At 33.4% G+C, this 241,976-nt stretch overlaps 29 protein-coding genes, 1 long non-coding RNA gene, 1 other non-coding gene and 3 pseudogenes across 64 annotated transcripts; 17 read left to right on the top strand and 17 right to left on the bottom strand.

Annotated features, from left to right (window-relative positions):
- The first annotated feature begins 4,821 nt into the window (after positions 1–4,821).
- Positions 4,822–5,693, top strand: LOC133696839 (probable glutathione S-transferase; annotated as a pseudogene).
- Positions 5,694–6,955: 1,262 nt separating this feature from the next.
- LOC133696836 (glutathione transferase GST 23-like) lies at positions 6,956–10,461 on the top strand. Its single transcript, XM_062119116.1, has 4 exons — positions 6,956–7,267; positions 7,506–7,816; positions 9,912–10,029; positions 10,273–10,461. Exons 1-4 carry the CDS (start codon positions 6,956–6,958, stop codon positions 10,459–10,461), a joined length of 930 nt encoding a protein of 309 aa, XP_061975100.1.
- Positions 10,462–13,755: 3,294 nt separating this feature from the next.
- Positions 13,756–15,010, top strand: LOC133696995 (glutathione transferase GST 23-like; annotated as a pseudogene).
- Positions 15,011–19,146: 4,136 nt separating this feature from the next.
- On the top strand, positions 19,147–20,215 carry LOC133696891 (probable glutathione S-transferase). Its single transcript, XM_062119184.1, has 2 exons — positions 19,147–19,506; positions 19,639–20,215. The coding sequence occupies exons 1-2, from the start codon at positions 19,195–19,197 to the stop codon at positions 19,996–19,998; spliced, it is 672 nt and encodes a 223-aa protein (XP_061975168.1). The 5' UTR covers positions 19,147–19,194; the 3' UTR covers positions 19,999–20,215.
- A 1,824-nt stretch (positions 20,216–22,039) lies between these two features.
- LOC133695993 (probable glutathione S-transferase) lies at positions 22,040–23,301 on the top strand. The gene is made up of 2 exons (XM_062117988.1): positions 22,040–22,400; positions 22,754–23,301. The coding sequence occupies exons 1-2, from the start codon at positions 22,092–22,094 to the stop codon at positions 23,102–23,104; spliced, it is 660 nt and encodes a 219-aa protein (XP_061973972.1). The 5' UTR covers positions 22,040–22,091; the 3' UTR covers positions 23,105–23,301.
- A 7,178-nt stretch (positions 23,302–30,479) lies between these two features.
- On the top strand, positions 30,480–41,446 carry LOC133697125 (protein BLISTER-like). 2 transcript variants are annotated; one of them, XM_062119500.1, is made up of 13 exons: positions 30,480–30,906; positions 31,942–32,602; positions 32,758–33,308; positions 33,837–33,956; positions 34,791–34,856; positions 34,962–35,072; positions 35,633–35,709; positions 36,290–36,357; positions 37,612–37,722; positions 38,599–38,777; positions 38,937–39,005; positions 39,970–40,125; positions 40,934–41,446. In XM_062119500.1, exons 1-13 carry the CDS (start codon positions 30,841–30,843, stop codon positions 41,012–41,014), a joined length of 2,316 nt encoding a protein of 771 aa, XP_061975484.1. In that variant the 5' UTR covers positions 30,480–30,840; the 3' UTR covers positions 41,015–41,446. The 2 variants fall into 2 exon arrangements, with proteins under 2 accessions (XP_061975484.1, XP_061975485.1); XM_062119501.1 differs by lacking the exon at positions 30,480–30,906 and adding an exon at positions 31,699–31,795.
- A 2,435-nt stretch (positions 41,447–43,881) lies between these two features.
- On the top strand, positions 43,882–49,570 carry LOC133697961 (7-hydroxymethyl chlorophyll a reductase, chloroplastic). The gene is made up of 17 exons (XM_062120804.1): positions 43,882–44,226; positions 44,310–44,421; positions 44,557–44,641; positions 44,728–44,769; positions 44,912–44,990; positions 45,907–45,958; positions 46,056–46,118; positions 46,586–46,683; positions 47,137–47,172; positions 47,256–47,317; positions 47,806–47,833; positions 48,067–48,146; positions 48,235–48,304; positions 48,396–48,453; positions 48,943–49,007; positions 49,088–49,182; positions 49,269–49,570. The coding sequence occupies exons 1-17, from the start codon at positions 43,969–43,971 to the stop codon at positions 49,357–49,359; spliced, it is 1,374 nt and encodes a 457-aa protein (XP_061976788.1). The 5' UTR covers positions 43,882–43,968; the 3' UTR covers positions 49,360–49,570.
- A 1,943-nt stretch (positions 49,571–51,513) lies between these two features.
- LOC133697960 (probable indole-3-pyruvate monooxygenase YUCCA3) lies at positions 51,514–54,018 on the bottom strand. Its single transcript, XM_062120803.1, has 3 exons — positions 53,033–54,018; positions 52,551–52,922; positions 51,514–52,016 (listed from the first exon to the last, which is right to left on the bottom strand). Exons 1-3 carry the CDS (start codon positions 53,729–53,731, stop codon positions 51,789–51,791), a joined length of 1,299 nt encoding a protein of 432 aa, XP_061976787.1. The 5' UTR covers positions 53,732–54,018; the 3' UTR covers positions 51,514–51,788.
- Positions 54,019–68,131: 14,113 nt separating this feature from the next.
- Positions 68,132–73,402, bottom strand: LOC133696161 (myosin-6-like). Of its 23 annotated transcripts, XM_062118239.1 has the most exons (10): positions 72,326–73,400; positions 71,994–72,031; positions 71,731–71,854; positions 71,443–71,613; positions 71,231–71,357; positions 71,025–71,135; positions 70,852–70,904; positions 69,028–70,530; positions 68,741–68,822; positions 68,132–68,627 (listed from the first exon to the last, which is right to left on the bottom strand). In XM_062118239.1, exons 1-6 carry the CDS (start codon positions 72,473–72,475, stop codon positions 71,116–71,118), a joined length of 630 nt encoding a protein of 209 aa, XP_061974223.1. In that variant the 5' UTR covers positions 72,476–73,400; the 3' UTR covers positions 68,132–68,627; positions 68,741–68,822; positions 69,028–70,530; positions 70,852–70,904; positions 71,025–71,115. The 23 variants fall into 23 exon arrangements, with proteins under 23 accessions (XP_061974223.1, XP_061974218.1, XP_061974222.1 ...); XM_062118234.1 differs by having other exon boundaries at positions 68,741–70,530; XM_062118238.1 differs by having other exon boundaries at positions 68,132–68,429; positions 68,741–70,530.
- Positions 73,403–78,882: 5,480 nt separating this feature from the next.
- Positions 78,883–80,954, top strand: LOC133697744 (uncharacterized). 3 transcript variants are annotated; one of them, XM_062120495.1, is made up of 2 exons: positions 78,883–79,600; positions 80,567–80,954. In XM_062120495.1, exons 1-2 carry the CDS (start codon positions 79,171–79,173, stop codon positions 80,812–80,814), a joined length of 678 nt encoding a protein of 225 aa, XP_061976479.1. In that variant the 5' UTR covers positions 78,883–79,170; the 3' UTR covers positions 80,815–80,954. The 3 variants fall into 3 exon arrangements, with proteins under 3 accessions (XP_061976479.1, XP_061976478.1, XP_061976477.1); XM_062120494.1 differs by having other exon boundaries at positions 78,884–79,609; XM_062120493.1 differs by having other exon boundaries at positions 78,884–79,612.
- A 297-nt stretch (positions 80,955–81,251) lies between these two features.
- On the bottom strand, positions 81,252–96,338 carry LOC133697743 (uncharacterized). The gene is made up of 18 exons (XM_062120492.1): positions 95,921–96,338; positions 95,672–95,730; positions 95,392–95,473; positions 95,085–95,152; positions 93,658–93,727; positions 92,053–92,134; positions 91,680–91,744; positions 87,524–88,510; positions 87,341–87,403; positions 87,210–87,256; positions 86,638–86,683; positions 86,440–86,519; positions 85,651–85,764; positions 85,453–85,534; positions 83,585–83,710; positions 82,605–82,685; positions 81,957–82,082; positions 81,252–81,623 (listed from the first exon to the last, which is right to left on the bottom strand). Exons 1-18 carry the CDS (start codon positions 96,248–96,250, stop codon positions 81,534–81,536), a joined length of 2,598 nt encoding a protein of 865 aa, XP_061976476.1. The 5' UTR covers positions 96,251–96,338; the 3' UTR covers positions 81,252–81,533.
- A 1,174-nt stretch (positions 96,339–97,512) lies between these two features.
- Positions 97,513–98,157, bottom strand: LOC133696832 (late embryogenesis abundant protein 1-like). The gene is made up of 3 exons (XM_062119112.1): positions 98,104–98,157; positions 97,879–98,037; positions 97,513–97,763 (listed from the first exon to the last, which is right to left on the bottom strand). The coding sequence occupies exons 1-3, from the start codon at positions 98,155–98,157 to the stop codon at positions 97,680–97,682; spliced, it is 297 nt and encodes a 98-aa protein (XP_061975096.1). The 3' UTR covers positions 97,513–97,679.
- A 1,920-nt stretch (positions 98,158–100,077) lies between these two features.
- Positions 100,078–102,950, bottom strand: LOC133696731 (beta-amylase 1, chloroplastic-like). The gene is made up of 4 exons (XM_062119002.1): positions 102,213–102,950; positions 101,697–101,907; positions 101,217–101,327; positions 100,078–101,128 (listed from the first exon to the last, which is right to left on the bottom strand). Exons 1-4 carry the CDS (start codon positions 102,842–102,844, stop codon positions 100,322–100,324), a joined length of 1,761 nt encoding a protein of 586 aa, XP_061974986.1. The 5' UTR covers positions 102,845–102,950; the 3' UTR covers positions 100,078–100,321.
- A 5,935-nt stretch (positions 102,951–108,885) lies between these two features.
- Positions 108,886–109,761, bottom strand: LOC133696971 (cell wall / vacuolar inhibitor of fructosidase 1-like). The gene has a single exon (XM_062119280.1). It carries the CDS (start codon positions 109,588–109,590, stop codon positions 109,054–109,056), a length of 537 nt encoding a protein of 178 aa, XP_061975264.1. The 5' UTR covers positions 109,591–109,761; the 3' UTR covers positions 108,886–109,053.
- Positions 109,762–112,830: 3,069 nt separating this feature from the next.
- On the bottom strand, positions 112,831–113,243 carry LOC133696981 (small acidic protein 1-like). Its single transcript, XM_062119287.1, has one exon. The coding sequence runs from the start codon at positions 113,164–113,166 to the stop codon at positions 112,978–112,980; it is 189 nt and encodes a 62-aa protein (XP_061975271.1). The 5' UTR covers positions 113,167–113,243; the 3' UTR covers positions 112,831–112,977.
- Positions 113,244–117,524: 4,281 nt separating this feature from the next.
- Positions 117,525–119,215, top strand: LOC133696196 (uncharacterized). The gene is made up of 2 exons (XM_062118304.1): positions 117,525–117,985; positions 118,348–119,215. Exons 1-2 carry the CDS (start codon positions 117,602–117,604, stop codon positions 118,852–118,854), a joined length of 891 nt encoding a protein of 296 aa, XP_061974288.1. The 5' UTR covers positions 117,525–117,601; the 3' UTR covers positions 118,855–119,215.
- A 194-nt stretch (positions 119,216–119,409) lies between these two features.
- LOC133696197 (uncharacterized) lies at positions 119,410–120,755 on the bottom strand. Of its 2 annotated transcripts, XR_009842637.1 has the most exons (3): positions 120,636–120,755; positions 120,131–120,228; positions 119,410–120,054 (listed from the first exon to the last, which is right to left on the bottom strand). It is a non-coding gene; the product is annotated as an uncharacterized LOC133696197 (long non-coding RNA). The 2 variants fall into 2 exon arrangements; XR_009842636.1 differs by having other exon boundaries at positions 120,131–120,755.
- A 5,422-nt stretch (positions 120,756–126,177) lies between these two features.
- Positions 126,178–128,049, bottom strand: LOC133697386 (ammonium transporter 1 member 1-like). Its single transcript, XM_062119879.1, has one exon. The coding sequence runs from the start codon at positions 127,842–127,844 to the stop codon at positions 126,339–126,341; it is 1,506 nt and encodes a 501-aa protein (XP_061975863.1). The 5' UTR covers positions 127,845–128,049; the 3' UTR covers positions 126,178–126,338.
- Positions 128,050–131,048: 2,999 nt separating this feature from the next.
- On the bottom strand, positions 131,049–138,454 carry LOC133697782 (DEAD-box ATP-dependent RNA helicase 13). The gene is made up of 15 exons (XM_062120551.1): positions 138,185–138,454; positions 137,810–138,049; positions 137,211–137,383; positions 136,934–137,128; positions 136,631–136,807; positions 136,051–136,439; positions 135,277–135,457; positions 134,177–134,299; positions 133,980–134,096; positions 133,578–133,682; positions 133,301–133,441; positions 133,115–133,180; positions 132,458–132,616; positions 131,435–131,516; positions 131,049–131,348 (listed from the first exon to the last, which is right to left on the bottom strand). Exons 1-15 carry the CDS (start codon positions 138,366–138,368, stop codon positions 131,293–131,295), a joined length of 2,388 nt encoding a protein of 795 aa, XP_061976535.1. The 5' UTR covers positions 138,369–138,454; the 3' UTR covers positions 131,049–131,292.
- A 4,094-nt stretch (positions 138,455–142,548) lies between these two features.
- LOC133695882 (haloacid dehalogenase-like hydrolase domain-containing protein At2g33255) lies at positions 142,549–145,487 on the top strand. Its single transcript, XM_062117850.1, has 5 exons — positions 142,549–143,103; positions 143,201–143,243; positions 143,851–143,911; positions 144,789–144,923; positions 145,124–145,487. Exons 1-5 carry the CDS (start codon positions 142,647–142,649, stop codon positions 145,286–145,288), a joined length of 861 nt encoding a protein of 286 aa, XP_061973834.1. The 5' UTR covers positions 142,549–142,646; the 3' UTR covers positions 145,289–145,487.
- Positions 145,488–146,350: 863 nt separating this feature from the next.
- On the top strand, positions 146,351–151,339 carry LOC133695881 (probable folate-biopterin transporter 8, chloroplastic). Of its 2 annotated transcripts, none has more exons than XM_062117847.1 (2): positions 146,351–148,879; positions 149,531–151,339. In XM_062117847.1, exons 1-2 carry the CDS (start codon positions 148,375–148,377, stop codon positions 150,682–150,684), a joined length of 1,659 nt encoding a protein of 552 aa, XP_061973831.1. In that variant the 5' UTR covers positions 146,351–148,374; the 3' UTR covers positions 150,685–151,339. The 2 variants fall into 2 exon arrangements, with proteins under 2 accessions (XP_061973831.1, XP_061973832.1); XM_062117848.1 differs by having other exon boundaries at positions 148,760–148,879; positions 149,542–151,339.
- A 1,067-nt stretch (positions 151,340–152,406) lies between these two features.
- On the bottom strand, positions 152,407–155,010 carry LOC133696866 (pentatricopeptide repeat-containing protein At3g12770-like). Of its 2 annotated transcripts, none has more exons than XM_062119153.1 (2): positions 153,311–155,010; positions 152,407–152,670 (listed from the first exon to the last, which is right to left on the bottom strand). In XM_062119153.1, the coding sequence occupies exons 1-2, from the start codon at positions 155,000–155,002 to the stop codon at positions 152,554–152,556; spliced, it is 1,809 nt and encodes a 602-aa protein (XP_061975137.1). In that variant the 5' UTR covers positions 155,003–155,010; the 3' UTR covers positions 152,407–152,553. The 2 variants fall into 2 exon arrangements, 1 of the variants encoding a protein (XP_061975137.1); XR_009842753.1 differs by having other exon boundaries at positions 152,537–152,670; positions 152,953–155,010.
- A 5,296-nt stretch (positions 155,011–160,306) lies between these two features.
- LOC133695694 (myb-related protein 305) lies at positions 160,307–161,924 on the bottom strand. The gene is made up of 3 exons (XM_062117619.1): positions 161,597–161,924; positions 161,174–161,303; positions 160,307–161,056 (listed from the first exon to the last, which is right to left on the bottom strand). Exons 1-3 carry the CDS (start codon positions 161,751–161,753, stop codon positions 160,558–160,560), a joined length of 786 nt encoding a protein of 261 aa, XP_061973603.1. The 5' UTR covers positions 161,754–161,924; the 3' UTR covers positions 160,307–160,557.
- A 13,341-nt stretch (positions 161,925–175,265) lies between these two features.
- LOC133697932 (uncharacterized) lies at positions 175,266–177,065 on the top strand. Its single transcript, XM_062120765.1, has 2 exons — positions 175,266–175,375; positions 175,869–177,065. Exon 2 carries the CDS (start codon positions 175,875–175,877, stop codon positions 176,916–176,918), a length of 1,044 nt encoding a protein of 347 aa, XP_061976749.1. The 5' UTR covers positions 175,266–175,375; positions 175,869–175,874; the 3' UTR covers positions 176,919–177,065.
- Positions 177,066–178,640: 1,575 nt separating this feature from the next.
- On the bottom strand, positions 178,641–180,157 carry LOC133695879 (membrane protein PM19L). Its single transcript, XM_062117846.1, has 3 exons — positions 179,642–180,157; positions 179,190–179,367; positions 178,641–179,098 (listed from the first exon to the last, which is right to left on the bottom strand). The coding sequence occupies exons 1-3, from the start codon at positions 179,769–179,771 to the stop codon at positions 178,861–178,863; spliced, it is 546 nt and encodes a 181-aa protein (XP_061973830.1). The 5' UTR covers positions 179,772–180,157; the 3' UTR covers positions 178,641–178,860.
- Positions 180,158–182,092: 1,935 nt separating this feature from the next.
- LOC133696831 (uncharacterized) lies at positions 182,093–184,290 on the top strand. Its single transcript, XM_062119110.1, has 2 exons — positions 182,093–182,187; positions 183,576–184,290. Exons 1-2 carry the CDS (start codon positions 182,093–182,095, stop codon positions 184,288–184,290), a joined length of 810 nt encoding a protein of 269 aa, XP_061975094.1.
- A 13,073-nt stretch (positions 184,291–197,363) lies between these two features.
- On the top strand, positions 197,364–203,116 carry LOC133697149 (histone-lysine N-methyltransferase family member SUVH9). 2 transcript variants are annotated; one of them, XM_062119539.1, is made up of 2 exons: positions 197,364–199,665; positions 202,659–203,116. In XM_062119539.1, exon 1 carries the CDS (start codon positions 197,491–197,493, stop codon positions 199,588–199,590), a length of 2,100 nt encoding a protein of 699 aa, XP_061975523.1. In that variant the 5' UTR covers positions 197,364–197,490; the 3' UTR covers positions 199,591–199,665; positions 202,659–203,116. The 2 variants fall into 2 exon arrangements, with proteins under 2 accessions (XP_061975523.1, XP_061975524.1); XM_062119540.1 differs by lacking the exon at positions 202,659–203,116 and adding an exon at positions 200,738–200,995.
- Positions 203,117–204,434: 1,318 nt separating this feature from the next.
- Positions 204,435–207,695, bottom strand: LOC133697151 (uncharacterized). The gene is made up of 4 exons (XM_062119541.1): positions 207,408–207,695; positions 205,560–205,630; positions 205,096–205,231; positions 204,435–204,660 (listed from the first exon to the last, which is right to left on the bottom strand). The coding sequence occupies exons 1-4, from the start codon at positions 207,565–207,567 to the stop codon at positions 204,575–204,577; spliced, it is 453 nt and encodes a 150-aa protein (XP_061975525.1). The 5' UTR covers positions 207,568–207,695; the 3' UTR covers positions 204,435–204,574.
- Positions 207,696–211,910: 4,215 nt separating this feature from the next.
- On the top strand, positions 211,911–216,710 carry LOC133697758 (uncharacterized). Of its 4 annotated transcripts, none has more exons than XR_009842925.1 (3): positions 211,911–213,740; positions 214,402–214,605; positions 215,710–216,710. XR_009842925.1 is itself a non-coding variant. In XM_062120518.1 (3 exons), the coding sequence occupies exons 1-3, from the start codon at positions 212,381–212,383 to the stop codon at positions 213,987–213,989; spliced, it is 1,452 nt and encodes a 483-aa protein (XP_061976502.1). In that variant the 5' UTR covers positions 212,236–212,380; the 3' UTR covers positions 213,990–214,379. The 4 variants fall into 4 exon arrangements, 3 of the variants coding, with proteins under 3 accessions (XP_061976500.1, XP_061976501.1, XP_061976502.1); XM_062120518.1 differs by lacking the exons at positions 214,402–214,605; positions 215,710–216,710 and adding an exon at positions 213,815–214,379 and having other exon boundaries at positions 212,236–212,413; positions 212,497–213,740; XM_062120516.1 differs by lacking the exons at positions 214,402–214,605; positions 215,710–216,710 and adding an exon at positions 213,815–214,380.
- On the bottom strand, positions 215,191–221,487 carry LOC133697761 (glutamyl-tRNA(Gln) amidotransferase subunit B, chloroplastic/mitochondrial-like; annotated as a pseudogene).
- On the top strand, positions 220,658–220,739 carry TRNAS-AGA (transfer RNA serine (anticodon AGA)). Its single transcript has one exon. It is a non-coding gene; the product is annotated as a tRNA-Ser (tRNA).
- LOC133697760 (uncharacterized) lies at positions 220,685–222,583 on the top strand. Its single transcript, XM_062120520.1, has 2 exons — positions 220,685–221,549; positions 222,169–222,583. Exons 1-2 carry the CDS (start codon positions 221,119–221,121, stop codon positions 222,335–222,337), a joined length of 600 nt encoding a protein of 199 aa, XP_061976504.1. The 5' UTR covers positions 220,685–221,118; the 3' UTR covers positions 222,338–222,583.
- A 156-nt stretch (positions 222,584–222,739) lies between these two features.
- On the bottom strand, positions 222,740–225,539 carry LOC133697759 (uncharacterized). Its single transcript, XM_062120519.1, has 7 exons — positions 225,135–225,539; positions 224,987–225,056; positions 224,847–224,902; positions 224,598–224,673; positions 224,472–224,508; positions 223,290–223,404; positions 222,740–223,201 (listed from the first exon to the last, which is right to left on the bottom strand). The coding sequence occupies exons 1-7, from the start codon at positions 225,419–225,421 to the stop codon at positions 222,937–222,939; spliced, it is 906 nt and encodes a 301-aa protein (XP_061976503.1). The 5' UTR covers positions 225,422–225,539; the 3' UTR covers positions 222,740–222,936.
- Positions 225,540–226,108: 569 nt separating this feature from the next.
- On the bottom strand, positions 226,109–241,661 carry LOC133697757 (DNA mismatch repair protein MSH1, mitochondrial). 2 transcript variants are annotated; one of them, XM_062120512.1, is made up of 22 exons: positions 241,399–241,661; positions 241,182–241,320; positions 240,967–241,064; positions 240,802–240,877; positions 240,532–240,651; positions 239,683–239,730; positions 239,120–239,184; positions 238,363–238,448; positions 238,093–238,257; positions 237,298–237,407; positions 237,108–237,213; positions 236,931–237,006; positions 235,457–235,515; positions 234,250–234,317; positions 233,350–233,523; positions 232,050–232,256; positions 230,311–230,567; positions 230,045–230,188; positions 229,073–229,130; positions 228,085–228,384; positions 227,224–227,952; positions 226,109–226,977 (listed from the first exon to the last, which is right to left on the bottom strand). In XM_062120512.1, the coding sequence occupies exons 1-22, from the start codon at positions 241,512–241,514 to the stop codon at positions 226,750–226,752; spliced, it is 3,429 nt and encodes a 1,142-aa protein (XP_061976496.1). In that variant the 5' UTR covers positions 241,515–241,661; the 3' UTR covers positions 226,109–226,749. The 2 variants fall into 2 exon arrangements, with proteins under 2 accessions (XP_061976496.1, XP_061976499.1); XM_062120515.1 differs by having other exon boundaries at positions 241,182–241,314.
- Between the last annotated feature and the right edge of the window lie 315 nt (positions 241,662–241,976).

Here is a 241,976-nt window from a genome sequence, read left to right as displayed (position 1 = left end):
CTGTACGCCGCTAGACTCTTCCCACCCGATATCTGCACTGCAATCTCCGCAGGAGTTTGGGGTTGGGCTCCCAAAACTAGCTCAAACGGACTTGCTTCCGTTGCCGAGGATTTTTGAAGATTATAGCAAAATTGCGCACTATCCAGCAACTCCAGCCAGTTTCGCTGCGTCGCTGTCACGTAGTGTCTCAAATACTCCTCCAGCAAAGCATTTATCCTTTCCGTTTGTCCATCAGTTTGCGGGTGATTGGCAGTCGAAAACTTCAGCTTTGTTCCCATCATGTTGAACAATGCTGTCCAGAATCTGCCCGTGAATCTCACATCACGATCACTTACAATGTCTGAAGGTACTCCAAAGTATTTCACCACGTTGCGATAGAATAATTCAGCGGCCACTTCGGCTGTACACACCGTCGGGGCAGCGACAAACACCGCATACTTAGTGAATCTGTCCACAACAACCATGATTGTGTTCATGCCATCCACCTTTGGAAAACCAACAACGAAATCCATTGAGACCGATACCCAAGGCCTTTCTGGAATCGGCAGCGGCTGTAACAAGCCTGCCTCACGCTGCCGTAACGTCTTGTCTTGTTGGCACACTAGACAAGTCCTGACATAAAGTTCTACATCTTCCTCCATCTTCGGCCAATAATAAGTCTGCGACAGAAGAGCAACCATCCTTTCTCTACCTGGATGTCCAGCCCACTGCGGATCATGAGTCTCCATCAATAAGTGTTTCCGCAGCTCTCACTTTGGCACGAAGATTCGACCCCCCTTTGCATAGAGTAAGTCTTGTTCCAACCAATACCTCCGTATTATCCCTTCTTGTACAAGCTCAACCAATTTCTTGTACGCTGCATCCTCCCCCGCAGCTTGACGAAGTCGACACAGCATGTCCGACTCCACCTGAACAATAGCAAGAACAGTAGCGATTACTTCGCGTCTGCTAAGTGCATCCGCAACCTGATTGTGGCTTCCTGGTTTGTGCTTCCATACAAAATCATATTCGGCCAAGAATTCCTGCCACCGAGCTTGTCGCTGCGACAATTTCTTCTGCGTCCAGAAGAATGTGTTGGCAACATTGTCAGTCTTGACAACAAATTTCGGCCCCAACAGATATACTCTCCATATGCCAAGGCAGTGCACTACTGCCGTCATTTCTTTCTCATGCGTCGAGTAATTCTGTTCCGCATCATTTAGCTTCCGACTCTCGAAAGCAACCGGATGTCCATCTTGCACCAGCACTCCACCAATAGCCCTATCCGAAGCATCCGTATGCACTTCAAATGGCTTCTCAAAATCAGGCAGCCCCAAGACTGGAGCTGACGCTACCGCTGTCTTCAGCTTCTCAAAAGCTTGCTGACAGTCAACCGTCCATTCCCATCTCCGACTCTTCTTGAGAAGATCCGAGAAAGGAGTTGTCTTCTTGCTATAACCCTCAATGAATCGTCTGTAGTAGTTTGCAAGCCCCAAAAATGATCTCAATTCCGGGACAGATTTTGGTGCTGCCCATTCAACAATGGCTTGAATCTTCATTGGATCCATCTTCACTTGTCCTTCCCCAATCAAGTGGCCTAGGAACATAATTTCAGCTTTTGCAAACTCACACTTTTCTCTCTTTACATACAATTCATATTCTCTCAACCTACTTAGGACTTTAGAGAGACGAGTTACATGATCTTCAATGCCTCTACTATAGATTACAATGTCATCTAAGTAGACTACAACAAAATTGTCTAAGAAATCATATAACACGTCATTCATTAGATTACAAAATGTTGCTGGAGCATTTGTTAGGCCAAATGGCATAACTAGAAACTCATAGGAGCCATACCTTGTCACACAAGTAGTTTTATGCTCATCACCATCAGCAACCCGCACTTGCCAATACCCCGATCGCAAGTCCAATTTTGTAAAGATTGAGGCTCCACACAATCTGTCCATCAAATCCTGAATTAAAGGAACAGGATATTTGTTTTTGATTGTTACCTTGTTAAGTGCTCGGTAGTCCACACACATGCGAAGGCTTCCATCCGCCTTCTTTTGAAACAAAACCGGAGCACCATACGGAGCCTTGGAAGGCCGGACAAACCCTGAGTCAATCAGCTCTTCCAATTGTTTCCTCAATTCTGCCAATTCCCTTGGCGACATTCGGTAAGGGGCTTGAGATGGTGGCTTTGCCCCTGGCACCAGCTCAATTCGATGGTCAATGGCCCTCCTAGGCGGGAGTTTCTTGGGTAGCTGAGGCGGCATCACATCTTCGAATTGCTGCAGCACGCTAGCAATTTCTTTCGGCACCTCACCACAATGGTCTGCCTTCTCGTCAACTATTGTTGCCAGAAACACTTCCCCTCCTTTCCGCAATGCTTTATCAATAGCAATTGCCGAGACCAAGCTCTTCCCCTTTTTCACCACATTCGCAGCTGCGACATTACAACATGGGACGAAACAAGGGCATCCCTCACTTGCAATCATCATTCCATTGAGATAAGGCATCAAGACAACCTTGGCTTTTCTTAAGAAATCTAGGCCAAGAATAATATCGTAATCGTCAAGATTTACGACCAGCACATCATGCTTACCTCTCCACTGATCCAGCGTTATCGGCACATCGTAAGACATCCCAGCAATCCTCTGTGCCTTTGAGTTTACTGCCTTCATGGATGTGTGGCTGTCACTCAGCCGCAGGCCAAGTTCTTTCACCAGCCGATCTGCCACAAACGTGTGCGTTGCACCTGAATCCAGCATAGCATTCACGTCTTTGCCATTTACCACAATCTTCACATACATTAGATTGTCCGTAGCCCCTGACTTCCCTTTCCGCAGTGCATCAATCCTTGCCAAGTCTTTATCGACAGGGCGGGTTTCGGCAGCCCCATCCCCTGATTTAGCTACCAGGCAGTTTATCACACGCATAGGATTGACATGCGTAACTACCCCTTCCCCCTCATCGCTATCCCCAGCCCGAATAGCATTCAACTTCTCCCTCTTTGGACATTCCCTCGCAAAGTGAGGACCATCACAAATGAAGCAAGTAAAGTTCGGTTTAGTACTCTTACCTTGTGCACCCATAAACTTGGCCTTGCCCTTCTCCGCGGCAGTAGCCCTCGATGCACCCCCACCGAACTTCTTCCTTGTTCTTTCCTCCTTGTTTCTTCCTTTAGACTTGAAGGAGGTTGATGTATAGCCCTCTCTAGTAGTTGATTTAAAATCAATCAAGCTGTCCGCAGCAGCAATAGCGGAGGACAGATCCTTTACATTCTGTCGCCTTAGTTCCGCTTGCGCCCAAGTTTGCAATCCGGACATGAAGTTGAATAGCCTGTCCTCCTCGGACATATTCTCGATGTCGAGAATCAAAGAACTGAAAGACTTAACATAATCACGAACTGACCTGTCATGTTTGAGTCTTTTAAGTTCCTCCCGCGCAATCCACGACGTGTTGTTCGGAAGGAACTGCTCTTTCAGCTCTTGCTTGAGACAATCCCACGTCTCAATCTTTAGACGTCCAGCACTTAAGTCCTCTTTGGTTCTCGTTCGCCACCAAAGCTTCGCATCACCCGTGAGATACATCACGGTAAGATCCACTTGTTCAGCCGCGCCAATCTTCGCAACACTAAAGTATTGTTCCATATCCCACAAGAAATTCTCCAGCTCTTTGGAACTTCTTGCTCCACCAAAACACTTTGGTTCAGGCACTTTAGGTTTCGAATTACTTACCCCAATAGGAGCGTTTGTCACTGCCCTCTTTAGAATGGCAATCGTCTCTTCGGCAGCAGCCAATCTTTCACTTGATTCTGCCGCAAGAGATATATACAGGCTCTCAGCCCTTTCAGCGCTTTCCATAGCTTCCTTCAAGCGATCCATAATAGAACGTTCTTCGTCTTCTTCATCCAACCCTATCAAAGTCTCAAGACGCGTCAACCGTTCCCGAATAGCTTCCATGACTTCTGCTGCACGTTGTTAGAATCAATCGTGCTCTGATACCAATTGTCACGGGGTTAAATTTTTCGCAACGAAATTCAACCCAATGCGGCAGTCTAGTCCCGACTAGACTCAGCCTTGCCTCACTCTTTTCGCTCGTGTTTCCCTACGACTATGTGTTTCGCTCACCCAAAGAGGTTCTCACAATAGCTTCGTCGCAAACAAGGAAACCAACACAAACAAGCACAACAAGATTACAAGAATCCCTCTCAACCTTTATTTATCTCATCAACAAAGGAATATACAACAAGAGTGTGTGTGCTATGCACAAAATCGCATGCCCCCCACAACAGAGGCTTGGCAAGCCTATTTATAGACATACATGAGCTGCAGGCTCCCCCCCATTATCCCCCATTTTCGGGACCTAGTGGAGCACTTCCTCCATCCCATGATCCCATGTTTTCAGGACATAGTGGAGCACTACCTCTTACCCATGATCCCATGTTTCCAGGACTTAGTGGCATGGAGAACACCCCAGTTATGCTCCCACGTTTTGCCTCCCATGAAGCTGCCACTTCCCCCATTTCCTGGCTGTCTACTTGGCAGTCCCAACTGCCTGTTCTGCTGCGTCAGCTGCTGACTTAGAAGGTCCAGTATCTAAGCCCCCACATCCATGCCAAGTCGTAGCTCAAAGACTCGCATAGATCATTGCACGCTGCTTGCCGAATTCATTTCTGCCTATGCAAGGCTGCCGCTGTCCATCGCTGCCGAATTCTAGGCAGTGTGCCTTCGTTGGCGCGTCCCCGCGCCTAGAGCCCTAACAGTGTGCCTCTAACTTAGCGTTTAGAGTTTGTTGGCTGTAACCTCATATATGCCCTATCAAACAGTGCAGTTTATAATGAAAGTATTTATAGTATACAATACTTACGTTGTAGTGTAGAACAATACAATTCATAATAAATTTATTCATAGTGTATAGTAGCTCAAGCTATAGTGAAATACTTATGAGTTTTAGTAATAGTTAACGGCTCTGAAACTTAAGGGCATACCATACGAGTACTTAGAAGAAGATCTTTCCAACAAAAGCCCCTTGCTTCTTCAATGAAACCCAGTCCACCAAAAGATTCCAGTTCTCATCCATGGGGGAAAAACAGTTTACGAATCAAACCTGGCCCCAAATTCCACTGATGCCCGATGATCCTTATGAGAGAGCTATAGCCAGGTTTTGGGTTAAATTTGTTGAAGATACGATAACCCCCCCCCCCCCCCAAAAAAAACTTTCTGCTAGTTTATTTTTCCTCTTTCCCCCCCTAGAAATCTACCAAACATTTGATTCGTTACGAGATAGCTATGCCCGATGAAAGAGATTCTGATTATTATTTTTTTTGTACTGGTTGTGATAGGGTGTTGCGGTATGGATTATGTTCCATAGCAGCGGAGAAGAGCAAGAAAAGGCAGTGAAGGACAGCTTGGAAATGCTAAAAACCATTGAAGAACATGCTCTGGGAAAGAAGAGATTTTTCTGCGGAGACAAGATTAGCTTGGTGGACATAGCCTGTGGCTGGATTGCCCAGTGGTTGGAAGACTTGGAAGAAGTGGCAAGAATAAAACTGATTGAACCTCAGAAATTTCCTCGCCTGCATACATGGATAAAAAATTTCAAGGACGAGCCCATAATCAAGGAAAATCTGCCAGGGCATGACGAGATGCTGGTCTACTTTAAACCTCTCGGAGGAAGGGCACCATGACGCTAATTTATCCAGCAATCAGGACGCGGGAGGGATATGGGTCCTTGAATTACAACTTTTTTTTATATTAACTATAAACTAAAACTGCTGGTAGTTTTACTGTTCATCTTTGGATGTTTATCAAGATATAAATAATTGTGAATTAGAATAATGTGTATTCACAATAAAATAATAATGTAATTATCTTTATTAAAAAAACTTGTTAAGCATGTAGTTAAAGTGAAATTATCCTTTATATGAGATATATTTGAAATTAAAAAAATAATTAGAAACATAATATTTTGTCCTAAGCGTTGGGGAATGACTTGGCTTAGATACCAAAACCATGGATGTTGGGTCTGACTCAACCGCTAAATACAATGCTATTGAGTCTGGTTTGATAGTTAGATCCAATAATATTAGGTATGACTTGACTACCAAACCAAAAATTATTGGGTCTCACTCAATTACAAAACCCGATGTTATTGGGTTTGATATTATCGTTAAATTCAAGAATATTAAATATAAAGTTTTTTTTCTGTTAAATTCAAGATATTTAAAATATTAAAAAAAAAATATTATTGATCCACAGATCAATATGTATCTTGGACCGATGTTTAGGCATAAATTAAGTCCTGTTATATATGCTGTTATATATGCTGCTTTTAAAGATTAAAAAGATTTGATCTGTGCAGTATGTAAGTAAAAACAAGTTTCTCGTCTAAATTGTTATATTTCGAAGGTAACACTTTAGGTTGAGTTTTGTAGTTTTTTAAATTATTATAGTGGTTGTTTTTTAAAATATTTTTATTTAGAAATATATTAAAATAATATTTTTTAATTTTAAAAATTTATTTTTGACATCAACATATTAAAATTATTTAAAATTAATTTAAAAAAATTAAAATTATTTTTTGAATTAAAAAAACAAACATTCTCTTGATTTGATGATTGTCTCGTGACCTCAGTTAAATTATGGATTTGTTCGGCAGAGCTCGACATTTTCTGAAGGAAAATCCACCGGTTGCTTTCATAAACCACTGTACTCTATAGTTTTCCCTTCGTAGAGTCCGGAGATTCCTTGTAATTAATCGGAGAATCCAAGATTAGACAGCTAAATTGATTTTTGAATTCCGAGATATGGCAAACAAAGGAAACAAAAACCAGTTGTAATATATCAACAATAATTGCTACATTGTTTAAAGTCACAAACTCTAAACTAAGCCAGTTTCTCCACAGAATTAATACACTATTATACATAATTGATCAGTTCATCACTCAAGATCCTCTGAGAATCACCTGATAATGGGTGATGTGAAGAAGCTGCACGGGACATGGAATAGCCCATATAGTTGGAGAGTGATTTGGGCGCTGAAACTGAAGGGCATACCGTATGAATACATAGAGGAAGATTTGCGCAATAAAAGTCCCATGCTTCTACAGCATAACCCTGTCCACAAGAAGATCCCAGTGCTTGTTCATGATGGGAAACCAATTTGTGAATCCATGGTAATCCTCGAATACATTGAAGAGACTTGGCCACAGAACCCCATGCTGCCCACCGACCCTTATGAGAAATCTGTAGCTCGGTTCTGGCTCAGGTTTGCAGAGGATAAGGTATGCTTTGATTCTTGTTCCTGACAATTTATTTATCAGCTGTCAAATTTGGTTAACACGTGCGTAACGAATTTTCTATTAGAGGGATAACAAAATCCCCCAGAAAATTCTTCAAATCTAAATCACAATCCAGCACCTGCTCATGAGTAAGTGATGAGATGAGAGCGGGGTATCGTACGGGGGCAATGATGTGTGATTGCTCCGATGCTGCTCTGTTTCCTGACTTTTGCTCTGTTAGGAGATCCCAATGCTATGGAGAATAGCTCGTACCAATGGAGAAGAAGAAAAGCAAGCCATCAAGGATGCCTCTGAGATGCTAAAAATGATCGAAGAACATGGAATAAGCGAGAAGTTTTTCGGTGGTCAGAAGATTGGCCTGGTGGATTTAGCATTGGGTGCAATTGCTCACTGGTTTGTTGCCATTGATTCAAAAAAGGGCTTGAAGATGCTTGAAGGCCATAACTTCCCTCGTCTGCATTCCTGGACCAAAGATTTCAAGGAAGATCCTGTGATCAAAGAAAACCTTCCCGACCTCACGCCTCTTCTCAAGTGATATCCCTGTTTTTCTGTGATGAATTTGACACGAGTACGTGTTTGTGATTGAATAAAGATTGAATGGAAATTAATGTCATGCAGTAATCTTGAATGGAAATTATTGTAGAGTGTGTTTGGTATTGCGGTAGCTGTTATGGTTGTAATTTGAAAAAAATTATTTTATAAAAAGTACTTTTAGTTGAGATTAGTTTGAAAAAATAGATGTTTAGTTAAAACTGTGGTTGAAATTGAGGTTGAACAAAAAGTAGTTTAAAGTATTTGGTTAAGAATGCTTTTGAAATTGAGGTTATAAAATAATTTTAAAAAATATATATTAATATTGATGGTTTTTAATTTAAATATTATAGATTTAACTATTGTTATTACATCATGAAATAAATAATACTTTATATAAAATATTTTTTATTATTCTATTGAAATATCTACAATTCCATCACGTATGAAATATATCCGATAAGGACTACAATTTTTTTGGTTTCTTAAGCGCGCAATAACATTAGGTAAAATATAATCAGGAACAAAATTGAGATTGCGATCAAATTCTGCAAATGTTACGTCATCAAACGATCTCTGTCAAATTTATATAGTGTCATTGAATAATGTTAAACACTAGTTTTTCAAATAAAACACAATTAAAAAAAAGTAATTTTTATTTACTGAGTCGGACCTGATTCTATGCATTTTAAACTTTGAACCGGAACCGGTCTAGCCGGAACCAGTCCGACTGGAACAGTATAGCTGACTACACTGTTTGTCGCGGGTGCGCGGCGTCGCGGCGAAATTCCACTTTTTAAAATCTAGGAAAGTGTATATGGTATCTATTTGGCAAATGTGGGGAGACAAAAATATTGTCTTTTGTTGGTAGAAAATGGAATGGGAGTCGCCACCTAGTATTTTGATCACTAGGAACCCTAACTGGTCTCAGAGATTGGGTACGGGGACTGGTTGCGTAAAGGGAAGGTATTAGCACCCCAAATACGCCCTACCTAAGGTAAGCTGCATTGTTTATTTGCCTGATAAAATTTAAGGTCTCGTTGTGTTTCCTAGTTGTTGGTCCGTCTATGGTTCAAGAAAAGTCCTCCTCAATAAGGAGATCCTTATCTTATCGGGTAAAGCCTAACCATTCTAACGTCAATGTAAAAAACTCATATTTTTAATAACAAGAATACGTTTTACGTATAAATTCGCAATCCCAAATACTAAAAGAAGACAAAAAGATTTTTTTAGAATTTTTGAAATATTGGCCTAGTTCTCATGGCTTGAATAAACTGGTTATTAAAGCCCAAAATACATGTTAATACATATATTGTTTTTTTTTAATCTTTCTTTGTTGTATGAAAATATGATGTTATAATATATATATATATATATATATATTGGAGATACTAGGCTGTATTTTTAAAACAAAACATTTTTTTTTAATTATGTATTTTTTGATGTTTTGACGCAAATCAGGTCTTTTAATACTGGGTTGGTATTCTTACAGTATAAAAATACAACCAAATATTAATCCACTTTGATAAAAATATGCAGAAAAATCGAAAATATTTTTAAATGTATTTAGAAAATTTTTGGAAAGCAAAAGACATTTTTTTTTGAAAATCTTTGACGCTTTGACGAAAACCGGGTATTTTAATACCGGAATTGTATCTTTACAGTATAAAAATACCAACCGATATTAATAAAAAAATAATAATAATAATAATAATAAAATTACAGAAAATCACATATGTTTTGAAATAATTTTTTCAGAATTTTCTTAAAATTTATATATATATATATATATATATATATATATATATATATATAAAACAAAAACAAAATAATATATATAATATATAATATTAAATGGGCTGGGCTGGTCCGGCCCACCCAATTGGGCTAGGCCAGACTCAGCCCCAAAGGTGTTGGGCCGATTTCGGCCCAACACTATTATTCTCTTCTGGGCCAGACCCGGCCCAGAAGACTGGGCTGGGCCAGGACTAGCCTGGCCCAGCAGCTACGCTGGCGGGGGGAATTATTTCCCCCCCGCCCTCCTGCATGCAGAACGTTATTCGTTCTGCATGCAGGGCATGAAATAAAAATGCAGGGATGAAGGGAGGAAGAAGAATTACCTGGCGCGGAGGAGGTTGTGCGTCGCTGGCGGTGCTGCGGCGGAGGCTGGTGGTGTCAAGCGGTGGCGCTACCCTTTCGGACGGTGTGCAGGGGTTGTTTCTTCTCCAATTTTTTCTACCCGTTTCTAGCTTTCTCTTCTCAAATTTCAGTTCCTCTCCCTTTCGGTTAGTCCTCTCCTCCCTCTGGTTTTTTTTTCTTCCTGCTTCGGGTCCTTTTTTCTTTTCTCTCCTTCGTTCTCCCCTCTCTCTTTTCTCTTTCGGTCTTCTCCTTTTCCCCCTCTGTTTTTCCGTTTTTTCTCCTCCCCTCCTTTCTACGTTTTTGCTCTATATTTATAGGAGCGAAAGGGCGTTGGGCCCTTCATTAGTGCGCCATGGGGAGCGGGTTTCGCGGTGGCTGGTCGGCCACCACCCGCGACAGCCATGCGCCGTTCCCTTGCTTTCGGCAGTGTGAACGGCCGGTCGGCCAATGGCTTCGGTCGGTGGTCCAGGGCGTGGGGCTTCGGGTCGGTGAGGTGTGTGGTCTAGGGAGAGAGGGAATGTGTTTTTTTTATAAAGAAATAACAAAGGAAACCATGTTTTTTTCTCCCCCCCATGCTGCATGTCCAGGGGACGAAGAAAGAGGAACAGTGTCGTTCAAAACGACACCGTTCCGTCCTTCTTTTTTTTTTTTTTTTACATGAAACGGCGTCGTTTTAGGCAAAACGCGCCGTTTCATTTAAGTCCTGCAAGACGCCAAAACGCGTCAATTTGCAAAGCAGCCCTCAATCATCTTTTGTCCCTTCAATTGTATCCCTGCCGAATTCGAACCTCGTCCCTATATTTGGCCGCGTTTTTCACTTTGGTCTTTGGCCTCTGAATTATGCAATTGAGCCCTTAATTGATCAAATAACTTCCAATTTCTTCAATTAGGCCCCTGAATCAATTAATTTCAGCCCCCCTACTTGGGCGCCTTCTCCAATTTGGTCCCTGGTTTCGGATTTCTTCCATTAAGTCCCTAATTGGCCCTTAAACTTCAATATTTATGCAATTAAACCCCTGATTTGACCTAATAAATTCCTAAAAAATATATTTTGGCCCCAGAACTTAAATTTCTTCTAATTAAAGCCCAAATTGACTTAAAAATCAATTTTTCTTGCAATCAAATCCCCTATAAATTCATTTAAAAATCCAATCAAGTCCATAAACATCCAAATTTGGGCTTTCCTCCTCAAATTCCAAATTTTCCTTCTCAACATGGCTCTCTTTCTCCAAGAATATATTGTCAAAAATCCCAACTTTGTATTTTTAACCTTATTGACCAATTTTCCGACTATTTTCTGAGCGCTTCTGCCTCCTGTTATTTTTTCTTAACCTCCTTTGGCTATATATATATTTTATATATATATATATATATATATATATATATATTTTGTGGGGGATCCAAAAATGGATTACAACACTGTTTATATTAACAGTGTAGCCAAACTGCATTGTTAAGCATGAACAATGTAACATGTATGCAGTAGCGAACAAGGTGTGCATGTTAAACTGACCGAAAACAAGGTATGCGTTAAACACAGTCATAAGAAAACATTTACTCCGGCCGAAAACGTGATTGACTTATGGTATAAATTATATATAATGGCTATTTTAATCATTTTAAGCATCAAATTGTCAGATTAGAAAATCTCTCGAACAAGAGAACTTAATCAAACTGATCATTATGTATATTCCTATAAAATATCCATATTTCTGTACAAATTTCTGAAAACACCCTCGACTCTATAGTAATTATAGATCCCTGCATCATGTATTTATCCAGCTCAAAGTATAAAAAGCCAAAAAAAAGTTTCCGCGAAAGAAAAAAGAAGCAAATTAGCACAAATCAACATGCTACTTTATAAATATTTTTAAGGATATGTTTACATCAATTACTTAGAATTATACCTGAATATATTTCAACCACTGCTTTTATAAAGAAGTGGCATGTGCTGTATTTGAAATACCTGAATATATTTCAACGCGAAGTATAGTTAATTTAAAATTTAAATAGAAGCGATAAAAATTTTATTCAGTCATGAATAAATCTAAATTTAATGTTAGGATCTAAAAGAAAACTATCTCTTGCAATCAGGAGCCATATCAAATTTTTCCAAAATCACTATCCAAACTATAATTTTTTCAAATCAAGGACCAAAATATAATTTTGTAATTTTTGCCATTTGTTACAAAATAACAGACACCTCAACAACATGTACCCAAATAAAAAAAATATAGAGAGAGAGTGAGTTTACTCGAATATGTAAATATTTTTAAAGAAAAGGTACTCAAAGAGAAAATAATAAATATTTGGCATCAAATAAGTAGTTTTCCCATTAAGTTATAAAATATTTTTTAAAAAAAATGGAGGAAATATTAGCTTTTAAAATCACGAGGACTAATTTACTAGTTCTTTGTGCATTTTACTTTTCAGAGTTAAGAAAGTGTAGGTGATAAACTAGTAAAATAAATTCTAAAAAAAGTCATTTTCAAACCGTGTATACACTCATATTTCATAATGAATTTCCATAATAAAATTATTATTTTATCCTTAATAATTTAAGCTTTTCAAGGGCAGTATGATATTGTCACAAAATACACTTGTTGTCACAGATTTAGTGAAGGAAAAAAAATCTTTTAACCTTTTATTTACACAATATAATTTCTAAAATATACTCAAAATTGATTTTGCTTAACCGTTAGGACATGGGTGTATTCAAATTTTTCTCTTTCTTGGCATAAATTACCATTTCAATAAAATAATTTGTAACTAAGATTGAGAGGCTTTTTGGTTTTTTTTATTATGATTTTTTAGTTAATATCATATGGGGTCAAGGATGGTATTTACATAAATTAAATTAAAAAAACAGAGAAAAATTAATAGTGCATGCAATGCACCTGTCAATGTGGGTAGTGTCTTCCAGTTGTCAAAAAACATCGAATACTGTCTCTTTTAAAGAATAATGTTGAGGCACGTCCACTAAAGCGATGCGTTAACTTGTGGTCGAATTCCCTCTTATTTTCTCTTTTTTTTTCCTTGAAAAACATACAAGTCGAGCCAAAATTAAGAGTAATACTCTATTTTCTTTTTATTTTAATTATAATTCTTATTTTTGTGATTGTTTTTTATTTGTTTTGATTTTTTTTCAATTTTATCCCTTAATATTTCGTTCCATTTGATATTTATATCAAATTTGATCTTCATTCTTTTAATTTTTATTTTTTAAAAAATATATTTTTTCAATTTCATTCATAATCATTTGATTTTTATGTGAGACTTGACTCTTATTCTTTTAATTATTTCTTTTTCATTGGTTCCTTTTTTAAAATTAATTTTTTTTAAAATTTCATCCTTCAACATTTAATTTATTTAAAATTGAGCTCCGTTAATTTTTTTGCATTGATTCCGATCTCATGATCCGGATCACGAATATGAAATTTTAACTCGGATTAATATTAATTATTTTCATATGTTTTTATTTCTGTTATTTTTTTATTTTTTCATTTAACATTAAATTCATTAAAAAAATAAACATTTTTTTCTTTCTACCATGAGGTAACACATTTGTTATGGTTGCTTAGATTAATTTAGAGTTTTTACATCATATATATATATATATATATATATATATATATATATATATATATATTAAATTTACTTTTCAATTTTTAATTATTTTTTTTATCACAAGGTTGTTATACCAACCCTGGTTAGGTTGGGTTTTTTTTTTTTTTTCAATTTCTCTTCGTCCTTCGATATTAAAATCTATAACCGAGTCATAATATTTTATTTTGCTTTAAATACGTGGGGAACGCTTTAACATTATGTTTTTGGGTTAGGAAAGAAACCGACAGCCGTGTGCCACCTATCTAGTTTGCTTGTAGACTTTGACTTGCTCTGCAACTAGACTTTTTTGGCCCAGATCTCTCAAAAACAATGGAAGAAGTGAAGCTGCATAGTTTCTGGCCTAGCCCGTACTGCTACAGAGTGATATGGGCACTGAAACTAAAGGGTATCAGATATGAGTACGTAGAAGAAGACCTTTCCAACAAAAGTCAAGCACTATTGCAGTACAACCCGATTCATAAGAAGGTTCCGGTACTTGTTCATGGCGGAAAACCAATTGTGGAGTCCATGGTTATTCTTGAATACATAGAAGAAACGTGGCCGGATCATCCTTTGCTACCAAAAGATGCTTACGAGAGGGCCACAGCTCGATTCTGGATTCAATTTGGAATAGACAAGGTAATCCTTGCTTGCTCTATTCATTTCTTTTTTGCTATGAATTATTTGCGTAATAGTAAAAAAACATGAAAGTTCAATAATTTTTCGAGTTCTTTGTGCAAGAATTCATCAGTATGGTAGTTATTTTCTGGATCTTATTCGGAACACAAAGTTCCAGTTTTTCATTGATTATAGCTCCAATCTTCTTATATTTTTGGCCTTTAAGATCAAGCTGAGAGAAAACATATCCTTGATTATCCAGGGCATGACATTTTTTGCATTTTTCCGAGCAACTGAAGAAGAGAAAGAGAAGGCAGCAAAAGAAGAAGTGCTAAAAATCCTGGAAGAGCAGTGCCTCGGAGACAAGAGTTTTTCGGAGGGGAAAACATTGGGATGGTAGATATAGCATATGGGTGGCTGGCTCACTGGTTTGAAGCCTCGGAAGAAATGGTTGGTGTGAAATTGGTGGAACCAAGCACTTTGCCTCGCTTACATGCCTGGATTCAGCGCCTTAAAGAAATTCCGGTGATAAAAGAGAACCTTCCTGATCGTGAGAGAGTGCTGGTGCATTTTAGACGCTTAAGGCAGATGTTTCTCTCGGACCCGTCTATGTAGGTCATGATCACTAGAAGTCTAGTAGCCCAATGTGTGATCCATGCAGGAACCAGGGGAAATCTGGATATATATTTATCCTGATCAGGATCACCAAGCAAGACCTTTATGTTGTGGAGACTAGATTACAAGCTAAGATTATCCAGTGACGTTAAATTATTGTACCTGATCTATTATCTTGGAGATATCCATGAACCTTGTGATCGTTTTTTTTTTTCCTTTCAATTTCTTCTTTTCAGCTGGAAAGCCCCAGTACTTGCATCCTAGAATAAATTCTCTGTGATCTATATGAAAGAAAGCCAATAACCCTCCAACTTATTTAGAATTTTCAAATGCAATCTCAACTTGAACAGAATCTCCCATGGATAAAAAAAAATACTTCATCAAATCATGGAGCCTAACTTTGATTATTGATCTTCTAATTCTCCATTACTTTGCAAGAAGAAAATCCTGCAATGATCAATACCCACATTCAGCCAGCGGGTTATCTGGGCTGTAAAACTAAAGGGCGTTAGCTATGAGTGTGAAGAAGACGATCTCTCTAACAAGACTACAAGAGCAACTCGATTTCGCAGTGCAACCCAGTAAAAAATATCCCAGTGCTTGTTAATGATGGAAACCCATTAGCGGAGTCTACGGTGATTCTTGAGTGCATTGATGATACAAAAATATAAAAAATATTTTTTATATTTTTTGAACATAAAAATAAACACACTTTTCCTCACTTGCATACACGTATGAAGTCTTAAACATTTTGTTTTAAAATATAATTACTATACACATTTAAGATAAAAAAAAAATTTTATTTGGTTTTTTAATTTTAAACTTATAAAACCGAATCAAACCAAATATTTTTAAAATATTTTAATTAAATTTTTTATTAATTTTTTGTTTTATCAATTTAATCAATTTTTTAATTTTTTTTCTAACCTCTAATCTAAATTATTTAAACTTAAACATGAGTTCTTTATATATATGTACAATTGAGAAAAAGGTACACATAAATTTATTTTAAAAAAATAAATCACCATCATAATTATATATTTTTTTTGAAAGTTTTAAAATAATAGTAATACAAGAAGAATTGATTACAAAAATTAACTATTTTAAAGGTGAGGAAAAAAATATTAAAATAATTTAATTTTTTTAAGAAAACTAAAAAGAAAGAGAATAAAAACCACTTGAGTGGTGATTTTTTAAAGAATATATAGAGGATAATATATATATCATAATTAAAGATAAACTTGTTTGGAATATGAATTATAAAAATTAACTTATTGATATTAAAAAAATCAATCATGAAATTTAATTATTAATTATTTTTAATTATTTCTTAAAAGTAAACTTATTGATATTTTTTTTAGAATGAAAATCTCGTCTAGCATGTATTTTACTATTTTTTTTATCTTTTTTAAAATAGGTTGTCTTTGAAAATGAACTCAAGTGCAAGCAGTACTTTTATTAGCTTATCTCCCGTTTAAAATTGAGATTGAATTTATTTTTTAATATTTTTAAATTGTTTTTATGTATTGATAAGAAAATAATTAAAAAAATAAATTTTATATTATTTTAATATATTTAAAAAAATTAAAAAATAATATTTCCGACATTCTATATACCCAAAGAAAAGCTAATAAATGACACCCTGCGGACCTTGAGAACCGTAGAAGTACAGGGGCTAGGACTAGGAGGACAAAATTTCCGCTGTGACAGAATTGCTCGCAGATATTTCCTTGGGATGGAACTTTCATCCGTTAGCAGCTACGGACGAGATTATTGCCGTGAAGTTACTGATATTTTTTAAAACAAACGTAACCTAAGAGTGTGTTTTGTATTGTGGTTATGATTTAAAAAAAATATTTAATAAAAAATATTTTTAGTTGAAGTTGGTTTGAAAAAATATATATTTGGTTAAAATTATGGTTAAAATTAAGGTTAAATGAAAAGTAGTTTAATATATTTAGTTAATAATGCTTTTGAAATTGAGATTATAAAATAATTTAAAAATATATATATTAATATTAATTGTTTTTAATTTAAATATTGTAGATTTAACTATTGTTATTACATTATGAAATAAATAATACTTTATATAAAATATTTTTTTATTATTCCATTGAACTATCTATAATTTCATCACGTCTGAAATACATCCGATAATTTTCTTGGTTTCTTTAACACGCAATAACATAACTTGTAAAATATAATCAGGAACAAATTAGAATTGTGATCAAATTCTACAAATATTTCATCATTAAGTGAATAAAACATAATTAAAAAATAAAAAATATTTTTTTTATTTTACTAGATCGGACACGGTTTAATGCATTTTACGCGTTGGACCGGAACTGGTCCGGCTGGAACAGTGTAGCTATGCTGCACTGTTCACTGCTCTATTGTTCAGTGAATAGTAAAGCATGCCTTCCCTGTTCACTAAACCATACTCTACTGTTCACTAAACAGTGTAGCATGGTTAAATTTCTTAGTCGCGCAAAAAAAAGCAATAGTTTGCTATTTTTCATCTCCCAGCATTTCGCATGTAATTTGTTGTAGGATCCATGCACATTAAGCAACTTTTTTTTATTAACCAAATGTTTACTTAGTGTATTTTTGAAGAAACGTAAACGGTAACGTGAACGGGCTCAATATTTTATTTGAGGAAAATTCCCAGAAAAAATATAATTAAACTTAAAACATGATTGAACTTGAGCATAAAGAAAAGAGGAGAAATATAATATATTTAATTTAATTAGATAATGTTTTAGCATCTTCAATCTCTGATTTTGGCGAATAGATTATATAAATACATTTTTTATGAATATGATCACGTAAGCAAATACATCAACATGGAATAGAAAAACTCCTTGAGAGGCAAAGTTGAATTGCTGCCCAAGCAAGCCCCTTCCATTGAATTTAAGTATAACTACAAGGAGTGAGTGTTTTTACTGTGGATTGCACTGTGCAGTCCACAATAAAACACTGACTTCTTCTTTAGTTTTTTTTTTATTTTTTTTAAGGTTATCTAACTTTTTTTTGTTGTTTTTTTATGCTTTTTGAGATTTTTTTATGCTTTTTTATTTTTTTAATTAATTTTTTTCGCTTAGTTTAGTTTGTTAATGTTAAATTTCTTTCTATTTAGTTATTAGACTTTCATGACACATATCCCAAGTTTTACGGGTTAACCTGGTTTCACGGGTGAACCCAGTTAATTCCGGGTTGACCCGTCAATTTTTTATTATTATTATTTTCATAAATATTTTTGTTTAATTTAGTTTGTTAATGTTAATTTTTTTTATTTAGTTATCAGACTTTCATGACACAAATACTGGGTTTAACAGATTAACATGGTTTGACGAGTTAACCCGGATTTTTTTTTTTTAATTATTTTTTTTTGTTTAGTTCAGTTTGTTAATATTCACTTTTTTTTATTTAGTTACCAGACATTCATGATACAGATCCCGGGTTTAACGGGTTAACTTGGTTTGACGAGTTAACATGAATTTTATTTTATTTTTTGCTTTTTTTTGCTTTTTAATTATTTTTTTCGTTTCGTTTAGTTTAGTTTGTTAATGTTAAATTTCTTTCTATTTAGTTTTTTTCTTCTTAGAGGTTTTTTTTCTTTTCTTTTTTATTTTTAATTAATTTTATTTAATTAATTTAGTTTATTAATATTAAATTTTTTTCTAAGTAGTTCTCGACTGATGCCTTTAGTTTTTTTCTATGCCTTTGACTGTGAACTGCACAATGCAATCCACTGTGAAAAAGCTGATGCTTTTTTTAATTAATTTTTTTGTTTAATTTAAATTGTTAATGTTAAATTTTTTTCTATTTAGTTATCAAACTTTCATTACACGGATTCTGGGTTTGACAGGTTAACCTGGTTTGACGAGTTAGCCCAGTTAATTCTGGGTTAACCCATTAATTTGTTTTTTTCTTTTTAACTATCAAGCTTTCACGATGCAAATTCGAGGTATGACGGGTTAATCTGGTTTAAAGGGTTAACCCAATTAATTCATATTTTTTTTTCATTAGTTTTTTTCTTCATGTTGGTTTTTTTAAACTAATTTATTAAATTATCATACTTTTATGACACAACCTTGCAGCCAGATCCATGTCCAATGTTATTGGATCTGGTATTGCAATCCAGACACTTTTATTTTAAGAGTTAACCCAAGTTTAATGTTATTATTAATATTATAAACATTACTCTTGGATCAGGCGTTGCAACCAAACCTGAGACTCTTGAGTATAACTTTGTAAAAAAATCTAATATTTTTAGATCTTAACTATTTTTAAAATACAAAAAATAATTAACCCGTAACATCGCGCGGGACATGTAACTAGTTAACACTGTAAAGGAGCGTGGAAGGTAACGATGAAGGATCACCACAAACCTCTCAGTCATGGCGGAAAGAGTGAAGCTGCTTGGAGCATTGCCCAGCCCATTTGTTTACCGAGTGATATGGGCTCTAAAATTAAAGGCTATTCCATATGAGTTTATAGAAGAAGATCTCACCAATAAAAGCCCGCTGCTTCTCAAGTATAACCCTGTTCACAAGCAGATGCCGGTGCTTCTCCATGGCGATAAGCCAGTTTGCGAGTCCATGATCATTGTCGAATACATCGATGAGATGTGGCCCCAAAATCCATTTCTGCCAAATGACCCCTACGAGAGAGCTCTGGCTCGTTTCTGGGTCAAATTTGCCGAGGATAAGGTACAGCGTGCAGACATTATTATATATTTCATGATTCGTACAATACTAAAAAACTGGACTTGTTAAGCTTAATTTTCTTTGGTACTCCATTTAGTTTCCAGTGATTAATGTCGTGGTTTATTCTGGCTTCAGGGCACATCAGTGCGGAGAATGTTTCTTGCTAAAGGGGAAGAGCTTGAGAAGACAAGGAAGGAAACCCTGGAAATGTTGCAAAACGTTGAAGAACACGGGTTAGGGGAGAAGAAATTTTTTGGTGGAGACAGTATAGGGATAGCAGATATAGCCTTTGGTTCTGTTATTTATTGGTTGGAACTCATTGAAGAAGTAGTAGGAGAAGGAGTAATATTTGAAGCCCACAAGTTTCCTCGCCTGCATGCCTGGATTCAAAACTTCAAGCAAGCGCCTATAATTAAAGAAAACCTTCCAGATAGGGGCTGGTCGGTTACCTTCTTTAAGCGTCGCAGAGAAGCAATATTGGCTGCATCTGCCTGATCGCTGCGGCGATACAGATAATAACGGGAACTGTGGTGCGTTTTTCAGTGTTCAGGACCTCTTGTTTCGTGTCTTGTCTGTCTCTTTATTGCATTCGTGTCGTCTTTCAGCTGGTCGTTGTGATAGGCCTGGGCCCGTCTTCGAGTCCCGTGTACTCGTTTTGTTACCTTCCATGAGTGAAGGAAGTAATGAAGGAATAAAAGAACTCGTTAACCTACCTCTATTTCTTAGAATGGAGATTGACAAATGTTTAATTTAATTAACCAAAATCATAAAACAATAATTTCAGTAACGTTTTGATAAGCATAATAATCACGAGGGATTGGAAGTTAACATATGCTCCAAAATCTATTTTTGTTGGTTTATAATTGGGATAACAATAATTTTAATATAATCCATAAAAATTCTAATATTAATTGAAATTGATGTTAAACTCAATCAATTTTGACAACAAAAAAATATTTGCACTTTTGATAAAGATAAAAAAACTTCGAAATGGATTTAATATATTAAAATAGTATTGAATGCTAATTCAAAAACAACTATAAATACCAATACGTATTGTGCCATTTTAGAAAGAATCTTGTATTTTATAACTAAGTCATCTAACATATCATCATCTACCACTATTAAATCACATTAACATCCTTATTTATGCTAGGTATAACACTATAAATACCTTTAATATTCTCATAAACATTCATATAATAATCAAACAACCTTAATAAAGCATTTTTAACTTTTATTATAAAATTTTCAGCCTCTTCAATATCATACAATCTTTCAAAACAAAAACTCAAATAAATTTCAAAAATATTTTTTTAACATAAAAATAAACACACTTTTCCTCACTTGCATACATGTATAAAGTCTTAAAAATTTTGTTTTAAAATATAGTTAATATACACATTTAAGATAAAATTAAAAATGAGATCTATTTACTTTTAAGTTAAAAATATGTTAGAATTTATTCTCCAAGAAGTTTTTTTTACCATAAAACATCAACTTCCAAGTTACGAGTGAATGAAAAAATAATTTTAAATAACCTTTAATTATCGTATTTTGTTATCTCAAAAACTCTTAATCTCATTCGAAAGATCACAAGATTTTATGGGAACATATACAGTAAAAAGTTAAAAGAGTTAAGTATAAACTCTGCGAGGCAATCCAAATCTTTAAAGAAAAGAGGTCCTAAGAGAAGCTCAGACTTGGGTCTAGGCAAAGGCAAAAAAAAAAAAAAATAGCATTTACATTTGGTTCAGATTACTAGTAATTTTTTACACAACCTTCCCTGACCATGATCAAGCTTTTTGACTACTTTAATTCTTTTTGTTTATTTTTATGTTTTAAAGATATTTTTTATATATAATTTTAGATTTTTTAATATGTTAATATTAAAAATAAATTTTAAAAATAAAAAATATATATTATTTTAATATATTTTTAAATAAAAAATACTTTAAAAAACAAATACTAAAATATTTTTTTTAAAAAAAAAACAGTGGCATGTCCGTCAAATCACCTCATGCTTGCTACCATCACCACTAGAAATTAAAGGCAGCTGCCTTATGTGTCTAAATCAACGGTTTATTTTGGTAAATTAAGATTGTTTCAACAGTCAATAGATTCTTAGCAGAAGGTTAACAAAATAAAAAGAGCAGTCAACGTGGGAATAGTTAATTTCTCTGCTTTTCCAAATTTTTAAATAATTAATATCTTGATAATGATGTAAGTTCTTGGAGCAGGGCATCGAAATTTCTACGAAAATCACACGGGTTCATAAGTGATGTGTCCACAACTCCATATCCACCACCTAATCCGAAGACAAGACATGCATGTATATGTTCAGAGTCAAAATCCACAGCCTATAAAGTTTCTAACAGATGTGGGGAGCGAGTATGAATTGCAGGAAATGTTATTATTTAAAGTATTTTTTATTTAAATAATTTTTTATTTTATTTAATTTATTTTTAATATTAATACATCAAAATAATTTAAAAATATCAACACATTAAATTAAATTAAATTCGTAGAACAACTTATAAAATGGGTTTCCATAGCAGCAGACCTTGCATCCTGACCTCATCAAAACAATGGCAGAAGTGAAGCTATATGGCTTTTGGCCGAGCCCATTTAGTCACAGAATCATATGGGCTCTGAAATTAAAAGGTGTGGAGTATGAATACATAGAAGAAGACCTTTCTAACAAGAGTGAATCGCTCTTGAAGTACAACCCGGTTTACAAGAAGATCCCAGTTCTTGTTCATGGTGGCAAACCAATTGCGGAGTCTCTTGTTATCCTTGAATACATCGAAGAAACATGGCCTGAAAACCCATTGCTTCCCAAGGACCCTTATGAGAGGGCCATGGCTCGGTTCTGGATCCAGTATGGAGTTATCAAGGTGAGGGTATCGATCTAGTTACAGGTCTCATCGTATATTTTTCATTCAACTGTTTCTGTTTCCTGAAATCTTTTAGTTTTATCTGCTACTTGGTAGGCTGCAGTCCTAAGGAAAGAGAAATTGATTCCAAGATTTCAATTTAGTCCTAGTAATTGGGTGAAAGAATTACTGGTTACATGTAAAACATATATTTGTTATCAAGTCGAAAGCCAGAACCAATCATTATTTTAGTTACTGGTAATTAAATCGGATTGATTTCTCTTCACTAGCTTTCTTAAAAACTTTTAATTTTTATTATTCTATTTTTTTGTTTTATTATATTCAAGAAATAATCAAACGCTTTGGTTATTTAGGGTGCTTCCTTTAGAGAATTTTACCATGGTAGCGGAGAAGAGCTCGAGAAGGCAGCAAAAGAATTGGTGGAGTGGCTGAAAATCTTGGAGGAGCAAGGTCTTGGAGATAAGAAGTTTTTCGGCGGTGAAAGTATAAATCTCGTAGACATCTCATTTGGAGTGTTGGGTTATTGGTTTGCAGCCTTGGAAGAAGCAAAAGGTGTGAAAGTGTTGGAACCAGCCACTTTGCCTCGGTTGCACGCCTGGGCTAAGAATTTCGTCGAACTTCCTGTGGTTAAAGAAAACATCCCTGCCTACGATAAGATGCTGGCCTACAGGACTGACTCCATGAAGAGACTAGCCAAGAGCTAGCCTTTATAATGCTTCTGAATCCCAATTCCATGCTTGTCTTGTCTCATCTTTCTTCTTCATGTATGGTTTCTGTTTCGTGTGTGTGTAAACCTTGTATTTCTCGTTGACATGCTAATAATAATGGTGATGTAGCTATTGCTGGTCAAATATTTTACGTGACTGGCCCATCAATATTATTGATAAATTTAATTTGTTAATTATGATTCTCCTTATTATTAAATTAAAAATATAAATTTTTTGATCCAAAAATAAGTCAAGTCGTAGAGAGAATAAAATCACCTATCAAGAATAATAAATTTTATCACTCTTAGCTTAGTAGGTCATGAATTTTATTCTTATTTTCATTCATATCTAATTTTTTTAAAAAATTAATTTTATTAAATAATTAATAGGAACACTTTCTTTGATCACAGCTACGTCCTTCAAAATTTTTAGCCCAAGTATGCAAACGAGGGAATGCGCTAGGTTCCAATACCTCTACACCCGCTGCTTCTTCCATGGCTTCGAACAAACAAGTTAATGCACCATGAGAAATGTCAATCATATTTTATGGTGTTGCCACTAAAAAACGTCTTGTCTCCTAGCCCTTGCTCATTTAGCTCTTCCAATAAGTCTTTTATTGCCTTCTCTTGCTCTTCTTCACTAGCTGGAAAATATGCACCAAATATTTCTATATTTTTATCTTTCTAGAAATAAAATCCACTTTGAAATAGTTATTAACTTTTTTTTCCGCCCTACTCCACATGTCGAGTTACTTTTTCAAACATAAAAAAATTATGACGATGATAACCTGAGTTAACCCGTGTTAATTTGACGAACACATGGTATATGAGATTAATATACCCTATATAATGGAAAGCGGGAAAAAAAACTAAGTTTAAGGTCCAATAACTTGATCTCAAATGATGAAATTAAAAAAAATCAATTTAAAAAAAAATATCAAAGAAAAAAACATGAGTCAACCTGAGCTCACTCTACTAACCCATCACTTACAACATGGGATCCGGATTAAAAAAATTATTTTAAAAAAATGACCTAGAAAAAAGGATCAGGGTTAAATTATATATAAAAAACACATGAAAAAAACTCAAGTTACCCCGAGTTAACTTAACTAACCCAAGATAACCCCAGAAATAAGAAAAATGGTAAAAAAAAGAGCAATTAAAAGAATAAGAACCAAAATTGAATAAAAAATAAATAAAATAAAAAGTTGAGGGACAAATTTGAAAAAAAAACAAATTAATAAAAAGGATAAGAACAAATCAATTAAAAGAATGAAGACTAGAATTGGATAATAAATAAATAAAATAAAATAAAATGTTGAGGGACTAAATTGAAAAAAAACAAATTTAAAAACAAAATAAAAAGAGCAATTAAAAGAATGAAGATCAAGATTCAATAAAAAGAAAAAATTAAATAAAATATTGAGGGACAAGATGAAAAAAAATCAATAGAAGGATAAGGAAATAACAATCAAAAGAATGAGGGCCAAAATTAGATAAAAAAATAAAAATAAATAAAATGATGAGGGATGAAATTAAAAAATAATAATAAAAAGGGTAAAACATAAAAAAGAGAAATAAAAAAAATGAGGACCGAACTGGATAAAAAAAATACCTAAGGATGAAATTGAAAAAAGAAAGTAAACTTCAAAAGGCATTAAAGCAAAACAAAGAGTAATCAAAATAATGAGGACCAAAATTGATAAAAATAAAAACTGAAGGATTTTATCTAATTTTTAAAAGGGCCAACACAAATTTCTAGGTTAGGAGAAAAAAGAAAGAGAAAAGAAAAAAATAATTATATGAGCCCAACCGCACCTCCTCCATGAACATGTGCCACACCAACACACAAAACAATAACACGCCACTCCAAACTCTATGTCAAAGTTCAACCAAACCTAATTACTCAACTTTATTTAGAAAGTTATCATCTTTGTTGTGGGTTGTCTGAACACATGATCATGAGGTTTTCATCAGTTGGTATCAGAGTTAGGCTCCAAAATCAGGTTATATATTTCTTGTTGTCGTTATCTATTTGTTTTTGTGTTTGTTTCTTCTTCATTATTCTTTGTTTCAGTCAGAATTGCTTAAATTAGTTTTTATCAGTTTTCTTTTTCTTCTTACATTTTTCTTTGTTTATTTATGGTAATTGTGTTTCTTCTTAGTAAAAAAAATAGTTACATATTAGAAAACATATTTTTGAGTTAAAAGGGGTTGATTCGCATCTGTTTCGCGTCTACGTACCAAAACACATCGGAATTAACTCAAAATTGATATTAAGGTTATTTTGGGTGAAATCACACTAAATATAAAATTTCAGGTCATTTGAATGACATTTATTTTAGGGTCAAATTTTGGGTTTAAAAGGGTCTATTGCATTCATTAATTGAAAGGCCTTGTAATTTTAGGCTGGTAATATTGAAATAGTGTATTCAATTATTTTGGGTTGGTTACTATGCCAAAAACACCTTTATTTGCTTTTGGTCAGATCTAATCTAGAAGGTCAGATTGCAATTTAGCTCTAAATCAATATTTTTTATCGTAAATTTTTTCTTGTCGTGTTTTTATCTCGTCTTGACATTATCTATGCAAACGCCATTAATATAGACTTTTTTAGCATTAAAACTACTTGTAATTGAAGGCTTTAAATGAAACACGAGAGGAGTGTAACCATGTGAGAGAATAAATGAGGAAACATAATTTTTTTTTACCATTAATGAATTTTGCAGATTTGTGATGGCTAAAGAAAAGGGTGAAACACTATCACCTATAGAAATGAACAACCTCAAACTTTATATTCAATAACTATCGTAAATGCTAAAGAGGTTTAACATGGTGATTGGTAATGTACACGATAGGTTCGATAGGGTGAAAAGGCATGATAATAAGAATGATGAAAGAAGAAATGAGGTTCATCGAAGATGTAACTTTAATAGAAGACCTGAACAACATGTAAACCATAACTTGAATGACTTTGATGATAAAGATGACGATGTTAGGGATGATGACTTTGAGGATGAGGCTATATGACATAATAAAGGTTTTCGGCAGCTTAAATACTAAATGGATGATGGGTTTAGCCTCAAGGGGGGTTTCTAAAACTATGGATACCGTAACGATGTGGATGGTGATATTGATTTTATTAAAATGAAAATACCCAGTTTTCAAGGTAAAAACAACCTTAAGGGTTATTTGGAGTAAGAAAAAAAGGTAGATTGAACTTTTAATTATCATTATTATTCTAAGCAGAAGAAGGTGAAACTTGTGATAATTGAGTTTGTTGATTACATAGTTATATGGTGGGATTAGGTTATGACTTCTTGAAGGTGAAATGGGAAGAGACCTATTGCTACATTAGATGATATGGATGAAGGCTTTGATAAGAAAGCATTTTGTGCCTAATCACCACTATAGGGATTTGTATAAAAAATTACAGGCTTTGAGTCAACATATTAGGAGTGTTAATGAGTATCATAAGAAGATGAAAATCATGATATTTCGGGCTATATATTGGAGGATAGGGAGGCCACTATGACTAGGTTTTTGAATGGGCTGAATCGCAAGATTGTGAATATTATAGAGCTGCAACATTATATAGAGTTGGAGGATATGATGTATATGACCACCAAAGTGGAAAGATAATTTAAAAGGAAAAGAGGTCACGAGAACCATTCAATTTGATCACTTCCTTTTCTTCTTGGCAACCTAATTTGAGGAAAGAGAGGGTTGTCCAAGTCTAACTAATATTGGAGGGGGTTCCGGGACTTCTAAAAAGAAGAAAGATGGCTCTGCTGATAATAAAGGTAAGGTTGAGACTCACACTTCTCGTAATCGTGACATTAAATGATTTTTTTTGTCTTGTTGTTTTATAGTGCTCAAACAAGCGAGTTATAGTTATGAAGGCTCAAGGTGAGATTCTGACCAATAAGGAAGATAATGAGGAAGAGGAGATGCCATCATCAAAGGATGTTAGCGATGAATGTATTGAGTATTCTATTAAAGAGAAGATTCTTGTGGTGAAACAAACACTTAATATGCAAGTTAAAGTAGGAGGTTTGAAATAGCAAAGAGAAAACATCTTCCATATGAGATGTCATGTGTATAAATGATATGTAGCATGATAATTGATAATGATAATTGTACTAGTGTAACTAGTATAGGTTTGGTTGATAAATTGAACCTGCATACTACTAAACATCATATTTTTTTTATAAATTACAATGGTTAGATGATTGTAGCGAGGTAAAGATGTTTAAAAAAATCCTTCTATCTTTTTTCATTGGGAAGTACTGTAATGAAATGTTATGTGATGTAGTCTTTATATATGCTGGTCACTTATTATTGGGTAGACCTTGATAGTATGATAGGAAAGTTATGCATGATGAATTCAAAAATATATATTCATTTGTGAAGGATATGAAGTTTGTAGTTCTTATTTCTTTATCTTATAAGCAGGTTTATAAGGACCAGTTAAAACTTAAAAGGCATAAAAAGGTTGAAAATGAGAATTTATATGTGTAAGTGAGGGTTATTTAGAACATCTTCCTTGTCGACAAAGTTTTACAATGTTTTGATGATGAAACATTGTTTTGATCTTATGATGATGACGTGCCTCTAGTATATGATTTTCATGTTTTGGATTCGAGATCGAAGCTTTCTAAATAAGGGGAGGATGATACAATTCAGGGTTGGATTTTTCATGTTGAACATTCGTTTATGTGTTTAAGTTTGGATGGAAGGCCATTCGGCCAACATTGTTTCTTGCCATAAGTTTTTTTGTTGGAATGCAATTAACCATGAAAGGTTTCTAGCCTGGAAACCATTTGGCTACATTAAGGTTTTAGCATAGAGTGAGTTTGATCAACCTTAGATTATGTATGATGTTGCATTCGACAAGATTTGAGCAACCCATGTATGGGTCTGATTCGAGCAACAAAGTAGGCTTGTTAAGAGTTTGTATTAGGTCTAATTTGGGTTATGTTAACGTGTATAAGTTTGGGTCACATGGAATCCAAAGTTGGCTTGGATTAATTAGAATGTTAAGACCTTTTTTCTACAATGATCTATCAAATATCCTAGCTAGATTAGGATGCATGAATGATGGTTACTTAGTTATTTGTGAGAGGAAGTTTCCTAATGCTAAAATGAGAAGCAAAGAAATGACAAAGGCTGATTTGAAGAGGAAATATTGTTTTTTTTTTTTTTTATGTTGGGCAATGATTTCATACCTAGCACGGAAAGAGAAAGGCGATAACATATAAGAAATATTTCCCATCATATATTTGTCCTTTAAATGCAAGGAATCCTGCCTTAACATGGAGTATAAGGAAAGACCATAATCAAAGAACTTTTCCTTTTGTTTTCTTCCTTTCTCTTACAAGATTTTCTTATTTAAAATAGAGATTCCTTCCTATTTTTAAAGCATATTTTCAGCTAAAAAAAGAGAGAAATTTTAACATCCAAGACAACATCTTTCAAGCAAGGTAAAAGAATTAATGGACAAACAAAGAAACACTCTTTCTTCTACAAGTTTTAGATTAACTACAAGGAATCTAATGCAAGGAGATATGATTTCGGAGATGTTTTGATAACTTGTATTATTCTTAATATTTCTTAAGGTTTGTTTTTTGTTTTAATTAATATACGAGATAATTATATTTCAGGTATAGGACTTTTATTTTTATTGAGTTTGTTTTGGCTCAAAATCAAATTTTAGGCTTGTTTTAGGTATTAGATTTATGCTTAGCCAAGTTTTAGTTAAGGCCAATTGGTTTACAGCTCAATATAGGACCATTATGATTATTATCTTAAAACTATATTATATTTTGTTTTGCTGTAAATTTGGTAACCTTTAAATATTAATGAAATTCAATTTTGCTAAACAAACTTCTTCTTCTTTGTTGGGACAAGGAGTAAATCAGACTTGTCAAGGTATAACTGATATTGTAGCGTTATTCGCAATCATCCAATATCTCTGGTTTTTAGTTACAAGTTAACTCTGAGTCAATGTTCAACCAAACTTGATTACTTGGCTTTCTCATGGAAGTTATCATTTTTATTGTGGGTTGCGTAACCACATGATCATGAGGTTTATATCATCTAAGCCCAATACAAAGAGAATGATGTGTCGCTTCAAACACTATTGTGAACAGCTGATTTTGGTACCTGGACGATCCTACACGCGTCTTTAGAATGGTGCGGGGGCCTTCACGTGTGTTACATGCATCAATAACTTTTTTAAAATAATATTTAACTTTGTAAAATTACCATATAACATTTAGGTCAACCACAAAATAACAAAACAACAGTAAGTAAAAGTCATTCCTCTATGCTCTAAAAATTTGTGTGGACCAATTTATCCTTAATCAATCTTGTAATACCTAATGTATTCCCATGAAAAGATGATTTTGCCCAAAATTGCAAGTTTTTTTTATTTTTTAGAAGGGTAAAACCATTATTTCACTATTCTATTAAACAATATAATGTATCTTGCATCATAGTTTTTTACTGAAGGTTTTCAGTTTTTTTAATGTAATTTGTATTTCTTCTAAAATAAAAGTTATTAATTCATAATTATTTAAAATATTTTTTTTTTGTCAAGTATAACACCTTTTCCCTCTTTTAAAATAACAAGGTATTCTTTTTTCGAAATCACGCTTAATCATCTTTAACCATCACAATTAAGGTACAATTAGTTAAAATACAAAATCATAAGATAAATTTTTACGATATTACATGTAAATGTATTTAACAATTTATAATATTACGACCTAAAACAACTCTCTTCTACATTTAAGTAACAATATTTATTAAATCACAGTTACACTGTATTATTCTATGGAGTAATTTATTAATTTATAGAGAGATGAAGCAAATTTTTATAACAACAATAAGTAAATACCCTCGATATTCCATAATTTAAAATAATAATGACTGCAGTGTTCGCGGTAAAAAAATTCTCCATGCAAATCATACGGTATAATTATCTTAGAAAAGGAAAAGAATATTATCCAATGCATGTAACATAAAAATATATTTACCTATTATGTCATAAAAATGCATCTTATCATATTATATTTAATTAATTACATTAAAATTGCGATAATTACAAATGATTAAATATAATTTTGATAAAAAATTATCACAAAAAGGAAATATTACTACGTTTCCATAAAAAAAAGTTAATTTTCAAATATTACGAATTAATAACTATTTGCACATATTAAAAATAATAATAATAACAATAACAATTTTCCTTTAAAAAAAAATATCTTACTGTTGGAGTACAACACAAAAGATCCAACGCCCCTGATTTTAAACGCAGCAGCACGTAATTTTGTCCCTCGCATCCACCCCAAATTTAAACTCAAAACGTAAAACACGAAACCCAAAAAAAAAAAAAAAACAGAGAGAGAAAACAAAGGAGATCTGCCTGAAGTGCACCCACGATTTATTTTTGCGCACAACAAACAGCTCTCCTCCCTTCTCACTCTCACCCGATCAGATCGGACCTCTTTTTTTTTTTTTTCCTTTTTTGGTCCGTACAAAATCAAGATTCTATTAAATTAAATTTCAAAATCCGAATTTAACTCACCATTATACCTTTCAAAATTACAATATTTCCTTCGTTTTTTATTTCTTGATCTGGATTATTTTTTGTGTGATTGTGATTGGTTTGTGGATAAGTAGTTTAATTGGATGGGAATTTGAGGGTATCAACTTCTAGAGGGGTAAATGGCGTCGGCTCAGGCGTTGCCAGGCTCACGGAAACAGGAGCATCTCGAAGCAGGAAAGCGACGGGTATGTTCAATTATTTGATTGATTGATTTGTTTCAGTTCATGCAACTTATTAAGTTTATTTTGATATCATCAATTTTCTTTTGCAAAATGTGTAGCGAGAAACATGCATGTGGTTCCACTGTCAACGATCTGTGATTCAAATTAGATAATCGAGTTTTAATTTTTTTTGGCGAATTGTGTATTTCAGGGTGGTAATCAAATAGATTTTTTAGTTCTTATTACCTTTGCGCTCCTGATCCAAGTTAAACATATTGCTGCAATCGCCTTTTTTCTTGCCGGACGGGGGAGTGAATGTGTATAATTTTTGTCAAGTGTGAGATTATTGGACTAGAGAAAGAACTCAGAATTACATACTGGTTTTATTGTTTTTGAGGATCCAGTTATGACTTTAAGCATGTCCGTTGGTGAGCTAGAAATAAAATGCAACTCTTTAAAGATGAAATGTTTGGATATTTCTATGATTAGTACTCTACACAGAAACAAGTGGAAGCAATCAAGAAAGACTTGAAACCATCCTTGTAATTCTGACTCGGAGCTGAAAGAGTTAAAAAGTAAATTTAATTCGATTTAAGGCATGATTCTCTTCATGCAACTCTATTTTAGAGGATTCTTGTGGTCCACTAGAATTCCAATTGGTTGTTCCTTTGTGGTAAAAGCCAATTAGGGTGCTTTTTAATGCTTTTGGCAGTGTGCCTTTTCATCTGAAAAACAATTTTCCAAACACCTCCATTGCAATAACAAAAAACGTGCATTGTGTACATCCAATTTCTTTTTGAGATTCTGCTTTGGCAGGTCTTTGATCGCCTTCTCAGGTCAAGAAGCAGCAATTGTTTGTTGCCCTTGTGCGTCTCTGTTTGCGTTTCTTTAGAGATTTTAGACTATACACCTGGTAATTAAGTAACATGTCCCTCACGCTCATAGCCTCCTGCTCCTTGGCTCCTTCCATTTTAGTTCTTTTGCTTTTTTATCTGATTAAAGCATGGAAAAATCTGGTTTGTAAGATCATATTCCCCATGTCTATGTGTTCTTTTGCAGTTGGAGGAGTTCCGCAAGAAAAAGGCAGCAGAGCGAGCCAAGAAAGCCGCACCCACCAGCCAACCTCATGCTTTGGATGTGAGCCTAGATCAGAAGCAACTGTTGGAGACTGAACATGCACGGCTAGCAGATTCAGATGGAGTTGGCACATCTGATGGACCTGGCAGACCTGTTGAACCCATTGGTGCATCTATGAACAATGGCAACAAAATTTATATTACCGAGAAAGTTGAACAAAGTTCTTTGAAAGATTCAGATCCTAGTCGTCCTTCATTGAGTGATTATAGTACTTCAGGAATAACACAGAAATACACAAATCATTTTGATTCAAACAGGCATGATGCTTCAGGATTCGCTGGATCAGCCAATGTTAAGTATGGCCAAGAGACAGAAAAAATGAATAATGAATCTGGAATATATACAGGGAGCCAAGGGGACAGGAGTTCATCTGACCATTCTATTGTTAGTGGTTTTTATGGCAGTTCTAGTCAATCCAGCCTTTATGGAAGGGAGTTGCTCCAATCCAATGAAAATAACATATCTTTAAAGCATTCTGTGGTTAATAATGATAGCACTCATTTCCTTACTTCATATCCAAGTTCTGCCAGCTCTGAACAGCAAACCTTTAAGCCCAGTTATAGTAGCTTCCCTGCCACTGTTGGTATGTCCCTCTCCTATCTAGATTGTATATTTTTTTTCCTGGATTTCCATGTCTGTCTGTTTGTATAAACAACACATTATGAGGTTTTACTTTGTCCTATCTTTAATTTTCCAGAAAAAAAACTAAGTATACAGTCATGTTTTGGGGTTTTACAGTGGACTCTACCCCGCCAAATATGAAGCTGAGAGATTCTGATTCTGAAGTTGAGCAGGACATGCGTTTCAATTATCCCATGAATTTGGATTTTGGTGAAAGAAATTTTAGTAGCTCCACTAGCAATTTGCGCACTGTGCACGATACAGCTGTGCAGACATCTGAATCCACAGGTTTCAACTCAAATAGTTCTAGGAGATCTCGTCCATCTTTCCTTGACTCTCTTAACGTGTCTAGATCGTCATCTAGTAGTTCTGTCCAACGGACAGAACCAGAGGATTCATTTATAATCAATACTTCCAAATCAAACGGCATTGATGCTTTAGGATCATCTGCTTTCCAGAAGCTTCCCGTGGAGACCAAAACTGACAGGAGTTTATCAGAGATGGCTTCTTCAAATATGCCTAGTTCATTTGATAATGCAACAAAATTTTCAGTTTCTCTTACTAATGGGGTTGGTATAATGAACACTAATACTAATGAGAACATTATGGAGAGAAAACACGAGTTTTATCAACCCAAGCAAAATGAAGATTTTTCTGCTCTGGAACAGGTACCCTGTTTTCTGTTATTTAATATTTGTTGTATAGTTCTTGCTTTACTAGTCTCTTTTTAGCATTTCCTTGGAAATTTGTGAATTTAGCTCTGCAAGTGCAATGTTTTGAATATTATAAAATTAAGTGTTTTTCACAATTTATTAAAATATATGTCTGTCAAGGACTTGTTGGTATTGTGATGCACACATAAGAATTCCTCAGTACTAGATTTTGGGTCCTTTAAAATTTTATCCAAATGGAATAGCGTACATAACATCACAACACATAGCATCTGCTGTGAGGAGAGTGGTGGGGATGTTAATATTAAACTTGATTGGGATTATATTTAGGAATTGTTGTCGGGGTATGTTCTGTGATGCATACATCCCTTTTGATCATTTCTTTTCCTTTTTTTTCCCTGTGAACCAAGAGGAAACTATCAAATTTCACTTCAACATATTTTTGCTGTCACTTCTCTGAGATAGTTGCCAAAAATTCTTCTCATTACAGTCACATTCTTGTTTATGTTGGTTCTGTTATTGCAGCATATTGAAGACTTGACACAAGAAAAATTCTCTTTGCAACGAGCTCTTGAAGCTTCACGTGCTTTAGCAGAGTCCTTGGCTGCTGAAAATTCATCATTGACAGATAGCTACAACCAACAGGTTGGCATACAGAATCTTTCTCTGTCCTTGCGATCTCTTTCCTTTTTATAGTTAAAAGAGGATAAATATCTCTCAACCTTTTTGTTATTCCTGTAATTCCCATTAGCCATTAACATCTTATATATAAGAAAAATATGCCAAGTTGAATCTTTTCTTAATGATGGGATAATTTTTTCGCTGGATAAGACTTGTGAGACTATGAAGTAAATCCTACAAAAATATTCTCCTTATTTTTGTTTTTTATGTAGCAAGTTATGTTAATTTAGAAAATTGCATTTTCTTTTTGGTGAAACAGAGTTTTAACATAAGAGAATTTTTATCATACTCTCTTGGGGATGTTGGGGCTACACTTTTCTCATCTTTTGTTTGTGTCTACAAAGGTGTTTCTGTAAAGTTCTTGTAATATTTAGGCTACAAGGTGCCAACATATTAACATTGAGACTTGAACTCTAACAGCACAATTTTTGTGGAACTTGAGATTGGAACTGTCATTGATATTTATATATTTCAAATCTGAATTGCGGATTTTACTGGCACTTTGTATAAATTTTGTTGGTAAGAATACACCGCTTGAAATGCATTTTAATGCGACATATATTGTTGCATATAACTTCCCATTCCCATGGATGTAAGCCACAAAATATTTCCAAAAAGTATAGAGTAATTAATCAAAGTTGCTTGGTTGCTAGTTGATTTGTTTGGATGTTGGAATTGGGATCAGAGTCTAGAAGTTGAAGTTATAAAAATTGCAGTGGTGTGGTTTCTATATTATGCGACACTTCCTTTGGTCTATGTCTTTAATTTGTTAATACTTTCATTGAATTTTTTCTCTAGAGAGGTGTTGTGAACCAACTGAAATCTGATATGGAGCAGTTACAGGAAGAAATCAAGACCCATTTGGTTAGTAGTGATTATCCCTTGCTTATAGCTAGTTATGCTTATATCTATCTTGGTATTTGTGGTCATTTCCATTTCCATTGTTTTTATGCCTATTGATGTTATCAGGTGGAACTCGAGTCTGTCAAAATTGCATGTGCAAATGCACATCTCGAGTGTAATGCTGCTGATGAACGAGCTAAGCTACTGGCTTCTGAAGTTATTAGTTTGGAAGAGAAGGTAGTAAATTGCCTTTTTATTATTGGTTCTTGTTCGTCTTGTTTTCTTGCGCCTTCAAAGATGACAGTTCCAAGCATCCCCCACTTTGCCCTTGATTTGTGAAGAATGTGTGACTGAATTGGAATATGTTAATGTAGGAATGCAACTAAAGTTTCATTTAGTCTTGATAGATGATAGCATTGTTTGAATTACATTCAACCCATTGGTTTTTGTCTTATGCTTAATTTTGTAACCTTAGTTTTCATCTACTAAGTAAATTTTTGTGTATGCAAAATTGTTCTTTACGGAGGCACAACAATTAAATTGCTGTGAAGTTAACATGGAAATCCTTTATTGAATTGCTGGAATGATGATACATTGTTCGAATCTGCTAAAACTGCACTACATTCGGGTGCTTAAAATTTTTGTATCATCCACGTATGAAAAAGAATCTCCTCATATGTTAGTTTATATTGTGGTACTTTTTGATACCAATGTCATTAATAGTCACAAATATAATATAGTTATGCTTGGCTACTTCTCTCTTTCCCTTAAGTTTGTTCTATAACTTGCTTGTGTAGGCACTCAGGCTGAGATCTAGTGAGCTAAAGCTGGGGAGGCAATTAGAGAACTCACAGGCTGAGATAACTTCATACAAGTATGCTTTACCTCTCCCTTGACTGGAGATGAAGAATTTGAGATGTACATCTTCAGTTTAACTTGATGTTCTGGTAGTCTTTTTTTGTGTGTTTGTATTGGTGGACTTTTAACAGGGTTTGTTTAAAAAACTGATATAAAGAAGCATTTTGTGCAACTATCAAGATTTGTTTTGCATGGATTTTGGAACAGTTATCCATATAATTGGAGTTCAGCTGTTGGGAGGGAACAGTAACCATATTTTGGGAGAGAGGGATTCTGTCATGCAAGCACCGATTTGCATTAGAATACCAACAACATTTCCATGATTGAGTGAAATATGGATGCCAAAAAAGGAAGGCTCTATCTTTAGTTCCAAAGGGACGAAATGACAGTAATTAACCAATGTTTTTTGCCTTTAGGGAACTATATTTTTTTTACTGATGATGTGCATGCCTATGTGCATACCAATATATTTCCCTTCTCCATTTAGTGGACAATTTTTGTATTAGTCCTACATTATCCTTTCCAATTGCCTTTTTTTCTATGTTTTCTTAATTGAAACAACATTTAACAATTATGATTCAAATTGAATCCTGCAGAAAGAAAATGTCCAGCCTGGAGAAAGATCGTCAGGATTTGCAGTCAACAATTGATGCTCTCCAAGAAGGTATTCACAAATAGCGTTTGTTCACTGTCGAAGTTCTTATTGCTTCTATATATATGTTTTTTTTTATGATAAAATGAGGTCTAAGAAACGAGTGGGAGTGAGGAAATGGGGGGATGATGAACAAGATGGATTAGCAAAAGAAATATTTGGTCTATTAAAAACTAAAATAAACATATGCCATGCAACTTTGTAACTGTTGTGGATGAGAAGCATTACAATGAGGAAGTCATTTCTCCTAAACCGTTTGATATATTATCCACTTGTTAGAAAATTTAGAGAACTTGTTTTATCAATAAAATTATTAAGAAAAGTTTAGGCCTGGAAAAACACTTCAGACATAGATCTATTTGCATTGTTCACTGGAACAGGAACAGTGTAATGAGATCTTTGCCCTTCACACCCAAAAATATTGAACTAGTTATCAGGGCATTAAGGTCGTTTAATCAGGAAAGGTGTCAAAAGAGGGACACCACTGTAGATCCTCCTATGTTTGCATTCATGAATGAAACCTATTAAGAAAGAAATTTATCACATGCTGTGTACTTCATCTGGTAGTTCTCTATAAAAAGTTTGAAAATAAAAACCTCCCGACTTAACAGAGTGTGTGTGCATTGCTTTGAGAAGCAAAATCAAGAAGTCTGCTAAAACTTTCTCAAACTACTTTGAAAGGACCTTTATATCATTAATAAGAAGTACAGTTGATTGGTTTATTCTGTTCTTCAATTTGTCATTGTCCTCTTTAAAAAACTCAGATGAGTACCATTTATAAAAGAGACAGGTTGAAGAGAGTTTTGCAAACAGCATGCAGTATTCATTTCCAAGCATAACCCATCCTTCCAGCCGATAAATGAAAGATTTGCTAACAACAAGCTTTCTTTGTCTTGATATTTAATGATGCTGATGAAAGCATATTTACTTAATGGGAGTCTCGTAATCATCTCCATATTGATTATGGAGATACAACATTTCTTAAAACTGCTATAGGATTGGGCCTTTTGAAGTTCAAGAACTCATATAACTGTTAACCCAATATGGTCCACATAATTATTTTGCATGATTCCAGAATATACATATTATGATTTCTTTTTTAGGGCCATGTTTCAGATCAATTGATTTTTTTTTTCCAGTTCTGTTAAGCATTTCCATCAATGAGTGATTTTATTGTGGGTTAAAAATGAAATGATTAATTATCTCACATATATTGTATATGCTTTTAATGTTTCTACCTAACTAATCATCATTTTTATGACACAGAGAAGAAACTATTGCAATCCAAGCTACGTAAAGCTTCTGTAACTGAAAAGTCCCCGGGTGTAAGCAGGAGTGCTGAGAAAAAAAATGTAGCAACATCGACAGAAGATTTAGGTAATGATAGTTCTCTTGGAATTGATGTTGTGCTGTTCAAAATGTTACTGCATAGTGGATGCTGTTGCTTACATGTGTCTTCACTAAAAAAAGGGGGGATGGGGGGGTGAAATGATGATTGAGCTTTTTTGGTGGTTCAGTCTTTGAGCCTTTTGTTCTGTTAAGGAACTTCAGGAATTCGTTGGAAATGATGCTGTTGCTTACATGTTTCTTCATCAAAAAAAGGGGGAGGGGGGATTTGTTGGAGATGATGATTGAGCTCATTTTTTGTTGGTTCAGTCTTTGAGCCTTTTGTTCTGTTAAGGAACTTCAGGAATTTCACAACTATGGATCATTATCCACAACTATGGATCATTATGCCAGTGTACATTTCTTGGAGCGTGTACAGTTGGACCTCAAATTCATACATCCTCTACATTTCTGGATTACGAGTGATTGCTTTCCTGTTTTTTCTTTATTTAATTTCTGTCAATCACAACATTACATAATGTATGAGATGACAGCTAATTATCACATTTGAATCCTTTGATAGACTCTATAGAGACAAAAATTCAGACACTTTATTGGTGTGCTTTTTTGTTAAACGTTTTGACTGCTTCCTTGAGACCTATTGATCTCCCGTGTCCTTGGATTATCTATTTGTTCTTGTTTTCATCAACATTTATTCTGAACGAGTATGTTTGAGCTTCAATTTTTGTGTTGGGCATTGGTTTCTTGCTATATACAATTTCCCCTTTTTCCTGTAAAACCATTGCACAACCTCAGATAATATTCACTCTGGTTACTGCTGTACTGCAATGAATCATTTTGCAATTTGTTCTTCAAAGTCTTTTCCTTTTCCCATTATTCATGGTTTTTTCTTCATTTCAATTGCAGATGACATCCCAGTGACTTCCTGCCAGGAAACACATGGTACTTCATCTGTTCCTAGAAGTGATGCTACTGATTTTCCCATGCTACCCGAAAATGGTCAGTCAAATCTTGAAGCTTCATCTGTGTACATTCCACCAGATCAAATGAGAATGATTCAAAACATTAACACAATACTTTCCGAGGTATGTTTTTTATATACTGTCAATTCTTTGCAAGCCTAAGCGCTCTAGGCATTTGAGAAAATTTCCCCCTTCTTTTCTGTTAAATAATGAAATAATTTATGAAGTGACTGAAGTAGAATACATAAATGTAAAGTCAACAGTATCCCTTTTGTGGCGCAGCTCGCATTGGAAAAAGAAGAGTTGATGCATGCTTTGACATCTGAGTCATCCCAGTGCTCCAAGCTAAAGGTAAGTCTGAAATGAACAATGGAGTTAGCAATCATATGTGAAGTGATTTTGTTGGATGCGAACCTCTTAGGGAAGCAGCCTGGGAAAGGATTATAACTATATTTAATCTCGAGAAAAGAGGGGAAGGTCTCAGTCAATTCTTGTTTATGTATAGAAGCAGCTGATTCTAGTGTGCTTTTAGAGTGTGCTTGTGTCAGAATCTTATGGTTTATGGTGCATGGTACCATTTCTTTCCATTGATCTCTTCGAGGTTCAGATGAATAGGGATTAAACGCTCAGCGAGGGTTTGGTTTCTGTACAGGCAAAAAGATATATGGGGTGTATACTTTAGTAAGATTTTGAATTTTGATGAAAGGAGCAAAACAAAGAGCTTTTAAGGGGGTACAGTCTGCTTGTAGCCATTTGAAAGATTTTTGGATTAAAACTTCTCATTTTTTTCTTATTACACAGCTATTCCTCCTTTTTTTTTTGTTCTGAATAGTTCATGTTATAGATCATAAATTTTGCATAATATGTTGTTAATGCACTCATTTTTTTTCTTGTACATAGGTGGTACCTCCTACTTTATTTTGATGTTTAAACTTATTTCTAGAAATAAGATTTTGAAAAACTGTATTTTATAGGACAAATACCTGTGAAGATCTGCCTACTTCCCATCATATTAGAATGTGTGGAGAGTATTGTTTTACTACAGGTGGTATAGTTAAGTTGTTTCTAGTGTATTTTATACATTCTTAGAATCAATGTGTCTCCCTAGATCAGGAAATGGTTATGGATTAGAAATTGACGAGGTTGGGGAGTGTTATTCTAGTGATATAGTCTAAGTTGATTTTTTTTTTCCTGAATAATCAAATGTTTTATACTATTGATTAATTTTCTATTTCTGGATGCTGACGTGTATTCAATATGTTCATCTAGTTTTCTTATATAATTTGTTGGGATTTTTTTTTTCAAATAAATGAAGGATTTGAACAATGAATTGTCACGTAAACTTGAGGTTCAAACTCAAAGATTAGAGCTTTTGACTGCTCAAAGTATGGCCAATGAAAATATCCCAGCAAGATTGCCCAATTCTCATACCATGCAGGACAGCAATACATATGCAGATGAAGGTGATGAGGTATGATATCTAACACCAAATATTAGAACTATTGTTGTAATTATTGGTAGAGTCGGTAATGTCTGATTAGAGGGGAGGAATTGCATTTTTTTAATGTCTTAACAAGGTAAATGGCTCTTTGGATCCTGGATTTTGGGGCTAATCACACTTTTGCCGTGCAATGATTATTCTGTATGAAGAAAATCTATGTCCACCTATGAAGTACTATACTTGATTGGTGGTTGATGGCAAAATTCAATGAATTCAGGATAGACTTCTACTTTTACCCTGCCGAGTATTTGTAAATACATTAACAGCACTGGAACCTTGACTTGTATCTCTGTTTCATCCTTGTACTTGAACCCACTGATATCCCCTGCGGAGCAGATGGCATAGCCTTACTTATTTGGTTGGAAAGATGCCTGGAGCATGTCTAAGGCGTGGGAGTGGCAGCCATTTGGTGAGGGAAAATTTACGCTTTGTTCATTAGGAAGGATGGAGAGGGGGAGGAGGAAAGTTTACAATGGGATAGAGAGGAGAAAGGATGAATATTAACGCATGGGATGTAATAAGGGAGGGAGATGGAAAATAAACTGCCCAAATTGGGCAGATTTAAAATTAGTACATGTCAGGAAGGGATCTTTTCCTTGGGTCTATCCACCAAACGAAACAAGGAAACATCTCATCCCCTCTCTCCCATCCATTTTCCCTGCTTCCTCAACAAACCGAGTGTTAGAGATGTTCATTCGGAAATAGAAGATTTTTTTTCTCTCCCCATTTATTGGTTGTTGATAAATATAAATCTCGCTCTTTCTTTTTCCCCAAATAGGTGGTGGAAAGGGTTTTAGGGTGGATTATGAAGCTCTTTCCTGGAGGACCATCCAGACGAAGAACTGGCAAGCGTCTTTGATGCGAGACAGGATCACTCATCAAACTGGGACAACAAGCGTCATCCTGGAGGACCAACCTGTGCTTCTTCTATATCTGCTGCTCCCCTTATTTTGGCAACTCAACGGAGGTCGTAGTTTGTATATTTCAAGTCAGTTATGCCATCCATTGTTTTGTAACCCGTGGAAATTAAGTTTTTTGGCGGCCTTAATTCAGTTTGTCATTCTTTGGCATATGACAATAAGTAAGTCTCTTCTGGCTATAATTTTGTTTAATGAGAAATTTTAAAGAGGGATGTCTTTTATACATGGAAGGTTAAAAATTACGGTAGAGTTACCGACAATGATGAGAAACTGTACTGGGAATTTGTTGGCCTTCAGTTTCTGCCCGCATTTATTGTATTCATTAGCACTTACAGGCTCAAAGCCCTAGAAATGAAACAAGTGATTTTGCATCTTTTTAGTACTGAAAGTAACTTCATTTAAACATAGGTTCGAATGCTAGTTTGATGCTCGAAAGGACACTAATGTGTTGGGAATAATTAACTCGGAATGGGAATGATACTTAAATTTTCTTAGGGAAGGGAAAGAACAATGACTAAAAACACGACTCCATTAATGGTAGTAGTGATGATCATTGGTGTGGACAACAGTTGTGGAGTATTAGTCACAATTAGAAGTGTTTAAAAAAACTGACTAATCGATTAAACCGAAAAAAATGATAACAAAATTAATTGAAAAAATTGAACTAATAGAAAAAACTGAATAAATTGATTAAAAAATTAAAAAAAATCACCTGATCCGATTTGGTTTTGGTTAAAAAAAGCTTAAACCGATTAAACTGAATCAAATTGAACCGGTTTAAAAAAAATTATAAAAAGAATCATCTCTAACCCTAACTAAATCACTTTCTCACTTTCCAGCCGCCAACCCCCTCCGCTCTTCCCCTCCAGCCTTTTCCTTTTTCCCTTCCCCTTCCTATAACCCTAAATCACCCACTCCCCCCACCCCTCAAGCCTTCCCTTCCAGTCGCCAACCCCCCTCCCCCTCTAGCCTTCCCCTTCCTCTTTCACAACCCTAAATCACTCACTTCCCCCCCCCCCTCAAGCCTTCCCTTCCCAGCCTTTCCCTTTCTCCCTTCCCGGCCTTCCCCTTCCAATTTCATAATCTAGATGCGAGGGAACCATTATTCAAGAATGGTTCTCATCACCAGTGAGAACAATGCTTTTATAGAATTACAATGACATTCATGTGAGAAGAATATAGAGCAGAATAGATCCGTACTATACCATTGTTTAATGCTCAAACCTAAAGGGACCGAAAAGTATTTTATTTTTATATGTTGGATTGAGCAGAGTCAAGGATTCAGTAGCCATCAATGAAATTTTCTCACCTTGAGAACGATGCTTTTATAAAATTATAATGAAATTCATGCGAGAAAATCTCAATAGCTTAGTAATGAAGATTAATTCAGTTTTTCTGGTTTTTCTTGTTTTTATGCTAAAAAATCAACCCGAACCGAACAAAACCGGTTCGGTTTGAACCAGTTCTTGGTTCGGTTCAGGTTATATTAATAAGGAATACTATTTTCTGATTCGGTTGAATTTTTGGGTTAAAACCGGACTGTGAACACCCCTAGTTACAATGATCATCGTTATAGTTATAGTTATGTTGTCAATAAACATCTTACAAATTTAATAATTATTTTATACAAATTATTTTAAAGGTAATTGAATTTTGAGATGTTTGAGAGTATGATAATATTTGTTTTTTATATAAAAATATATTAAAATAATATATATTTTTTAAATTTTGTTTTTTATACAAAACAATTTAAAAATATAAAAAATAATTTTAAAGATTTTTTTTAAATTTGACCAACATAACATTTATTTAAGATTGTGTTTGTTTTCTGAAAACTGATTTCCGGGAAATCACTTTCCAAACTTTCTTGTGTTTGTTGCCATTAATAAAGTTGGTCAACGGAAAACACTTTTCAGTCAAAGGAAAATTTACCTTGGTTTTCAGAAAAGTGTTTCCTTTTATTTTGGGCGGAAAACACTTTCTGGAAGTTGTGAAAAATTTAGAAATGTCATATTATTTATTGATTATATCAAATTTGGTCATCAAACTTTTGATTGCTATATATATTTTGTTTTGAATATTTGTTTTTTAATTTCATCCCTTAGAATTTAATTTTTATATTAATTTTGGTCCTTATTTTTATAATTGTTATTTGCCTTTCCCGTATCATTTTTTAATTAAAATTTTTTATCTATCAAATTTGATCCTCATTCTTTTGATTGTTACTTATTTTATTTGAAATAATTTATGAAATGTTAATTATTATTATTTTAATTTTTTCATCTTTTAATTTTTTTATTTTTTAGATTTGATCTCTATTATTTTGATTATTATTTATTTTATTTGAGATAATTTATGAAATTATATATTTTTTAATTTCATTCCCATTCAACTTTTTAATTTATAAGATTTATTCCTTATTATTTTAATAAACTTAAAAAAAATAAAACATTAATAAGTTATTTTCCAACTCATTTTCCATGACATTACTAAACACTGAAAAATATTTTTCAACTTATTTTTAATTACACTACCAAACATCATAAAATAATTTATTTTTTAAAAATTTATTTTCCTGAAATTCATTTAAAAAAGATTACTTTTCGACAAATAAAAAGAAACTAAGTCGAAATTCCAAACGAATAGGGACATAACTTGTAATTGTGGTTGCTTACAAAAAGATCCTAAAATATCGTTAGATTTTAAATTAGCAATAATTTCGAGACGGTGTCGTTACTCAGTTAACAAAACTGTAACCATTAATTAATCTCTTTTAAATCCTCCGTATATAACATGTGGTGCAGAGACAAAGTTCAAAGCTCCACTTCCATTGCTTTCTTTCTTTCCCTCCTCACTCTGTGTTGCTGCCGTGCTATCCATTATAATAATAATAATGATGACTTCAATCTCATGCAAGCTCTCACTACCAATCATTTCCTTATCATCTTCTTCTTCGAACTCCAATTCCTCAAAGAAGTGTTCAGCGAAGGTAACAAGAGAGGACTGGAGGCAACGTTCCAAACCCATTCCACCAGGTGGCATTTATCCAGCAAAAGACCACTGCAGTCGATGTGGCTTATGTGATACTTACTACATAGCCCATGTCAAGAATGCTTGTGCTTTTCTAGGTGATGGAATGGCCAAAATCGAAGTAAGTTTCTTCTTTACTACTTTTCTTTAGCACCTTGATTATCCAATCCAAAGCATTTTCCTTGTTTTTTTTTTGACATTCAGGGTTTGGAACCTGTAGTCCATGGCAGAGGGAGGAAGGCAGATTCTTTTGATGAGACATACTTTGGGGTCCATGAGGAGCTTTTGTATGCTCGTAAAACAAAGCCTGTTGAAGGTAGATTCTACCAGGCGTATGTAATTTACTTCCATAGCAGATGATGTTTTGCTTATCACAGTTTTAGGTTGTCCATTGCTGCTCAGTTTTAATAAATGCTCTCTATGTTTTGTCTGTAACTTTCTTTGATGGCAGGAGCTCAATGGACCGGAATAGTGACTTCTATTGCAATTGAGATGCTGAAATCTGGCATGGTCGAGGCTGTTATATGTGTACAGAGGTGTGTGAATAAATAGAGAAACTTCTATTGTTGATTTATTCCATTGTCAAGTTACATGACCTTCTTAGCTATTTATTTTTTGTCAGTGATCCAGAGGACAGATTCTCTCCCAGGCCTGTTTTAGCCAGGTTTGTAACTGCATCTTCTACCTTGGTTCATTACCTTCTCAGATTTTCGTTGGATGTTTTTTTTTTTTAATTTGATTTATTTCTTTGATTTTTCTGATGATTTCCGCAACTCTGCCACTCCCCACCTCGTTTTCTGTAATAGGACACCAGATGAAGTTCTAGCAGCAAAAGGGGTCAAGCCAACACTATCCCCTAATCTGAATACCCTTGCACTGGTTGAGGTGCTTAGCAACTATTCTTATAAGCAGTTCTTTCGACATTTGATATCTGTCTTGTTTGTCATTCATGAAGCTCTTACAATTAAAAACATACTAAACGTGTTAAGCTTGAGCAAACTTGAGCAGTGAAACAGCAGTGAAACAAAAAATGGGACTGCATGGCAAAGATAGAAACCATACAAGTGGTCATCCTGACAGGAACATTTTAAATCACCACTTCAGTAGCATAATGAGGCAATTCTTGCTCTATATGTGATGCCTACCAGTCTTCCAACAATTCTTGCCAACATCAGTGGTGTATTGAGGCAATTTTTTCGCTATGTTTTAGATGCTTTAATTTTGAAAAGAGTTCTCTCTTGCATTTCGTGGTTATTTGGTATTATTTGGTATTACAAGAAGTATTGGAGCCAATTTGATTATCATATAAGATGTGTGGTTATTTTGATTCCAATTTTAGATTTGGCTTCATTATGTTCTCTTGTCCTTGGATTAAGGAGCACTCCATGGCTCGAATAGGGAGAGTTTGTCATGCCTCGATCTTCATAGTGCAATGTGCTGACACTTGATATAATTATGTAAGGCCAAAATTCCCTATGGATAACACTTTGAGGTGATGGGCCTATGGTATGATGGCTTGCTTTTGTAGAAGTTGGCCAACTTAGCTCTTTTCTGGTAGCTTTAGTTATTCAGGTGATTTGAATGTTTGTGTTGCTTGAAGAGCACATTAAAAATATTGTTGGGTAAGAGTAAAAAATCCTGACCAATACTTCAAACATTAAGTCGTAAAATACATGGTTCATGATTTATGCTTTCTCTGTTTGTGTACAAATGACTGGTTTTTTATATTAGTTAATTGGTTATAATACTATGATACTTCAAAAATTTAGCGGTACAAATGATCATTTGTCTTATACAACAGGCTGCTGGTGTCAAGCGTCTTCTTTTCTGTGGCGTGGGTTGCCAAGTGCAAGGTATGACTGACATCATGTGCTGGAAGGTTCTACTTTCAATTCTTTTCTTTTTTGTGACTTGTACTATTGTAATGCAGAGTGGTTTCTTGAACTGCAGCATTAAGATCTGTGGAGCACCATCTGAATTTGGACAAGCTTTATGTACTGGGCACCAACTGTGGTAATTAAGAGCTTTATATGCAGTTAGTTATAATTTTAATGTGTCAAAATTGTTTTACCTTCTGGCCATTAAGTCCAAACCTGTTATCTACTATTCAAGGAACAAAGTTACGCATATCTGGACTGTCTATGAAATTATATTTGGTACAGCTTAGTCAATTGCAAATAAAACTTGTGAGCATCCTGTTTGTAAATTACCTAATTGATCAATAAAGAGTGTACATTACAAGATTTAAAACTGCATTTCTCAGAGTTGGTTTTGGAGCAGACCTTAACGTTTCCTTTTGATTTAAGATAAAATCTTATCCAATGGGTTTAATCACTTTGATATTTGTCTAAAATGATGCAATTTAAATACTTTTAGATTTCTGGTACTCGATGGATAATTGTTGACTTGTAGCTAATCTCAATTTGCTATTTACTTAGCAGCATATAATATATATTGTATGTAACCTTCTTATTCAACAGTGGATAACGGAACCCGAGAAGGGCTTGATAAGTTTCTAAAGGCTGCTAGTGATGAACCAGAAACTGTTCTCCATTATGAGTTTATGCAAGACTACAAGGTTTGTGCTGATTAATTATTTGACTTGAACACTTTTGTCTTCTTCTAACGGATTTCATACGAGCTCTAATCTTCATGATGTTGCATTTCATGAGAAAAAACAGAACACAAACTTAAATAAGAGATTTCTTGTATCTGTAGGATATTAATGTAAACAATTTACGAGCATGCTATATTGCATAAGACAACTGGATCAACATGCCTTTTGCTATTGGATGGACATCTTGTTATTATAATATCTATTTTCCCTTGCTAAGAGAGGGGAAAAGGAGGGAAAAAGAGCATTCAGCAATCTATTTTCTAAGAACACTGATTTGTTATGCAGGAAAGTATGATAGTCACACACACACACACACACAAACATACATTTATAACTAGCCTTGTCTCTGAAGGAGAGAAGAGTGACCTCATCTTATTGTGTCGAAAGCTTGATCCTTTGCTCATCCTTTCTTAGGTCCATTTGAAGCACTTGGATGGCCGTATTGAAGAGGTAATACATCCCCTCTGCTTTCTGCTTGGTCCAAGTCTAACAATCCTTGCTGTTTCATGTCTTTCAAATCTTAACTAAAGCAGGTTCCTTATTTCTGTCTGCCAGCAAACGAGTTAGTTGATGTTATTGCACCTTCATGCTATAGGTAATTCACTTGTCTTAAGATACAGTATCATTGAACATTCTTATATTGACCAGACTAGCAGATTAGAAAATTTCATGTCATTGTTTTTTTTTTAAAAAAAATAAAAAACTATCCATGGGGATTGTAATTATATACATAGGTTGATGGAAACGTATGCCCAGTTTTAGATGGCAATTATTGCCTTTATTTATTGTCCATTTTTTCCTCTCTCTCCAATGAGAAAAAATTGATAGGATGAGCTACATTCTCTCTCTAGACACCTAGCTTGAAATGTGAAGTATTATTGCATTCGAAAATTGATTTAACAAGACATTGCTGACTTTACCATGTTGAAAGAACTTCACCCTCAAACTGATAATTCCTGGTCACTCCTGTCTATCATGTCAAATGCATTTAGAGTTGGAGAAGGTTAAGTTTGGTTGGACAGAAAACATGTTTTTCTGTTTTAGATTATTCTAACTACCTTGTTTTTTTTGGGTTTCCTACAGCTGCTTCGACTACACAAATGCTTTAGCGGTGAGATGAATTATTTTCACCAGCATATCATCTTCTATGGTTTTGCACATTCTAGCTGAACAGTGACCAACATATCTAATATCCTCAGTCTGTCATTCATTTATTTCGGCTTTCAATCTGAGGAACTATTATACCACAAGGATTTACTTGCACAAGCACCGGGAACATATTCAATTCCTTATGGATAATATGACTCGACTTTACATAATACTTTTTTATATATCAAAGTTCAGGATCTGGTGGTTGGATACATGGGTGTGCCAAAGTATCCTGGGGTCAGCATGACACAACATCCACAATATATTACAGTAAGGTGAGATCAGATGTAGGAGTATGCTTGAAACTAGTTACATTATTAGTGTTTTAATGATAACAACTTTTTTTAATGCTTTCATTTGTAGAAATGAACGAGGAAGAGAAATGATTGGTTTGGTAAAAAACCTATTGGAGATTACCCCAACAATCAATAGTGTAAAACCCTAAGCTCTATCACATTCAGGTTTCTTTAGTTCTTCTGTAAACTAGAAACTCTTGACTTTCAAATATGAATATATTATTGCAGGGTGACCGGAGACCATTTGTTATGGAGACTGTCAATGCTGATGATAATGCAAAGCTGGGTATGTGTGGCATTTTCTCCTTATTTTATGAAAGCTTTTTCCATTTTGTCTGGGACCCTAAGCATGGGCTTTAAGCTCCTTAAATGCCTTGCGTGGGACGCTCACTAGATGGGGATTCTAAAACAATTCATGGTGTGGCGATGTTGGCCATCTGATCTAATGGACATATCACACTGTTTTGTGGAAAAAATCTCTAGGATTTAATGAGTGGTAAAAGATTTCACTCTATTCAGGAATGTGTGCTCAAGTGCTCATGCAAGTCTGAATATTCTTATCAGAAATTATCCTTTAATTTATTTACACCAATACCTTACCGTACTAGAATTCTTTGCAGTTGAAAGACATAATAAAACTTCATGTTTTATTGTTTTATCTTTTATTTGGCTTAGGATGATATATATTATTTTCTTTCATAATTAAATCTTTATCATTTATCAAAGAATAAAAGCAATTTGATGACCTGTTTGAATCCTCATCATTTTTCCCCAGGAAAGGGTCCTTCTCAACCTGTCCCAAAGTTCATTGGAAATTTTATAGCGTTTTTACTAAACTTGGTAAGGATTTCCCTAACTGATGCATTAGTAATAAAGCAACTGAGAAAATATTTCATTCTGACTTGCCTCTTTTTAACCAGGTTGGTCCAAAGGGTCTGGAATTTGCTCGTTATTCACTAGACTACCATACCATCAGAAACTATTTGTACACAAACCGTGCTTGGGGAAAAGATAGGTACAGTAATTGAGTAAAATGAATAATGAACTTTCTGATAATGCATTGCCATTGCTTTTAATATTTGTAACTTGCAACACATGCAGAGCTGACAGGCACACACCTTCATACGCGAAGAAAATTGTGGAATCATACAACAAGAATGGTCAGATTGATCTGATGCTACAGAACAAGTGATGCTGAAGCTGCTTCCATGTATGTGAAAATTTTGAACTTGTATTGTATATGTATTAAGGTTATTTTTAGGCGATGACATGGTATATCTTGCAGCTTAAAATTTCACAAGTGACTGTCAGGTGCTTCCATGTAAGCCATATAACTATTGACTTGCTTGTTAGCTTATCCTTAACTATTTTCCTTGAAAAAAATTAATTCTTTTGATAGTTTACATACCCTAGTCCTTTATGGTTTATGCTGCTAAAATTGGGAACCTCCTGTGTAATCTATTATCAGCTAATTGATACAAGGCTGATGTTGCTCTAGCTATCTTGGCGTGCATGTCACCAAAATAAAACATGAAGTTTGAATTATCTGAATACATAACTGCACTAAATGAACACAACTCCTGGTGTTGAAAAGACAGAGACTGTAGGCTTGTTAGCTTAGTAATGAAAATCCCGTTTCATATATCCAACAATTCCCCGCACCCATACCCCTTAAAAAAAAAACAAATTTTGTAGCTGGAATTATTAGGCAAAGATTAAGAAAGGAATACATATTCCAAGGTGCAAGTTCTCGCATGCAAGGGTCGGCAAGCTAGGTTCAACGATTTGGAACAATTTACAGACACAAGCTAGATCCCATTTGTCAACTTCTGTTTTTTTCTCGGTTTAGGGTCATTCTAGGCTATGCGACCTTGCCATATTTTATTTATTTTGTACACGCACTTAATTGTATGTCTAAATATTAGAGCGTAGGTATTGAGTATATAATTCTGTAAATACAAGCATTCCCATTTTTTAATCCATCAGAAAATGCCTATCCATGCTGGACATGAGAGAAATTTTATGCTACTTTGATTATAGGTTAGTAACTTCCTGTCTCAGACTCTTTCAAAACCCTCGCACGAAATACATGCATGCACAGTTGCACACGCATACAGGACTGTAGATCTGCAATTTTTCGTGGGATATAATTGCTGTATAGAACTTGTTGATAGTAGTATTACATTGGCATATACTATAAGATTCAGAACCAGTAGGAATGGGCTATTGGTGGAACAAGAAGGGATATAAGGTGGTGGCCACCCCATGTGTTTTCCTTTCCCGGTAACTTTGATGTCTAAGTAAGAGGTTACAGGACTGTGAGAACAGGTTACAGGACTGTGAGAACCACCCTAGATATTCTAGTGGAATTAGACACAAATACAGTTCAAGTTTTTAATGTTGTAGTCTAGAAGTAGTGCAATTTCCAAACTATCAAATCTTTGTTTCTCTAGCTTCAAAAAAGTTGAGCACAGGTAGCTGATTTCGAATGGGCCATTGTATTGCTTTTGCACGTGTGAATCAAAAGCATGGGCACTCATGGGTTGTCTTCACTCTCACTTTTCATTTTGTTTTTGTCCTCTAATATTTTGGTATAGTTCTTTGTAATGTTTTAGGGAACTGTTCTAGCAAAACCTGAATTGAAAAGGTGAGGCTAAGTTTTGTTTGCACATGGCTGGCGGCCATGCTGGCTAAACCAGCAACTCAATTGTATGAATATATTAAGCCAACAAGATTCTGGTATTGCTGCTGTGGTGCAAGATTTGCCGATTTGGCAGTATATGCATAAATTTCTCCATTCAAGTTCGTAAGAAACTTAGGCTTCTAATCATCCCTAAACCACAAGCCCCTACTCGACTCTCATGTCATTGAATAGATAATTCGAAACTTGCGATGGCAAGCGCAGATATTTCTGATTTTGACCCCAGAAAGGGGAGGGGCGGCGGCGGAAGGTGTTTGACATCTTATATCAGAAGCATTGAACATGGATGAATCTTCCTCCAAGAGGATATTGAAGCCAGCAGGAAACACATGGCATTGAAGGCAACGTTTCACGGTTTGGATTGGTTGAGATTTGTGAAGTCGTGTTGTTCTTCACCTTTTCGATTAGAACAACGCCTCCATTTCCAATTACATGGTTTGTCCTTCGCTATTGTGGGCTATCTGTCCATGTGCAAAGCAACATGAAAACTCTCTCTCTCATGCAGACCTGTTCGGAGTCAGGATAACTAATTCTGAAGAGATTTTGTGAGGCTGTTTGGTAATGGACCTGGGCCCACATTATTGATCGTCCCTAGGTGGACCAAGAGATGAGATATGGCCCATCAGTTGATTATGACCATTTGACTTGGATAATTTATTATAAATTAAAATAAATTGTGATAAAAAATTCCTTTGAACCAGGAAAAAAATTATTATACCAATAAGCCTCATCTTCCTTTGTACAAAAAAAAAACCCCAATTATTTTCAAATCTTGGGTTTTCTTGAGGAGAGGGCTACGGCTATGTTCATTGTTCTTGTGCTCTACATTATTTTCTACACAAACTGATCTCATTTCCTTTTCTTTTCGGTCTCAGTTCCTGAACAAAAGAAATGAAGAGACAAAAAAAAGACTTGTGACTTCAGAAATGTGAAATGCATCTCCTATGACGAGCTGCCACAGTTTTCTTTTTTTGCTTGGTTTCTTCTTTCCAGATTTTGGCAATGTCAAGTGCTACGCTCATAGCATCTAGAGACGCCCCAGATAGACCCCTCCTTGTGAACCCAACTGCATAAAGCCCGGCATTGCCTTTCCATCCATTAGGGAATGGATTTTTAGGAATCCCGTCTTCGGTAAAGAATTCATTCTCCTGAGAACCACAAACATTCCAAATATTTAGATTAGCCCAGTTGTATAAACCGTAGTGTGTGGAATTTGTGCAGAGATAATGTCAGAAACTTATTTTTCCCAGAGAGGAATGGTTGCCACAAACAAATGGTCAATGAAAAAGAATCCAACGACCCGAGAGATCCCAAGAAAAAGAATCAGAAGCAGCAGCAACCTGACATGCCCTGATTCATTTTGAAATTTCCAAGTCATTAATGTCTCCTGTGTATGCCTGCCGGGTAAAAACTACTAGGCAACACTAACTCATAAATGCATGGGTGGAGAGAGGAATAAGAGTGGAAAAAACCCTTCCCAGCATTGACTATTATTACTGATCCATGAATAGGACAAAACATAAACCATTGAAAAAACTAGCAACCGGACCACAGTTCCAAAATCTCTGAAACAAAGCTGTCTCAATCAAAAACAGAGGCATAGATTCTAAAGCAATACCCACTTCCATAACTGTAATAAAAATCCTAAAAATAGAAAAACCAATGGCAAACCAATTTCTCACCTTTAGCCATGAAGGTACATTGCTGCGATACCCAGTTGCCAGAATTACAGAATCGATCTCAAGAATTTCACTGTTAACAAGCTCCACTTTGCCACTAGAGAATCTCTTGATTCCAGGGACAACCTTGATCTTACCAGATCTTATTTTTTCTAGTGCACCAATGTCCAATACTGGGGTTTTTCCTTGCGTATCCTTGAGCTGTAAAGGTCCTAAACATGGCCTTTTCAGACCATATTTTTCAACATTTCCGAGGATTAGCCTGGAAAGAAGTAATAATACCTTGTCGACCATCCAAAGTGGCAGCCATTTCATCATTGTTACTGCCAACTCAAATGTTGATCTCCCAAGAACTTTCCTAGGCAAGACATGAACCTGTAGATCATTACAGTGATTAATTGAGAGCAAATTATAGTTTGAACTTGTATAAGCTGAAGGCTTATTAATGATGGGGATAGCAAATTCTACAAGACATGCTTACTCACCGAGCTGCGAACAACCATTGATGGGCTTGCGTTATGGTTGCATAGATCAAGAGAGACCTCCATGCCTGAATTGCCACAGCCAACAACAAGCACACGCTTTCCATGATAACTTTCACCGGATTTGTAGTCGCAAGCATGCATAACATGGCCACCAAAGTCCTGCAAGCCTTCAAACTCTGGCAGAACTTTCTCTGCATTCTCTCCAGTGGCCACCACAAGCCATTTGCAAATGTATTCGACTTCACTAGGAATATCTGAACTGCTTGTTGAAATGGTTTTAACTCGCCACAAACCAAAGGTCTCATCATACTTCGCAGACTGCACAATCTCATTGAAATGTGGATTTATATCGAAATGCTTAGCATAAGATGCAAGATAGCTAATAAACTGATATTTGGTGGGATATTCTGGGAACTCCTCTGGAAATGGGAAGTCCGGTAGTTGACAGAATTGCTTAGGGAGGTGAAGCTTGAGGCGATCGTAGGTGCGGTTCTGCCAAAGAGAGGCAATGCAGTTTGCTCTTTCGAGTATAACGAATGGCACCCCTTGTCTTTTAAGGCCAGCACCAACAGCTAGACCTGAAGGGCCAGCCCCAACTATGACAGGTCCGTTCACCCATACACATCGGTGAGCAAAGAAGTCATGATTAGGATCAGAAGTTTGAAACATGTCTGGTATTTTAAGACAAGTGTTATTCATTAAGAAGAGTGTGTGTGTTGGCTCTTTAAAATGGGAAGAAGGGATTAAGAGAAAAGGACAAGTCTTTGAACAAAACGTAGTTAATCTCCAAAGTGGGAAATAGAAGATTAGAGAGAGGAGAAAAGAATGACGGGGATGCTGTCTTCCAAATGAAGAAACTAGCAAGCTCGAAGTTTGTGTGGAAAGATGGATAGGACGAAGAGTCGAGAGGAGAATAAAATGTAATTTGTTTGAAGTGAAGGGTGTAGGGGAGAAGGAGGTGGCGGAAGGGGTTAAATAGGGGAGGGTCAGAGGCCATCCCAAATCCAAATGATAAGCTTCAGGGGGCTTGGCTTCTTTTGTTTTTTACTTTGTTTTTCTGTATTTTAAATTACACATAATGAGTGCTCATCACAAAGCGTAGCAGAGTCTCCCCTCTCTTCAAAATATCTTCAATTCGAACCTTCCCCCTTTACAACTAGACAAAATAAAAACACATTCTTTAATGCTGCTTGAATGGAGTACAACAACTGGTGAGATTTCATTCGTGTTTAAGAAAGAATTATGAATGGGATTATTTTTTAAAAAAAAATTGTTTAGAAATATATTAAGATAATATTTTTTATTTCTTTAAAATTTATTTTTGATTTTAACACATTAAAATAATTTAAAATTTTTATTTTATTTTTTAAAACACTATTTTTACCCCGAAAACAAACATTCACTCAGTGAGAGAGTCTCACTATGAGCCAAAGTTGAAAGTCTGAAGATACAAGTGTCTAATGTCAGACATGGATACACTACAGGAGATTGGGTATGCAACATAGCATTTGAGAGGTTCACCGGAGCTAACAAGAAAACGCCTGCAAGTTGCTGCAGTTTCATTTTCAAAGCATATTTTCGGTGGTAATTAGAATAAATACTAGTTATGTCACCATTGTGGGTTAAATGTTTTTATTTTTTATATAAAAAAATTGTATATATAAGTTTTCCAACATGTTTTGGTAATTTAAAAAATTTAAGTTCAAATAAATTTTTTTATAAATATATATAATCAAATAAATCAAGAACCGTGTGTGCTAATAAATAAATAAAAAGTCATTAACAATATCTAAAAATAAAACTTGAAAAATCGAGAAACAGGTGTTGATCAAAATATTCTCGAAAGACGGAATATTTACCTAATTATATTTGCTAAATTTGTTTATTAAAATAATTGTTTATTCAAGCAAACAATAATAAAAATAGAGATACAAATTAAATTGATTGAATAAAATAAAAAGTGAAAAAAACATCATGTAAGGCTGCATATATTATAAATATAATCTAAAAATATTTTCTTTCATTTTAAAAAATAAAGTTCATCCATACAAAAGATGTATTTTCAACTCATTTTGACAAAAAAAAACACCTATAAAACACTTTAAAAACCATGATAAATTTATCCATGGCCTTAAAAAATCCAAAAAATCATCCCAACAACCAAAATCAACTTGAGCTTATATTCATTTTTTCATGAACTTTAAATGTTAAAAAAAATCACATAATATGAACTCCCTTCATCAAATGGAATCATTTGCCCTAAATATCATTTCTTTTGGTGATCTAAGTCGGTGTTAGCGACATATATCTCTTTTTATTGTTGAAATTCAGCGATATCTCTCTCTTCTCTCAACCAAAGACTAAAAAATAATAAAAATTAATTTTTATACCAAAATTAAATTTGAAAAATATTGAAGTGTCAAAATTGTTTAGTTTGCATTATTTTTTAAGTTGGAAGATCAAAATGTATTTTTAAAAAAAATTTATGGCATGCCACCCGTGTTTGATGTCTTTTTTTATTTTGATCTCTCTTCTTTCAATTCCACCCTTGTATAAAAAATCAAAATTAATTGGTCTTTGATTAGGACTAAATCATAAAAAAAAATTTAAAGATCAAATTAAAAAAATTAAAATTTTTACATAATTCATCCATAATAATGTGTGAATAAGAATAGTGCACACCTACACAGTGAAATACTCATATCTTCTAGATTTATATTTAATTAGTAAAATTTTAATGGTTTAAATTTAAAATAAAAAATGAGAAAACCTTTTCTACCATGGATTATTACACTAAAATTTTTCATGTCCTATGTCTTTAAATTTGTTGACGTCTGTCTAACAGAACAGTGGACAGGGTTTTACATTCTTGGCCTCTGATCTCCTTTTACCTATTACCGGGGAGCTGATGATCACCGTCGATAAGCTACCATCGTCTAAACCTTTTTTACCCTTAAAAATTACATGAAATCACAAAAATACCACTATAAATATCAGGCCCCGTTTGCTCGCAAAGGTAGCTTCTTTTTGAAAAATAGTTTTCACCAATAATAAATCTCTGAAAGATAAATTATTTTTTAATATTTAATAACGTTATAAAAAATAATTAAAAAAATAAATATCATAATTTTTTTAAAAAAAATAAGATTAAAAAAATCTAATTTCATAAATTATTTTAAATATAATAATAATCAAAGGAATGAGTACAAAATCTAATAAATAAAAAATTTCAATTAAGATAATAGAAAAAAATAAAAATTAAAAGAATAAAAATCAAAGTTGGTATAAAAATAAAATTAAATCAAATTAAAATAGATAGAATTGAAAAAAAAATTCAAAATAAAATATACAACAATTAAAGGATTAAGAACCAAATTAAATTTTATATAATTAAGAAATAATAAGATATTTTTAATTTTTCATAACTTTTTATTTTTTAATTTTTCACAACCATGTGTTTAGCCTTAAAATCAAAGAAAAATATTGTTTTAGATATCAACTCAAATTTTTCACCAATATATATATATATATGACCGTAGAATATTTTTATTTATCAACTTTTTTAATGTTAAATAAATATATAAAAATATAAAAAATTATTTTTAATAAAACAAATATGCCGTTAGTTTAATATATATTGGTGAAAGGTGTTTTTGTGAGAAAATGTGCGTGTGCGGTGTCATTTCTAATGCACATCCTCATTTTATATAATATAATATAATATAATATATTTGAATCGTACGATGCGCAGGGCTCCTCAGCTCTCCTCATGGATTCGCTATTCCAAAACAAGGTCTTATTCAGCAGAGTGGATTTCAGAAATCTACGTTTTGATTCCAATATCTACCCTCTGCTATATCACCAGAATTTGTCAGTAGGACAGTTGTATTTAATGCGTGGAAATAGACTTTGAACGGGATAACTATTTATTAGAAATCTACTTATTTAAATTCCGTTTGTTTTTATATTTTAAAAATATTTTTACTTTAAATTTATATATTTTTTGTTTTTAGATTTTTTTAATACATCGATATCAAAAATAATTTTTAAAAAATATAAATATTTAATATATTTCCAAGTAAAATATACTTTAAAAAACAACAAAACAGAGATTGATCATTGAAACTGTGGACTAATGTGCTTGTTTTGCTCTTAATAATTCATGGGGTCCATACCCATGTGTATTGGCTTACCAAAGTAAAAGATAGGGTTTTACGGCTAATTAATATTAATATTAAAATAGTATGGTATTAATACTTCTTAATTTAAAAATATTAATTTGAAGTAAAAAAGTTTAAATTTTTTTAATTTTTTTTTGAAATGTAAAATAAATAGTTAGTTAGGGTATAAGTTATTAAATATTTGTTTTTATTAGAGAGCCGGGGTCATGTTAAATCTGAAATTTTGTTATTTATATATATAATGAAGTTATATAAGTCAACCAGGCATGTCTCTTGCGGAGAAGCCAACCGATACAAAATTAATGAGTTTTGGCTGCATTATGAGCACATGATCGAGCGAGCACTAGCAGCGGTCTCCAAGCAATCACCCTTATAACTTCACCAACCATGCGTTCAATCATCAGAAACCCTAATTATAAGTTTGGTAGATTTTTTAATAATGCAATCAAGGCCGAATTAATTAATTGCGGATTAATTTAATTTTATCACAATTAATATATCGTTATGGATATATATATATATCTTACCAACACTTAAATCAACCATTAAATGTAATAAAATTAAATTCTCTAATTAGGAATATGTGTGGTTAATATAATCTCATCATAATTAATTAATAATGCTCATCTAACTACAAAATGCAGCCAATGAGCTCTAGCTAAATTACCATTAATAATAATATCCCATCTTCTATTAAAAAAATCTCCAGTTCTAGCTAGCCTCTCTTTATATATATATTAAATGCATGTTTGGAAGAAATTTAATAAATACAGGTATAATTAATTATCAATGGAAAAACAAAGTTATATTACGAGAATTCTTCAATTTAATCCATGACTAAAATATTTTATTAATTAATTCTCTGATAAATCCTTGCAATACCTAATGTGTTTTTAATTCTTAATTACATCTCCAATGGATCTTTTTATTATAGGCCGTTATTAATGTTTTCAAAATTTATAAATAACAAAAAAAAAGGCTAAAAAAAGGGCAAATTTAATGTGCATATAGACTGAATTTACTATTCACCACTATAGTTTAATTATTATTTTGCTATTCTAAAAAAAATCAATGGCCTTCCCATTAGCTTTGGTGTTGAGAGTAATTTAATTTTTTCCAGTAATTCATTAGTTATTGTGCAATTAACTAGGGATAACTCAGTCGTTTTGCTTCTTTTTTTTTATCATAGTAAAGTTACTAAAGTGCCCTAAAAAAAATAAACAATTAAATGATGCAAATATTCTTAAAAATCAAAAGTGATAAGCTATCATCCATGGGCTATTTCATTTTTCACACTATGTTTTTTGTTATATTCATATTGATGTAAGGACAATTTATTTTTTTAATAAATATAAAATATTAAAAAAAACTGGTTAGTGTGCGCATAGCAAATGCCAGTGTCTTAGGCGCTCTGCCCCGTCAACTTGCACGTGTTGTGGCCTTTGGTAGTTAATGGTATGCTTCCTTAATATAGTTTGATTTGTCTCGATGTCTTCTCCTTTCCACGGATGCATATAAGATGTTACTTTTTTCTCTATTTTTATCTCAGTTTTTATGCATAATACTTTAGAATTTCAAACTAGTTTTTCAATTTGTTTTATCTTCATAGTTGATGGTCTTTTTTATCACTATTTTTTTTTGAGATGATTTATAGAATTGAATTATTTTCTTGCTTCATCCTAGTTTGATTTTTTAGACTAAATTTTTTTTTCCGGTTATTACAATCATTTTTATTATTATTTGATTCATTTGTTGTAGTTATTTATTTATTTTTCTGATTAAAATAAAATCATTTTATTTAATCCCATTAGATTTATAACCCGTAAATTTTTATTTATCTTTTAAAACGCAATAGCAATACCAAAACTTCATTTTTTCATGAGAGAATAAAATATATGATCCGGCCTCATGGTGTAGCGTGGGCCCGAGTTGCAAATCTTTCTTCCTTCTTAAGTTTATTTTTTTAAAACCAGGTGTTTCTCCTCCTGATACCTTAATAATGCAAGACAATTCAACAATTTATTTTGTATGTTTAGTCATTACATGAAATTAATTTTTAAATCCTAATAATTCCTGCATATCTTATTTTTGTCAAAATATCACATGGGTGTAAAAATTAATTGAAATTAATTGTGATATACCATCTAAATTAATTAAAATGTTACAATTAAACTGGACTTGACCTATAAGTTTAATTCTTATAATAATCTATCCTCCTTCCGACACGTCATTTAAAAATGAAATATATAATAGATATAATTATAAACGTAAGTATTTATTTACAATAATATTTAAAATATAAAGATAAAATAAGCTACTTGTTCGAGTAAGTTACATTTTTGATACATGGTGATTCAGTTATTTTGAATTGTTAATTAGCTTAGTGCGTGGATAAAATGCAAGCTTCTTCAAGTACCAAGAAAGTTTAATGGTTGGGTTTGAAACATGCGATGATGCGGCTACGCATTTCCAAGATTTGACATATATAGTAATTATAATCAACAGCGGGTGGGAAATTAATTAAAGACAGATATCCAAGATATATAATATAATAAAAAAAAGATTATACTGTTACTTAATTAAGAAAAAAAAGAAGAGCTTTTTTAGATAATAATATATATTTTTAAAAGAAAAGAATTGATATTAATTAATTCCTATATTTAAATATCATGGCTATTGAAGTCATTCTATTTAATAGTATAGCGAGATTTATGCATAAAAATCATTATTTTAAGTTTCATAAATTTCAGGATTATTAAAGATTTATATAATCACTAACTTAATGGCCTGTAAAATTAGTCAAGGTATATGTAAGCTGATCCGAACACCCATATTAATCTAAAAGATCTGTGCACAGGAGTTGTCTAATTTTTGTAGTAATTTATGTCGAAGGAATTGCTCAGTACGTAGTCAATAATTAAATTGCACATAATTAAGTTGTCTAGTTACTTACACATCATTATATTTAACAAAAATAACATAAGTGTAACAAACTCACGGATATATATATATACACACACACATAGTTTTTTCCAAAGAAAAATAAAAGACCAAGAAATCAAGTGAAGATCAGAAAGTAAATATACGAGGAATTAATGGTTCGATAGACCAAGATATCGCGTAAGTTCTACACAATGAATCGAAATAATTTATTGTTGACTTCCAAAATTGGCAAAAGCAAGAGGGGATTAACTCTTGGAAAGCGAAACTTGACAACTATTCTCTTGTCCTGATTTTAGAGAGGAGAGATTTGAGTTTGGACGAAGTACCTTTCTAGTATTTAAGAGAACATCCATCTGTATAAATATCGACCAACTTCAATGTCCAAGAAGTAAAGCCGACGTCGACGAGGAGGATTAGCACAATGTGCCCACGTGAGCTAGTTGATTTTGTGGGTAAGAGGAGCTTGATTATTTCACTCGGAGGACTCAATTCTTTCATTGGAATCTGGAACCACATACCCTTGCTTTGCATACTTTGTTCTTGCACGCAAACAAGTGGCCCTTGGACCACCCGAGCCACGTTTCTTAGTTGTGCGTATCATGGCATACAGCTAAAGAATTTCTCTGAACTTCTCGAATGTTTGTGAAGAATATGACATTGAATCATAAACCAATAATGTAACATCGCTTATAGTATTTTGGCAAGTGGCCGGATACAGGGAGTTTTCATGGGAAAAAGAGGCAGCTGCATGTGCATGGAACTTTGATTTCATCTATAATCTTCACTGTTTTCATGCAAAGATAGGGTTAGCGTTTGGGGATTCTTGGGTTCATATCTCTATAAGCTTCGAAATGAACAGAAATCATCATTCCAAAACTGTTATGCCATCCCCTAGACGATTTAGAATGAAAAGAAAAGGGACCAAATTATTAAATTATGTACATGGACGTGATCTAGCTTTCTCATTATATATATATATATATATATATATATATATATATATATATCCAAGCAAATCAAAATACAAAGACAGTAATATTCAATGTGTGATCCAATTAATGAAAGAGGTTAAACCAAAATTTGAAGGAGGTCTTGGTGCAATGCATGCATTTATTTACTGTGAGTTAATTAATTATCACAATAAAGAAAGCAGTCGTGATCAAACAATTACGTACAATGTGGGATTTCTATGAAGAGATTTCAAGATGAAGCCGTGTTAGAAGGGAAGGGGAGAGAATTTGAAATTAAAAAGGCCCCGTTGTGTACTCGAAACCTATTGTGTCCCTCATCGGGGGGGGGGGGGGGGGGGGGGGGGGGGGGGGGGGGGGGGGGCGGTGTAGAAGAAGTATTTATCCTTTGTCGTCGAGAGTTGAGGGTGTGTGATAGAGAAGAGTGGATGTTGTGATGATCACGCACTCCCAGTTTCCGAGTTCCCATAATTAATTTCCAATGCCTCGGAAGCTTTGCTTGAGCCAGATTGGGATAATGGCCTACCTTGTGACTATGATATTGTTGCTAATTAATATGCGATCAACATGGGGTCGCAAATCTTTTATTTCTGATGGTGACCACTTTCAGTTTCTTGATAGAGCATCAAGAAGCGTATGCTCAAGCTAGGTGGGCTAGCTATATTAATTCATGATGTGCTGCTTGAGCTCGTTGATAGCAACATCAGATCAAGAATAGAGCTACCAATCATACACGAATCATCGCGATAATAATAAGAAAGATGAGCTGAGGATACTGCAACAAGACCCATCCTTGAGTACCTATCCATTTCCATTAAATATGCGCTGTAGGGTCCTTTAATAGGGATTATGACTGATCATCGATCATAAGTTAGAACATGTATGAACTGTTGGGATATCTGTTCTTCATCATCCTTAGATATCTAAAAAAAAACAAGGCACAATTAAGCATACTCACGCATGCAAATTTGTATCACTAACAACATCACTTGATTATAGTTTTATTATTATTATTATTAATATGTGTATTCGGGTCAGCTTGTATATACCTCGACTAATCCCATGAATTCTAAAGTTAACGACCATTTAAGCCTCAAATAATATGGGTATCCGGGTCAGGTTGCATATACCTTAACTAATCTTACAGATCTTAAAATTAACGATCATTTAAACCTTCAGTGATCCTGAAATTTGTAAGACTTAAACTAGTAATTTCTAAAAAGCAAACTCAGAATTTAATCAGTTGAACTACACCCTTCAGAGCTCACTTGGTTATAGTCATTATTTTTACAAGATGTTGAAGTATTGTTTTTCATGGATACATTAGATTATTAGATATAAATGATCTGCCTAATAATGCCTAAAACGAGAAAGATTCAATCTAATTATACGAAAGTTGAATCTAGAACATGTATGTTGAACACCAAAACTAAGATTTTACCTTATCAAACTGACAATGTGTCAATAACATTAATATCAAACTCCAGTATAGTTGTTTCGATTATCTCTCATATTGTATTCGTTACTTATGTGTCGTTGAGTATACATAAAAGTGGTAACTATCCTACATAAAAAAGATATGAAAAAAGACATGTCGTAGATTATCTCATAATTACTCCTTAATTTAAACTTTTGGGTTAAAGGACATGAGAGGATAGATAAACATGTGTTTATATGGCCAATGATGTAATATTGACTATGACACTAATTTTGGTTCCGCTATTATCATTTATTTACACTTTTTTGTTTTTCCAAAACACCATAAACGCTTCATCTTTAACAATTTTCTTACCCAAATGAATACTTAGCTAATGATTCCCACTCCTTTCCCTCTGAATTTCCCACTCCCTTGAGAGCATGGAAAACGTTTCATTGTAGGTCCTTGTCCGTTTCGATCGTCGACAGAATTGAGGACCGAAAATGTGCGTCCAAGATCGGGTTAATAAGATTCGGCAAGGAAAAACCGATATCGTTTAGCTTAAACAATGATTAGGAAAGGGACCGGCCATAAGATTATAGCTTTAGAGGATCTATTATATTCCTTAATTTGTATCCTTGTAAATTATGTGAAATTAAGCTCTAGCAGTACTGCTTTCATATTTTGATAAAATGTCTTAGAGGGTAGCTAATATACGATCCTCCGCACTAATTTAGTCAAGGCTCACATGGATTAGTGAGAAGTTAGCTGCGAAGTTCAAAACTGGAATAATTAATTCATTCAAGAATTTTCTTGCTAAGTATAGTCAATAAGCCAAGGCATGCATCATTAGCGGAAACCACATTGCTTGACCTTATAATTAAACTTATAATTAGCCCCCATGTTACAAACCATGCATATGCATAATCATGTACATCTCCTATTTGACTTTGTGATCACTGATTTGAATCACAAGAATTAATCACTGTTTTTTATATATATAATAATCGATCGAGAGCTTTATTAGTAAGTTAGATGATCATTGCTTTATTTTCAAATAATGGGTTTTCTTTTTTTTCTCTATTAAATCTAATTGACAAGAATATAGTTAATAAAATTAGCAGAAAAAATCTCAGTCCTCAGAGAACAAACCAGAAGTTATAATTAAGAATTAAGGAATCGTAAACAAGTTTAAAAGCCCAGGAAAATTAATTAATATTGGGATTATAGGCAAATCACTATAGGGCGTGGGGGCGGGCTCCTTCTCTCGGAATATCACTCCCTAATTAATATTAAAGCACGGTCTCCAATGATAGGATTAGATTGATGATGAGGTCGGTCGTGAAGTTTGAATTAATGAATGAAGCCTAATTTCGGTCAAGTGATCCAAATGCCATGATGGGGTTTGCTCTTACTCAACTATATATCTTTCTTGTGGCTCCATCATCTTTATTTTATTGTCAATATTCTTGTTTTTTTTTTTTGATAATATTGTCCATATTCTTGTTATGTTAAGGATTTGGTACTCCTAGGTCATGTGGGTCGCTAGGAAACAAAGGGAAATTAATTAAATGGATTTGAAGAAACTTTCGGGCTTATTATATTAATTGCAAAGTACATTTAGCTTTCACATTAATCATAAAAACTAGTTTTTATGAGTTCATTAGTTTGGATGTGGATTGTTTAATGAAAGACTTAGGATCCATTCGAAGAATAGAGCTCAAGTGAAGAAGGATGGATGATAGTTCAAATCCTCTCTTGCATTTCGATCATTCTTACCAAATAAGGAGAACATCTCATCGATCTTCCGGTCCTCATCCCTCCTTTCCCTTCCCTCCTAGCAACCCCAGGGATGATGATAGATGGCCCGCTTGAATTGCTCTCAGTTGATTATTACTATCATCAAGAGTGAGATTATGAATAAATCCAATGTGAAACCCCGTTAATTAATTCAAGAAAATTTATCCTAATTTTGATGGATCGAGCATTATCCACGGTGCATGCTACCTAATTAGTTGCAAGTTGCAACTAGATTAATTATTTTTTAAAACATATAAATAAAAAATTTGTGTTGTTAATGTTTTTTTTTAGTAGAAAATTTTTTTAAATTATATGAGGATTAATCCAATATAACCATGTTGACTTGACGGATCTAAAAACAATCTAGATGACTGGTAAAAATATAGTTTGATTCAAAATAAATATTCAAGATGAGTTTTATGGTAAATACTGAGACGATAATATATTAGATCAATTCACGTCAACTTGTGTTAACCAACCAATCCATATATTAGATTATGAAACCATGATAACCTAATAAAAAACAAATCAAAACAAGTTATGAAACTCAATTTCCAATAAACTCAATATTGAAGGATAAAATTAAAAATAATTCAATTAAAAAATAACCCGAGTCAACCCGGGTTAACCTGTCAAACCCGCGATCAAGTTTATATGACCGAGATAATCCAATAGAAAGTAAATCGAAACAAATTATTAAACTTAATTCTCAATTATGAAGTTGAAAAACAATCGACTAAAAAAGGCATACCAAAACGATTCGAGTCAACATAGGTTAACTCACTAAACTCGTTATCTAAGTCATAAGATGGAGATCATCTCATAGAAAGCAAACCAAAATAAATCACAAAGTCTAATTCTTAAATCATCCAATATTGAATGATGAAATTGAAAAAAAAAAAAAGAAGTCATAAGATGAAGATCACCTCATAGAAAGTAATCCAAAACATATCATGAAGTTTAATTTTCAAACCATCAAATGTTGAATGATAAAATTGAAAAAAAAAGATTAATTAGGAAAAGTAGAAAAAAAAAAACTCGAGTTAACTCGTCAAATCTGCGATCTAGATTATAAGATTAGGATAACCTCATTAAAAATAATTTGAAAATAAAATTATGAAGTCCGATTACTAATAAACCTAATATTGAAGGATGAAATTGAAATTGAAAATAGATTAAAAAAGGACATAAAAAAAATGACTCGAGTCAACCTATGTTAACCTGTCAAATCCGTAACCCCAGTCATGAGAAAAAAATAACCTCATAAAAAATAAATCAAAACAAATCAAGAAGTATATTTCTCAATCAACTCAATGTTGATGGATGAAATTGAAGAAAAAAAATCAATTAAAAGAGAAGAAAAAACTTGAATTAACCGAGTTAACTCGTTAAACTTGCGGTCTGACTTATAAAATTGAGATAATCTCATAAAAAATAAATTTAAAAAAATTATAAAGTTCAATCCTCAATAAACCTGATTTGAAAAAATATAATTGAAATAAAAAAATAAATTATATAAAAAAAACACTATTATAATAATAATGTTATGCAAGGAGAGGTATAAATCCTACTCTCTTTTTTTGTTTTGTTTTTTTTTTTTTTTGTTAATGTTAATATAGTTGATAGCAATGGCTAGTGAAAAACATTTGATAATTATACGTGAAGTTACGCTTTAATGTTATATAAGAATGAAAACCTTAAAAGCTTTATTTTGTAAAAAACTTTCAAAACCATTTTTAGAATTTTACCAAATATCTTTTTTTATTATAGCTATAAAATCCAATCGAAGTGTCTACTCGAGATAAAGCCTAATCATGGGTTAAAAGATTTAACTCAATCTCTTTTTTTTTAACAAAAAAAAATTAAAAAAAAAATCAACAAGATGAGAATTGGATTTTACTCTACTTTGCAAGTTGATCTAGATTTTTGATGTAGCAGGTCAAGTCACTCATATTTTTCTTCAACCCTAACTTGTTAAGGCTTATATTAGTTGGGTCGATCCAAGATTTTATAACCAGGTTTTTTTTTTTTGAAAAAAGCGGAATGTTTATAATAAAAAAAGAAGAAGCCAAGAGCTCTTTTTGGCCGAGCAGGATTCAATTATATCTTTAGGAAAAATACGCAGAAACTTGCTAGAGATGATCATGCGAAGGTCAGTATGTGAAGATGCGGCCACGTTCTTTTGATTGTTTCTTGAATTTAAAATTCATAAACGACCTCCTCCTGCAATATTCAAATACTCTTCCAAAGTATTATATACGAGATTCGCTTGAGCCGAAATATGCAATTAATAATTAGGATATGAGAAATTATTGTGGCTGTTAGCTAACTTGTTAAATAGAGTCAGAGATTTAGTTTTGGAAAGGGAAGAGCAATCCCCTCTCTTCTACCATGATGAATCTTCAAAAGGAAAAAAAAAATACAAGAAGAATTAGAGAGGTTGTTGGAACTTTTTTTAATCCAATTGGAGATTTATCAAGATTGATAAGTGATTTGCTCTCCATATTATCATCTAAAATTTAATTATTAAAGGAGATTGTAATAAAAAAATATTTTTTGAATTGGTTAGAGTTTTTTTTTTTTGGTTCATTAAGAATTGGTCGGGAAGGGATTCAGGATCCTTGTGATTGCTCGAGGTTGAGATTAATATAAAAAAAGCTTTTATTTTTTTTAATTTGGGTTGTATATATCTTTCCAACTAAGAGTCTGTTTGTTTTGTATTTTGTATTTTATTTTTTTTTATTTTTAGATCGTTTAATGTGCTGATGTCAAAAAAAAAATTTTAAAAATATTATTTTAATGCATTTTAAAAAAAAAACACTTTGAAAAGTAATCACTATCATAACATCAAATGGACTTTAAAAATATGTTTGAAAACGCGGTTCGCCGTCCATTTTCAAAAGTTTTGAATTTCTTTTTATTTTTTTATTGTATTGATATGTTAATATTAAAAATAAAAAAATATTATTTATATATATATTTTCAAAAAAAAAACTTTAGAAAATAATAGCTACTGAAATACAGAAACGATATAAGTAAATGCGGTGGACTAACCAAACGTATGTCCTTTTTGTTTTGCTATTGAAATAGGTGTGATACAATTTATTTCACACTCGTAGGCATGTGAGGTAACCTATTTCTGCCTAAGCATGGGCAACTCCTCCTTATATGCATTTTAAGAAAGGCTCCCGGATTTTCTTACATGGTAGAATTAACCCATTGTATTTCCCTGATCAAGCCAAAATTAAATTAAAAAAAAATGCAGTTTCCATGAGCAACCTCACCTCAATGAATTTACACAAATCCATTTAGTCAAATGTACCCAAACAAAGGTTTATAATGTGGAATGATCCGAGAAAAATGATGATATATGTTTGAATAATTCATTTATTTATGAGAAACAGAGAAATATGTTAAGTATATCAACATGCAACTAACTGTATTAACTGAAAGAGTATCGGACAAATAATCTTCAGTCAAACCTTCTACCAAATGAGAGAATCAGAAACTGAAACATGGCAGCACCATGTGAGCACATGAATGGTGGAAGAATCTGGCCAAGAAGAACCGGTCAAGCAAGGCCTTTAATGGGATTGTTTTCGGAGTTCAGTAGCGGCATGTGCTGCCCGGGTAAATTAATCATTCGGTAAGTCTTGGTCACTGTTTAATTTTTATCCTGTCACAGAAATTGTCCTTCAAATGTTGGCCTCGGATGAAACCTCGACATAAATTTCAATAATTAAAGTTTAGTTTCCTATTCGAACTGGGAATATTTTATTTGAGTCGATTACCATGACATTCGACTGAGACGAGAGCTGAGGACATGCATCGAAGTTAAACCAGAGAAACGACTCGGCAATGGCAGATAACAGAACTCTTTGCTTCTTCTTTTCTTTTCCTTCCTTTTCCCAGAGATATGTAATGTAGAGGTGGAAAATGTTTTCCGAACCAAAACACTTCAACTTGTCTCTGTTGAGTACAATTACAGCCTAGTTCTATAACATCTGACTCTGAATTTAACAAGATTCTGCCATCATCACCTCGTGCAAGTACTGAAGACCGAGGGCATTGTCCTTCGGCAACAACCGCTGCTCATTCAGTAAGAAGAAGGTAATGATTGGTATGTCATGGACGGAACATGATAATTTTTTTGTGAAGTTGTTTGGTGCATCTTTAATCAGTATAAAAATCAATTTTATCTTGTTTAATGTTGTTCTAGTGAAGAAATTTTTGAATGAGTAATGATCATTCAAATCATTTGTTAGTATTTTCATGCTGGAAATCACCTACACAAAAACAAGATGCAGCAACACATAAAAAAATTAACGTATTTAGATCAATACCTGGGCAACTTAAACTACAAAATCTAATGAGTAATGATCAATCCAATCCAGCTTACATCGGGAGATACACTTAAGAGTACTGTAGTTGTCATCACAGTATAAAGTACATACTCTGTGTAACTGTTGGACACTCAGGACCTGAAACCAGGAAGAAATGATGTGAGAGAGAGAGTTTGAATGATGCAGAGCATGGCAATCTTGATATATTAACCAGAAAAACTATAACTTGGCAATTGCTCACATAGTATGCAAGATGTAAAGACAATTTTACCAACATTCACTAAAATCACACATAGTGATCCCTAAATTGACCTATCACATTTTATCATGAACCACACAACACCTGTCACTGGCTGCCACCGCCACAGCAGTTAGTAAGAGTGTAGTATTGCTATCATTATCCTTTGATTCATTAATGACAAATTGCCAAACAATGCGCCTGCTTCCACCAAGTTCTTTTAATTGAATTTTGCTGTCATAACTAGCTCTCCAATAGCTATGATGTTTTGTCAATTCAAGATGCGTCTGTGCACGCGCGCTCTCTGTGAGAGACAGGAGGGAGGGGGAGGCATACCGGCAAAGGTCATTTGTAATTTCATCATATGAAATTCTTGATTTCTAGTGTATAACCTGGAAGGAAACGGTATGCTGAACTAGGATAGAAAAAAATACAATTGTAAGAATCATTTCTATTTTACCATAGCAGAAAAGCAGCTAATGCAGAATTTCATATGCCCAACTAAACTTTACAAAGGGGATGATGGTTTATAAAAATACTAAAGTACAATTCAACTTAAATATGGGGAAAAGGACTGGAAAAAGTAATAAATTATAGTGTCAGGTGACAAGAATGCTGAGGCAAAAGAACAAGTTAGCATTCTCAAAACTAATGATTTTTTAGCAAATTACAGAATATCAAACTCCAAACGTATAGACCAGTTACCATAAACCTAGAACGTCTGGGACGAAATTAGGATCAAGGTTCGCAGTTAGATGAATTCTGAATAGCAGGAGGGTAGGCTTAGTTGATATTTTTGACCAAGGTTCGCAGTTACCATTGTCATTTTTCTTGGTAGTAAAAATTAAAAAGAACATGCATTCAAGCCAAGGAAAAAACTGGTTTCCAAATCTGTATTCCAACATCCGAATGCTATAGCAGATTTCTTCAAACATTTGCATAAGAATACATCAATGCAACAACATGAAAAGTCTACAAATCTAATTACAAAAGAAAACCAAAGGGAAAAAGGAATGGCAAGATAAGCAACAAAAGTAAAATCTCAATAGAGGATGACACTTAATCAAAATCTATGGTTAACATAAAAATGGATTTCAATGGTCCATGCAATGAATCATTTCATTCTTGTTAGTTTTTAACAAAACATTACAGCATACATTATGGAAGATTTTAAATCATTGAAAAAATGCAATGGGCTCGCCCATCTACTGATAGGGAGAAAAAAAACTGCATCCTAGTTTATTCCATACGTAGAAAATATGCAATAACAACAGTTTGGGATAATCCGTACAAACACCCCTTGAACTATCAAAACTGCATCCTAGGTCATTTTGATTGACAACCCTTCCATTACAGTCCATCCATTTTTTTGTTAAATAACATGCTAGCTGCACATGTATTCTTATAAAATATCAAAATATCATATAAAAAAATTGGTCAAAAAAATTAGAAAAATCGATCCTCACCAATATTAAAAACTCTTGGCAGTTTTTTGACTTTTTTGTAGTTTTTAAGGAAAACATATGTACCTTGTATGTGATATTTAATGACTAATTGGGCAGAACATAACAGAAGGGGTGTCAATCAAAACACCATATAATTCAAGATCTGACATAAGAAAAAAAATAATTCAGGGGTGTCAATCAAAATGGCCTATAGTTCAAGGGTGTTTGAATGGTTTAGCCCAACAATTTATAAAAGCAGAAATACTGTACAGCTATAAATTCCAAAGAGAGCTCATAATATTAAACAAGATTTCAACACGCATTCATTGTCTGACTGATAGTCATTCCTCGCATGCACATATTCATGTGAGCATGTAATGGACGGACATTGAGATAGTTGTAAATGGATTATAAATGAATTGCGAAGGCTATAATAGTATCTTACAATTATTCATTAACTTAAAAGGAATTAACAAAAATATACCTGATAACCTTCAAGGTTCGCCTTCCCTCTTGCAAGCACTAACCTCATCACAGCTATCAAGGAATAAATACTAGAAAATGAGAAGAAAAAAAAATGCAATTCACATTCAAGAAAGAACAAAAAAAAACTAGAAGTATGAAACAAATTTAAATGAGAAAATTTTAAAAAGCTACCTGCCATGCAGCACATCTGGTGCCAGAATGGCAAAACAACAGGCGAATTCATCCAAATGTCTTTCTTGTGGGATATCCAGCACAGCTAATCCTAATTGCCTCCATCACTCCCTGGAATCGGATAAACAATACATGACAAACATTGATTTTATCACTGAAGAAATGCCATGACACATGAAATGGCCACGATATTGAATATTACCCACAACGTAGTTGCTGTAAAACATTATTATTCTCAAAGATGGCAGGCTTTAGAACATTATTTGGCTTTACAAAATGCATGCAGTGTGGCTCTGTGGCTCTCAGTGTTTCAAGCAATGCTTGTAGTTGTTGCTGTAGAGAGATAGAGTTCAAACAGAAATATGTTAAAAATGTTATAACACACATTAAACTTATGCACACTAGAACATAGACTGACCTTATACCTAGAACCTATTGATGAGAATTTTGATGCTTTGGCAGATTCCTCAGGCAATGGCGGAAACAGGCCTGAAACAAAGGAGCACTTGGACTCGCTCAGGAGAGCTTGATGCTCCGCAACAACATAATCTTTGTTCTTATCCAGAAAAGGTTCAGTTTGGTATGTCACCTACAATCAAAATTCTCCTGGGATGAGTATTTGGTTGTGCTTCACTTTTTAGTAGCTACATGAAGAACTAATATTGTGGCACACTCTCATATGAACCAAAAACCAGAGCATACTTACATCACCAGCATAATGACAAATGGTGAAGTCACTGCGTGACTTAGGCTTGCTAAAATGTTTGTGGTCTTTGAAAGTCTGATAAAGCTTTTCTGCAAATGTTTCATGTGTTGATCTAGGAAACATACTGCAAACAATAAACAAAAGCTAATATGTCACTACAGCATCAAAGGAAAATTTCTTAACAAACCAAAATACTCTTTAATGTCTGCATCAATTAAACAGGATGAATGGTTGTTGTCCGCTGTTTTCTATAACATACATACCAAGCTTCGTCAAGAAGAGCAATGATGCCGCCAGGTTTCTGAAATCATAAGAGTACATATATAAGCATGAAGCTTGTCTTGCTACAAGCCAAAACAGAAAGGCCACCTCCCAAACCCTTCACTCTGGAAGCATTTGATTGAACTAGTCAATAAAACCATATATATTTTAGATCAGACATTGAATGCAGAAAGGAAATCATTTGGATCTATCAGATCAGAAATCATAAATTGGGTGGGTGGGAAGGGGGTTTGAAGAACAAACTTTTTTAATAAACAAGAATATTCTCAATTCTATTATAAAAACTTGATATAAGTTCCTGGAAAGAACTCACCATCTTCCCTGATGCACAGTTTACTGTAATATCTTCACCATTAACTTCCACAACTTCCCCATCCATCCATGCTTCCTCAGGATCCTCCACCCAAACAAAAGATCCAACTATTGAACTGCCTTGAGCAGCCTGTGTGGCCTGCCAGTTCATCGGAACATCAACCCGAGTGAGTAAAGCACGAAAGTCTCATTTATGAGCATGAAGCAGCATTTAAAAAAAAAAAAAATAGCATCCACCCAAACACGGAAGCGGCTGGAGCAAGTATAACTGCTACTACGAACAGAATCTCATAAAAAAAATATTATTCAGCTCAACTGACCATCATCAAGCTACACACTCCATACATTTAAATCAGTTACGAATTCTGGCTACAGCCCTTGACATATCTTACCACATGTTCCAAATCACGAGTTCAAAGATTACTTACCACATGTTCCAATTCATAAGTTCCAAAAATTACTTTCGGTAAGTCAGAATGTTGATTTGATTGTCAGTTTCATGAGTTTCTAACAATGTCCAAAGTGTTTGGTTGGCCTCTCTGGGCAGGATTACGGTTAGAATAACACTCCACTCACATTATCTACTCTCTAGACATTGCACAACACTTTATACAATAAAAAACTAAACTGAGTACTTTTAATTATCTATAAAAAGCAACAGATATTTCTAAAACCTTTACAAATTCCCTTCAATAATTCAGCATTAAGCAAGAAGAAATAATTAACAATATTGTCGAGAAAGGAAATACCATTATTGAGAGAGGAGAAAGGAAATGACTAGAATTAGATCGTAGGCAATGGAAACCCTAGATCCCTCCCTCAGCAAACAATGCCAGTGAAACCAAAGACCAATTCTTCAATTGCAACAAAATGCTGTCACGACAAGATCCTAAATATCTTCTATCCAGCCCTGTCCTGTCCTGAATGAGTTGTATTCCCCTCTCTCTACGAATGCAGCAACTTCATAGTTTATTGTAAAACAGCTGGAAACTTTTTCGTGGAGGGAAAACAGTTGAAAGGAGGAAGAAGGGGGTGAGGGAGGTCACGTGAAGAGCACAGCACAGTGGTGTGGACCTTAAACCACTTCGTGACCGTAACCACAAACAAAACAAAAATGAAACTAAAATATTCCATTATTATTATTATTATTATTATTATTATTATCCTTCTCTTTGTCTTTCTACGGATGGAAGATGTTTTTATAAAAGAATAAAAAAAAATTACTTCAAATTAATTTTTCCTTCCTTTGAGTTTTTTTTTCTTTTTTTTCAAGTGACTATGGATGAAGTGCTCCCCCACGCATAACACTCCAATGCAGTTGTGTTTTATTTTTTTTAATAATCAGAATTAAGCTTTGTCGTAGATTTTAAGGACACGTGTTTTACATGGACTTGATGCATTTATTAAATTGTGCTCTCGTCACGTTATTTTTAGGTACTCTTCGTCGAGCTCGTTGTGATTGGGTGGAGTCATTTTCCCACTCAGTTTAGGTGTCCGAACTGAAAGAATTAATGTCGAATTAATTCAAACATATCATTGATATATGGCGTTCACTTTCAACTAATGCAAGGACGCAATTAATCCAGACCTTCAACAAACAAATTGGAAGTTGCAGTCCGTGTAAGATGACGACGTGGTAATGATTAATTTTTAAAATGTTTTTTATTTAAAAATATATTAATAAAATATTTTATTAGTAAAATAAAAAAAAATAATTTACTTATTTTTTAAAATGTTGTTTGTAACTAATTACAAACTGCTACACTCTCCTAGTCACGTGACTGGTGTACATTGGTTTTACCTGCGGGAGTTGGAATATCTCGCGACGTTTATCTTGTCGTCCTTTCCTGATTTTTCCACTCTTTTCGAGTATGGGCTTTGGTTTGATGCGAGTTGCCCACATTACAGCTCAATGGCTCGACATTCATGTCCATTGTCCAGTCAGTTCTGTATGCCCCCACATCCCAAAATCAAAAGACTTTTTATTTCTCCTCTTTTTTTTATTTTTTTTCAATTTCAGTGAAAAAGAAACAAAAAAAATTATTTCATTCATCCTTTAATTTTATTTTTATCTCTTGTATTAAATTTCAGGCATGTGCTTTCTGAATATCGAGCATAGAATGGAATTAAATTTTTTTTTTAGTTTTAACACGAAAGTGGAATTTAAAGAGCTTGAAAGATGAGTTTCCAAAACTCTAAAAGATTTCAAATGATCCAAATGTGATATTTGTTATTGTAGTCCAATTGTATTTAAAAAAAAATTAAACATTTTTATCTTCAAATTTTTATTATTTTTGTATTTTTATTATTTTAATGTGCTAATATAAAAATAATTATTTAAAAAAAATATTTTAAAACATTTCTCAGTGAAAAATTCTTTTAGACTCGAAGAAGGTTTTAAAATACCACTAGATGATAGAGAATCTTAGAAGTTTTTTTTTCCAATTTAATCTCTTATTGGTTTTTTGTTGATAATTTTTCTTCGTTGTTTTTTTTCCTTTTCATGAGATTAGTCTCAACCACATGGTCAAGATTATGGATTTCAAAAATTAATATAAGTTGACTTTATTTTTTTGATTCTTTTATAAAATTAATTTATTTTTAATTTTATCATTTAATATTTATTTTTTTAACTGGTCTTCGTACTTTTTTCTCACTTTTTTTTATATGAGGTTATCATGATCCAAGGTTGACTTGGATTTTTTATTGTTTTTTTCTTAATAATTTTTCTAGTTTCATTGTTAACCATTTTTTATTGAGAGTTTTGCTTGTTGTTTTTTGGATTTTCCTTCCATGAGATTAGTCTTGATCTCAAGATCACGATCATTGGTTTTGAAGGTTAGCATGAGTTTGATTTTGATTCTTTTCTTTTCAATTTTATCCTTCAACATATTTTTTTGGGGGAATTAATCTTTATGTTTCTCTCTTAGTTTTTTTTTTTTTCACTTTTCTCTCTATGGATCTATTATAATCTCATGTCTATGGTCGCGGGGTTAGTAAGTTAGCACAAGTTGAACCGTGTCTTTTTTTTCCAATGTTTTTTTTTAGTTTTGTTTTTAGTTTTGTCATTTAAAATTGAGTTGTTTGATGGTTGGGCTTTATAGTTTTATTTAATTTTTTTTTGTTGATGACTTTTTTCTTGTTTTATTAGCATATATAATTGTTTTATTGAAAAAAAATTATTATAAGAAATAAAGCTACTAGACACAATTGAATGCAAGGTCCGTATAGTAAGATTAAATATTTTAATTATTTTCTTATCAAATATCAATTTATTTAATTATATATAAGCATTTTAGTTTGTGATTAAAAAATTTTTTAATCAAAAAATACAATGAAAAATCTAATATATTTGTTTTAAAAAAACAATTATCTCACTTATGTAAAATGCGCGACTCACATTATTATACTTAAAGTTAAATCATGCGAGGAAAGTCTTGTTCATCAAGACTCATTGCACTATAAATTGGAATAGTGTTAGCAAAAGTCTTGTTCATCAGATTCATGACACTGTGGATTGAAACAATGTAATGACAGAGCTATCATTGTCACAAAGAGTTGCAAAGACTGCAAGGGGGTGGGGTTGTCTTTTTATTATGATGCATTTGGTATTGAAAGGATGATTTGAGAGAAAATGGTTAGTGCAAAACTTGGTGGGACATGGTGGAGCTGCAGACACCGAACGATATGGCTGCCATGCCCTGCCACATAGAGTTCCAAAGGTTGCAGGGGGTGGGGATGTGCCCCAGGCTACAAACACTGGGCGCTGGGGCTGCATGCCCTGCCACAAAGAGTTTCAAAGGTTGTAGGGAGGTGGGGTTGTTCCCCAAGCTAAAAACACTTGGGGCTAAGGTTGTCATGGCTTGTGTGCCAAGGCAAGACCCGCTCCCCTTGTTGCAAACCCAGGTGAGCGAGGTGTCTTCAACTTGGGGCACAAAATCAGCACATCTGGAGCCTGTTGATCAACTTGGGTTTCGCGTCAGAACCCAAAGGTAATGAGTCTTGCGTTAGAACTCAAGGTTCTAGGGTTTTAGGTTTCTAAATATTATTATTTGTATTATAAATATTGTTATTTTTATTATAATTAAAAGTATTTATATAAAAAATATTATTATTTGTGTTATAAATATTATTATTTTCATTATAATTAAAACTATTAATATTAAAATTATTATTATTTGTGTTACAAATATTATTATTTTTATTATAATTAATATTATTAATAAATTCAAAAACAATTATTATCCATATAAAAAAACAACCATAAATTTGATTTGAAAGATAAAATTAAAAATTATCACTGTTATTGTTAATAATTTTTTTAAAATACTATTATTACTACTAAAGAAAAACCATAATTTTTTTTAAAAGATTAAAAAATATAAAAATTTTAACGAACAAGTGAAATATTATTATTTATATTATAAATATTATTATTAATACTAGGTATTAGTATTGTAGTCCGACTCAACACTAAATCTATTATAAAAATAAAAACTTGACCGTGGCCAGTAAACTCTGTTGACTGTGTGGCATTGCCTCTCAAGGGTTTCAGTTCTATTCCCGATATCTTTCTCCTCACAGAATGAGTTGACTTGCCAATAGTATATAGATCTCTCTCTCTCTCTCTCTCTCTCTCTCTCTCTCTCTCTCCCTCTCCGAGCCCATACATTTGTAAAATGTATTAAAATAATATTTTTATTTAAAAAAAACAGCACATCAATATATATATATAATTTAAATTAAAAGTATTTTAAAAAAACAGTTGTACCAGAAAGTCAAATATCATTTAAGTGCAAAAGTTAATGAAAATGGACCCTACTCGCTTACAATCATGCTTTCCCTTCTTCATTTCTTCGGTAGATGTCAAGCTCCAAGCATTGTGCTACTGCAGCAAGTCTCTTTCAGGCAGGGAATCCGAAGCTGTGTCACCATAAGTGTATTTTGTACACATACAATTATGACAAAGATGCCCTAGCTAGCTAGCTAATTTGGCACCAAAATTATCAGCTCTTTACTGTAATAGATTGCCAGTGAAGAACATGTATGTGATGCAAAGAGAGATGCTGTCTTTTGCACTGCTCTGAGAAGGCGTTTGTTCAATCATCAACTCTGTAATCATGCTCTCTCGGTGTTAAAAGCAGGCCTGCAAGAGCACGCGTACTGTATAGTGTATACTATACTTGGCTACAAGGTCACAAATTACGACATGGTGACAGCGATTTAATTTGTTTTCTTGGAAGGAAAAATTGTTTGTTTGGGGAGAAGACTGAATAAGATACGAACGAATGATATATAGAAATTGAATGCAGAAAGTCTTCGTTGAAATATTAGTATATTATTGCAGAAAAAAACTGAAAAATAAATTAAATCAGAAAATTAAACCTTAAAAAAAATTGTTCGGATGGATATAGAACTCGGTTGACTTGCTCTATAGTCTAAGTTGGGTGTAAAAAAAATCAACTTGAAATTAGCATACTTTCACTCAATTAATCCAATCAAAACTTATTTGACTTTTAAATGTTTTTTAAAAGAAATAATGCTTTAACTTTTTAAATATTTATTAATATAAATTAATTTGTTAAACGATCTAGATAAGTGAATTGGATAATTTTATATAAATTAAATTAAAATAAATTATAAAATTTAATTTCTAATCCATCTAATATTAAAAAATATAATTTATAAAAATAACATATAAAATTTCATATAATTTCAATAATGGGTTGCTCAGAACTCGAACGCGGAGCCCGTTCCGCATGCTTTTCTGATCTGGAAGTGGAGTTCTCATGAAAGGAATGAGATGTTGCTCTCCCTCCCGATGTCTTTTCTCGCTTTGCCCCCTGGTCCAGGCGGCGACGGGTGCGGGAGGCCTAACAGAATCTTCTCTTAGGTCCTTTTCTTTTCCAGTGCAACATCGGAAAGAAAAACCTTTTCATGCAACGTTCCGGATTTATATTTTTCACATGAACCTATTCTATTTTTGTTTTCCAATTCCCTATTATCAAATAGACTTTCTTTTTGTCTTCTATATATATATATATATATAAAATATTAAGTTAATGTTTTTTTTGAATGCTTCTTAAGATCTTAATGTATTCATCTTGAAAAAAAAACTATTCAAATAAAAATTATTTTAATATATTTTCAAATAAAAAATATTTTTAAAAAAACATCTTACTTAACACAATACCAAATATATATAAAGGCTCAAATAAAGTAAAAACTAGTCCAAAAATACTCCATTAAACATAAAAAAAGAGAGAGGATATTTCTACACTCGTAGAACTGAGTGCACACAGAAGTTTAAATTAAACACCGCCGGAAAGAAAAGAAAAGAAATTTAATGAACTATTCATTTCCATTGCAATGAAAGGAGGACGGTAGGACCAACTGATGATGTCGAGCATGAATGTTAGAAATTGGATTCTGAAATCCATGAAAATAATACATGTGAATAGCTAGCCAGCGGCAGCGTATCTCCGTTACATTTGCATATTTTTCTCGAGTGTCTTGTCGTATCTAATTTTATATAAATTGGACATCAGACATATAGGCAGCCCTCTTAACGGGCTTTTTTTAGCACTATCAGCCACATAATTCAAAGAGAGCTGGCCTAGCTAAATACTGACACAGAGTGGAATTTGATGGCTCTGGCAGGTTCAATTCACTGATGGAGGAGCCTCTGGTACTGTAAGGGAATTTATTTCATTCACACACCTTCCTTCTAACTCAACCCCCACCATATCTTTATCTCTTTCTTTATCAGACAAAATTATATAACAAAAAAAAGAAAGAACTGCCACTTGTAGTCCCGGGCAACAAATTAGGCAAAGAAAACACGCCATGGATTGTTTTGTCGGCAAGAAAAAGAGCGACCAGTGTGAGCAAGGCCTGAGAGGGCTGACAGAGAAGGTAAGGCTTTTCCAAGAGGAAATGGAAGCTATGATGTACGAGAGAGAGAAAGAGACGAGAGCTTATGAGATAGACATGATGGTTTTCGCATTTAAAGAGGCAGAGTGGAAGCAAGAGAGGAAGAAGCTCAAAGAGGAACTAAAGAGATTGAGAAAGGCAGTGGAAGAAAAAGATGAGAGGATCAGGGTAATGGAGGATAGGTCAGTAGGAGAGAAAAGTGAGAAAAATGGAGAATTCTTGGGGACTCCTAGCTTCCTGGTGGAGCAAATGAGGGAGGAGAGAGTGTGGCGCGACGAGGCTGTGGATAAGTGGAAGAAGCTTTACCTTGCCATCAAGGCCGAGCTTGATGATCTCATTCAGAGTACTCACCGTGGTGCATCTCTCTCCTCTTCCGGACTCGCACGCACGCACACTCACACACACGCACGCACGCTCATGCACATATATTATTGCATCGGTGTCGGCGTTTTTCGATGTCTATTAACACTGCTAGATTTTGATTTAACGATCAATTTTACAGTTTCATTTGAATCCAGTGATTTAAGAGTTTATGTCAATTACCGTCATTAGACTATTAGATTTAAATTCAACGATGGGTTTTTCTACTTTATTTAAATTAAATTTATGTCGATGCCGGCGTTTTAGACAGCCTTTGCACGATTGCATGCACTGTGCAAATCTTGGAGGTTCACAGACATCGACAAACCCTCTAGATTCCCTTTATTTCATGCCATGTTGTCTCAAGAGTGATTCTTGAGGGGGTGAACTATATCCTCTTCCTAAGCTCACTCTACATCTAGTGCATGTCCACATACTAATTATTTGTGTTTTTATGCAATTTCTTTCAAATATTCTAGTTTTATCGTTCAATGTAGCAGAAACCTGAGAGTTTAGCGCATAGCATACGCTGCTAGAATTGGCATGCTCCACCAGTTCCTTTTGTCAAACATCCTAAAAAGTTGATTGGAGTTTTCCAGCAATGGGCCCAAATTTATGTTTTTGATTCTCTTGATGATAAAGTATTACTGTGTATATGTGGTGACAAGTGGCTGGCATCTTTTCACTTATAAAGTCGTTACTGTTTTAGCACGTCACTGTGATAAAACTTATGGGACTTCCTTTTTCGAAAAAAGGAGTCGAACATTTTCTTTTGCTATCCATAAACATGTGGAAACGAAATCCAAGATTACAGACCACCACGACAGGGAGTTGTACCTCTTCTTTGGTCAATTGATCATGCTAGTATATACTAATTAAGAAGCTACGACAGTACAGAAAATATAATCAATGAATGACACTGATTTATGGCTGCAACTCTGTTTTGCAGGAGATGGATTGTACCGGAGAGCAGAGGAAGAGATGATTGAGGAGCTAAGGATGGAAGTGAAGGCCAAGGAGGGGTGTATTAAGGAGCTGAAAGCACGATTAGTTTTTGTGGAGAATGAAGAATACAGCAGGGCAAGAGAGGTCGATATCCTGCGGCAAAGCTTGAAGATCATGAGCAGTAGGAAGGCATCCAGCTTCTCTCTTAGCAAACCCAATTCAGCACTTTTGAAACAGGCTAGAAAAGCATAACTAGCTTTGCTAGTAAAAACATATAGTCGAATATTGAAAGATTGTGTAATTTTATTAAGTAAACCCAAGCAAAGACCGACCAAACTTCTTTGCATTAGTAATGAAATGTTTAGAAATATAGGAGTCATTACTTTTCCAAATATTTTTGCTTGTAAAAATATATTTTTTATTTTTTAAAAATTATTTTTCATATTAACATATCAAAATAATTTAAAAAATATTAAAAATATATTAATTTTAAAAAAATTCAAATTTTTTTTAAAAATATCTTTGAAACATAAAAACAAACCGACTTTAAAACACTACTATATATTGGATGGCCAACCATCCTCTTCAATTGGACAATGGACTTCATTTTGTTTAGGACCTGCAGCTGAGGATTAAGCCTTGATGAAAAGATGATCAAGGAATTTGGTGGTAAACCAGGAAAAAAGAAGTTGCTGCTGAATAGTATTTTGATATTTAGTGCACAACATCCAATCAGATATGTTGTCATGAAAATGTGATCTGAATTTGAAATAAAGCTTTGCTGTACAGGTACATTATTCCCTACCCCACCCCGTATTAATTCTGTCCATGTATTCTTTTGATGGGTTTCCTAAAAGACTAGCAGACTGCTAAATGATGCATACAGACACAATGACCGATATCTGCCGAAGAATTATTTCGGCACTGATTAAAGGAAGGAACGTACATGAATATACTTTGGCTGCTAGCGTTCAGATGTTACTGCCATCTTGGCTGGTTGGGATGCTATCTCTTCCACTGCTTTCTACCCTTTCAAGAGGCTGGTAGTTTGATCTCACGTTCTGGAAAAGCAAAACATAAACAGATTAATATCTGAGCAAGCATGGAGACTGGTAATTATGTAAGGCCTGTGGGAATACTTAACACTAGCAGTTTAATAAATGGACAAAAGACTACAGAGTGAATCACTCCAACAATGCTATACTGGATATTTGGAGGAGGATTACAGCTACTGATTGTGTAAAAGCTTTTAGGGGCACAGATACGTGCAACTTTTAATAAGGGGAGAGAATTAATTGGGCCACATTTACCACATGTAACCATCAAGGAAATCAAATATATTATTTACTCTAATCAACTGGATGAAAATAATCATTTGACAAAATGATATGTACCTCAAGCAGTGTGATGTAATAGAAATCCTCCATATGCTGCATAAGCCCACTTCCATCTCGAATTGAACGGAATATATTTATTTCAGTCTGCAGTATTTTCTCAATGAGCTCCTTCTCACCTTTCATCTGCTCAAAATAGTCACAGCCAATGCTCACTAACCATATTGGTATTTCAGACTATAAAAATGAGAAACCAAATGCTGCCTGCATGGACGTTGTTTTAGAAACAGCTCTTATTATTATCACTGTTCTAACAAGATCCTAAAACTCTTTCATCAATATTCCAAACGTATATTCTTCCTCTCAGCATGCACTGGGAACCTTTTTGCAAATGATTAGTCAGTTTAGGAACCACTAGATCAATTTAGGAACCTTTATCTTGCATTCAAACAATATAGAAGGGACCATTAATTTGGATTACACTGCATGTACAAACTAATTAGAGAGGTAGAATTAATTGCCAAAATACTGTATAACTAATATATAATTTTTTGTAGGTTCTCACAGCAACCAGTTTCTCTTTGTTAATATGAGTTAGATAGATTTAGATAGATTTCGGTTTCCTACACCTTCGCATCTGGGTCAACCATACAAATGATCAAGCTGTGGAGCAAAAAAATGGAGCAAGATTAAGACCAAGAAACATACAAATTCACTGACAACAACATCCGGTGTGGACTCCCCAATGAAATCACCTTGGTAGCCATCTTTCAAAAGCTCCAAATTTACCTGAAAAACACATTTTAAACTTGTATATAGCGGTACTCATAAGCTAATTCTTAAAAGAAAAATAATCAATAATGGAAACTGTCATGTGTTCGTAACATCCCTTCCATATGTAATGTCAACCACAGTCGAAGAGTTGGTATTGTACATGGACATCTTTCATATATATTTGCTTCTTTCTTTTTTTTAAAAAAAAATAAAAAACTCTACCTGTCAGTCAGTTAGAGAGTTTTGAGTCCTGGCCTTTTTTATCAGTTGTGAAGAATAACTTACAAAGGAGTATACAATAAGAGTTAAAGGACAAACTACAACTTTAATCAAATACCTCAAACATGCAAATTCACTAATTCCACTTGAGCTAAATTATGAAAGTCTGATCAGATAATACAGATGGATAAGGTCATTTCAAAAACAATAACAAGAAGCTAAAGAAAAAGAACTATGAATGTAACATTTTCTTGTGATGCATAAATTCTCCAAAGAAAAAAAATGTCCGCCTGAAGCAATCAAAGTGTAGGTTTCAAAGGAATGCAGTAATTCAGCTTCCCTTGCATGCCTGAAGCAATCAATGCGCAGTTTTCTAAGGAATGCCTGTTGGGCAACAGCAATGGTAAAGCTGCAGAAAGTTCTCAAGCACGCAAGGGAAATTGGGTCACTGAAAAACTCAAATTAGTATATCTGAGACAAATTTGGTGTTCTGAGATGAATTAGGTCCAATGACAGGAATTGGAATTCAACTGACAAATCTTGAATTTAAAGAGGATGCCATCTATTCCATTATGGAAGATAACACACTATAGCATATATAAAATGCATATCCAGAGACCAGAGGTTAATTTCACAGCATGCAGCAACTGCCATATGATTTCAGGGAAAGTGTTAAAAAAAAAAAAATTACCCACCAAAGCATCTTCTAGTTCTCCAGTTGCTAGATACACAGGTTGAGCTACATGGCAATAACCCATCAAGCGAGGAACAGTAGGTACAATGTCTCTGTGGTTCACAACCCTCCAGCTATCTTTAACTTTCTGCAAATGTAAGCATGACCAATTCAAACACTAACCACGGTTTTTTAGTGTCCAAGACAAAAACAGGAGTAAAAAGACATATCTTTATAAGTACACTCTTCTTACATGCACATCATGTATCAATGTCGCATATGTATATGTTTCAAACTTTCCCAAGCATCATGAACAAACAAGTATTATGTCCCAGGCCATAAGACCCAAAGGATATGAATGACACAGCCAGCAATGCATCATTTTTGCCCAGCTTAAATTCAGAAAATATAAAAGCAAGGGGAGGGATTTCTATCAGATAAGCAATTGGGTGAAAAAATTAAACACGTATGTGCATTGAGTTTAAACTGAAGCAGACTAATAACATTGAGAGAGTAAGAAACCAAGAAGAAGCAGGGCCAGTTCTCATCAATGTAAACTAGCAGATGAATGAGAAGCAATTGGGTGAAAAAATTAAACATGTATGTGCATTGAGTTTAAACTGAAGCAGACTATTAATATTGGGAGAGTAAGAAACCGAGAAGTAGGACCAGTTCTCATCAATGAGATGAGAAGGTTTTTCTTTTAAGAGCGTCCCAGAAAAACAAATAAGGGAGACATAAATTGATGAGCCTCATCAATTAAGGCTATAGATATCAAGTCAAGAAAAACTCAGTAAGAATAGTGACTGAAAAAAAAGAAGAAAGAGAAAAATACTAGAAGTAAACATAAGGTACATTTCACAGAGCTCTCTTGTAGTTGAGAAAATTGAAAGACCACCCTTGAATGTCAGACATGACATGACAACCTTATGGACAAGTATCTCGACAATTAAACCAAGTCATGAGATGCATCATCAAAGGGGACGTTGAAGCCACTAGCACATTTTTCTGTTTGTGATTTTTTTGGTGCTAGAGAGGAGATCCATGCAATTTCTTTGTACTGAAGGGCGATTCATAAAACTTGCCCCAGACCATTTGTAAGTTAAAACCTACAGTACTTGTCATGAGATCTATGCACTGTATCATGGGAGCTCACAGTCACAGGATAGTAAAGATATCTTATAGAAACTAGCTATACTTAGAAGTCCAACATTCTTCTCGGTTTTCCTATAATTTTGCTGAAGTTTTAAACAAAAACAAAAACATCTTCATGTAATAGTTGCCAGAAGATCAATATTAACTCAACTAAGTCTCAATTCCAATCTATTAGGGTCACTACATGGATCTGTCTCCTCCATTCATCTCTGTTATGGAGTCAGTAATCGTCAGTAATCATGGACTAACTTTTTACAAGTTCTTGAGACTCCAGAACATCTTATATCAATTCAGCCCATTCCCCACATGCACGGTGGCAAAAAATTGATGTGAAATAAGAAATAACATTTTCCTTTTCAATATGTCATAAAATTACAGGAATATGAAAAGATTATATATATAAAAAATCATATCCTTTTATAGAAGCAGAAAACAAAAGGACACACGTGCACCAAAGACCAATTTGTAGTAAATATGTCTAATTGAACAAAGAAATCCAGAAAAACAAAATTTGAAAGAAGGAACCAGTTGCAGCTTTTAAGAAATGTGAGCTAGTGTCGTGAACAAGCAAGCAAGCAATATACCCACATGTAAATTATATGAGAAAAAGCGCACCCCCATCATGATTTGACTTTAAGTTGTGCCAACAGGAAAAGGGAGAATTGCAACCCACCCATAAAAGAAATTTCTTGTGATTGAAAACAATTTTAGCTCCGATTAAAAATTTACAGTTACCTGATTATAAACTTCTGCAAACTTTTTGTTACCAACTCTAGGAGATCCAAAGTTATACATAGTCACAGAAATCGCACCACGCCTAAAACACAAACAAAAGTAGAATTCAATGTGTAATTGCATAATCTGTCAAAAGTGCCCGCGTGCAAATGCAATGGACTTGCCAGGCACTAGTAAGTAAAAGAAGGATGAACTTACTTTACTAGTTGACTCGATGAAAGTTCAAGAGCAAGCAGGGTAGCCAATGCACCACCCAAACTGTGACCAGTTACATAGACGTGCCATTTAAATGGTGGCTCAGCTCCATTATCTCTGTCAACAACGATTTAACATTTCAAAGAACAAATCTATAGAAATTTGCAAAGTTATTTTAAACATTACTCTGCTTTGAATGTAATGGGAAAAAAATAACACCTAGCGACTACCAGATGATAGATCTGCAAACGTTATCTCACAGATGCAAGACATAATATTGCAAAAATTTGAACCAAATTTCAAGACAAGAAGAATGAAAATCGATTCATTTAAGAGGTACAAGGTACGAAATGTCAAGAATGTATTTGAGATTACATGTTTAAGTTTTTAATCATACAAGCATATTAAGAAGCATCACCTATTCATGTATAATTTAATTGTGCACAAGCCAAAAACTATATGACTTGAAAATACAGTTAAATGCGCCTATAAAGATGCATGAACTTGTGCACTAATGCATCCCCGATGGCAAGAATCCCAAAAAGTTCACTTTAGAAAAAAAATCCACACCGGTCACATATGGACTATATTAATTAGCAAAAGGACCTAGTGAAACCAACACTAAATGACTAAAACAAAGGAATAAGTATAGTCAGCCTATATTTGTTATTAAAAATGTGTAGGAACTCATATCTTAAGCATGATATAACACTGGTTGTTGCCCTAGAAGATTCTTTAGGATTTTATAAGAGAAGCATGAGATAGTTAAACAGGATTAAAAGAACAACTTACACGTAGCTAATTAATAGTTTAATGATAGAGATGATTCGTATCCTGACTGAATCATAAGCACTTAGAAAACCACTATGAACCTGAAAAATTTGTAGCACAGTCAAGTACATCATAATCATTGACAGTAGTAAGAGAGAAATTGCACATATTACTGGATGTATTCTGAATAATTACCAAATATACATATCATTTGCATACCTGAACTTCTTGTTTAAAATCTCCACCAATCCTTTCAGGATTTAGCCTACAGAAGTAGAATGATGGTTAGCATAGAACTTATGTATAGCAATGATAAAGAAATTGAGAAATGATAAAGAAACATAGTTCATGCAAATCAATTCTAGAGGCTCACGGATGATATAGTCAAATTACAAGATTTTAAAAATAAAAAAAAAAATGCTTCAATAAAATGCGCATAGCAAATTGAATTTGATTATGCATGGAGGAAATACATTAAAAGAATGCACCATTCAGTCATGTAATGACTATGCAATCACTTCATCATTTATCACTCAGTCTCCCATTCCCAATGTCTCTTTCTTTTAAAAGTAAAAGAAATTTTGCTGCAAGCAACGGGATTCATCACATGCACAGATCCATGTCCACCAAATAAGTGCAGTGCACTATTCTCACAAAATGCAACTGCAACATAAGTTACACATACAAACAAACTGACCAGAAAGGATTACCAAAGTGAACCAAACAAATCCATGCATTTCTCTGGGTATGTGTGTGAACAAGGCATGATATGCGTAGGTATTTTACATTACCCTGTAGGAGCTACCATTAAATCAGTTCGCAAATCCTTCCATCTTACCTGAAGAAAATAACAAAAATAAGCAATTTAAATAGAAAGCTAGATGACCCAACAGCACTTAGAGAAGTATAAAATCTAACGTACTTGTTCTGTGCCCCTGAAAGCAACAACTAATCTTTTCCTTGCATTGTCACGCCAAATTGCCACCTGCACTTTCCAACAACTTAGTGATAAATGAAATGTAACCTCGTGGTTTTTCATCACAAATAATGAATCACAAGATTATTACAAGGAAGACGGCTTGTGTCAACGATATAACAATATCACCTGTGTATCTGTGGATGAATTGTCTAGAAAGCATATCTTCTCAAATTCAGACTTGATAAAACTTGAATGGCCCAGTGAAGTAGCAAGCATTGCCCAAGCCTCCATAGCACTCTCCGCAGTAGAAAAGAGTACTCTCATTTCCTCAGATTTCTTGTCTTCCAATGCGGTTCCATTCGAAGAGCTAATTAGCTTCTCACTATCAGAAGAACTCTTTCCTGAAACATTTTCTTCCTTATTTAATTTAGAAACAGCAGTAGTCAAAACCATCCATGCTCCCAGAACAGAATCAGTTTGCCTTAACAAATCCTGTGTCACCTTCTTTATTTCTGGAAGTGAAGATTGAATCTTGCTTATGGTAAGTGGGGCACTTGCTTCATCACTGTCCACCTTCTGACCCTCTGGAGTTGCAAGCCCTGACTCAACATAACCCGCTTCGGCAATCTTTTGCGACTGCAATCCAATTCTGTTCAATAAGTCAAATTCATCCCACTTCAATTCCAGAGAAACAGAGAAACCAAGTTTCTGAGCAACAGTTTGGCTGATAACATCAGTAAAGTTCTTCCAAAATTGTTTATCTGATTGCGTAGCTTCCCCAGCTTCTGTGGCACCCGAATTACATAAGCAGTCATTATCAGCTTGGGATAATGCTAAGTTACTGTCTCCATCACGGTTCGAGTCAAACACAGGGACTTCTGTGGTACTCTTTGTTTCTGAAGGCAAAGGCATGTCCGACACAACAGAGTGGTTGGAATTCGCTGCACCCAAGTCCTTACTGTTTGAAACTTGATCTGTCCAAACATTTGGAACGTTAAATGACTTCAACTGCCCAAAAGCATATTCTACAAACTGTCGTGCTGGCATGGTTTCTGAGCCAACAACCATTTTTAGAGCTGATTCAAAACCATTTTTGCGAAGAAAATCTGACACAAAGGGGAGCCTCCATGGCCTTTTTTCTTCATCAATTTCATCGAAAGTTTTGTATTTAACCTGAAACCTTACAAGTAGCAAGCCTAAGTGATACAAATTCAACAACAACAAAAAAAAGTCCATCTTGGCAATAGATGGAATGCACATTAACAAGTGCAACTATAAAGCTCAAGAAAAGACAAGAAGAAAAGGAATTTTATTGACTTAAACCACTGAGAAATTTTGGCACATGAGAGAAGTCTTGACATGACTTAAAAGCATTAATCTACGTCAACAATGTTTCATTTGTTTTGTTTATTAACCAACCTTAATAACCAACGATAGGCTGCCAAGTCTCTGAATAAGGAGAAACAGTACAGAAAAGCTACCTGACTGTTTCATTTGTTTTGTTTATTTATTTATTGCAGAACTGTCAGAACTGTCAACAATGTTTCTTCTGTGACTTAAGGAATTCTTTCAAGATTTGGATTTTAAAATGGAAAACTAAAAAAAGAAGAGAAATAAAAGAAGAACAAGCAAGATTGGGAAAAAAATGCGAGCTGCTAACCCAACTCCAAATATATCAGAAATTGTCTCACAGCAAAACCCAAGAAAATATACAAAGAGGAAATCAACATATTGCGTTTGGTAACAACTATCTTAAGTACTACATTACAACATTGAATACTATGGAGCATTTCACTATTAACCTAGTTGACTAAAAGTTTCTTTCTAGTAACAGTTGAACTGCATTGTCATTATACATGCGACTGGCAGTCTGCATCAGCAATAACCACCAATTACTAGAATTACAAGCAGAAAGCAGGCCTTGCAGTAAAGAATATCCCCAAATATACCAATGCATTAAATCCATAAAAAAAAAATCTTGGTAGAAAAGTGACATGCCAAGAACCTCCAATGATTAAGAAAAAAGAAAGAGAAGTTCAACAAAAATCTTGCATTTGCAAATTATGCAGACTTTATTTGAGTTGTCCTAATTGCTCAAAGAGAAACCAACACCTAACCCGAAGTAATGATCGATATATCCATGTCAACCAAAAGGTTCACTGAAAGAAAGTTTAATATCCTCTCAAATGCATGTGAGACAATCCTGTATACTTGATTCAAAGAAATAACTTAAACTGTGACTTAATGCCTCAAAAAAAGATTGAGAAGTTATGTGGCAAGACACTCTAATTTGAGAAACTATAACAGGCCAAATCATGATATTACTGGTCTAACCTACCAAGAGCATCAAGATTAACAAACATGAGTGTGTTGATACCCAACTACCACATGGAGCCATTTTCAGTTGACTAGGTTTTGACCAAACACAATCTGATCAATTACAGAACACAGCATGAGCAAACATAAACCATTACCCACACAAAATAAATGCTGAAAGACTGGAATGTTAATACACTTTGGGACTTTGGTGTACATAAACCCATTGGTTTACCGAGACTTAATGGGAAAAGCCAGCAAGGATTAATAGCAAAGCCAACCCAAGTCTAACAACGCATCATTTCAAAGAGCATCAGTCTTTACTCTTGTTATAGTGTTTTCACTCTTCCATTTTTTAACGTCTATGATACCTTCTATTATACTCTTTCTAGACCTTTACAACCAAGCTGTAGATATTGCTCACGAACCATAAGGCCTTTTTTAAGCTTGCAACAACCTTTACACTGATTAACTTCTCATTAAATCCATCTTCCATAAAACTGAGTTGAGGAAAAAAAAAACACAACAGTGGTCATAGCAACGGCACTCGTCGAACATTAGATTTCGGAGAAACTTGCAACCCAGAAATGCCTGTTTGTTCTATATGTTTTCATCCAAAGGATTTACCTCCACTGTTTCACCGAACGTAGATTTAGTTAGTGCCCTTTGCCCTACACTATTTTTCTTTTTCCCCTTTAAGGACTTTATTTCCTTTTTACGGACCTCATCTCTTCCAATGCCTTCCTACCATGTTTGACATATTTTCTGCAAAATTATCAGGTGAATAAATTAGCTAGGGTCCCAGACACACGATAGGATGGAAATCAAAGAACAACTTGAAGGAGAACAAGAGATGACATTTTAACCAAAAGGCAACACCCAGACAGAAATTATAAATCGAAAGAAAGAATAGTAAAAAATAAAATGTAAACTTAATGGGAAATGAAACACAACAGGCAGCATTATTACCCTGAACTTGGTGGACCTCCTAGCATCACATAGCAATGGTTGTACACTTTTAAGGTAGACACTCCTTTATCCACGTTGAAACACCATGCATTAAATGATAAATGGTATTATCAAAGTCAAAAGAGGAAGAAATATGAAAGGAAAAAAAAGTAGCAGCAGGAAGACGTGTTTTATACTCTAAGAGCATGCAGATTCCAAAGAAGTGTATTTTTATGATATAACAAGCAGCAATATAAAAGCATTTTTTTTTCACAGAATACACATTGAAGTGCAATTCATGTATAATATAGCTGAAAGGAGGCTGAAGTACTCCAACCTATTGAAAAATTCCAAGATGATTCTTATGTTGGTCCCATGTTTGGACGTGAGCTTAAATCACTAAATCATAGTCCTTCAAGATGTCGGATAAGTAAAATCTATTTTCAATACCCAATTAACTGAAAAACATCAGCAATGGTAGATGGCAGCATGACCAAACTCTGAAAAAAAGGAAAATATTTCTATGCCGATTCTCTTGGCACTTCTGCATTGAAATTCAAATTCAGAACGTGATTCCAGAAGTGATGCTTTAAAATTTAGTATAGTTGAGCACACTGCTGTCATCAGACTCTGTACATCAACAAGCTGATAGTTGTTTGAGCCAGATCAAAATGTTTAGGATGTGAAAAGCTGAAATGTGTAGAACTAAAGACCACCAGTCTCATAACTCATTGACTAAAAAGCAACGCCCGGGACCCAAAGATGGATATTTCCAGGAGTTCCTTTCATAAGGAAACTGGAACTCTTAGATGCAGCAACAAACCAAATAAGTTATGCGATAATCCTATTATTTTTTAAAAATACTACAAACATGTTAAATTTCCCAATAACGTCAGTATTAGGTTGTCATGCCTGCAAGAATTTTTCCACTGCAAATTGTCTTAAATTTAAACCAGAGCTTGATGAGCCAGCCATGTCGAGGTGGAAGACGCATGACAGACTCAAAGAGGGGAAATTTCATACAATTCCTTGAAGATTTAAATCGTAACAAAAATTTTCTTTCACTGCAAGAACTTACCTCCAACTGCAACTTTCCGCCACCGCCCATCCCTTCCAGTTCAACCACCACCTCATGCAAGTTTCCTGGAAAGGCACAAGCCATTTAATAATTTTGGTAGAAAAAGGTATGCAGTCCATATATCCAAACTTCATCTGCTTACTGCTTTCATACACATCGAATGAACTTGTACTTATGGAATAAAACTAGCACACTTCAGTTCATGCAATGAAATATCTTTTAGTAAGTGCAATCATCAATCTAACAACAAAAAAATCATGCTGATTATTATTAAAATTTTACTAGCAGAAAATCACTGATCCAAGTATAATGAAAAGCACGACACCTTTTCCCAAACAGTTCAGTGCATGCACAAGTTTTATTGAATCCTCACCGTCACAGAGGCTTTCCAGACCAATGCTTGTGTTCCCCATGCGCTTGTGTGGAGTTACAAGGTTTGCATCCCAAGCTGCAATCTGAAGCTCAAAAACACATTCCAAAGAATTACTTGTGAGTTGCAACTAAATATAAAAATGATAACTTCCTATTCTGAGCACATCCTTCAATTGTATGCCTCGGATCATGTATTTGTATTGCACAAGATACTTCAGTCATTGGTTGGTGTGAACAAATGAACAAAATCATCACCAAAAATGTCATTAATACCAAACTAGTAGTGGAGGTAGCAGACTAAAAGCAGGAATAAGATATGACAATTAATGGAGATAGTTGATCAAAAGGCACAATCCTTAATAGTATACCCTACTGGAACAAAGCGATCCTGCGAACCAATTATTTAAAAAGAATACCCCAAACAAGGATGATCCAGTCTGGTCAGTCCAGCATGATTATGACTATAAGCCATGTTGATAGATGTAAATGAGAAGGTAAATTTAAAGTTTAATGCCAAGTCATAATTGGCTGGAAGGGCAACCAATGTACAGGCACCTGTAAGCCCTCTGGTGAGTGATGAAAGCCATTGGAGAACATTAACCATATAAGCAAAAGGAGAACCCACACATTCAATACTGCATGCACCTGACCATTTGGGCAATTTAAACATGATACCATATACTTTCTAACTAACTATAACAGTGTCAATTATACAGATAATGTTTCCCCGAAGATGATTGCGCTTTGAATACAGCAATCCTTTCCAAGCCATCCTCAACAAGTAACAGGCCTCACATCCACAACAATACAATGTGAAGTACATCCTAGATCTAGAAGCCAGTCTTTACATTCACATAGAAGAGAAAATTAGTTTAAGAGATATCAGACACCTTGTAAAGCCATTTCTTCAAACTATGTAGATGTGTATAGATGGTAGAGATTAGTATTTAACTGCACAAAAAAGTTGAGGTGCCAGTAATCTAAATTGTAGTACTGGAAGCATTAACTTTTATTTAGGGACAATAAATGGTCAAAGATTTTAGATTTAGAATGAATGAGAATTACTAAAGGACGGATTTCTTTCAATAACTAAAATGTAATTATTAAAGAGCAGGAAGGGAGCAACACTCGTACATGGGAAGTATAGAAGGGGGGGGGGGGGGACTTAAAAATAATAAAGAAAACTCTCTCATTTGAGACAGGTGAAAAATAAGTGGAAGAATTAAAAAACAAATTAACAAGTAAAAAATGAGATCTCAATTAAAAAGCGCTGGTCCTTGATCCATAAGATTGATCCCTTTAAATGTTGGGTTGTTCCTCTCCTTCCACTCCAGTTGCCATATTTTCCTTTCTTATAGGAATCTAGAGATGATTGTTGTGTAAATTCAGAAACTTGTAAGGGATATCCATGCTCACTTTCAGAGTGACTATAATAAGCATTAGAATTTTTTAGACAAGTATGATATTAGAATTTGCTCATTTCTGTACCTAGGTCAAAAGAGCAGCTAGAAAGAATGATAAAAAAGGGATAGGAACTTGAAATGTACCCCCAGCACACTCCCAAATGAGAAACAAACTTATAAATTCAGAAGGAATAAGAATTTACCTGAAGATTTTTGGTCGGAGGCAGCTTAATGTTAACGGTGAAGTCCTCGTTCCAAGTTGGCTTCTTTTTCCTGCCATCATTGAATGATTACTTGTATCAAATTGTTTTTAAATTGTTAATAGTTCAAGAGCAAACTTGTAAGATTTTGCTGCTTCTGCTAGATTGCAACTATGTCAATGTGTAAACTTTGCATAGAACCCGTAATATGATTGAGAAAGTATATCCTATGGAACAACCTAATAGTTAAAATTTTGGATTTTCAACATGGAGGTCTCAGGTGTGAATCATAGGATGAGTTGGTAGGAATTCGGGCTAACCTGCATCATGTAGTTGAAGGTCCAATGGGGCTTCCAATAAAATGAAAAGGAATTAAAGTGATTGAGAAAGAAAACAACTATTAGTGGCATGATAGCTGTCTCCCAATAGAAATAGACAAAACATAGACCTAATTTTGGGCTTGAGTTTTAAAACAGTTCAGGAAAAAATTCCAGTCCATAAGACTATTCTGCAGTCCTAGCACAAGCATCCTCACAAAACTCAATATAAGCAATGGCTATCACTCTAGCAGACCATAATAGCAAATATAGTACCACCGAGAACCACATTTCTCTGTGTTCCTTCTCCAATGGAGAGGGTATAGCTGCATTAAGTAAGGAACAAAAAGCCATTTCAATGTGAAAAATCAAGGATTGACCAAAATTTTGAAGAAAAAAGGCAATAGGATTGTGAGGCTAACACCAATCTGTCATTTACCTCAGTAAACTGTGTTTCTTTTCCAGAGGAGATTGTGATTACTGGATTCAGTAAGGCATAAAAAATTTTCAAGATGCAAGTGGTATCAGAGGTTGATGAAAATTCAAAACAATGGCAGATAGGGGTAGTAAACACTAGAACTACAATCCCATTCATCTCAGCAACAAATTCCGGACACCAAAAATTAAAACAGGTGCATTAAAAGAAATAAAAATCAAATTGGAATGAAATTCCTGGCAAGTTTAAGCAAACAAAGCGGGGTTCATAAAGATGAAGTAAAACAGAAGAAAATATAGAAAATGGGGCTTATTAACTTTACACTTCAGAGCAGGATTTCTAATAAAATAAGAGCATTAAACGAAATTCAGGTAAATGTTTCCTTTCAAATATTTCCTGCGGAGTTAATGAAATTTATCATTCATTCTCAGTTCCATTAGAATCTCACATCCCCATGAATGCTGCTATGAAAAGTTGTAATTTATACTAATTATTGCCTGATCTTAAACAAAGGAGCTCCAACTCCAATTGCTTAGTTCAAAGGAGAAAGAAGAAAGCATATGCTATAAAGTGCACAAAATTTTCAACATAATGAAAATTTTGAGAAGGATAAAGATTCAGCCTTAAGATTCAGTTTGTGTGTGAGAGAGAGAGATATGGAAATATCAACAGCTTACCCCCATTTGACCTTGCTTTTGACAACCTGACCATCCAGTTCCATAACCACATAAGGATCACTTGTTCCCTGGAAATACACCCGCAGTTTGATAAGTAAAGCTGTATATATGAAAATCAGAATGTGACTTTGTCAGTTCCTACATATAAACCTTGAATTCAAGGGAGGGGGGAACCAACAGAAAACACCAACTGGTTAGGGCTGTGCTTGTGTGTTTCCAGTTGCAGATGCTTTCCATGTAGGCAAGCATTAAAACTTGCACATAAATCCTATTTCTCAATGCAAAAAGGATAAATCCAATGACGCACCCATGGATCCATGGCTGGCAAATCAAAGCCCTTTTTCAATTTTATGAACAACTGGCCATCATATATCTCGCGTACAAACGACCTGCAAACATACCAATCAGATTTCAAGGAAAAAAAATAGTATTCTATTTGATTCTATTATTTGCTGCTAAAATAATTTCAAGAAAAAAAAAAGGTCTGGCTGGACATAATAGCAAGATGCATCTTCTCTGCAACAACAAAGAGAACAAGTAATGAATGTTTAAGCCTCTAGTATTACTAAAAACAGATGATCACATACTCTGAAAGATACACGGTCTTACAATCTGCAGCATCAACCTCGCGCTTCCCTACGTTTTCCTGATTAAAACAAAACAAACACACCAAATGAACATCAAATTACTCTGATTTTGTTACCCTGAATAGCAAGAGAGCAAAACGAGTGCCTATTGAATTTCAAATTCTTTTTTTCTCATGTGATTTTCCGGAAATTTTTATATTCAATTAAGACTTAAAAATTGAAATTAAAAATGAATTAAGTATTACTTACAGGGAGGCTAGTGTAGGCTTCGAAAGCGAAACCAGCAAGAACTACAGCTAGATTGATATCAAAAGGAGGCCGTTCCATCTCGTTCTCTTTCTCTTCTTGAACGGAAACCTCGTCAATCTCCGTATTATTTGTATTGTTCGCTTTAATAATACTCGACGAGAAAACTCCATGTCCGGTGCCTCGGTAATGCTTCTTCTTCAAAGTTAAAACCCTGGCTTTCCAGGAAAATGAAGACGAAAACCGCCGGTAAAAGTTCAAATTTCGACTCATATGCGAAGTAGGAGTGAAACGGTGATAAAATGTGTGGTTTAGGTGGAGAGAAGTTGCCATGGCCAGTGGCCAGTGTCTACTTTTGAGTGACGATGAAAGAAAGAAAAGGTCCGGCGGTAAATTTGGGTTTTGATAGTGGAAGGGGCCTCATGATATTTTTCTTTTTTGGTTTGGGTGCATACCGTGAAGACACGTGTACATAGCTAGACAAGGCAAGAACAAGAAGGATCGAGAAGAGAAAATTGTGGAACCAAGCTGGCAAACGGTCGTTTTTTCAGCGACCATCCATTCACACCCCAAAATAATTTTTTAATTTGTTTATTTTTATATTCAAAATGTATTTTTCAAAAAATTTTCTTTTTTCAAATTAAATTTATTTTTATGATTTTAATTTTTTTAAAAAATAATTTTAAAAATTAAAAAAAATATTTTAATATATTTTTAAATAAAAAACATTTTAAAAAACAAATATTACCATAATTTTAAACATTACATTAATAATTTTACTAAAAATAATAAATACAAAATAGTACAGGATCGGATTAATACATGCCATCTATGGATTTATTATATGCCATATCATGGTAACTTGGCATCGAGTACCATGTATTTATTTAAATGATGCATTCATCCATAAGATTTTATATTTTTTTCATATATTTTTATTCATTACATCAGTCCGATATATGTAAAAAAAATCTAATCGAGCCCAAATTAACTTTAGTATAATATGCTATTCTTAATTTAAGATTTTTTTTATTTGACAATAAGAGGTATTTTGTTTTTTGAGTCAATTTACATATCAAATAGAAAATTTTCATTTTAAATTCAGATGAATTTAAGAATTTTTCTATAGACGCTGTTTTATAATTTTAAACTTGAAAAAAATAAAAAAAAATAAAAAAGAAAGAGAGAGAGAGAGAGAATATATCTCTTTAAATACTAGCTAGTTTAGAAGCTCTTTAATTTAAATAAAATAAAATAATTTTGTAGTTCCGATTATTTTTCTTACACATGAATAATTTTCATCAAACAAAAAAGATTAGAATTAATTCGATGAATGTTTTATGTTTTATGTTATATTTTTTTTAGCATAAAAGGACTTTAGGTTTAAACTTGTGTTTTGCGATCTTAAGCTAAAAAAAAAAAAACAAAAAAACAGAAATCACCATCAATCATACCTCATATATGCATTAATGTGCTTCGTATCTTTTTCTTCTTTTTTTTTTTCATATGAAGAACATCGGGTTTAGACCTGTCAATTCTTGCATTTGCTTTATCGCATCGATGTCTACTTTTAATAAGAAAATTGAAGGAAAAACAAGAAAGAAGAGAGAACTTTTATTACATCTGAGAGGGGCCAAAACAAATGGAAAATGAACAAAGTGCTATACTTGTCCGTGCAAAAAGAAGAGCAATTGCATCAGCAGCATATCCATAAATCGGAATCCGGTTGCTCGGCAGACCATGTATAGCAGAGGTTATTCTTTCATTTCTTATTCTGACCTATACCAAGCGTGTTCTTCACAGAGTCCATTGCATCCTGAGCCACATGCTTCACTTGCTCTCCAGTCTGCGTACACAAGAAAAATAGATGCGAACAAAATTAATTGATTTCTTTGAAATCACCCTAAAGCCTAAAGGGTACAAGGCATGCTCAAGGGTTAAGAGAGGAGATATATAGTCACCTGCTGCAGGAAACCAGCACTCTGATCCTTCTCTAGCTGGGCAGAATCTCCGGTCGACTGAGCACCAGCTGATGTACTGTCTCTACAGGCTGCATTTGCTGTATCCTGGATGGTTTCAGTCCACTGTTCTACCTTAGCCTGCACCAAATTTAACGAACAAAATTATATTCCTAGCTACCTTGATAATATTATTCCCTGTGTGCATGCTTCATGTGTTTCTCCTACCTGGGTGTTGCCTTTGGTTTGGCCTGCATTGAAGCTTTGCTGCATGTTAGACATATTTCCTGTGTAATATGTAAACTTGAATTTTCTAATCTGGGATTCAAATGTATCAGTACTGCGCTTGTATACTCACTGTTCTTGCACTCAGTGCATATATATAGTGACGGAGGAAAGAGGAAGAGGAGGTGGTAATTCTCTTAGAGCGGGTTTTCCTGCTTATGAAGTGGATTTTGAGGGCCTCTGCTCGTTTGCTCGGTCAATTGATCCATATGATCCTCTGCGAAGAGAGAAATACGGATCTTCGCACTTCGGATGGCTATCTGCCATCCATTTTTATATTTCTGGTTATATCTATACTTTTCTCAACAAAATTACATACTAGCAAATAAAATGTATTAAAATATTGATTAATTTCAATTTACAAGTGCATCTGCTCATATAATAAAAAATAAACAAGAAATTAAAGAAAAAATAAGCATTAAATATGAAGAAATATTAGAGAATAAGAGTATGCATCTATTGAACTTATTAATTAAGACGCGTTTGCGTGTGTTTTTTTTTTCTTTCCTCCTATAACATGATCAATAAGGTAGTACCAAAATGAATTGCATGTGATGCATATTTAAAATCTTATAATTCTTTTATTTGGAATCATTTCATATTAGATAATAAGAGTATACATCTTGTTTTTAGACCTACATTGATATTTTAACAAACTCAAACCGGTCAAGCTATCGGATCGACGAATTCCAGATCGACTCGTCAGGCCGGTTCGGGTTTAATAAGTATGATATCAAGTGCTTGAAATTTATTTTATTTTTTGATATATACAAGGCTGAATTGGTATTTTTAAGGTTCTAAGCTCTTGTGGTGTTTTTTTTTTAATTTTTATTGTCTCTATTATATATAAAAACTTTTTGAAAAATCATTCACTTGTATATGTGTAAAATATATTGTTCTACTTAAATCTCCAGCCTTGCAATCCTGGAGGCTTGTATGCATCATGTGAAGGTAAGTGGCAAGCTAAAAATCTTCAAAGTAGCAATTTAAAAGGCAGCTAAATGACATTTAGTTAAGAACTACGCGGCCGGATAAAAAAACAATTATAACATAAAAAAATATTAGGATATAGATAAATATTTGTTATTGCTATTAAATCAGGGTTAGTGGATTAATTTTGAAATTTTTTTGTATAATTTGAGTTTAAAAAAAAATTAACGTGATCAGTTCAATTACAACCCAAATGATTATTAAAGAAAATTTAAAAATAAAATTAAAATAAAAAATATGAAGTTGAAAGAAAAAAAAACTATTTGCTTAGTTTAGGTTTAAAATTAAAAATTTAAGTTATGTCCCAACGTGGTCCAATTATAGTCAGTTCAAAGACAATTAAAATATCAGTTAGAAAAAAATTAAAATTTAAATTAAAAAAAAGTTACACCCTAATGGAGTGAAAATAAAAAATCGGGTATTGAAATTGCAATATTAGCAAAGTTAGCACAGGGTTATATCAGCAAAAGGGAAATTGAGCCATTGAGGTTATGAAGGAGGCGGCACGTGCGATGGCTTTGACAAGAAGACTAAATTCCCAGCACGATCTTCCAATCTCAATTCAAAGAAAATATTTTTTTGCTAGCTATGCTTTTCTATAAAACCTAATTCCAGTTCTATATTGATTTGGTGAATAAAACTCTGTGGCTTACAATGACGGGCACAGGAAAATGCAAACATCTTGTTAGGAAATCATGAGATTGATTGTAACAAGAAACAAAAATATATATGTATGTTTTTTTGTTTAAAAATATATTAAAATAATTTATTTTATTTTTAATATCAACATATTATAATAATCTAAAATTAATTAAAATAAATAAAGAAATTTCAAAAAACAAAAACAAAAACACACAGATAATATTTCCCTGTTGAGTGAAAATTACAATCCAGAGGTGATACTTCATCAAAACAAAGGAAAGCAAGTGGTACATATGTGATGTTATTTTTTTGTTTAGGAAAAAGTACAAATTCTTTGCATTGAACATTAAGCGTTTCCAGAGAGTTCCTACATTATAAGAACAATAGGGGCACATTTCACAGCCCTTTCTCAACTACTTTGGTGCTAAGAGCACTTCTATAGCCATAGCTTATGAAAAGCAGCCATGGCTAAAGCAGGGGGACTTGGGCTGCTGTTTTGGTTTGTTACAAGAAGTCCGCCGAATCGAATCTAGTGCATGAGAGCCACAGCAGCCTCCTGTACTAAAGGTTGACTTACATGCACAAAATGCTCAGCTTCCCTCTCAACCTCCTCCCAGCACCGGTCAGTACTCTTCCCTTCCTTCATCTTCTTCACAAATGCCACAAAGCGTCTCCAGTTATCTGGCTGGAATAAGTGAGGGTTCATTCTCAAGTACGTAAACGCACACATCTCCTTATCATCTGAACTTTCATCGATATTCAATGATGATGCTTGCAAAATTTGCTCGTGTGCGTACTCATCATATCTTGGCAGTGCATTTTCCCCGGCAAGTGGAATACCTGCTTCCCGAGTTGCTAGTGCCACTTGCCTCACAAGCTTCTCAGGGGCACAAAGGGCATCCTGTGGCTGTTCATGGTCACGCATTTCTATGCAAGTGAAATTGAATATAGCACCATGCCGAGCTAACATTCGAGCAATAGGAAGGTAACCATCTCTGAATCTTGTGTTATAATATCCTGCCGTGAGTTCTGGGGCATGAGACCGGGTTCCATAGTGCCAATGAATTCCTGCGATCTTCACTGAGATCTTTACACCAATATTCTCAAAGGTTGCCTTTGCTGATGACAATATTCTCTCACCATGGTCCAGGAGCATCTGAGAGTACCAAGTGAGGAAGAATTCACCGTAGGGACTGGTCCAGCCACCACCTTCTTTTCTGAAAAACTGGGTGTCTTCCGGCCAGTTGTTGTACTCACCAGCATCAGTAGGGCCTGTACTACCCCATTCTGGCTTACCAGCAGCTTCAGCTGCTGCTTTCAAGCTACTCAACATATACTGCATCATGTAACAGATATCAAGTAAGATTCACAAGATTACAAGTAGGTGGTTTAATCCCTTAAGAAGTAAATGAAAAGGTAAATACCTTGTCATAACATTGGAAAGCTCCGATTCCTGGAAATCTCCAGGTTCCATTCTGCTCCGGGTATGAAGGATAGCGGAGCTCACCTGCAGGACCCATTCCCACTTGGATTTCCTGTTTAGAACAAATTCTAAATAGTTTAGACAACAAACTTCTTTCAAGACATACTTATGACATCATTGCTCTAACTTGTTGACAATATCAATTCGTTACCAATGATGACAAATTATTCAAGCAAAGACATCAAACCACTAGAATAAATTATTCGAGTACTAAAAGGGCTCTATCATGCAGGGAAAGGACAAAGCAAACCACATGCATAATTAAGCAAAGATGCAGCCCAACAGAGACAGATTACCCTGGAAAAATGAAAGCTGTAATGGAGCAGAATCAAAACTAATCATATTCAACCCAAAACAGTTTAACACAATCATGATTTATAACTATTAAAAAAGGAAGAAATAGCCGTGATTAAGTAATTACAACAATGGTGTCACCAAGAAGGTGTTTGAAGTTGTCTCTAAAGGCCCGCATAAAATCAGAGTAACATTGCACAGGTGTCCTCCCCTTGAGAGCTGGAAGGGTATCGCATCCAAGTGATATATACTCATAATTCCTCCTTCCCCACTGATCAGTGTATGCTAGGTCTTGATCTTTATCAATCTCCTCCACGGCCCATTTGGGTAATGGAATCCTGCATCCAGTAATATAAAAACCAATTCACTTCCAATACAAGCAGCTCAGGTAACTATCAAAAACAGATTTTACATTCACCTTCCACGGATGGTAATTTTTGTTCATGTCACTGAAAAAAGAAAAAAGAAAAGGTAGTTTTTCAAGTGCCAAGGAATCTAGAAAACTCCACGTTTTCTGACAGATCCCAAGCCAACCGCCCACGCGAGCTTAGACATATGTGGCCGACAGCAGCGCGTGTATTTCACGCTCATAAGTAAAAGGTAAGGTACACTAAATTCTAAAAAAGAAAGAAATAAAACATACGTGCAAGAATCTCCAACGTTGCCACCACACTGATGAAACGACATAACAGCTTGAACCTTGAGACCATGTCGTTTAGCCATTTCTAACAGCTCGGTATACCCTCCCCAATTATACACACCCGGCGCATCTCTCTCCACTAATCCCCACCAAACATCCACCATCAACCCTTCCACACCTGCACTCTTCAACGCCTGCAAACTAGCATTCATTGCTTTCTTTCTATTCAACGTGTTCCCCATCGTCACACTATCCAATGGCATCATCACATAAACTGGCACTCCCTTCTCCTTCTCTGTCTTCCCCTCTTTATACATCTTCTCTTCTTCTGCTGCCTTACTCTCATCCAATGTCATAAATTCCAATGTTTCTGTCGCGAATGCTCGGCATGCCACTGATAGATCTGGACGGATGCCGTTACTTCCGCTTAGTATTGGAGACCTGCAAGGGCTTGTTGGTTGTGATTTTTGCTCTACCGTTTCCGGTTTTATGATTTTGCATCGGATGCTTGGGATTGGAGTTTTCCACGCCGCCGCTGCGCTGGAGTCACTGCCGGTGCTTGCGCTCGTTATTGATTCTGCTTGGATTGGTGTTCCAGCTAGAGCTCCGATCTGAAATGTTATATTCATTGCCATTTCTGTACAAATTATAAAAAAAAAAAAAAGGCTTCTTTTTCTTTTTCCTTTTGCTTTTCAGCTACGACGAGAGCCGTTGAATTTTGAATGTGTAGAAAATGAAGAAAGCGAAGTGGGATGGCGAATTTATTTATAGATACTGCGAGGATAATATTTAAGTCAATCCCTTTTTCGTACCGTAAATGAAACGCCACGTGTCCCATATGACACGTGGCGGAAATAGAGGCGCGATGAAAGGTGATGGCTAAGATTTCTCTTGTACAGGTGGTGATGGACGGTGGGATGCGAATGCGCGTGAAAGTTCTGGATGGCAACACGGTTTATATTTTTTTTAAAGTGGGGGAGGAGCGGATAAGGGAATGGAGAGGCGTGAAGGAACGTGATTGGTCACGTGCTCGTGTCCTGCCTTTTAGGCTTCACGCTTAAGACATGTGTGATAGGGTCTTTTGGGTCTTTTTCTTTTTTTATTTTCTTTTCTGTGGCTGCTTTGACGGGCAAGAAAGGATTTTGAATCTTTGATGCCTCTGGAGGAAAGGTTGTGACACGTGGTAACCGGTGGAAGGAGGAGGTGGGTGAAAGGAGTTAATTGCGACACGTGTTAGATAAATCCTTGGCCGTGTCTGGCATGTGGCAAGCAGCTATGTGGTATTAAATGTGGCGTTCGTTAGTCGTGACGTTACTTTATCTGGCAGCCGTGATTGATTGATTGATTGATAAAGAGAGGTGGGGATACAAGCAGAGGCCATCATTAGAGAGCAGGGGTTCAGCCCACGAGTACAAGAATAGGCCTGGAAGAAGGCCTTAAGTTCTAAAGCTGAGCCTCGGGTAGTACAAACAAACCCAATTCAATCAGATGCAGAACTAGGTTTTTGGGATGGCAATAAAGCTAACCGGTGAAGGTTAAATTACAAGATCAACATAGAACTAGCTAGATTTGATGCTCTTCGCCGTGGGCCGGAAAAACAAAATTAGATGTAAAAAATATGATAAGAGTTATAATTTCAGTAATTCAAATAATATAAAAATAAAAATACATCTACAATAAATAAACTGATAAAACCATAAAAAAAAGAAAAAAAAAAAACCTTGAGTCGATCCAAATTATCAAACAACCCGATATTAACCTAATAGAAGGTAAACCGCAAGAAAATAAAAACAAAGTAAAAATCCAAAAAATAAAATCAGCTTAAATAAAGAAAAAAAATCAAGCGAACCTCCTAAACTTGGTATAATCTCTAAAACTTGCAACTAATTAAATTATGGACTCGGGTTCACTGAAGAAGCTTAACTTTCGATCAATTTAATTTTAAAAGATGAAATCATAGAAACAATATTACTAAAAAAACAACAAAAAGAATAAGGATAAAATTTGAGAGAAAAAAACATAAGGAGGATGAAGTTTGAAAAAAAAATAAAAAATGATCTAAAATAAAATAAATAACAATTAAAAGAATGAGTATCAAATTTGATAAATTAAAAAATTATATGGGGTGAAATTGAAAAACATTTGCAATTTGATAGGTTATTTATAGATTAAAAAACAGTAGGGGTGAAATTTTTTTTAAAAAAATATTGAGGGCTAACCCAATAGAATAAAATGGTGAAAAATAAGAAATTTAACCCCCCACTCCCCAACTTAAAAAAAGGATGAAAAATAAAAATAAATATCAACTTAAAAAAAATGCCAAGCAAATCTGGGCAAACCTCCAAAACCTAGTCTAATATCTAAAACTTATAATCCGTGAAATACTGGACTATAGTTCAATCAAGAAGCTCAATTATCAACAAATTTAATTTTGAAGGATGAAATTGTAAAAACAGAATTAATAGAAACTTGCAAAAAAAAAACAAAAAAAAATAAGGATAAAATTTAACCAAAAAAAGCCCAAGAAATATGAAATCTAAAAAAAATAACCATAAATAAAATAAACAGAAATTAACAGAATAAAAACCATATTTGAAAGATTAAAAAATCATAGGGGTGAAATTAAAAATATTTATATTTGATAGGTTATTTATAAATTAACAAATGATAGGGGGCAAATTAAAAAAATATATAAAAGGCTAACCCAATTGAATAAAAAAAACAAAATGTCAAAAAAAAGATTAAAAAAAAATTAGTAAACACCATCCTAAAAAATGAAAAAATAACATGTAAACCTGAGTAAACCTTTAAAACCTGATCTAAACTTTAAAACCTATAACCCTTAAAATTCTGACACAAATCCAATTAAAAAGCTCAATTTTTAATAAATTTAACTTTGAAGGATAAAATCAGTTAAAAATATCAAAAAAAACTTAAAAAAAACAACAACAAAAAGAATGAAGATAGAATTTAACAAGAAAAGGCGCAAGAAAGATGAAATTTGAAAATAAAATAAAATGATGATAGACAAAATAAATAACAATTAACATAATGGGGACAAGATTTGAAAGATTTAAACATCATATGGTGAAATTTAAAAATATTTATAATTTGATAGATTATTCATATATTAAAAAATTACAGGGAGTTAAATTAAAAAAATAAATTATATGGGGACAATTCAACAGAAGGCAAACCACAAAAAATAACAAAACAAAACCCAAAAAAATGAAGGATAAAAATAAAAAAACATCATTTTAAAAAAAAATAGGACAAACCTCCTAAACCTTATATAATTTCTAAAAGTCACACCCCATAAAATCTTAGACATGAATTAAATCAAGAAACTCAATTGTCAACCAATTTAATTTTGAAAGGTAAAATCATTGAAAAACTATTACTAAAAAAGCTTGCAATAGGGGAAAAAAAGAGCAAAGAAAAAAATATGGATGAAATATGATAGGAAAAAAAAACCCAAGGAAAATAAAATTTGAAAAATACATTTGTAATTTCATGCATCATTAAGGGATTAAAAATTAACAGTGGTGAAATTGAAAAACAATGATAGGCTAATTACAAAAAATAACAAAACAAAACAGAAAAAAAGGGATAAAAAATTAAAAATATCACCTTAAAAAAGAAAAAAAACCAGGTAAACCCAGGTGAACATTTTAAATCTGGTATAACCTCTAAAACTCACAACCTGTGAAATCTTGAACCCGTATTCAATTAAAAAACTTAATTCTCAACCAACATAATTGTGAAAGATGAAATAGGTGATAAAATAACGATAAAAAAACTTGCAAAAGCCAAAAAATAGTAATGAAAAGAATGAAGATGTAATTTAATAGAAAAAATCTCAAGGATGATGAAATTTGAAAAACAAATAAAAAAATCATGTCAAAAAATAAGTAGAAATCACAAGAATAAAGACAAAATTAAAAAGATTAAAAAAATCACAGGGGGTAAAATTGAAAAATATTTTTAATTTAATAGATTATTCATATATTTAAAAATGAAAACATTTGTAATTTGAAAGATTATTTATAGATTAAAAAATAATAGGGATCAAATTGAAAAACATTTATAATTTCATAGCTCATTGGAAAAAAAAAATAGTGATCAAAAGCACATGAACTAAATATGAAGAAAAAAACAATTACAAGGGATGCTCTTAAATTTTGCATGAGGTTGCGCGAAATTCAAGGAGAATAAAAAAACAGCCTACGACGCCAAACCAGTAACGTGTTAGATACACGCACTACATCACCATATACAAGGCATCGCGATCTACAAAACATCGCCCCAGAATTATTATATTTGGTGATTGGACGACCCCACATGTGCTATTTGAACGACATCTAGGTTGTCCACACGTTGTTGCTTTCTTAGGTTTTTTTAATGATATTTAATATATAAATATTACAATAATACTCTCGGACAACCTTCAAATCTACAATAAAACCAATGTAAAATGATCAAAACCCCTTATAAGAGAGTTGTATTGTTTTTATCCCCCAAAAGTGTCATAGTAATTCTACTATTCCAAAAAAATAAAATAACAAAAACACTTTTGAGTCAAAAGTTTTAGAATTATTTATTCCGGTGCTAAATTTATAATTGTATCGTGCATTCAAATAAAATGATAAATATAATCTCATGTAATATGTTAAAGATTTTTGTGTCATAGTAAAAAGACAATATAACCTCCAAAGCTTAGTTCTTTGTTCTTTTTTCAAAGGCAAATTAAGAATAAAAAAATATATCTTGGGCTATAGTAATATTTTCTAATTTTCAATTATAATCTTGAAATATTTCATTGGTTTATTATATATTAACAATACTTTAAAAGGCATGAGGAAAGTAATATAGTTTTCTCCATGCCTTTTGTTTTCATTATTCCCCACGCCTTTTCTTTTCATTGTACTAATATAATTTTTTTTACATATTTTTTTTCTTTTCTCATAATTGACTTTTTTTATAAAAAAAAATTTGTATGCTTTTTTAAAATTATTTTTGCTTATTTTTTTCTAATATTAAACTGGTTGAGAATTTAGTTTTATCATTTTAAAAAAAATATTGTGGATTGCTATAATGTTTCCTTGTATATTTTTTTTCTTTCTTTTTATGATTTTTTTTTCCAAAATGGTCATTTTCAGGTTTTTTTTATATTGAGCTAATTAAGAATTTAGCTTTATAGTTTTTTTTTTAAAAAAAACATTGTAGATTACTACAATATTTCCCCCACATAGTTTTTCTTTCGGTACAATATTTCTCCACATATTTTTTTAAAAATTATCTTTGTTGATTTTTTTAATATTAAGTTGGTTGAGAATTTAGCTTTAGCTTTAGCTTTCCACACATGTTTTTTCCCAAAATTGTCATTTTTTTGTTTTTTTTTGTGTTTTTTTAGAATTATTTTTATCAATTTTATTTTTTTAATATTGAACTGGTTGATAATTTAGCTCTGTTGTTTTTTCTTTAAAACACTGTTGATTGCTACAGTGTTTCTCCATATGATTTTTTTTCCTTTTTCTTTATTTTTTTTCCAGAATTGTCTTTGTCAATTTTAATTTTTTTCATATTGAGTTGATTTATAATTTAGTTTTGTAGTTTTTTTTTTTAAAAAAAACATTGTGGATTACTATAGTGTTTCCTCACATGATTTTTTCTTGCTACAGTATTTCCTTACATGTCTTTTTATCGATTTTGTTTTCAAAATTATCTTCGTTGAATTTGTTTTTTCCATAATGAGTTGATTGAAAATTTAGCTTTGTAGTTTTTTCTTTAAAACAACGTTGATTCCTAAAGTGTTTCCCTACATGATTTTTTTGTTATAATTTTTTCAAAATTGTCCTTTTTTATTTTATTATTTTTAATATTGAGATAGTTTAAAATTATAACTGTATATTTTCTTATGAAACACTATAAATTGCTTCAGTGTTTTCTTGCATAATTTTTTTCTCTTTTGTTTTTTTATGATTTTTTTCTAAAATTATCTGTATTGATTTTATTTTTTTTACTATTGAGTTGGTTGAGAATTACAATTGTATATTTTCTCACAAAACACTATAGATTGCTGCAATGTTTTCCTACATGATTTTTTTCCTTTTGTTTTTTTATGATTTTTTTTCAAAATTATCTGTCTATTTTATTTTTTTTAATATTCAGTTGATTGAAAATTTAGTTTTATAATTTAATTTTTAAAAAAAATATTGTGGATTATAATAGTATTTGTCTATATAATTTTTTTAAAAAAAAATTAGGATTTTTTTTTATATAAATTCATGACAATACACGAACATACCATAAGCCCACGGCAGGCATAGCAAGCAGTACTGGGGAAGCCATGTTTAAATAAGTGATTGTATAAATATTTTGTAATTGACCCACCCATTTGTGAAATGATATAGGGCAAATCTTAAAACTGGCCCTCATCTATAAAGATAGTTTCAATTTTACCTCCAAACAAGTTTTTGTATCAATTTTATCCTTTAAATTTAAGAAATTACAGGTTAAATCATTTCAAGCGTACATGGTCTTGGATTCCATCCAAACTGTATCTTCGGGTGATATAAATATCATTTATAAAGAATTTAATAATTTATGTTAAGTAATTTTAATAGAAAGTCTCAATTGAGAAATGAAAATTATTTGAGAACAAGATCTATATATTAAAAAAAAACTTGCTTATATCTTATAATAAAATAGAATCCCCTTTTCTTATATCATCTCATTGCTTAGAACGAAGGAGGCTATAATTGCTATTAGGCATAATACTGGGAATTAGCCTCCAAGGACTCTTTTATATGACATTTGAATCCACAAGCAAAAGAAAAATCTATTAAAGTAACAGCCTGGTGATGGCAGAAGCAACTACTGAGGTGTCATGCACTTCCCTGTTCAGATTGGTCAGGGGAGATTTGCCGTGGAAACCGTCTTCGCAAGAAGTGGCTTCAACGGCAGCATCATTTGTACCATTTTCAGCAAATTTAGGGTCGCCCTTCTGCAGGGCTTCAATAGCTTCCGGGATGTCGGCTGTTAAAATTGCATCGTAGCAGCTAGCACAAAACCTCAAAGGTCGCCTTAATCCTGGGCTCCTTTTAAGCTCCTGGTTGATGAATCTCAGTGCTGTGCTTGCTTTAGCCCTCACTATATCGACCATGATGAGTGCTAGCCCCTGGACATCTGCTCCGGAGCTTTTAGGGACAGACTTAAGAGAAGTGACACAGAGTCTGTAGTATGGTGTGTGCTTGCATGTTTGTGCTATCAGATCATTGGCAGCAGACCGGACAATAGTGCACTGGCTTGTTAGCAGAAGGGTGGCTATGAAGAGTGAAGGAGAAAGAAAGATGAAACTCAGGGACAGAGAATTCTTCATCTTCGCAGGATGTCGTGCTAGTGATTGCTAGTGACTGCTACTCTGCCAAGAAGACGCATGCTTTTATAGAGGAGTTTGGCCGCCTCTTCTCTTTTCCCTTCACATTTAACCATGTATTATTATACCTTAGGTGTCTGGATTAAATGTTTAAGTTTCACATTCGTTTAATTCAGGGCAGTCAATTGCATGCAAAGGTTTATTTAAGGCAAGAACTGAAATTTTGCCCGACTTTCTCGGATGGAAGAACAAATATAATTGGACCCTCCTAGTAAGGCAATGTTATTATTACCCTGTTTGGAAGAGATTTTCAACCTTTTTTTTTTTGTTAAAATTTAGATTTTTTTGCTTTGAATTAATTTTTTTTTGGTGTTTTAAATTATATTTATGTGGTGATATTAAAAATAAAATTTAAAAATAAAAAATATGTTATTTTAATAACTTTTCAAATAAATAATATTTTTTAAAAATAATCACGAACACAGTATAAAAACAACACAACTATACATTGAAAACAGCTTACTTAGCAGGATTATGACACCATCACTCAAAAAAAGACACTTGAAGTTATTGATAAGAAAGCAACTTGCGACAACTCTATGATGATCATCTAATCATTCTTCCTCTAAAAGATAATTTTTTTTAATTGAATTATGTTAAATGGTAATGGCCCTTCTCTTTATTGATTGAAATAGACAAGCCTTTTGATGCAGTAAGGCAATGTTATTATTATCATGATTGGAAGAGATTTTTAACCTGTATTTTATTAAAATTTAATTTAATTTTATTGTAGTATTTTAGATATATGCTAATATTAAAAATAAGATTTTAAAAATAAAAAAATATATTATTTTGATAATTTTTCAAACAAAAAATATTTTAAAAATTAATCCCTACTATACTTTCATGCATCTTCTATACTTGAAAACAGCTAACTTGGCAGGATGAGGACGACATCAATCAAAAAAAGACACTTAAAAGTTATTGATAAAAAGCACTTGCCGCAACTCTAAGATGATAGAATCATTCTTCCCTAAGAGATAATTTTTTTTTTTAATTGAATTATACTAAATGGTAATGGCCTTCTCTTTATTCATTGAAATAGACAAGCCGTAGTGGTATGTGAAAGAAAGCAAGATAAAATGAATGAAAGCTAGAAAAACAATGTCACTTGCTAACAACTGCTGCAGCAGTTCTGGTGCCACGACTCCATTTACATTCTCTTGTCCTCTGTTCATAGAGCGCAATTCATTTCCACCGAAGAGACTAAACTCTCAATTTGGAAAACGACATTCGGCTACGAATCTCATTTTCCCCAGTTCTGATCGTGAGAACAAAACATATATTAAATAAGAAACTGTGTATCTCTTATTATACATTGATGCAATTATTGATATTGGTAATAAACAGTTCATAAAATCCAATAAAAAATTGTGATTTTTTTGAAGGTTTTCACCAATCTCACTGCGTACAGGATTCATTCTTCATGTATTTTTTTATTAACGTTAGTATTTAAATCATTGTACACACCTCGATTAATTTTATGGATCATGAAATTAACAACCATGAAAACCTCCAATAACTCTAAGGAAACTCGAACTCGTAACTATTAAAAAACAAATTTAAAACTTCACCAATCAAACTACCTTTTAAAGCTAGTTGTTCACGTATTTGATAATAACGTTGCCAAAGCTCCATTTACATCGCCAAATCTCAAGCCAGAAATCATGCAGGCAGGGAGACAGCGTTGTGCTTGACAACTTACTAGCAAGGATGTTTGATCACGAATGGAGGAAAAGTTAAACTCTGCCGCGGCAAATGCAGTTTGCATTATTGATTACCAGAATCTGTCTAGTGCTGAATACTTGTAGGATTCGTCCAGAAAGATGTATACTGGTTTTTCGTGGACAAATTCTGTTCCCAATGCTGAAGCCATGCCCGTTGGAGGTCTAGCTTGTGCACCTCACGGACAATTACTATTCTGGGCACACCCTTCGACGAAAAGACTTGACAACATAGCTTTCGATAATTCTAATTCCAAGAATGATGGGTTCTCTAAGGAAACAACGGATTAGAAGAGGGCTTCAGTCATCATAAATCGTCTTTGTTTTGTATAAAAGAAGAGGAAAAAAAGTTGTCTGAAATAATTTTAAGCTATGGCACAAATCAACGCGTTACACCTCAGAGAGTGGCGGACGAGAAGAGGGCAAAATAACATTCAACTAGGCCTCAAACAATCAGTAGTTAAATACCCAGTCCAATTACTACAAGACCTGCTTCATGGCACAAAGCTCATCAGCTAGCCCTACCGCCATACATCTGCATACCCATTACAAAGCACCAGAAAGACATTCCTAGCAAACTCAACAACATGCCATCAAGACAACAAATAATCCTAGTTCCACAAAAGCCACATACACACTCCTCGAACCTTCATATTCATCACTCCAAATAGAAGAACACAAGTTATTTAAGCTTATTGTTGATGTAGATATCGAAAAGCTTGGCCTGGTTTTATTGTATATTTCTGGGCAACAACGAAGATTTAACCATATCAAGCACCAAATCCACTTGTTTTTCCAAATGAAAAGCCATGCTGAATGAACTTAAAAATGCAAGGAATTGTCAAAGTCTTCATAAAGGTCCTTTGTAAATGCCCTTAGCAGCACCACAGTTGTAAAAAATCAAACTTCGGGAGCACTACAAATTTAAGCACAGTATGTGGCAGATGAAAGTATCATGACACCAAAGAACCACACCTCCCTAATCTTTTATCACATTTAACCAAAACCAGTGTTAATTTACAGACCTGAAAACAGAATTAAATGAAAACTCGTGTTTGCATCATAAGGCCTTCAGGTTCAACAAGCCTAAGCTAAAACATGCACAGAAGAAAAGTAATATAACAATGTCATCGAAGACCCATAATCAAACAGTTAAATACATCAAAAATAACGATAATTTCTCCAACCCTGCAGATACAAACATGCTTCAAACACAAATATTGTTTCAAGTCTCCAGAATAAAACAATCAAAAGAAGATACTTGCAAGAAAGTAATTTCTTCACATCCTGCCTTCTACAGTCATTGCACCAAATCATCATAAACCGCCAAAAAATCCCAATTTTTTGCTAAACCTTCTACAGCAATCAAACACAATTTCATACATTATAGTTTATCAGCAATCAATAATAATAATAATAATAATAATAATAATAATAATAATAATAATAATAATAATAATAATAATAATAATCAATTAGATATATTTAATTAATAGTTAAAGCAGAACACGAGAAAAATAAGTTGTGTTTCTTTCCCTCTCTACTCTCCAATGTTCTAAAGCTAAAAAAATCCAGGCCAAGGTGAGTAGGTACAAGGAGGGTCAGATTAGTTGATGTCGGAGTCTTCGAAATCGTCTTCGAAATAGTTGAAGAAATCGGCGTCGGCGAGCTTGTTTTCCATGTTGATGACTCCCTCCCCGAACATCTCCAGTGTGTCCACGTCATCTACGTCCATCGCCACAGTCGATCCTTGCTCCTCCATGTCTGCGAAGAAGTCTACCTGCATCGGTCTCATCCCTCTCTCTGTTACTGCTGGGAAGTTCACTGATCGATTTGGGGCTAGCAAACAGACGAACAGAAGGGTTTTGTTTTAATTTTTTTTTTTAACATCGGTCTTCAAAATTAATTTCTTTATATATAATAAACTAGTTATGCTTATTGTGGGTTAATATTTTTATTTTTTATTAAAAAATATGTATATGCAAAACCAATTTATATATTTTTTTAGTTTAAAAAAATTAAATTCAATAACAAAAATATACACATATATATATATATATAATCAAATAAATTATAAACTATGTGTGATAATAAATAAATAAAAAATCATTAACGATACCTAAAAATAAAAATTAAAAAATCAATAAATAGATACAGATTAAAATATGTAATTTTAAAAAATAGGATATTTATCTGGTTTTGTTTGTTAAATTTATTTATTAAAATAATTTTTTTATTCAAACAAGTAATAATATAAATATAAATATAAATTGATTGAATAAAATAAAAGAAAAAAAAACACTACACAAGACAACACATATAATAAATATTATTTAAAAATATTTATTTATTTTCATAAATAAAGTTCATTCATATAAAAGATAAAAAAAATATTATAAATGAATCATCCAAAAAACCAAAAAGGTGCAATGGGTCAAAGGTTTATGTTGCAATGTTCAATATTTTGATTTATATATGTCTATCACTTTTTCTATTTTTATCTTTAATTATTGTTAATGATTTTTTTTCTATTTTTCAATACACATGATTCTCAATTTATTAGATTATATAAATGTATAAAAATTTTATTTTACATTTATAATTTTTTATATAAAAATACGCATCGAAAAAAATTGCTTATATAATTTATTTTATTGAAAAAATAATATTTTACTAGCATTAGTTAGTTAAGTGTACCTCTAAAAGGTATGAGTTTTTCATTGTATAATAATCCATTATTTATCATCTCACATGTTATTGTGGATGGGCCATCAAAGCTTTTTTGTTTTTTCAATTTAGTTCTCAAATTTTTTTTTTGGTGATTTAGTTTGAATTAAAGATTAATTGATTTTGATTCCTTATGAAAAAATAAGATTGAAAGAAGAGTGATAAAATAAAAAATACATCAAACATATGTGACTTGCTATAAGTTTTGCTATAAGTATTTTTATATAATTTTTTATATAAAAATACGCATAGAAAAAAATTGCTTATATAATTTATTTTATTGGAAAAATAATATTTTACCAACATTAGTTAGTTAAATGTACCTCTAAAAGGTATGAGTTTTTCATTGTACAATAATCCACTATTTATCCTCTCACATGTTATTGTGGATGGGCCATCAAAGCTTTTTTTGTTTTTTCAATTTAGTTCTCAAATTTTTTTCTTGGTGATTTAGTTTGAATTAAAGATTAATTGATTTTGATTCCTTATGAAAAAATAAGATTGAAAGAAGAGTGATAAAATAAAAAATACATCAAACATATGTGGCTTGCTATAAGTTTTACAAAAGATATACTTTGGTCATTGAATTTAAAAAACCATGTAATTTTTATAATTTCAGTGCCCTAATATGTTTCCAATTAAATTCTGGTACAAAAATTTATTTTTGTTATTATTTAGTCCATGGTTGAGATAAGAGTGCGAGAGGTCATTGAATTCAAGCGATAAAGAGAGAAAAGTATCTTTAACACTGATTTAGGCAGCCAAAATAGACAATATTTGTGTCAAATAGTTTCATTTGATGATGGAGTTCATATTAGGTGTTGTTTTACCTTTATAGTTTGTGAAAAAACAAATTAAAACTCAGGTTGATTTTTTATTTCAGGTTGATTTTGGTTTTTATGGTAGTTTTTTTAGTTTTTTAGGTCATAAATAGATTTATCACAGTGCTTACCATAGTTTTTAGACCTGGCCCGATCCAAGGCCCGAGTTTCAGGTTTTAATCGGGTCACCGAGTCGCCTGGGTTAATTTTTTTTAAAATCAAAACAACGTCATTTTAGTAAAAAAAACAAAAGTTAACAGGTTGCATCTGAGGTTTTGACCTGGTCAACCAGGTGACACTGAATTTTTTCTTCTATTTTTTCTTCAACCCGACCCGGTTCCAGCCCTGGGTCGACTCGCCTGGCCGAGTTTCAAAACTATAGTTCTTATATTTTTTTATAAGAGTTCATGGTTAAAAAATAAGTTTAAAATGAGTTTTTAGATAAAAACAAATAAGCCCTGATTTTCTAGCCATTATATTAGTTGGAATTTGTGCAAATCAAACAACACATTGTCTAATTTTTTTATTTTAAAAAATATTTAAGGCTGATGACATGTCATTCATTCTAGTTGCAAACAAAAAAAATTAAGTGCCTAGTTACGCGAACCCTGAAAAAAAGCCAGACCAGACAGGCTAGCCTAACCTTTGCTTATTTTTTTTTTCCTAATTCTGTTTTAGGCCTGGCCATTGCTCTTTTTTTTCTAATTATTTTTTATGGTTTTTTCTCTAATTGTTTTTAATATATATTTAAATTAGTATCCATTTTCTCTTTTATTTTGTTTGGAGAGCTTCTTTCAAATGACAATTATTTTTTTAGTTATATATTTAGATTAAAAGAGTTTTTCTTATTTACCTATATTTTTTTAAATTTTTTGTATGGATGAAATTTATTTTTAAAAATAATAATTTTTTATTTCTAGATAATAATTATAATATATGTAGCTTTGCATGTTGTTTTTTTCCCTCTTTAATTTTATTTAATCAAATTAATTTATGTCTCTATTTTAATAAATAAACTTAGCAAACACAACTGGGTATATATTCCATCTTTTGAAATTAAATATTTTGATCTACTCTTATCTCTTGATTTTTCAAGTTTTATTTTTAGATATTGTTAATGAATTTTTATTTATTTATATACATGCATAAAAAAACTTATTTGAAATTAAATTTTTTAAACTATAAAAATATATTGAAAAAATCTAATTATATAATTTGTTTTATAAAAAATAAAAATATTTGACCACGAGAAAGCACCGGTAACGCAACTAGTTTTCATGCTAAAGAGGGTTAAGAGTTCCTTATTTGTAGGAGAATGAAGACTAATTGTAAGAATAACAAAAAAAAATAAATAAAAAAAGTTGCAATTAAATTGATTTTTGTATAATAACCTTGCTGACATAGATTTATTTATTTATGTATCCCCAATTAATTGGATTTTACAATCTAGTGCTTGCTTAGCTTAGAGATTGAGCTATGGTTATAATTATGGCCTTAATGGCATAGAAGTTATGGGTAATATAAAGAGAAAAGCTAGAAAACTCTTGATTTTTCAAGATTAGCTTTTTAGTTGAAAAGAAAAAAAATATTACGTAGCGTTTGATTACAAAAAAATAATTCTAAAACTGTCTTAAAGACTCTCTTTTTTATGTTTTTATTTATTTTTTTAATTAAACAAGTTTTTATTCTTAATATTTATGCATCTTCTACCTCAAGACATAATCAAACAGTTCCAGAACAACTACTTAATAATATAGAGTTGTAAAACCTTTACATATAATTTTTCCTATCCCAATACATTAGCAGATTCATAGCGAAGAAGAAGGTATTTGAAAGTATAATTATTATTTTTTTATAAATATTTTTTTATTTAAAAATATATTAAAATAATATATTTTTTATTTTTTAAATTTATTTTTGACATCAATATGATTAAAATATATAAAAAAATTAATTTAAAAAAAATTCAAATTTTAATAAAAAAACAAGTTGAAATTCAATTTCAAACACCCCTAAACTTGTTACTGTGGGTTGATTCGGTGATTAATTGACTAAAAATCTAGTTTAGATAAAATTTATTTTTTAATTGGTTTGAAAATTAAATCAATCAAATTCAGGTTATTTAGTGGGTTAATATATACTTTTTTTTTTTTATTATCGTGGGTGTCCGGGCCAGCTTGCGCGTACCTCGATTAATCCCACGGGTCCTGAAGTTAACGACCATGTAAGCCTTCAGTGGCCATCATATGAGCAGCCATAGGGTTTGAACCTGAGACCTAAGAGGGAGCAAACCCCTTAGTCCCAAGCTCTTACCACTAGACCATCACCTAGATGGTTAGGTTATTATATACTTGATTAACCTGGTGATATATAATCGTCAACTTTAAAAAAATTAATTTCCGCCCAAAAGAATTGCTTCAAGGACCCAATAACCCGAATCCTTAACCAAGGCGCGAGCCCAACTGTTAATATTTTTGAAGCCGTTGATATGTCGTTTTGGACAATTGACTATGGCCCCGAATACAGCAATAGCATCAGGAGAGAGGAGAGACGACATCGTTTAACGCATTGGTTAAGTTTCGTTTATGTTTATGTAGGCAAAGAAAACGGAGATTTATTTGATGGAGTGCGAGGGGATAAAGAGAACGTGGCAAATGGAGGGAGGACCTGTAGCGATTGGAAATGGAGTCCTTTGCTAGTGGGTGCGGCAGAGGTACTGGTCCTGTCTTGTTAACAACGAGACCCTGCACTAACCCCTCCTCTCAAAAACCTCTCATCTCATTATGGAAATTGAAGAAACCCTATTTCTTCTTCTACTCTCATTGTTATAGCACCACTACCAGGTGTATTAGCAATAATCGCTGGGACCCGAATGCTGAAACGCGAAGGTTCAATTTTAAGTTCAAGTTTCGAGACAAAAACGGTGATTCAGTACAAGTAGAAGAAGATGAAAAGGGTGGTTCTACGAGAAAGGGGAAGAAAAGGAAGCGGAGGTGGTGGTCGGACCAAGAAGAAGAGCCTCCCGGCATCTTGGAGGAAGCTATTGACAGTTTGTGGGTTCTTCAGGTAATTCTTATCCTTAATTTGTAACTACCAAAATGTTTGTCTGTCTTTGTAAGTAGTCATGTTAGCTGTACCAACGATTTTATTGGCTGACACCTACTACCTCGTCAGTTGCTAAATAATGTGACTACTAGTATCTAGGCAATCCTGATTTCTCAAACTCCAGTTCAATGTTAGTGACTAGCTTTTCCTCAGACAAGAAGACATCATCATGAAGTTAGTTCGAGGTTTTGCAACTTATGAATGGATTGTTGAGTCTGTACTCTGTAGTTGTGAAGTTTTGGAGATGAAAATTAATGTAATTCAACTATCAGAGTATTGACAGTAACGCAATTCTAATAGTTTGTGCTCTTTGGTCAGTGCAGCTAGCCAAATCCTATGGTTGGATGTTTCCACCTGTCGTCATAACTTCGCTGCTTGCTACTGGCCCGAAAGCCTTTCTCATGGTATTAGCACTGTCAGTTGGACAGTCAGCACTGACTTTTGCATTTCAGAAGTTACTAGGGAAGACTCAAAGCAAGCCGAAACGCAAGGTCCGAAAGAGGGGGAAAACAACTGGCAGCACTGTAAATGATGCTGATATTGGTGATGAAGAACAAGACAAGGAGGGAGCTGTAAAGGGAAGAATGGGGTATCGGTCTTGGGGTGTTGATGATAATGGTTCCTTTAATAAAGATAACCAAGATGCTCCCAACTTTGGTGGTTGGGATGAGTTTGATGCTACAGCACCTCAAAGGAAACGTCAGCCTCGAAAGAAACCATTGGCGAATGGCAAGTGGAGCATGAGTGGGAGAAAAAGTGACACACCCTTGCTGTTGAGATTGTTAATTGCTGTTTTCCCATTTTTAGGTTCCTGGACAAAGATGCTTTAATGTTTTTCATCCTTCGAATTAGCCTCGAATGATGCAAGCCTTTGGTTTTGGTTATGCCTGCAAACAAGAAGGGTGAGTTACAAAAATTCAAAGGGCGGGATTGTTTCTGTTCATACCGGAATGCTTTCCCTGCAATTTGAATCAGCTGAAGCCAAGATGGGAAGGTCAAAGAATCAACAGTTACAGAGATAATATATAACAGCTTCTCGTTGAGATGATGAAGATTCCTCCATCGTATATTATAGTTGTCTTTCATTCAATTTGATTCCACATATAGTGTCAACCTGAGTTTATTTTTTTTGGAATAAACTTGTCATTGAATGTCATCGTTGCTCGAGGCGGATAAATTTCTTCCTCCGAAGTTTCTTTTCTTGTAGTTATTAAGCTGCTTTTGAGCTTTACTTTCTTTTCACAGTGAGAAACTGGGAGTGCCATCTTAAGAGTTGAGAATTGTTGTAGTCCGTACAAGTTGCTCGCCTCTCATATTTTCTCTACAATTTTAATTCTCATCATGACAATAAAAATTATATTATCAAAGAGCCAAGAGGAAACGAGTAAGTGAATAACTGTGTGCCAAAATATTTCAACCATCACGTGAATAACTATGATTGAGTTCAAAATTTCTAAAGAACAGGGAAAGAGCACACCAGGGCATCTAAGTTTCAACCAAATGTCAGCCATGACCAATTAAAGACAGGTATCTTGTTTGGACTCGGCAAAAACTATAAATCTCAGAAGTGAAACTTTCTCTTTTCATTTTCATATGCAACTAAATAAAGGCTGTTTTTACATCCTTTTTTAGGATACTGAAGATGAAGTTTGCTTGAGCGAAACTAACACCAGCGGCAGCAAGGATCACTGAAGCACCAAAAGAATGAATTGACTACACTTGAGAACGAATTATGCAGTCTTTAACCCAAAAATAATGTCAAAACACAAGAATCTTGCAAATAGCTGCCCCCTATTCACGTAGCAAGTAGATTCAGAGTCTTGGAGGCAGCCACAGAAACCCCCCTCATCCTTCGGAAAAGATTTAGGCAGTGGATGGTCTGGAATCACACCAAGAATGAGGGAGAGAGATGCTGGCATAAAGAATCGTGACAAACCTGATCAATACCTGAATGAGCAGGTGTCTCATACCGAGCGACTGTAACAGCCAAGCCAGAACCATCAGATAGCTGAAAAACTGATTGAATCTTGCTGTGGAACAGGATTAACACGCGGGTTAGGCACAGATGGTATAGTTCATAGATGTTGTAGAAGCAGAAGTGATTACCCTTTCCCAAATGTGGGTTCTCCATATAAAACAGCACGTTTATTGTCTTTCAATGCACCAGCCAATATTTCACTTGCGCTTGCAGTTCCCTTGTTCACCTAATTGAAACTCAGAACAAAGTGAGTGGTTCCTGATCAAAGGTTTGGTGATGAAAACATGGAAATCAAGCACATAACTATAAAATCCCTGAAAAGTAAAGCTCTTTGCCCAAACACACAGGGAGAAACAATGATGATGTGGTGGAAACTTAATACCACGGGAGAACAAATAGTAAGAATGAAGAAATTTGCAGAAGCTTAATCACATGCTCTTTTATACTGCAACCATATTATATTGGAAATTGAAAGAGTGAGAGTTTGTGACCGCTCATACACAGAGAAGACATCAGATTGAATCATTAGAGCCTTCAAGACAACTGGGAGTTCATAAAACTGCTCAAGTTACATACTCCAAGTATCAACAAATGTTACGTCGTGATTCCTGGATTCAGTATAAGAAAGCATACCAGAACAGCAAGCGGTTCTGAGGCTGCAATTGCACCACTTCCATCTGTTTCATATATATCTCTAACCCCACGGCCATCACAAATATACACTATGACACCTTTGTCTAACCTGAACAAAATCAGCATATCAACAGGCTAGTATACCATGATTTTCATTAAATAGAAGAAAGTATTGGATGATCCGTGATCACATTTGTTATGTTAGTTAATGGTTCCAATAATATTTATAGTAAAAACACCCCAAAAAGGAGAAAAAGATGGCTAAGTATACAATCTCCCCCCATCCCACCCACCTGCGCAAAAAATATGTCCGAACATAGTTCAAAATTCAATGTACAAGTATAAGATAAGAGAAAATCAAATATTTCCATTAATATCGAGATACACTTCAAACGAATATGACTATAAACACTTCCAGTACTCACTGGAAGCAGCACTGAAATGTTTGAAGGAGAATGTGACGACAATGCCTAACACTTCTCTTTTCCAGGAACGTAGCAGACCCAAAAATATACTGTTAATTGTAAGCAATAGATGTATATCTATATCTTTATCCAGTGTTAGTAATAAAAACAGGTTCTGGTGTCCAGTCAAGCTGCGGCACTGCAACTCCTGCATAGCACCGCCGGCTATTTTACTTTGTTCACACTTACAGTAACAATTTTCTCAAGATCATGGTTCCCACATGAAACATACTAGGGGGGAAAATGTAAACACTTGCTGAGTGAATAAATGTCTGATCTTAGACAACGAGTCTAGAAAATGAAATGATGCTGGGCTGAGTAGAGAACAAAAATGTAAACACTTGCAAGCATATAAATATGCAGACACATACACGCCCATGTAGTCCTTTTCTTCTGGATAAAAACCAAGGTGCTATATTTATGGATTTGACAATCAAGACATATCACTGAAATTTCAGGTGACCAATAAATATAATTCACGAAGGGTATAGAGGAAGAGACAACAAGCACAGATCTTGAAATAAAAGAAAACATAAACCATGAATATAAAATGTGTATTTCTGTGATTTCCGAGAGTTTTTTTTTTTTTTTTAAGTTTAACATGAGTGTCCGGATCAGTTTGCGTGTATCTCAGCTAATTCCACGAGCCCTGAAGTTAACGACCATGTAAACTTCCAGTAGCCATCATATAAGTAATTACAGGGCTCGAATCTGAAACTATAGAGAAAACAAATCTCTTGATCCCAAGTTTTTACTACTGCATCATTATCTAGATGGTTACAGAATTCATTTTAAATACACCACAATTAGGACTATATTTTAAAGATTTTTCAAAGAGAAAAATTAGTTTTAATCAAAGCACAAATTAATTTTAAGAATACCCTTAATCATAAAAATAAAAGATCCCGCAAGTGCAATAAGCCTTTCATCTCCTAATTACTAAAAACCAAGTTTAATCACGATTTTTCTGTCTCTGTTTTTGTTTTTTTTCGTCCTTGCAGATGTAACTCTTTAGGACATAAAAACAAGTATCAAGCTAGCCTTTCTTATCATGGCACGTGGAAATTGAAAGAGAGCAACTTACTATTTAGCGATAATAGTCCATGAAAAATAACGATTCTATTTTGAATAAAAAACAATTTATTTATTGTTATCTATCATTCTCAATTGTTGCTTTTTCTTTATTCTCCTTTCCTTCTTCCATTTTTTTTAAATTAATTTTTTTTATATTTTAAAATTGTTTTGATATTCTGTATTAAAAATAATTTTAAAAAAACAAAAAAATATATTATTATAATATATTTTCGTGTAAAAAAAATATTTTAAAAAGTAACCGCTACTATACTTTCAAACATCCTCTAAACGAGCTTTTAAAAATTAAATTTAATTATTTTTTATATTTTTAAATTGTCTAAAGTTAAAAATAATTTTTATAAAATAAAAAAATATTATTTTAACATATTTTCAAATAAAAAATACCTAAAAAAATCAATTTCTAAAAACCCGAACTTTACTTTAAAGCAAATGGTGCTAGCAACCATATTGCCTACACATTTGAATTCATCATTGCGAGCACTTCACTTGGTGCATCGGAAGCACCACGTAATTTTCCAAAGTCACTAACGACGAGCCGCCGTGGCTAGCAAGGATGAATTAATTTGAGGACTTGTTTTTTTGAGTATTCTTCTTCATCTTTGCAGGGTCAGCAAAGCAACTTTCAAAGTCTTCTTTACAAGACAAACCCTATTTATGACATTGATGCATACCAACCGTCGCTTTGGTTTTTTTTTTCCGCAGAAAACAGGTCCTTTAGCTCTTGCCTTGGATCATTCAAGTCTAAAATTCAAGTTGGACTGCCAACCTTGGAGGAAAGTTCAATTTCTAAATGCCCTCCTTTTCTGACCTTGAGCAGCTTTGACCTTCGTGGGATTCCCAAGAATACATACGGCCTCGATGACACTGAGCGGTTCGTCAGCGCCCCTTTCCTTTTTCCAGACCACAGGTTCGTTCCAAATGGTGTTTTTTTAAGTTTGTATTTTGATTTTAAACTTTTTAAAAAAAATTAATTTTTTTATATTAATAATTTTTAATATCTTTAAATCATTTTAATATATTAATATCAAAAATATTATTCTTATATATTTTAAAAAATAATTATTACAATATTCTAAAACATCTCTTTGCGATCTCTTGACTGAGATTTTATTTTTATGAATATATTAAAATAATATATTTTTTAATTTTTTAAAATTTATTATTTAGGTTAACAGATTAAAATTATCAAAAAGTACAGCAAAAAATAATTTGTTAGACCATGAAGTTGATTTTTTTTTTTGTGAAATTCTACTAATTGCTTAAAAGACATGGAGCTTGTTTGTAATCATGTTTTTAAAGATTTTAATTTTTTTATTAAAATTATTTTTTTTATATTTTTTATTATTTTGATGAATTGATATAATAAGAAATTTAAATTTATTTTTAATAAATATTTTTAAAAAAACAACGTATTAGTAATAAGCTCATTTGCTATGAAGCGGCCATGTCATGTTTTAAAAAACTAAATTATTTTAAATTATTTTATGTAATGATATTAAATGTAAATTTTTAAAATATAAAAAATATTATTTTAAAATATTTTAAAATAAAAAATATTTTTAAAAAATAATTACTAACCCAGTAAGAAACATAACAAGGATATATGTCACAGTTACGTAAAAAGGCAAAAAGGAAAAAGAAGGTCACATTTATTAGTAATGGCTTCTTTTGGGCGCACCTAGAAAGCTATAAAGTTGGGGATAGCATGGTACGTTGGAGAAAGTGGCAAAGGTAGATCCACCTAAGCCCGCATTTTATGACCCTGCTGGTGGGAGTGAATATTTATTTTTGTGTTTTAAAAATATTATTTTAAAAATTTAAAAATTTTATTTTTTTAAACTAATTTTTTTTTGATGTTTTTAAATCATTTTAACATATTAATTTTAAAAAATAATAATAAAAATATTATTTTAATATATTTTTAAATAAAAAACACTTTTAAAATTAATTATAACTGTACTTTCAAACATATCTCAGGGTGAAAATTAAATCATTATAATAACTAGGATTGATTCAGGACCGCTCATCGTGTACAGTAATTTCTTTTTGACTTTTCAAAGTATTTAATTAAAAATTTATATTTAACATAAAAAAACAAATACAAACGATCTCAATAGAGATGATTATCCTCGTCTGATTTCACGAATAACATACACGAACCTATTTTTGGCCTGCCACATGGATATCCATGGCATTGAGCATTTAAAACAAGGGTCAAAATTCCTCCAAAACTGGCAGGCGAAATATTACTCCATCAGATATTCAACAACCAGCTCATTAACGGACATGGTGTGTAACTTGATATATAATAATATACCTGTTTGTTTCTTTACTTTGTTTTTTTTTTAATTTTCAAATTGTTTTCTTGTATTAAATATTAAAAATAATTTTTTAAAAAAATTATTTTATTTTAATATATAAAAAAATATTTTAAAAAATAATCAATTCAATATCCCTTCCCACCAAATAAATACAATGGTGTTAAGATATGGTGTGCGGATTCAAATTACCTTTACCCGTTCCAACAATATAGATAGCATTATAACTATCTAGGTAGTGGCCCAGTAATAAAAATTTAAAACTAAAAAGTTTGTTTTCTCTATAGTTTCAGATTCGAGCTTTGTAGTTACTTATATAATGACCACTGAAAACTTATATGGTTGTTAATTTCAGGACCTGTGAAATTAATCGAGATACGCGCAAACTGACTCAAATACTCATATTAAACTAATAAATAAATAAATATAAACTAATATACTAAACCGTGTGGGGGATTTACTGTTCCCCCACACACAAAACATTGTGGATTACAACAGTAATCCACAGTGATTCTTCTCCTCTTTTTTTTCTCTTTTTTTAAGCTTTTCCCTTCTTTTCTTTTTTTTTTTCGTTTTTTTTTCAATTTTTTTTTCAACTTTCTTATTTTTTTCTTTTTTGTCATTTATTTTTTTTCAAAATTATTTTTGTTGATTTTACCTTTTAAAATTTTTGCTTTGTAATTTTTTTCTTTAAAATACTATGGATTGCTATGATGTTTTTCCACTTAGTTTTTCTATTTTATTTCTTTATTTTTCAAAATTATATTTGTCGATTTTTTTTTAATATTGAGCTGATTAAAAATTTAGCTTTATAATTTTTTTCTTTAAAACACTGTGAATTGTTGCAGTTTTTTTCCATGTGATTTTTTTATGATTTTTTTCAAAATTATCTTTGTCGATTTTTTTTAATATTGAGTTTGTTAAGAATTATAATTACAATAAAACTAAATCATATGAGAAAAGCGTTGTAGTTTTTCTCACAAAACACTGTTGATTGCTAGAATGTTTTTCTAAATGGTTTTTTATTTTATTTTATTTGGAAAAAACGTTATAGTTTTCCTTACAAAACATTGTCAATTGCTGCAACGTTTTTTCTCATGGGTTTTTTTCCTTCCAAAATTATCTTTGTTGGTTTTTTTTTAAAGATTAAGTTGGTAGAGAATTTAGCTTTGTAATTTTTTTTTTATTAACTGAAAAGCTAAATCATGTGGTGAAAGCACTGTATCTTTTCTCACAAGACACTGTAAATTACTATAAATCATTTTGTTTAGTCTCTAAGTTTTGGATCACCAACACTTTTTTTTTCGTCATGAAATATTTGCATCATACCTTTAATTTTTATTACTTATCTAGCGCTGATTCACAATTATAATATTATTAAATATATTTATTTTATAAACCCACGGCAGTTCGCGGATATGAAAGCCAGAAATTCATAACGAGAATCAAAGCACATGTTGAGCATTTGCCAAAAGAAAAAAAAAATCACCACACTTGATTTATTTTTCTTTTGTTTGTCGTCGCTTGAAAAAACCCAAAACAATTCCCGTTCCTTCTGGGAACCATTGGACACATGCATCTTTTCAAGACGAGATAAATAAATAAATAAAAACAAAAAAAAACAAAAGCATCCCCACAAGGAGCATCCCTTTGCCCAAATTCAAATACCTCTCAACCACTGCAAGACATTTACTATATGAACATGATTTTCAATAGAGAAACAAATTGATCTGGTCCAAGTCTTCCTTATCTCCATACTACATTTATCGACATATTCAAACACACACTAACCCTAAGAAAAGGGGAAAAAAAATATGTGGTCCCTCTTACACGTTTGCATTAGGGGTTCTAGAAGTAGGCTCGACTCTCTTCAACTGGAAACCATGCTTGTTAGACTCGTCGTCATGGTAAATGTAAGCAAACCCACCATGCCGGGTCATATCCATACCAGCCATCTCATCCTCAGATGAGATCCTCAAGAGCTTGAGCTTGCGAAGAACAAAGAACAATGGACCCATGGTAGCACTGACCCATCCGATAATCACCAAAATCTGTATTAAATGAGCACCCAAGAGCTTTCCACCACCACCCATGAACAACCCATATGGACGATTCGGTTTGTTCGGGTAAACCTCCCTTACATACTTCTCCGTGGCAAATAAGGCGGTGAAGATGACACCCCAAGTGCCGCATCCACCGTGCAACTGTGCAGCCTCTAACGGGTCATCAAACTTGAGGATCTCAGCCAATTTGTTGCAGCCTATCAACACTAAAGAAGCAACAAACCCGCATATTATAGCAGCCCATGGTTCAACCACGGAGCACCCAGCAGTAATAGCAGCAAACCCACCAAGCAAACCGTTACAAACATCAGTAACATTCCAATGACCAGACAGAATTCTTTTACCGAAAAGAGTGGTCAAAGCAGCTGTGCAACCAGCTAGGGTTGTTGTAACAGCAGTTCTACCAATTGCGCTCCATTGACCATAATAGCCACCGGCAGGGTAAGCACTCAAGATCTTAGTGAACGACCCAGGATTAAACCCATACCAACCAAACCAAAGCAAGAAAGTGCCAAGAACCACAAGGGAAGCACTGTGACCACGCAAAGCAATAGCCTTGCCTGAATGGTCAAAACGTCCGATTCTTGGACCTTCAATTAGAGCGCCCCAAAGACCAGCAATCCCACCCACCATATGCACCACACCAGACCCTGCAAAATCAATAACCCCAGTGCCAAACAACAAATCTCCGTCTGTTCTTGTCGCGCTAGCCCACCCATCACCAGACCAGAACCAGTGGGACACAACAGGGTAAACAAACCCAGTCAAGAAAGAGGAGTAAATCAAATAAGCAACAAACTGGGTTCTTTCAGCTATTGAACCACTGGTTATCCCAGCAGCTGCTATAGCAAAAGCCCACTGATAAAGAAAGTAGCTGTAATCAAAAGAAGAAGAAGGGAAATTCTTAAGACCAAAGTTGTGTTTGCCAATGAACCCATTGGAGGGAGTCCCGAAGGCAAACGCAAAACCAAAGAGGTAATAAAAGAGGCCACCGGCTGCAGCGTCAAGAACATTTGTGAGCATGATGTTCATGGTGTTTTTGGCACGTACGGAGCCTGCACAGAGCATGGCAAAGCCAAGTTGCATGGAGAACACAAGGTAGGCGGAGAAGAGGAGATATGTGTTGTCCACGGCATATTGGGTGGCGGAGAAGTTGTCAGCCGCGGTGTTGAATTGGGAGCAGATGAAATCAGCAGCCCCGGTGGAGTTAGCGACGTTGGGGCCCAGTAACTGGGCAAGATCGCCCGCTGAGCAGGTCATGGAAGCCATGATTTTGGAGTGAAGGATGTCAGAGTCTCTGGCAAATAGAGATGGAGAGGGGGGGGCAGAGGGGTAGGAGATGGAGAGTTATGGCAGAACTCTTAAGTTTGTTGATCAAGATCCTTATATACAGGGGAGAAAATGTGGAAAAACAATTAGATCCGATAAGTCTTTTGAAAGGTCCCGTTTAGTATATACCCTAGCTAGTTATAATACCGTCTCAACTCTTTATTCGGAACAATACTCATATTATGAGTTGAGGAAGTTGAATCTAATATATATTATTTTAAGATTTTTTAAAAATGTTAAAACAAGAAAGAAAAATTAAATATTAAATATTAAATATTAAACTTAATCTTATCTAAGTTTTAATTGAGTTGTAAGTAAATTTATTAAATCAATTATATTTGACCGAGTTATTTTTCAACTTGGTTAAATATAAAAATTAAATATAAATAAAAGCAAGACTTCTAAATTATAATAAGTTTAACAATACTGGAAAATACTGCTAAGTTTTAAATTGAATTTACTGGAAAATTAATATTAGTTAGGAAAAAAATCTAAATAAATATATTTTTATAATTATCATGTGTGTTGATTTTTTTTTAATAAATTAGTTGAGCTTCGAATTTCCTTCATCAATATGGATAAAAATACCTAATAAAATGATAGATTAGAAAACACCTTTATATTCACGGATAAATTGAGAGTAATTAAATTTATATTGGTATATTAAATTATATCATCACATATATATTGAGTGATGATCTAAAAATATTAAAATAAAAAAAAATATTTTTAAAATACAAAAATAAATGGGTTATAATTATCATCAAAATCTAAAAAGTCTTCAAAACGCGAATAATTAATTATTGATCTACACCTGTAATTAACTAACGACACGCTATCAAGTGTGCGCTGATTAGAATCTCTAAGAGGAATAAAACAGCTGTTATCGCTGTTTGTTTATTGCTTATCATGGCTTGCAATGTTAAAAATAAAATAAAACGAGAGATTACGGAATCAAATCATGAGAATTGATCTGTATTTGTTTATTTTAAAAAAATAATTAATAAAAAAATATTCTTTAATCATAAAAAAATAAATTTAATTTAGTTTTTAGAAAAGTATTTTCTAATTGATTTAGGGGGAAAACACTTTTTATAATAGTAAAAAATTAAAAAAAATATCTTATTATTTGTTAATTATATAAAATTTGATTTTTATTCTTTTAATTGTTATATATTTTATTTATATTTTTTTCTCTTAAAATTTGATTTAACTTGATTTTTTATACAAATTTTGATTGTTATTCTTTTGATTATTATTTATTTTATTTTAAATAATTTATGAAATTAATTTTTTTATTTCATCATCTTTTAATTTTTTATTTGTCAGATCTGGTCTTCAATATTCTTTTGATTGCTATTTATTTTATTTAAAATAATTCATGAAATTAATTTTTTTTTTAATTTCATCCAACTCCAACTTTTTTATCTGTCAAATTTGATTTATATTTTTCTAATAAATTTGAAAAAAACATTATTAATTTATTTTTTATAGCATAGCTAAAAACTAAAAAATATTTTTCAATTTATTTGTTATATTATTATCCAATATCAAAAAAATAATTTATTTTTCATAAAAATAAATACTTTCTATAATAAAATTAATTTAAAACAAATAAACAGGAATCCATTTTAAACCGGAGGGCACGGATAGAATTTCAACTCCGTACACAGACCACTAACATTTATAAAACGAAACTCTCGTGTGTATCAGCCGCACAAAACTCTTTTTTTTTCCCCTCCAAGTGGTTAATGGCTTGCATGTTTGTATTAACTACGTAAATCAATACCAAATTAATCTAGTTTTATGGTCTAATTGGAATTAAATTATCTATGTAAAAAATGAAGAGCTGACAAGAATCTTGCTTCTTGTAGCCTAGCTTGAAGCTCCCAGCAATGGCTAAAGAGGTGATAAAACTTTCTTTTTTCTCAAACATAAACACAATCTTCTTAGATTAAAAAACAATTCAAAGTAAAACAATCGTAATCTACTCTAAAATAAACCAATCATGGCTAGCACCTGCCAATGAAAAGGAAAATGGGATTAATTATTTTGTTTTCCCTTTATTTTTTATATTTAATGACACTTTCAACTATCCTCATCAACACAAAACAAAAAGCTGAAAAGTCAACGGAAGGAAGCATTCTTGACAAGGTTACACTGTGCCGTACGAAATGTAAATATAACCAAAGTCAATGACTGTGTGTGGTATCGATAATTTTCAATGGGCACCGGCACCGTTTTCATACTGGTTTGCAGGGCAGCTTACTCAAAGTAGAAGTTGAAATCCTGCGGACGGCCTTTTATATTCATATATCAGAGTCAACCGTATGACATTTGCGCTGCTGAAGACTTAGAAACACAGAGTTGTGGTCTCAAAAAACAGGGGATTTGAAGCTTTTATACGAGATAAAACAGTCCACGGCTCCCTTGCCTGATCAATGAAGATACAGTGGGCGCCATGATGACAGATCAAATCCATTAAAAAACAATGAATCCATCTGTCTGTGCCATATCCATGGAAGTAGATGGATGCATTAAAGGGGTGATGATTCTTGCAAGCAAGCATCCTAAACAGCGTTGCGTTCACAATATAGTCAACGTTAAAAGTCTAATCACAATTGTAAGCATTCACCAGTGAGAATCTGAATGGAGGCTGCATTTGGAATCTCGACCAATCGACCGGATTCAGATGTCTTGCTGACAGCTTAATTTGAATCGACCAGTCTAGAACATGTGATTCCAAAACCTGTGGCCCAGAATTAACCATGAAGATACATAAGGATGATTACATTTCTGAGTTTTTTTTTTTTTTTGGATTCTAGCATATTAAAAATAATAATAAAATAACACTAATAGCCATGCTGGAGCTCACTTTTTTTTAGACCATTCGTGTGACGATGTAGCCCACCAAGGTTATTGTTGGTGATCTTTATCAGTTTTATCATGCCTTCAAAATCTTTTTTTTTTTTTTTTTTATTGAATCTTAAATCCAGATCCCAAAAAAACTACATTTCTTACCATAAGCCTAGCACGCAACTAGAGTTGAAAAGTAACTCTTACAATCGACGCTGTCAAGAACTCCATAGGGCGGAGCCGTATTCTGTTGAAAATTGGAATTTGTTGACAGCTAGAAATTCAGAGTTTCAGATTCTAAGTCTAAATTTCACATTCATGTTCTATATTCAGATAATGATACCTGCATACAGCTAAAAACACTATGTTCAACATGTAGTTCTACAACTAAATAGCATTGCATTTGCTGTATCATCTTTTCTTTTTTTGTGGGTCAATCATATGAAATTTATGAAGAGCCTCAGCCACAAATTGAAATAGAGGGGGGGGGGGGGGGGGGGGGGGAGGGGGACAAAATCTTCAAAGAAGAACTCTACTCGTCAACTTCTTTCAACCTTTTTTTCTGCTGCCTTCGCTGATCACGTAAACCTGGATGAGAAAGTAAAATAACCTTAGATAGACAGTTGGAATGAAAAAACTTCAAAACGGAAAGAGATATGGAGAACTGAGAATACGTTTCTTCTCTCCCTTTCTTTTTCTCCTCAAATTCTCCAAGTCTCTACGTTTTTCTGCCGTCTCTTTCACGTCCATGCGCACCTGAGAGCAGGATAAAGACATTATAGAAACCAGCAACCAAAGGACACGATGAGAGAGAGCAGATCACAAATATGTACAATTAGTATATCCATATTTTTTCTAATGTAAGTGCACATTCAGGACGAGAACCAAAAACCTACAGAAAAGCTTTTAGTACATCTTCAAAGCTGCCAATGAGACGAGCCTTTCAAGAAATTGCATACATCAGCAACTAGTCACGAACTGGATCTTCTTTTTACAGAATTAGCTAAGCATTACAAGTTTTGCTCCACATCCAAATTCTGGAGGAACAGCAGGGGCCTATTCAGGGAGGGCTCTCTCTAAATTAACAAAAGGGCTTGCTTTTCAGCTTTGATCCTCTCAGAAGCGTGCCCAAGATGGGTCAAATTCTGAAGGGAGTGGATAGGTGGCACTAAGTTTGGGTTCTGTCTCATTCTTTAGGGAGGCTCAAACAGGTCAAGTTATGCTATGAAGAGCATATAGATGCAGTGCTTAGAAGACGAGATATTTTTAAATCATGGGGCACTGAAATGTTAGTTGTGTAGAAAAGGGAGTCAAACTAAGGAAACCCCAGGATATCATTCTTTGCAACCTGCTATCTTGTGCTCAAGCCACATAATTTCACTAACATTGCTAGAAAAAATACACTCTCTACCAAAGAACATGACGGCATGTTCATTTATTATCCATAAGTTTGATCCTTCATGCAACCAAATATTATATACACGACAGCATTTTATAGCAAGCTTAACTAATTGTTTCTTCAAATGATATATGTAACAAGATTTTGAATTTACAGTATTTTCAAACAAAAGAAAACGCTCATATTGGAGTCCAAGTGTACCATATTTTGAATTTAGAGGCCTGCCGAAATGTTTAATAAAGTAATCACGAAAAGTGGGGAAGAACATGAGAGTGGAATCATAGCTGAAACATACTACCTCCTGACCAGAACTTCGGAGTGCCTGGAGCGGCTCCACACAATCTTGACCAATAACCACCAATTTCCTTCTCTTGTTATCTCCCAAATTCACACCTTGGTCTAACTTTTGCCTTGTTAATTCTTCAAACTGATGTTGCAGGAGAGGTGAAATCCCAGCCTGCAGGAATAGTTGCATTCAGTAGTTAAGATCCTTACACCTAAAAATTCATTTTATTTACTGCAGGATAAATGACATATCACAGGGAGCAATCTATTCTAACATCATCTGAAATCAAGCATCAAACAAATGCTAGCCAAACTAGATTCCCATTAATGCCCCTGCAGTCCCCAATACAAGAGTTGGGCCTCACATACAAAGCACCCATGCACTATCAATGGTCAACATCAGAATCCTTACAACCTGCAACTGACCAAACCAATCATTCAGGTTTCAAAATTGCACATCTACAAACAGGTAAAGGTATATCCATATATTACTATTTCTAAGAACCCAGACAACATCTCCAAGGAAAAAAAAAAAGAACCCAGACATGTTTGTTCAAGAAAAAAAGAACCCGGACATGTTTAAGAGTACTACAGTTTGTGTTTGATCAACAGATTGACACAATCAATAGTGACCAAGAAAAGTTAAAGGTAATGACCAGTGGATTATTACCCCTGCCAAATAGCGATGTGAAAACGATTTTGGTTGCAAAGGACGTGAAAGTAGAGTGTTAAGCTCCTGCAAATTAAATCCAGAAGAAATTACTATAGTTTCCTATTCAAGGAAAAAGAAATGGCCAAACTCTCAAATTTCACAGAACCAAAATTAGAATAAGAAATTTATCGTAGTAAACAAAACCTGCTGTAAATTTTTCAGTTGCATTGAGGTGACTCTCTTTTGCTTATGATTGTTCACTCTTTCCTCCTCACTGTCATCATTCTCCACCATTAACTCAATTGATTCTGCATTTCGTTCAAACCAGGTTTTCTTTGCCTTCTCCTAGAGAAGCACATGAACCAGTTACAGAATGAAGCAGAAGTAGTATTTCAGGAAACTGATATTTTAAGTTTCTAAACTATGTAGACAGAAATAAGGAGATCCCAAATCACATGAGCCAAGTAAAAGATTCATCTACCTGGGAGTCCTTTCTTGTAATCTTGTCTATTTGACGTGCAAGAGACAGCCGTCTCATCACCTCTTGCATGTATGACTCTTCTAAAGGAAATCTCTGAAAACTTTCCTGCATAAAGAGAGGAGACAACCCAACAATTTACTGAGGCAATCCTTGAATCCCAACTCTTAGTTCAAAAAGAATAAAAACAGAGGCAATCCTTTATGGAATCCTACAATTTTGGGCTTCATGTAAAAAAGCAAGAGTTTTAAGCGCTGCTGATGATATAATTATGAAAAATGGCAAAATCTAATGCTTAAATTTCCAAAATGCTCAATCAAGTCTAACCTCTCTTTAAAGAATAATATACTTTCAATAATAATGTACTCAGATTAGTGAAGTTTGAAACTTTGCAAGAGCTGCTACCTTTGAAAATGATTTGCACAAAGAGGCAAATTTTGAAGTATCATTTGATGAGATAAGGGCAATGCTGCATCCATCAGTACAAGCTCTTGCAGTTCTTCCACTTCGGTGAACATAAACCTAACACAAAAGGATATAATATAAGTTTAGCAGAACGAAAGCAAAAACTTTTAAAAAATGTGATGCATCCCAATTTTTACTTCTGCTGAATGTGGAAGCTGATAGTGAACAACAGTTCGGACACCAGGGATGTCGAGGCCTCTTGCAGCAACATCTGTAGCAACAAGGATAGCATGTTCATTTGAACGAAAACGATCTATTGCCTGCATTAGACACAAAGGAGAAGTTGGTTGGTGTGAAGAAACACAAGTCACTGCATCTTCGGACAAACAAAATCACAAATTTAATTGGAAGAAGATAGTTATTATGTTGAAAAACATAGAACTTAGTACCTCTGCCATTTGCTTCTCCCAGAGACAAAGAAAGATAAAGAACTCCTAGATCACAACTTAAAACAAGTAACTCAAAAGAAAAAGAAAGAAACGTAAGAAAAGATGGTGGGCACTTAATTTACTAAGCGGGGTTTGCAATTGCCTTTTTCTATTCAGAGACATTGTTTATACAACTCTTATAAACTCTTGTAATATTTAACGCTCTGGCCCACTTAACATGTACAGTTGATTCAAAAACATTTTCATATAGCTCTGCTTTCTCTTGTTCCAAAAGCCATGGACCAAAAGTTGTTATGCACTCACCCTGGAACTAAACGGCAACATATGATTTTGTCTGATAAACTGATTATCTCCAGAATCTGATTGCCCACTTAACATAACCAGCTCAAAACCAATACAAGGCCTATTAAATCGGTTGAGTGTTCAGAAACTCAGCGCTCATCATGAAGTTATGTGAAGTTAATGCGCTTGTATCACCCATGTAGAAGCACATGAAACACTTGAATAGCTACACCAAAACTGATGATATGCATTTCCAACTAAAACCATATGCAATGCCTCTGATTAATAAGTTGTCTTGCCCCTTTCAAGGCACATCATGAACCGGTGACTCTAATATGTGTTCAAAACAAGTCTGCAACTGTTTACAGCCAATTTGAATAACTAGATTACAGTATCAACAACATGAGGCATTAAATCCTATTCATTTATTACACTATTTATTTTAGAATTGTACTCGAGCATTAACTTTAAACACAGCACCACATGCAAAATTCAAATATCACATTATAAATGAGCATGGTTCGAACAAATTAATAAAAAAGAAAGGAAAAATATAAATCACAAACCTTCAAACGAGCTCGCTGCTGCATCTGAGCATGAAGTGTCCAAACATTGATGCCTAGGATGCGCAAAAGGGCAGAAGTGTGGCGCAAAGCTGCAATTGATGTACAGAAAACAATTGTGCGACCTTTTCCATGAACACTCAATATATAATACAGGCAAGCATCTTTATCTTCTTCCTTACATCTGCAGTCATTTTAGTAAATATTGAGAAAGGCAAGTGATGCAATATGATAACATAAAATTTTGCTAAAAACAAAAACATAAAGATTACATATAAAGTGCAAATGTAAAGGCAAAGAGTGTAATAGATCCTTTCATTAATAACTCCTGAAATTAAGAATTAAAAAGTTAATCAAGTTGAAGATATACCAATCAGAGTGAGCAAGATGAGATCAAATCAATCTTATAAAAATATGTCCTGTGTGCACAAAAAAGAAAGAAAAAATAATGCAAACAAATAAAAAGGTGCGGCGCAACCACTGAACTACAGCCCATGTAAATTCTGAGGACAAGCCAGATGACCTTGGAATAATATTTTGGCTGCGCAAACCAGTCTACAGACATGAATTTGCAGAGGCATGCGTGTGTGCATGTTGGAATGTTAAACCTTATAGCCATCAACACGGCCAGCCCTATTGTAAAATATAGTGGTATGCCAAATTTAGAAATCCAGCACAAGCTTCAAAACATCCCACCATGTAGCTTGTAAACCACTTAGATTCTTGCATTTAGCAGTTATAAAGATTCTAATGGGAGATGCAGTGTAAGACACATACTCTATAAAAGATTCCTCGAGCTTATTTACAAGGATTGATGCATTTGTCAGGTCAATGATGGCAGCATTTGCTCTCATTCCAGCTCGTTCAGAGAGCATTTCTATGGAATTCAGCCCATCAGCCATTGATTGCTTTGATTTTAATGAGCCACGCTTTAGCTTCTTGCGAAAATCAGCAGATAATGCTATAGTTGCAGAAAAAACAAACGTTTGTCTTTTCTTTATTTGCATGTTTGAAAGTGTTTGGCAATTTTCTGAACTTTGAGATTGTCCTCCAATTGAACCACTGGCCATGGGAAGCATGTCAATAATAGACTGTAACTCACGAAAATGTCCATTTTCAATCATTCGATCTGCCTCATCCAGCACAAAGAAAGATAACGAATGCAACTGCAGAGGAAAACAAACAGAGACAATATGGCATATGAATAAGGTGCTTAAACGTGTTTTATCTGGAAACCAAATGTGTAAAGATCCAAAAACTAAATCAATAAAAAAAAAAAAGTTAATCCGATTGTAGCAGAACAAAGACATACTCTCCCTGAATACATCCAATGTATATATCACATGCAATCACTAACCTCGACAAGATGCTTTTCCCCTCCTGACATAAGTTCCCACAACCTCCCAGGAGTCCCAACAATAATCTCAGGCCTTGCTTTCAAAAGTCTTTCCTGCTTCTCTGTTGACATCCCACCAACAATCGAAACCACCCTAATATTGATACCATGAGCTGCTTCCTTAAAATGGTCTGTCACCTGGAATGGATAAAAAGAAGATCCACATGAAAACTTCAAATCTGACAAAGCTAAATTTGCGGAACCTAAGAGCATGTTGGAGAATTCAGGATCAGCGCTGAGAATTTCATTCAAAATTATGACTACCTGAATGGCAAGCTCCCTTGTTGGAGTGATGATGAGAGCACGCAAAAGACCTTTTGGTGCAAACCTTTCAGCTTCCTCTCCCACATTGTCACCCATGTTTGAAGCCTTATCTTGTTCCTCGAGGAGACGTTGCAAAATGGGCAAACCAAAAGCAAGAGTTTTGCCTGAGCCAGTTTCTGCAGCTCCAACAACATCCTATAACATAAAGGCACAATGATGAGAACAAGACCAAACAGCATTATCCACAATTAAGCCTTAAACAATAACCTTAACCAACCTTCCCTTGATGAGCTGCGGCAGGAATACAAGCTTTCTGTATTGGTGTTGGTTCCTTGAACCCAAGCCTATATATCGATTTCATGAGCAGAGGATGAAGTCTCAACTCATTCCATCCATAAAATTCAGTCTCGTCAACTGATTCTCCTTCTACATCATCCTTGTTATTGCTAACTACAGTCGCACAATTGTGGAGCAATGAACAATCTTCATATTGGTAAATTACCATCGATTAACTAAAGTTTTTAGTATTAAAATGCACCAAAACAACAATAACAGACAAAATATCAATCAAGAGCACATGGAGATCATAGAAAAAGTTTACAAGTGATCGTGAATTTACAAATGACCAAAGCGCAAATGTTACGAGATCAAAATGCATCTGAGTAATTCAGAAACCAATCACAAATTCAAAACCTGGCTTGAGTTATAGACATCAAAATCAAGGAACCTCAAAGCTGACCAAATGTCAATAACACAAATGAACTCAACAGTTAACCGAACTCCAACAAGTAAAAAGTGTTAGCACATACCCCAAACTTAAAAGAATGTACATTAAGCCACAAGCCGGGATCCAGAATTTATATGATAAGCACTAACCAGAAGTAGTTTCATCAACCCTTGATGATTCCTTCGCTTTCTTTTTCTTCTTTCTCTTCTTCCTCTTTTTCTTATCCTCCACGTTTATCCCCTCCTCCTCCACCTCCTCTTCAACCCCATCAGCATCATTATCCTTCTGTTTCTTAGATTTATTCTTTCTTTCTTTCTTCACCTTCTTATCATGACCAGGAATTTCTAAACCATAATCACCCTCGTCAATCTCTTCAAGTGATAGAAACCCTGCATTCATCCCCCAAGAAAAAAAAACACAATCATATAAAGAATCAGGTTCAGGTCCAAGCTTAAACCCTATAAACCCTACCACAAAGTATAGTTAAGAAGAAGGAAATACAAGATGGAATGGGTGAATCCAACCTCCTTCGAGCTCGTGAGAACCAGCAATAACAGAGAAAGGATCGTCTTGGGAGATGGAAGAGTTCCATGGGAGTGAGTCGAGTCGGTCGATTTCAGGGTCAGTATGGGTTCGCTTTCTTTTTCCCTTTTTGTTGTTGGACTGTTTAGAAGATACTCGTGGTTCTGCTTCTGTAACGGCGGCCATTCCAGAGTTGCAAGCTTCAAACACCCTGGTAATTTTGCCTAAATGCACTGGCTGTTGTAGCTTAGGCAAGGCAAGTGTTTACATAAATATCACGAAGCGCATTTATTTAAGCACGAATTGGAAACGAATACCTGTAGTGGCTGATGGTGTAATTTTTCTTATATTTATGGCTATTATTTTATTGTTTTTGTAGGGGAACACGAAATTCGTGCTTTTTAAAGGGAATTTATAAACCACGCCTCCCTTTTTTCTTTTTTTTTCTCCGTTCAATTTTTTTTCCCTTGACGAAGTTTTTGTTTTTGACGCAACTCACCATCATTTATAAAAAATTAAAAATTATTTTTATTTAAAATTAAATTTTTATATATTTTTAAATTATTTTAATAGGTTAATATTAAAAATAAAATTTAAAAAATATATTATTTTAATTTATTTTCAATTAAAAATACTTAAAAAACTATTGTTAATATAATATAAAATATTACCTTAATCCCGAGAGTTTTAACGGGCTTTCGATATGTAGTTGGTCCTTTTACTAGTAACAAATGTTTCATTGAATCCCTCTACTAATATAAAATAGCATTGTGTCTCTCCAGGCAACAAAGTTTTTATTTATCATCAATGCCTCAAAATGTTTACGGCATTCAAACTTAAAGATTGATGAATTACATCGTGACACGTATGACTTGAACCATTTTCTTCCGAAAATATCAAATAAGTTTTGAAAAAAAATAGAGAAACAAGAACAAATTTTGACATAAATACTCAAAAAAAAACTATGTATGCTCTCATAATCATGTCAGATTTTGCTCCCTTTTTTTTCTGAAATTGTTCTGATAGTATTTATGTCTTTGTGATGGTTATTATTTTTTAAAATATTTTTTTACTTGAAAATATATGAAATAATATTGTTAAAAAAATAATTTGAAATAAATAAAAAAGTAAAATTAAAAAATAAATAGAAAAAACATAATAAACAGAAATAAGAGTGCACCCACGAAAAAAGAAAGTCTTTGGATGTAACTAACCGTTTATTTAACATAAAAACATATCTCTTACTTTCCCATCCTTGGCTTGTTCAAGTATTCAATCAATGAAAAATATTAAGTTCTTAAGAAATTGATTTATTATACGAGACTTTCTTCTTTTACTTGATTTATATTTTTGTTTTTAGATGTTTTTTAAAAATATTTTGGGCTTGAAAAAATACTAAATTAATATTTTTAGTGCTTTTAAAAAATATTATAGGCTTGAAAAAAAATACTAAATTAATTGATGGTTTTGAAATATTAATATCAAAAATTTTAAAAATATAAAATAGATTTATTTTGATATATTTTAAAATAAAAAATTATTTGAAATAACACTAGACTACTCGATATCTAAAATAAGTATCAATGTTTTAAATTAAGATAGTGAGATAAAACCTTACTTTAATGTTTGATTATAAAAAAAATCTTTAAATTAAAAAATGAAAAGATCAATATTTTGTTTTTGAATTATGGAATTTTTTCAAGATAAACCTTTTCTTTTAAAATTTTTAAATTTTCAATTCTATAAACATTCTCTCTAAATTTGAAAATTTATTGAAAATTTTTTTTCTTTTTGATTTTTTAATCTCAAGGCATTAAAAATAAACTAAATTAGTTCAGTTTTTTACTGATCACCAAGACACATATTATTATGGAATGAAACAATATAAAAACGCAATTGACCTTGCCAAAAAAACTACTTAAAAATTGAGAACAAGATTGTCTTTTTAATGGTATATATTTGCCGTTGAAAAAATGATTGGGAACAAAATAGTCTGCTTTTTTGTTGTAGTATAAATACTAATTTGCCTTTTAGGGCATAAATTTTTAACTTTTGAATGGAGATTTCTTTTGTCTTTTTTAAAAAATTAAACAGTGAAGTTACACTCATACCTTTATGAAGGAAAAAAAATACGAAATCACCCCTGAGTTTTAGGAAAAAAACAAAATTGCATGTAAGGGTGTTTTCGTCGTTTTAATATGGTTTTGTTATTAATATAAGGTGGGGGTTAGGGGTGTTTTCGTCGTTTTAATATCATTTTAACAAACACGCACGCACATTATTGTTTATATTAAAAAATAGTTGGTGGTGTCCCCTCCTCTCGGGTGGCGCATGCAGCACCAAAACAATATTGAACGCCGCCTTTTAGGGCAGCGTTTGATGCGCCTCTCAACCCAAAGCATGGTGGCCAAGCACATGTGGCGATGCAGCATGCGGAGGAGCTTCAACCGAGGGTTTTTCTCTCCCTCCCTCTTTCCCCTCTCTTCTACTAGAAAAACATGTTACCTATTGCAAAAAAACAATAAAATCTGGCTATTTGTCAGTTAAGTTAGGTTATGTCCTTGTTTTTGTTATTGCAATGTATTTGGCCTAAAATAATTTATTGAATTAATTTTTTTTTCAATTTCATACCTTCATAATTGATTTTTATGTCAAATTTGATCATCATTAAGTCATTCTCTTAATCATGGTGTATCGGGTCTTGAATCATTTATCAAGTTTTTTTTCTTTCAAATTCATCCATTTGCATTTGGTTTTTATATTAGATCTTGTTTTCATTCTTTTAATTGCGATGTATTTGGTTTTGAATCCTTTATTTAATTGAATTGTATTTGAATTTCATTCATTGATATTTAATTTTTATATCAAATATAACCCTCATTCTTTTAATTGTTATTTTTAGTTGTTCTTATCCTTTTCTAGATTGAAATTGTTTTTTAATTTCACCCCTTGTAATTTGGTTTTATTTTATTTTTTCATCAAATTTGGTTCTCTATCTTTTTAAATTATTTATTTTTTCAAATTTATCCCTAATTATTTTGATTGGTTATGAATTTTAAAGTGTTATTTTTTTATGTTAGACTTTTATATTATAATCTAGTCTCGCGATTCATGTTACAAAAATTCTAAAGGTTGGATTGGGTTGGCTTCGGTTATTTTTCATTATTTTTTTTAAATTTCATCTATCATCATTTTATACGTTGAGAATTGGTATTCTTTGTTTTTTTGTTTTGGATTCATTTGTTAATTTGATTTTTTTTTAATTTTGCCATTTAATTCAATATTTTTGTTTGTCCTCTCATTTTTTTCAAATAAGATTCTTATTCTTTTAATTGCTATTTCTCTATCATTTAGTTTTTTTTTCATCACTCGACATTCCAATTATTGAGATTTGGTCTCCTAGGTTTTTCCCATTGTTTATAAGCCTACCTAAAAGTCAATTTGGGACAATGATCGGGTCATAGGTCGAGTGGATAGACTTGAGTTAACCTAAGCCAACCAAATCCTTTTGTTTTACAAATAAAAAAATCAAAATGATACCATTTTGAAAGAAAAAAAAAAGAAAATAGTCAATGGGTTTTGATCATGTTTTGACTAGATTTCCCTCAAAACATGGGTCAACTCGAGTTTTTGATAGTCTTATATTAGATTAATTCTCCCCCAATTTCTTTTGAAGCTTGGCCCGGTTATGGTTCAAATCATTGAGTCAAGCCAAGTTTTTAAATAATTGCTTTTTCAGATGTAATGCTTCCAGTTTAGTCAATACTCAGAATTATGAATTTGAAAAGTTTACACAGGTTAATATTATTTTTTTCCAATTATATACTTTAAAGTTGTTCGTTTTAAAAAAGGAACTTCATTTATCCGGGTGGTCTAGGTTTCTTTTAAAATGTTTTTTTATTTTATCCTTCAAAATTCAATTCTTTTTAAAATCAATTTTTTTTATTTTTTATTTGATTATCATGTATGCATGATTCTATTCGTGGGTTTTGATATCCTCATTTGATTATCTTTTTAAAGTTTTTTTTATTAGTTATTTTAATTTTTTTATTTTACATTTTGATTCATGAATAACTATTATCATAATTTTTTTAGTTTTTTTTTTCTATAATACTGCATCGTTAGTTTTATTTTAAATGCAATAATAACACTTAAGCAAATTTTTTTAACATTGCAAAAAAAATTATCTAATTCATGATGAAGCATTTGCTGTCTATCTATTTATTTTTCTACATCAGCTCCAGCTTTATTTTACAAGATAAAATTAAAAACAAGTTAAAAGAAAACTTGACAAAAGGGGCCACGATAAGAAATTTGTTGAGTAGAAGGCATACATAAATTCAAACAAAAATATAGAAATCACAAAAAAAAATAAAAATAAAGAGATGAAATTGGTGATGAATGTTGGAAGGATACAAGGAATGAAACGATGAATACAAGGTCTCCACCTTCGTGCAAGCTTTCATGATTTGCTTTTCACATGTTAATTTTAATGGAAGTACGTGGCCATCACGCACCACAGATTCATCACCTGGACCCTCTCCCTTGCCACCAAAATATCTCCCACCAAAATACCGTGCAATGCCCTCCTTTCTCTTCAAATGCATCCCCTTCATACACCCAAAACCTCACCCCTTCCCCCTTTCTCACCTCACCGCCATGTCCATCAAAACCAAAACTCGCTTAAGAGGTGTCGTTTTCGACATGGACGGAACCTTAACCGTCCCCGTCATTGATTTCTCTTCCATGTACAAGGCCGTGCTAGGAGAAACCGAGTATCGCAGAATCAGACAAGAAAATCCATCTGGCATCGACATTTTGCATCTCATTGAGAGTTGGAGCCCTGATGAGCAGCGAAAGGCTAATGAGATCATCCTTGATTTCGAGCGACTAGGTCGCGAGCGATTGCAAATCATGCCTGGTGAGTCATTGGATTGCAGCGATGCGGCATCGTATATTCGTTTCATACTTGGATTCACCTGCTGATTATTTTTTTTTTGGAAATTACTGAGCTGCAGGTGCAGCTGAGCTTTGTGGCTTTCTTGATTCCAAGAAAATTAGGTACTAAAAGTTTCAATATACAATTACTGGTGTTTCATTTGCGCTGAGGAATTTAGTTTATTTGTGATTGAATAACCTAATTGTTTTTTAATCATTCAAATGCGTGAGTTAGTTCCATATTATTTATCATGGCTATATGTAAGAGCTACATTGGGGTAGCTTGAGTTACTATAAAATGAATCTATACCTCCCATTTTACTACTCACAACAAGGTGGATTATTCGTTTATTGTTTTTTTTTTAAATGGTGGGTTGGGGTTTAAAATTGAGTTTTGATTAATCTTATGTTACAAGTGCATCTGTGCATGTTAGATTTGCTACAGAATGCGTGCTTGATTGGTCTATTCGTGAAGTGATGATCTGGAGTGACGGGTTGAAAAGTTGAGAAAAACAATTTAATTTACTGCCAAGCGTGCAAGTGAAATAATGGTAAAGCAGAATTTCATATGATTTTGCATGTCAGGTGAAATTCAGAATGTAATTGATGCGTGACTTTTGCTTGCAACTATGCGATAGACAATGCAGCTCTTGTAATCACACTGTGTTTTCCTAAAGAAATTATGTGGCACCTGTATGGTCATGATAACAAAGCTTTTACTTGTTTTCAGAAGGGGATTGATTACGCGAAATGTCAAGGAAGCAGTAGATCTCTATCATCAACGCTTTGAGGTAAGTTAAAACACATTTAGTATAGTGCATCAAGGTTCTTGAGTGTATGTAACATGAAGATTATTTCTGCCATAGCTCCACAATCTTCTTCGAATGCTCGGATCAATCACATTTTAGCGTGTAATGCATGAAATGGGCGTTTAAAGAGTGAATTGCTATAGCAGAATTTGTCAGGTTAAACATCTATACTGGTGAGGTTGTTCAATCTGCGTGGGTCTACAAACAAAATGCATTGTCTAGTCCATACAAAGTCCATCAGGACTGTAGATCAGGGAATGGGAGCTTCACGGCATAAACCTTTCCCGCGTCAAATTTGACTGTTTCTTCGAAACCACCTTTTTACCCCCCCCCCCTCCCTCCACAAAAGTCCCTCAGGATTGTTAATGTGCTTCCTGAATCCTTAGTTTCCGTATAGATCATACTTATTTTTTTATCAATCCATATATATCATTCTTGGATTCTTCTCTCACTTGAGCCTGGACACTTCGCATGCTTGCTCAAAGGTTTGCCTCTTATTGTCACGAATAACTGATACTTCCCTTGGCTCAATTCTTACCATTTTGCTTCAAAGAGCAAAAGGTTTGTAATTTTGCTTACGGTTATGCAGGAAAAGAAAGCTTCTGCTGAAAAGAACCCTTTTTTCTTCAGTCCTTCGTCCCACTTTTAGTGTATAGCTACCAAAAAGTACTGTTATATTTTTCAGAAAAAAATTATAAAAGGACCTTTTTCTAATTTTAAGCAAACAGCAAAACCAATACACCTCGTCAGATGTGACCCAGTTTTACATGTGCTTGTGTCCACATTGTCTGCCCTTTGCAGGGGGGCCCTTTTTAATTGTTCTACCAGAAATGTTATGTTTTAAGTGTTTTTGCTGCAGATTGTGTTTTCTCCAGCATTAAGCAGGGAGTTTCGTCCTTACAAGCCAGATCCTGCTCCTCTGCTGCATATCTGTTCAACTTGGGATGTCCAGCCCAATGAGGTCATGATGGTTGGTGACAGCCTCAAAGATGATGTGAGTGATATTCTTCCTAAGTTCTTTTTTGATACATTGTGCTGTCTTTGATGCTTGTATCAAAAGGATGGAAGTTTGCTTCTACGACTGAAGGGTTGATGTGACTGAAGGGTTGATGTGATACAATTATTCTTAGTTGTGTCGGTGAATTGTGTGACCAATGCTTAAGCAATGGGTGATTGATTTTATGGCTTGTACAGGTGGCCTGTGGAAAGCGAGCTGGAGCCTTCACATGCTTGCTTGATGAAAAGGGGAGGTACGGTTCTGCTGATTTTACCAAGTTGGATCTAGAACCAGACTTCAAGGTCGCTTCCCTAGCCGAAGTTCATTCACTATTGGAGACAAATTTTGATTTGATGCCTTGATTTTCAATCTCCTGATGAAGACTTTCTACACTTCATTGGAGAAATATTTTGTATTATTGTCATTTGAGCTAGGACTTAAAGAGGGAACCTTCTCTCTTAAAAATCCCCTCCATGACGTTAAATGGTCAAGAATCAAAGGCCATGTCACTAGATAAAGAAAAGGTGGCCACTTCATAAATATAACTAGCCATTTAACGTTTTTTTTTTTTTTAATCAAAAAAAAATTATTGGGTATGTTGGTTGTTTTAATGTTTTTTTTTTATACAAAGATTCAAAATATAATTTGAAAAGTCTATGCAAACAAGATTAAGATATTTCATAATATAAAATGAAATATGTATCTGATTAGGTTTATTGAATTTATTTATTTAAATAAATAAAAGATAAATCTATATCTAAAAAAATCTATAATTTAAAAGACAAATATAAATGAAAGTGGTTAATTAAATTGATGTTATAAAAAATATTATGTAAAGTTGAACACATTAGTAATATAATTTAAAAATAAATGTTTTTTATTTTTTAAAAATTTTTATTTGTAAAAAAAATATTATAAAAGAGGAATTGATATGTATTGATTTCTAGTTTTTTCTTCTTCTTTTGTAGTGAGAACATGAAGAAAATTAACCTACTGTGGGTTGAAATTATGCCATATGACTTGTGTGAGAATAAGGAAGATGACGAAGGCTAGAAAGAGAATGTAACTAGTGCGGTGAAGGTGAAGGTATAACTGATATCGTATTTTTAGGTCCAGTTTATTTTTATATTTTAAAAAAATTAATTTTTTTATTTTAAATTAATATTTTTTAGTATTTTTAAATTATTTTGATATATGAATATTAAAAATAATTTTTTTTAAAAAAAATTTATTTTAATATATTTTTAAATAAAAAATATTTTAAAAAACAACCACAATTATACTCCCAACAACTCCCTAACTCTGCCAAGACAACTGGATAAATGTCAAAGATGTAAACAATAATTTTAGCTATGTTATTTAACCATGACAACTCATAGCATTGAGTTTGGAAGGAGCTCTTCTGCTTTCTAGGATCAATGTTTATACGCACATTCTTGATATAGCTGATGCAGAATGATTCAGTGACAGACTGCGAAGAAGCTGTATGCGAGCCAGGGAGTGCTCCGCCATACATTTCAATCGTCCCCGTGGAAAAGCCTATCAGATTCTGCTGCCCAGGACAAACTGTTGCTACAAACTTATGCAGAGTTTGGTGGCTCGTGGGCTACAAGATTGAAAGTATCAGAGCAGTAGTGTGTCCAGTGGAGTTGTTAATGTTATAGGGAGAATACAGTGTGGAGATACAGATCATGCAAACAGAGATTTACAGTGTGAGGATTCTTGGTAAGATTCCTGGGCTCCTTCTACTCAGTGCTTCATGGACTGGTGACTTGAATGGATGAACTGTTGATGGAGGGGATGACTTTTGGGACAAATTGAACTGAGTATGGTTGTTTGAAGATTAAAAGAGTGTTTGACACAAAAAAAGTTACACCCACACAAAAAAACAAATTCAAAAATTTATTGCTAATTTAAAAAATTAGAATACTTATCTGAAAAGAGTTTAAATATCATTAACTCAACTATAAAAATCATGAAAGTTTAAATACTTATTATTATCTTCAAAAATCACTAGGACTTGGATTCCACACTTACATATACCTTCACCGTTTATAGTTGCCAATCCCGCCTCACCGGTGACTCTTTTACAGTGAAATCCATCAACATAAGGCTAGACTTGTGGTAATCGATTTTTTCCAAAACAAAGATATTTTCGAGCTAGTAATCAACCACACGGGTATTCTAAAATAAAGTGAGCCCATATGCCTTTCTTCTCAACTAATGAAAGCTATCTATATCACTGCCATAAAAACGGGGCAATTCACCGGGACATTAAGCCCAAAAACATCTTAACGGACAGCAGATTCAGGATGAAGCTTGCGGATTTTGGATTCGCTAAGGTTGTTAGGAAGAGAAAGACTGTGAATGGGGTGTGGGGTCACCGTGATATAGAGCGCCTGAGGTTTTGTTGGGGAATGAATATGATGAGAAAGTGGATGCGTGGAGTGCTGGGGTGGTGATGTATATTATGTTGGCGAGGTCTCCTCCGTTTAACGGGAAAACGATTGAAGGAGATTTCTAACGCAATTCTGAGAAAGGATTTGAGGATTCCTGATGAAGTTTTTTAATCGATTTCAACATTAGTTATTGATCTTTTGAAGAGGATGTTTTGTAGGTGTCCTGCCAGGAGGTTGTCTGATGAAGGAGTACCAAGTGATCTGCTCTTGTTTCTAATACTTGGAGTTAATTACAGGACATCCATGGTTTTTATTGCTCTAGTAAGATGTATTTGACGAGGGTGAAATTGTAGTAGAGGTTGATGATTCGTGGCTCTTGCATGAGGACTAATAGTTATACTTCATAACATGTCTGGTTCTGGGATAGAGGAGATTCTTCAAGGCCAGAGATTTTTATAGAGCACCACTGCATATTGCTGAGTATCGTGGTGACTGCAACTGCTTACTTGCTCGACAAGGATGGTGAAGCTGTTTGGTTAACATGTTGGTAATTATGGTGAAACTGATGTTGTTTTTGCATTTTAAACTGTATTTTAAAAATACTTTTGGCTATTTTAATATATTTATGAATAAAACACAACATCTACCTATTTTCTAAGAAGCCTGGAGTACATCTTCTTCGATGTCACCGTCTTGACCCATAAAATTCTGCCTAATTTGGACTCGTCATCCCCCTATCTCCTTGTAATTGATGGAGAGAGAAGGGCCCACCAAATCCCCATTAATAAAAAGACAGCAGAACAAATCAAGCCACCATCAGGCATGAGCTGCCTAGAATCACGCAATCTTACAATATTCAAAACCCTTTCCTGCACTCTTCTAGATATCTCTCTTCCCTTGAAAGCTTCATCATCTTTCTTCTTTCAGCAACCTTAAACTGGGTTTTTCGCTTATGTTGCACCTCTTGTTTCCAACTCACAAACTGAGTCATTATAAACAGCATGGACATTAATCTTAGTAACTTCTTAACCTCTTAGTAATCAAGAATTATGTTTCCTTTATCAATTGCCAGTCAAAGTCCACTTACCAAGTTGTCTCCAGATAACCCAAAAATACAAATATTCCCTTCTAATAAGTTATCTCACTTGAAACCAGTTCCATGCTCTTCTCACAAGAAGAACCCTAACATCATTAACAACCCTTCAAAGCCCAAGACTTATCCTTTTAGCTCCATTTTAATAGCCCCAGATCAAGTTTCTCCTAAGAAAGGTAAGAAAAGCAGGGGATATGAGGAAAGGAGAGGTTTTGGCCATTTGGGTAGCCAACAGATGCTGGCTTTGTGTGGGTTTGGGTATTGGATGCAGGGTTTTAGGTGCTTTCCTTTGCTTGCACTCAACTTCCATATGGCTCACAATCTCAACTTGCATTCATCAACGCTGCAGCTTTTGCAAAACTGTGGTAACTTTCCCATGGTGGCTAAGCCTCTTTATGGAATCCTCTCTGATGCTCTTTACACTGGAGGTGCTCATAGAATACCTTATATTCTAGTGGGAGGTTAGTTGTCTTATATCTCTGCTTTGTCTAGTTTATGTCTTTCAGTGTTCATTGCTTCTGTTTAAGTTGCTCTTAATCAATCATTTTGACAGACAGTTTTTTGAATTTTTATGTTTTAAGCTTATTGTTGGAACTTGTATATGTTTTCTAAATTACGCTGGATATGTGGTTAAGTTTTATTGGACTTTCATTCTGGCATTCTGCCCGTTGCTTGAATTCCCTACGTAGTTATGCCTCAAGATTCCTTTTGTCAATTTCCATGTCCAAGCCTTCTGTGCATGGACAATAAAAAGATGAGGTACCTTAATTTGTCAGATTACATTTCATAGTGGCTGACTATGGCCAGATCCTATCTCTTGTTATCAAGAAAGCTAGAACTTGAGGGTGTATAGCAAATGATGATGCCCCCCCCCCCCCCCCCCCCCCCAAAAAAAAAAAAAAAGAATGTCTATTGTAAGACATTGGAGGGATTTTCTTGAAGAGAAGAAAATAGGTACAGATCCATCATGAGAGATAAGGGAAAGTTGAAAACTCAATTCTAAGCCTATTGTTATAATGGGAGTAAGTTTGTCACATCCCAAATAATTTCTATGAATTTATCTGATTGATTGATCTAGCTTATGAAGAAGTTGACAGAAGTGAAATTCTCAGTCTTTTTGCAGGTGCTAGCTTGGGGGCCACTAGCATTGATCCCAGTTGCACGGGAAGCCCTTGGAATCCTTATGGCATGCATTCTTATCAGTAATCTTGGCGCTTCTATCACAGAAATAGCAAAGGATGCCCTCGTTGCAGAATATGGCCAAAAAAACAGAATTGGGGGCCTCCAGTCTTATGCATTTATGGCTTTAGCTGTTGGTGGAATCCTAGGCAACTTGCTAGGTGGTTGTTTCTTACAGAAAACACCACCCAAAACCATGTTCCTTGTATTTTCAGTTCTGCTATCTCTTCAACTGGCATTTTCATCAACAGTGAGAGAGAACTCTCTTGGTTTATCAGAACCATCCGATCACAACCTTGTAAAGAAATCAATTTGGGAGAATATTAGGAAGCAGATAAGTGATCTTAAAACTGCATTAAACGATGACAACATCTCCTGCCCTCTCACTTGGATTGTAGCTTCTATTGCTACGGTCCCGGTTCTCTCAGGTTCCATCTTTTGCTACCAAACTCAGTGTCTACATCTTGATCCTTCAATTATTGGAATGTCACGCGTAATTGGCCAGTTGATACTTCTTTCCATGACTATAATCTATGACCGTTTTTGGAAAGAAGTGCCTATGAGGAAATTAGTTAGTGCAGTCCAGTTTTTATATGCCTGTTCTCTTCTTCTGGATCTTGTTCTAGCGAGACAGATCAATCTTAAATTGGGAATTCCCAATGAGGTGTTTGCCTGTTGTTTTTCGGGTTTAGCAGAAACACTTGCACAATTTAAGCTCCTTCCTTTTTCAATGCTATTGGCGAGTTTATGTCCACAGGGTTGTGAAGGATCTCTTACCTCTTTCTTGGCATCATCGTTGTGTTTATCATCAATTGTTAGTGGGTTCTTGGGCGTTGGGTTAGCTTCTCTGATTGGAATAACATCTGGTAATTACTCAAGCCTGCCAGTGGGAATTTTGATACAGTTCCTTGCAGCATTATTGCCTTTAGGATGGATTCATCGTTTACCCATGTCCAAACCCATTGTTGAGAAGGAAAGAAAGCGAGGTATGAGTAAAAGAACACGAAAAAATAGAAGGGTTGGAAGAGTGGTGTTTGGCTCTATTTATGTTTACCACCGTGAAAGAGAATCTGATTCACAGAGATAAACAAGCTAGAGGGACGGACGACAGCATTTTGCTGGAAAATGAGTGGTAGGAGATTGGAACATTTGAATTGTCTTCACACTGCCGAATCGTCGAATCATATGGGAATGTGATGCACCGAGCCTATCTCAGCTGCGCTAAGATTGGAATGACCCTTCAATTAGTACAAATCCTCTGGCAAAGATGATCAATTTGTGTTAACTGGATTATTGTTTCACAAATGTGCACACATACATCAGCTCAGCGGCACCATTCAAGCATTCTTGATCAGTGGATTTTGTTATTGGATCCCAAGATTTGCTTCTGATATTTCTTGAAGTGAGTAGTTTAATTTCCAGAGAATCATATCTGCTGCGCATCAAGTTCATCTGGCAACTTGAGGGATGGTGAACAAGCAGGAAGGCATGTAGATGATGCATTCGGCTGAGCCATTTTAATCATGGAAGGCCTATATACCCAATGGTTAACAATTTGGTAGTAAACTACTCAAATTCCTTCATGTTTGACTGTGGTACTCTTATTCCTAAGCTGTAACAGGTCATTTCTTTACCAAAATAAACGCATCAGAGCATCTTTAGGGAGTTCCTCGTTGTATGAACGAGAATTCTGTACATGGTTTACATTACATGAAAGAGAAACTGACAAATTTTCATTCAAACCCTATTATTTGCTTGCTTGTCCCCAATTGTCTTCCGTCAATTTTGTGGTGTTTGTATCGTTGCCGATGGATAGTTAGTAAGATAACATGCCTTGTGACAAGAATTAACACATAAAATTGTTCTTGCGGTTTCATGAGTGAGAATGCTTTGTGGCTTCCAATTGCACTCTACTGTGTCTTTCATTATTTACTTCTGAGTGGAAATAGGCTCAGCTTCTGCCATACTACTAGAGCCATTTTGTCATGGACAATATCCTGCAATTTGTTTTTAACAGGAACTGACCAATATATGAGCCTACCGGTGAGAACATTTCCACATCCACGATGAACAGCTCAAACTTAAGTAGATGGAAGTCTTTTGCATGTGAAAGAAGCTCGAGGGTCAAGATAGGAAGCTACCTGGGTACAAGTCGACCGATGCTGCGATCAACTCGCTGGTGAGGTAATATGCGTTGCAGTAATAAAGCATACTTTGAACTTTGATCCCAATCTCCCCGGTTATTATAGGAGCTTGCTGGTTTGGCAAAACTACCTTAGTTTTTACCTCAAGAAGCCTTGGCACCCCGCCTCAGGGTGCTATTAATAAATCCTATAGCATGGATGGATGCAGGAGGGTTGGGGGTGCAGAGCAGAGGGGAGGGGACAGTTGAATAGAGAAATGAAATTACGAGAGAAAAGAAAACATGAAAATTCCATTTATTATTCCATGCATAGTTTGTTGACTAATCCTCGTTCCAGAACAAATTTGGCAAGGTGAACATCAAGCATTGATATCAGATGGTTACTCTTGAAGCCGCATTTACAAGAACCTAACCACCAGTAACTCTGCTTCTTCTTTCAGAGTTTTTTGAGAATGTGGTAACGATTGTTTTTTTAAATAAAAAATATTAAAATAATGTTTTTTTAAAAAAAAAATTTTATTTTTGACATCATTATATCAAAACGATCTAAAAACAATTAATTTAAAGCAAAAAAAATATTAAAATTTTAAAAAAAACAGGTTAAAACTCCCTCTCAAAAACCCCGTCCCATCCTGACAAGAAGAAGAAGCTGTAGACCCAGCAATGTTACTCAATGATTGCTAATATTGCTCCTTTTAATAGTTACAGAATGTTTCACTGCCACGCGAATTAGGTGCCAGTGATGCCACTAGCAGTTCGGCATATCTTAAGATCTTGTCAATTATCTTTAAGATTGGCCGCACTCCTTTCGTTTCAATAATTTGTTGAAGAAATGAGCGAGGAACTAGAATGGTCTCTGTCCAAACTACCAATCCACACAGCTAAACTTGAAATAAGTTTGGCCAGTTTAAGAATGCATGCAAAATCCACCTGCAAGAAAAAAGATTTAATATTTCAGTACATGCCTAGGAATCGTTTATAAGCAGGATTGTTTGCAAAAGTCAAAAGGACATAGAGTTCCCAAATCCAAAAAACAAAGGCTTTCCACAGTCTTAAGTAAATTTTCCATGAAGCCTATTTTTCTGTCTGAGGCAATTTTATCAAGCATTGAACGAATGATTGGAAGGCTAATGCACTTGAATTGTTCTGAATTAGCAGTTGTACATCAAATTAAGACAATAAAAACCCTATAGAAACAAACAGCATACGAACCTGAATGACAAATTTTTCAGCAAACATTTCCAGAGGTATGGACAGCATACAAGTCTCGATCCTTCGTTTAGTGAATGCATATTTGTGGCACCATATGGTTTAGACAAGATATCCTCAATAGTAAAGGGAGACAGATAACAGAAGATCAATATCAAGACACCCATGTAAAATTTTCAAAATCATGAGAAACAGCAGGTCCTTTCATCAGTAATATGAGGCCACCCAGCAGTTCATAGATTGACTTGGAACAAGGATGCAGTTTATCAGCAGCATAGAAAAAATGAGTAGTGTTATTAATGCTTATCCAACTGCACCCAGGAGTTTTTGTTAAGCATCTATCTTTCATCATTGTTCTCACCTCAGATACTACATCCCATCTCCTGGAAGACGCATGTAGATTTGAAAGCGAGACATAATTCGAAGGGTTTTCAGGTTCTAACTGAACAAGGAACCTATAAGCCAGATCCTGCATCTCAGAATTTCCATGGATTATGGAAGCACTAACAAGAGCCCCCCAAACACTTGGACTAGGTTCCATTGGCATAGTTTTAATATAATCTAAAGCTTGGCCAAGCTGGCCTGTTCGGCCTAACATATCCACAACACAAGCACAAATCTCAACAGTTGGCTTAATTCTATATTTATTTATTGCAGACTTGTAGATGCACAAGCCTTCATCTACCAATCCAGCCCGACTACAAGCAGAAAGAATCCCTACTATTGTTATCATGTCTGGTTTATTCCCAAGCTGAAGCATCTTGTTGTATACAAAGACAGCTTCCTCTCCCTTCCCGTGCAATCCATAGCCAGAAATCATTGAACTCCAAGATATCGGATCCCTAAGAAAAGAACCAAACTCGAAGACTTGTTTTGCATGATCCAAGCTCCCACACTTGGAATACATGTCAATCAAAGCATTGCATAAAGAAACATCATTATTGAATTGCTTCCTAATGGCATATCCATGAATTTGTTTCACTCCAGTTAAACCAGCAACCGCGCTACAAGCAGGAAGAACACTCACAAGCGACACCTTATTAGGTTCTACTCCATCCCTCACCTGCATTTCATGAAAAAGAACCAGTCCTTCTTCTAGAGCTCCATTCTGCACATAACCATTGATCATTGCTGTCCAAGCATAAACATTTCTACACTCCATTCTATCAAAAACCCTTCTACCCACATCAACTCTACTACTCCTCGAGTACATATCAATCAAACAGCATCCCAAATGAACTTCTGTACCAGAACCCACGGCCAATTCAATTCTCACTATAAACCCATGAAGCTCCCTCCCATGGTCCCTTTTCCCCATATGCCCATTACACAGAGTCAAAAGACTGGAAACTGTAAATGCATCGGGTTTTAACCCCTCAATCTGCATGTCTTTAACAAAACCTGAAACCTCCTTATCAAAATTACGATCCCCTGAATCCGCATAACCCGATAGAATAACATTCCAAGAACCGACATTTCTCTCAGGCATTTCATCAAATAGTTTCAAACATTCTACAAATCCCCCACATTTGCTATACATTGACATAAGAGAATTGGCAACTATAACATCCAAAACAAACCCAGTTTTTAAAATTTTCCCATGAATCAATTTCCCTGCATTCAAGTCACCAATCTCGTGGCAAACTTTTGACATTGTTGCAAAGGTATAGTCATCAAGCAAAACACCACGGCAACACATTTGATAAAACCAACCAAAAGCTTCATTATAAGCACGATTTTTTACAAACCCATTAATCAGCGAGTTCCATAGGTAAACACTCTTGAAATGTATCGAGTCAAAAACGAGTTGGGACAGAGCTGGGACGCCGAATATAGCATACGCAGAAATGAGTTTGGTGGCCAAAAAGGGGTTTTGAGTGAAACCAAGAGAGAGAATTCGAGCATGGCATTGTTGAGTGAGTTTGAGAGACTTGTGGGTGAGTGAGAGACGGAGTAAATCAAGGAGGTTTTCAGCTGAAGAGACCGGAGTGGCATAACAGTAATTACGGGAGCTTCTGAGGCTAACTGCTTTCCATACAGAGAAAAGGGTCATTTAGAGCTCTGGAGTCCTGTTTGAATTTGGCGGGTGATTCTTAATTTCTTATAGTAGGGAAAAAATCGCTTGGGCCCGTTGGGTACGGAATATGGGCCTAGCCCGCGAGTCTCTTTCTTAACAATGGATACTTATTTTTCAAAGTTGGATTCGGCCTTTATTTTAGATTTGAATTTTTAATAGTTTTTTAATTATCTTTTATAGTTTTTTAATAGGTTTTAAAGTTTCTTTAAAGTTTTGAAAAAAATTCTCATTTTTTTATTTTTTTGAAAATTTATTTTTCCAATTTTGTTGTTTTTGCTAAGCCAAGAGATAATTTATTTTATTTCCAAATAATTTTGCCTTTTCTTTTTATCGTGATAGGATGTTTTGTCAAATTGGATGGCCTATAGTCTATAGTGGCCAGCAAGGAATTTCGACAGAACATCTTAGTTTTAAACATCTTTCTTAATAATAATAATAATAATAATAATAATAATAATAATAATAATAGCATGAACAGCTCAAGCTTATAAAGGGTACTATTGCAGTAAATTATTCAATTTGTATTTTTTTTATTAACATGGGTGTCCGGGCAGCTTGCGCGTACCTCGACTAATCCTACAGGCCCTAAAGTTAACGACCATGTAAGCCTCTAGTGGCTTTTATATTAGCAACCATAAGGATCAAATCTAAAACCATATAAGAAGTAAATCTTTTAATTTAAAATTTTTATTATTGAACAATGTACTAGATGATTTATTCAATATATATTTTAAAAAGTCGATTTGTGCTTCATAAAATTTTTTTTAAAAAAAAGTTAATAAAAAATAAAATAGAGAGAATGTTCTCTTTTCCCATCACATCCATATTATTTTCCACTTCTTTGATCACTAGAATTCATTCCGAGTCGTTTTCATGGAAGAACTCCTTTTTCTAATTAATAGATACAAGCAGATCTAGATTGATTCTTACATCGTACAGCTCCATGTAAGACAGGCCTGCGTGTCCCTTTCTCTTTCTCATCCAGATCAATTCTATCCTTGATCGAATCTTTGTCCGATAATCTATAGTAAGTGGATTTGGATTTAGGAAAAAAATTGAGAAAATAATTCTATATAAATAAATACATTAGTTTAAAAGAAAAAAAATCACATATTATATGATAGAAAACAAGCTAACTTGGATTTTTTTAAAAAAATGACTAGAAAATCAGAAAGGATAGCATATGAAATAAGTGGGAGTGAGAGGAATCTAGTTCCGATCTCAAGATGATTTTTGCTGGTGTAATTTGAACCTCTTTTTGTCCTAACATCAATAAATCAAAAGGACAACACGGATTGTACTAGATTGAAAGTACTCTCCACGATCACATATTTTCTTTTCAGCATATTTAGTTATTAACATGGAAAGTAAAAGGAATATAAGATTTAATACAGCAGATTTTTTTGGTTTTTTTAGCCAAAAAAAAATACATTTTAAAATCAAAATATTTATTTGATGTGATATTTGTGAGCCATGTAATTAACATTGCGTTTTAGAACAATAACATCAATTAAATATCGTCGTTCTCAAATGCGATATTTATTAAATATTGTGATTTTATAATACAACATTTATTAAATATAGTGATGTTAAAGCGCGATATAAATTAAATTACAATAGTCATTCCATAAATATCCATCAATTAAATTCTCTTGTATCTAAATCTAACAAAAAAGATTCTTGTGAGATTTATCATTGAACTGCATGACACTTGTAATCTCAATGGTTATTTATTTTATTAATCTTACATTTAATTTAATTAATGATTTTAGAGAGTAAGAAAATTTTTAATTTTAACAAATTTGGACAGAGTTTCCTCTATATAGGACTATATCTAAATTTTTATACCGCTTAAAAATATATGAAAATAATCACAATAACCAAACACAATAAATTCTTACATTTCATAATCATAAGTAGCATTAGTCTTACGGCTCAAAGCACAAATCTCAGTTATTTTCACCCACCACATTTATTAACTCTAGTTCTATACAAGAATGTTTTCATGAGGTGAATGCAAATAAACATACATACATGCAAAAGAGATATGAAATACTTAAATAATACAATATTTTACTAATTGAAATCCTGAAATATGTCAGTATAACTCATCTATCTATCTGCATCTACTGGATGATTCGGCTCATCAATAGCATGACTGCATCTTGCTACTGCTCATACTTAAGTGGTCTTGTCATCTGCCACGACATCATCAAAAGTTAACATTTCTCCAAAGTTCTCAAGTGCATTGCGGAAAACATTGAACCGCCGAGATGCATAGGTTTATCCTCTATGTTCTTCGTCAATATTACGAAGCACAAATACGACCTCTTAACCACTCCATAGAAATAAGCCAACCTAATATTAAATTAAAATATCAATAAAAATTAATGTTTTGTCATATGATATTTTATACTTGTAATACAATTTTATTTCATTTTGTATGCTTGCAACCATCATTGAAAAACTATTCATCACAAGTGTTGATATAACATTAGTAATAAAATCTGCATCGAGTTAATGATGTTCTTTTTGGATAAAGATCGAGATATATATGTGCGGTCCTTTTAACTTTGTTATCTCATATAAATCCGATCTTTTATGATATCCCTCATGCAAATACCACTTACATTCAGGTGCTTGCACACATTGTAATTGAATAAAGGTCGAGTTCAATCGTTGAACTTGGTATTCAACCGAATGTGCAATGTGCCACCATTTAGCTGCACTAACTAAATTATTTTTATTGTTGAATATTTTTCCAACCTCTAAATCATAGCAACCTAACAAACGTCTATGACTAAATGCTCAATTATGAGAAACAACAAATATAGACTCAAAAGCATCTTTAAATTCATAAATAAGAGATATTATGCCAATGTCAACATCATCATCAACATTTATTGTCACATTCGGGTCTAACGTCTCATCATTTTAGTTGACACTAGGATTAGAATAATGAAATCTATATTGATCAACAAATTGATTGTCAAACATAGTATCATCAATACTTTGTAGCAACTCATCTGATAATGAACTGTTTTTGATAATGTTGAAAGACTAATAGATTGTAATGCATTTATACATATTCGACCAAAAGTTAGGACACATAAAGAATTTGGTTGACTACTTACACACAATAACATCATGTTTAATCCACTTTTGATGAAAGAATCAATCATTATCTTAAAACTACCATCACATACAATCGATACAAAATAATACTGATGTTTACCAACTTGACACCTCCAAGTTATTTCAACATCAATATCATTATAATTACATCCAAGTCTATGATAAATAGTTTCTTTCATTTCTGCACATGACATGCCTAAATTATCATTTAATAGAAAATTGTTCCTGCCTTTGTATGTGATATTATTGTTCACATCAGGAACAATAGTGTCACCATAATAACATAATATAAAGATGTTATACGACATTCTGTAAAACAAAAGAAAAAAAATCTGATTTCAATCAATTGGATATATTTTTAACTAGATTGCATTACTTCAACCCTAATTGTCAAAATTTATAGCAAATTCAAACAAAGTTCTAAAATTTAATGCAACGCATTCTTCACTAAAATCAAACATAATTCATAATATAAAATCTAATTTATATTTTCATGCTCAATTTCATTAAATGAAATCCAAATTCAAACAATTCAAAGAAAATATCAAATTTGACAACTTATCCACAATTTAATGCAACGTGTAATTCATCAAAATTATACCTCATTTATGCTCTATTGCATGAAATTATCAAGTGTAATTGATAACATTATTAGTTGATTCCAACCAATTCACATAAAATCCCTAATTCGGCAACTTATCATAAAATCTTTAATTCGGCGACTTGTTTAAAATTCAACGCAACGTATAATTCAGTGAAATAATTAATTCCTAATTAATTGGTGTTGTTTTCATGTTCAGCTATATCAAATCACTCCTAATTGATATCGGTACTCGTAGTTAATTTATTATTAATTCAGCAAACCATAAATTCAACCAAAACCACAAACAATAATTTCATTTCAACTAAACTAAACACAAATTAATTTATTATTTAGTACGTTTACCTTGCTTGTAGAACTAGAAAGTGTTGGGGCGGCAGCGGCGATGATGGATTTTAAAGAGGAAAACGTTCTAGGATACTTGGGGACTAAGAAAGGTTCGAGTTTTTGGTGTTTTAAAGGCAAACAAACAAGTGATTGGTGTATTTTTAGAGAAAGGAGGGTTGTGGATATCGGTTTTTAGAAAGAGAGTGGTTGTATTTGTTCGTGTTCTTGTAAGAAGGGATTGAGATTTCATGACATGTTGCGCTTTTAAAATATGACATATTAAGTTATTGTGTTTTTGAAGCGCGACATGTTTAATCGTCACGTTTGGAAATAACAACATTTAGCAAATGTCGCGCTTCTGAAGCGCAACAAGTTATTTCACCAAAACTTTTTCAAATATCAATTTTCTGTGAAAGATTTTAGGTTATTGTGCTAATTTAAAAAAAAATCTTTTGTTTTGCCGATATTTGTTCCCCTCTCTTTTTTTTTTTTCCTTTCCTTCACTTTTGTTTTCTTTCTCACTGGGAGTGAACGAACGAGTTGCATTTACAACTTGTATAGATCCGTTGAATTTAATCAAATTAAACAGAAGTATTGAAAGCATTATAAAATCATCATCATAACCTTATTTTCCTCTAAATCAAGTGATAAAGTGTAAGAGATACAGTGGTCTGGTCTCTAGTTAAGAGGCAAAGTCCGGATTCTAAATCCTTGCAAAAATTAGGTATGATGGTAACTCATTTGCATGTTCCTAGGATTTTTTTGGTCATGAATACGACTCTGTGCGTGTGCGTGAGGTTTTTATTTTTTCCTTCCCTTTTTTCATATTTGATATTGAAAAAAAAAACAGTAAAAACCAATGCTTTGAAGTTTGAATAGCTATATATAATATGGGCAGCACCCCTTTCATTAGCTACAAGACAAGTAGAAAGATCCGTTGGAGGACTATCCGAGGTTGTCACATGGCGAGAGGCACCCGTTTCCTCTAGTAGATAGTCTCTTTTTAATGGGATTGAAAAGATGAAGTGAAATTGAAGTGTTAAATAAATTTTCATTTTCATGAATTTCTTGGTTTCAAAGAATTGAATTTAGATATAGGAAAATTTAGCACTTTGTCATGGGAAAGAAGAAGAGGGTGAAGGGTGAGTAGTTCGTGCTATCAAGTTTCCATGATCCTGTGAAGAAGTAAAACGCAAGAGCAGCTACAAGAGAAAAGGGACTGCAAATTAAGCTCTTGAAGTGGAGGTCAGAGGCCAGACGCGTCCACTCCTCAATTCATATGCAAAATTGGAAAAGCTTATTGATGGAGTACATGATTAAAATCTAGAGAGTTCCAATCACAATTCACAACCAAAATTTCATAACTCAAGCATCAATCCAAAGCTCCAGATTGAGAGACTTCATTTGATGGCAAGCTAAACAGGAACAGTTGAAACCCCAAGAAAATGTAACAGCGCTAGATGATCAGTTAGCAAAAAGGTGACACCAAATTGTGCATGCTAGCTCTGCTTGGTGCACATGCCACACCAAAATTGCCATGGACATCATCCAGGTTCCACAAGCCATCCCAGAGTATGTCCTCGTTCGAGGCCTCAGGCACTGATGCATTGAACATGTTATATAGCAAGCCATGCTCCTCGGTTGTGTTGGGGTATACGGCATGAGGTGCCATTTCCTGCCTCATTTGGGGGGTATGTGGTGCTTTGTTTTCGTTTTCATCGAGCAAGGACATGATCATTTTCATGTCCAATTGATTTAGCTGCAGTAGTTGTTGATGTTGGATTTGTTGCTGTTGTTGCTGTAGCTGCTGCTGCTGCTGCTGAAATTGTTGCCTCTTTAAGAGATGAGTCCTTGCCTTGTCTGAGTTATCTGGAGAGAGTTTGGCCTTCTTCTTGAAATGGGTCCTCCAGTAGTTTTTGATCTCATTATCAGTTCTCCCTGGCAAGCTTCTAGCAATTGTGGACCACCTGATTTTTTTAAAAAAAAACGAATTAATTATCTGCATGCTATGAAGCTTATTTAGAAAATTTCAATGAAAACTCAGAGAAAAACTCAAGAAGAACGATGGGAGTTCAAGTTTTTACCTGTTCCCCCACCTAGCATGCAGCTCCACAATAATTCTCTCTTCATGTGGGGTTATCTGCCCCCTCTTTAGGTCTGGCCTCAAGTAATTCACCCACCTCAATCTGCAGCTCTTTCCATTCCTTTTCAACCCTACAGAGCAGAAGGTACAGACATGAAATGCAAAAACATCAGTCCTGAGTAGAAGTGCTATAGTCTATGATGAACACTGACATTTACTAAAACAAGTAAGAAAATCCACAGGCGTCCTTAATCACTAGAGGGAGTAAAAATTGGATTCCTTGTAACAGAGTACTGCACCATTGCAACTGTGACAATCTAACTGAGCTTGGCAATTTCCATTTACGCAGGTTAAAACACTGAGTTGGGACTTAGTAGCTAATTAGAGAAAAGGTTGTATATATGTATACGAGTTAGATACACACCTGCAAGCCTAGCTACAGAGTTCCATCGTCCTTCACCATGCAGCCTTACATATTCAACAAGCAACCTGTCTTCTTCAGCAGTCCAGGGTCCTTTCCTCCAGCCCTCTTCAATGAGACCACCCCAGCGCAACTGCCCTGCCATCACTCCCAAAGACATGTGCAGAGGTGTGAAAAAAAAGGCTTAGGTTTGTAAATGTGTTGGCAAAGTCTGTCTTCCAAATTCTGTGCATCTGGGGTTAGAGTTTGTTGCGTATTTATGCCTGAACAAAACCCCCCAATTCCATCCCATCAGTCAATTTAGTGTCACCATCACATCATCTCTATCTTTCTTCCGTGGTGGGTACTGGTGATCTCCTGGATACCTTCGACGTCATTATGTGTTCGTGAGTAACAAGTGTTATATTTTAAAGTGTTTTTTGTTTGAAAATATATTAAAATAATATTTTTTATTTTTAAAAAATTATTTTTAATATTAAAATAATTTTAAAACAAAAAATAATGATTTAAATATAGGAGAAAAATGAAAAAACACATTTCTTTTAAAATACAAAAACAAAGATTTATCTATATACCCTCTCATTGCTTTGAGTTTTCAAAGAAGCGACATGTTAATCAAGTGGATGTGATGGAAGGATCAAGTTTTCCATGGAGGGGAGACGCCTGTGCCACTCATACCAATACATGTGATACACACAAGGGCAATTGGGAAAATCTGAAAGATTGTCAAGACATCGGGTGACATGTCCTAAGAAGGATCGAATCCAATTAGATTAGGATTTGTTTTGATGTAAAGGGAGACAAAGAGAGATAGTAATCTCATGGGCTGATGCCACGTATAGAGTAGGGCTTATGCATCAAGACACTAAGAGTAAAAGCCCCTAAAGCATAATCTAGATTTAGCAAATTAAAAACACGTGTGGTGGGTTATTTTTAACTTGAAAATTACCCGTGCGCCAATAGGATCTTACCAGCTGTTCGATTTGCTTACTTCTCAAGGAGATTGATACATACAATCTCCCTTATAATGTTAATTAAATAGAGTTGCTGGATACCATTTTACGCGTTGCAGACATTATAATATTCAAGCCATTGATGGTTTGGTACGTCACCTTGTGGACAGGTGTACGTTTTCCAGATGAAAGTGTTCCGTGAACTAGGTGTGTCCATTTTCAATCTAGCATGCTTTGATATATATATATATATATAAAAGCAAAAGGGGCACATAACATAAGTATTGTAGTGTAAATTATTTATTAAAATTTTTTTTAATTTTTTTAAAAAACACTATTTAACAACATTTTCAAGAAATGATAATCGGTAAAAAATACCGAAAACAAAGAAAAACACGAAGATTATTATGATGTATTTTTTAGTATGTATTCCATGTGCAAATACAGGCAAATCTACATCAGATACTGTAACAAAAATGGGATACAAAATTTGTAGTGAACAAACCTGTCATGGTGGTCACAGAAAATCAAAGTAAATCATGAAGTGATTTACTTTGATTAGATCATTAAGTGATTGATTAGATCATTAAGTGATTTGTCATGGCCATTAGCCCATTACATAAGCTCAGACCATAGAGCAACGTGTGACTTGACCATTCCACAATTTTGGCAGCTTCAGACTCAATGAACTATACAAACATTTAAAACCAGGAAAATATCACACGCTGCCATTTTCCCTTCGCCCTTTATCTTGTTTCAAGTGTGCCTCGAGTGTTTTTATCTTGAAAAAATAGTTAAATTGATATTTTTTATATATTTTATGATGGTTTTAATGATATTAAGAATAAATAAAATATTTTAATATATTTTTAAATAATAAACTATTTTGAAAATTACATCGCACTGTAATCTCAGACAATGACTTATTAATGGCATAAAAAAGAATGTTCACTCACACGTAACTGTATCAACCCAGGAACCCCTTTACAATTAATTAATCCAATTAGACACCGATAATCCTTGTTTTGTACGGGTCTTTTTTAAGTAAAAAAAAAAAAGTTGGTCCGTCAGCATACATGAACACTGCTTGAACTTGATTTGTTTTACAGCTAAGCATCATTAGTGCACTTGAGCTTTATCACGAAGCTACAAAGATCTCTTGTGGTTCCTTGTTTTACTCCATTTGTGTTGTCTTTTCTGCTAACTGGGTGTCTTTTCAAAGCAGATTAGGATAAAGTTCTGAGGATGCTGTGGGGTTTCAAGTGTGATTTTTTAACTACAAATTTATTCTCTTTTGTTTTTACTAGCATGTTTTTTTATATATAAAAGTTTAAATTTTAATTTTTTTAAAAAAATTAGATTATTTTAGTTTGTTAATTTTAAAAATATATTATCTTAATATCTTTTTAAATAAAAAATACTTTAAAAATTACCCATCACCACGATATCAAATATTATTTAATGATGTGGCATGCCCATTAGTATCTAGAAGCCTGATAAGCATGGGATCGCAATTAACAAATTAAATAGACCGGATCAGGATGTGGGAATTGGTTTTGATCAAATTTTGTCTGTTCGTTTCATCTGACCCAGTCAAGTAAATCAAACTCTGTCTGATATTTTAGCTGAGTCAGAATTTCACTCGCAAGTTGTGCTCTGATTACTAGGTTAAGCATAATTATAGTGTGTTTTAGTGTTTCGTAAAGGATATTTTTTAAAGTATTTTTTATTTAGAAAAATATTATAATAATATTTTATTATTTTTAATATCAACATGTTAAAAAAATCAAAAATATTAAAATAATAATAATGAGAATCAGATTAAAACCTACTTTCTAACAATGTTTTATTCCACTTGATGAAATTAGAAATAACGCCTGGATAAGTATGATTCTCAGATCTTGATTGCAACAATTGTTAGTGCGAAGTTTATGTACAAGAGATATCAAATGCTTTAACTTGGGTCATGACAGCCTGCAATGGTAATTATTTTCTGTTTGGTTTAGTTTTTATCAAAAAAAATAATAAAATTGAATTTAAAAAAAAAACCAAATTGAAACTGGTTCAAACCGACCAGTTTCTATTAGGGGTTTTTAGAATAAAAACCAGTTCAAACCGGTTTGGCTTGGTTTTTTCATTTTGGCTCGGTTTTGGCTTGATTTTTTCCGGTTTGACTCGGTTTTTTTAGTTGGATTCGGTTTAGTTTTTTCAGTTTTAGGCTTGTAAAACCGAAACTGAACCAAACCGGTTGGTTTTTTAAAATTCTAATCGATTTAATTAATTTTTTTCACAGTTTGGTTTTTTTGGTTTTTTTTTTATTTTATCAATTTAATCAGTTTTTTGGTTATTTTACTCACTCCTAACCGCAAGTATGATTTTGGTATGCCTTCCCTCTATCTTATCTCTTGGGATTTTTATTTTTATTTTTATTTATTTAGAAAATTTGTTTTTCTATTTTTAAAGATTTTAAAAAAATTAATTTTATTTATTTATTTTCAGATATGCAGATGTTAAAAATAATTTTTTAAAAAATAAAAAATAATATTATTTTAATATATATTTTAAATTTAAAAAAATAAAAATTCCCTCGACAAAACTTAAAACTCATGTGGCTGATGCTAACAAAATTCTCTAGGTTAATTAATAGGTGGAAGCAGTGGCTGAGCCGGTCCGAGATTGAAAAGGTCCTTCAAGTTTTGTAAATATTTCATAAAAGTACATGCTTTTGTACATAACGGCCTCTTGATTTCTTTTTTATTATTATAGAAAGATCTCTTAAATTTAAAAGAGTGACGCTTTAGCCACTCAATATCAAACTTTGAGTCCAATTTTTGTTCGTCATACCATACCTATGCCAAATTTTCACCCAAGCACAAAGATTAGAAAATCTTAAAAGATTGAGAAATTTAAGATTTTGTGCTTTTAGATATATATAAATATATAAGAATTTTAATATTAATATTTTTCCATCCTAAAGGGTCGGTCAATGAAATAACTAGTTTTTATTTCTACAAAAACATTTGGTATTATAGTCAAAACATTGTTTATTTAAAATTTAAGTTTTTTTTTATAAAATTAATTATTCTGAGATTTTTAAATTATTTTAATATTAAAAATATTTTAAAAAACAACAACCACCGCAATATTAAATTTACTCTAAATCATTCATTTAAAGATTGAAGGTCGATGAAATAACTAGTTGTTATCTCTACAAAAATGTTTGGCATTACGGTCAAAACATTGTTTATTTAAAATTTAAATTATTTTTATAAAATTAATTATTCTGAGATTTTTAAATTATTTTGATATTAAAAATATTTTAAAAAACAACAACCGCAATATTAAATTTACTCTAAACCATTCATTTAAAGATTGAAATTTGAAACTTTTAATAGAAATCTTAATCTTTATTACGGGTTGTTTCTTTGAGGCTAGGCTTCTAGGTGTCGCAAATTGATAGGGGAAATAAAGTAATGAACAGTTCCGGCCATTTTCTCCCCTCTAATTGCCATCTCTTATGGTCAAAATCCTGTTTAATCACGTGCCAGCAATTGGACCGTTGTTTGCTAGGCTAGGGCGGCAAAAAAAATACGATTAAATCAAGTTAATAGATATTTTGCCTCGTTTTTTTTTTCTTTTTTCTAAGATTTCAAGCTTTCAATGAGTTCTTGAAAGCCAATGACAAAGATCCAGGTAGGTAAATTAGGGTTTTAAAACTATCTTGAACTGAAAAATCGACTTAAAATTCCTCTCTGTGGCGTTGACTGTATCAATCAGGGAAGGTAAAAAGAAACAATAAATATAAAAAAGAGTGTGTTAATGGCGGTGGACATAAACCAACCCAAATCCGAGTCAAACAAATTCTCAACCACACTTGACCATACCTGTAAAAGCCCTAAAAAACAAACATGAACGTTCAAATGGGTTTTTTTCCCCGCTTGCATGAACTGTTTTGATGAAGGTCCTCGTCTCCTAAAAAAATCTCTATCCAATTCGAGGAGTGTGTAGTGAGCGTGGGTGAATATCAATTCATATGATATTTGTTTTCGATAATTTTTCTAAAATAAAACTGTATTTAACCAAACCAGATAAAAATACTAAAATAACAAGCTTATTTTAAGTTTATATTTTTAAAAACTGTTCGGGTTTGGTCTAATTTATGAGTTTTTTAGCCGAGTTGGTTTTACGAACCTTGATTTTTAATATATTTGTTTCGGATAATTTTTCTAAAATAAAACTATATTGAATCAAACCAAATAAAAATACTAAAATAACAAACTTAATTTTTAAAACCTGATCGGGTTTGATCTAATTTATGAGTTTTTTAGCCGAGTTAGTTTTACGGACCTCGATTTTTAATATGAATTTAAATTATAATGAATTTTTATAGTTAGTTTGGTTTAATTTGTTTTTTTAATTTATATCTCCTAATTTATATCTCATTTCAAACCAAAACAACATGATAAATCTTCCCTTTAATTTTAAGCCACCCTCATGCATCGTGGCTAATGTCCCCTAGTACTCGACCAAAAAAATGTACATGGCCCATCACTAACAATGTTAGAGCGTTCAAAAGCCTAAAAAACTCGAAAAGATTGAGTAATTAAATGTTCTTTTTTCTCCTCTCCTAACTATGAAATAAGTAATTGATCTCTCTTATCTTTTCCTTGCAGATTTAATTATTTCTCCAGCTATAGGCTATTTTCTGTTTACTGTGACCCGATCTCCATGCCCTGATGCCTTTGTAAGCGTACTTTCTGACCCGTCTAGCTTGACCATCGATATTATGCTCGTCTACTGTTGGTCAACGGTCAACTCTCTTACACAAGCCTGAAACACGGTTTGGGGTAGGCGTACATTGCTATCATTTGCTCAAGCTATAATCCACCTTCATATGATTGTCTCTCCGATGCCATGCAACACATTATTATTATTGTTGCCACTTACACTTAAGTAACAGATTAGTGGTCCACGCCATGCCATGATTAATTTAATAATATAATTTAAAAAACATCAACGAGAACATATAAACCAAACCACACATATACACATGATGATCAACTCAAAATAAATAAAAGTTTTTCAATATTATATAAATATATCATTTTAATATTCTTAAAAAGCTTTCATCATCTTATTTGATAACAAAGTATAAATTAAATAAGAATATGATAACCCTATAAAAAGCAAAATGAAAAAAAAAATCTGAAACATAATTCTTAGTAAATCAAATGTTAAAAAAATAAAATTGAAAGTAAAAAACATGATCTCAGTCCACCCGAGCCAACCTGCCAAATACGCAGCGTAGCTGTGAAACTGGGATAACTTTGTGAAAAGAAAATTTAGTAGAATGACAAAAAAACAAATATATGTGTTAATCTAAGTTAACCCTCTAAGTCGCAACGCCGAACATGAGATCGGAATAACCTCGCAGTAATAAAAGTGAAAAAAAGCACGAAGCTTGTCAATCCTCTACCAACGTAATCTTGAAAGATAAAATTGAAAAAAATCAAATTTAGAAAATGATTGAAATCAACCTGGGATGATATTAAAAAACTGTGATCGAGTCATGAGGTCAGGACTAACCTTATAAAAGACAAACTTGAAAAACCTACGAAGCTGAATCCCCAATCAACAAAATGTTGATGGATAAAAATAAAAAAAAATCAATAAAAAAAAGAATAAAAAAACAAAACTAATAGAAATCAAGTGAACGAGGGCCAAATTTGACATAAAAATAAAATGAAACCAAATGTTTAAGGATGGAAAAAAAATTAATTAAGAAAGGGATTACAAAACAAATAGCAATGAAAAGAATGAGTACCAGGTTTGGTATAAAAATTAAATGAAACCAAATGTTAATTAGTGAAATTGAAAAATAAATAATCAAATTCAAAACATAATAAATGACAATCAAAAGAATGAGATCAAATTTGATACAAAAAATATATCACATGACACCTTTTAATTTTGGCAGGCATTTAAAGGAGAGATGAGAAAAAGAAAAGAGAAGAAAAAAAATCACCGGAGCCCAGCTGTTGCCCCACCATTAACACGTGTCAGACCACTGGGAAGAGCGCAATGCGATGCTTCAAACAACATCATGGAAGCTTAGGGGTGTTCACGGTTCAGTTTGGTTCGGTTTTTATTAAAAAAAGTAACCGAACCGAATTTTTTTTTTTAAAAAAACCGAAACCGGTTCAAACCGACCGGTTTCGGTTCGGTTCGGTTCGGTTTTTTAGAGCAAAAACCGGTTCAAACCAGTTTGGCTCGGTTTTTTCGTTTTGGCTCGGTTTTTTCCGGTTTGGCTCGGTGTTTTTCGGTTCCGGTTCGGTTCGGTTTTCCGGTTCCAGACTTAAAAAACCGAAACCGAACCGAACCGGTCGGTTTTTTCAAAATTTTAATCGGTTTTTTTCATGGTTCGGTTTTTTCGGTTATTTTTTTTCCAGTTTTCTCGGTTTTTCGGTTTTTTTGAACACCCCTATGGAAGCTATTGTTTGGTCGCTAAATGACTCTTTACGTGCCGCCTCATCACTGTTAATGTCTCATCCTTGTTGGAACATGTGTTACACGTGTTAGGCTATTTTTCTCGCACGTTTACCCCAGTTTTTATATTTATTTTAGTTTTAATTTTGATTTTTTGATAGTTAGTTATTTTAAATTAGCTGAATATTTTTTTGACACCTTAAGGTACTCATATGCATGCATGAAAAACAAATTACCAAGACCAACCACAAATAAAAGCAATTAAAAGGTTAAAATAAGAAAAAAAAAACAAAATTAAGGGATCAAAGCGTGAAAAATCTTAACGACTGAAAGAAAAAGAAACACTGTTCGAATAAATAGTACTTCCCCTCGCTGTCTGCTATGAAAGACGGAGGTGACTTAGTTTTTTTTTTTTTTATAATATATAAACGATCAGTTAGTTTTCCATGAAAATAGAATATGCTACTCTTTTATATTTTAACATTATTTTAGGCCTTTTCTTTTCTGTTTTTTTTTCCTTGCAGTTTTCTTTCAATCAAATTCTACATTCTTTTTTATTTATTTGAGATTGAAGCAAATTCCACCTTTGTTATCTCTCAAACAAAAAAATCTTTCGTTAGCCCCTCCAATCTTGGTATAACCACCATCTTGGCTCCGTCACAACTTCATCTTCTGCTCTGTTCCGGTTAAATTCTTCACCGTGAATTCACTTTTCTAGCAAATTACGTGTTCACGGAGAAAGTAAATGCAATCAACTATTTTGTTTGCATTTCATCCATTGATCTTTAAGATATATAATAAATTCGGCTCCCTTTGAAATCCACTCTATCATCCATTCATCTTGTTAAATCTCTGAAAATATCATAATTCATGAAATTATTTTATCTTCTTTGACTCTTTGTATTAACATTCCTGTTTTAATTCTCAGGAGATATTGTGAGAAAATATCTTTACAATTTAAACACAATTTATGCACATAGATGTGCTCAATCTCTCTTTTTTTTTTTTAGTTTAATGTTGGTATCCGGGTTAACTCGTGCGTACTTTAACTAATCCTACGAGTCCTGAAATTAACAACCATGTAAACCTCTAGTGGTCATTATATGAGCAATCACATATTCAAAACTGAAACTACAAATAAAAAAAATCTTCTAATTTCAAATTTTTACTATTGAGACATTAATTAGATAGTTGGGGTACTCAATCTCTTTCTCCCTCGTGTCGAGGTGACAGAAAATAATAATTATATTAAATGCGACGCCATTACTGGAGTCCAAGCTCTAGGAACTCGATGCCCGATGCAGACCTTTTGTTTTCACAACTTTTAGATTCAGGCAAACAATGTTTTCTCAGTCACCTTTTCTGCCACAGGTAGCACTGGAGAAATCCAACTTATAGAGGTATTTGATGCCAAAGTAGACTCGAAATTCCGACCTCGGCTCGCGATTCGTCCACGAGAAGATTGATTGCCTTATAAAGCCAAAATACTAGATTGGATTGTTGAATAATTAGGCAAGCAATGGAAGAAGCTGAGCATGCCATCCTCTAAAAGGAACTCGGCACCGGCCAATTGCTAGGTTGAGTTGTCTGCCAGCAACCTAGTTATGGGATGGTCAAGCTGGTCCATTTTAATGACAAGGACATGAATTTTAAAGGAAATTACTTATATGTGTTGAGAAAGAGCAAGTATATTGATATAGAATGACTTGATTTTTACACAGAATTTATTAAATCCAATGCGATTGTAAAGAAATTTTACAATTTGATTTAAAATATTATTGATTGAATTAAGTTGATCTGAATCCATTAAAATATAATCATGTTAAAAAACTATTATAATTTTGTTACGAGAATAACTCTAAATTATTTAAAAAAAAAAAACTCAACCTAGACTATAAGAACGAGTCAGACTTAGTGGTTAATTTGCTTAACTATACTAGGTTTAATCATTGTAATTTAACAAAAAATAATAAAAAAACTTCAAAAAAGGATGGATAAAAAGCTATATACTATGCATTTATATACTACATGTTACATGAAAGAGAGAGAGAGAGAGATATCTTTTCTCCTAAAAGTAGAAATGGTATGAGGAGTCCCTTGGCTTTGTTCGGTTTTGTATTTTAAAAGTATTTAAAAAAAAATTAAAATTTTTTAAATTTTTTACTTCAAATTAAATTTTTTTTAGTATTTTTAGATCATTTTAATGCGTTGATATCAAAAATAATTTTTTAAAAATAAAAAAAATATTATCTTAATATATTTTTAAATAAAAAATACTTTAAAAAACAATCACAACCACACTTTCAAACAGAATTTTAACTCTAATTTTATTCTATATTTTTTAGGGCAACAGTCCAATAACTTTAAATAATTAAGGGCCTAATTTAAATATTTTTAACTGCCTTCTCTTTAATATGCAGACACGTGGTCAACTTTTCAAAAGTTGAAAGGCACAAATGTACTTTTGAATGCGATGGCAGAAACGTAGTTTTGTGAAAGTTCGTTGCCAAATAGTGACCTCAGCTTAAAATAAATTTGACAATTGTTTTATTGTTTTTTTCGTCAGGTTCGTACTTGCCAGGTGCCATCACTCTTTTTTTTCAGCTTACCCGTTAGATTGCAATTTTATTTTATAGTTTGTTTTTATTTATTTATTTTTAACAGGTACTTATTTAGTAGTAGTAAGATATGTAACAAGATTTGTTTTAACCAAGGCTTAATACATGAATGTAAGACACCATTAAAATAAATGCAAAAATATTTTTAAGAAAATTTTAAAAAAAAATTAATTTAAATTATTTTTTTAGATTTTTTGATATATTGATATTAAAAATAAAAATTATATATATTATTTTAATATATTTTCAAATAAGAAATTATTTTTAAAAACAATGATTACTATAACACTTAACATGCTTTAAATACTTCGGAATTCACATTTTTGAATGCATTTTTGAATGGTAAAAATCATTGTCTAAGCATTTTTTTCGCGAGAATCACATTATTGCCATAAGATTCTGAGCACATACGATCTTTTGAAAAACGGGCCACGCGTCAGTTTGACAAGGAGAAGGTGATGGGGTGAAGGTAAAAGAGAAGGTGGAGGGAGGATTGACCTAGAAACCCAATTTGTCTTGGTTCTAACAGAGCTGGATTCGTAGTTGAATTGCTTCGAATATAGATCCAATCAAATGTTTTGGTTGATTAAATCTCGGTCAACTCAATCATGACCAAATCATTAACTCTTTGTGTGAAAACAATTCGACTTTTTTCACTTTTTACTTTTGCACTAATTGTTGGAACATGTGATTAACAAGACAGTAAATTATCTATCTAAATTAATGTACTGACACTCTCGAAACATTAATTATTTACATATTATTTTATTTTTAAAAAAATATATATTTTTTAACAACTTATTTTTATTTTATCATTTAATATTAGATTATTTTAAAAATTATACTTTGTGGTTTTTTTTAATTTTTATGTTGGGATATATACCAATTTCTTTGATTTAGTTTTTTCTTCTCGATTTCAACATTTAGTGGGGTTTCAAAATGTTTTTTCAGTTTGCTTTCTATGAATTTATTTTGATCTTGTAATTCATATAACAGGTTGAACAGATTAATCCTGATTAACTTGATTTTTTTTTGTTGATCGCTTATTCTAAATGGTTTTTTTTCGATTTCATCTTTCAACATTGAGTTGATTGGAAATTCAACCATGTGATTTTCTCAATTTATTTTTTTTGAGATTATCTCAATCTCATGACTCAAGTTATGAGTTCGTCAGGTTGACCCGAGTTGACTCTAGTTATTTTTTGTGGTCCTTTTTAAATTGGGTTTAATTTTTTTTTTAATTTTCTTTATACAAGGTTATCCTGATCTCATTATCCGGATTGTGCATTTAACATGTTGACCCGAGTTGATTCTATTTATTTTTTGGATTTTTTTTAATTAAATTTGTTTTCTCAATTTCACATTCCAACAACTCAATATTTTTGTATTTAGTTTTTTGTATTTAGTTTTATCATTCAGTATTAGGTTGTTTGGGGATCGAACTTCATATTTTTTTTCAATATGCTTTACGTGGAGTTATCGTAGTCTTAGAGATTTTTTTTTTAATTTTAACCTTCAACATTTGATCTATTAGAAATAGAGTTTTTTTTTTTATTTTTATTTTTATAAAATTATATCGGTCTCATGATCCATGTCGCAGATTTAACAGGTTAGCTCAAGTTATTTTTTTATCATTTTTAATTGATTTTTTTTTATTTTATCATTCAACATTGGATTAGTTGAAAACTAAACTTCATAATATTTTTCAATTTACTTTCCAAGACGTTATCCTGATCTCATAATTCGAATTGCAGATTTACCAGGTTAATATAGGATAACTTGAGTAATTTTTTTTATATAACATATTTATTTTTTATTATGTCATTTAACATTGAGTTGATTAGTAATTGACCTTTAAAACTTTATTTTGACTTGATTTTTATAAGGTTATCACGATTTCATGACCAATATTATTTATTTGATATATTAATTTAGGTCGATCCAATATATCACATATTTTTTAAAAAATATCATTCAACGTGCTATTATATTAATATTTTGGAAAAGGTATTCTTCAATATGCATCATATAACATAATTTTGGCAATGATTCTTAACAAGCTCGGAAAATATAAGGAAACAACTAATTTTCACAAGTTGACCAATGTGCATATAATAAGAGCAATTGTTATATCACATGGTGAATAAAAATATCAGACAATCGATTGAAATATTAATAATATAATTATTTTTTATCACTTATCAACATATATGCAATTATTTGTCATTATCAATAATACAATAATTATTTTTTTATCATTTACAAAAAAAAATAAAGAAATAAAAAATAAATATCATAATTATGATTCAGAATTACAGTATTATTATGTAACCATTATTTCGAATAACGGTTCAACTAAGTGATTGAGTTTCATAATTCAAAGAGTTGAAAAGTGCAAGTACAGCCATGACAAACACTTCGTTCGATGTTTACTAACGCCACGATTACAGCGTAAGAGAGAGCAACCCAAGTTGAAAAAATCGATCAATGAACCATACGTGGCAGACAATCTCTCTAATTTAATCCTTAAAAAATATTTAATATTATATATAAGTATGTTCAATAAAATAGAATTTAAATAATGGGGAGTCCAACCATACAACAACAACGACCATTCGATTGAACTATAATGATCTCTATCAATGGCTAGGATGAAACTTAGGTGACATTAAGTGAAAATCCAAACCGACTGATTAGAGGTGATTATTTTCATTTCGGTTTAGTTTTTATTAAAAAAAAACTGATTTAAAAGAAAAACAGAAACAGGTTCAAACCGACCGATTTCGGTTCGATTCGGTTTTTTTAGATAAAAACTTGTTCAAATCGGTTTGGCTTTGATTTTTCCGATATGGCTTGGTTTTTTTGGGTTGGCTCGGTTTTTTCAGTTTCAGGCTTATAAACTGAAACCAAAACGGTCGGTTTTTTTTTAAATTTTAATCGGTTTTTTTCATGATCAGTTTTTTCGGCTATTTTTTTTAATTTTCCCGGTTTAATCGGTTTTTTGATTTTTTTATTCACCCTTACTGACTGATCATAAACAAGATCGCTATGTCACATAGTATATATTATATAGATTCATGTAGAGATCATAGAATATTTTATCAATCAATTTAGATGATTAATAGAATGATGTGTCATAAAACATAAAACTAACTTTTATTTATTAAAAATCAAACACTTATTTGTTGAAAGAAATTCTAAAAAAATGTTTAAAAAAAAGAGTACTTTGGTTGAAAAAGTGATTTTTTATGAAAAAATATAAAGGATTATATTTAATAAATTAAGACCATTAATGGAATAACATATCCTATTAGAAAGGATAAATAAAACTGAATCTTATTTATTAAAAATTAAAAGAGTTGTTTAAAAAAATATTTTTGTTGAAATTTTACTGTTTTTAAAAAACAGGATTTACAAAATTTTGTAATTTAAAATAATTACTTTTTAATTTGGAATTAGAAAACTCCTACAAAACCTCCGAAGGATTCACAATTTAAATATTTTATAGATTAAGAATAAGCTGGGCTCAGGTTATAGCTTTTTCATGGACTCCAGCTTTCGTTATAGGCCTGACTTGACCCGGAGAGGCCCGTCTTAAGGATCCGTCCCGCTATGTTTAGCCCGCCTTTGTTTTCCCAATTTAAGCTCCCTGAATAAAATCATCTAGGGTTCTTTGGGTTTCTTCATCTTCTTGACTCCTCCTCCTCCTCCTCCTACTAGCGACAGTAAGCCTCTGCTTTCTCTCATTCATCTAGGGTTTGCTTTTTTAACTGTTCAAGAATAAACAGGGTTTTGTTTTTGACTGCTGACAAATAGTTTTCAGTGTTAATCTTCAACATTTCATGTATCTTGTCCATGCGCTTGCTGATTCTTCACTCTAGGGGTTCTATACGTGATTCTGTATTGTTCCATATGTTTAAGAATGTTTGTTACTTACGAAGTATATTGTTAGATGTTGTCGTGTCATGAATGTGTTCTGCCGCTTTTGCCGGTGTTTCTGGAGGAATTAAAATTATTAATCATTGTATTGATAGAGTTTCTGATGTCGAGATACGTTAAGGTTGCTGGTTCTTGATGATATGGAGCTAGATTTTGTCTGCTTTTCTTGAGTTGATCTGAAATAGTGAAACTAGAATGTAGTTGTTAGCTACTACCTCTTTTTTTGGGTGTCAGGCTGATTGTTGTTGGTTCCCTTTGTTGTTTTTAATTTGATTCCAGGAAGAAATGGGGAAGGAAAAGAAAATTCTTGCCGGTGAATCAGGTCCTGATGTTGATCTTAAGTCTCTCATTCATCAAAGTTCATTGTTTTTTGACAAGTTGATTGAACTCATCCCTGCTAAGTTCTATCTACCGACTGATGAGAAAGAGAAGCCATGGTTTCACGGCCTTAGTAAGGGTGCTAAAGCTTCAGCAAAGAAGGAAGCAAGGGAAAACATCAAGAAAGCAAGGAAAGATCGGCTTGACCCTGAGAAGTCTTCTACAACAACCCTTGATTTGTTAATGCAAAATCTGGAGAAAGAAAAATCAAACAGTGAGAGTGATGGTGTTGAAGTGGAGATCAATCCAATGATGTCTGGTTTAGAAAACGATGACCAATCAGTCACGTATGAAGAACTCCGGCAACGGCTTCGTCGTAAAATTGAAGAGCTCCGAGGAGATAGAAATTGTGGAAGTTCACAAAAAGCTAAATGGAGGAAGGAGAAGAGAGGGATTGAGCAAAAGAAACGGAAGAGGGAATCTGGATCTGGAGAAAAGAATCATGTCACGAGTACTTCATTGGAAAGGGTGGAGAAGGATGCAGAAGAAGCTACAAAGGAGCTCAAGTTTAGTCATGTTAAAATGGGCACTGAAGAAGAGCATGGGAAGAAGAAGAAGAGGAAGATTTCAAAGTTAAAGGAGCTTGAAAAGGCAAAAGAATTGGAAGAAGCAAAGAAAGATCCAGAGAAAGGGGGTGTTATCTCAAAGAAGCATTCATGGAAAGCAGCTACAAGTAGAGCTGCTGGAATTAAAGTTCATGATGATCCAAAGCTTCTGAAACAGAGCTTAAAGAAGGGTGAGAAGAGGCATCAAAAGAATGCTGAGAAGTGGAAGGAAAGGATTGAAACCCAGCATAAAATGAAAGCAGAAAAACAGCAAAAGAGATCAAAGAATATAGCTGGCAGAATTGAGCAGAAGAAGATGCGGAGGATTGAGAAGAGAGAGAAAAAGCTCATGCGGCCAGGATTTGAAGGTCCTAAACAAGGTTATATCAATGAAGGTTCAACTTGAGGTGCCTCAACTCGGAAGTTTGTAGTGTTGTGTTAGTCTCCTGCTCTTTTTTTGTCCAATTATCCTCGCTCTATTTTTTTTCCTGCACTTTTCATAGTTTTGTATTAAGCATGGTTTTGGTATCAAAAGAACGTTATGATTTATGAACCCTGCTCATAAAACGCTCCCGCCCCCGCGTCTCATTTTTCACGCTCCATTTATTGTTCCTTCATTGTATGTTGTTGGTATTGCTAGTGTCTACTAATTGCTTATAACAAACACAGAAGATAGAACAGAATGTGACCAGGGGTTAATTTAGCTAAGCCTAATTATTTTGAGTCTGAAGCTGAATAAGTTGGCCAATCTTTAGACTGAATGCTTGGTTGCCGTACTGGAAGCCTGTGTTGCTGCCATCCGATGGGTGTTCTAGTTAGAATGTTCTTTTACCCGCGTTTGTTTTTGAGTTCACAAGCTCTGCACTTTGACTGTAATGCTCGTGAGGAGATGTGGTTTAAATTAATTTTTTTGGGAGATTAGGAGAGAGACTGAAAACATCATGGGTTTAAAATGGAAAAGAAAAACTACAGTATTCCACAACAGTTCATAGAAAGGCTAGCTCAAAGTGGATTTAAATGGAGGAGGCTAGTCTGTATAACCAACTGTAGTCAGTTTGTGATTGAGATATTGGTTAGAGTTTGTAATTCTATGTTGACCGATAAACACTACTTTATTTGTTCGGTCGGTATCTGGATATTTGCAAGCTGAACAAGTACAGTGGCCTGCCCTAGGGGTAGAAATGTTCAGTGATAGTCTCTCCCTATCTCACCTGGTAATGTTTTTCCATTACATTTCTTTCACCTTTTTATGGTGAGAGTGGATCTTTCTTTCCTTTTCGTTTATTATCTCTCCTTCAAATTAATCCTTTTTCTCTAATAAATATGGTAATAGATAGATGATGAAGTATATGCTTCAAGTTAAATGAAAATTATGTTGAGAGCGTTTGTCTATGTGCAAAGTATATGTGAATTGTTGTGGAAAAGGTAAACCGAAAACTTTATACTCTTGGTTCTAAGATTAGTGTCCAAATATCTTCATTCTATACTTTTCGGTGCTGCCTCTATTATATGCTTACATTCTTCGGCGCTACCTTTATCACACTCTGATATTGACACGTCTCTTAAGACATTTACTCCAGTTTCAGAAGTCAAAGTGTTCATAAAATCTGTTTCCGTTCTTCTCGTTTCTTTTCATTGAGAAACTTGTGATAAAGTACTGTGATGTTATAAGAATGCACGCACCCCTGTTAACCAATCATTTGCCATCTAAAATCACCTGTCAATGTCAAGAAATGGAATAGCTTGCGTGTTACAGTTACTGTCTAGGCTTTCGCATTTGGATGCTGGCGATCCCTGTTGAGCAAGAGAGTGTATCTGGAAGATGGGGTGGACGGTAAAAGAAAAGCTGCACCGAGAAACATGTTTCACGCCCTCTCAGGTCCGTTTCCGGGTGAGATATCTTGCTGGGGTTTAGCGATCTGAGGTCCTGCGCCTGCCGCAAGGGACAGAGCCAGAGAGGTGGTGTTTGTAATGGTACCGATCACAATTCCATGCGAGGTTTCTTAGAGAGTTTGCTGTAAGGTTTTTGGTTGGTTGGACGGTCGTGTTTCTTTTATCGCGGAGGGTGTCTTCCTCTAAAAAGATGAAAGAGCATACAAAACTAGATTTACAATACTTCACCAGGAACGAGTGTAAATAGTTTGTTTGTTTTTTATTAAAAAAAATAAAAACATGAGGACAAAGTAATTCTCATTACAAAGTCATAAAACAACACGACCTTTTACTTGCATAACAAATTTAGGGAGATGAAAATAACTAGTTCAAACAGAGGAAATCAATAGCCCCAGCCAGGAAGATGAAAATAACCCGAGAGGCTATCATGCTACACGCCCATTTAGTTATTCAAATTAAACCCTAGCGCCAGCTACAGGAACAGCACCGCCCTTGTGTACAGGTTCACCAGTACCGGCACCGACGCCATAGTCAGTGTCACGGTATCCTGGTCCATACTTGCTGCTAAACATCCCGGCGTGAAGCAACAAGACGTACAGAAGCTGGGTAAATGTCAAAATGATTATAAATGCCTCTACTGCCCGCAGCCTCCAACCTCTGTAGCCTCCTACGTTTATCTCCTTGCACGCAAACCTGAAAACAATAGAGATTGCAAAAATTACTGATTGATTAATTTGATGGCCTCTACCAAGTGGATTTGTGTTAGGATGTCAAATGAACATACCCAAAGGCTAGGGCAGTGATGGCCCAGGCAACCAGCGAAGCTGATCCTGCTGCAGCTAGACTATCACCCCTCCATGCCCTGATGTGGGCGCCACCAACGAATTTGGATACCAAGCCAACAACACAAGCTAATATTGCAAAGGTCAGGAAGAATCCTGTTGCTCCATTCCCTCCAAAGCCTGGCAATTTTTTTTTTTTAGCCAAACAAAAGAGTTTACACCATAGCCACTAAGGAAACAATGAAGGAGAAGCAAAGATGAGAGCAACTGCCAACACACCTACGTGTTGAAGATTAAGGCTGTTTAACCAGACACAAGATGAAGTTACAATTCCTATCTTAGCTTAAATATATACTCGTTTTTTTCTCTCAACCTTTTGGAGTATTTTCAGGCCACTACTGTGTGAGAGATGAGAGAGAGAGAGAGAGAGAGAGAGAGAGAGAGAGAGGCTTACTTGGGTGGCTGGTTTGGCCATTGATGTACCTATTAGTGCACCAACTAGCAAAGCCCAGGGCAATAGCATACATGAGCAGGTTAAGAAACAGCAATGGAGCTGCTATGTTTCTCCCAACCGTCAGCGCCATTCTCTTTCAACTTCTCCTTTTCTTTTAGCCTCGATTCTTATCTCTTCAAGCCCACAAAAACAGATTCCCGCTTTATACAGAGAGATTCTCTGCACCACTCTGATATATCCTTCTTGCAATTACACTCCAAACTCCTCGCAGTTGCTTACTTTGAGCTGCCTTGTCAGGGGTTTAGCCGTGAAGCTAAATAGACGAGCTAAATGTATAGGCACAAGATACGTGTAAGCCATTAAGGCCTTCCATGCTTGCTTTCGATTACAGGTGGTAGGACACTTGTCGATTTTTGCTCTTACGTTTCCCATGAAGCCTTCTTCATCCCTGTCTTGGGAATATCTCGAAGTTGATAACTCAGACGGTGCCTATCCTGTGTGCATAATCTGAGTGCCCATCCTTCTCCATCAGTAATTATTATATGTTTTAAACTTTTTATTTTTTATTTTTTTCAGCAGAAGGTTAATTTAATAGTCCTCCTGCAATCCTATTTTTCCACTCTAATTATGTGAATATAAGAACCTTCGTGGTTGAAATTATAAATCTTAATCAAGTCTCTCTTTAGAATTGAGATAGCGGTGAATTAAAGTAGCGGTGTGGTAATTTAATATATGTTTTATTTAAAAATATATTTAAATAAATTTTATTTATTTTTAAAATTTTATTTTTAACATCAGCATATTAAAACAATCTAAAAATATAAAAAATTAATTTTAAATAAAAAAATTTAAATTTTTTAAAACTATGATTTACATACAATACTTTCTATTTCTATCGTGTCTGCTCCTTGAGTGAATCGATAGGCAAAAGCTAGCGAATGTTTTTAGAGGTCCTATCTAAATGCATTTATGAATTATGTTCTAAGAAAATAAAATAAAAATATTTAAATAAAATCAATTATATTAATTGTATTTATTAAATATGTATTATTATATATCATGATTTCTTAGAATTTTTGCAACAAATTTTATAACATAATTGAAAATTGATTTAAATTATTAAATGAAAAGTAAATTATAAAATATCCCCTCTAGTTTCGCAAAATGAATTAAATCTTCTAATTTAAAGAACTAATTAGAAGTCTCTCAAGCAATGATGATCAAATAAAATGGAATTGGTTGGTGGTGTTTCTCAAACCGTGTTCTCATAAAAGTCACAAAGAGAGAGTTTTCTAAAAGCCTGACAGTCTGTCAAATCAATTTTTGTGTTTATATTTATATATATAGGTTTAAAATTCATGTTAAAAAATAAGTACTAATTTCAAGTATAAATGAATTAAAGAGTTTTCAAATCTAATTTTTTTTAAGTTTGATTAAATATTACGTTCAAGTATATTTGAGTCTGATAAATTGTTAGATTTAACATGAACTTAAAAAAATATTAAATCCAGATATATATATGACTTTAATAATTTTATTAGGCTTTTTATTATACAATGAGATTATGATCATTAAGAGATTTTTTTTTATGAGGAGAGAAAGATATTTTTTTATTTGACATATAAAAAATATTAAATGCTATGAGAAAATATATCTTTTAAGCCTTTTCTCCACCAAAAAATAAAAACCATAGGCTATAAAGATTTATTAAATCTTTTAAAACGAATTAACCGTATATTTATTTTCGTGGTTTGAATTGGATGACGCTTCATATTTAATATTTATTTGTTTTTCAAAATCTGAAAGACTCTTTCTCCTGGATTGTCTCTCATAATCTTTTCTTGGATAAAGGGTGAAAGAGCACGACCATTCCATATTTTCCAAGGGACAATGATAGCTTCTCCATGAGGGACGGCTGAAGGTGGGTTTGTATTTTAAATAATTTTTATTGTTGTAGTTTGAAAAAAATAAATTTTAAAAAAATTATAGTTAGATGTTGTTAGTTGAATTTAGATATATATTTGATAAAAATTGTGGTTGAGGTTTATGTGCAGGAAAAAACATGTATAAAATGTTTGGTGGTTGTGTGGTTGCGGTTGTTTTTTAAAGTGTTTTTTACTTGGAAATGTATTAAAATAATAATTTTTTATTTTTAAAAAATTATTTTTGATATCAGCATATCAAAATAATCTGAAAACACAAAAAAATATTAATTTAAAGTAAAAAAAATTAAATTTTTTTAAAAATATTTTTGAAACACATGTAAAAACAAATAAATTTTTACAAAACTCGGTTATAACAGCATGTAAGAACTACTTTTAAAAAAGCGTGTTTTAAATTTAATTTTTTAATAAATATTAAAAAAAATTAATATATTACCAAATACTTTACTGTATTTTTCGCACAACAAACACAAAAACTCCAGGTAAACATAAGCAGCCATTGTAGACTATGGCAGGCTTCTACACTCAACTCAAAGCAATTTTGACATTAGCCCAGGCTAAAATGGCTGGTTTTTTCGACGTTCAAGGTGATGGAAAATTCAAGTTATTTTTAAAATATTTTTTTTGTTTATAAATATATTAAAATAATATTTTTTTATTTTTAAAAAGTTATTTTTGATATTAACATATTAAAATCATCTAAAAATATTAAAATATTATTAATTTAAAATAAAAAAAACTAAAAAAACTAAAAAATAAAAATAAATAGATAAAGCTGGATTATTTTAGAAAAAGTAGCGGTATGATTAGCTTGATTTGTAACCTAACTTTAATGGTGATTGACTAGAATATCAACCTCTGTAGGAGGCTTGTCTTCACCGTTTCCATAAATCAGTGACTGTGATTCTTTCATAAAACCGTTTGCAGATCCAAGCTGCAATAAAATTGTCTCGTTAGAACATCCGACTTAGAATTCTACGAGAGTAAATGATTTTTAGCCCTAGCTATGAATATTTTTTATTTAAAAACGTATTAAAATAATATTTTTAAAAATTTTAAAAATTATTTTTAACATCAGCGTATTAAAATGATCCAAAAACATAAAAAATATTAAATTAAAATAAAAAAATAATAAATTTTTAATTTTTTTTTAAAATATTTTTAAAATATAAAAACAAAGAGAAAATAAAAAAAAGTTTTCGAACAATTACGAAACAATCTCTCGAGATGGGATATTTTACATTTTCCCCCACCTAACAATCTTAAATGCTAAAAATGTTTATTTTTATTTTTTGAAAAAGAGAAAAAACCTAGATAATAAAACAATCGAGATGGTCCAGGTCTTGGACGTCACACTTCCTCAAAGTTAGGGGTGTGGTGTCCCTGTAAAGCGAGAGGAACAAGAGGAATCATCTTAAATGAAGATGTCAATGATGACATATCTACCACAACACTTTAACTCATGAGTTTAAATATAATTAAATATATTATATACGTAATTATGTGCATAATTATTTAAAAAATGTACCAAGTTGTCGAATTGGTTCCTAACGTAATTAATAAATTATACCTGTGTTTATGTTATGCCTGATCACTTCGAAAAAAAAAAAAATGTTGACAAATTAGATATTTTAAATCCCAAATGTAGAATGATAAACTTATTCAAATTCCTCGTGAACGAGTCAAGCATAATAAAAACACATCATTAATTTTATTTTATTTTCAACCAAACGCAAATATTATATCTAGGAATTCGCATACCAAAATCAATTAGATAAAAAAATAATATTGACAAATTATATATTTTAAATCCCAGATATAGAATAATAAACTTATTTAAATTCCTCGTGAATGAGTCAAACAAAATAAAAACACATCATTAATTTTATTTTATTTTCAACCAAACACAAATATTTTATCTAGGAATCCGCATGCCAAATGGGTGCGTTTGTTTTGCATTTGCTTTTTTGTTTGCGATGCAAAAAATTCAGAAGATATTTAGTAACTTATGAGAAAGAGAAGCCATGGTTTCACGGCCTTAGCAAGGGTGAAAAAGCTTCAGCAAAGAAGGAAGCAAGGGAAAACATCAAGAAAGCAAGGAAAGATCGGCTTGACCCTGAGAAGTCTTCTACAACAACCCTTGATTTGTTAATGCAAAATTTGGAGAAAGAAAAATCAAACAGTGAGAGTGATGGTGTTGAAGTGGAGATCAATCCAATGATGTCTGGTTTAGAGAACGATGACCAATCAGTCACGTATGAAGAACTCCGGCAACGGCTTCGTCGTAAAATTGAAGAGCTCCGAGGAGATAGAAATTGCGGAAGTTCAGAAAAAGCTAAATGGAGGAAGGAGAAGAGAGGGATTGAGCAAAAGAAACGGAAGAGGGAATCTGGGTCTGGAGAAAAGAATCATGTCACGAGTACTTCATTGGAAAGGGTGGAGAAGGATGCAGAAGAAGCTACAAAGGAGCTCAAGTTTAGTCATGTTAAAATGGGCACTGAAGAAGAGCATGGGAAGAAGAAGAAGAGGAAGATTTCAAAGTTAAAGGAGCTTGAAAAGGCAAAAGAATTGGAAGAAGCAAAGAAAGATCCAGAGAAAGGGGGTGTTATCTCAAAGAAGCATTCATGGAAAGCAGCTACAAGTAGAGCTGCTGGAATTAAAGTTCATGATGATCCAAAGCTTCTGAAACAGAGCTTAAACAGCTAAGGCCGTGAAACCAAGCAAAAAATTCAGAAGATATTCAGAAGATCTTAACCATAATTTTTACCAAACACTTATCTAAATCTAACTAATCATATCTAATTTTATTTTTTAAAATTATTATTTTTTAAATTACAAGTATAACAAAAAAAAAAAAAAGAAGAAGTCCCCTTGCCTCATAAGCGTGCTTTTAGTGATGAGGGTAGGTGGGAGAGATGTGAGTGTTTGGTAAAATATGCAGTAGTGTTTTTGCATCATTATACTTAATTTATAAAATAAATGGTATGCGAAGCCTCCACTACACACTGACTTTTTTTTAGCTTTGGATTAACAGAGTCTCGTGTTAAAACCTGCTTTAAAAATATTTTTAAAAAAAATTAAATTTTAATTTTTTTATCTAATATCAAAAATAATTTTTAAAAAATAAAAAATATTATTTTAATATATTTCTAAATAAAATACATTTTAAAAAATAAACACAGTTACTAAATCTCAAACTAGCTAAATGAGGGTGGTGTTCAGGGGATAAAAGCCTAAAAAACATCTACATCCTTCCTCCTTCCCCCCACATCTTATTTAATACTGTAGTTTAATTATATTTTTTTAAAAAAGATTGATTTTTTTTTAAGTTTTAAATTAATTTTTTTATTTTTTTGTAATAATTATTTAAAAAAAATAAAAATATATATTATTTAAATATATTTATAAATAAAGAATATTTTAAACAAAGCTTCAATCTAACCTGTCCGTTGCGTCATAGCGAGCAACACACGCTGCTCCAGACAAGGGGGCCACCAATGATAATGGGAGTAGTAAATATGATAATTGATAATCGTTATATATATAGATACACTGCATTATAGATATGGTTACTTTTAAAATAATTTTTTATGTTAAATTATATATTAATAATATTTTTTTAATTTTTAAAAATTATTTTTGATACTAATATATTAAATTTTAACAAAAACAATTATTTAATAATACGGTTTGCATCTCATGTCCTAACAGTAACAATATAGCACAGAGATTTCATTTTTGTATGGGTATAAGTTTTTATTTAATAAATAATTATTGCAACGTAGTCACCATCTAATGTCATCATCATAGCAATAATTGAGGTGATGGAACCATAGTTGTACTGTTAAAAACAACAGCAACAATAATTCTTATTAAAAAAATTATTTTTATTCATTTATCTTTTAAGACATCTTCTGCAAGTATGTCGGGAATATGACGGCTTATAATATAATTAAATGGATTGAGATTTTTGTGTTTGATTAAAAATAAAAAATTCTATTGATGTTTTTTTACTGTATTTGATTTATACATCCATGTTACTATCGTTATAATTACAAAGTGAAATAATTTATTTACTAATAAATTGTATGACAAGTACTTTATATATAAAAAAAACATAACATGTATTAACAATTAATTTATTTACTAATAAATGGTGTAGGGCCCGTTTAACTGTTTATATAAAAAAATAAATCAGACTAATATATTTCTTTAATTATTTTATAACTTGACATGTGTTAGTTGAAGATAAAGTAGGGGTTTGAAAAATATGATAAATTTTTAATAAAAAATAAGAAGTGGATAGCATGTCATTTATATATATATATATATATAAAAACTAGCCCAGGCCTTGGGTCGGGGCCTTGATGTGATAAACACTTGAATTTTTTTAATTAGTCATTTGAGTTTTTTATCTTTTTTTTTATTTTTGATTTTTTTATTTTACTATTTAACATAAAATATTTATTTTTTTAATTTTATTATTTAGTATTGGTGGTAAATCAGTTTTTTATCTCTTAATTTAAATTTGAACTATTATACCAAGTATCATGACAATAACTAAATTTTTTTAATGATCTAGATATAAGTTTTTTTATTTTTTAAAAAATCTTGATCTAACCCGCAATGAAAACGTGGACAATATAATAAACTAGTATTGTACTAAAGATGTTGGTATCAAGACTAAAACACTCTTATTATTAATATTATTTAAAAAAAGAAAAAGAAGAAGAAGAAAGAATCTGCTGGTCTACTTGATATCAATAATGGGGGTGTTTTAGTTAATAAATTAAAAAAATATATTCGAATTCAAGAGAATGTGATGCTTCGAGAAAACGACACTTATATAATTGAATTGCATAAATAAAAGTACTTTATTATTTTTTATATAAAAAAATTAACAATAATAAAGTCACCACTAAAGTCATCGCAGCAATCAATCTTCAAGGAATTATACAAGTGTCGTTTGATCCTTAAATGTAGAATATGTGCAATTACATCACTGTTTATACAAAATGAAAAAGGAAAACAAACAAAGTTTGCTATTAAAGCCTGAGCGATGAAATCTGAATAAAGGTAAAATATCAGGATTGAAATAAGAGTGTCATTATAGTCTTACTAAATCTAGATTAGTTTGACAAATCAACTTGATGACTTGGTCAAAGCTAGATTTAATATTAAATTATGTAGAAATTAATTTAATTAAAGAACTTATATTTTAATTGTTCTTGTTAAAATATAGGTGAGACATGGCTTGTTTTTCTTCAAAATAACATTATTCTAGCTTTAAGACTTAAAAAAAAATGTTTTAAATTGTTATTGACTTTTAAATGATAATCCACCTAACTTTTTTAAAATAACTCAGGATGAGATATGACTTGGCTTTTTTTAAAAAAAATATTATATTTTAAGTTTTAAAAAATTTCTTAAAAAATATCATTTTGAATTGACAGGATTAATCAAAATTTATCCACCTAACTTCTGACTCGTGACTAGGTTTGAATAACAGTTATGAATTAAAGGATATTTCAAAGTATGATAGTAATTATTTTTCAAAATGATTTTTATTTGGAAATACATTAAAATTATATTTTTTATTTTAAAAAAATTATACTTGATATCAGCACATTAAAATTACATGAAAACATAAAAAAATTAATTTGAAGCAAATAAAAAATAAAAAATATATTTTTTTTAAATACAAAAATAAATAAAATCTAAGTTTTCTAACTACGTTTGACGAGATGATATCATAGCTTTTTGTTATTTTATTAAGGTACTATTTTTACGGTTATATAAATTAACATTGTACTCTTATTTATAAATTTAAAAAAAATCCATTTTTCTCTTCTTAATATAATATTTAATTTGATTTATAGTTAAGCTATCATGTGCAATTTATATAATCGTTGATTTTAAAGGGGAAATTAGATATATAGGTTAATTGATAAACTAGATGTTACAATTACTTAATCTTTTAATTTAAGGGTAAGATTGAACAAATGAGTATTGCACGATTGATAGGTTTTCTCCTTTATTTAATTACTTTCAACACAATTAAAAAAACTAAATAAGAAAAAAAAAACTAATCTTCATTCCTCAGCTTTGTAAAGAAAAAAAATTCAAATTAGAAAATAAAACATTGCCTTTTGAAATGATTTGCCTGTCGTGTCTTCGTTCTCCATAAAACAATCGCTGTGGCTGATAATTCACAATAGGCACGACAACTTACATCTGATGGACACCTTAATTTATTTGCCTGCCTGTCGTGTCTTCATTTAAAATTATTTTAATATATTTTTATATAAAAAAATATTTTAAAAATAATTATTATTATACTTTCTAACACTTCAAATATAAAGGAATGACCACTTACATATGACCACATCAAATAATTGAAGGCATCGCAGCGGTCAAATTTAATTTATTTTTTATAATTGAATTGCATAAATAAAAATACTTTATTACTTTTTATATAAGAAAAATAACAATAATAAAGTCACCACTGAAGTCATCGCAGCAACCACCTTCATTTTCATTTCTTTTTAAATCATTTTAATTCAAAACAGTGGTCGTTGTTGTTTCTTATTAAACTACCATGTCTCGAAGTTAAAACAAATAAATAATATGAAGAAATAATACAAAAGTATAAATCACATATTTGACAAGGAATATTAGATTTTTTAAAGTTTATAAAGTCAAGCGATTGCACTTGATATATTTTTTGAGTTTTTTAAAAATAAAGTAAAATTAAAGTTAGACGCCATTCTTCATTAGATAAAATTAAGGTTATCCGCATTAAAATAAAGGAATTAGATCTTAATTTATTATATCTTTTTGTTAAAATAAAGTAATTTGATAAAATTTAAGTTAGACACCGTAGTTTGTTTTCGCTTTAGTGGTTGAGATTAGATACAATTTAATTATACACTAAAAATCATAAAAATTATTATTTTTATTTTTTTATTTTTTTATAAACTTCACATGCAAAACTCAACTTTTACCTCTAAAACAAGCGCATACTTAATCAACAACAACATCAATAATAAGTTAGACATCGTGGGTTTGATTTTGCTTTTGTGGTTGAGGTTGAGATTAGGTATAATCCAATTATGCACAAAACTCAATCATAAAAACTATTTTTTTTGTTTTTCTAATATTTTTATGAACCCCACATACAAAACACAACTTTTACCTCTGAAACAAGCGCATAAAATCAAAAACAACAACAATAATTTTTTAAAAAATAAAATTGATAGACTCACATAATCTCCTAACACGGATTTTTTACACGCGCAAATATGGATAAGTATATTTTCATACAATCTTAAAAGAATTATTTAAGAGTTGTTTTATCCTTAAATTTAGAATATGTGCAATTACATCATTGTTTATACATGATGAAAAAGGAAAACAAATAAAGTTTTATATTAAAGCCTGAGGCTGAAGTTATAAGGGATTCGATGAAATCTGAATGAAGGTAAAATGAAGTAAAATGTTAGGATTGAAATAAGAGTGTGATAATAGTGTTACTAAATCTAGTTTAGTTAAATAAATCAACTAAATCACTTTGTCAAGCCAGGTTTAATATTAAATTATGTAAAAATTAATATTGAATTATGTAGAAGTTGATCTAATCAAACCATCAACCTGTATTTTAATTGTCCCTGTCAAAACTTGAGTGAGACATGGCTTGTTTTTCTTTAAAATAACATTTTTTTAGCTTTAAGATTTGTTTTTATTAAAAAAAATATTATTTTAAACTGACTCATACCAATCAAAATTCATTCATCTAATTCATGACCTGATTCAAAGAACCGCTCATAATTTACCTATCTTTTTTAAAAGAATTTAAGATGAGACATGACTTGATTTTTAAAAAAAAAATATTATTTTTTTAAGCTTTAATTTTTTTAAAAAATATAATTTTGAATTGATTCATATAAATTAAAATTGATTTATCTAACTCATGACTTGATTCAAAGAACCGCTCATAATTCATCTAACTTTTTTAAAGTAACTCATGATGAGACATGACTTGACTTTTTTTTAAAAAAAATATTATCTTTTCAAGTTTTAAAAAAATTCTTAAAAGATATCATTTTGAATTGACTAGATTAATCAAAATTTATCCACCTCATTTCTGACTTATAGCTAGGTTTGAGTAACAGTTATGAATCAGGAGGCATTTGAGAATATGGTAACGATTATTTTTCAAAATAATTTTTGTTTGAAAATATATCAAAATTATATTTTTAAAAAATTATACTTGATATCAGCACATTAAAATGATCTAAAAATATACTAAAATTAATTGTAAATAAAAAAATATTTTATTTAAAAAATATTTTTACACTTTTAAAATATAAAAATAAATAAAATCTAAGTTTTATAACCATGTTTGACGAGATGATATTATAGCTTTTTGTAATTTCATTAAGGTACTATTTTTGCGGGTTTGACATATGAGTGCTTGAGGACACCTTTGCGTGGTGGACCTCGCAATCTCTCATGTTATTACATATTTCCTCAATCATATCACTGTAAGACAAAAATCAATTATAATTTTTAATTTATTTATATTTTACGTTTTTTTCTTAAATATTTTTTTGTAAACATTTATGATCATGGTTGTGCACGTAATATGTTGGCTACTCATTGATTTGAATGTATTTTCGGAAAAACAAAAATCAAATTCCCATAACTTACTATGTGAATTATAATTTATCATTTTTTTTATTTTATTAACGTGAATATTCGGGTCAGTTTGTGCGTACTTTAACTAATCCCACGGGCCCTAAAATTAACGACTATGAGCCTCTAGTGGCCTTGAGATTTATGAGACTCGAACTAATGACCTCTAGGGTTGAGCTCAGAGGTGATCATTTTTTGTTCGGTTTGGTTTTTATAACCAAACTGAAATTTTTTTAAAAAATCAAAACCGGTTCAAACCGATCGGTTTCGGTTTAAATTTTTTAGACAAAAACCGGTTCAAACCGGTCTGACTTGATTATTTCTGGCTTGACTCGGTTTTTTCGGTTTCAGTTCGGTTCAGTTTTTTCAAATTTTTAATTGGTTTTTTTTACGGTTCAGCTTTTTTGGTTATATTTCTTCTAGTTTTCTCGATTTAATCGATTTTTTGATTTTTTTGATTCACTAGCCTACAAATTAGCACTGTACTCTTATTTCTAAATTTTAAAAAACATCCTTTTTTTTTCTTCTTAATATAATATTAATTTGATTTATAATTAAGCTATCATGGGCAATTTATATAATCGTTGATTTTAAAGGGGAAATTAGATGTATAGGTTCATTGATAAACTAAATGTTACAATTACTTAATCTTTTAATTTAAGGGTAAGACTGGAAAAATGAGTATTCCACCATTGATAGGTTTTCTCCTTTATTTAATTACTTTGAAGCAACACAATTAAAAAAACTAAATAAGAAAAAAAACTAATTTTCATTTCTCAGCTTTATAAAGAAAAAAATTCAAATTAGATAATAAAACATTGCCTGTTGAAATGATTTGCCTGTCGTGTCTTAATTCTCCGTAAAATAATTTAAAAGTGAATACTTTTAATTCGGTTTAGTTTTTATTTAAAAAAATAATTAAACTGATTTTTAAAAAATTAAAATTTGCTCAAACCGATCAGTTACGGTCTGTTTCGGTTTTTAAGGATAAAATCGATTTAAACCGGTTTGACTCGGTTTTATTTGTTTCAGACTTATAAAACCAAAATCGAACCGATTATTTTTTTCAAAATTTTAATCGGTTTTTATTCATGGTTTGATTTTTTTAGTTAATTTTTTCTGATTTTCTCCGTTTAATCAGTTTTTTGGTATTTTTCTCACCCCTAAAACAATCAATGTAGCTGATAATTCACAATAGGCAACAATGTAAGAGGGCTTTCGAATTTAAATACTCAACAATATCTTTTAAAATATTTTTCTTTAAAGCAATACAAAGGAAATACTGAAAAATCAAAATTATTAAAGTATATGCAGTGAACCTTTTATTTTTTTTCTAGAATTATTGCTGGGACCTTTTAAATTACAATAACACGCAACACCTTATTACTGTATTGAAATTTTATTTTTCTCTCTCCCACGTGGAGGAAATATGAACACACATTTTCTATTTCATTTATATACATAGCTCCGTATATAAATAGAAATTTTATATTTTTAAAAGATATACCTGAGAGTAATTGTACAGTTGATAGTTGGAATGTGCTGATTTTCTAAAATCTCGTAGAAATTGTTTCTTGTAAATTTTAATTTTATTCTGTTTAAAAATATAGAAAAGTAGATATTTAGTTTGAAAAAAAAAGGGAGTGTTTGGCCTTTAACCGATACTCAACATAAAAAGACTTTTTGTTTTTTTAGGTAATTTTTTACTTATTAATTTTGTCTGCGTGGAAAGATACAAAGCAGGAAAAAAATAATTTAAACAGACACTGGAAACTATTAGTTGTGAAATTATATTTTCATCCTCTGAAAGAAAAATGAGAAACCTTGTTTTTTAAGATAAGTAAAACAATTTAATTTTTATAATCCTTATTCTTTTGATTTTTAATTTTTATTCTTAACCTTTTTTGAAAGTTTTGTTTATTTTCAATTTAGTCTTTTAATATTTTGTTATGTTTATTTTTTCCAATTCGATCTTTATTCTTTTAATTTTAATTGTTTTAGCTTTTTTGTTAAAGTTTTATCGGTTTTTATTTTTATCATTTAATCAAAGTTTATAGAGTATTATTTTTTTCAATTTGGTCCTCGTTCTTTTAATTATTTTTTTTGTTAAAGTTATTTTTTTTATCAATTTAACATTCCAATCAAAAACGTTTTGTTGCCATCTAATTTATTTTTATTTTTATTTTCACCATCATTTTTTTAATTACTACTTTTTTTAGATCCTTTTGTGCAATTGAATTTCTTTATGGTTTCATCCTTCAATGTTTTAAATCCTTTATCGTGCTTCTGGTATAATGAACTAGGTCACGAGTTTGAAAAGTTAATGCAGGTCGATATCTTTTTTTCCCCTGATCTCACTGCTTGAAATTTATTTTTTTAAAAAAAAAATTAGTTTTGTGGTTTTCTTTAATTTTTTTCTATTGAATTATCTCAATCTTATAACTTAAATCACGGGTTTTACAGGTTAATTCGGGTTGACTTACCTCTTGCTGCCCAGGTAACATGTTTGTCACCCCAACTTGGGTTGGCTTAAACCTTTTTATTATCCATATTTTTAATCTAGTTTTGTACTTTCAAGGGTTTTTTATATAAAAAATATATCCATATACTATCGATGCTTTTTTTATTATTTAATTAAATAAAAGCAATTTATTAAACTTGGTCGGGCCTTCAACGCAAGTTGTTTGTTTTTTTTAGACGAGCTTGTGACACCTGAATTATCGCTACCTTTTTTTATTTTCTATTCTAGTTTTGGTTTTTATTTTAATTGTTATTTTTATAATAATTTTTTTAAAAATTATATTTCAATTAATATCCATCATCTATGATTTTTTATTTTTCTTATTTAGCTTTTTTTAATAGAGATTTTAAAAAAAACTTTTTTTTATATGTATTTAATTTTTAAAAATATTATTTTTATTCACACGTGTGTGTGTGTGTTAATTTCTAGATAATATTTCTAATATGTACAACTTTGCACAATTTTTTTATTCAATTAGTTTCATGTGTGTGTCTATTTTTATTATCATTTGATTCAATAAAAAAATAATTTTAATAAACTAATACAGTAAATACAACCAAATAAATATTTCATGTTGTTGGATCAAATATCTTGATCTATATCTATTTCCTGGTTTATTTTAGTTATCGTTGATGATTTTTTTTTATTTATTTAAACTTACAATTATTTTATGTAAAAAATATATTACAAAAGCATGCATGTCAAAACTTTTTTTAAAAAATATACAACACGATGTAGAACACATCAAATAGCTAGTTTTTTTTTCCAGATCTCCTTGTAGTAAATAGTTTATTCCTTTAATTTTTTCATATAAAATAGCTTGCAAGTTGCAAATTCAAATTGCCATTTTATGGGATTGAAAACAATTTTAGTAGAGTACTAAATAGGTAACCCGGAGTACACCGTGGCCCAACCAAATTTTGTTACTGTACAAAAAATATCAAAACGATGTAAATATTTTTTAAAAATAAATTTATGATTATAATTATTAACATGAGATAAAAAAAATAAAAAAAAAGGCCCAAGTCAAATTTAGTGAACTTGCTGAATCTATGACCTAAGACATGATATCGATAACTCTATAGAAAAAAAGATGAAAAACCAAAGAATACCAATTTTGGACTACCCTTATGATGATGGATGAAATAAATAAAAAATAACCAAAGCCAACCCCATCTAATTTTTAGAACTTGTGACATGCTCATAAGGCTGAAACATAGCATAAAAGACAAATTCAAAAAAATAACAATAAAAATTTCTCAATTAACTAGAATAATCAGGAATAAACTTGAAGAAAAAAAATTGATAAGAAAGAAAAAAAATATAGATATGAAAAGAACAAGAACCAAATTTGACACAAAAAAGAAAATCATAAACATGAAACTGAAAAACAATTTTAATTAAGAAAAGATAAGAAAAACTAAAAACAATAATAAAAAATGAATACTAAATTTTATATAAAAATCAAATATTATGGGATGAAATTGAAAAAAAAACTAAGTCAATAAAAAATTTAAAACCAAATACATTGCAATAAAAAAAAATAAAAACTTGATTTGACTCAACAACAAGTAATCATACTCTTTTTTTTTTTACAAAGGCTAACATGTTTTTTCAGGAGAAGAGAAAGAAAAAGAGTAAGAATATAAAATATATGACCAGAGCTCAATTGACGATATGCTAATTGCACGCGACTCGCCACCGTTATGGGGCGGTGAAGCGCATTGAACGCCGCCTTGGGCGGCAATAGGCGGCGACGTTCAGGTATATTTTAGTACTGCATGTGGCACCTTAAAAGCGCTAGCAACGCCAACTTTGCACACGTCAACCACTTTTTAATTTTTAATTTTTATATATATATATTAAAAGACTTAATCACCCTTAACCTCATACAATAAAAAAATCATAATACAATAACTAAAATACCCATACATCCAAAATTAAGAAATATTATTTTTAAAGGTATTTAAATAACCGTGCTGCAAAAAAAAACTAAAAAACCTGGAAGCTTCTTGACCTACGGAAAACGTTTTTTTTTTTTGAAGAGTAGATTATTAGCTATATTGCGATTAAAGAGATAAAATGACTATATAACCCTCCCATTTCCTTTAATGACTAATATGTTTTGTAATAAATATCTTCCTGCCCCAAATACTAAGTTTATACAAAATTTACAGTGAAACTCTAAGCTATTTTAGCTTTTGTTATTAAATTTTGAATAAAATATTTTTTTCCTAGCGGTTATTTAACACACACCTTTGAAAATATTGAAATGCTGGTAGGAGTTGTTGCCCCACCTGCACCCCATGTTTCTAACATGATAGCAGAAGTGGACTTCTCAGGGTATGCTTGGAACTTCGTTAACTATTATTTTTTAAAATTGTTTTTAATATTAGTATATTAAAATTATTTAAAATTATTAAAAAAATATTAATTTAAATAAAAAATATAATTTTTAATATTTTTTTAAAAACACTTTAAAATTTTAAAAACAAAAGCAAAAAGGATAGTGCATTGGTAGAGTGCGTAAATTTAAAGGAATGAGACTGGACTATAGATTAGATCTGCCGACACACACATATAGGTATTCTATTTCTATCCACACACACACACATATATGTGGAATCACGACTTGATCTGCCGACAACTTTCTTTTATATTTGGCAATCACGAAACATGACAGAACAACACGATATAAAAGATAACATCATTTTGATACTGTCTCGTGTATACAAATATATATATATATAAAAATCTAACTGTGTGTAAATGATATTCTAGATTTCTAGTGAGACATGAGTTATTTATTATTTCAGTATGAAGCGATATATAAAATAACCAATTTATGTAAAAACTTTATATTCAGTGAGTCAACACGACAGAACAACATGATACAAAAATAATATTATTTCTTTATTTTCTCATGTATATAAATACATATAAAAAACAATCTAATTGTTTGTAAATGATATTCTACACTTCTAGTAATAAATAAAAAATGAGTAATATATATATATATATAATATAATTTATATTTTATTGTTTATTTGTTTCATCAATAAAAAAATTAAGTTTTAATTTTTAATTGAAGTATTTGTTTTATTTTATTTTATAATTTCTATTAATAGAAATAATATATTATTTTAAAGGCACATATAACTTATTTTTTAAATAGTCTTTTATTGTATTAATATATTATTTAATAATTTATTCATATTTTTAAATAAAATCTCATCACTAGAAGAAATAAAATTATTATTCTTAAATTTAAATAATTATGTTTATTCTATATTTTTTTATTCTTAAAATTCTTAATGTCTTTTATTTTAAAAATAAATATGTGTGCTTAATTTTTAAAAATAAGTATTTGTTTAATTTATTTTCAAAATAATTAACTATTCACTTTCACATATAAATATTATAAAAAAAATCCAGAAGAGTAAAGAATATTTTGAATATAAGGAAAATGAGCATGGTTAATTTGTAAATAAAAATAAAAATAATACTTAGATAAACTTTGTACCACCGTACAAAACTTGTAACGCAATAAAAAAAGAAAAAAAATTATCTTCTATATTTTATATTGTTTTATGCATATACTAATTGTCTATTTAGAAGAATAGTAAATATTATTTTTAAAAATATTTTTATTGTTTAAAAATATATTAAAATAATATATATATATATATATTAAAATTTATTTTTAATATCAATATATTAAAATAATAAAAAATATAAAAGTAATTTGAAATTAAAAAAATCAAAAAATTTTAAAAATACAATTAAACTGTAATATCAAACATTACGTAAATATCTTGTTTTATTATTATCTTTACATCAGCAATTAAGTAAGTATGCTTCCCAATTAATTTTTTTTTTAAAAAACGATTATTTTGAGAGTTTTTTTAAATATAGTATATATTTTTTTAAATAATATAATTAAAATAATATTTTAAAAAAAATAGCAGAGATATTACGAGTGGGAGATGACTTCTATTACTCTTGTGTAGTAAGCGTTCAACCCTCTCAAATGCCGGTGCCAGAGTCCAACTACTCCTCTTTTGAAACTTTTTGAGCATACAAGGTGATTTTCGTCAGCGTAATCCGATAGTTGATGTGTCACCTTTTACAATGACATGTCAGTCACCGTACCTGTCTTAAAATCAGATCTTAACCGTACACGTGTGAACAAAATCAGCCAAAAAAAGAAAAAATGAGAAAAAGTACAAGTGGAAAAACTTTGTGAAGGACATAGTTGTCTGTACTGTCCTAGAAGCGGTTTTTTTTGCAGTTTAACCGTATTTTCTGATTTTTATATTTTTATTTAAAATTACATTTTTTATTTTAAAATTATTTTAAGATTATAATATCAAAAATAATTTTTTAAAATAAAAATAATTTGAAAAACAACATAAACATGTATTTTCGTATTTTTTGATTTTTAATTTTTTATTTGAGGTTAATTTTTTTAAAATTATTTTAATGTTATAATATTAAAAATAATTTTTTAAAAATAAAAAAAATAATTGTGAAAACAACATGTCCAGTTGTCCACACTCCCCCATCACTGCATAACTTCTCCTTACCATCTTCATTTCATTGCCATGGCAGCTTCTTCAACTTGAAACGCTCCCCGCTCCCTCACTCAATCTATGAAAAAACCCTAACAAAACCCTACTTTCTCTAAAAAAATGGGTTCTCTGCTCCAATTTCAAGACCTCAATCTTGCCCCGTCTCCATCCTCACCCCTAACCACCACCACCACAGCCGCCGCATCCACCAGCTCCAATACCATAGCCACCTTTCTGTCCGCGAAGGAGACTGCCAAAGCTTTGTTAGTCCCAAAAGTCGAACCTAAGCTCGAACCATTTGATGTTGAAACCCCAATCTACCAACAACAACCACCACAAGACCCCAGCAGCAGCACCCAGGATCTTTTCTTTACCAGTTCCACCCCGAATTACTTCTCTAATTCCCAATTAATCCCTCCTTTCTCCCAGTCCACATCCTCCGAGGACGACAATGCCAATAATCTTTACTCTGAATACAACCGAATCTCCGAACTCTTTCGCACAGCTTTTGCGAAACGCTTGCAAGATCAATACGGAGACATTTCCGTCGTTTCGGACCCAGATTCCCGCGCTATTGTCCCTTTTAATGAAGATGATAATAATAACAGTGTTCTCTCCACCGTCGTGGTCTCCCGGCGTCCGAAGTATCCGCAGCGGTCTTCTGAGCTCGTGCGTGTCACCGACCTGGGAATCGAGGACCAGAGGTATTTTCGTGACTTGGTCCGCCGGACACGAATGGTCTACGACGCCCTTCGGATTTTGTCTATCTTGGAGGAGGAGAAGCGAAGGGGAGAACGCCTAGGACGCCGCGCACGTGGAGATCTCCGTGCTGCCTCTGCGATGAGGGATTGTGGGCTCTGGCTCAATCGGGATAAGCGGATTGTGGGGTCCATTCCTGGTGTTCAAATTGGGGATGTTTTCTTTTTTAGAATGGAACTCTGTGTTATGGGATTGCACGGACAAGCTCAGGCTGGGATTGATTATCTTCCAGCGAGCCAGAGCTCGAATAGGGAGCCTATTGCTACTAGCATTATCGTTTCAGGTGGTTATGAGGACGATGAGGATGCTGGAGATGTGATTATTTATACCGGACATGGTGGGCAGGACAAGTTGAACAGGCAATGCGAGCACCAGAAGCTGGAAGGAGGGAATTTGGCGTTGGAGAGGAGTATGCGTCATGGGATTGAGGTAAGAGTGATTAGAGGGATTAAACATGAAGGTAGTGTTAGTAGCAAGGTTTATGTTTATGATGGGTTGTATAAGATTCTTGATTACTGGTTTGATGTTGGGAAATCAGGGTTTGGTGTTTACAAGTATAGGCTTCTGAGGATAGATGGCCAACCAGAAATGGGTAGTTCAATCTTGAAGTTTGCGGAGAGTTTGAGGACTAAGCCATTGACTGTGAGGCCTAGAGGGTATTTGAGTCTTGATATTTCGAATAAGAAGGAGAATATGCCTGTTTTTTTGTTCAATGATATTGACAATGATCATGATCCTATGTGCTATCAGTATCTTGAACGTACTGTGTTTCCAGTCTTCGTGTTCACTAATGGAAGTAATGGAACTGGATGTGATTGTGTTTCGGGATGCAGTGATGGCTGTTTTTGTGCGATGAAGAATGGAGGTGAGTTGGCTTATGATGAGAATGGTTTTTTGTTGAGGGGGAAGCCGGTGGTATTTGAATGTGGGGTTTCGTGCAGGTGTCCACCAACCTGTCGGAATAGGGTGACACAAAGAGGGTTGAGAAATAGATTGGAAGTGTTTAGGTCGAGGGAAACAGGATGGGGAGTTCGGTCATTGAACGTGATCCATGCTGGTGCTTTTATATGCGAGTATGCAGGGGTTGTCCTCACTAGAGAGCAAGCCCAGATTTTCACTATGAATGGCGGTGGTTTGGTTTATCCAAATAGGTTTTCTGCTAAATGGGCAGAATGGGGGGATTTATCTCAGATCTATCCAAATTACACCCGTCCATCATATCCTGAGCTTCCACCACTGGATTTTGCAATGGATGTGTCAAAAATGAGGAATGTTGCCTGTTATATGAGCCATAGTTCAGCTCCAAACGTGCTGGTGCAATTTGTGCTGCATGATCACAATAATTTGATGTTCCCTCACATCATGCTTTTTGCAATGGAGAATATCCCACCTTTGAGGGAGCTAAGCCTTGATTATGGCGTGGCTGATGACTGGACAGGAAAGCTTGCTATTTGCAACTAACTGATTAAGCTTTAAGAGGATGTGCAACTTTTTTGTGTGGTGTAGCACTGTGTTCTGAGGACATGATGTGCTAAGGTAAACTTAACTATCTCTATTTGCAGCTCGACATCTAGCCTGGACACATATTAGTGCATCTTATTCTGTTTGTGCATTGTTATAATAGGATATGTTTTTGTAGTTCTGGTAGTTTGTAGTAGTAACTGTGTCTCCTGCTGGGTTATTATTATTATTTTTTTATATTCAAACGAGTTATTGTGTTTTATTGTGCTTAGGCATTCCTTTCCTTACCAGGTTGTGTTCTCGTGGAGCTTTTATTATTTATTTTTGTGTCTAGTTCTTGCAGTCAGAACAAGTTAAATTCTGTTCTATTCTTTCCTATCTTTTACTTATTAAGTTGTGATTAAATTAGTATCTCATTACTGCTATAAATCATAATACAGGCTTTCCTATTGTAAGGGTAAATCTTTTGTGATGTTTGTTTTAGGATGTCTTTGCCTTAGCTATTCTGGTTTCTTGGAACAGAACATTATTTCTTTTTCCCTTAATGTGATATTTCCTGCAAAGCTGAGCTACAAACTACATTTTCTATGTTTGGATTAGTCTGCAGCATGGTCTCTGAATTCCAATTTTGCCAATTAGGTTTCTGAGTTTTAGAGTTTCCGTTCACTGTGTTGCTTTCATGCATGTCCATTAGAACCAATTTAACAGTGTCATGCCACTTAAAGTTTATGGATGATGCTTTTGTCATCCATGTTAATAGTTTGATTTTGATTTGTCCTGTGTTTCTTAATTGTTTTCAAGACATGCCGTTAACCCTCCTTTTCTTTTTGATATAGTCTTTCTTTGTAAATAATCTGTTTTCCTCTGAAATAGATATGATCAAGAAAACATCGATGCCTTTTTAAATTTGTGACTCCACTCACCTGCTAGATGCTAATCCGCCATATTTGCCATTAAGATTCTTGATATGCTCGGGCTGAAAGTTTATTCAATAAGAAGAGTCTCGGTTACATGCAAATATTATGAAACTTCCTCTGAGCCATCATATCAGCACGCTTCCTTGATTTTATGACTGGGTTGATTGTTAAATAAAACCTTACCATCCCAAATGTACTAGTGGCTGCACATGGGAATTTGCCATTTGTAGGGCTGATAACAATTGGACAAAATTGGACTGGAAGCACTTGATTGCTGTCCATGAAAAGTTGGAGCCTTGAAGGGCTGTGTAAATAAAGGAAATTAAATGTTTGTGGCCTTCTCTAAATTAACTATAGATATCATTCAGTTTTTCCAAGTCTTTATCATTTTTTAGGATATCCCCTTTTCCTCGCAAGCATCTCCTTGTGCAATCCATCAATGTTTAAACATCCATTTATGTATTGAGGCTCATTTAATTTTTTGGCTTTCCTTGTTGTCCCTGAAAATAGATTTATCAGCACATGATAGTTATTACTGCTTTGTAGGATGTAGTATTTATGTTAAAATCTCTACGAAACCATTACCTTAGTTTCTTATGAAGATTGAATAAGGTTTCTCAGCTAGCATTAAGTTTACCATCTCGGGAATAAAGAGATGGAGTCATTGGTGTATTTCTGTTTTAAAAGTATAAAAATTCATTTTAAAATTGTCCTAGAGACAAATTTATTTTGTCTCTGTCTCTTCAACGAAACAAGTTCTGTCTCTTATGTAGTTGTCCCTCCTGTCCTGGGATATTTATCAAATGCAACCTAATCAACATCCTTTTTATCTCTTTCTGTTTAGTTATCTCTATGCAACATAAAGATTTTATGGTTACAATAGTTTGCGTGCAAAACCACAACTAAATAACATGGAAAAAAGAAAATGATTGGCAATACCAAAAATAAAATTTTGAAAAGATAGAATTAAGTAAGACAACCATTCAGTTACGCATCTAAAGCAAGAGAAGGCAATAAACTTAAAACTAAATTGTTGCAAGGCTCAAGATGAAGTCTTGTAGAAGAAATTGTGCGCTTAACTCCATTAAATGAACACTCAAATATTTGTACAATGAATTAGATTCATGTTTGTACAATGAATTAGATTTCATGTGATAGTGTCATTGTATAGTGATTGGTTTATTTATAAAATTGTTATTGAGAATTAATAAAACTAATGCATTAGTGATGTTAGTGATCTAAATTTTCCTCATAATGGATAAGTGCTTCACTTTCCTACTAATTGTTTCACTAACTTCCATCAACACATCAGTAATCTCTTTCATTTATTAGTGTTTCCTCCTTGTGCTCCATATTTAATCTCTTAAATAAGTTGGTGACTGATGGCGGGAGCTATTATTCACAGAGACAGAATTTTTGGGTTAGGGGGGGTTCTCAAACAGTGATTTCTATACATACTTACCTTTATTCATGAATGTGTGGGGCAATTGGTGGGGGTTCATCTCTTGAAGACATGTTGAGATATTTCCCCCAAACTCTTTAATTTAATAATACTTTTCTCAAGAAAGTTTTCATTAGAAAGGGGAGGGGGTAGATTGGTAATCAAGTCATTTCATTTAAGTGCATCAATATCTGAACTTTTATGAGTGTTTATCAGAGCAGTATAAACGCTGGCTGGCCATCCTGCTTAACAGTCTCAACAGTGAGTGTTTGCAATTGTAAGTGTAAATGTCTAATAATTTCTAATGGAGATTCTATCTAGTCACCTCAAAAAGAGGAGCAACTGGCTTTCCAGATAGTGTTGTTTGTGAATGTAATATCGAACCTTAGGCTGCACAATGGGTTGGTGGTCCCAGTCATCAAAATACCCATGTAATCTGGGATTTCATCCATTGGATGTTCCTTAGGGCTGAAAATGGTCTGGTTCTGAAGTTATTAGTGACTTACATGGTATATATTACAGCTGTGATGTCATGTTCATGCAACATAATTGTATAGCATGCTCGGAAATGTGAGTATCAATTTCTTATCTCATGCCAACTTTGTGCAATATGATTTAATTCTTCGCAGCTTTCTTCTTGTTCTGTTCTGTTTTTTTTTTTATTCCAAAGAAAAAGAAATGCATGTTCTCATGTTCATCACCTTTCGCAGGTGGGAGTTGGAAAATGGATCCTCCCCGGTTTTGACCAAGGTCTTCAATTTTCTGGCTGCTATCTTTTTACCTCGAGTTGATGCTACAGTCCTCGATTAGAAAGGAGCATTCACCTATCATCTGCACTACAAGGCCTTCTCTGCACCCCCCCTGACTTCATACTTCTTGTTTCACAGGTGATTAAGAAGGTGAAACAAAATGCTGGAACTGAAAATTTCTCAGCAAATATGTGGATGCTGCTGTTACTGGCATTTTGACTTTGTAGTTCACTGGATCTCGAGGATGAGTCTTGTACACTAATTCCTTTAGTCAATTTACTTAGGGTTTTCTGTAAGCTTATTACTTGTATTCATGACTGGATGAACTTTTTGTAACTTGTATATACAAAGTTCTAATTGTATAAGCTTGTATAGAAAATCTCAGTGCATCAAAGATAGGCAAATCATTTTATTTTCAATATCTTAGATTGCATTTCTTATTGAAATTAGGAGTTTGATTGAGTGATGATTGGTGGCTAAGATGTTTCATCATGTTACGTGCTTGGCTGGCATGCCCCAGATGCGTGACTCCTTCCCTCAGGCGAAGAGTGTACTGTTGTTCTGGGGTGATGAATTGGTTGAAAATCGCACTGGCACAGCAGCATGGGGTAGGTTTATATGTGCACATCTGTCAGCATGCGGTAGGTTTATATGTGCATGGTATCTCTTAAGCTTCGAGGGATGAAAGGCGTGTTTGTTGTGCCAGAGTTGTCTTAGAATGAGTAACCGTGCAGCATCTGTTCCTCGCTGGGTGAGATCTCAAAAGCAATCCCTCGTAGAATTTTCGTTCACTTGACGAATTTCTCTTCATGGGTGTGGCGTGAGAAATCTTGATACCGATTCCTGTTAGACAGTTCCCCAGTTCGCATGAATGTGAACTGGGGAACTGTGTCAACTCTCAAGAGGGCATGCCAAGCTATGATGTCTACGTTTAGAGTTTGAAGCTTAAATGTTCCCAGTTTGCCATTGTGATTCAAAACTCCAAGCATTGGTGCCAGCAGCACCTTCAAACTAAAATGAACAGCCCTTTGAGGTGAATCCCATGTTCTTTATTCTTTCATCATTTTCAATTTTTGATTCCGAGAAGCAGAGGTGAAGGGACAGACGGAGATGTTGGTGCGTGTATTTGCTAGAACAGTTCGGGTTCGGATAAAGAAATCCAATTTGGCGATCAATTGAAACTATCGAATTGGTGGGCATTTCTGCATGTCTCATTCACCTTTTTCCTCTCCCTGCCGACTTTACAACTTTGCCATCCCCAAAATAAGAAGTTCGGGACCAACACATGGAGGCAAAGAGCTGACGATATACAGGTACAAATTTTTTCATTTTCAACTGAAATGTCTGTCGAAAATATTTCGCTTCCAGAATCACTTCCCACAACATCACAACATTTGTTATTAGGTTAATCAGAAAGCTGGCAAGTATCCCATCTCACAGGTAGACACAGACACTACAGATATGGTTGGTGAGAAAACTCTCAAAATTCCAATAATTGTAACACTAACTGCCTCCAGTTTTAAGTTGTTCTTGGGCAGGTTAAATCTTCTTGAAGGAATGGAAGTTTTAAACAAGTAGAAGAGCCTGACCATGCATTTATAAGTATGTTTAGGATGCAATTTCTTTGATGATGTTCAGCTCTTCCCACTTGGTATCCCCATCACTAAAACATTGCTATTCGATGGCAACTGGTACCATTGGCGAAGCAACTAACTTTGCCATCACAGAAGTGCACACTGCCTAAGACACTTCCTCTGAAATTGGTGTAACATTCAGTTTTCTTTATGTACATTTATGCAATCTTGAGGTGATTTCATAGTAGTGTAATCGATGCTTAACATCACAAATCCCCTTAATCACACATTTCATAAAGGGCATCAAGCCTGGGAGGTTATTGTTCCATTTTTTTCCAAAGCCCACTGTCTGGCTCGTTCCATCTTCCGTTTACGCCATTCGTCTAAAGCTGAGTCAATATTTAACATGTTAGTAGGATCAGCATGACAGTATAATCAACAACACACCTTAAGAACATAAAGTTCTGAAAGCGTAAAAGTTCCGAGGCACCATATAAACAAATGCATACTATCGATGGCCATATAAATTATGAATCCAGAGACATAAATAGTGTCCAAGACCTAAAATTACAGAACACAACTAATCATTTTGAATGAATGCGTTTAGGGAGAGGCAATCTTAACGTATTTAACATGTTAACTGACCAAACCATAACCAATGATACTGGGATAGTTTGATATTTTTTAGCCAGGAAGTTTATTGTTTATTTGATGCAGCAAAGTAACCATTACCGTCTCACAGATATAAGGCTTTTCTGTATGGACCACTAAAAATAGCTGCACAAAAACACAGCTGAAAGATAGAAAATACAGGAAGCAATTACCTTTCAAACTGGAAGCATTATTAAGCGAACGGAAATCCTGTAACCTTTTAGAAAGATCAGCAGCAGCAGCCTGCTTGATATCTTTCTGTTGGACTGTTTCAGGTCCTACATGTACTTCTTGCTCAATTTCCTTCACCTGCAAACACAGAAGGAATCAACTTCTATAAAGAACTTGTTCCAATCGATGAGTTCGCACAATTTCCCTCCTCATTCTTGTTTGATACAAGGTAACATGTAAGAGAGAGAGAGAGAGAGAGAGAGAGAGAGAGAGAGAGAGAGGGATTCCATTTTTTATGGGAAATAAATGCATGCCAAATTTCAGGCACATAATCTAATAGTAAAAAAGGAAGTAAGAAAACAAAAGCACAGGCAAAGCTTCATTTCCAAAAAGTTTTTCATGTTGTTCTGTGGGATTTTAATCAAACATATAACAAGCATGTTAAGATTTAAAGCCAACACCATACTCTCTTTATAAGTTTCCAAGGTTGCATGGCAAGGCGCATCTCTTCAGACTCCTTGATGTAGCTGAGCTTAACTGCGTTTTGAATTGTTAGACGTTAAAACACAGTTAAGAGTTTCCATTGCTCCTGAAATGATTTAGAGTAAAGAAATAAATAGAACTCGGTGGCAATCAAGAAATACCACCATCAAGTTCAGAAAGTGTCATTCCAAAAACAGCAACCTTCAAGAGTCATGCATGGCCTTGACAATACTGATATCAAGCTTAATACCAGATGCTTTTATTCATGTTCAAGAACTGTGAATTTCAATCAGTACATCTTTAAGCTATGTGGACGTAATTTAATGTTAGTTAAATGCCTTCAATATAGCAAAGCATTGAAATTCACCAAACTAGCACTGAAGGGTTTGTTTCCAATCTTAAAACAACATACAACTAAAAAATGTTGAAAGCATGCTGCCATAGTCTTGTCTAAATTGCGATTCAGACTCTAGTCATTTACATTACAGAAGTCTCAAGCAAAAAGAAAAAAAATGGGCAATGAACTGCACATAGCATATTGGAGTAAAATATTGTATTTGACAATGAAAGTTATGAAACTACATGCAGTGGTTTTTCTTGAGTTCAAACCAGCTATAACATCCACATAGCATTACAGATAGAGAGTAATCATGGTGTTATTTTATGATGACGCACCTCTTCAGTTTTTTTTTTAATTATTATTATTGTTTTTTACATATAAACAATAAAGTTTCCCTGTTACAGGGTTTCCTGGGGATCAGTTATCTGAAGATATATGAAGCACAAGCAGTACTTGCGAGGTGAAAAATGGTGAAATTTCAGATAATAGCAGTCTATGCAACTCTGCAACAATTCATCTATCACACTTCCCCATCTCAGAATGGTGAAAAGTTGACAACTAACAAGCAAACCCAATTAAATACAACACAACGCCATAGTAGAGTCTGATTGATCAAAATACTATTATTACCTCATAATGCACTTAGACAACATCCTTAGGGTCAAGTCTCATCTAAAATGAGCAAGGAACTGCATGTTACAACTTTTTATCCAATACAGATTCCAAAAATTAGAAAAAAATCCCGAGGGCCAATTCTCAATCAAAATGAGCATTGAACTGCTTGTAACACCCTCTTATCTAAAACAGATTCGAAAAATTGTCTTTTATGATAATTTTCCTTGTACAGATTAAGCTAAAAGGAATCTGTCCAAAAAGAGGAAGCAAAATTACTCGAGGCAATAAATCCTATTCCTAGTAAGGTGCACTCTTTTGAAAAGTGTTGGAACCCTAGGGTGCATTTAAATGGGAAGGTTTTACCCTACATCCAAACTTCTTCATATCGAAGGCTTTTAAAGGAGCAGACCGGTTCTGGCTATGACTCGTACATATGCACGAGACTCAAATGTTAGTCTGAAGTGTCGCTTCAACTTAATGTCAAGAGCAGATATCAAGCTTCACTCGCAAGGTGCAAATTGAGATATTACAACAGCGCCTTGGAAAATAGAACAAGTCTTCATAAACATCAAAGGATGAGTCCTGTCCCAGTGAAACAAGAGGGGATAAAACATTCTTATACTTGAAAGATTTCCCATTCATTTGGAAAGTCCTTGATCATAAAATCCCAGACTCCACCCATGCTCTTAACAACCAACAGAGAAGCGATACAAACAAACGACTCTGTTTATTTGGGCTAAAAACGACGAAACCAACAAAATAGAGCAAAGTGATAAAATCCGCCTAGCTGATAACTTTTTATTCAATTCAAACATATACCCATTATTATTCCAACGGTATATTAAAATTTTAAGAGAGAGAAAGAGAGATTCATGCCCGAATTGGAGTGGTCAGGTGAGAGCTTGCTGTTGCGGGAAGAGGGAGAAGAGAGAAAGCCCTGAAGCAAGAAAAAGGCTGTGATTGTATTCAACAACGTCATGAATATTGTTGCGTTCTTGAAGGAAAGTCTCACTCTCCATGACTGCAGTGTCTCCATTTTCTTCTTCTTCTTCTAGACAATCTTCTTGTTTTGTTTTGAGTGATGAGAATGATCGATAGCTGATGTTCTTGTTTTTAATAAAGGAAAGGAGCAGGGCTTCTTCTTTCCTTTTTCTTCTTGTTCGGACAAGACAGGCCATCTAACTTCAACGGAAATGTTGCTCATCTGTGGGACCCACTTTGAACTCTGTTACTAATAACCTTCCCTCCTATTAAAAAACATTTCAATTAAGCCCCTCTATTACTAATTGTCTCAACCCGACCTTTTTCTTTTTCTTTTTCTTCCTTTTTTTCCCCCTCATTCGATCGATTTAGAAAAAGTTCCCAAAAAATTCAAATTTTTTTAATTAAAATTTAATATGATTTATATGTTTTGGATTGTTTTGATATACTGATATTAAAAATGATTTTTTTTTAAAAAAAAAAAATATTATTAACATATATTTTGACACGAAAAGTTATTTGAAAAGCAACCACTACCACACTGTCAAACATACTCTTAATCTCCAATCAAAATTACAAATCTATTACATTGACTTGATGCATTTACCTGAACTTTAATATATATAAAATTCTTAAATTTTAATTTGATTATGCCTTGAACAAGTACTTTTTTTCTTCTTCTTTTAATTTGAATATGTGTTAAAAAATATAAATTTAAAAAATTACAGTTTATATCATAAACTTTAATATACATATAATAGTTTATGAGTGATACACCTAAAAATATTAACAAAATAATTTAATTATTTACAAATTTATCATTACTTTTTATCTAATAACTAAAAAGTTTAAATTAAATATTACAAATTTATTATCCAACAAAAACCTCTAATCATCTTCTTCCCAAAGTTATCAAACAAGATCTGGAGTTGACCTGGCCAATGAGCCATGTCTCGGGTTACATGGGTTAACTCGAAAAAATAAATTTTTTTTTTGAAATTTTAATATTTGATATGAAAAAATTAAAAAACAATTCATATAAATATAGGCTAGACATGATATACATAATGAAGTTTACAAGATTATTTCAAAATGTTTTTTATCTCACATTGAAAATATACTATTTTAGTATGTTATCATTGTAAGTCGAAGTATTCAAACCAATTTTTTTTATCTCACATTGAAAAAATATAATTTTTTTCTTGTGAACATAGAGTATATATCATTGTTATTAAACTTGAACTGGTCCGGCGGGTTGACCAAGTGGTTGGACCAGTCTGTGTAAGGTAAAATATCGGGATAAGAAAAAACTCAAAGAAACCCAATTGACTCGTGACTCGGGCGACTCGGCAAAACCCGGTTGAGACCCAATTTTTTTTCTTCAAATGTATTTTTTCTCCTATCTAGAGATCTTTTTTTTAATATATTTTTTAGTTGGTTATTAACCTTTTTTAAAGTTCACTATATAAATACTAGAAAAATATTTTATATTTTAAATGTGAGATTTGAAATCTTTTAGTATATATATTATATGTTCACAAGAAAAAAATTATTTTTTCATTGTGGGATTTGAAACCTTTTAGTATATATACTCTGTATTCATAAAAAAAAAGTTATGTTTTTTTAATGTGGAATAAAAAACCCTTTTAGTTTAAATACTTCAATTTAAAAGAATAACATACTAACATAGTATTTTTTCAATGTGGGATACAAAACTTTTTGAAATAATCTTTTAAACTTCATTATTTATAACATTGTAGTCTATATTGACATTAATTGTTTCTTAATTTTTTCATATGAAATATTAAATCTTCAAATATTTTTTTTTAATTTTCCTGGGTTGATTTGGGTTACCAGGGTCAGTCCGTGTAACTCGGGACCTGAATCCTTGACCGGGTTAACCCCCAGGTCGAGTCTGATAACTATGATATATGTATACTAAAAGACTTCAAATTCCACATTGAAAAAAAATTATTCTAGTATTTATACAGTGAACTTTGAAAAGGGTTAATAACCAACTAAAAAAATATATAAACAATGGGTTTTTGGCCAGGAGAAAAAACACATTTGAAAAAAAAACCCGGGTCTTAATCGGGTTTTGCCGGGTCGCCCGGGTCACGGGTCAACCTAGCAGGTCAATTGAGTTTGCCAGATTTTTGTTTATCCCGATCTTTTATCTTATCCGAACCGGTCTAGCCATCAAGTAGATGGAGTCTTGATTTGACTTGTTAGACTGGTTCAAATTTAATAACTATGCTTCTTCCATCCATTTTCTTACACTGAACACCAAACCTCAATGTTATCATCGTTTTACTTTGATTTGATTATGCTTTAAACATGTCTTCTTCTTCTTCTTCTTTTTTAGTTTGGATATGTGTTAAAAGATGTAAATTTAAAAAAATTATAGCTTGCATCATCAATTTTAATGTAGGCATAATAATTTATGAGCAATATACCTAAAAGAAGATTAACAAAAAATATTTTATTATTTACAAGTTTATCATTATTTTTTATCTAATCACTAAAAAGCTCTTAAATTAAATATTACAAATTTATCATGGAATAAAAAAACCTTAACGTTCAAAATTTATTATCTAACAAAAACCCTAATCATTTTCTTCCATCCACCTTCTTATCCTAAATACCAAACCTAACCATCATCGTCGTTTTCCTTTTGATCCCTTCAAATCCATCGTCTCCAACCATAAACTCACAATCCAGCCAAACTCACTTAAAGCCGGTTTATGGCTAGAATTTTTAGCATGCCAGAGATGAGTGAAGAGTCTTAAACGGAGAACCGTGACATTTCGATGAGAGTGTTTGTTTCTGTGGTTGCTTCTGTTGTTGAAGCAAACCATAGAAAAAAAATTGTTTGGTAATTGAGGAAACATTATTTACTGTTTGTGGGACCCAATATATTTTGTGTTTAAAACACAGGGCAGTCGATAACAGCTTCAAGCTGCTTCTTCGTCTTCTAAAAACGTTCTTCACTGTTCACTTTAAACTCTCCACTATTCAGTGTTCACTTTATAAAAGTGAACAACGGAGAACGTTTTCACTGTTTCGGCTGGACCAGGTCCAGTCCAAATCTAAATGTATTAAACTGGATCCAACCCAGTAAAATAAAAAAATTCATTTTTTTATTTTTAATTGTGTTTTATTAAAAAAAAACTGGTGTTTAACATTATTTAATGACACTACATAAATTAGAAGGATATCGCATGATGACGTAGCATTTGTAAAATTTGACCGCAATCCCAATTATGTTCTTGATAATATTTTACCTAATGTTATTGCACGCTCAAGAAACCATGAAAACTGTAGTCCTTGTCGGATGGATTTCGTACGTGATGGAATTGTAGATAGTTTAATGGAACAATAAAAAATATTTGAACAATAAAAAATATTTTATATAAAATATTATTTATTTCATGATGTATGAAATAACAATAGTTAAATCTACAATATTTAAATTAAAAACCATCAATATATATATATATATTAATTATTTTATAACTTCAATTTGAAAAGTATTCTTAATTAAACACATTAAACTACTTTTTGTTCGATCTTAATTTTAACCACAGTTTTAACCAAACATATATAAATATCAAACCAACCTTAATAAAAAATATTTTTATAAAATAATTTTTTTAAATCACAACTACAAAAATGACCTGAATACAAAACTCATTGGAATCCTCATGTGAAAAACTAAAAAATGACATAAGATATAGACTACAAGAAACAGAGAGAAGATTTATAATATTAAACTACAAAAAGGAAGAATCTGAACAGATTACAATACATCAAAGAGTAATATTGAGTATTTATATGTTTTGCTTGGAATTGATTTCCTTCCACCAATAAAATGACAGATATTAAAAAAATTAGAGTTCTTTATAAGCTTCAATTTAAAGTTTTTTTAGATAAATCTACTTGCTTTTTAAGAAAAGAAAGAAATTCCAACTGCTAGAAGAGAAAAATCGATTAAAAACACTAGATACTGGTTTTGATTTAGATTCAGATAAATATGGGAGAGAAAGAAAATGATATTTTAAAAAAGAAAAATCATGTTTAGAAGAGAAAAAATTTATGTTTATTGTTTGAGCATTTATTATATCATACACGAGAGTAGTTTATTTTTTTTATTCAATTTAAAAATTTATGTTAGTATAAAATGAAAATTATAATTTTTTTAAATCCAGTCAATAACATCAGGGATAAGTTTTGATAGCTTAATTACATTTAATCAACCAAGATAGATCAATAGCTTTAATCGTAGGTTAGGGTACCAAATTGAAACACTAGTAGTAGTTGGAGGGTCTGTATGTAGTTTAAAACAAATCATAAACGCAACGTTTTGAACAGCGAATTCAAATTCCTCAGCCCGCACAAAAACACGAGACAGCAACAGCAGCAGCAGCAGCAATTTCTTTTCACTATTTTAATTTTCCCTTCGCGTTTCCAGAAAAGTAAAAGCTCCTCCCTCCAGTCTTGGATCCTAACAATGGATCTTCTTCAAAACTACCAAAACGACGGAGAATTAGACCAAAACCCTAATTCCTCTCCGGATTCATCCCCTCCACGTCTCCTCCCTTCCAAATCCGCCGCTCCCAAAGTCGACGACACCATGCTAGCCCTAACAGTGGCCAATCAAATGCTCTCTAAACCTATCGACCCCGTCCAGCACGTCGTCGCTTTCAACCCTACCTACGACCAGATGTGGGCTCCGGTTTTAGGCCCCGCCCATCCCTACGCCAAGGACGGCATTGCCCAGGGCATGCGCAACCACAAGCTCGGCTTCGTCGAGGACGCCGCCATTGATTCCTTCGTCTTCGACGAGCAGTACAACACTTTCCACAAGTATGGCTACGCGGCTGACCCCTCTGCTTCTGCAGGTAATAATTATATTGGTGATTTGGATGTTTTAGAAAAAAATAATGGGATTTCTGTTTATAATATTCCGCAACATGAACAAAAGAAGCGAAAGATTGAGAAGAAAACGGAAGCTGCTGAGGATGACGATGATGGAATGGACAAGGAAGAGGTTGAGAATCCGGCTACGGATGCGTGGTTGATGAAGAATAGGAAGAGCCCATGGGCTGGTAAGAAGGAGGGATTACAAACTGAGTTGACTGAAGAGCAGAAAAAATATGCGGAAGAGCACGCGAGGAAGAAGGAGGAGAAAGCTGGTGGTGAAAAAGGTGAGCTCGTTGCTGATAAGACTACTTTTCATGGTAAAGAAGAGAGGGATTATCAAGGGAGGTCGTGGATTGCGCCACCTAAAGATGCTAAAGCTAGTAATGACCATTGTTATATACCCAAGAGATTGGTGCATACATGGAGTGGCCATACTAAAGGAGTTTCTGCTATAAGGTTTTTCCCTAAACATGGCCATTTGATACTTTCTGCGGGTATGGATACGAAGGTGAAGATATGGGACGTGTTTAATTCGGGAAAGTGTATGAGAACTTATATGGGTCATTCTAAGGCTGTCAGGGATATTTCATTTTGTAACGATGGCTCCAAGTTCTTAACTGCTGGTTATGATAAGAATATTAAGTACTGGGACACAGAAACGGGCCAGGTTATCTCTTCGTTTTCGACTGGGAAGATTCCATATGTTGTTAAGCTCAATCCTGATGATGATAAGCAGAATATATTGTTGGCGGGTATGAGTGATAAGAAGATTGTGCAGTGGGATATGAACACGGGGCAGATTACTCAGGAGTATGACCAGCATTTGGGGGCAGTGAATACCATCACATTTGTGGATAATAACAGGAGATTTGTTACTTCAAGTGATGATAAATCACTCCGTGTATGGGAATTTGGGATCCCTGTTGTTATTAAGTATATTAGTGAGCCTCACATGCATTCTATGCCATCGATCTCTCTTCATCCCAATATGAATTGGCTTGCTGCGCAGAGTTTGGATAACCAGATTCTTATTTATAGTACTAGGGAAAGATTCCAGTTGAATAAGAAGAAGAGGTTCGCTGGTCACATTGTGGCTGGTTATGCTTGTCAAGTCAATTTCTCACCAGATGGAAGATTTGTTATGTCAGGAGATGGTGAGGGTAAATGCTGGTTTTGGGACTGGAAGAGTTGTAAAGTTTTCAGGACCCTCAAATGTCACGAGGGAGTCTGCATTGGGGCTGAGTGGCATCCGCTGGAGCAAAGTAAAGTGGCCACTTGTGGCTGGGATGGATTGATTAAATACTGGTAAGTAATACGTCTCACACAAGCCTAATACTTAATAATTTTCATGTTTAATGAATCTACGCTTGTTTTTTCAGGCAATATGCCTTGATGTGTCATGTATGCTCAATCTGTGCTGTGAATTCAACATTGTCATGTGCTCCAAAATCAAGAACCTCTTTCCTTCAACGGCTCATTGGATATTCGTATTCTAGATTTTGGTTCTGCATTGCATCGTTTAAACCATCCTTTTTGTGCTCAGGCTCACTTTGACATTTTTCAAATTGAAGTTTATTGGAGGAAGGATCATTATGTCATTTACAAAGAATGCCTGGATGTTCTCCTTCTACCATTTATATTATTTGCTACAGCAGCATTGTCCTTCTGAAAACTAAACCAGTTTAATGCTGTGAAGATGCTCTATGTTTGGTGGTTGCTTTAGCCATTTTTCAATTATGATGATGTGCAGTCACATTAAACTGGGCATGAATTTGAAGTATCACAGCTTGATTTCTATTAGATCTGTTACAGGCATTTTTAATCATTCTAGTAGTGCTTAGAAAGGTTACAATCACTGCTGCATACACGCTTGTCAAGGACTGCCACTCCACATATAAATTTGATTATATGATGGATTGGTCATTACATTTGGAAGCTAACGTTCATCTCTTGCTTTTGGCTGCAGGGACTAGTTGCTTTCAGATCTGACTTGGCACATATATCAGTTGAGCAACCCACTTCATACACCCTGCCAGAGAGACACTACAGATATCCTGCTGAATAGATGAGTGGAAGAACCAAACTAGTTTCTTCTATCCAGAAATTTATGTGCAGCAATTGGTGAGAATTGATTGAGGACCATTGAGAAACTCATCCCAACGTTTGCAAGGTAGTCATTTTTTTACTGATGTAAACTAAATATGTAACTTTCTTAAAAGGTCCTGAGTTTTTTTGGCAGTTCTCACTTAAAGTTTCAACAGTTGATATATACTGGTATGATCCTATCTAGTTTCAATGAGGCATCATGCATATCAAGCACGGATTTGCTATGATTAGTGCATTAGTTCACTGTTTAGTGATTGCATCCCACCTTCGTTCTCAAGACCAGGTATTCTACCTGGTCTTGGCCAACATGAGGTTCAACCTCTGACTAGGACAGGCCTAGTTTCGGAGCTAACTTGCAGAATTCTGAGTTAGTCCTTGCAAATAACAAGTTTATTTTCTTTAGTCAATATGGTACAATTGATTATAACATTCTAATTTCATTGGGTTATATACATTACATATTGTAAATTCTCTGGGGCGTTAAACAAGTTTCTCAATTTTTTCTTTTGATATAATCTGTATCAAACTCCTACTTGCGATGATAGGAACTCGTTTTATCTTATAATCGATACTTGACATGCAAACTTCAAAGGGCAATCTGCTGACATATCACGATTTCAATATTTTGAGATTTGCTGCAGCTCTAATCTTCCACAAGGTTTGCAGAGTTATGTTTAGATATACAAATACAATTTCCGATTGCTGCAGAGGACATCGGACTCGTAGATTTTAGCAGCCTTGCTCACATTCCACTGCAGGCAAGAACTAGAAATGAACTATAACATCTGGATTTTACAAGTTAAAACAGTAACTTGGGAATATACAAGTCATATCGGTGGTATTCTCATTCATTATTCTTCTGTATGCTAAAACTAGGAAAATATAGTTATTATAAAAATGAAAAGGCACCTCAATCAGGGCCAGTCAATAATGTAAAGCTGATTCAGCCACTCCTCCAAGCTCAAACCAACACCCGGTGTGCAAGATGACGACGACGGATCATGAGCAGAACTTTTTTGAATTGCCATTGACAATAAAATCAAATCAGTGTAACAGTAGTGGCTTCCTACTTGTGGGCAAAACCACCATTCTTAGCGCATTCTCTGTCTAAACCCAAGGAAGACAAGAATTATGATGGACTATAATTAGTGTCTGCTGTATGAAACAGGATCCTCATGAAGATACCACCACCTGCAGAGTCTTTCAACTTGTGGCATTCAGTTTCTGTTGAAGGATCTTGTTCAGAAGTCCTGGATTGGCCTTACCTTTTGATAATTTCATCACCTGCAAATGAATCAGCGTTCAGAATTATCCCAATCTACTAAAGCATAATCAGGGGAAAATAAATTACATGAAGGTTCGTCTTATAACTTGTAATGGTTTGTATACCTGGCCAGCAAAAAAACCTTGTATCTTAGTTTTTCCGGCTTGGTATTGTTCCAACTGCTTTGGGTTCTCTGAAAGCACTTTATCTACCATCTTCTCAATATGAGCAGGATCTACTATCTGTTATATTGAAACATGTGAGAAACCCACCTATTGGAACTAAAATAGTGTTCCTCTCCTGATTTCCATACAACATTTATGCCATTTTCAATCACTGAAATTACACTCATCTCACTGTTAGATGTGTTAAGAAACTGAACCACAGATAAAGCTTGGCGGACACCTCCTCCAGCCTTTTCTACAACCATAGAGCACATTGCATTTTCAAGCGAAGCTTCTAAGCTTTGCCAACACCATGACCAACTCATTAGACAATTGAAGCACAAAGGTAATCGACAATTGAAGCACTAAGGTAATCGATCACACAGCTGAATGATATATTATTTGTTGGCACCTTTTAAAGAGAGTAAGGGTGGAAACTTGATTAGAAGATTCAACAATCTCAGCTTTTCTTCACGTCTCTGGTTCTCAACACCATGCTAGACCAAGAAGGCTTGTAAGGAAATGACACAATCATCCAGCTGCGCTTCCAGTTAATTTGTTTATTTCTGCCGTTTGGCACGGTAAAGGCAATCACCCTTATTTTTTAGCTTATTTATGCATAAACTCAGGGCATGTACTTCTAAACTAAAGTTGTTGAACACTTTGTTATTGCTGTGAACGATAGTTAAATATGCTGCAGGGGCAAAGTGAGAGACTTGCCTGAACCAAATTTTTTTCTTCTATCAGTCCCTTGACAGTTCCACCTTTGGCTATGAGCTCAGACAGTATCTGCAAAATAATAAATGAGGAATTCTCAAAAATTAAGAATTGTAGTTATTTATGCTTATGCCCAGAGAACAACCAAAAGTACCAAAATTTTCCTCTCATCAGCACAGAGAAAATAATAGAAAGGCTCCAGATTTTAACCCTGTTAACTCCTGTATAACATAAGGCTGCAGATATAAGCCTGTCTGTGACTGCTGTATAACACGAGGCTGCAGAAATTTAAGCCTTTATCTCTAACTATTAAATGTCTTCAAAATATGTATTCTCTTGTAGAATTCTTGCTTTTACAGGACAATAGCAAAGGATAAAAAAAGAAGGAAAACTGAAATAAAGGTTAATCTGCTTTCATGCTAATGAGGCTTTCGTAATCCACCAAGAAAAAGAAGCAAAATCTTCAAGCTGATGAGGTAGGTAAATTATGTTTATCCTACTTTGTTTAAAAAACTTAATAATTGTTGCCATTTGCCAAGTGTAAATAACATGTTTAAATCAGGAAGACATGAGAAAGATGCTGAAAAAAATAAAAAGAACTATCTCGCAGCAAGCAGCAAAGACAACTAATAATGGCTGAAATGACATTAATTCTTGCAAAGTTAAGGTAACATATCGTATTATGGAGATGAGATGGGGTATTGTATCATGATGAAGTATGTTCCGGAACAAAAAGAAAAGGAAAAGGATCCTTATGAAGTTTGAATATGAAATAGCAGTGGTAACTAATGGAAACAAACTTTTACCTCTTTCCCAATCTTCCCACTGATAGTCCCACCTTTAATAGAAGCTATAAGCTCAGCCAACTCCTGGGGGTTAAGTTTAATATCATTTATAGATACTTTCTCATTTTTCATATAGGCAGCAATATCCCCACTTATCCAGTTGGTAGCCAGATTCACATCAGCACCCTTGGCAATTGTTGCATCAAAAAATTCAGCGACCTAAAAATTCATTTGGTGAAAGAAAATCCTACATCAGATCATTCCAGCGTGATACCTTTTACAAGAAATGCCTATGATTCAACAAACACATGAATTGAGAACTCAGTGAGTAGAATCATTCAGGCTTGCTTTACAGTAAGACAAGAAAATTGCTCAAGGTGCAGCTTCGGAGGTTTGGAATTCAATAACCTGAAACTTAACTTGCATAGCAAACCATACATCACTCTGTTGGTGCATGATGCACTCTTGAGGCTTGTAACATTGCTAGATGCTGACAAATACCATGAGCTTTCCACAACAGAGTTTTGAGGAAAAATTCATTGTAACAAATTTTTAGGGAGGAGATGGAGACAATAAATTGAGAACCCCAGAACATATAATTCCAAGGCTTTCTAATCCAAAACATATTTTTTCTCAAACTTTTATACCACGTTTCTGGCAGTGAAAGTATATAATATGAACGTGGTAATGTATTTTTTGGTCTCTGAACAGTTGAAAAACAGATCCTAGAGAATACAAGAGACATTAAAGACCGTGACAAGGACTTACATTTATGTCATTTGCAAGGAAAAGAACATCCTGCATGCTTAGGCCCATGCTGTCATACCTCCGGCGCTTCATTTCTGGAAGTTCTGGCAAAGAATTTTGAATACTATCAACGTACTCTTTTTTGACAATAACTTCTGGAAGGTCTGGTTCTGGAAATTATCGATAATTGGAAAGCCCCTCCTTTTTCCTCATTGTAATTGTTTTCTAAACAGAGTAAAAGAGGATATAAGCAACCATTAATGAGTGAGTGAACTGCATCTTCTATGTATTGCGCTAAAATGAGGGACAATATCTAGTTTTAACCTGAGTGCCTTCTTCCCAAAGCCGTGTTTCTTGTACAATTGAACTGCCTTGCCCTTGACTGTGCAGAAGCACTTGTCTTGATATCTCAAAATCAATTGCCCTATTAACTGACGAAAATGAATTTAAATTCTTTATCTCAACCTGCCAACACGAAATATAAGTAGATAAATGAACAGCTAAATATCACAAATCACATATAACATAGTTCTTTCAAATTTGCTAAATAATGCATATGACAGTACATCTATTCTTTAGAATGAAGTGATAATCACAAGAAAGAAAATGAGCTTAGAAAGGATGAATCTGCTAGTAAAGAGCATGGCAAAAGAAATTCTTGCATTTCCAAGATGGCTGAAAATGTATTCACCCATTTGCAAGCATATGCCATGTCTTTCACTATTCAGTATAACTTCTGTAGATTCAAGTTATCAGTATAATATTATAATGATTCATAGCATTTCACTTCTTGCTTTCTGAGTTCTGAAATACTCCACATACTGAGCCAACTAAATCATGTATTTGAGTTGCTTGAAGCACAAGTTCAAATTACCTTTGTCCCAAACTCTGACTGTCCAATTGGTCGAATTGACACATTTACATCACAGCGAAGTGATCCTTCCTGCATATTACCATTACTATTTCCCAAGTAGCGGACCACCCTCTATTTCAGCTGCATACTCTGCAGCTTCAATACCATTTCTCATATCAGGTTCAGAAACAATTTCAAGCAAAGGCACCCCTGCTCTATTCAAATCAACCTGCAAAAGACGAGAAATACTTGTCAGGTGCCCAGTCACAATACAAGTTTAATTATCTACCAATTCTGAAGATTTAGAGGAAAAAAGGTAATGAACTAATAACCCCTTTTCCCCATTATCCATAACGGTCCAATGAACAAATTATGAGGACAGCAATACCAGCATCCTCTTCCATATGAACTCTTGTAATGCCAAACCTCCTATGCCCACCACCAAATTCCACAGGAAGATCCAAATCAACATAACCATTGGTTGCAATTGGTATATCAAACTGAGATATTTGGTAACCCTTTGGAAGGTCAGGGTAAAAATACTGTTTCCTATCAAACTTTGAGTTTAAAGACAGCTTGCAATTAAGCGCAAGACCTAATTTCACAGCAAACTCAATGACTTTGGAGTTCAAAACTGGTAAAGCACCTGGCAACCCCATGCAAACAGGGCAGATACTTGTGTTTGGTTGAGCTCCATAGTTGTATGGACATCCACAAAAGGCTTTGGTTAAAGTGGATAGCTGGACATGGGTTTCTATACCAATGATTGCCTCATAGTCTTTTATAAGTTTATCAATAGTTTTGGTCTGAGTCTGGGTAGAAACTTTGATTTGTGGGTTCTGCTGTTTTTCTTGTGTGGCTGTTTGAGTTTGTGTGACGCTGCTGCTTTTCATCGTGCAGTACAAGGCACCATTCTTTCTTCTAAAGAAGGCACTTGGATATAACAATAATGGGACGGTTTGAATGTTTTTTAACAGAGTGGAAGCCATAGCTTTTTTTATTACTAACTCCAAACTCCCTGCAAAATATCAAATAGGTGGTAAGCAAAAGCTACAATGGACAATTCGAAGAGCATTAAAATGTGAGAGCAAGAAACCAAACAAAAAGAAAAGGAAAACATAGAACTTCGAACTTCGAACTGAAACTGAAGAGAAGGGCTGAATTGATGAGTACCCAGAAGATAAATTCATGATTAAACCTTGAAAACGAAGGCCATAAATCCTTGTAAGAGGTGAAAGTGAAATCGTAAGTAGAAAAAGGAGTGATTTTGAAAGGTGCCCATGGATTATTTTTGTCAAAAAATAATGAAAATAAGTTAAAGGAACACAAAGAGAAAGACAAAACTTGAAGAAGAAACAGATATTACTTGAATGAACGTATAGCAATAGCATTACTAGAAGTGAAAGGAATAATGATCGTTCGTTTAATTACTTGCATTACCTGTTTTCTTCAGTACCGAAGTAACCCGACTACTTGAAGAAAAGGTTTCTTTTTGTTAAAGAAGGAAAGGAACCAACCTAGCCTAGCAACAGTCATACTTTAACCAATTCTACTTTAAGAAAATGTTTCAAGACAGCAGCAATTAGGTGGGCGTGCCGGAGTGGTTATCGGGCATGACTAGAAATCATGTGGGCTTTGCCCGCGCAGGTTCGAATCCTGCCGCTCACGATTTTTGAATTATTTTTATCACTGTATTGGTCAGAGCGCGCGCGAATATATTGAACGATCTACAACCGGAAAAGGTTTCCGATTGTCAGGCAGGTTCTGCCGGTATATATTGACCAAGTCACAAACATAGCTGGAGTTCCAGAAACTTCCAAAATTAGCGTGGAACATCAAAGCACTCCATATTTAGCACATCTCCACAGTGCCCCGTGTGGTTAATCCACAAAATATGAGCTAACAAATAGCAAGGTAGTTTTGGATTAACACAAACCATCCACAATGACATTTAATTTGTAAAGCCCATTTTCTACCTCTAGTCGTCTAAACCCCGATTGGTAGCTGTTGGTGTTGGTGGCGGTGGCCGTGGTGGCCGTTGGTGGTGATGGGGAGTGAGACCACTGCACGATCAAGGAAAGTAATGGTGGTGGCAGACCCAAGCCGCGAATCAGCAGGTGCGCTTCAATATGCACTTTCCCATGTAGTTGTTGAGAATGATGAGCTCATACTTCTCCATGTCGAAAGTTCATATTCTTGGTGGAACACATTTTCGTTCAGAAAGATATATAGTCTAACGCCAGGTCCCATGCCCAACTCATCTGAAGGAGGCGGTGGAGTTGGGGAAGGTGACTTTCTTGAAGCAATGCGGCAGGTGTGCCGGATTGCCCAGCCAAAAATCCCTGTTCACTTAGAAAGGACTCAATTAATGGAGGAGACCAAGGACAAGGCGAATACTATCCTTAACAAAAGCAACCTGTTAAGGGTCGATCTTCTTATTATTGGCCAGAGACGAGGTTTCTCTACTGCAATATTAGGGTGAGATTGACAAGCCATCTCCAAACTTTGCATTACATTACATGTAAAATTAGCTAGGAAGATGAAGAAAAAGAAAAAAGAAGAAGAAGAAGAAGAAGCAAGGGGAATCCCTGATTCTGCATGAACTCTGTTAATAAACCACTTTCACAAACCTAACTAAATCTATCCTGAAGGGCTCAAAACTGCCAAAAATCCAAAGCTAGCTAGAATGCAGAAATACCATGTTTCCGATACAACATGCAACTCTTTTTTATGGCTGTCTCTATCTGGGCTCCTCTCCTGCTACATTTTCTTTAAAAATTTCTAGCCTGTGAACATGCATATGTGGTTACTTGGTAAAGAAAAATTATGTTAAATTATGGTCCGCAAACACTCCAACCATGAAAATGAGGTATGGTTCTCAGCGTGCCATTCAAAAAGTAAACCTGGGTAGCAGTAAGACAACTAGTCCTGCTCCTCGTGAAGATGATCGAAAATGTTGGAGAGGTTGGGCAGGAGAGAGCTTGAAACTCGATCAGACTCAAAAGATCCTATTAGAAACGGATATCATTTTGATCTTGTTATCTAGATCTTTTCGGATATGAAGTTCCTAATTCTCTGTTCTTTTTTGTATCTGTAGCACGAGCAGGTATAAACTGTCAGGAGGGTCGGGTACAAAGGGGTTAGATACAGCGGAGTATTTGATTGAGAACAGCAAGTGCAGTTGTGTTGCAGTGCAGAAAAGAGGACAGAATGCAGGTTATGTGCTAAATACAAAAACCCACAAAAACTTCTGGCTCCTAGCATGATCATTTTTGGTCAATCTCACAAAATTACTTGAAAATCCTGCAAGCTTCATAGAGATGATCACTTCCGAGGTCAGCTTCCTCTATAGTGATGGCAATTGATTCAAGAAGAAATGCATCGGCCAATCAAGTGACTCCAGACCCATTGCTCCCCCTAAGCCTCGCTTGTTTATGACACATACAAATCAATTTCAGAACTTGAGATTGTTAATACTTTCATTGCCAGATTGAGTAAAACTTTTTATTCAAGTTTTTTCTTTTCATTTTATTACTGTTTTCATCTCTTAATTCTCACAATTTCTAAACATATGGAAAGAAGATAGCGACCGAAGCCAGATTCTATTTTCTTTTAACTTATTTCTCATGTTCTTTCCTCTGGTCTTTCTGTCAAAATGAGATCAATCGTAGCCAATGACAAATTCATATTTTTTTAATCGCTCATCAAGGTGGCCTCAACATAATAAAAATGCGACAACAATGACAGTCTACAACCTATCGCATGGTATATTACTCGAGTTTGTAAGTGAGCTAGCATATGGAAACATGGGTAAGAAAGCTGAAGAGCCCCTGTACGAGGGCTTAAATTAGCAAAACCTAGAACCTTAAAGTTCATCATGCATGGCTCGTTCTACAGGTACTTCCACCTTGGGAACTGCATTGTCCAAGACCTGAGCAACATTAATACCATCTTCAATAACTCTGGGTATAGCATCTTCAACAGCTCTGGCTTTGATGGCTCCTTTTCCGGCCATACCGGCTTTCAAGGCAGCAGTAACCTTTCTCTGCAATGCAAGTACGCCAATGCGCTTGGAAACAACATAAAGAACAGCACATGAAAACAAGAAAAATCCTACTGCCAGTATCACCCTGTCCAGATACAATTAGCGTTAGGTTTCGTGAAAGGAGATAATTTCTGATCAAGATGACATAAAAAGCCATTTCTTTTCTTCTATACCTGTCAAGAACATCCTGACGTTGCATCGTAGAGAGAAGATTGCGAGTTCGCGATAACAATGAGCGATGACCCTTATATTCTGTTTCAGCCTTCCTTAATACTGTTGTTGATTCCTCTGCAAAACCAACCTGAATACATTAGCTAAATTACCCAAAGGTTTCTAAAGGATGTGTACTCTCAAAAGCACAGAACCAGGACATGCCATATAATAAAGAGCACAAGTTGAAATAAGAAAAATACTGAAGAAACTCCAAAACTGTGTAAAAAGTATTACATCATACTAGATTGGGTAGCAAATATAAATGACCAGGTAAAGAATAAAGTTGGAAATTATGTGGCAACAGTTACAGATGGCATGTTGAATTACAAACCAATGCCAACAGGAAATTGTAATGTGATGACGTCCAATGATATCAAAAGCAAGTCTAAAGAGCTAAGACCTTCTGATCAATAACTCAATCTAATACTAGAGCCAGTGTGATGATATCCAAACACACAATTGGAGCAAACCATGCTCATTATTCAAAATTTCCAACAAAGTCCAAGTTGTGACCTCAGCAGGTCCACAGGCTTTGATTGTCAAAGATAAATTCCAGCGGGTTGTCTTTGATTTCTAGACTGTTTTCAAGGACACAATGTATGAATGAATTGAAACAAATGGTAAATTAAGGTTTTGATTTTGTGTATAGAATTCCTGCTTAAGAACTGAATTGTTTATGATACATTACAGCAGAGTGACAGGAAAAGAAAAGGAACCATCAAATCAGCTAATGAAAAGAATAGAGTCAAGTTCCATTTTGAAAAGCTCACTGCGAATTCCAGAAAGCTTTATGAGAAGATGAACCAAAAACTAACATAGTCCAACAAATTGTTTATCATCTTCTATCTGAAATCAACTTTATAAAAATATCATCTTATAAAAAACTCACAAAGTTTCACTTTCACGTAATTTATAAAACAGGAAAAGAAGATAAAATGCAATAATAATTGCTTGGAAATTAAAATCAGCCAATCTTGAACTATTATTGAACACGAAACAGACAAAAATTAACAGGATAACAACAAATAATGACATGTGTTGAAAGGAATAATGAGCGAAGGAGGATTCTCGCAATGTCATTATGATGGAGGAAGAAAAAAAAACTGAAATGCTTTCAATGTGCACAAACAAAAAACACGTACCAAAAGTCATGAGAGTGCCAGTACTTCTTTCAACCTCCTGCAAACCCAGGGTAAGAAAAAGAAATTAACAACAAAAAGAAATTAAGAAAAAAAAAAAGAGGGAAAAGAGACAGCGCAATGACTAACCTGAACCATTAGCTGACGAGTTCTGCGAAGGCTCTCCGTGATGCTTTCTGCAGCGGATGTCATCCCAGCCTTTGTCCTGATACAAAGCAACAAATCACGCAGCGAGTGTTAACAAAACCACATAAAAGAAGAGCAACAAGTTGCCCATTTTCTTTAAGCAGTGCATGATATAATTTACTCCTTAAATCTATAAAGAAAGCAACGGATCGTTACAATATTCTGATTGAAGGTAAAAAGAAGAAGACATACTGCAAATTTCGCCTGCGAATAGTGGACTCTTCTCCACCACCAAGAAGAAGCTCTCTCTACAATGATTAATTAGTATAATTTAAAACAAAACACAGCCAGATTTTTAAAACAAAACAAATAAAATAGAAAGAGAGAAGTACCTCTTGTTGAGCAGCTTTTCTCATGTTAGCCTTGGCTTGCAAATTAGCATTTCTCAAACTCGCCCGCAAACTAATTCCAAATAACACACACAAATTAGTGTTTATTAAGAAGATAATTAAGGGAGAGAGAAAAAAGAGAAAGATTTACTCATGGTGAAGCTGTTTCCAGGAATCAAGTAATCGGAGGGCGGATTTGAGTTGATCATCGGTAGGCAATTGAGGAGCAAGGAGATCGAGCTGGAACTGCAAGGATTGAAGCAAAGCTAAACAATCTTGTGCCAAGCCATTCAATCTCGGAAGAGAAACAGAAGAAGAAGAAGAAGAAGAAGATTTGGCGTCGTAATCTTGAATTGCTTTCACGTGTTGTTGTGCTTTAGAATACGTCTCTTCCCATTCTTTCTTCGCCTTCTCCACTGCCTCCACTACCTCATCCATATCGCCCTCGTCCTCGTCCTCGTCCTCGGAAAGATGTTTCTTCTACTCCAAATCCACACCCGTTACCGCTAGGTGTGATCTCTGCCTGTAGACCAAAATAAAATAATGAAGAGATAAAACTGTAATTTTCTTAAAGTTGTGTTTGGTCCGCAGTTAAAAGGTTAAAAAATAAAATAAAAATAAAAAATTGAGGTGGCGTGTGTATCCAGTAAACACTTGAAGAAAAACACCAATCAAACATGCTTTAAAAAGCACTCGGAAGTAATTTTAAACGTATTCCCAAACATCGAAGTGTTCAAAGAGAAGTGTAAAGGTGTGAAAAAATGGATAGATGATACTCTAGGCATGTAAAAATTATTTGGAATAAGTAGGATTAAATAAATATAATTGACAAACAATAAATTGAAGGGATAATTAGTCTTTCAATAAAGACTCAAAAACTCAATGAAATAAACAACGAAGACTCGACTACTTATATTGAAATCACATGGATATTTTTATTAAAAAGCAACACCACCTAAATCTCCAATGTTATTAAGAAGCTCGGCTGTGATTGTTTTCCTTTGGAAATTTCTCGGCCAAATGGAACTGATTTTTTTTTTATTTTTTTGTAGTGCAACACCTTTTTACGCGCACAATTAACGACACCACAATGAAAAGACCAAACTACTGGCTAGCAAGCGAGTGTAATGACTAATCATCACTTCTCATAGACCAGCTTTCCGTGTGTTTTTAGAGCTTCAGTTCAAGAATATCCAGTGACAGGCTAATTGCTCGAGGCATTGAATACAGTTGCATAATTAATTCGTTTCCAAGAATACATCGATGCGCAACAAATTTGCCCTCTTAACTGGGCCAACGTACGAGTTACAACTACTGCTACTGCTGGTGGAGCAACGGGGATCAAAAGCAAAATTGCTGCAGCCACCGCTACACTGCTTCCATATCACTTGCCATATACATGTAACGGGAAAATTCTCCTTTTCATATACAAAGGATGGAATTGGATGGCATTTCCTCCCATCATAGCAGCTTCTGCCAAGGCAAAGAAATAAAGTTGATGCATTAATGGAACATCACACCTCCACAGACATGGTGGTGCCAAGTTTCAGCTATTTACCATAAGCAACACCAGCCAGTTTGAAGCCTTTAGCAGGAAGCTGGTTGATGAGAAGAGTTTCCAGTTGGCAAGCAATGCTCTTTCCGGGAACTATAAAATAAAGAAAAGAGGTGTCGCTTCTTTCTCATATACATAGGATGGGATTTCACAGGATTTTCTCCCATTATAGCAGCTTCTCCAAAAGCGAAATGATAAAGCTGTTGATGCATTAATGAACAGTCACACTTTCCAGAGAGAGATTGGTTGTGCCGAAATTCCGATGCTTACCATCAGACACATTTGTCAGTTTGAATCCTTTAATAGGAAGTTGGTTGATGAGAAGAGTTTCCAGTAAGCAAGCAATACTCTTTCCAGGGACTATGAAATAAAGAAAAGCAGCATTGTCCATTCCTTCCTTTGAACGATGTGAACGGATTCGGCTTTCAAGATCATCCGTCTGTGGCAAACATTGAACAAAGAGTGTAACTAATAGAAGTTTGAAACTCAATAACTCAAATTGATGAGCTTAATCCATAACCAGATGAAGGTTTATTAAGTTATCACACCCTAGTATATCTGCCTATCTGGGTTATTTTTATAGACATTTTGAATCAATGACAAAAATAAACCCTCATGTGATGACCAATGTCCGAGTGCGAGCTCAAAAATAATAACAGGAAAGGAATATGTTAAAAGAAAGTACCACTCCAACATATAGCTTCTTGTCCGGTCTCAACATCACATAGACACATGAAGCACTGATTGTTGATGGAGGTGGCTGTTCCCTGGCACCAATGGCGACACAGTGGAATGATACAACTTCTGATGTGTTTTTCTGTTTGTAGAGCTCAATCAGCTTCTTCTGGCATATCATGGTAATAGCATTTTCAATATCTTTCTTCTCCACAGTATCCACTGCCTTTGTTGAATGGGTACTAGGATGAAGAGAAGCTGTGGTTTCACTCGATAAATGGGCTTCATCAGAATCATTAACAATCCTATCAGAAGAAAACTGTCTGACACTGTTGACTGTCTTTCCTGAAATAACTCCTTTAGCATAAGCTGAAAAATACAGGTCTTCAGCTCTTTGGATTATACTTTCAGGGATTCCTTCCTTCTTAGCTGTTTCAAAAGCAAGACTTTCTCTGCAAATCCCATCTATCAACCTCCAAGTTGGTTTTGTTCGTCCATCCACATACTCTGTTCCCATTGCTTTATACACGGTGTTGCTGGTATCAAGTGGCAAATCAAATATGCCATGCAAATGGGTGGACACAATTCCAAGACAACCAATTCTATCAAGAGTTTCAACAATGCTTCCAGCAATACAAGCACCCTTCGCTGTTTCTGTTCCTCGACATATTTCATCTACGAGCACAAGGCTTCTTGATGAAGCTCCAGTTACAAGGGACCGGATTTCTGACATTTCCACCTGAGACATTAAAACAAGATAAAGAAAAACTCAAACAACCACATTTCTACAACCCAATCTGCAGGGTAGACAACAATTAACAAGAGATCAAAAAACTACATAAATTGTAATGGAGCATAAAAAAGTCAATACCTGAAATGAACTTTTTCCATCAGCAGGACTATCGTAAGATTTCATGTGAAGCATTATAGAATCGAAGTTAGGAATCAAAGCTGATTCTGCAGGAACCATAAGTCCACATATTCCAAGTAATGCAGATGCACAGATTGATCGAAGCAAACTAGATTTACCACCTCCGTTTGGTCCTGTCAAAAGAAACAAGGACTGCATATCCACTGTATTCTGTACAGCACTGCCTTCTGCAGCATTAAACCAATATGGAGACAGACCAACAAATTTCATCCTGTTACCACCATCTGAGGATTTCACGCCCTGCTCAAACCATCAGCATCAGAGACTAACAAATGCATAGCAGCTTGATGAGATAAAATCTTACAATACGATAAAATATTGTAGGGCCTTAGTGTGACATATCCATCAAGTATAACGCTACAGCTAAAGAAACATCCTTGAATAAAGTTTCCAAGTAGCACGTCATTAGACACTGAACACTACTAGGCCAGGTGATCAGAAACGCAGGAAATTGTACAATTTGAATCAAGTGCAGCAAATTCGCTTTGAAATAATCCATGTTTTAAAAGGACCACGCAGTATTCTATGATTCAGTTTTTGTCATACAGCAACATAATACATAGAGGAAAACAAAATCAATCACCTGGTTGCCATTTTTAGTTTTAGTAAAAGCAACTCCACTAATAATAAGTGAATTATAACTTCTGATGAGAATTCCTGATATTAGAGCACACCAGGGATCCAATAGCATGATGCAGTACATGTCTGATTGTTAGCATAGATGGAAACACAAAAAATTTGTGCTACTTTTAGGCAGCTCCAATCATGGTTATACAACCAGGAGATGGGAAACAAACATTTGCAGTACATTCAAAATCTTCGTTGTTTGATGCAAAAGTGAAATGATAGTACGCTTTGAAGGTACTATACTGTGGACATGAAAAACAGCAATGTTAATTTGACCTGAAATTGACATGTTGCATGCTACCTTTGAATCATTGAACCCAGTAAGAGTGGGAAAAACCCATTTCCTCCGTCTCCCTTCACTGTAATAAAATTGAAACCAAAATTAGACATGGATCAAAGAACACCAAATATCAAGGAAAAGTCAGACATGATAGTGAATCAATTAACAAAAGATTCACAACTCCCAACATTTCAGATTACCAAGTCCCAAAATATTCCAAAAAACTTTAATTGAGATAATAAAATAGAAAAATGAAGGATTTTTCTTGCTGTTAATTATCAGCCAAACCCATAGGAAAATGACCAAAGTCAATTGGGTTTGGGCAGGCATAACACCCCACCTCATGAAATGTAGCCCACAACATTCGTGAGTGCGCGCGCGCGCAGCGGAATTGTCATTTCAGTGGAAGAATATGCCAGATAAAAAAATTATGCATTCACAAGTTGATGTTGTAAAGTATGAACTTGTAAATAAACTTGTAAAGCATGAACTCATCCAAATCACTTTGTGACATCAAATAAAAAAATTGCCTTCTGCACAGTTTGCTGGTTGAGCAAACCATTTAAGAGGTAGGTCAACTTATGAAGATAGGTTCGGATCAGCTTTATGTAGGTAGATAGGATATTTCAGAGACTGATGGACTGTTTGTAACTGATAACTAGTGAGCCTAGTCTAAATCAGGTTTTTATCCAACAGCCAAATACAATACACATAAACTGACATTCCCATTCTCTTAACCCATCCATAAGAACTTGTCCATTAAAATGGGGAATGATATTTTGTTGTTGTTCTTTCTATTATGGATCAAGTAGATTCACTAAATTGTAAAGTATTTTGTACTCTTTTATGTTTGTCTATTCCAGCAAACTTTTCAAATAAACACCACTGCAGAAGACAATATCATTTATCAAACAGTAATAAAATAGTTTCTGATAAGATTACCAATGAAATTATGCTCAAACTCATTTACTTCCAAAAAAATGAGCAACCAACCTCACATGAGCAAATAATGCCTTTGCAATGACAAGCACCATTGATGCAAAGACAAGGATATTGACTTTTGTTTGTAACTCAGCAGAAAGCCCCCTCAACAATTCCAAAACCTTTGCTTTTGCTTTCTCGCCTGCATCATGATACCTGAAACAGAGGTGGCATGAGTTGATTATTGAAACAGAACTAAATACAGAACAGAATCTAAGAAAGTGAAAGGGGAACATCACAGAAATCTTTCTTCATAGCTTCAAGTAAAAACAGCACACCTCGTTAAAGCATCCTCCAACTTAATTGTAGTGAACCATTCCTCGCCAACTTTTCTACCTTTAGAATCTACAGCAGGTTTAAGCTGTTTAATTTGTTCTTCCCCGGGGGTACCAGCCCATACTGCTGGTGCAAACCGTTTTCCCTTGAACCAAACAGCTTCATGCTCTCGAGCATACAATATTTCTCCCTTTGGACCACCAAAGGGGGATGTGGTTGCTTTTATTCTTGAAATGATAGGAATGAAATCTTCAGTGACCTACAACAATGATGGAAGCCTATATTTTATTAACAAAGGAACATGCTTCATGCCTGTATCATATTATCCATATTAATTAACAAGCAAATTAATAATAAAAAAACATCCTAAAGATGACAAATTTAGTCAGGTCAAGTCATAAAATTCCAAGGTTGATTGGAAGTGTCTCAACTTTTTTTATACAGGAGATGCCAAAATAAATCTTTCTGCACCAGCAGATTATGTTGTTTATGGAATAGTTGTTGAGATTATGGAATAGTTGTTGAGATAATAAAAATACATGATATCAATGCACCAATGTCTATCTATTCCAATTACAAGACCCATCAAATATCACTATGTGAGAAGTTAGATTTTTTTTAAAAAAAAGATAATGATCCATAGAGCTCAAGAAATAGGACAGCACATGATACTGATTCTTGCCATTGGCAAGAATCCAAGCTGAAAAACAATGGTCTTAACATGGCTTCCAAAGTTCCATGCTCATTAGAAGTTATCGATTAAGAAAGAGTTCTGACACTTTAGGAGATCCAATGTCTACACTTATTTACCTACTGTGAAATGAAAATTCACCTATTTTAAATTAATGAGTGAATCAGGTAGAATATTCGCAGTAGAAGAAATCAAGATCCCACCACTTACCATCCTGTGCCGGTTATTTTTAATTTTATAGACCAATCACTCATCCTAACTCTATATAGTAAGTCAGTTTATATAGAACAGGTTAGTTGGTTCATGGACATCCCCAAAAACAGAGGCAGTGCAAGGAAAGAAGTGAAGGGGATATCATTTAACAGAAAAAAGGCATCAATCAGATAAGGGATTGTTGAAAATATAACTATGCAGAAATATATATTTAAGACATTATGGCATTGAGACATAGTGCCCGAGACTAATTCAGATTGCACAGGTATTTTTTTTCTACAGAACATCCTATTCTACCTTCTCATCTTCTTAGATTTTTAAAAATAAGTATAAATGCTCCTTAAGTTGAGGGCTGCCCATTCAGTCTAAAACACTAAATAGTCTATCTTCTCTTGTCACAGCATATTAATGCGCTTTTCCACTTTCTTTTTAGATTAAGCTTTAACATGTCAGTTGGTCTAAGGCTGCTCAAATTACCCTCTAGTTGGCCTTTATCATCCGCCTTTTCAGATAATTTGTCAAATATCTTAACATAAAATTGATGATACACCATGGGCATCCAGAGTCATACTGTGAGCTATCAAATATAAAGCACTATGAAACAAGACTGGAGTTGCTGATAAACTCATAAATATGCATGATATGGATTGTGCACAACAGTGAATTTCTGATTCAGTAATGAACTACAAAATAAATAAAAAAGAATAGACAAAGCAGATAGCCACGAGTTTATAAATATACCATCAAGAACATAAAAACAGAAAAAATAAATACTCTTCCAGGAGCATTGAACAATTAGGGTAAGAAGCAAGTTGTCTACTTATTCCAGAGACTTACTGCTAAAGATAAGGCCTGTGCAGCCTTTTCCACTTCTGAAAATTCCTCCTCTATATGGACCCTCTTCACACGACTTTTCCATGAAGACTCCATATCCTCAAAAAATTCACTTGGTACAACAGGACAAGAACTTATCTTTTGATCACTTTCCCCATCTAGGGAAATCATTTCAGAAATTCTGCCTGAAGCCCATTCACATTCATTAACCTGGAAAAAACATAAATAATAATGAACACAGCTTACTGAACCAGGAAATCCATACAAGAAGAAAAAAGAAAACATGCCAAAAACATTACTGTTGGGTCATGTTTAACTAGCTGTAGACGCAAATACAATGGCACTAGATTTTACTGCCACAAATTGAAAAGCTTGTTACAACCATCAGCACATGAGATATTGTTCAAAAGGCTACAACTTAAGCTAAAAAAACTAAAGCATTAATCCAAGTGATCCAAATGGAATATCTGCTTAAGGTGTCAATATTTCTTTAAAAATTCTAATTGGCATTTGAGATATAATTATGGAAAATAAACAAATTAATAAAATGTTTCTTGTTAAAAAGAACTAAAAAATAAATAAATAAATAGAGAAAGTAGGATCTTGACAGGAGCATTAAATCCATAGTCCTTGGAACCTTGGAAATTCCTTGGGAGAGCCCCTCCCCATAGCAATCCCTAACCTAATAAATTTTCTCAAAGTTATTATAATTTTTCGCCCATAATCTATGTTATTCAACTCCTTAAAAGGTACTTTTTTTCTCAATGGCCCTCCTTAGCAAAGTGGTGGCGTTCCACCACTGCCTTGGAAGTTGCATCAATTATACAGAAAACAACAAGAACGATGAGAAAAATAAAAAAACACTGCAGCATTTAAGCAGCCTTGAGACTGCCAAGATATTAAATTTGTTTATAGCTGCAAAGAAGTAAATGATGACACATGGTTAAACATTCTGGTAAAAAATATTAAATTGGTATGATATATACAAAAGAAGTTAATAAATAAAAATAGAAGTTCCAAATTCAAACGAAAAAGATACCACACTCCATGACTACTTCAAATGTCAGATTCATTTTTTTCCTATGGATTACTGAACAGCTAATGTTATATTTTGGTGAACATCAGCACATATTGCATCTTAAACAAGGCAAACATACAAGATAAAATCCAATGTTCTTCATTTAATGCATCACACCCATCCCAACATCCAAAGCATAAACTAGTGTTTGTTTATTTAACAAGTAAAGGAAGAAGTTTATTGAAAGGGTATCAATAACATATAGAACAGGATGCTTCCACTTACTAATGTCTCAAAGTCGATTTTCAAACCAGTTGCCATCCAAGCAGGATCCATCAATGATTTCAGTATTTCATTGAGCTCAGAGTTTCTATACATGAACAATATTTCATCAAGTACATTTTTTATTCTACAAAACTCAATATGATTGGCTTCCTTCTGTTCAAGTAGCTTCACAAGCTGCATCACATAAGAAACCAAGAATCAGATACAGAATTTTAAAGTTTTTAGAGATTCAGCATGGATATCTTCAAAAAAAAATATTAATAAAAAATGATGACCATACATTTTGCCAAATTTAGGCAACAGTAAACATATTATGTTGTTATCATCTTCATACTGATTGAGTTCATGCAATCATTATTACTTTCAGGGTGCATCAAAGGCAAGTAGCAGGAACAGATATTACAATAAACAATGGTTTCAATCCATCAAATGCACTTTTACAGCTGGGTAATAATTTCTTCATACAAATTAACAAGCTCAAATTTTAAGAGCTTATTGTTTTTGAATTTTTAACGAGGGTAATCACTTAACCATCATAGCAACAGTCCCGATCACATTGTCTGAAACTCCAACAATTTTTGAAGAAATTTCTGGATCCAATCTTGCCCTCAGCATCATGAATGTGACTTAAAAATTGCAGTTCTTATCTTTTATAAATTCTATATTGACTGTATCAAGTAAAACAAAAGAACCGTGCCCTCCCAAACACATGATTTGAATTCAGTCAATTCAACAAAGCATTAATGGGAAAGGAAACTCATGTACTACATTCCATAATAACTCTAATTCCAGTGAAGATGGAAACCAAAATTAAGATTAAACAGTAAACAAAAAGGAAGCAAAAGAGTGCAACATGCAGTTCTTTTGCATCAAACATTAAAAAGGTAATTTAAAAACAACCTTTGCAGAGGACACACAAGTGAACTCCGGAATTGAGCACGTTATATTGCTCATAAGTTTGCATGTTGCTGCCAAACAAGAACAAAATAGTACATAAGAACATGATTGGCACTACCATAAGGCATAAGAACAGCAGAAATTCAACAGACAAAAACAGAACAAAATAAATTCAAAGGGGAAATCCCATAAACTGCCCTGAGATATTGCTAGTTAAATTTTTCCATTATGCACTACTCAGTATAACTTATTTCTAGCAAGACGTTGCCTTTTCCTATTAAAGTTGACAGGTTTGCAATAACTAACTATTTTTATTTTATTACGGTCTAAAATAATGTAAACTTCATTTGCATCAAGAACTGTTTGTCTACGTTATCTTTTTGTTTTTATTTCTGTGATAAATTGGCCCAATTAATGGTCATGAGTGTCACATAATCACTAACATGAGTGAAGCGGGGGATTGAATTGCATATTTCAATATTTAAGAAAAGTCTTATTTCTGCCTTTTCATTATTCAACTACTCTTTATTATTATTATTATTACTACTACTACTACTACTACCACCTTCCAAATGCAATGTTTTTATAGTGCGTGTAACACTGTTATCAAATGGAATCATTTGTTAGAAAAGAGTTTTTTTAAAAGGGTGACATTGGAATTAGCCTCATCAAAGCCCAATTTATTTATTTTTTATTTTATTTTAAGATATCCTTGTTTTAAGAAATATGCAAATTCCTTCTGACAATGATATTTACCTTTGTTGTCTTCTCAAATAACGATAAATGATATTGTTTTTCATTTCAAGTTTCAATAGAAACATATTTAACCACAAGATAGGAAGAGTATACATCATAGAAAAACCAAAGCGTAACATGATAAAAATGACATTATGCAGAAAAAGTCAAATTTACCCTTCACTGGAATCTATATTTGTGCATGCGAACAAAAGGAAATCACAGTATTTAATAATTCAGCTGAAATGAATACACTTCCAGCACCCAAAGTGTTTCTAAATTAAGATTAGTATGAAGATTAAGTCGACGAGAATTTCCAATTGTTAAGAGAGACAGCAAGCAACTTTTTTGGAATTAAACTCACAACAAAATAATTTACAAGAAAATGAGTTAAAGTCATTACAACCATGAACTTCATTTTGATGCAATTCAACAACCAATAAATAGCCTATATAAAATACATATCAGAACTCACCTTGAATTGTTGATGCAATTTCATAAGCAGGAGGGTTGAGAAGCATATCTCTGACATACCTGAGAGATCATGAAAAATATTAAGTAAACATGAGCCTTCTTACATCGCAAAGACAAGAAGGGAACAGAAAAGTGTGTGCACCTTCATCTTCTAGATAGACCAAGGAAAAGAAAAACTTCATGCAAAGCTATCTTGAAGAACATAGTTCTAATAACAACGAAAACAGAAACAAAGGAAGCTTGAGGAAAGCTTCTTTGAAGTGGAAGATAAAAAATGGCTTGGCAAGATAGAAATTCCACTGCCATATAAACAAATTATATGTACAAATTGAACCAATTTTAGATTTTAATGGCTCTACCCATGAAAGAATAAGTGCATACAAAGATTTGCATAGCTTGAACTAGTTTTGATGTTTCATCACCTCAATCAACATCCACTCCCCTGTCCCTACAAACATCCTCAATAAGGAAAATACAGATCGGAATGACCAATTTCCTGAAGTACTACATTTGATCATTCTTGCTTTAAAATTCTCAGCTTCCTTAACCAGAGAAACCCCATCCATTCTTTTGGATGAACTGCAAAGCAGTCTTCAAGGCACAATACTTTCATGTCTACCATTCCAAGGAAAGCATCAAAACATAAATTTCAAAGAGTTCGCAGATAATAAAATCTGGTACAAGAGTGCATTTGAAAAGCTCAGCTCCAATAGCTGGCTTTCTTTTGTTTCACAAGTTTCCTAAGACTGCAACTATATTGTCAATAGTCAAATTCTGCTCAATAATACTACAATTTTTAAAATGAAAAGGAACTTTTTTTAAAATCTGACCAATAAAATAATGACACTCTTAAAGTTCCAAAATAAAAAAACGTTTTATCTCACAAGAGAAAAAATAAATAATTAATAGAGGATCCATATCACAACACAATGAAAAGGATCTTTATACCTTGCCTATCTAACCAATGATCATACTTGAATTCTTTGCACTCATTATGCTCCCAGATAAATTTCAAGCACTAGATGAACATTCAAAGAGTTAATTCACCTCAAAACTTAGTTTGCAAGAACTACTGACTGCCAAAATTCTGTACATATATGGTGTTCCTGAACTTCTGGTCAAAAAAGAAAATACTAAGGAGTCAACTCAGGGGCAACTAAGGAACTTGAACTTTCTTAGAGAACCAAGTTCTAATTTAATCAACTAAAATAATGTGGTTGACCACGGTTAATCAAAGTATCATGGTATCATTACTCATACACTGGGTACAAATTTGTGTAGGGATGGGCAGGTATTTTTTCTTCTTTTGAGAATTAAATTGAATGGATCCTTTATACACCCCTTTCGTGGGTGGGGATGACAAGCTCCCTTTTACTTTATTCATTCCTTGGCAACAAGGAACATAGATTTGATATGTTCATCAACTATTGCCTCTACATGGCTTTTTAAGAAAGAGAGTGAAAAATCACACTTACAGTTCTGGTAGACCTGTGCAATTTGATGGAAGTAACACCTTTAATAAACAAGGAATTCCTTCTGTTGGTATGGCACCTGGCAGTATGGAACAAATCTTGCCGAATTGGTTCGCATGTCGCAACCTGGTGCTAATGAAACAATTCAACATTAAACTGTGTAAATAAAGTTCAACTGACCAATTTGTGTTGCCGTTCCAAGGTGTAATGGTCTGGGCCTGTTTTCTGAAGACACATAAGCATTTCTGAACCCAACTTTATCATCAAGACCATAAAGCTCCCTGACCTAAAAGTGTTGATATTCTTAGATTATGCAACTATAATCAAAGAGCAAACAATAGTAAGAGCACAAGAAGAAATGTGCTCGAACCTTGAATAAAAGCTCAGTGACAGGATCTCCTTCAAACCACTCAAAATATCTGCCGTTACATTCTCCCCACAACAAGCCACCCCGACCATACTCTCCCCAACGACAAGTTCCTGCAAAAACGATGCTATTGTGAACAACAAAGTACATGGTATGGGCAAGAGAAGAGAAAATAACAACGAAAAAAGATGCATGTTGTCACTGGTAATGAAGAATTGAACCTTCACTGAGTAACCCAAATATGGCTCTACAGAGCACTAAGAAAATAATATATTCCATGCAAGGGAAGCAAAACTTAAAGATGCATTTTTTAGGCTCAAGTTCCCAAGCATATGATGTACTTGCCTTACTCCATTAGTTTGCACTGATTTTAAAACGATGTTGTCACTGGAAATGAAGAATTGAACCTTCACTGAGTAACCCAAATATGACTCTATAGAGCACTAAGAAATAAAATATTCCATGCAAGGGAAGCAAATCTTAAAGATGCATTTTTAGGCTTAAGTTCCCAAGCACAAGATGTACTTGCCTTTCTCCATTAGTCTGCACTGATTTTAATACCAAAGAAGGGGGTGATTGACATTTCAAACAAGGAAAGAATGAAAATTGAGGCAACACCACAAGTGAAATCTCGTATCACACTCGAGAAAATCATGAATGCTAATTTTTAGGTATGCCTCAAATAAGAAAAAGAATTGATGCAGTATGTGGGGAGTAAAAATTGATGTCAATTTTTATTAAACAAACTGTGTCATTTCAAGAAAGTAGTAAAAGCCTCAAAAGTAAGAAAGTGCAAACCTGAGGAATTGTGTTTCAAGGATGAATGAAGGAATAGATGGTGGTACTGACAAGTACGAAGCTTGGTAACCAAAGCCTCTTCAGTCAGACCATCCTCTAATGAATATGTTTTCATGGTCTCTAAGACTGAGATCATGCAATAACCCCTTGCTGATTGAGATATCCCTACAAGTGCCAGAAATATTTTACAAAAGATAAGTTCGCTTTTTTTTCCTCCAATCTTATATGCACTGAGATAACTAGATTAATGATGATGATAGTTTTTCATACCAACCACGGGCATTGGTTCTGGAAATTCAAGATCGTGATCAACCCCAACAAGTCCAAAAACATATGGACTCCCTGGACGTGCATGCCTGAATCCTCAAAGCAACAAGTCAGAACAAGATATGGAAATTGTAAATAAAAAATAAAATTTAACATGAATAACAGAAACACAGCCTATCTTTAATTTATATGATCCCTTCATTTCTTACAATTTTCTCAATTGCAATTATTGTAACTGAACCTAGCAAGAAAGTCAAAAAAAAAAAGACTTCCTAGTGAAACACAAATTTAAAACGTAATGGAAAAATTATTGTAAATCACATAATGCGTTTCATTTTTTGGTCTTGCTCAATGCCTTTTCTTTTGCAAAACACTGAGACACAGTGCAAAATCATCTGCATATATCAGATACTATTATTGTTCCCACTAGAAGCACATAAGCATGCCTTCCAAGCATTAAAATTATTTTCTTTAGAAACATATTAATGCAGCAAACCAAGAACAACTTACATGGAAAATGCATGAAACAAACATCAAACTCTCAAAACTCAACTGAATCATTTTTACATATTAAGTTAATTCCAAACATGTTCTTGAGTATGGGCAAGGTGAAAAGGCTTTAAAACTACAGTATATATTTTATTATTGTCTCATTGTACACAGAAAATTTTTGAATAAATTGCTTTGGCAAGTACAAGACCATGGCCACCAACACCATTGATAGCATAACGTTAAGATTGGGTGTTTTCTGTGTGATTACCCAGAAATGAAACGACCTTTACGTGAACGAGCTTGTGTTGGACCCTGAACCTCCTCCACTATGCACTGTAAGAAACATAATGGAACCATTGAACAAAATCAGCCGGTAAAGGTTCATACCTTAAAATGGTAATATTAGGCATGATAAAATTAACACCACAACAACAACCAACCTCAATCCCAAAATAATTGGGATCAACGATATTGAATTAACACCACATGATGAAATAAATAAATAAAAGGGTCAATTATAGTAATGCAAAACTAAAATAATGTTGATCTTGAAGGAAAATAGAAGGATCGAAAATGTTAAAGTAGTCAAAACATAAAGTTTTCCCTGAGAAATTTTAAATTATTCAATGCCACATTGCATGACATTATCAGTATTTTCCTTTCCACTTCCAACCAAAAAAAAAAACATATGCAGCACATGATAAAGGCACAAGACTACAAGACTTGATCTCCCATGCCACATTAAATAAATAGGCTTAAAAGGAAGAAAGGTTCTACAACCTTTGTGTTTAGCTGAAAAAAGGAGATCTGTGCAACAGTTTCCATACTTACCACTGAATACCCATTACGTGTCAAGTCATCTAAAGTTTGCCGAAGATTCTGCAGGAGCATTTTACAACGATTAAAGTTTCACCAATAATGAGAATGAATGGAATTAACAGAAAGCATCTTTAATCATTCTTCAGAAAATAATGCAGGGGGAAAAGAAAAGAAAGGGCAAAGCATGAAGTTTGTTAAACTAATTAGGTAAGTAAGATTTCTAGAAAAGAAAAAAAAGAGACAAGATCTATCCTCTATATATAAAATCCTTCTTCACATAACTGAAGAAACTAGGAATTATTTATTTATTTATTTATTTTATTGAAAAAAGATGAAAGTAACATAGAGGACTACTGCAAAGAACCTGATATAGGGTTAGGATGCAAAAACAGCAAAACATCCATATGTAGATAAACTGAATAAATGCAAGTGTAAGTGTGTGTGTGTGTGTGTGTGTGTGTGTGAGAGAGAGAGAGAGAGAGAGTCTCGCAGTAACACAAAATTGGAAGTAATTAAGCATCCCTCCTAGGACCATCTTCTAGATGCCACACTGCAATCAGAACTGACATCCTTTCTGCTGCATCATAATTTTGACCAATCACCTAATAGTGCATTATGTCATTCCTTAAACTCAACAAGAAATCTTCTCAAGACTTTCGCTTAGTCATGCAAGTTGGGGAATGCAGCTTAATTGGCATAGGAGGCTATAAGTTATCTAAACATGAGTCTACACATTTTTCCCCTTCCCATAAAAACTAGTAAGGAACATGGCATGTGCAAACGTTGCAATAAAACTGTAGTTCATAAACATTCTAAATCTAAGAAATCTACTATAACAAATGAGGGATGTAAATCCAATACCACAACAGGGCAGCCAGCTCTAGGAACGCTATCAGATCGCAGCCCACCAAAAGGATTTAAACCAGCATATTCAACAAGAATACAAGCATCTATTCCGATGGCTTCATAGAAATCCCCAACCTGGAAACATAAAACACTAACTTGACTATCATCAACCAATTATAAACAAATATGGAGTGCGAAAGAACAATATAAATATTAAAGGGAGAAAGACAAACAGGATTCATTGTTGTCTTGGATTAACAATTTAGGAGATTATGAAACACGTACCCTGCAGAGCAAAACCTCGCGTGGAAACTTTGACTTGAATTGCAATATTTCCCAGTTGAGATTTCCTTCCTTCAAACTGCAACCGAAAAATTAAAGGTTTTCGTAATTAGTCCTTATGCAGCAAAACAATAAAAAGTAACCTAAAGATGCATTGAGAGAGCGTACCTCCCATTTTTCAAGCTAGCATCCAAGCCGAGCAAATTGGAATACATAAGCCTTTTAACCAGATTAACAGTGGAAGGCTTCTTACACCGCTGCAAATTCTGCGGTAATAAAATAGAGCGTGCGCGCACAAAAAGAAATAAAACAAAATTACATGTTTCCAATTCTATTCCATTTTCAATAAAAGCAAGGGAAAAGGAAAAGAAATGGAAGCTCACCTCCTTCCACCATATAATGTGTGAAAGATCCTTATCGTCGAGAACATTATTGGATGCTTTAGATTTCTTGCTATTTCTTGCAGTTCCTTTCGGATTTTTAAAGCAATATATAGGTTGAGCCTGTCCGATCCTGCTGTAGCTATCAGTATTTCACAATTTTTTTAGATGATAAAACACAAAAATATAATATAAGTTTGAATGAAGAGAGAGAAATTACAGAGGCGGTGGCGACAGGCCAAGTGAACTGCATTTGAAAGGAGCACGGAGGAGGAGAGCGAAGGAGCGCCACTTGGGAAGTGAAACGACGGCATTTCTAGTTGCTAACCAGTACATATTGGAATTTTGTCTTTCAGTTTTGGGGAGAATATTGAATATATTGAATTGATGATTTCTAATTCTAGGGTTTTTGGGGATTTGAGACGTTTCTCTGCATTGCTTCTGCTCTTCCCGCCACAAAACAACAGATAAAAGAATGCCAAAAGAGTTGCTCTTATTTCTTTCTTCTTCTTCTTTTTAACCGTGGGGACCAATAGTCACGAAACGGCGATTTTTCTTCTTCCTTTTCTCTTTTAGTGTTTGGTATTGCGTTAGCTGTTGTAGTTATAATTTTAAAAAAATATATTTTTAATTGAAATTGGTTTTAAAAATTAGATATTTGATTAAAACTATAGTTAAAATTGAGATTAAAAAAAAATTATTTAATATATTTAATTAAGAATACTTTTGAAATTAAGGTTATAAAATAATTTATATATATATATATATATTAATATTAATATTGATGGTTTTTAATTT

Source organism: Populus nigra, chromosome 6, assembly GCF_951802175.1.
Source record: "Populus nigra chromosome 6, ddPopNigr1.1, whole genome shotgun sequence".
Lineage (NCBI taxonomy): Eukaryota > Viridiplantae > Streptophyta > Magnoliopsida > Malpighiales > Salicaceae > Populus > Populus nigra.
Note: the sequence above shows the minus strand (reverse complement) of the source record. Positions and strands in the feature narration are given on the sequence as shown.

What these genes read in the sequence shown, in the direction of transcription:
- LOC133696836 (XM_062119116.1), top strand. Translation starts at nt 6,956, where the DNA reads ATGGGTGATGTGAAGAAGCTGCACGGGACATGGAATAGCCCATATAGT. An exon ending in TCAGGTTTGCAGAGGATAAG is followed by an intron (nt 7,268 to 7,505) that starts GTATGCTTTGAT and finishes TTGCTCTGTTAG; the next exon opens with GAGATCCCAATGCTATGGAG. An exon ending in GACCTCACGCCTCTTCTCAA is followed by an intron (nt 7,817 to 9,911) that starts GTGATATCCCTG and finishes ATAAAAATGCAG; the next exon opens with GGATGAAGGGAGGAAGAAGA.
- LOC133696891 (XM_062119184.1), top strand. Translation starts at nt 19,195, where the DNA reads ATGGCGGAAAGAGTGAAGCTGCTTGGAGCATTGCCCAGCCCATTTGTT. An exon ending in TCAAATTTGCCGAGGATAAG is followed by an intron (nt 19,507 to 19,638) that starts GTACAGCGTGCA and finishes TTCTGGCTTCAG; the next exon opens with GGCACATCAGTGCGGAGAAT.
- LOC133695993 (XM_062117988.1), top strand. Translation starts at nt 22,092, where the DNA reads ATGGCAGAAGTGAAGCTATATGGCTTTTGGCCGAGCCCATTTAGTCAC. An exon ending in TCCAGTATGGAGTTATCAAG is followed by an intron (nt 22,401 to 22,753) that starts GTGAGGGTATCG and finishes TTGGTTATTTAG; the next exon opens with GGTGCTTCCTTTAGAGAATT.
- LOC133697125 (XM_062119500.1), top strand. Translation starts at nt 30,841, where the DNA reads ATGGCGTCGGCTCAGGCGTTGCCAGGCTCACGGAAACAGGAGCATCTC. An exon ending in TTATTAGTTTGGAAGAGAAG is followed by an intron (nt 35,073 to 35,632) that starts GTAGTAAATTGC and finishes TTGCTTGTGTAG; the next exon opens with GCACTCAGGCTGAGATCTAG. An exon ending in CCCAGTGCTCCAAGCTAAAG is followed by an intron (nt 39,006 to 39,969) that starts GTAAGTCTGAAA and finishes AAATAAATGAAG; the next exon opens with GATTTGAACAATGAATTGTC.
- LOC133697961 (XM_062120804.1), top strand. Translation starts at nt 43,969, where the DNA reads ATGATGACTTCAATCTCATGCAAGCTCTCACTACCAATCATTTCCTTA. An exon ending in ATGGAATGGCCAAAATCGAA is followed by an intron (nt 44,227 to 44,309) that starts GTAAGTTTCTTC and finishes TTTGACATTCAG; the next exon opens with GGTTTGGAACCTGTAGTCCA. An exon ending in TGATGATAATGCAAAGCTGG is followed by an intron (nt 48,454 to 48,942) that starts GTATGTGTGGCA and finishes ATTTTTCCCCAG; the next exon opens with GAAAGGGTCCTTCTCAACCT.
- LOC133697960 (XM_062120803.1), bottom strand. Translation starts at nt 53,731, where the DNA reads ATGAATAACACTTGTCTTAAAATACCAGACATGTTTCAAACTTCTGAT. An exon ending in CAATGGTTGTTCGCAGCTCG is followed by an intron (nt 52,923 to 53,032) that starts GTGAGTAAGCAT and finishes AATGATCTACAG; the next exon opens with GTTCATGTCTTGCCTAGGAA. An exon ending in ATGTACCTTCATGGCTAAAG is followed by an intron (nt 52,017 to 52,550) that starts GTGAGAAATTGG and finishes TGTGGTTCTCAG; the next exon opens with GAGAATGAATTCTTTACCGA.
- LOC133696161 (XM_062118236.1), bottom strand. Translation starts at nt 72,475, where the DNA reads ATGAACTGGCAGGCCACACAGGCTGCTCAAGGCAGTTCAATAGTTGGA. An exon ending in TTTGTCATTATGCTGGTGAT is followed by an intron (nt 71,614 to 71,730) that starts GTAAGTATGCTC and finishes TTTTGATTGTAG; the next exon opens with GTGACATACCAAACTGAACC. An exon ending in CAATAGGTTCTAGGTATAAG is followed by an intron (nt 71,358 to 71,442) that starts GTCAGTCTATGT and finishes ATCTCTCTACAG; the next exon opens with CAACAACTACAAGCATTGCT.
- LOC133697744 (XM_062120493.1), top strand. Translation starts at nt 79,171, where the DNA reads ATGGATTGTTTTGTCGGCAAGAAAAAGAGCGACCAGTGTGAGCAAGGC. An exon ending in CATTCAGAGTACTCACCGTG is followed by an intron (nt 79,613 to 80,566) that starts GTGCATCTCTCT and finishes TCTGTTTTGCAG; the next exon opens with GAGATGGATTGTACCGGAGA.
- LOC133697743 (XM_062120492.1), bottom strand. Translation starts at nt 96,250, where the DNA reads ATGGCAACTTCTCTCCACCTAAACCACACATTTTATCACCGTTTCACT. An exon ending in ATTCATCCACAGATACACAG is followed by an intron (nt 87,404 to 87,523) that starts GTGATATTGTTA and finishes TGGAAAGTGCAG; the next exon opens with GTGGCAATTTGGCGTGACAA. An exon ending in TTAATGGTAGCTCCTACAGG is followed by an intron (nt 86,684 to 87,209) that starts GTAATGTAAAAT and finishes CTACTTCTGTAG; the next exon opens with GCTAAATCCTGAAAGGATTG.
- LOC133696832 (XM_062119112.1), bottom strand. Translation starts at nt 98,157, where the DNA reads ATGTCTAACATGCAGCAAAGCTTCAATGCAGGCCAAACCAAAGGCAAC. An exon ending in AAACCAAAGGCAACACCCAG is followed by an intron (nt 98,038 to 98,103) that starts GTAGGAGAAACA and finishes GGAATATAATTT; the next exon opens with TGTTCGTTAAATTTGGTGCA. An exon ending in GTGCTGGTTTCCTGCAGCAG is followed by an intron (nt 97,764 to 97,878) that starts GTGACTATATAT and finishes TTGTGTACGCAG; the next exon opens with ACTGGAGAGCAAGTGAAGCA.
- LOC133696731 (XM_062119002.1), bottom strand. Translation starts at nt 102,844, where the DNA reads ATGGCAATGAATATAACATTTCAGATCGGAGCTCTAGCTGGAACACCA. An exon ending in AACGTTGGAGATTCTTGCAC is followed by an intron (nt 101,908 to 102,212) that starts GTATGTTTTATT and finishes TACTGGATGCAG; the next exon opens with GATTCCATTACCCAAATGGG. An exon ending in TTCTTGGTGACACCATTGTT is followed by an intron (nt 101,328 to 101,696) that starts GTAATTACTTAA and finishes TGTTCTAAACAG; the next exon opens with GAAATCCAAGTGGGAATGGG.
- LOC133696971 (XM_062119280.1), bottom strand. Translation starts at nt 109,590, where the DNA reads ATGAAGAATTCTCTGTCCCTGAGTTTCATCTTTCTTTCTCCTTCACTC.
- LOC133696981 (XM_062119287.1), bottom strand. Translation starts at nt 113,166, where the DNA reads ATGAGACCGATGCAGGTAGACTTCTTCGCAGACATGGAGGAGCAAGGA.
- LOC133696196 (XM_062118304.1), top strand. Translation starts at nt 117,602, where the DNA reads ATGGAGTCCTTTGCTAGTGGGTGCGGCAGAGGTACTGGTCCTGTCTTG. An exon ending in ACAGTTTGTGGGTTCTTCAG is followed by an intron (nt 117,986 to 118,347) that starts GTAATTCTTATC and finishes TGGTCAGTGCAG; the next exon opens with CTAGCCAAATCCTATGGTTG.
- LOC133697386 (XM_062119879.1), bottom strand. Translation starts at nt 127,844, where the DNA reads ATGGCTTCCATGACCTGCTCAGCGGGCGATCTTGCCCAGTTACTGGGC.
- LOC133697782 (XM_062120551.1), bottom strand. Translation starts at nt 138,368, where the DNA reads ATGGCCGCCGTTACAGAAGCAGAACCACGAGTATCTTCTAAACAGTCC. An exon ending in TGTGCAAATCATTTTCAAAG is followed by an intron (nt 133,683 to 133,979) that starts GTAGCAGCTCTT and finishes CTCTTTATGCAG; the next exon opens with GAAAGTTTTCAGAGATTTCC. An exon ending in AAGAAAGGGAGAGAAGAAAC is followed by an intron (nt 131,349 to 131,434) that starts GTATTCTCAGTT and finishes TTTCTCATCCAG; the next exon opens with GTTTACGTGATCAGCGAAGG.
- LOC133695882 (XM_062117850.1), top strand. Translation starts at nt 142,647, where the DNA reads ATGATTTGCTTTTCACATGTTAATTTTAATGGAAGTACGTGGCCATCA. An exon ending in GCGATTGCAAATCATGCCTG is followed by an intron (nt 143,104 to 143,200) that starts GTGAGTCATTGG and finishes ACTGAGCTGCAG; the next exon opens with GTGCAGCTGAGCTTTGTGGC. An exon ending in TCTATCATCAACGCTTTGAG is followed by an intron (nt 143,912 to 144,788) that starts GTAAGTTAAAAC and finishes TTTTTGCTGCAG; the next exon opens with ATTGTGTTTTCTCCAGCATT.
- LOC133695881 (XM_062117847.1), top strand. Translation starts at nt 148,375, where the DNA reads ATGTTTCCTTTATCAATTGCCAGTCAAAGTCCACTTACCAAGTTGTCT. An exon ending in ACCTTATATTCTAGTGGGAG is followed by an intron (nt 148,880 to 149,530) that starts GTTAGTTGTCTT and finishes TGAAATTCTCAG; the next exon opens with TCTTTTTGCAGGTGCTAGCT.
- LOC133696866 (XM_062119153.1), bottom strand. Translation starts at nt 155,002, where the DNA reads ATGACCCTTTTCTCTGTATGGAAAGCAGTTAGCCTCAGAAGCTCCCGT. An exon ending in GATGGGATGTAGTATCTGAG is followed by an intron (nt 152,671 to 153,310) that starts GTGAGAACAATG and finishes TTTTTCTTGCAG; the next exon opens with GTGGATTTTGCATGCATTCT.
- LOC133695694 (XM_062117619.1), bottom strand. Translation starts at nt 161,753, where the DNA reads ATGTCTTTGGGAGTGATGGCAGGGCAGTTGCGCTGGGGTGGTCTCATT. An exon ending in CTCTGTAGCTAGGCTTGCAG is followed by an intron (nt 161,304 to 161,596) that starts GTGTGTATCTAA and finishes TCTGCTCTGTAG; the next exon opens with GGTTGAAAAGGAATGGAAAG. An exon ending in CATGCTAGGTGGGGGAACAG is followed by an intron (nt 161,057 to 161,173) that starts GTAAAAACTTGA and finishes TAAAAAAATCAG; the next exon opens with GTGGTCCACAATTGCTAGAA.
- LOC133697932 (XM_062120765.1), top strand. Translation starts at nt 175,875, where the DNA reads ATGGGGAAGGAAAAGAAAATTCTTGCCGGTGAATCAGGTCCTGATGTT.
- LOC133695879 (XM_062117846.1), bottom strand. Translation starts at nt 179,771, where the DNA reads ATGGCGCTGACGGTTGGGAGAAACATAGCAGCTCCATTGCTGTTTCTT. An exon ending in TGGCCAAACCAGCCACCCAA is followed by an intron (nt 179,368 to 179,641) that starts GTAAGCCTCTCT and finishes AAAAATTGCCAG; the next exon opens with GCTTTGGAGGGAATGGAGCA. An exon ending in ATCACTGCCCTAGCCTTTGG is followed by an intron (nt 179,099 to 179,189) that starts GTATGTTCATTT and finishes TATTGTTTTCAG; the next exon opens with GTTTGCGTGCAAGGAGATAA.
- LOC133696831 (XM_062119110.1), top strand. Translation starts at nt 182,093, where the DNA reads ATGGCAGGCTTCTACACTCAACTCAAAGCAATTTTGACATTAGCCCAG. An exon ending in CAAGGTGATGGAAAATTCAA is followed by an intron (nt 182,188 to 183,575) that starts GTTATTTTTAAA and finishes CAAAAAATTCAG; the next exon opens with AAGATATTTAGTAACTTATG.
- LOC133697149 (XM_062119539.1), top strand. Translation starts at nt 197,491, where the DNA reads ATGGGTTCTCTGCTCCAATTTCAAGACCTCAATCTTGCCCCGTCTCCA.
- LOC133697151 (XM_062119541.1), bottom strand. Translation starts at nt 207,567, where the DNA reads ATGGAGACACTGCAGTCATGGAGAGTGAGACTTTCCTTCAAGAACGCA. An exon ending in ACCTGACCACTCCAATTCGG is followed by an intron (nt 205,631 to 207,407) that starts GCATGAATCTCT and finishes TTCAAAACGCAG; the next exon opens with TTAAGCTCAGCTACATCAAG. An exon ending in TAATGCTTCCAGTTTGAAAG is followed by an intron (nt 204,661 to 205,095) that starts GTAATTGCTTCC and finishes ATATTGACTCAG; the next exon opens with CTTTAGACGAATGGCGTAAA.
- LOC133697758 (XM_062120516.1), top strand. Translation starts at nt 212,023, where the DNA reads ATGGATCTTCTTCAAAACTACCAAAACGACGGAGAATTAGACCAAAAC. An exon ending in GATGGATTGATTAAATACTG is followed by an intron (nt 213,741 to 213,814) that starts GTAAGTAATACG and finishes TTGTTTTTTCAG; the next exon opens with GCAATATGCCTTGATGTGTC.
- LOC133697760 (XM_062120520.1), top strand. Translation starts at nt 221,119, where the DNA reads ATGGGGAGTGAGACCACTGCACGATCAAGGAAAGTAATGGTGGTGGCA. An exon ending in TTCTCTACTGCAATATTAGG is followed by an intron (nt 221,550 to 222,168) that starts GTGAGATTGACA and finishes TTGTATCTGTAG; the next exon opens with CACGAGCAGGTATAAACTGT.
- LOC133697759 (XM_062120519.1), bottom strand. Translation starts at nt 225,421, where the DNA reads ATGGATGAGGTAGTGGAGGCAGTGGAGAAGGCGAAGAAAGAATGGGAA. An exon ending in ATTCGCAGGCGAAATTTGCA is followed by an intron (nt 224,674 to 224,846) that starts GTATGTCTTCTT and finishes GCTTTGTATCAG; the next exon opens with GACAAAGGCTGGGATGACAT. An exon ending in CTCGTCAGCTAATGGTTCAG is followed by an intron (nt 224,509 to 224,597) that starts GTTAGTCATTGC and finishes CTGGGTTTGCAG; the next exon opens with GAGGTTGAAAGAAGTACTGG.
- LOC133697757 (XM_062120512.1), bottom strand. Translation starts at nt 241,514, where the DNA reads ATGTACTGGTTAGCAACTAGAAATGCCGTCGTTTCACTTCCCAAGTGG. An exon ending in AAAGGTCGTTTCATTTCTGG is followed by an intron (nt 238,449 to 239,119) that starts GTAATCACACAG and finishes TTGAGGATTCAG; the next exon opens with GCATGCACGTCCAGGGAGTC. An exon ending in CTTGTGTGTCCTCTGCAAAG is followed by an intron (nt 233,524 to 234,249) that starts GTTGTTTTTAAA and finishes TATGTGATGCAG; the next exon opens with CTTGTGAAGCTACTTGAACA.